Below are 243,793 nucleotides of genomic sequence, written 5' to 3'. Positions count from 1 at the left end.
TTAATGTCCAGAGAGCACAGAGTGAGGCCTGGGAAGCAGAAGTCAGCAAAACACTCAAAAGCGCAGGAATACTCACCAACTCGACTAGCAGATGTGAACGTGGTGACCCCTCCCCAGCCTATATAAAGGCCTGTGCATTCAGCTTCCCAGGTGGCACTAGAGATAAAGAACCCACCTGCTAATGCAGGAGACGTAAGAAACGTGGGTTCACTCCCTGAGTGGGGAAGATCCCCTTGAGGAGGCCATGTCAGCCCATGTATTAGGTTGCAGTATTCTTGCCTGGAGGATCCCATGGACAGAGGAGCCTGGTGGGGTATGATCCATAGGGTCACAAAGAGTCGGACACAACTGAAGTGACTTAGCATGCATGCAGATGCATACAGCTGCCTTGGGCAAGTGATACCTCTTCAAAATCAACAGGGAGCTGGGTTCCAGGGGTAGGACCCAGAGAATGGGACAACTGTGGCACATGACATAAGGTGTTCAGTGGAAATAGGAAACTGGAATGAGGTCAGGAGAGGGAATAAAACTCTGGGAAGGCACAGGGTGAACCACCGAGATGCAAAGGTTAAGGACAAGGCCACTCTCTGAGGTGGAGGATGTCCTAGCCCACGTTTAAGTCAGGTGAATGAGGATGTGGTTTTACTGCTGGGTGCTGGGAGAGTCCCAGCCAGAGTTCAGAGGAGGGAGGACCCAGCCAGGATCAGTCTTCACAGTGCTGCTCATCATCTGAGAAAGAGTTGAGCCCCAGATCTCAAAATGGCGTCCCAACCTGGGTGGTAGACTTTGACACTCTTCGTGGTCTAATGTTGGAGCTACCAAAGGGGCTGGAGTTGGCAGCTGGTCAGATGTTCCTCTCTGTTCAGATGGTAAGGAGCTGGGATGGAATCGCAGGTGGGTCACTGTGGCCTATTGCAGCAACCACTTGTTGTCTTTGGGGACAAGGCAAATCATGAAGCAGATGTAAGACCAGAAGCCAGGTTGTTTTGTCTTGTTTCTTTCTTTCATGTTTGGCAAAGTCATCATGGAAGCCTGCTACAGCTGGGCTAAGAATGTCAAAGTATGATTTTTAAAAAGTTAGGAACAGCTCTTCATCGAGCATACGGTGAGCCTTGGTGAATGTTTATCTAGCTCATGAAGGATGAAACCAGCGTGATGGCAAAGCTAGTCCAAAGGAGGATAAACTGAAGTATATACAGCCAGGGAAAAGAAAAATGCTGAAATAAGACGGCTGAGTTAGGCACAAAGCAGGTTAATGTCCTCATAGTGTAGTCAAACTTTGGGCCTATCTTTTCTACCAGACAGGCGTCATTTACATCTTTACTGGAAAGGGTTATTTGCAAAACATATTCTTTCACACTAGGTATAACTTCACAGAGCCTGGCCTAATCAGTTGTAAATTGAAGGTCAAACAAGTTACATCCCTTGGAAAAATCAGATGACTCACAAGCAGGTGGTTACACAGAATCATGTGGCTTTGAAACGTCATACAGTAAACTTTCTGCTGAATTTCCAATTTTTGGATCATCTTAAGGGGAAGCGGGGCCCTAGACCTTTGTCCTCACTTAGGTCAGACAACTGAAGAGGAGCAGCAGGGTCCTGAGGCATGATGATGGGGTTGAAGTGACTGACACAGGACAGGAAGCCCCAAGGTGGCTGAAACTCCAGGAAGATGAGGGAATGGCTATTTAGCCCTCCCTCCTGGGGATTCTCCTTCTGTTTCTAAAACCAGACCTTTCTGCTACGGATCCTATAAAGGTACTGCTGGTCTGTATATATCCACCAAGACCTTCTGTGCCACTACTTGGGAACCCTTGACCTAGCACTGGTCTCAACCAATTATAGGCAACACCAGCACTGCCTTATGTATGAGGGGTGGGGGAGTTAAATGCTAAAGCCACTTTGAAGACAGTTGGATAGTATCTAGCATTTTATTTATTTAGTATCTAGCATTTTAAAAAAATTGTAATAAAATATACAATTTACCATCATAACCAATTTAAGTGTACAGTCCAATGCTACTAAGTCCATTCACATGGTTGTACAACCATTACCCCTATCCTTCTCCAGCATTCTTTTACTCTTTCAACACTGAAATTCCAACAATAACTTCCCATTCCCCCTTCCCCCAGACCCTGGTAATCACCATTCTCCTTTCTTTTAAAAACGTGTTTATTTATTTTTGGCTGTGCTAGATCTTCATTGCTGCCCACGGGCTTTTTCGGGTGGGACGAGCAGGGTCTACTCTTCATTGCCATGCGGGCTTTTTATTGCAGTGGTTTTTCTTGTTGCTGAGCATGGGCTCCAGGCGCTAAGGCTTCAGGAGTTGTGGCACAGGGTCTCAGTTGCTCAGTGACATGTGAGGTCTTCCTGGACCAGGGATCAAACCTGTGTCTCTTACATCAACAGGAGGATTCTTAACCACTAGACCACTGGGCAAGGCTATCATTCTCCTTTCTGTGTGCATGTTAGGTCACTTCAATCATGTCTGATTCTTTGCAACCGTATGGACTGTAGCCCACCAGGCTCCCCTGTCTGTGGGGTTCTTCAGACAAGAGTACTAGAGTGGGTTGCCATGCCCTCCTCCAGGGGATCTTCTCAATTTAGGGATTGAACTTTTACTTTTCCTGCATTGACAGGCAGGTTCTTTAATGCTAGCACCACCTGGGAAGCCCTTCTTTCTCTGTAAATTTGGCTATTTTAGGTACCTCAGATAAGGGGAATTACAATAGTTGTCTTTTTTGTATCTGGTCTATTTCATGTCACATAGTGTCTTTAAGGTCTGTCTGTGTCATAGTATATTTCAGAATTTCACTCCCTTTCAAGGCTGAATAATATTGCATTTTTTATATATGCTGCATTTTGTTTATCTACTTATCTACGAATGTCTATCCACATTTTCAATGAACAAACACTTTTGACCCAACAAGATTATTGCAAAGACTTTGACCCATGAATATACTTGCATATATACACATAGATGGATATGCCAGAGTGTTAGTGGAGGACACTCTGGCTTGCCACGCAGTAAATATTTCAGCCTAAAAAAGGCTTAAGAAAGAAAAAGAAAAACTTTCTAGTAGGAACCTTGAGTTGATTCAGGTTCCAGGCCACATTGTGCTCAGGGAAAACATGTCCTTCCATGGCACTGGGTGATGAATCTCAACTGATATGAGCCAATAATTCTATTCCCCTTTTCCAGTGATTATTTTTATTAACATTTTATTTATTTATTTGTTTATGGCTATACTGGGTCTTTGTTGTTGCTCCCGGGTGACTTCTCTTGTTGCAAAGCACAAGCTCTAGGGCACACAGGCTTCAGTAGTTGCAGATGTCTGGCTCTGGAAGGCTAGCTCAGTAATTGTGGTACATGGGCTTAGTTTCCCCGGGGCATGTGGGATCTTCCCAGAGCAGGGATTGAGCCATATCCCCAGCATTAGCAGGTGAATTCTTAACCACTGGACCACTAGGGAAGGACCCATGATTGTTTTTGCTTTGCTTTTTAGACCACGCTCTGTGGTGTGTGGGATTATAGGTCCTTGACCAGGGATTGAACTCATGCCCCCCCGTACTGGGAGTGCAGAGTCTTAAGCACTGGACCACCAGGGAAGTCACTGCCAGTAACTGTTTATGGATGGGCATGTTCATGGATGGGCACGTTCTAGCCAATGATGTGTTGGGGGGAGTCGGCACAAGGGCTTCTGGGACATGTTTTTCTCCTGGAGAAAATGAGATGTATAAGGAGAAATTAACTTCTCTTTGAACAGAGTTGGATGATGCTAGGCTGTCTGGGCCAGTGGCAGCCCTCTTATTCCCAAACCTGGGGGTCAAAATGCCACACTCTGAGCATGGCAAGAGAAATAGGGAAGGTACTTGCTGTCTTAATGGCATTGTTGGGCCACTGACATAACCCACACTGGGACCACTTAGCTCTAGATCTCTTGTGATGTAAAATAATAAATCCTTATGGTTTAAGCTACTTTTAGTTCTATATTCTGTTCCTTTCATCCTGAACCACGCTGACACAGTGTTTATTGCAGCAATGTTTGTAATGGCAAGCACCCTAAATGTTAATCAACTGAGCATTCACTAAATAAGTTATGAAACATCCATACAATGGATTCTACACAATTGTGAAAAGGAAGTAGATTTATATGCAGATATGGAATGAGCTCTAAGAGATAGTGGGAATAACAAAATGCAAGTGCATATCTGTGCTAAAAAAAATGGACATAAATATATTCACACATATATATTTGTATGATTTATACAAATGTATGCAGCAATTTGTTAATAATGTCTCTCTGGGAGTTCCAGGATAGAAAGGAAACTCACTTTTTATTATTATTATGAATTTGTATTCTTTTATACCAAGATCAGGTGTTACTTTTTCAATTAAAAACAAACAACTACCAAAAAACCAACAGTGCAAAACCACCATCACCGCAGCAACATTAATAGCACTTCAGTGTATGAGCTGACGACTTCTGGGCACCATCTTTGGACCTGAACTAGCCATTGATTCATTCTGAGCTGATTGAAGGCTTAGCTTTGGAAGGTAGAGCCAGGACTTTCAAGAGGCACACTGTGGGCAGAGTCTGGTCCAAGCAAATTCATTACTACGCATAGATCCGATTGAGTCCCCTGATTTGCCCTTTGTAACTATTCTGGGACTGATATTCACCTGGGACACGCTGGCCTGGATGTATCTATTGTTCATGGCTGGTGTCCATTCTGATTGGGCCAGTGTTCTTTCATATTGTTTTGTGTTCATAAAACAGTTATTAACTGTTATTAACTATTTTATTTAATTATTATTAAATAATCAAATATTTATTAAACATTAATATTTAATTATTTTATTAAATATTTTGAATACATCTCTGACCTGTCCCACTCAACATGGCCTTTCCCTAGCTCTTCTAGTAGTTTTAACCATCTGAATATACTCTTAACTCCTGGTTTCTAAACTTATCTCCTGATACTGAATATTTTTTAGGATTTATTTGGTAGCAGATAGTAGAATATTAGCTAAAATAGTTTCAACAATACAGACAATGATTTTACATAATGAGTCTGAGAATCGGTAGTTTCAGAGCCAATTTGGTGGCTCAATGATGTCATCAAAGACCTAGAGTCTTTTCTTTCTGCCCTCTCAACATGTGGTCAGTGTCTTTCCTCTTGGTCACAGCATAGCTGCCATAGCACCAACTATTGTCTTCAGATGACAGCATCTTAACAGGAAGGTTAAGAAGGAGAAATAGGGTTTTTTTCCCCTCCTGTGATTCTACTATTTTTAACCAAAGAGTAACATCTTCCTTACCATACCATAGACAGACTTCCACTTATGCTTTGTTGACCAGAACTGGGTTATGTACCAGTCATCCTTAGGCCAATTACTAACAAAGAGGAAGAGCTTTGGATCAATTATAATTAACCTTCTTCAATTGGGCATACCTACCCTGAATCAAAAGAGGTTTTTGTTAATAGGAAAGGAGAGGAAAGGGCAGCTGAGTAAGCAATCATCTCTGACTGCCACTCAGCTCTTTTGTTAGTGTTGTTTTAAAATTGGAATTCTGCCAACAGTCTGTTCTTTTTTAAAAATAATGTCTGTGTGTTTCTTATAAAAATACTATATGCTGATTGCACATTGAGGAAAATATAGAATACATAGAAGAAAATAAAAATCAATAGATGTATATATGTATGGGTATGCTGCTGCTGCTGCTAAGTCGCATCAGTCGTGTCCAACTCTGTGAGACCCCATAGACGGCAGCCCACCAGGCTCCCCCGTCCCTGGGATTCTCCAGGCAAGAACACTGGAGTGGGTTGCCTTTTCCTTCTCCAATGCATGAAAGTGAAAAGTGAAAGTGAAGTCGCTCAGTCATGTCCAACCCTCAGTGACCCCATGGACTGCAACCTACCAGGCTCCTCCGTCCATGGGATTTTCCAGGCAAGAGTACTAGAGTGGGGTGCCATTGCCTTCTGCGATATATGGGTATATATATATATATATATATAAACACAAAATTGAGACTGTATTGTATACAATTTAGCTTACAATCCTTCCTATTTGCACTTAACATTTTTAAAATTAATTAATTAATTTTAATTGGAGGGCAATTACTTTACAGCATTGTGGTGGTTTTTGACATGAATACATTGACATGAATCAGCCACGGTGTACATGTGTCCCCCATTCTGAACCCCTCTCCCACCTTCCTCCCCATCCCATCCCTCTGGGTTGTCCCATTGCATCGGCTTTGAGTGCCCTGTTTCATGCATTGAACTTGGACTGGTCATCTGTTTCACGTATGGTAATATACATGTTTCAGTGCTATTCTCTCAAATCATCCCACCCTCGCTTTCTCCCACAGAGTCTAAAAGTCTGTTCTTTACATCTGTGTCTCTTTTGCTATCTTGCATATAGGGTCATCGTTACCATCTTTCTAAATTCCATTTATATGTGTTAATATACTGTATTGGTGTTTTTCTTTCTGACTCACTTCACTCTGTATAATAGGCTCCAGTTTCATCCACTTCATTAGAGCTGATTCAAATGTATTCTTTTTAATAGCTGAGAAATATTCCATTGTGTACATGTACCACAGCTTTCTTATCCATTTGCCTGCCGATGGATATCTAGGTTGCTTTCATGTCCTAGCTATTGTGAACAGTGCTGTGATGACCACTGGGGTACACGTGTCTCTTTCAGTTCTGTTTTCCTCAGTGTACATGCCCAGCAGTGGGATTGCTGGGGTGTATGACAGTTCTGTTTCCAGTTTTTTAACACTTAATATTTTTATGATGAACTTGCTGTTCCCCTTTTGGTCCCAGCCTCTCTCCACACATGTCCAAGTGAAAGGCAAAGAAGCACAGGATACATGTTGAGTCTCCATAAAGTGATTAATGAGATAAAAGTCACCTTTAATTTGGGAAGGTCCTACCTTCCTAGCTCCTAACTGTTCTCCACATGGGGGTCCCACTCAGACTCCCAGGACATCAGGACACTTAGAGGGAGAGAAAGAAAAAGAGAGAGATAGGAAAAAATAAAAAGAGCAAGAATACAGTCTTCAGACAGACTTGGGCTTAACACTGGGAGTGCCCCTACTGTCTTAGAAAGTCCTGGCCTCTTCCTTGCAGGCCTCCACAGGACACCTGTATTTCTAGATGACCCGATAGCACCAACTGTTGTGCAAGGAACAGGCACAGCTGGTGTTGGTGAGAGGGATAATCTCTGTCTCCACAGAGCTTTGCTCATACCTTCACCAAGTGTGGCATTATGTTGACCACAGGCAAGTGAGGACAGAAAACTGTCTTCTGCTGAACTGAACCTTTGTGAGCTCTGAATGAAAAGCCATTTGTCCCTAACAAAGTTCCCTGATTACTCAATGTGTCCACAGCACTTTGCACCTCAGAGGAGCCTTGGTTTAGCAAAAACATTGTCTACAGTGGTGCTATGGAGTATCTGTTAGCATTATTTGTAACTTTGATCGTGATGTCAGCAGAGACCAATGCCTGTTGTCCATATGACTTGGAGCTACTATCTGAGGATAGCTGTCCTCAAAGCTCAGAGTGAAAGGGAAAACAGGTGAAGGAGGATCCCTTCTCCCAATTCTATCAACCCAGGCCACAAAACTTAAATATCATGTTTTAGGTGATGGAGAGCCATGAAGATCTCATAACTGAACTCTATGAGGACCTAGCAAATTTGGAAAACTCAGCAGTGGCCACAGGACTGGAAAAAGTCAGTTTGCATTCCAATCCCAAAGAAAGGCAATGCCAAAGAATGCTCAAACTACCGCACAATTGCACTCATCTCACACGCTAGTAAAATAATGCTCAAAATTCTCCAAGCCAGGCTTCAGCAATATGTGAACCATGAAATTCCAGATGTTCAAGCTGGTTTTAGAAAAGGCAGAGGAACCAGAGATCAAATTGCCAACATTCGCTGGATCATGGAAAAGCAAGAGAGTTCTAGAAAAACATCTATTTCTGCTTTATTGACCATGCCAAAGGCTTTGACTGTGTGGATCACAATAAACTGTGGAAAATTCTGAAAGAGATGGGAATACCAGACCACCTGACCTGCCTTTTGAGAAACCTATATGCAGGTCAGGAAGCAGCAGTTAGAACTGGACATGGAACAACAGACTGGTTCCAAATAGGAAAAGGAGTGCATCAAGGCTGTATATTGTCACCCTGCTTATTTAATTTATATGCAGAATACATCATGAGAAACACTGGGCTGGAAGAAGCATAAGCTGGAATCAAGATTGCCGGGAGAAATATCAATAACCTCAGATATGCAGATGACACCACCCTTATGGCAGAAAGTGAAGAGGAACTAAAAAGCCTCTTGATGAAAGTGAAAGAGGAGAGTGAAAAAGTTGGCTTAAAGCTCAACATTCAGAAAACAAAGATCATGGCATCTGGTCCCATCACTTCATGGGAACTAGATGGAGAAACAGTGGAAACAGTGGCTAACTCTATTTTTCTGGGCTCCAAAATCACTGCAGATGGTGATTGCAGCCATGAAATTAAAAGACGCTTACTCCTTGGAAGAAAAGTTATGACCAAGCTAGATAGTATATTCAAAAGCAGAGACATTACTCTGTCAACAAAGGTCCATCTAGTCAAGGCTATGGTTTTTCCAGTGGTCATGTATGGATGTGAGAGTTGGACTGTGAAGAAGGCTGAGCAGCGAACAATTGATGCTTTTGAACTGTGGTGTTGGAGAAGACTCTTGAGAGTCCCTTGAACTGCAAGGAGATCCAATCAGTCCATTCTAATGGAGATCAGCCCTGGGATTTCTTTTGGAAGGAATGATGCTACAGCTGAAACTCCAGTATTTTGGCCACCTCATGTGAAGAGTGAGTTGACTCATTGGAAGAAACTCTGATGCTGGGAAGGATTCAGGGCAGGAGAAAAAGGGGACGACAGAGGATGAGATGGCTGGATGGCATCACGGACTTGATGGATGTGAGTTTGAGTGAACTCCGAGAGTTGGTGATGGACAGGGAGGCCTGGTGTGCTGGAATTCATGGAGTCGTAAAGAGTTGGACATGACTGAGCGACTGAACTGAACCTGGAAGCACGTGGCAGACTGAATTTTCTGAAGATAACCACAATAATATCTCCCAACCCACATGCTCTCTGTAATGTGACCTAACCACTCCCTCATCAAGAAGTAGGTCTCACTCTCCTCACCTTGAATCTGGCTGACCCTAGTGACTCCTATGTAAGATTGTTAGATTTAGCCCATAAAAGTGCAAGATGCTCAGTTAAATTTGAATATCAGATAAACAATGATTTTTTACAAATATAAGTATGTCCCATGCATAGTTGTATTTTATCTGGCAACCATCCTCTCATGGGACCGATAGAATATGACAGAAAGATGCATGTGACTTCTGAGGCTAGGCTGAAGGAAGCTTTGCAGCCTCTGCCTTGATCTCTTGGAATGCTTGTTCTACAGATGCTGCCCCTCAAGGAAACCGGCCCACTTGGAAACCAGCAGCCATGCTGTGAGAAGCCCAAGCCTCATATAGGGAGATGCTCCACTCAAAGATCCCAGCCCAGGCGCCCAGCATGTAAGGGAAGATGCCTCCAGAGCAGGCTTCCAACGGAACTTTCTAAGATAATGGAAGTGTTCTTTGTCTATACTGTCCAGTATGGTAGCTACTAGCCACAGGTAGGTTTTGAGCCTTAAAATGTGGCTAGTGCCGCTGAGCCGCTGAATTTTAAATTTTATTGGATTTTAATGTAAATGTACATTTGAGTAGTCACCTGTAGCTACTACTGGACTCTGCAGTTCCAAATGATTTCAGTAACCAGCCCTTGGAATTGCCCCTACCTGTTTCAGTCTTCCTAGGTAAGGCTTCAGGTATTATGGTGCGGAGAAAAGACAGCCAAACAGTGCCCTAACCACACCTGAATGCTAACCCACAGAATCTGGAAGCATAATAAAAAGTTTGTTTTTATGTTTTTAGGTCTGGATGATTTGTTATACAACAAAAAGTAATCAGAAGGATGTGAAATATGCCAAGAAGAAGCTAGAGGAGATTTCTAAACCCAAAGGTTGGGGCCCAAAAATAAACTGATGAATAGAACAGCCCAGGGATGGTAACCAAGGCCCACGAACTGGGCGAGGGGTCAGTGATCTGTAGTTTAATAGCATCCTTCAGTTCCTGGTGTCCCGGGAAGGTTTGGGACGTGGGGGCTGAAGCCCTGCCACTGTCCAGGCCCTACTTGACATCCCAAGTCACGTTTAATTTGGGAGCCTTGATTTTTTAGTCTATACAGTGGGACTGCAGTGAGTGACCCCAGCTGACCTAGCATGTTGTCAGAACATCAGGTGTCATTAGGCATATGGTTCGCTCCTCACCCTGAGATGGATTCCTCATCTACCTGCTCTGCAGAGCTTTGCAAACTGACTGCAGTGACTCCCGTTTCACTTACAGGAACTCTGTGTCTTAGGAGCCAAGTTCTTATAAAATACACACTGGTCTTGAATTGAGTTTCTGTGGAAAACTGCCCACTGTGCCAGAAGTATCAACATTTTGGGCACAGTTTAGATGAAACCTCATTCTTACAAAAATGCTCCTTGTTTTTGTGGGTATCCTGGGGCTCAGTTTCTGTGGGGCTTTGAGCTCTGAGCTGTATACTTTGAGGAAGTTGACTTCCAATGATGATCATCCAGGTGGACTTAGGGTATAAGGCCTTGTTTCAGGGCCTGGGCATCTGAGGGTGGGGTCTCCTGCCCTCTCAGATGTGGGGACATCAAGGGAATTGTTGCTGGGAATGTTTGAAACCTCGGGAGGAGCAGGTGACATGTGTACAGTCAATGCACTCTAAGTCTTAGGAATAGAGATTTCAAAGAAGTTCAGGGAGGGGTGGGCATGATCCCAGTTGCGGATAAGACAGTCATGGATGAATGAGACAGTGGTGGGTTTGAGTCTTGGCTCTGTCACTTGTAGGGTCAATGATTTCTGAGCCTCAGTCATCTGTGAAGAAGATGTACTACCTACATCCAAGGGTGTGTGAAGAGTAAATTAGGACACAACAAAAGAGATACGTGATCAATATTAAAGTGAATAGGGAAGGCTGATTGCTAAAGAATTGATGCTTTGAAATTGTGGTGCTGGAGAAGAGTCCCTTGGACAGCAAGGAGATCAAACCAGTCAATTCTAAAGGAAATCAACCCTGAATATTCATTGGAAGGACTGATGCTGAAGCTGAAGCTCCAATACTTTGGCCACCTGATGTGAAGAGCTGACTCTGATGCTGGGAAAGATGGAGGGCAGGAGGAGAAGGGGGCAACAGAGGATGAGATGGTTGGATGGCATCACTGACTCAATGGACATGAGTTTGAGCAAACTCAGGGAGATAGTGAAGGACAGGGAAGCCTGGCATCTTGCAATTCAAGGGATCACAAATAGTCAGACGTGACTTGTTGACTGAACAACAGCAACTCAAAGGGAACAGAGACTTCCCTGGTGGCCCTGTGGCTAAAACTCCAGGCTCCCAATGCAGGAGGACCAGGTTTGATTCCTGATCTGGGAACTAGATCCCACAGGCCACAACTAAGAGTTCACATGAAGTAACTAAAAAATAAAAATAAAAGAGAGCCAACCTGTTGTGACCAAGACTTGGTGCAGCTAAATGTGTGCATGTGTGCATGCTCAGCAGCCAAATAAATAAATATTAACAAAGTGAGTATAAAGATATCTAATAAGAAAATAAAGCAAATACACATCCAGTAAAAAGGTATTGAATAAATGTATAGATATTGGATAAATACAGATATCCCACCAAAGAGAAGATGGCTTAGGAGGGTTGGAAGTCTAGAAAATGAAATGTGACAACTTAGCAGCAAATTGTCTTGGTGCAAGAAAGGGGCAGGCAGCAAAAGTGGTTAGAAATCCAGCAGGAATGTGGTACCACTTTTCCACCTGCTGCTGCTGCTGCTAAGTCGCTTCAGTCGTGTCTGACTCTTAGCGACCCCATGGACTGCAGCCCACCAGGCTCCTCCATCCATGGGATATTCCAGGCAAGAGTACTGGAGTGGGGTGCCATTGCCTTCTCCAACTTTTCCACCTATGAATAAGCAAAGATGAGTGAATAAAAGTGCCTAGCATTGAGGAAGATCTGAAGGCTTTCTGAATAGGCCCACAAATCACCAAAATTCTGGGTGGCAAGTTACTCTTTCAACATCTTGAGATTCCAGTGGTCCTCCCTCTGGAAATTTATCTTAAGAGAATAATTAGAAATCTAAATCAAGAGGTATATTTAAGGAGCTGTTGATACATAGTTAAAAACTGGAAACAGCCTAAATATCTCACAATAAGAGATAGGCTAAATAATTGTTTTAACCATATGACAGTATATATGTTGCCATAAAAGTAGACAGTTTATTGACAGATATTCCAAAAATGTTATGTGACAAAAGCAAGGTAACAAATAATGTAAATATTATAATCTCTTTGTGAAAAGTACATATATGTGTAATATAGAGCTGGAAAGCTAAGTATTCAATGCTTATGGTTATATAATTCACATACTATAAACTTCAATATTCACTATAAAACTTCACCATTTTCAAGTGTCAAATTCAGTAGTTTTTGGTATATTCACAGAGTTGGGCATCACCAGTGTCTAATCCCAAAACATTTTCATTACCTGAAAAAGAAATCCTGTAGCCATTAGCAGTTACTCCTCTCCCCAGCCCTTGGCAACAAATAATCTTTTCCGTTTCTATGGATTTGCCTATTCTGGACATTTTCTATAAATGGAATCAAACAATAGGTGACCTTTTGTGTCTGGCTTCTTAGCATAGTATCTCCAAGGTCTGGCCATGTTGTAGTGTGTGTCAATACTTCATTCCTTTATATTGCCAAATAAGATTATGTTGTGCAGATATGCCAAATTTTGTTTATGGGACAATTGATGGAAATTTGGGTTATTTTTGCCTTTTGGCCATCGTGAATAATGTTGCTATGAATATTTGAGTGAAATTATTCTGTGTGCACTTATTTTCAATTCTTCTGGTTATGTGCCAAGGAGTGAAATTGCTGGGCTTCCCTGGGGCTTCCCCAGTGGCTCAGTGGTAAAGAATCCACCCACGATACAGAAGCTGCAGGAAACGTGGGTTTAATCCCTGGTCAGGAAGACCCCTTGGAGGAGGGCATGGCAACCCACAAGTATCTTGCCTGGAAAATTCCATGGACAGAGGACACTGGCGGGCTACTGTCCATGGGATCACAAAGAGTCAGACACGACTGAGCGGCTAACACTTTCACTTTTTAAAATTCTATATTTAACTTTTGGAATAACTGTCAAACTATTTTAGACAGCAGTTGCACCATTTTACATTTCTACCAGCAATATATGAGGTTTCCGTTTCTCCACATCCTCACCAACACTTGTAATTTCTTTCTTTCTTTTTCTTCCTTTTTTTTTTTTTTTTGGCCACTCCATGAGGCATGGGGGATCTTCCCCAACCAGGGATCAAACCCATGGCCCCTGCAGTGGAAGCATGGAGTCTTAACCCCTGGACCACCAGGGAAGTCCCAACACTTGTTAATTTCTTTTTTTTGGTAACAACCATACTAATGGGTATGAAGTGATGCCTCATTGTGGCTTTGAATTTCATTTCCTGAATGACTAATGATGTTGAACAATCTTTGTACTTGTTCATTTATGTATCTTCTTTGGAGAAATGTCTGTTTATGTCCTTTGCCACTTGGTGGGATTTTGTTTGCTTTCATTTTGTTTTTCCATATTTCTGATTTATTTGTAATGACAAGGGCTGCTTGTGTAATAATGAATGAAAGAATCAAGATAAAGGCTGGATGTGGCCCACAGAGGCCTCTTTGGAGCCCTTTGAAGGCAGAGCCACTATTGTGGTGTTGGCTCCTTGGCAGGTGAATTCTTGGCAGGACTCACCCACTTGGCCAGGTGTGACTCTCCTGGAGTGGCAGAGATCCTTCTGGCCCTGGCTAAGGGGCACATTATCAGAAGTAAAAGAATCAGGGTCCTGATTATAGAGGGAAAATTCAAGTCTAAGGTAGGATTCCTCGTTGCAGGTGGAACAGAGGCAGGCCTGGGAGAGTCTCAGCAGTGGGGCCAGGTGCTGCCATGGAGAAGAAGTTCTGAAACTAAGGGTCCTCATCACTGAGTCTGTGCAGAGCTTCAGCCTACCTGGGGCCTGATGTGGGTCGTGCCCTCCAAAACAGAGAAGGCATCTTTCCTTCAGTTAGAATTCTTGTTTGGAGACATCCACACAATAATTCTGTATAGTTTGCCTGGAGTGGTTCCTTTCTTTTCCTTCCTATGGGGACACACAGAAACTGATGTGACCATTCAGCAAGTCTTAGGTTCTTTTGGTTGCTTTGGGATCCTTAATAGTTTACACCAATGCTGGAAACAGGTCTGAAACCAAAGTCCACCATATACATACATATTTTCCAGTAAGCTGTCAGAAAAACAGCGATACTGCATGTTTGGGAAGGCACTGACTGCAAAGGGGCATAAGGAAACCTTTGGGGATGGTGGGAATGTTCTGTAACTTGATTGTGATGGGTCTATAAAAATCAATAGAAGTCTATTTTGCATGCACCATATAGGATCTTAGTTCCACGACCAGGGATTGAATCTGTGCCCCCAGCAGTGGAAGCGCAGAGCCCTAGCCACTGGACTGCTAGGGAATTCAGCTTTCAACTTTAATAAATGTTTATAAGCTAAAAAACCCAATAGAATGGTACACTAAAAAGGGTACATTTCAATGTGTGTAAGTTACACGTAACAAGTTGCTTTGAAGAGAAGTGGAAGAAAAGGAGAGATCTTTGGGATAACAAAAAGAAGGAAAAGGGAAAAAGGAGGACTGAAGGGACGAGAAAGGGGATAAAGAGGAAGAAGCAAAGAAGGGGAGGAGGGGGAGGGAGGAAAGGAGAAGGAGGAGGAAGAAAACTAGTACACAGACATATCATACTCCCAGCTCCCTCATCCCCTGCCTTGTGCCTGTCACTGTTTTTTTTTTTTTTGAAGTATAGTTAATTTACAATGTTGTGTTAATGTCTTCTGTACAGCACAGTAACTCAGTTATACATACTACATATATATCTATATATTGTACATATATATATATTCTGTTTCATACTCTCTTCCATTGTGGTTTGTCGCAGGATATTGAATATAGTTCCCTGTGCTATGCAGTAGGACCTTGCTGTTTATCCATTCTATATAAGAGTTTGCCTCTGCTAATCTCATTCCCATTCCTTCCCTTCCAGACACCCGACCCCTTTGGGACCATAAGTCTGTTCTCTGTGTCCATGAGTTTGTTTCTGTTTTATAGATATGTTCATTCGTGTACATTAAAAAAAAATTATTGGAGTATAGTTGATTTACAATGTTGTGTTAGTCTCAGGTGTCCAGCAAAGTATCAGTTATACATATGCATATACCCACTTTTTAAAAAAAGATTCTTTTCATGTTATATTTTAGAATCCAAATATAAGTGATTTATATAGTATTTGTTTTTCTTTTTCTGACTTAATTCACTTAGTCTGATAATCTCTAGGTTCATCCATGTTGCTGCAAATGGCATTATTTCATTCTTTCTGATGGCTGATTAATATTTCATTGTATATATACGTGTGTATATACACACACACACACACTATATCTTCTTTATCCGTTCATCTTCAGTGAACATTTAGGTTGCTTTCATGTCTTGGCTATTGTAAATAGTGCTGCTGTGAACATAAGGGTATGTATATCGTTTTGAATTATAGTTTTGTCTGGGTATATGCCCAGGAGTGGGATTGCTCGATAATATGGATGCCTGTCACTGTTATGTACTGGGGTGGTGTTAAGTGACCCCTGTCTCTAGGAGCTCATCGTCTATTGGAGAGGTGAAATTTTCTTCGAGATCCCCACCCCCGCTCCAGTGTGAGAAATGATTAACATCTCACCTGGCCCCACCTGCTAGGCTTGGTAGGAAGGACAGTCTCTGTCTTTTATTGAGGTTCCCTCCATTCTCCACCCAGCCTGTGGGAGTGCAGAGGAACCAGAGGCTTGCACAGGCCTGAGAAGAGTCCCTGTCTCAGGCTGACATTGGTGGCTCCTCTGAGTGCCCTCTTTCCACAGCCCTCACGATCTCCTCTGGGCTCTTGGCTCCCTGTCTTTTGAACTAAGTGAGGACGCAGCTTGTTGGAGGATCTCCGGCCACTGCCCCTGGTGCCACCCTCTCTCATCCTCAAGGCACCACCTCTCCTGGGGTGCTGCTGCCTATGTGTCAGGAGCACCTGATGATGACTCAGGCCCCTTTCCCCCTCTGCACTATGGGCCGTTCCCTCCCCAGCTGCCTTGCAAGTCCTCCCACCAGCTCGTTAGCCACTTGATAAGAGCAAAGACTCACCTCTCTGGGCAAGGGAAACTTGGAGCCCAGGACTTAAGCACGGGTTATCCATTAGGAGGAAGGGGGGTACTTGATTTTTTTTCTTAAGAGCCTAGAGCTGGCCAAAAACAAGGGCCAGTTAGTTTCTCAACATGGTTGGCTGTTATACACAGCTGCAGAGGTCTTGTTTACAAAACAGAGAAGGTGCTGGATGTCTAGTGGATGGCCCAGACAGTGGTCAGGGTGTGTCAGTCAAGTGTGGTGTAACCTGGTAAGGGGAGGGCCAGTGGCAGATAGCCACAGCTCTGGAAACAGACAGCATCTCAGCGTCCCTGGCACTGTGCCTGGCTGGTCTGAGGTCAGCATCTTGCCAGTTGAAATATGTGTGGTTACAGGTGAAAGGGAACTGGACTGGGTGACAAAGTGGGTGGTTTCAGGAGGTCTGAGCCCAGAGAAATCCAGGCCTTGAGGCAGTAGGAGGAGGTTACAGTAGCAGAGAGTTTGAAAGTTGGCTGGTGATTCGGAATCAGATGAGGGAAGGCACAGACCCCACCCAGCCTCTGACCACCTACTGAGCGCTGAAGAGAAGCAGATCGGCTTCTTTTGTGCAGCCTGCCCACGCCAAGATTTCTAAGAAATACTTGGTCTCTATTTCTTGGTTCTTCTGGGACCAGATGTAAAATTACATGGGTACATTTTAACTTGAAAAGGTAAAAATATCCTTCTGGCTATATCCTCCTTTTCCTTCAGAATCAGGATAATGTAGGGGGAGAGCTTGGTTCTGAAGTCAAATGGAAAGTGCTTTTGTTTCTGGACATTAGGGGGAAAAAAAAAACTGTCAAAGAGCCAAGGCCTCGTCTGTAAAAAGAAAACGTGAAATGGGCTGCGAGTCCTCCTTAATAATTCAAAGACCAAACTGAAATAACAAGAAGGTAGAGTGAATCATCAGATATACCCACACCCTTCTCTTATCAGCTTGCAAATGTCCTGGTTGGCACATGGTTGGAGAGAAGCAGTTAGTGACAAGTGGAGCTAAAACCATTCATTCATTCAGTAAAAATGTCATGACTGTTAACTATACCAGCAGACCTAGTGAGGAGCTGAGGATACACTCCAGTACAAGGCACACATCCCTCTACCTCATGGACCTTGGAATCTATGTCACGGTTCTCAAACTTTAATGCACATCAGACTTCCCCCCGATGGCTTGTTAGAACACAGATCGCTAGGCCTCATCCCTGGAGTTTCCAATTTGATAGGTCTGGGATGGCCTGAGAATTTGCATTCCTCAGTCCCCACATGATGCTGATGCTGCTAGACCTGGAATAACACTTTGAGAACCCCTGGTCCAGGCAGCCATTTCACCCAACCATTTTTACCTCTTGACGCAACCTGGTTCAGTCACTGGGGTGAACTACAGGAAATTTGGAGCCCTGGCCCAGGGTTTTGACAGCCTGAGGTTACTTGCCCAGGAGCTGTGGCCATCCCAGGCTGCAGCCAATCTTTACAAAAAAATTATTTTTAATTTAATCTTTTATTTTTGGTTGAGCTTGGTTTTCCTTGCTGCGTGCAAGCTTTCTCTAGTGGCCATGAACGCAGGCTTCTCAGTGTGGTGACTTCTTGTTGCAGAGCATGGGCTCTAGGGAACAAGGGCTTCAGTAGTTGCAGCTTGCGGGCTTCAAGAGTTGTGGTGCACCGGTTCAGTTGCCCTGAGGAATGTGGAATCTTCTGGGACCAGAAATCAAACCCATGTCCTCTGTATTAGCAGGCGAATTCTTATCCACTGTACCACCAGGGAAATCCAGGGAATCAGTATCTGAAGGCTCATTATCCTCTAAGGAGACCATGCGAAGGCCTTGCACCCACCCTGAGACAGAAGCAGGTGCATCTCTGAGAGGCCCTCTGTTGACTTCTCTTTGGAAATGAAGGAAGGCCTTGTTTACCACCAGCCTAGTGCAAGCCCAGAGCACTGGGTGCCAAGCCTGGGGTGGCACAAGGGCATCTTCCGCAGTTCCGTCCTCCCTCCAACTGGAGCCTCTCATCTTCTCTTCCTGTCACATTCTTAACCCAAACAGCTCACTTTTCTTCCATGCTCACAGGCAGCACAGGCAGGTTGGGCCTTTGTAACCTTCTCCACCTGAGTAAACATGGCATCATCGATGGGGCTCCTTGGGGCCCTGCTGCAGCCAAGGCTTGGCTCTTGTGAGGGTCATGAGTACAGGGCAGAGGGTGAGGGTGAGTGACAGTAGCCCTTTGTACCATTGCCAAATGACAGATCATCTTTTGAGTCAGAATCTGCCAAGATTAATTTTTTTTCGAACTATCTTATTGAGATATCATTCACACACCATACAACTCACCCATCTAAACTATACAATTCATGGCTTTTATGATACTCACAGAGTTGTGCAACCATCTTCACAATCTACTTTACACCATTTTCATCCGAAAAAGAAATCCTGGGCCTTTCAGGGCCCCATCCTTTCATTCCTCCCCTAGCCCCAGGCAACCACTAATCTGCTTCCTGTCTCTATAGGTTTGCCAATTCTGGACATTTCATATGAATGGAATAGAAGTGTGACAACCTACATCTGGGTCCAAAACGTGCTTGGCAGAAACTCAAGATGGGCACAGATTACATGAATTGTAACTTGACCTTGGAGCCTCCCTTGTCTCAGGGTGCTAATTCCCCCATTCACAAGGCAGCAGTGAGAATGTGAAGGGCCAGCCTAGGCCTGGCACCCCCGCTGGTCAGGGGTGGGGACTCTCTGTAGTGAAAAGAAGGCTTAGTGATAAGATCAACTGTGGAGCAGCCTCAGATCAAAGTGATCTTATTAGGAATTGGTGGCATGCTGTGGCATTCCCAAAATTCAACTGTGAACTAAGGTTGTGTAAGAGGTATTTCCCCTGCCTCTCATTCAGCAGGCCCTGTCTGGGTGCCAAAGTCAGCAAAGCAGCGCTCTGCTCTTTCTCACCGAAGAGGCACAGAAACTTTCAGCCCCGCCCCACCCAGACAGCTCCTGCTCTCCCGGAGAGAAGAGGTTTTCTGGGGGTCCTCTAGGGACCCCGTCCCCTCTCTGCATTCCTAGATTTCTCCTGGTTGCCACCCAGGTCCCTCCCAATCTCTCTGCAAGCCCTGAACTGCCCCTGCCAGGACCTCTGCTGGCAGCTGCACGTGCCAAGGCAAAAGGCTTCTTACCTGGTCCACGTGAGTGAGCTGACTGTTTTTTTGTTAATGCTACAGCAAAACCTCTGTTCAGTTCCACCCCCCAGGGATCCTTTCCGTCTGTTAACACCCCTGCTTGGTGGTGGGGGTGGGGAGGCCCAGTACCCAGATCAGTGATGGGCCCTACTCCCCACCAGCCTGTGTCTGGGGTGGACGCTCCTTCAGTGACCACTTTTCCTGTCTCAGGCCCCTGACAGGATTGCCAGGAACCCACTCCTCCCTCTGCCCTCCCTGAGGGATTGACGTCCACAGGATCCCTCCCTGTTGGCCCACACTCAGGCCACAGAGCTGTCACCCCAGCTCCACTCTCCCTCCGTGGTCTGGGGCTTTCTCAACAGCTGCAGAACAGAGTCTGGGGCTCAAGTGAGGGGAGGGCCAGAGACCTGCCATTATGCAGGTCCTCCTCCACAGCAGTGAGCTCAGGTCTGGCAACAACAGGGGCTGGGATGAGGCAGGGCTGCGGCTTGTGGGGTGTGTTGGGGGGGCAGTAGGACAGGGTGGGGAGCCGAGGAGAAGGGCAGGGAGGGAGGGCAATGAGACCGTCCCTTCTTTGAACTGTGTCCACTGAGGTGTGATTGCAGCCTCCCAGGGGAGGGGTTGAGCGGCTGCCTGAGAACAGAACCAGACCTAGGAAGGCCCCCAGGGCCCAGTGGGCAGCAGCTGAGACCAAGACTGAAGGTAGGCCAGGATGACTAGGGCTGGCGGATGGGGCTAAGGAGGGCCTTATCAGTGACAGAGTTGGCCTAAGACCTCCCTGCCCCCTCCCCCTGCCCCCATAAACTCAGATGAGGGAAGCTGGCTTTGGGATTGTGTGCAGGAGGATCTGGGGAAATGGACACCATGGCCTCGGCTCACAGCCTGGGTGTAGGCGGGGCCCGCTAGGTTGAGAGGCCTGAATTATTAAGCCCTTGGGAGAAAGGCCACTGGGATTAGTGCTGAGGGGAGCTTATCGCCTCTGTTTACAGTCCCGGGGAGGCGAAGAATTCAGCTGCTTCCAGGGCTGGCTGCCCCGCTGTGACCAGAGTTGTAAAATGGCACTTGGCTGGCCTTGGAGGGACCCTGGCCGAGGCGGTCCTGTCACCAGGCCCCAGGTTTCTTGAAGCCTTTTGTTTACAGGCTCCAGTTGACCTTTGCCACACACATATTCCGCGTCGCCCTTCTCTGCAAAGGAAGGCCCTGCAGCCACCAGGGGCCATGGAGTCTCCCGGGTCCACCTGCACTCAGGTGTCAGCTTGGGGCTGGCTTCAAGACCACCCCTCCCACCTTGACCTCCATTCGGCCGGAGGTGTAGCAGGGAGGCCAGATCCTCCCAGGTCTTCTATGGCCTTACTCTGGCATTGCCCTCTGAGCGGCTAGGGTTAGGGAAGCCCCATAACAGTCCTACCTCCAGTGCCTGGGGAAGGAGGCAGAGGGATCCACCCTAAGTCAAGGGCAGATGGTGCCTGTGAAACCTGGAGGGAGAGAGGCCATGCCCAAGCTGAAGCCGCTCTGTCTTGGGTCTAGAATCCTGGGCAAGAATGCGTCTGGTGGGCCTGAGGGTGATCTGGTGGTTCTGGGAGCTAACAACCACTTCCTGGTTTTCTTTCCTATAGTCCTTCCTCTCAATGCCCATATTCCTGAAAACTGATAATCTGCTAAGACGAGGACCAGCTGGGGCAGTATCTCTGGCCCTCACTTCTTTGATAGCACCACTCACTCTTTTCTCCCTGGGCCTGATAGCCCCCTGCTTCCCTTCATCTAGACAGTTAGGAAAAATTGGCCAAGACTAGAGGGCAATGGCGACCCGCTCCAGTGCTCTTGCCTGGAAAATCCCATGGGTGGAGGAGCCTGATAGGCTACAGTCCATGAGGTCGCTAAGAGTTGGACATGACTGAGTGACTTCACTTTCACACACTGGAGAAGGACATGGCAACTCACTCCAGTGTTCTTGCCTGGAGAATCCCAGGGATGGAGGAGCCTGGTGGGCTGCCGTCTATGGGGTCGCACAAAGTCGGACATGACTGAAGCAACTTAGCAGCAGCAGCAGCAGTGGATGGGACCAGAGGGATTCCTGCAAGCCCTGGAGTCACGCTGGGTGTGGGAGTACCCAGCAGGGCTGCCCTAGGTGGGTTATCTGGTTGTCTACGGGAAACAAAGTGAGAGTGTCAGTTGCTCGGTCGTGTCCGACTCTTTGTGACCCAGTGGACAGTAGCCTGCCAAACTCCTCTGTCCATGGGACTTCCCAGGCAAAAATACTGGAGTGGGTTGCCATTTCCTACTCCAGGGGATCTTCCCTACTCAGGGATCGAACATGGGTCTCCTGCATTGCAGTCAGATACTTTACCATCGGAGTTACAATGTTGTCTGCAGGAGCAGACCTTTATTCTTATCTGCAAAATCCCATGGGCAGAGGAGCCTGGTGGGCTACAGTCCACAGGGTTACAGAGGACATGATTTTAGTAACTAAATCACCACCACAGACCTTTGTCTAACTTGTGTTTACTATTGATTAGGGTATTTTACAACTTTATAAGGAAAGTGTAGAAAACTAATAGCAATGCAGGACTGTTAAACAGTGATGCAGATAATATTTTAATCAAATGACCAAGGTTTTATCGTATGTACCATAATTTAGCAATCATTTCAATACTCTTCAGTTATTATAAATATTTCAGTGTCTCCTGTCGTATTTTGAACCCTCCTTCTGGTTCTCTCATTAATTAATGAAATACATTTTTGTTATAGGTTCATGCTACATTTGTATAAAAGCTATGTTTAAAATTTTTTAATGAAAAAATTACCATATAGGAAAATGGTACATGGTAATTTTTTCATATGCAGTTCTATGTACTTTAACCCATTTAAAGACTGAAACCACTACCACATGCAGGATACAGAATAGTTTCATCCTCCCTGAGACACTCCCTGTGCCATCCCTACAGTCATGTTTTTGACTTTGTGTGTGTTTGTGTTGATGGTTAAAAGGGGGAAAAAAAAATCATCAAATTCAAGCATTTTTAAGTGTACAGTTCAGTAGCGTTAAGGATATCTACATTGTAAAACAGATCTCTGGAACCCCTTCATCTTGCAGAACTGAAAGTTTATACCCCTTAAACAATACTTCTCTCTGCCCCTTCCCAGCAGCCCCTTAAACAATGACTTCTCTCTACCGTCTCCCAGCAGCCCCCGGCAACCACCATTCTACTTTCTAGATCTGTGAATCTGACTATTTCAGACACATCACTTAAATGGAATCATTGCAGTGTTTGTCCTTTTATGACTGGCTTATTTCACTTAGCATAATGTTCTCGAGGGTCATCTGTGTTGAACCATGTTTTCGATGTTTTGAAAATTATTCTTTGACAAGATGCAGAAAGATGTCAGTGACTGGGATGTTGCTGGCTTGTCTTTGTCAGTCCCGCAGGCTGTGGGGATTCCCTCTCTGCCCCCTCTGTCAAGCCTGGGGAAAGACTTGGGGTTTCAGAGTGGTCTCTGTTCTGCTTGCCCCACTGCTTTGCCCTCCCTTGCAGGCTGCACTTAAACTCAACAGAAGAAAACTCCCCGATCAGCAGGGTGCTTTGGGACATCTCCAGGTGTGGGTGGTGGGGTTAGCCACACAAAGGGTAAATAATTAAACCAAACATGGGCACCCAAGCCAGACGTCCCTCAATTAGCTCCTTTCTTCAGACAAAGGCAAAAGACATTGACAATAAGAGAGACTTCATCTGTTTCCTCCTCAACAAGGAGAATCAGGAAGGTGGGTACAGGAGGAGCTTGGCAGGCCTGGGAATGAGCCTGTGTGTGAGACGCAGGGCCAGTGCAGGGCCAGGGCCCCAGACAAAACCTCTAATGATATACTTGAGCCTCTAAAAGGCAGTCAGCTAGACACATTCTTGCCCCCTCCCCTTGTGCAGCACACACACACAGACCCTGAACTCTATTCCATTCAGCATTCAGAAACTGTGGTGTGTGTAAATGCCAAGTAGTTTCCACAAGTCTGAAATCCATAACTCTCCCTAGTGCCCCCTTAAAATGTTTTTGAACCTTTTGTTTGTCTTTATGAGCAATGAAAGCAGACTTTCTTTCTTGGGATGTGCTCTCTACTGCTGGGTATCTCTCTCCCTCTCTGGAAGCCTCATTTTCCCCATGGGGAGAGATGTGTGATGGGGCTGGTAAGGGAAGGAACCTCAGATACTGGTTCCAGTGATGCCCAAAGGCCTCATGGTCCTGGGGAGCCACTTAAATACCCAGAGCCTCAGTTTCCCTTCTGAGAAACTATAACAACTCTTTACCCAACATTTGGTGGTATTTCCACTCTGGATTTCTAAGTCCTCTTCATATAACTGTGCTTCATCTCTAGGGTGACTGTGCTTCATCTCTAGGGTGACTGTGAAACTTTTAGCCTCCAAACGGTGACATTTTTAAGAGTGAAAGGGGATGCAAATACTGATTATACTGGGACTATTCATAAACTGGGAGCTTCTTCCATGAAGAAACCTTGTCTATCCATCTTAGAGTCCCATCTGTATCCAGCCCAGAGCTTTAAATTCACAGGGATGCTCAGTGAACACTGACTGGTGTCCACCTCCCAGGAAATCTAACTCAGGGCAAATTTAGAGGGAGAGACTTCTCGGTTTAGTTCAAATACCTTAATGTAGATTGGGTTGGCTTTGGTTGTTAAGAGTTGTGAATAAACAAAGAGACAGCAGGGCCCCCATAATGGGAAGTGGACCCTTTCAGGATTGGGCTGTTGAGCATAGGGCATTTCTGACAAGTCACAATCGTGTGGCAGAATCCCCTGGGACCACAGCTGTATGCAAGGGAAGGTGTATTTGTGGGATATCCAAGTGGGATTTCAGGTCTCTGCTTTGCATAGACCTAGCAACCTGCTAGGGCTGCTGGAAGAAATGAAAAGAACCTTTAAGTCTTAACTGCTGGATCCTAGGAGAGCAGGTTGACATCTCTAGGGAAAAAATAACGGTAACCTTGACCTTTGAAGAGTATGCCCACATCGACAAAGAGTTCACTCCGATGTTGAAGGCTCTGGCTTGAACTTGATGGGGAGGATTCTCTTGAATGTACCCTTGGGTGTTTGATGGTTGAGGACCTCTGACCCAGCTCTGGGTAGAAGAGGCCAGGAGGCCATAAGTAAATGAATATAGCTGGGGCTTTCCTTTTGGAGTCTTACAAAGAAGCTGTGAATACTGTGAGGAGACACACCTCTTCTGAGGGCGGTCAGAGGGCTGTGCAGTCTGTGCTCTGCCACACTGAAGGAAGCACATTCATGTAATGGACACTGCGGACAAATCTTAACAGCAAATGGCAGTCAGGTGTGCATCCCAACAAAATCAGGAGATTATGACAGTTCCTGGTAGAGGAAGACACTGGGCATCTTGAGAAAGGGCATCTTTTGGTCTAAGCGGCTCAGAGGCACAGTATGGAGCAGTGGTGGCCACGATCAGAGAACAGGGTGACGACATCCTTACTGGGCAGTGACAATGACAACAAAAACCTGGGTGCTGTGTGGTTAATGGCCAACACCGCAGTGATGTATGGAGTCCACGTCACTGACCTTGGTGATGGCTAGGTTGGCAATCATGGCAAAAGCCCCAGCAAATCCTACTGAAGCAGAGAGGAGAATGGCACCAAAGAGAAGTACAGAAAGGCTTTATTTGTTGCGGTGATGTCGATAAGATACTGAAGTCCTGCCTGTGGAAGGACAGAGTGGGGACTAGAGTCAAAGATATTTCTGCCACACTGCAGGTGTGACCCGTTCCTTTAGGACTCTGTGTCTGGGGAGAACATAGTGCACTGGGGTTAGAAAAGCTGTTTTAAAGGCCATGTTCTTGAAATAATGTAAATTTACTATTGGTGGCCTTACCTGTTCCTCAGGGAGACTCACCCTTCGTCATTAAACGAATAATCTTTGTTCCTCCTCACCCGGACGTTATCAGTTTCCCATGTGAAAAGCAGGTTGAACCCCAATCAGTGTCCGGAATTCTGAGCACCTGCTCTCATGACTTCAGATGCTTGGCTCACACTCAAAACTTGCTTTCTTTGTCCACAGGGTCTGATTCTACAGGGGAGGTCCCCCTTCTCTGCAGTCATACCAGCCCCTCAGTGGACCTCAGCTATAGCCCCTCTGGAAGATGCCTGCCTATTTCTCCTTGAAGTGAATTATTTTGGACATAAAACTTAGTCTATAAATAATGTTAGACAATAGTGAATATACTCCAAACATTTGCTCAGAAATTATTCAGCTGTTTTCATGTGATAATACAATTGTATTAACTTCTCACAGTTTAACTCATGATTTTGGGCTGATTCAGAAGCCCTGCAAACCTCCCCCTATCTTTTTAAGATTAAAATATCTCCCTTATTGATTTTTCTTTTGATAAAATATTACACATTCACTGTAAAAAAAAAAAGTTAAAAGATACAGATGGGCAAAAAGAAGAAAATTAAAAATACCACAGTTCCATTTTCAGAGTTAACCATTATTCACAACTTGATGTATACATTCTTCCAAATCTTCTATGTATGGACTTGTTAATGCTTGTGTATAAAAAGCACTCACATACCTATAGAACACAAAGAAGGTTATGTCTAGATATCTCAATAACTACATTATTAGTTTTTAATAGTTTTAACTGTGTAGAATGTTTGTCTGTTTTTATTTCATAACCGTCTGTTCCTAATTATGGTGGTGGCTATTAATTCATTTAGTTCTCTGAAGTTTTATATACATTTTAAAAACCTCTTCAAGGTTTTACATATTATCTCCAGTGTAAATCTTTTTGTGTTGGGAGTCTAAAGACTTTAGCTTTGTTGGTCTTCCTTGTAGACTCTGTAATTCTTGTCTATGAAGACTCTGTAATTCTTGTCTATGAGCTCATCTTCCATGGAACTCATCTTTCCAAGGACATCTCTCCTGTGTTTTCTGGGTTACAGAGGGAGGATTCTCGCAAGGGAGGTTTCAGTGTTGTCCTTTAGGGCATAGCACTGCTGGACCAAATCTTAGGCTAGTGGATCAGGACTGTTTCTACCCATAGCTAGGCTGATAGGTGTATTCAGTACAGCCTGTACTGTACTGAATGGTCCTGTTCACTGAAAGGCAGTATGGTCCTATCTCCTGACCTCAAGATTCTGCTACATCTGGGGCTCATGACTCACTGAAATCACAACCGCAGTCACCCAGTCTGAGTCCCCTGTGGGTCTTGCTACATCAGCTCTTATTTACATCTTTGTTCCTGACACTGAGCACGACCCTGTGGGACCTTCCCAGGGACAGACCACCCCCTTCCCCTGGGTCCCTTGCCTGTTGTTTGTAGAAAAGCTTTAGCCTCCTAGGCCTTGCTTGAGTTACAAAGAGCAATTTTAATTAAAGACATGAGAAAATACAGAAACAAATAAAAACAGTCAAGCAAGATGAAATGCTAGTTTGGCCATAAAACAAAGTCAAGGACCTTTAGTTCCCCCTCAAGGGCTATAAATAATATCCTAAGCCATATCTTTGGATGTTTTGCAAATACTAGAACACCCACCAGGAGGAAAAAGTTAACTACATGCTGACCATCATCACATGGACCCCAGACTAGCTGGAGCCAGAAAACTGATAACTGAGATTCCCAAAGCATCACCATCAGCCAGGGAATTGTGCCTGGGCTGATCACACATCCTACAGCCCTACGCTTCATAATGTCTTTACAAACCCTTCCCTGGAAGGGACTGGGGAGTTTGGGTCTTCTGAACACGAGCTGCCAGTTCTCCTTGCTTGGTGCCCTATAATAAAAGCTGCACTTGCTTTCACCACAACCTGCTGTCAGTGAATTGCCTTTGCTGTGTGTCAGACGAGCACATCCAGATTCCGTTTGGTAACATTCCTACTCTGTCCTTAAAGATTTGCCTTGCTTGCTTGGAGCTTGGAGATAACATTTTAAAATGGTGTTTTTGTATTTTAAAATCAAGCTTTTCTATGTATTTGCAAAAGGAAGTTAGGGCTGTAGGGGACTAGTGCTCATCAATTTGACCTTAAATTCAATACCAGTTATCCCTGTGTTGGATGGTTTTGCTTGTCTTCTATAGAACAACATGTTCTTAATTGTTTTAGTTGCTTTGTCATTTTCCTCCATGTTCACTGTAATTATCTCAAGCTTTCCCTCTGAGCCAGAAAATTTGTTAGCTTCTTTGATGTTTCTAACTTATCTAATAGATCTATAAATTTCTTGTTTTTGTCCTTAATTTTTTGCCTTCACTCCAATTGCCTTTTTATTTAGTTGATTTATCCACTCATCCTTGGGCTCTTTTTTTATTGTTTCAAAAACATACCAAATATGTTTATACACTAAATGGATATAATTTATTAAATGTTGAATTAATGTGATTAACTATTAAATTAATATAATTAAATATTCATATTGGTTCTATAGTATGAAGCACTCAGGAGGTTTCTTCTATAATAGGGACAGTGATTACCTCTAGACTTGCTTTGTTTATGTTTTCATATTCTGTTTCTTATTTTTTTCTCTTCCCCTCCTCTGCCTTCTTTTTGTTCCTTACAAACATCTAGCATGTTGGCTTAGCTTCCCTAACATTTCTTTTAATTTTGCATGAGTAAGTCTGGCCAGACCATGCAATGCTCTGAAAGTGTGAGGGCCCTCATGACACCTTTCTACCTACCTGTCATTCCTTTGACCCTAGAGTTTGGAGGATGAGAGTACTTCCTGCTTCACTGAGGTCTGAGTGTTACAGCGACAGGTGGATGACAGATCTGGGCTCGGCTCTCTTTCCTGAAATGCGCTCAGTGCCCCACACCAGGGTCCTCTTCACTTAGCAGGGATGTGGTCTCTTCCTGGGGCTTTGGCTCATTCCTGGAAGGGAGCACAGAGCCGTAAAAAAAGGCCAAGTGCAGCTGCTCCTCCAGCTCCTGTTGGCCTCCCTGATGGGTTTTTCGCTGGGATTTCTCCTCAACTTTCCCCAGGTTGACTTTCACCCTCTCAGCCCTCTCTATGCTAAATCATGAGGTGCTGGTGATACTCCTTGGGGTCTTATTCTCTAACCTCTTCTCATTCAGTGCCAGGGGTGTGGAGGGAGAGTGGCAACTAACATTCCATTCTAGAATTCTCTGTTTCATTTCTCTTGACACATTTTCAGTCTAATAAGGTTGTACTATTTTCCATATTTGATTGACTCTGACTAATGTTTGGCTTCCCCCGCACCCCCAAATTATTTTTCAATCACTGGAGAAGGAAATGGCACCCCACTCCAGTGTTCTTGCCTGGAGAATCCCAGGGACGGGGGAGCCTGGTGGGCTGCCGTCTATGGGGTCGCACAGAGTCGGACACGACTGAAGTGACTTAGCAAAAATGAGTGAAATAGAAGGAGGTTGTGCGATCTGGCATCATTTGTACACCCTTACCCAAAGTCTAAGCAGCTGCAGCTGTCGAGAATGCCGCACAGGATCCCAGGAACTCCTGGGTTATTGCTACCGTCGGAGACTTGATTCATTCTCCTCGGACAGCAGACTCTCTCAGTCTTTCTCTCAGGCCCTTTGACCCCTGCTTTCTTCATCTGTGAAGTGAGTGTGTTGTATTATGCTGTTCACCTTTCATTAAATTTCACTGTATCCAAAATGAAATTATACTTCCTTCCTACATCCAAAACGTCGAGTTTCCTTCTCCAGGATTTCTGAGAATTTCCTGAGGCACAGCCTGGCGTGAGCTCCACAAAACCTTTCTCATCCAGCCTTCTCACCTTGCTGCCTTGATTCTGCCTCTGTGCTCATGAGACTGGTCTCTTGGTGACTCTGCCAAGCCCAGGGGAGAGGACATGGCCCTGCTGTCAGCCCTACAGCTTCTCTGACAACAGGCTCCTGAGAGTACTTTCCATCCGCCTTAGGAGTGTCTGGTACCCACAAGGGCCTACCAACAGCAGTCTCCAAGCCCACTTACCAGACAGAGAGGAGGGGAAATCCTTTCCTCCCCTAGCCTAAGGCATCCTCCCGTGCCTGCCCCGGGATGAATGACTGTGAGAACACACTCCCGCCGCATAGGTAAAGGTGCGGCCTGATCTCCTTGGCTCAGAGAAGATGACCGTAATAGTCTCCAGTCTGAAGGTCCTGGTCCCAGCCACAGGCCAGTCCAAGAAGCAGCAGTCTCTGTCCAGTGCATTGCCACAGCCTTTTCTCTCTCGTGGGCTGTGGAGAGGGTCAGTCTGCCACCCTATGGCCACCTCATCTCCCACAGACACTTCTTGAACAATTCAAAAGCTACATCTCCAAGGAACCAACAGTTATTTTCAGCCACAGAGCAGTCTACACCTGTATTTAAGGAAAGAGGGAAACTAAAACATGTGTCTAATTTGTCTGGGCCAGTTCTGCTCCTATGCTCAATGTGTGTTCCCAAGTAGGACCTATCACATCTTGGATCAGAGCATCCTATCTGGGTTTCCTCCAGAACAACTGTGGCTGCTTGCCTCATATCTGGTTGATTGCAAGTGCTGTTTGACATGATTAAAACTAGACAACACCAAGAGTGAACCCTAAAGTAAACTATGGACTTTGGGTAATTACAATAGATCTGTGGAGGTCCGTTATTTGTGACAAACATACCCCTCTGGTGGGGGATGTTGATGGGAAGGCCATGCATATATGGGGGCAGGGCATATATGGCAAGTCTCTATCTGCCCCTCAATTTTGCTGTGAACCTAAAACGGCTCTTAATAAATGCCTTAAAAAAATTGTTTTTGTTTTTCAGCATCCTGGTGTCTGGCTTACAGGAAAAAGTTTCAGAGGTCATGCCTGAGATAAGGCTGCCTTCTGGAAGCCCCTCTGCAAACAGGCACAACTCCCCCGGACCCTGACTTCTTATTGGATAGCAAGTCTCAGAACTCCAGCTTGGTCCTTCCTGCCTGGCTGGCTTCTGTGAGCAGTCTGACAAGACTGCCCCTTTTCTCACCCACCTGGGGTCTGTGCTGTAGAACATTCCAACCACTTCAAGAAAGGCAGGAGCAGTGGATGTTTCAAGGCCAATTAAAGCTCCAGCTCCACTTCACTCCCCGCTATTTGTTAGCACCTCTGTGATTTTCACCTGCTGGGACAGGAGTGGAGGAAGGGGTTCGCTGGGAGGATCATTTCCAGTTACTACCTTGGAGAGGCTGCTGCGGCTGTCCTGACCTCTGTGCTGGGCAAATACATGAACCATGTCTTAGTGCAGTGACCAAGTGAGGGCTTCAGGCATCCTTGGGGCCCTGGGTCTGCAATCAAGCGCCTCACAGAATGAGGAATGACTTTAGGATCCTCTGCGGAGATGGATTGAAAACTTTCTTCATAGCCAGAAAAACTGCTCTTCCAGAGGGAGACTGGAAACCATCTTTGCGCTTGAACCCCTCGTTGTTCCTGCCTTTCTTGAGTGGTTAGAATGTTCCGCAGCACAGACCTCAGGTGGGTGAGAAAAGGGGCAGTCCCATCAGACTTAGGGCTCCCCAAAGTCTAGCAAGAGGACTGAGCAGGATTATTCTCTAACAAAGGGTGAGGGTCTGGGGGAGTTGTGCCTATCTGTGGCAAAGCCTGCAGGAGTCAGCCTTATCTAAGGCACAGCCTCTGAAAACACTTTCCTGTGAGCGAGGCACCCGTGTGCTCACATTTTAACAAACATCATGACCTTTACTTAACACAGGGCTGGGGAAAAGCCAGGACAAGTGTTCCCACTTTGAAGAGCCTCATAAATGTCATGGCATCTTCCAACATGGGGATGAGGAGCCCACTGTCACCTGAGTCAATTTTCCAGATGTGGTGGTGGGAAAGGACTGGTGGGGGTCATGGGTGGGATGGGGAGGAGGCAGCCAGCTGGTATCATGGAAAAAACCCTGGATCTGAGTCTTGCTCAGAGGCTGGATGGGCTTCCAAGGTGGCGTACTGGTGAAGAATCCGCCTGGAATGCAGGAGACTTGGGAGATGCAGGTTTGATCCCTGGGTCGGGAAGATCCTCTGGAGGAGGAACTGGCAACTCACTGTGAGGAGGAGCCTGGCGGGTTACAGTCCTTGGGGTTGCAGAGAGTTGGACACGGCTGAGCACACTTGCAGGCGCAGAGGCTGGCTAACCTAACCACGCAGACTGCAGCTGCTGGCAGTCCCACCTCCTGGCAGGCTCTTTTCTCAGCTGTGCTGTGGGAGATGAAGGCGGAGTGATCCACGCCTGGTATTTCTCACCCAGAATGTATAAGCTCAAGGATGTGAGAACCCTTGAAAAAGCCACTGGCTACTGATTCAACAGTAGCAGCACAAGAGGATACATCCCGGACTTGGTGTTTAAAGTCCCAGGTTGGATCTGAGCTACTTCTTGGTCATGTAAATTTAGGCCAGGTACTTCATGTCTCCAACCCTCAGTTTCCTGACCTGTCAGATACAAACACCCTGGATCTAACTCCCTTGAGAGGTGGATTAAATGAGCTGGGAATGCTCAGGAAGTGCTGTTTTTTGATGCTGTCAAAGGTCAAGGCCTTTTATTTGGGAATAGGGAGCAGGACACATGTGGCCTCTACAAGCCCGTTCTCTCTCAAGGGAGGAGAGCACTGGCTGGCCAGCAGCTGTGGTTCTCTGGACCAATGGCTGGTTTCCTGTGGGGGCTTTTCTGCCTGGGCACAGTTTCGGTTTCCCCTCTTAATCTTGGTCCAAGGCCGGAAGTGTGGGGGTGTGCAGGTTTCTCAAGCTGAGACCTCTGCAGAGTAGGCTCTGCTCACTAGTATTCTTGCCATCACTTCTCCCTGGTTCGTGGAACAGAAAGGAGAGCCTGGTTACACATCTCACTGGTTTCTCTGTTTTCTTTTGTGACTCATTTTGGTGAATATTTCAAGTAAACACTTTCGGGGAAGATACTGGCAGCTCAGCTGGTAAAGAATCTGCCTGCAATGAGGGAGACCTGGGTTTGATTCCTAGGTTGGGAGGAGCCCCTGGAGAAGGGATAGGCTACCCACTCCGGTATTCTTGGGCTTCCCTGGTGGCACAGATGGTAAAGACTCCTCTTGCAGTGTGGGAGACCTGGCTTCGATCCCTGGGTTGGGAAGATGCCCTGGAGGAGAGTATGGCAACCCACTCCAGTATTCTTGCCTGGAGAATCCCCATGGACAGAGGAGCCTGGCAGGTTGTCCAGGGGTTGCAAAGAGTCAGACACGACTGAGTGACTAAGCACAGCACTCCTTGGCTTAGTTTTCTGCTCCCCCAGCTTTGCGCTAGGCAATAAGTCTTCCTTCGGTGTCCAGCCTGCTGTCCTTGAGGAAGAGGCCAGGGTACCTGAGACCACCATTTGCCTGGGCTGCCTTCAGCCAGGAACTGAGAGTGTTTGGGCATTTCTATAATATGGAATTCATTCCGTGTCCTTCATGAAGAGTGAAAGCCATTTGCCTCCCTTCTGTCTTTCCTTGCAGGCAGCTGGCACTGGCTGAAATTTCTCTGTCAGTGACCCACTCCTCTGTGTTTGGGTCTCATGTTGAATGCAGACATCCTGGGAGTTGCCACAGTCTTCAGGAGTGATACTTCCTATTTACAGAAAATCAAGGCCCAGCCAGGGAGGACTTTGCAACTTCTCCAGGTTTGCTATTTTTACCATCTCATGTTTCCTATAATCATTAGCTGTGAAACTCATATAACAAAAATGAATCGAGCACTTCTGGTGAACACTGAAGAGAGTGGGCACTCAGAGAGGGCCCTGTACCTTGCTCTGCGCATCTCTTCCATCTGGCTGTTCCTGAATTATATCCTCTTAAAATAAACCTGTAATCTAAGTGAGTAAATGGATTTCCTGAGTTCTGTGAATCACTCTAGCAAATTAATCAAACCCAAAGAGGGGTTTCAATTAACCTCTAATCTAGAGCCAGTTGGTCAGAAGCACAGGTGACAGTCTGGGCTTGCATTTGGCATCTGAAGTTGAGGGAAGATGAGGGCAGTCTTGTGGGGCTGAGTCCTTAACCTCTAGGACCTGACACCGTCTTCAGGTAGATAGTGTCAGAAGGGAGTTGATTTGTAGGACACCCAGTGGGAGTCAGAAAATTGCTTGTTGGTGCGGGGAAAAGCCCCACCACCCGCTGCAGCAAAGCTGGGTTGGTCCAGCTCTTTGGTTAGCAGGCTGGTTAGGAATCAGCCACAATGTCCCTATAGCCATCCCAGACTGCCACGCAGCTGGTGGACAGTAACCCTCTCCTGGCTGGCCTTGGACTCAGGCCACCTGTTCCTACCACATTTACTAGTTGTCTCCACACTCCTGCACCTATTTTGGCGGTATATGAGCTTGGCCATTTTAAACAAAGGAGGTAAATGTATTCATCAACTGCTGTGAGTTCTGTGTTGTATTCTCAAGCTCCCAGAAATCTCTGTAGATGTAGGTGGAATGCAGTCCCCAGTCAACAGAAGCAGAAACTGCGATTGGAGGGGTGGGGACTGTGCTGATTGTCCCTCAGCTGGTGCTGGCCACACTCCAGAGCTCATGTGATTTGCCTTGAGAAATGTCTTCAGAGAAAGGGACCAAAGCTTTGTGGTTCATATGAGCTGGAAGGACTTTATGAAGTCCTTTTCCATAGAATGAAGTCCATTTCCTCCTCTGAAAAATGGGGATCCTGCTAATACCTTTCTCATAGATCATTGTAAGGATTCAATGAATTAATTCAGGTGAAGCATTTTGAACTAGAAAACGCTGAGTAAATTGTTAATTATTGTTCATATCATCATTGCTGTCTGGCATACCTCCTTCACTTCACAGGCGGAAGGGGAGGTTCAGGATTAGGAACATGCCCAAGGTCACACAGCTACAGACTATGGCACAGTCAGCTCCAAACAGCCAACCCTGTGCCAGGTTTCCCATGTTAAATGGCCACATGACAAAACCATAGGAGAGACCATGTGGCGGTGTGGGTTACAAATGAGTGATGTAGACTTTGAAACATCCTATCAATCATCAAAGGCATGTGTTCCCAATATTTTCATTAAACAGACTTTGGTTTTCAGAGCAGTTTTAGATTTACAGAATTTTTGTCAACACCACACAGAGTTCCCATATGAAACTCCCATATGAAAAAGGAAAACAGTTTCCCTTTTTACTAACATCTTACCTTAGTATGACACATTTGTCCCAATTAACAAATCAATGTTGACACAGTATTATTAACTACAGTTCATACTTTATTCTGGAGAAGGCAGTGGCACCCGCTCCAGTACTCTGGCCTGGAAAATCCCATGGATGGAGGAGCCTGGTGGGCTGCAGTCCATGGGGTCGTGAAGAGTCGGATATGACTGAGCGACTTCACTTTCACTTTTCACTTTCATGCACTGGAGAAGGAAATGGCAACCCACTCCAGTGTTCTTGCCTGGAGAATGCTAGGGATGGGGGAGCCTGGTGGGCTGCTGTCTATGGGGTTGTACAGAGTCGGACACGACTGAAGTGACTTAGCAGCAGCAGCATACTTTATTCATAGTTCCTTGATTTTTACCAAATTTCCTTTTTCCGTTCTGGGGTCTCATCTGGACACCACATTACATTTAGTTGTTGTGTCTCCTCAGGCTTCTCTTGACTGTGCCAGCTTCTCGGACTTTGTTTTAGATGACCTTGGCAGTTACAAGGGGTACTGGGCAGCTATTTTGTAGACTGCTTCTGTTCCTCACCTGGGATTTATCTGAGCTTTTTCTCATTGAAAACTGGTGTTTAGGATTCTGGGGAGAAGAACACAGAGGTAAAGCATTATCTCATCACATCAGGTCGAGGGTATATCCATCAATGTGACTTATCACTGTTGGTGCTGACCTTGGGTTGACCTCTGCTTGAGGTAATGCTGGGCAGGTTTTTCCACTGTGAAATTACCTCCACTCTCTTCCATACTGTATTCTTTGGAAGGAAATCACTATGTGCAGCCCTTTAGCGACTCTTAAGGAGTTACGTTCCCCTCCAGGGTGAAGTATCTGCATAAATTATTTGAAATTCTCTGGCATGGAGAGATTTGTCAGTGTTTGTATTTTTAAATATACATGTAATGTTACAGTTAGCTAATATTTTAAGGTACAATTTAAGATATATATATGTACAGTTTATGGTATAACATGTATAATTAGGGAGAAATTTATTCTTACACCAAATGGAATCAACCTATCAAAGTCTTCTTCTTCATAATATATATTATTTGTAGCTAAGGTCTGGTCAGATCTGACAAGAGCATCATGCTTTTAACACTTGAGAGCTGGATTTGATCAAGTGTTTATTCTGTGCCAGTACTGTTCCCAGCGCATCATTTTCTGTATTAACTCAGTCTCCCTGAAGTGAGAACTAGTATCATGTCCGTTTTACAGGTAAGGCAACAGAGGCCCAGGCAGTTGGATAACATGCTCATGTGGCTAGGGAGAGGCAGAGCTGGGGAGAACCCTGGCAGTTTGGCTCTAGAGCCCCTTTGGTGGCCTCCTCAGTGCCAGAAACACACGTTCATTCATTCTCCTCAAGGGAAACCAAGTTGCCATCCTTGTAGGAGGTAAGGCTGTGCCGAGGGTGCAGACCAGTGGTAGGGCTGGCCTCGAGCTTCCTCAAGGCTCCCGGCCATTTCCAGGTCTGAGCTAGGCACAGGGCCATCTGAGCTGTGTGAATTTGGCCATTGAGCAGAGGCTCCACAGCCTCAGTTTTATCACGGAGGTCAGCGCCCTCCTCAGAGTGCTACTGGAGCAAGAGAAGAGTGTCCACCAAGCTTTCAGCCCCAAAGCTCCCAGAGCTTCTGCTGCGGGACTCACCTCCATGCTAGGGGCCCCAGCACAGCCAAGAGGTCATGAAACGAAAAGTCATTTAAAAACAACTTGGCTTTCACTCGCATTTCTCCTATACGGCTAAATGAAATGAAAGACTCACAGAGCTTCTCTCACTTCCCCCAGCCCTGCCCCCACTGCTCTCCCTGCAGGTGTCCCTGCCCTCTTCCTGGCTCTCAGATCCTCCCCTGGCTGTTTCCTTCCTTCCCTGGATTTTTATGTTAAGAATGACTGGCAGAGCCAGGCTCCTTCCCTTGGAGGATGGGGTCCAGAGGAGATGGAGGGGTATGGAGTCACCTTTCCTGGGGATGGGAAAGGCTGGGACCCATCAGCCTTGTGTTCCCTCACACTGCCTGGCCCTTGCTTGGTAAGGGACAAGGTGCCTGTGTCCATTTCCTAGCACTGCTCTAACAAAGTACCACAAGCTTTGGGCACCTCAAAACAGCAGAAGTGGATTCCCTCACAGTTCTGGAGGCTACGAGTCAGAAATCAAGGTGTTGAGAGGACCACGTCCTGTCTGAAGGCGTAGGGGAGGATCCTCCCTTGCCTCCTCCCACTGTCTCATGGTTGCTGGCAGTCTCTGGCACTTCTCGGCTTGTAGACTCATCACTGGTATCTCAGACTCCGTCATCGCGTGTCTTCTCCCACGTGTGTTTGTGCTCAGACTTCCCTCTTCCTGTAAGGACACCAGTCACTGAATTAGGGTCCACCCTGATCCAGTATGACCTCATCTTAACTTGATTACATCGCCAAAGATGCTGTTTCTAAATAGGTTCTTGTCCACAGGTTCAGAGGCTAGGGCGTATCTTTGGAGGGAAGACAATTCAACCCAGCTCATAACAGTGCCTTATTGTTCAGAATTATTCTGAGCTAGCCCATTCCTGTCCCCAGACCTGGTTCCCTCAGGCCTGTAAATTGTTTCTGTCTCTGTTCAGGCAAACCAGAGTCCTCTGCCGCCCTACAGCAGAACCTTCTTCTGGCTTCATGCCCTCAGCACCGCACTGAAGAGAGATGGACCGAGCAGGTGCTTGCCTGATGCTGTGAGGGAAGGACTGGAAGCATAGCTAGTGGGGAGTACATTTTCTGGAACTTATGATTTTTCAACCACTTTTTAAAATGGTAATATGTTGCCATAATGTTTTCCTAAGACTATGAGTAAAAATTATTTCTCCTGTGAAGAATCAGTATGAAATATAATATTAATAGTTATATCAGTGGGAAAAGAGTATTCAATAACTGAAGCTAGAAAAACATTCACATGGATAAAACTGCAACAGGATACCCACCTAACACCACATATATGAAATCAACACTAAATGGATCAAGGATAGCATCAAAGCATGTCTTCATAAGTTCATCTTGGCAGAAAACATAAATAACTATTTTTTTTTGCACTAGGGAAAGGAGTAATTTCTTTCGTTCAGTTCAGTTCAGTTCAGTCGCTCAGTCATGTCCGACTCTTTGTGATCCCGTGAATTGCAGCACGCCAGGCCTCCCTGTCTATCACCAACTCCTGGAGTTCACTCAAACTCACGTCCATCGAGTCGGTGATGCCATCCAGCCGTCTCATCCTCTGTCATCCCCTTCTCCTCCTGCTCCCAATCCCTCCCAGCATCAGAGTCTTTTCCAATGAGTTGACTCTTCGCATGAGGTGGCCAAAGTACTGGAGTTTCAGCTTTAGCATCAGTCCTTCCAAAGAACACCCAGGACTGATCTCCTTTAGAATGGACTGGTTGGATCTCCTTGCAGTCGAAGGGACTCTCAAGAGTCTTCTCCAACACCACTGTTCAAAAGCATCAATTCTTCAGTGCTCAGCTTTCTTCACAGTCCAACTCTCATAAAGTGCAAAAAAGCACCAGCCAAAAAGAGGAAAGATTGATAAATTTGATCTGGTTAAATATATTATAAAACTGAATATTCATTCTCCATGAGTCAATGTGTACATCAGGATACACATAAAAGAATATTCTTAATAGGTCCTTGCTGCTGCTATTGCTAAGTTGCTTCAGTCGTGTCCAACTCTGTGTGACCCCATAGACAGCAGCCCACCAGGCTCCTCCGTCCCTGGGATTCTCCAGGCAAGAATGCTGCAGTGGGTTGCCATTTCCTTCTCCAATGCGTGAAAGGGAAGATGCTCAGTCATGTCCAACTGTTTGCAGTTTGCAACCCCGTGGACTGCAGCCCACCAGTCTCCTCCATCCATGGGATTTTCCAGGCCTTACATAATAATAAAAAACAAACCCAGAAATATCTTAGAATGCCCACTGACAGGTAAATGGATAAATAAACTGATACTTGTGCAGTGGGATATTATACAAGATTAAATTTTATTTTGGGGGTCTAAAGACTTTAGTGTTGTTGGTCTTCCTTGTAGGTTTTGTAGTTCTTTTCTATGAACTTATCTTCCACGGAAAACATGTTTCTAAGGACATCACTTCTCCATCCTCTGGGTTGTGGAGGGGGAATTCCCGCAAGAGAGGTTTCAGCGTTGAGCTTCAGAATGTTGCACTACTAGACCAAACCTTAGGCTCGTGTGTCAGGACTGTTGACTCTGTTTCTACCTGTAGCTGGGCAGATGTGTCAGTAAAACTTCTGCCTGGTCCTCTTCATTGAAGGGCAGCATGGTCCTGCCTCCTGACCTCATGATTCCATCTTGGTCTCATGATTCATGGAAACTACAACCCAAAAGAGAAACATATAGATAAAGTAACTTACTGTTAATATTATATATCTTGGGTTGAGACATGTTTACAGATGTTCAAATATGTATAGTTTTGAAATGAATTAATAAATTAAGGTTTTAAAAAGCCTTTTCTCATGCTAAAAAGAAAAAGGGTAGTATGTGCCAATGATCGAGTGGTCAGATTCTATGACCAAGAAAAATTAATGAAAGGGAAGCTTTTTAAAAAATGTGCTCTATTGGGACTTCCCTGGTGGTCCACTGGTAAGACACCAAGCTCGCAAGGTGGGGGACCTGTGTTTGATCCCTGATCAGGGAACTAGAATTCCACATGCTGCAAAGAAGACCTGGCAGATAAGTAAAAAGAAATAAATACTTGAAAAAAAAAATGTGCTCTATCACCCACCAGCCAGTGGTGTCAGCTCTATCCCTGGCTCAGCCGTCCCTCAGATAGCTCCCATCACAACATAACCCGGCTGTGTTTCCTCCCTCTCTTGGGCAGTGCCATCTGGGAGTCCATATTTGGTTGAGCTGCAGAGGGAGGGTGTTTCTGTGGCCTGGGGCCTGGAGCACACCTGGTGTGAGGGGGAGGAGCTCCCCCTCCTTCCAGAGAAATCAGCTGGGCAGCATCTTCACTGCACACAATGGCAGAGACAGAGATGTCACACCATTGTTACTAAGGTGGCCCTCCTTTTCAATTAAAGGATTAGTGATGGGCCGGCAGAGAAGCACTTGCGGGGTACTTCATCATTTCCTCTCGCTCTAATATACTTTCCTGTGGCACACATACCCCTGAACCAGGGTAGAGGTGACAGGAAGGAAGGAGGCCCCCTGAGTATTGTGATTACAGGGGTACCTGCAGCTGCAACCACACACACACACACAGAGTCCACAGAAGGAGGGTGGGGAGCAGGTGGTTAAGAGACGAGAGAACAGAGAGAGGTTATTTGTATCTCCAAATTTGGCCCCAGACTGTGAGATTTGCAAGTGACTCTGGGAGCCTATTTTCTCCCACCCTATTCTACTCCCAGGCCTAATTTACTTAACAAAATGAACGATGATGGTTCTTTAGAGTTTACAAAATGCTCTGGGTAACATCATCTCATTTGATCCTCCTAAAATGAAGTCCTGTGAGGTGGTTGTGATTGTGACCTTTATTTTACAAGTGAGGAAACTGAGGCTCAGAGTGGCTCAGGGACTGGTCAAAGTCACAGACTCAGTGGCAGAGCGGAGAGTAAGACTTTGACTCTCTGAGTAGCTTTCTTACATCATGCTGTGGTTTTATCACCAAGATCTTGGCAGTTGCCAGAGAGGGTGCTAGAAAAGCACGGGACAGCCCCTACCCCTTGGGCTGGCATCTGGCCCTTTCCCACTGGGCAGAATAGGAGCGAAGGAACAGGGGTGGCATCCTAGCCTCCTCCCCAGCTGCGGGGAAGTGGTGGCTCTGAAAGGAAATACCCGGAATTGCCTTCTGAGCCTAGGTGGGGGCTGAGGGAGCTGGGTCCTTGAGCAGCAGAGCTCTATTTCCTTGGTGTCTGTACCTTCTGCACAGTAACCCATGGTGCCTCTGAGTATACTGTTTTCTCTGGTGAGTCCAGGAAAGGAGTGCTCAGGAATTGTTTCACTGTCATTTAAAACAATTGTTTAAAAGAACTGCTTCAAAGTTTAGTGTTCTGGTTTTTGTCAGGTAGGCTCACTGTAAAAACAATTTGGGAAATTACAATCAAATTAAAAGGAGAACAAGAGTCACAGCTCCCAGAGATAATCACTTGTCCACCAGGAACTTACCCCCTGGCTGGGAATCTAGCCAAACACAGCTTTTTCTTACCTCCCTTCCAGGCCCCACATAAATTCTAACAGAAAACGTTCCATTTCTACTTAGGATGTAGAAAGCTGTAAGAGAATAAAGAACATAGCCCCTACCCAAACAATGAGGAAAAAGTCTACACATCATAAGTCTTCCTGAATCCACCAGAGAGAACCAAGGTCACAAGGCAATCAAAATGAGCTGAATGCCAAAGAATGCCTCTGATAAGTACACCACATAGCTGAGGATAGAAACAGTGAACTTGAATATACACCAGTAGAAAGTATCCAAAATGAAACACGGAATAAAGAGTGAAAACCAGAGTATTGAAGAGTCATAAGGGGACATTTCTGGTGGTCCAGTGGTTAAGACTTCGAGCTCCCAATGCAAGGCATGTGGGTTAGATCCCTGGTCAGGGAACTAAGGTCCCGCATGCTGCAGCCAAGAAAATTAAAAAATAAAATGCTAAAAAGGGCTGTTTGTTAAAAAAACAAAAAACAAAAAAACAGAGAGTTGTGAGACACTATCAAAGGGTCTAAAATGCAACTGACTGGAATCCAGAGGAAGAGATGGTGGTATCTGGCTCTGTGTTGGGTGAAGCTAAATAGGAAGCAGACTCCTCCTTACCTATGAGGCTGGGTGAGCACTGGGCTTTGTGGAAGAAAAGAACAGGGAGAGAAAAATCTACCTTTAGTGTCAGAGCCTGTTGCCTGGCCAGGGGACGACCTCTCGATAGAGGTAGTGGAGACTGCAAGTGTGCTACACCTAAGGAATCCTAGCCAGGTGGACCTGAGCCCTAAAGGTGGCTAGAGCCATGTAAGCAAATAAGAATAATACACTCAGAGAGACCCAGCAACCAGGAAAATGAAATCTCGGAGAGGACTCAGAATAAATGGCTCTGAGCCAAGTATAACTGCTGAAGGATACATGCAATGTTTGAACAAAAATTAACCTTCACCAGTATTAGTAGGCTTTTTCTGGGTGATGCTGTGATAACAACCAACCCCAGAAATGCCATGGCTTAGGAAAAGAAAGGTTTGCTTCTCGGTTGTAACACCTCTCCTTTGTGAGCTGGCTCTGACTCTGCCTATACCTTTTTCATTTTGGAGTCAAAGGAACAGCCCCTACCTGGAATGTCCCAGCTTATGGAGGAGGGAAATGAGATGACAGAACCATGTGAAGTCTCTTAAAATTTCTTTTCAGAAGTGGCCTGTGCATCTTCCACTCACATTTCATTGGCTAAAGCAAGTTGTCTTCCAAACACGACGTCAATGAAGTAGAAAATAACAGACATCTCACAGAGGAGGGAAAATGGTTGGGAACTGTGAAAAGATCAAGCTCAGAGCATTTAAGACTTAAGAGGCATCAGTGCTTTTTTTTCTGGAACTAAGATGGTGATTTTATAATGAAAAACTCAGTAGATTAATTTGAAACTTGCATGGGCAAAATGGAAAAAGTGTGTGTTAGCTACTATTGTTTTTCGACCCATAGTACAGCTGAGGAAATTGAGGCCCGGAAGTGTTAAGGAATTATCCCAAGGTCACTCAGCTGTGGCAGAGCTGGTATTCAGTCCCAGGTAAAGTCTGGCTTCAGTGACTGTGCTGTTAGGGACGGTTCTTAATCATATTTGCTGCTTCTTAACAGACATGCTATTCTGCCAGGATAAACAAGTACGGGGACAGATCCAAGATACCTAATATGAGAAAAAGAAATTTAAGAGGGAGAACAGGAATTGTTGGAGGAGGTGTAGGAATTAAATAAATGATATAGGAAAATGCCTCTGAGTTTAAGAAAGATTTGCAATTTAAAAGAGCTCAATGACCACTATGGAGAACAGTGTGGAGATTTCTTAAAAAACTAGAAATAGAACTGCCATATGACCCAGCAATCCCACTGCTGGGCATACACACCAAGGAAACTAGAATTGAAAGAGACACGTGTACCCCAGTGTTCATCACAGCACTGTTTACAATAGCCAGGACATGGAAGCCACCTAGATGTCCATCGGCAGACAAATGGATAAGAAAGCTGTGGTACATATCCACAATGTAATATCACTCAGCCATTAAAAAGAATGCACTTGAATCAGTTCTAATGAGGTGGATGAAACTGGAGCCTATTATACAGAGTGAAGTAAGTCAGAAAGAAAAACACCAATACAGTATATTAATGCATAAATATGAAATTTAGAAAGATGGTAACAATGACCCTATATGTGAGACAGCGAAAGGGACACAGATGTAAAGAACAGACTTGGACTCTGTGGGAGAAGATGAGGGTGGGATGATTTGAGAGAATAGCATTGAAACATGTATATTATCGTATGTGAAACAGATCGCCAGCCCAGGTTCGATGCATGAGACAGGGTGCTCAGGACTGGTGCACTGGGATGACCCTGAGGGATGGGATGGGGAGGGAGGTGGGAAAAGGGTTCAGGATGGGGAACACATGTACATCGATGGCTGATTCGTGTGAATGTATGGCAAAAACCACTGCAATACTGTAAAGTAATTAGCCTCCAATTAAAATAAATGAATTAGACAAAAAAAAAAAAAAAAAACACACACAAAAATAAATAAAAGGAAAGGGCTCAGTGAACTCCAGGCTGGAATTGAGGGAAAAAGCACACATGTAGTAATAGCCTGTAAAATTCCTCAGCTCCCAGGATAAAAAGAAATCTCTATAAGCTTCCAGAAAGAAAGAATAAATCACTTATAATAAAGAATCAGACTGTCATCAAGTTTTTCATCTGCCATGCTGGACATCAGAAGACTATTAGTAACATCTAATGAAAGAAGAGGACCTTGACCTAAGAATTCTGTAACCTCACCCGGCAGTCTTTCCTGTTAGGGTGGATGTGGTGGGCTGCAGAGAGTATATCACCCACATGTGTCATTTAAGCAATTTGTTGAAATGAAGAGCCCTGTTTGAAGCAACAAATGAATCAAAGCAAACATCTCAGGATAGGGGAAGATGAAGAAGAGAGGGATCAGTAATAGTGAGAAATAAGCCTGCTGTGCTTTTGTGTGTACTCAGTCACAAGAAAGAAAGTGAAGTCACTCAGTCATGCCTGACTCTTTCTGACCCCATGGACTGTAGCATACCACGCTCCTCCATCCATGGAATTTTTTAGGCAAGAGTACTGGAGTAGGTTACCATTTCCTTCTCCAGAATATCTTCCCAACCCAGGGATCAAACCCGCATCTCCTGTGTCTCCTGCATTGGCAGGCAGATTCTTTACTGCTGCGCCACTTGGCAAGTCTATGCCTTTGTATACCTAAATCTAAGTGAATAATGATAGAGTGACTAGTAATTTATCCTCTAAGTTTGGATTTATAATTATGGTGAGAGATTTAATAACATTTCTTTATACTAAGAATCAAGCAGGCCAAAGATAAATAAATAAAATCCTAGAGGAATAGAAGATTTTATTAAACTCAATTACAGTAATGTAACTAGGCAACCTGTGAATAGAGTGAGTGAGAATGAGACCAGCTCTTGGTGGGTTGGATGGGAAGGACCATTTCAGGCATACCAAATGCCCCTCTGAGAACACTTCTCCTGTCTGCTCACTGATCTTTAAATCAAGATGAGAAACGAGTGCTTTGCTCTGAGGCTTTGTTCTGTACTCAAAGATCTCCTAGGTCTTGAAAAAGTCTTTATTTTAAACTATGGGGATACCATCCACTCAGCACAAGTGTGCTTGTTAAATTCCATCCTGAGAAGAGCTTTAATAAGGAATATACAGGACAGAGCATGAGTTCAAAGAGAGGGAGAGGGGTGGAGGAAGGACCCAGGAGATACTCAGGGTGCAGTGCTGCTCCTCCTCAAGCCCACTGATCAGTCTCACCCCCAGCCCTTCCTATCCTCTTTCCCACCCATCCTTCCCCATGGTGTCTCCATACCTACATTTACATTGTAGTATCATGGGTGATGGGACAAAGCATTCCTTTTTCTTTCAGCATAATTCCTGAGACAAGCAGCTGCTACTTATGACATTTCTCAAACTGAGAGCATAGTGAAATGTGACTTTTAGCTCAGAAAAAAAAAAAAATCTGAATTTTAATTGTGGAGCTCCTGGGTCAGCAGTGTCCTTGACATTTGAAAGCGTGAACCTTATCTGGAGCAGCTCTTAAGAGGCTGACAGACCTTGCTGAACTTGAGCTGTTTAGAATCCATTGTAGGGTTATTTCTCATTTCTGTTCTCCAGTTATACAGCAGCAGAAGGTTCACTTAGAATATAAATGCTTTTTTCATTAATCCGGAGAACTAACTTAAAGTTTAAATGGCCATATTTTACAGAGAATGTAATAAAAAGAAGTATTGTATTTTCCCCCCTCATATTATTGATATGCAGGGAATATATGCCCAAGACTCAGAGTTCCCTCAGGTGTCTCACTCTCCATCTCCAAATATATCTTGACCCATAGCTCCTTTGCTCTGCTGTGACCTTCAAAAGCCCCGGTCTTTCCCCAGCTGTACCTGTTTCTAGCTTCTTCTCCTGCCATGTGTGTATTTATTACAAGAATGACCTCACAATGGATGTCAGTGTTTTTCAACTATAAAAATTGCCTTATTTGGTTGTGTTTATGCAGACATGCTATTTTTAATACAAATAGCTGCTATTAAATGCAAAAGCATTGTGTTAGGCATTTTAGACGCATTTTTAGTTTGAGATTATTATTCTCATTTCTCAGATGACATTCTGATTATCTGTAACAATCATCCCCACATCTGATGGATTAAAATAACTCAATATAGTCCTATGCTCAAACTTTTATTAGCTGGCTGGGTTCAGCTGGGTGGTTCACTCTTGAATCGTCACACATGGTTGCCATTGTAGCCAAAATTCAGCCTCTGTACACCAGTACTGAATTGAATCTCAGAGTTTTGGGTGAAGTGAAAAGAATAGCTTTGTTGTTTTGCCAGACAAAGGGGGACCACAGTGGACAAATGCCCTCAAACTGTGTGTCGCGACCTGGAATCGATGAGGCTGGATGTCTAAGCTGCCTTCTTCACTCACATGTCTGATGCCCTACCTGTGATGATGGAAGTGGTTGGAGGCTGGCTGAGCATCCCTGTCTTTACATAGTCTCTCCCTGTTGGGCTTCCTCCCAACATTATAGTATCAGGTAGTTGGACCCACATGACCACTGCCTTCTCCAGAGCTAGTGTTCCAAGGGACCAAGGCTTCTTATGACCCAGCATCACTTTTGCTGCACCCTGTTGGTCATTATATGAAGCCCTGTTCAACGTGGGAAGGAACCACAGAAGACTGTGGATACTGTGAAGAGGGAAGGTTCACTGTGGAGTGGAGGGTGTCTTTACAGACTCGGAAATCAAGGCTTTGATGTAATGTGTCCAAGATGATGGTGCCAGCATGCAACAAAATTGAGATCTGAACCAAAGGGGTCCATTTGACCCCAAAACTTGTTTTTCTGTATCATTCTCTACCTTATTGGTTATTCTGGCTCTTTAGCATAGAATGTCTCTAGAATGACCTGTTTTAACTGTTGCCAGGAGTATTTTGGTTGAGTTTAGATAGAAGGGATCAGGTAAAATGAGAAGCACAGCTACCCCAAACTCCTTCTGGGACTGTATTTGTAGGATGAAATCACCCAAGTTTTCTTCAAATCAACGGATGTTTCTTTAGTGACTGGTCAGTACTGCTGCCTTCCCCTAAGGAGTCTAAAATGTTCCCCTTTTAGCTCTACTCTGGGGACCGTGGCAAACAGTACTTTGATCCTTAGGGCACTGATGAACAGTCATCCATTTAGACAGAGTTTACATTGTCCTAATGTGATGACTTTGGCAATTCAGGAAAAACGTCAGTGAGGGTACATTTAGGGGTAATAAATACCCCTTATATGTGTGTCCTGTAGCTTTTAAAGTACAGTTATACATTTTATCCGTCAGGATAGGCTGGGTTATACTTTAAAAAAAGAAAAAAATTTCCTGTACATTGAAACAGCAGAGGTTCATTTCTCACAGCACGTTTCCTGCAGATGTATTAGGTACTCTGTTCCCTTGCCTTTTGCCTCCTCTAAGACCTAGGACAGTGGAGCAGCCACTATTCAGAACATTGCTAGGATCATGGTAATGTCACAGAGGTCTCACTCGGAAATTAAATATTTGGCCCACACGTGACACGTATTCCTTCTGCTCAAAATTCATCAGCTGAAGGAAATCATCTGTTGGAACTGGCCACAAGGACACCAAGAAGTATAATCCTAAAATGTGCCCAATGACTGGAAAAAGCACTAATGAATATCACATACAAATGACTGTATAGGTTTTCTTAGCAATTTGATGATGCAAAGAGTTGTGGAGTTGTCCTCATTGTCCAGATGTATAGAGGCAACAGCAACAGCAGAACTTGTTATATTGTTAGTGCAAATCTCTGTCCCTGATGCATAGTGAGGCCAAACAAACCAAAACATCAGAGTTTGGAGCAAAGAAAGGTTTCTTGCAGGGCCATGCAAGGAGATGGTGGTTCAGGCCCTCGAAAACCCCCTGAGTTTCCAGTTTCTACAAAGCATTTTCAAAGGTCAGGTGAAGGAAAGGAGTCACAGGATCTGTGATCAGCTCTTACACAATTCTCTGATTGGTTGATGGTGAGGTAATAGGGCTGTGTTATAGGAATTAACATTATCAGTCCTTAGACACCAGAAAGCCTAGGTCTGTGTGCTTATGGTCATCAAGTAGTTAACATTTTCTGCCATTCTGCATAAGGGATCTTAGTTCCCCAAGCAGGAATCTAACCTGTGTTCCCTGCAATGGAAGCACAGAGTCTTAACCACTGGACTGGCGGGGAAATCTTTGGTGGTGGTGGTGGTGGTGGTGGGTGTTCACATCTATAAAACAACTCAGGAAATGTGGGAGAAGCCCTGCCCTGGGAAGACTCCATAGAGTATTGCTCAATTACAATATATATGAAGCTGTTATAAAAAATTAAAGGTTGGTGAAAAAGGGTGGGGTTGGTATATGACATACAGGGAGAATAAATCTCTTTTGCAAGGTTGGTTAATAACAGGCACCCTATATTTCCCACCCCATCCATAGCCCTGTACTCAAGAGAGGCAGAGGAAGTAATGCAGGGGCACTTAACTTAGGTCCATAGATAGGCTCAGACAATAAAGAATGTTCCTGCAATGCAGAAGACCCAGGTTTGGTCCCTGGGATAAGAAGATCCCGTGGAGAAGGAAATGGTAACCCACTCCAGTATTCTTGCCTAGAGGAGCCTGGTGGGCTACAGTCCATAGGGTTGCAAAGAGTTGGATCTGACTAAGCAACTAACACTTTCACTTTTCCTAGATAGAGGGAGATGATTTACAAACTCACCCCTAAATTGTAGGCAAAATGTGTGTAGATGTTCATTTTGGGAGAGGAAGGGTACAGTTTGTACTAGCTTATCAAAGAAGTCTATGACCCCCAGAAGTCACTGAAAAGAGTAATGAACCAGTAGTCAAGAACTGAGTCCTAACTTTGGCTGCCTCTAACTGCCAAACTTGGACAAGTCATTTCTCTTCTTCATTTGTAAAATGAGGTCCAGGACTTATTGATATCGCGCTCTCGTCCAGCTCAGTACACACTATGCTGGATACCTGTGGCCAAGCAGATCTGAATTCACGGCTGGTTCTGCCTCTCAATGGTTGCGTGGCCTTATGTCAATTCTAGAACCTGTTCACACCTCTGTCAAAGGTGAATACATAGGCAGGCTTCTTGGGAGGATTAGGGACCGTGAGTGGAGAACACCTGGCCATTGTTATTAAATGATGCTTCCTATGAGTCTATGTTTGGCTCAAGTCCTGCTGAGCACTACATATTTTCAGTGAGTAGGCATGGTCTGTCAGGAATTCAAGTTGTACCAAATCCAGATGTCGGCAAGGCCTTGCCCTCGAGCAGTTCCTACTCTAGAAAGGAAGTCTGGGTGGAAGCCTTGCCCAACCTCATCCATGTACACACCATGCCTGACTCATGTCTTGCCTGGACTTTCCAGTAGGGCCAGCTCCTGTCCCTACTTGCTTCTCTACACAAGTGCTGAGTCATCACGGGCTAAGTCATGACATGGGCTCGTAGCCTCCCCAAGAGGCTGAACCCACCAAAGCACCAAATACTGATGGAGCCACAGAACCAACCCCTTGACCTTCCCAGCTTTCTTCACTGGCAGCTTCCCATGTTACTGCTACTATAGCCATCATACCCCAGATTGACTCACTGCTTCCTGCTGTAGCTAGGGCAGGGATTATTGCTCCTGGTTTAGTCATGAGGTGTCGCAAGCCCAGAAGAGTAAGGTAAACGTAACCTCCACAAGGAAACACAGCTGGTGGCGGCCCTGAGTCAGGCCTCCTATCTCCTGGTCCTTTTGTCACCTCCTTGCAAGATGTCATTATATTAGTTTTCTGTTGCTGTTATAAAAATTACCATAAATTTAGTGGCTTAAAACAACACAAATTAATGAAAACCACTTAAACACTGAGATAACCACTACGAGAGTCTGAAAAACTATCCACACCAAATGCAAGTGAGGATATAGAGCAACAGGAAATCATTGATTGTGGGTAGGAATGCAAAATGGTACAGCCACTTTGGAAGATAGTTTGGCAGTTTCTTATAAAACTAAATGTACCCTTACTACATAATCCAGAAATCATACTCCTTGGTATTCACCCAAAGGATTTGAAAACTTATGTCTACAGAAAAACCTGTGCACAGATGTTTATAGTATCTTTATTCATACTTGCCTAAACTTGGAAGCAACTAAGATCCTCAATAGGTAAATGGATAAATTAAATGTGATACCTCCAGACAATGGAATATTATTAAGCACTAAGTAGAAATGCGCTATCAAAGCCATAAAAAGCAGGGGAGGGAGCTTAAATGTACATTACAGAGTGAAAGAAGTCAATCAGATAAGGCTACATCCTGTGTAATTCCAACTATTTGATGTTCTGGAAAAGGAAAAGTTTATATGGAGACAGTAAAAACATAAGGTTGTTTCCTGGGGGTTGGGCAGGGAGGTGAATAGGCAGAGCACAGAGGATTTTTAGGGCAGTGAAAATACATTGTATGAGACTGTAATGATGAATCACGTCATGATACATCTGTCAGAACCCAGCAAATGTACAACACCAAGAGTGAAGCCTAACATGAACTGTGGACTTGGGGTGATGGTGCTGTGTTGGTGTAGGATCATTGTAACAAATGTACTACTTTGCTGAGGGATGTTGGTAATGGGGAAGGGTATTCCTGTGTGAGAGCATGGGGTATATGGGAACTCCTTGTACCCTCCTGACAGTTTTGCTTTGAACCTAAAACCATTCCTTTTTTTTTTTTTTAATGTTTATTTATTTGGCTGCTCAGTGTCTTAGTTGTGGCACTCGGGATTTAGTTTCCCCAACTAGGGACCAACCCCCCTAAAATCATTCTTTAAAAAAAAAAGTCTTGAAAAACAAAACCAAAAATTTGTTATGTAACAATCTGGAGATTAGAACCTCTTTGGACTAAAACCAAGATGTCAGCAGGGGTCTATTCTTTTCTGGGGGCTCCAGAAAAGGTTTTTTTTTTTTTTTTGCCTTTTGTAGCTTCTAGAAGCTGCCCGAATTCCTTGACTCATGGTCATCTTCAAAGCTGGCAGTGGCTGGTGAAGTTTTTTCATCCCTTTAAGACTCACTCTTCTGCCTTTCTCATCCTTGTGATTACACTGGGCCCACTTGGATATCCAGTATTCTCTCCCGCACTTTGAGGCTGACTGATTACCAACCTTAATTTTCCCACACCCTTAATTTCCCCTTGTTGCCTATGCTAACATATTCACAAGTTCTGGTGATAGGATGCTGTCGACTAAAAAGATGCACAATGCAAGAGTTGTGAGTAAAGTTTTATTTCAGGCAAAATGAGGACTACAGCCTGGGAGATAGCACCCAAGATAGCCCTAAGAGACTGCTTCAAAGAGGTATTGGGGAAAGGTAAATAAATAAGATTTTGGTGAATGGGGAGTTCAGATGCAATCAAGCGCTAGTCATGAGGAGCCGATGTCACCTGAAGGGATTTAGTGCTTTGCGAGGAATGAAGAGATGCAAGGATTGGGATCATGAAATCGGTTCCTGAAAATATCTATCTAAAGACCTGTTCCACCAGTTTCCATGTAGCACAGAATGCCTCACTCTCCACCCTGAATTCCTCTCAGTTCAGTTCAGTCGCTCAGTCATGTCTGACTCTTTGCGACCCCATGAATCACAGCACGCCAGGCCTCCCTGTCCGTCACCAACTCCCAGAGTTCACTCAGATTCATGTTCATCGAGTCAGTGATGCCATCCAGCCATCTCATCCTCTGTCCTCCCCTTCTCCTCCTGCCCCCAATCCCTCCCAGCATCAGAGTCTTTTCCAGTGAGTCAACTCTTCGCATGAGGTGGCCAAAGTACTGGGGCTTCAGCTTCAGCATCATTCCTTCCAAAGAAATCCCAGGGCTGATCTCCTTCAGAATGGACTGGTTGGATCTCCTTGCAATCCAAGGAACTCTCAAGAGTCTTCTCCAAGACCATAGTTCAAAAGCATCAATCCTTCGGCGCTCAGCTTTCTTCACAGTTCAACTCTCACATCCACACATGACTACTGGAAAAATCATAGCCTTGACTAGACGGACCTTAGTGAGCAAAGTAATGTCTCTGCTTTTGAATATACTATCTAGGTTGGTCATAACTTTTCTTCCAAGGAGTAAGCATCTTTTAATTTCATGGCTGCAGTCACCATCTGCAGTGATTTTGGAGCCCCCCAAAATAAAGTCTGACACTGTTTCCACTGTTTCCCCATCTATTTCTCATGAAGTGATAGGACTGGATGCCATGATCTTCGTTTTCTGAATGTTGAGCTTTAGGCCAACTTTTTCACTCTCTTCTTTCACTTTCATCAAGAGGCTTTTGAGTTCCTCTTCACTTTCTGCCATAAGGGTGGTGTCATCTGCATATCTGAGGTGATTGATATTTCTCCCAGCAATCTTGATTCCAGCTTGTGTTTCTTCCAGTCCAGCGTTTCTCATGATGTACTCTGCATAGAAGTTAAATAAGCAGGGTGACAATATACAGCCTTCCTATTTGGAACCCGTCTGTTGTTCCATGTCCAGTTCCTCTCAGGGGTTGTTAAAGGTTGACAGCTGCAGCAACACAAGGTGCAATCTCCACAGAGCTCTGATGTGCCGTGCTTGGTCGCTTAGTTCTGTCCAACTCTGCAACCCCATGGACTGCAGCCCACCAGGCTCTTCTGTCCATGGTGATTCTCCAGGCAAGAATACTGGACTGGGTTGCCATGCCCTCCTCCAGAGGATCCTTCCAACTTGGGGATTGAACCCATGTCTCTCGCATTGCAGGCAGATTCTTTTACTGTCTGAGCCACCAGAGGCAGATGGCAAATGCCCTTGCTGTTGGTCAGTTGCTGGCAACTCTTGGCAAGTGCCAATTTGTAGTTGACAAGCTTTGTCAACCCAGTGGCTGGTGTCCCACATTTTCTAGTCTTCCAGAACTACCTTTTACTTAAATATTCAAAGAAAATAGCTCATGCTCTGAGATCAGAGGAAGTCAGTCCCCTCTCAAATATTGCTAGGGATTCTCGGATGCGCATCTGCACTCATGGTCTGTCTTCTCTCACTCCATTCTGCTCCCCCATCACAGGTTCTATATACAGCTCATTCCCCCTGAACTGCTTTGCTTTCAGACAGGGACATGCCCATTATTTCTGAGGCAGAGCTATCTGGAGAGAACCAGGTTTTAGGATGCTTAATCACCCTTGTAAGGGTTTTAACAACACAGGTCAGGAGAATTCTACCTAGTACTCGGCACAGAGAGCCCCCAAATCCTCTGGTCATACTGTGTTGAGGCCTTTATTCAGGGTTTCTCTCTGACCCTGCTCAAACCCAGTCTTCTCTGAGACTCCAGGCCCAAATTGCTGCTTCCAGGATCATCAAAGGAAAAAGAAGCCCTTCAATGTTGACTTTATTATGGTGAACCATTTAGCCACGGTTCACTTCAACCTGGCCCCAGGGGCTTACCTTTGCATAACTGAAGGGCCCATTAAAGTGTTTTCCAAACAAAAGATAAGATTCTTTGCCAAGAAGAATTCCTCTCCTACTCTTGGAATGTGGAAATACTGCAGTTAAAAAAATATAACAAAGCACAAACAGCTCCTTTTATTTCCAGTTCCATTGTTTACAACAGAAATAAAGTGCTAGCATGTGTGTTGTTTTGTAAAAGACTCAGATTTCACATCACAACATATACTAATTAAGACACACCCTCACGCAACATAAATCAAAAGAAACAATACCTATACTTAATACTTGGGATGCCTATTGACACTTTCTATTCTCCTAAAATTTTCAAATGGTGATCAGGACCCACTACAGTTTTTTCATAACCTACTGATGACTCACAACCTGCTCTTCTAAAAGCACTGCGCTAAACAGAATAGCCCCTTCTCTCCCCTCCCAAGCATAAGATAAGCATTTGTGTAATGCTCTAATGTTTGCAAAGCAGGTTTTAAAGCATCGCTTATCCCACTTAATCCTCACACAAGCCTAAAATGGGAAGAATAACTCCCTTTTTACAGATGGGGGAACCGAGGTCTAAACTGTTAAAGGAGCTTTGCTCAGTTTTGTGACCAGAAAGGGAAGACTGTGGATGCAAATCAGTGAATCTAAATCTGTAAGGTATAGTTCGGGCCAAGGCAGAAAAAGGAAAGGCAACCTCAACAGAAGTAGGTAACCTTTGTTCAGGCAAGGAGGGGTGACAGTCGGCCTAAAAACCAGGCTGAACTGCGGAGAGGGATCAGGGAGGCTCCATATTTATAGGGAGGTTTGTGGAAGCAATAAGGGAAACGCTAATCAGGTGGGATGTTTTGGGTATTCTTTAGTTGAGATGGCATTTGTAGTTGGGCAGGGGGTGATAAGTCTTCTGGGCAGGCATAGGGGGTGGAAGATTTCTGGACAGGGGGTGATAGCTCCCTATGGATGCAACCCACCTGGAGCATCAGGGCGGGACCTAAAGTTCTGTTTTGTTTTCTCCGAAGTTAGATGATTCAGCAAGGGCCTTTGAGACTGTTTTCTTTTCTAGGCCCAAAAGACTCCTTCAAAATCTAGTGTTTACATTCAAACCAGACCCCTAGTGTTACCAGAAGGGGGACCCCTTCCAGGGCTTGAGAGTGGGCTGTTGTCTAACACTCAGAAATGAATTGTCTGAGGAGACACTCTTGCTGACTAAAAAAAGACTATTGGCAAGGGACACCTGGTGGAAAGCAGCAGGGTAAGGGAACCCAGAAGTGCTTTGCCACATGACTTTCAGTCTCAGGTTTTATGGTAATGAAGTTAGTTTCCAGATTGTCTCTGGCCTGTCATCTTGCTTGTGCCCATATTTGGTCTGACTCAGGATCCTTCCTGGTGTCTTGTGCATCTCTCAGCCAAAATGGATTTTTAGTGTGAGGATTTCTGGGAGGTTGGCAGGACATATTATGGGCTGGTGTCTCCTCCCTCCTTTTGGCCCCTCCTGAATTCTCCTGGTTATTTTTGGTGGCAGCACTGTGTTCCTTATTGGGACCTCCTGTTATGAGACAACTCATGCAAGCTGTTTTTCTTGTGCCTAGCCAAGGCGGGCAGTTTCGGTCAATCATTCTGAGACAGGAAGTGAGCAGGTACAACCTTTAAAAGAATGACATAGCCCAAGGATGGGATATAAACTCATCAGAACCAGCTAGGTCCAAGATGGCAGACTAGTTGACTTCTGCTTGACCTCCAGCTTCAGTATATGCTTACTGTAATACATCAAAGGGCTTCCCAGATGACTGAATGGTGAAGAATCTGCCTGCCAATGCAGGAGATGTAGTTTCAGTCCCTGAGTTGGGAAGATCCCCTGAAGAAGGAAATGGCAACCTACTCCAGTTTCTTGCTTGGGAAATCCCATGGACAGAGGGCTATAGTCCACTGCGGGGGGGGGGGGGGGGGGGGGGGGGGGGGGGGCTCTCAAAGAATCGGACACAGCTTAGCGACTAAACAACAACAGTAACACATCAAAACACTAAATGACCCATCCCAGGTGCCATGATGGTCCCAGGGATGACCACAAAAGGTCAAAAAGTGGGTGGTGGCTCAGTTCTTAAAAACCCCCACCCCTTTCCCCAAATAGCTGGAGTACTCCTCCCACTCACTGACCTATGAAATTACCCACCCCTATAAAATCTGACAACCCTGGACCCTAATGCCTCTCTTGCTTCCTGAGATGGCCCACACTATGTTTACGGGTGTGCTTCCTTCTTGAGTAAACCTTCTTTCACTGGACTATGTCTTGCTTTTGAATTCTTTCCTGTGAGAAGCCAAGCACCCACACTTGGCTGCCATCCCAGGGACTCAGATGTGACCTAAGATGTGCCCATCCTCCCACGCCCGATTCTTTTTCCTGCAACAGTTCCTTAACATTAGTCTCACTGTATACAACACTCTTAACTCTTATGGTATGGGTTTAGGTTAAGCTAGACAATGTAAGCTCTTTTTCGTGTATGTTGGATTCCCAGTGCTCACAGAAATCTCATACTTCATATCCTCTTTGTCAGCCTGAAGTTGGCATACCTGTCCTCCTCCTCTTCCCCTAGACCAGGTTGCTGAGCAGAGCTAGCAAGGCCTTTGGAAGGTTAAGGTGCATTTGTCCCCAGGGCATGGGGCCCTAGCACCCGCCTCAGGCCTTCAAACTGTGGCCTCTGAGCAGAGCAGGAGGTCATAGTCCCTGCCTTGGGCTGGAGTGGAAGTTTCTTAGTGCAGGAAGCTGAGAAATGATACTATGAAAGACAATCTCAGAGGAGGGGTGAGCTGACCCTGAGGACAAGGTGCTTTGGGCGGAGCAGGCCCTCAGGAAATGTCAACTCACTGAACTAATAAAAGAAACCAGACATCACAGAACCAGGAAATGCTGAGCAGGCCTGGGTAAATGAAAGAAAATCTGGGGACAGAAGATGTGGATACTGGTTTCCAAGTTTAAACACTGCCTCTTCCTCTTTCTCTCTTTGATGATTCTTCTTCCTTGGGTTTTCTACATAGGGCAGCAATTGGGAGGGGTTTACCAACATTTCGAACACTTGGACTCTGTGTAGGTGATGGGGCTCAGGATATGCCATCACTCTGGCGTATCGATTAATTAGAATTAAAGTTATTTGAGAAACAGCCTGTGCAAGGAGGACGCTATAACCTTCCTCCATCATCTTGAAAGCAGGAAATACATCCTCCATGTGAAAGGTATCCTCCCTGCAGCAGGAGGTAGAGAGACAGCCTTATCATCAGAGACAGGGAGTTCAGGGCCAGAAGTCTTGTAAACAAACTCTTTTTCGTTTCTTCACCACTTAGTACATAAACCTAAGTTTGTTTGTCTTGGTAGTTCCTTACATATTTATTGCTTTTTGTATAAAAGGTATATAAACAGACTGCTTTGACTCCTTATTGGGTCCTATAGCTATGAGACATTTGCATGTACAAAGTTAATTTCTTTTCCCTTCTGTTAAGCTGCCTTGTGTCAATGTAATTATTAGACCAGCCAAATATTCATCAGTTCAGTTCAGTTCAGTCGCTCAGTTGTGTCCAACTCTTTGCGACCCCATGAACTGCACCACGCCAGGCCTCCCTGTCCATCACCAACTCCCGGAATTTACCCAAACTCATGTCCATTGAGTCAGTGATGCCATCCAGCCATCTCATCCTCTGTCGTTCCCTTCTCCTCCTGCCCTCAATCTTTCCCAGCATCAGGGTCTTTTCAAATGAGTCAGCTCTTCCCATCAGGAGGCCAAAGTATTGGAGTGTCAGCTTCAACATCAGTCCTTCCAATGAACACCCAGAACTGATCTCCTTGGAAGGACTAATGCTGAAGCCAGAACTCCAATACTTTGGCCACCTGATGCAAAGAGCCAGCTCCTTGGAAAAGATCTTGATGCTGGGAAAGATTGAGGGTAGGAGAAGAGGGGTAACAGAGGATGAGATGGTTGGATGAGTTTGAGCAAACTCTGGGAGATAGTGAAGGACAGGGAAGCCTGGCATGCTGCAGTCCATGGGGTTGCAGAGTCGGACACAACTTAGTGACTGAAAAACAACAAGCCAAAAGAGCCAAGAGGAGTAGGGGGAAGTTTTCCCCTCCCTGATCATTTTGGTCCAATTGGTTGAATACTGCTTGGGTACTGCCTGCTCCTGGGACTGTTGCAATAAAGAAATCCTAGAACCTCTGACACGAACCTGGCAGAAACTGAGAATTCTTACCACTTCAGCCTCTTGGATCTGTGGCGTCTGATGGAAGTGAAGGGGTATGAGTCCTTTTCCTCTATTTCTCTTTCTTTCTTTTCCTCATTTAAAAAATTTAAACTAGCAGAAGAAAATATTTGTGGAATTAGTCCTTGTCTACAGGAATTCTAGTAAATATTTGATAAATGAGTACTCTTGGTTTAATTGATCCTTTCCCTCCCAGTGTGTGCATGCCGAGTTGCTCTAGTTGTGTCCGACTCTTTGAGACCCTGTGGTTTGTAGCCCGCCAGGCTCCTCTGTCCATGGGATTCTCCAGATAAGAGTACTGGAGTGGGTTGCCACACACTCCCTCCTCCAGGGGATCTTCCGGACCCAGGGATCTGACTAGTCTCTTGTGTCTCCTGCCCCGGCAAGTGCATTCTTTACCACTTGCGCCACGTGGGAAGCCCTTTCCTCCCAGAACTGGTCACTGTTTTTCTTTGTCTCTTAGGGCAGAACACAGGCATGGGCCTTATAAGCCTGCTGTTGGAGTTGGTCTCACAGACTGCCAAGTTCGTGGTTCTTACCAGACTGGTGTCTGTTTAGACCAACCGTACTGTGGGTCCCTTATGTAAAAACCAGATGAGGTTTTTCCGTTTGTCTTGTTCTGTGTTCTGAAAGCTTGGTTTTTTGACCAGTGAGAGTATTCTGTCTGGTCTTTCCTATTCTGTCTAGGGTGCCCCTTGGTGGTCAGTTTAATAGACTGGGGTTCCAAAGCATGAACTCACAAGCAGCCATGCTAGCATTCAAGGAACTTTGTCATAAAGGGTCCCAGTCCATAAGAGGACTTTGTCGTCTCCACCTTTCTTGTTTTTGGTTAGTACTGGAAAAGTCCCATTCCAGTAGTGCCTGTCTGGTGTCACAGATTAGTGAGTCTGTCATGGAGGTTTTTCATATTCCCCATTGTCACCTCACCATCCTTACCACCTGTGTAACAAAGGCCTTTGCTTTCTTAGGCTACCTGAGAGTGAACTTTCTGGATCTCGTGAGGGTTGTATCTCTTTTGCAGCCTTTTGTGGAAGTTTCTTATGTTCTTGGTTAAGCTATAAAAAGGTTTATAGGTTTGAATTGTCATTGAGATTAATAGATACTACTCATCAATGGCTAGATGATGACTCTTTTAGAGTGGAAAAGATTCTATATTTGAAAAAAAATTTTTTTGGAGAATTGTTAATCATTTTATTTGTTCCTATTTTTTTAAAGACCAAATTAAAAGGCTAATACAGAGAAAATAGCCTTCCTCAGTGATCAATGCAAAGAAATAGAGGAAAACAATAGAAAGAGAAAGATTAGAGATCTCTTCAAGAAAATTAGAGATACCAAGGGAATATTTCATGCAAAGATGGGCTCAATAAGGGACAGAAATGGTATGGACCTAACAGATGCAGAAGATATTAAGAACAGGTGGCAAGAATACACAGAAGAACTATACATAAAAGATCTTCATGACCCAGGTAATCACGATGGTGTGATCACTCACCTAGAGCCAGACATCCTAGAATGTGAAGTCAAGTAGGCCTTAGGAAGCATCACTACAAACAAAGCTACTAGAGGTGATGGAATTCCAGTTGAGCTATTTCAAATCCTAAAAGATGATGCTGTGAAAGTGCTGCACTCAATATGCCAGCAAATTTGGAAAACTCAGCAGTAGCCACAGGACTGGAAAAGGTCAGTTTTCATTCCAATCCCAAAGAAAGGCAATGCCAAAGAATGCTCAAACTACCGCACAATTGCACTCATCTCACACGCTAGTAAAGTAATGCTCAAAATTCTCCAAGCCAGGCTTCAGCAATACATGAACTGTGAACTTCCAGATGTTCAAGCTGGTTTTAGAAAAGGCAGAACCAGAGATCAAATTGCCAACATCCACTGGATCATGGAAAAAGCAAGAGAGTTCCAGAACAACATCTATGTCTGCTTTATTGACTATGCTAAAGCCTTTGACTGTGTGGACCACAATAAACTGTGGAAAATTCTGGAAGAGATTGGAATATCAGACCACCTGACCTGCCTCTTGAGAAACCTATATGCAGGTCAGGAAGCAATGGTTAGAACTGGACATGGAACAACAGACTGGTTCCAAATAGGAAAAGGAGTGCATCAAGGCTGTAAATTGTCACCCTGCTTATTTAACTTATATGCAGAGTACATCATGAGAAATGCTGGACTGGAAGAAGCACAAGCTGGAATCAAGATTGCCGGGAAAAATATCAATAACTTCAGATATGCAGATGACACCACTCTTATGGCAGAAAGTGAAGAGGAACTCAAAAGCCTCTTGATGAAAGTGAAAGAGGAGAGTGAAAAGGTTGGCTTAAAGCTCAACATTCAGAAAACTAAGATCATTACGTCCAGTCCCATCACTTCATGGCAAATAGGGAAACAGTGAAGACAGGGGCTTACTTTATTTTTCTTGGCTCCAAAATCACTACAGATGGTGATTGCAGCCATGAAATTAAAAGATGCTTACTCCTTAGAAGGAAAGTTATGACCAACTTAGAGAGTGTATTAAAAAGCAGAGACATTACTTTTCCTACAAAGGTCCATCTAGTCAAGGCTATGGTTTTTCCAGTGGTCATGTGTGGATGTGAGAATTGGACTATAAAGAGGGCTGAGTGCTGAAAAACTGATGCTTTTGAACTGTGGTGTTGGAGAAGACTCTTGGGAATCTCTTGGACTGCAAGGAGATCCAACCATTCTAAAGGAGATCAATCCTGGGTGTTCATTAGAAGGACTGATGTTGAAGCTGAAACTCCAATACTTTGGCCACCTGATGCGAAGAGCTGACTTATTTGGAAAAGATTGAGGGCAGGAGAAGAAGGAGATGACAGAAGATGAGATGGTTGGATGGCATCACGGACTCAACAGACATGAGTTTGGTTAAACTCTGGGAGTTGGTGATGGAGGGAGGCCTGGCATGCTGTGGTTCATGTGGTCGCAAAGAGTTGGACACGACTGAGCGACTAAACTGACAGAGAAATATAACATCTAGTTTAGCAACTCTAGTAAGAAGATGGAAGAATAGAATTTAAACTTAGAAAAAATTAGTTCCCATTCTACCTACATTCACCTTCTTAAAAATCTGACCCCATCTTCTCAGCAAATTCCTCTGACTCCTCAAACTCCTCTACCTTCCCCAGAAAATCCCTGAAACACTCAGCTGCTTGTTTAACTTCCCTTTGCCTACAAGATTTACAGAGAGCCCTCCAGCCTAATCTCTAGGCCCAGCGTTTACAAATAACTTGTATAAATGCTAAAAGCAAGGAAATAAATTTAGCAGAAGCATCTGGGATGGACAATAAGTCTCATTTTGCTCAGCTCCATAATCAGGCTTTGGGCCTTCCTATGCTATGTCCTTTGCAGATATATTCTAGATCTCCACCTGAAGACGTTATGTCTCCTGGTCCACAGAGCATAGAAATCTTTTATTTCCATTTAGCTGGAAATTTTCTCTGTGGTATAAAAAGGCGAAAACAAGATAGTATGACTGAGTGGGCAAATCAGCTTCTAAACATTATGATGGAAAAGCCTCCCCAGTTCTTTGAAGGTAGCTTGCAGGAATGCAGATGAAAAAAAGAATTAAAATCAACAACTTGACTCTTTACAAAAACAAAAGCATAACTTGAAAAGCAGCTCCAAGCATATCTCTTCCTAATTGCCTTCAGATATTTGCAGATACTGTGAAAAAACAGGACATTGGAAATGCAGTTGTCCTGCACTTGAAAAATGGAAGGAAAATTTAAGATTGTAAATATTCTAAACTACTGGTAATAGAAAAATAAACCCCAAATTCCTAAGAGGAAATTTACATTCTTTCTCTGTCTCTTAAAGTTGTAAATCTTATCATGTCTTTGAAAAGTAAATACAGCCCTCATTGCCTGGAGACTAAAGGAAAAAATATTTAAAAGGAGCAAGTAGGTCTTTCAAAAATACAAACTGCTAAAAGGGCTCTCTTGCCCAAATCCTAGACCACAGCCTCTAAGATTACTTGTCAAAGACAAATACAAATATTAAAAGTTATCTCCACAAATAGTAGAAAGCTTTAGCTGTCTGAACGGATAAACTCAACTTTCTCCAACTGTTATTTATAAATTCACTTAGAATATACTGTTGATACTTGAATCAATATACTTGATTTATGGCTAACATTTTAAAGTGAACATCTCTGTGTTTGTTTTTATGTATGTCTATGTAGGTGCATTATAGATATAGTATTTTTCTACTTTTGAATAGCACTGCCACACTTAATTTGTTAAAGAGCTCTATTTAATTGGCTTAATAAGCACTTATTATCTGTAAGTCTCAAAAATAGAAACAAATACAGATATTTTTCAAGTGCACATGATCAAGGATAATTTTCAGTAAATAAAAAGTAGTTTAGGTTTATTGACTTAGATAATTCAGGTGTGTTTTACAGTAATCAGCATTAAGTATAATATTTTTAATTTACCTAAGTGAAATAAGATCATGTTATCTCTGTTATAAAAGTTTTCAGCAAGAAAATAACTTAATGTGATGATTACCCATTTTAATGTATCATGAGCATTTCATGAGTATAATTGTCAAGAATAAATTAATTAGAGAGATGTTAATGAGGTGTTTTAGGTAAACTTTTTAGCCATGGTTGCTTGGTGATAAGTCTACTTAGCTTCCCATATCTCTTTGGTTACTTTAGAATTTTGCTAAGCTAAATTAAATGCTGAGAATTCATTGTATGTCTGTATCATTTTCAAATAAGATAGAATGCTGAAACATTAATTGCTAAACCAATCTAAGTTTATCTACTTTGACCTTTTATTATGGAGACTAAAGATATTTGAGTAAACATGTAGTAAACATATTAGTAAACATGTTTTGTGCCACACTGAAAAATTGAGCTACGAGAAAATGTATGTTTTAAGAAATTATTAAATCTATTCATAAATTTGCCCAACTAAGATATGCTTGTATAACAGGCAATTCACAATTGCTTACTTATTTTTCACTAGAAATTAAGGCTTTTAAGGATTGAGAATTCAAGTAAATACAGGCATACCTTTGAATTTGGTTCTAGACCACTGCAATAAGGCAAGTATTGCAATAAAGTAAGACACAAGAATTTTTTGGTTTCTCAGGGCTTATGAAAGTAATATTTACACTATACTGTATAGTCTATTAAATATGCAATAGCATTATGTCTAAAGAAACACTGTACATGTGTGTGCTCAGTCACTTCAGTTGTGTCCAACTCTTCACAACCCCATGGACTGCAGCCCGCCAGGCTACTCTGTCCATGGGATTTTCCCAGCAAGATTACTGGAGTGGGTTGTCATGCCCTGCTCCAGGGGATTGTCCCTGACCCAGGGATGGAACCCATGTCTCCTGCATCTCCTGCATTGCAGGAGGGTTCTTTACCACTAGTGCCACCTGGGAAGCCAGTGTACCTGCCTTAATTAAAAATGCTTTATTGCTAAAATATGCTATCATCTGAACCTTGAGAAAGTCATAGTTTTCTTGCTGGTAGAGGGTCTTGCCTCAATGTTGATGGCTACTGTCTGATCAGTGTGGTGGTTGCTATGGCAATTTCTTAAAATATGACAATAAAGTTTGCCACATCAACTGACTCTTCTTTTCACAAACCATTTCTCTGTAGCATGCAATGTTGTTTGATAGCATTTTCCCCAGAGTAGAACTTCGGTCAAAATTAGAGTCAAAGCTTTCAAACCATACTGCTGTTTATATAATCTCAGTGCTTTGCTGTTATTTTAGCAGTTATCACAGCATCTTTACCAGGAGTAGATTACACCTCAATAAACCACTTTCTTTGCTCATTCATAAGAAGCAACCCCTCATCTTTTAAAGTTTTATCAGGAGATTATAGCAATTTAGTCCCATCTTCAGGTTCCACTTCTAGTTCTTTTGCTGTTTCTACCACATCTGTACTTCCTTCCTCCGCTGAAATCTTGAACCTTTTCAAAGTCATCCGTGGGCATTGGAATCAACTTCTTCCAAACTCCTGTTGATGTTGATATTTTGATTCTTCCCATGAATCGTGAATGTTTTTAACGACATCAAGAGTGGTGAATCTTTTTCAGAAGATTTTCAATTTACTTTGCCCAGATCCATCAGAGAAATTACTATCTGCAGCAGCTGTCATTTTGCGAAGTGTATTCCTTAAATAATAAGACTTGAAAGTTTAAAGAGTCCTTGGTCCACAGGCTGCAGCATGGATGTTGTGTTAGCAGGCATGAAAACAATATTAATCTCATTGTACATCTTCATCAGAGCTCTTGGATGACCTGTTACATTGCCAGTGTAGCATTTTAAAAGGAATTTCTTTTTCTGAGCAGTAGATCTCAACAGTAGTCTTAAAATATTCATTGAAACCATGTGGAAAACAGATGTGCTGTTATCCAGGCTTTATTGTTCCACTTATAGACCACAGGCAAAGCAGATTTAGCAAAATCCTTAAGGGCTGTAGGGTTTTTGGAATGGTAAATGAGCATTGGGTTCAACTTTAATGTCACCAGCTGCATTAGCCCCTAACAAAAGGGTCAGTATATCCTTTGAGGCAGGCACTGACTTCTCTCTAGTTATGAAAGTCCTAGATGGCATCTTCTTCCAATAGGAAGCTATTTTGTCTACATTGAAAATCTTTGTTTTAGCATAGCCACCTTCATCAATTATCTTAGCTAGAGCTGGATAACTTGCTGCAGCTTTCATATCAGGACTTACTCTTTCCCCCTTGTACCTCTATGTTGTGGAGATGGCTTCTTTCCTTAAAGCTCATGAAAAACCTCTGCTAGCTTCAAACCTTTCTTCTGCATCTTTCTTGTTCCTTTCAGCCTTCATAAAATTGAAGAGAGTGGGGTTTTACTCTGGATTAGGTTCTGGTTTAAGGGAACATTGTGACTGGTTTGGTCTTCTACCCAAGCCACTAAAACTTTCTCCATATTAGCAGTGAGGCTAATTTGCTTACTTATCATTCGTGTGTTCAGTGGAATAGCACTTTTAATTTCCTTCAAAAACTTCCTTTGCATTTGCGACTTGGCTAACTGGCATAAGAAGATTCACTTTCAGTTTATTTTGGCTTTCAATATGCCTTTCTCACTAAGCTTATTTCTAGCTTCTGATTTAAAGTGAGAGACATACAACTCTTCTTTTCACTTGAACACTTAAAGGCCATTGTAGGGTTATTAATTTGCCTTATTTCAGTATTGCTGTGTCTCAGAGAACAGAGAGGTCTGAGGAGAGAAATGGGGGACATTCAGTTGGTAAAGCAGTCAGAACACACACAACATTTATCGATTAAGTTCATGTCTTATATGAGCATGGTTTGTGGTGCCCTAAAGCAGTCGCAATAGTAGCATCAAAAACCGCTGATCACAGATCATAACAAATATTTATTAAATGAAAAAGTTTGAAAGGTTGTGAGAATCACCAAAATGTGACACAAAGTCATGAAATGAGCAATTGCTCTTGGAAAAATGGCACTGACAGATTAATTGGTACAGAGTTGCCATAAACCTTCAATTTGTAGAAAACACAATAAACCTGTGCAATGCAATAAAATGAGGTAGGCCTGTATATGTAATTAAAGCTACTAAAAATAATAAGGGAAACAATTCTGTATGGAAGAAAAGTTCAGTTTAGTCACTCAGTTGTGTCCGACTCTTTGCAACACCATGAACCGCAGCACGCCAGGCCTCCCTGTCCCTCATCAACTCCTGCTGCTGCTGCTGCTGCTAAGTCACTTCAGTCGTGTCTGACTCTCAGCAACCCCATGGACTGCAGCACACCAGGCTCCTCCGTCCATGGGATTCTCCAGGCAAGAGTACTGGAGTGGGGTTCCATTGCCTTCTCCAATCATCAACTCCTGGAGTCCACCAAACCCATGTCCATTGAGTTGATGATGCCATCCAACCATCTCATTCTCTGTCGTCCCCTTCTCCTCCTGCCCTCAATCTTTCCCAGCATCAGAGTCTTTTCAAATGAGTCAGCTCTTCACATCAGGTGGCCAAAGTATTGGAGTTTCAGCTTCAACATCAGTCCTTCCAGTGAACACTGAGGACTGATCTTCTTTAGGATAGACTGGTTGGATCTCTGTGAAGTTCAAGGGACCCTCAAGAGTCTTCTCCAACACCACAGTTCAAAAGCATCAATTCTTTGGTGCTCAGCTTTCTTTATAGTCCAACTCTCACATCCATACATGACCACTGGAAAAACCATAGCCTTGACTAGACTGACCTTTGTTGACAAAGTAATGTCTCTGCTTTTTAATATGCTGTCTAGGTTGGTCATAACTTTCCTTCCAAGGAGTAAGCATCTTTTAATTTCATGGCTGCAATCACCATCTGCAGTGATTTTGGAGCTGAGAAAAATGAAGTCAGCCACTGTTTCCACTATTTCCTTATCTATTTGCCATGAAGCGATGAGACTGGATGCCATGATCTTAGTTTTCTAAATGTTGAGCTTTAAGCCAACTTTTTCACTCTTCTCTTTCACTTTCATCAAGAGGCTCTTTAGTTCTTCTTCACTTTCTGCCATAAGGGTGGTGTCATCTGCATATCTGAGGTTATTGAAGAGAAGTAGAATATGTTCATTTTGGTTAAAAAATGGTATGAGGGATGGAGATGCATTTTTATTGAAGGAAAAGAAAGTAATTTTATTTTAAAGTAATGCTGATTATTTCTCAATGCAAAAGAGAACAACTGACAAACTAAAATAGGCATTGAAATGTATAGAAGTTTTAGGAAGAATCAATATTGTCAAAATGACTATATTATCCAAGACAATATACAGATTCGATGCAATCCCTATCAAATTACCAATGGTCTTTGTATGGAAACACAAAAGACCTCGAATAGTCAAAGCAATCTTGAGAAAGAAAAACAGGAATCGTTTCCTGACTTCAGACTATACTGTAAAGCTACAACAGTAATCAAAACAACATGGTACTTAGGACTGCCCTGGTGTTAAGACTCTGTGATCCCAATGCAGGGGGCCTGGATTTGATCCCTGATCTGGGAACTAGATCCCACATGCTGCAACTAAAAACCCTACATGCCACAACTAAAGATCCCGCATGCCGCAATGAAGACCTGGAACAGCTAAAATAATTTTTTTTTTAATTTCCCTTTCCTTAACAAAAAAACAACAAAAAACTAAAACAATGGTATCAGCACAAAGACAAACATAGATCAATGAAACAGAATAGAAAGCCCAGAAACAAAGCCTCACACCTGTAGTCAATTTATGACAAAGAGGCAAGAATATACAATGGAGAGAAGATTGTCTCTTCAGTAAGTGGTTCTGGGAAAACTGGACAACCACAGGTAAAAGAATGAAATTAGAACATTCTCTTACACGATATACCAGAACTTAAAGTGGGTTAAAGACCTAAATGTGAGACTGGATGCTATAAAATTATTAGAGGGAAACATAGGCAGAATACTCTTTGACATAAATTGCAGCAGTATCTTTTTGAATCCATATTCTAGAATAATGAAAATAAAAACAACAGTGAACAAATGGGACCAAGTTAAACTTAAAAGCTTTTGCACAGCAAAGAAAACCATAGACAAAATGAAAAGACAGCCTGCAGAATGGGAGAAAATATTTGCAAATGATGAGACGAACAAGGGACTAATCTCCAATATACACAAATAGCTCATGCAGCTCAATATCAAAAAACAAAACAGCCCAATCAAAAAATAGGTAGATCAAAACAGACATTTCTCCAAAGAAGACATACAGATGGCCAAAAATCACATGAAAAGATGCCCAACATCACTATTAGAGAAATGCAAATCAAAACTACAATGAGGTATCGCCTCACAATAGTCAAAATGGCCTTCATTAAAAGTCTGTAAGCAATACATATTGAAGAGGGTGTGGAGAAAAGGGAACTCTCCTGCACTGTTGGTGAGAATGTAAATTGGTACAGCCACTATGGAGAACAGTATGGAGGCTCCTTAAAAAACTAAAAATAGTTACCATATGATCCAGCAATTATACAACTGGGAGTATTTATAGAGAAAATAATAATTCGAAAAGAAACATGTGCTCCAGTGTTCATTGCAGTACTATTTACAATAGCCCAGACAAACAAGGAACCTAAATGTCCATCTCAGAGGAATGGATAAAGAAAATATGGTACATATATACAATAGAATACTACTCGGTTATGAAAAAGACTGAAATAATGCCATTTGTGGCAACATGGATGGATGCAGAGATTGTCATACTAACTGAAGTAAATCAGAGAAAGAAAAATATCATTTATATGTGGAGTTTTAAAAAAAATGATACAAATGAGTCTATTTACAAAACAGAGAGTCACAGAATTAGAAAACAAACTACGATTACCGAAGGAGAGACATGCGGGATAAATCAGGAAGCTGGGAATAGCATATACACACTTCTATATATAAAATAGATCAAGGATCTACTATATAGAATGGGGAACTAAATTCTAGACTCTGTAATAACTTATAATGGGAAAAGGGTCTGAAAAAGAATAGACATATGTATATATAAAACTGAATCACTTTGCTATAATGGCACCGCACTCCAGTACTCTTGCCTGGAAAATGCTATGGATGGCGAAGCCTGGTCGGCTGCAGTCCATGGGGTCGCTATGAGTCAGACACGACTGAGTGACTTCACTTGCACGCATTGGAGAAAGAAATGGCGACCCACTCCAGTGTTCATGCCTGGAGAATCCGGGGGAAGGGGAGCCTGGTTGGCTGCCGTCCATGGGGTTGCAGAGTTGGACACAACTGAAGTTACTTAGCAGCAGCAGCAGCAGCAGCATACACCTGAGGCTAACAATGTAAATCAACTATTTTCCAATATAAAAGAAATAAAATTTTTAAAGGATAAGTTTGTAAAAATGGAATCTTGAAAAAAGAATTTTATGTGCAATCAAGCTGAATAAGACTAAATACATTTATTATTTGGATCTTTGAAAGTTTGAAATTTGAAGGTTCGTGTACTTACTGTAGTCTTATGGTTATTTTTGATAAAAAATGAGGGTAATTATAAGAGAAAGATTTTTTCAGTAGAAGCTATAATATATACTTATGAATATTAAATTCTAGTTCTGTTAATTGTTTCAGCTTTGTTTTCTACCTGTAAACTGACTAGATCTTAAAATTCTAGTTTCTTCCAATATCTGGCTACAACTTTCCAAACTAACATTTCCAATTTATCTCCCACCCTTCTGACTTATGAGAACTAACACCACCCTTTTTCTGAAGCCATGTAAATTAAGGTTGGACAATGTGATGTAAACTTTGGAGAAAACAGTCCAGCAGCTTGTGTGTGGACAGTCTTCATGCCTGTTGCTATGTGGCCCCTCAGAAAGAACATGAGGCATTCAAACTGCAAACCAGAGAACCTATCAGATTACAACTGCTTGCTGTCACTCCATCTAAAGATGCTTCAAACCTAACATCTAGAAATCATCTTGACTGGCTATCTTCAGAAGTCAAAAACTCATTCACAGTTTGCTCCAATTATTAGCCATTGTTTTTCTTTTGTTTCCATGTAAATGCCTCTTATTAAATACCTGGTTGATCATCCAATTGTAGGCCTAAACTTGGGAGCCCACCTGCATCATTGCCTCCTAAATTGAGTTTAGCTGATCTGACCTATTCTCAGGGCTGAGAAACTGATTTATTGAGATATGGAACAATCTACCATTCAGCTATTAATCTATTCTACTCTCTACAATCAAGTCAGCTTTTAATTATGAAACTTCCAGAGATATTTCAGAAGAGGGAACTGATGGATCTCCTGATAGGTGATCAGTATTGGCATATTGATGATTTTAAAGTTACTTAAGAAACAGCCCATGCAAAGAAAGATATAGTTCTTCCTCTGTCCCCTTGAAAGCAGGAAAGCAGCCCACCAGGCTCCCCCATCCCTGGGATTCTCCAGGCAAGAACCCTGGAGTGGGTTGCCATTTCCTTCTCCAATGCATGAAAGTGAAAAGTGAAGGTGAAGTTGCTCAGTCGTGTCCAACTCTTAGCCACCCGATGGACTGCAGCCTACCAGGCTCCTCCGTCCATGGGATTTTCAGTCAAGAGTACTGGAGTGGGGTGCCATTGCCTTCTCCGCATTTCTTCACTACTTAGTACATAAACCTAAGTTTGTTTGTCTTGTCATTTCTTTACAGACTTACTGTTTCTTTGTCTAAAAGGTATATAAGCAGCTTGCTTTGGTCACTTCTTGGGTCTCATAGCCATGTATATTGTGATCTCTGTACATATGAAGTTAAATTTGTTTTTTCTTCCTATTAACCTGCCTTGTGTCACTTTAATTATTGCACTAGCCAAAAGAACTAAGAGGGGTAGGGGGAAATTTTCCACTCATTGATGTAGGGAAAGCTATTGATGTTTTCAAACACCAACCTGTCTGGAGAAACAGATTTGAATAAGAGTTTTTTGAATGAGAGGCTGGGCTGTACAGGTCCATGAAGGGACCCCTGAGCTTAGAACAAGGCTCATGAGGACCAAGAGGCCTGGATGGGTGGAGGGGATGGTTTCTACAGTCTCTGGATGCAGCCCTGAGTGCCCAGGGCATCCAGCACTGTGCCTCCTTCTAGCACCAGCAATGACCACCCACCCACTCCCATGCAGACTTTTGGGTTTTGATTGCTCATATTTCATCCAGTTTGAGATATCATCAGCTGTAAACTGTACCATTTTTTATGTATGGCTAAGCAAGAAAAACCGCTGAAGAGGGAGACTCCGCATCAGAGCTGGGACACCAGAGATTAAGAAATTTTCCCAAAGAAGAGACTGGCTGCAAACATGCATGTCTTAATCCTGGTACTATGTGGAAGGAGAAAAAATAATTCTGAGAATCTGAACCACAAGTCTGTCCTCATGCAGGTTTGATTTCATTCTTAAGTATGTTCTAAAAATATTCCAATACTTTGGTCACTTGATGCAGAGAGCCGACTCCTTGGAAAACACCCAGATGCTGGGAAAAATTGAAGGTAGGAGGAGATGGGGACGAGAGAGGATGAGATGGTTGGATGGCATCACCAACTCAATGGTCATGAGTTTGAGCAAACTCCAGGAGATAGTGAAGGATAGGGAAGCCTGGCATGCTGCAGTCCATGGAGTCACAAAGAGATGGACGTGAGTGACTGAAAAACAACAACACATGTTCTAGAAAAGTCAAGCAGAAAATTAAGGTCATTTCCTGTTGGTAGTGCCTCAGAAGTGACTGCCAAACACACATCCTCTCCTGGAGAACCTGGCTGCTTTCCTGGCTGACAGCTGTCGTAGGATACCATCGATTTTAAGACACATCCCAATTTCAGTGATGTTAAATGTGCAGAAGCGTGCTCCTCAGAATTAATAGTATTTATGGGCATGAAACAGATGTGCTGTTGGCTGCACTGGTGATCAATTCACCCGGATTTGCCTGGAACTTTCCTGGCTTTAGTCTGGAGTCATCTTCATTGAACTCTCTCAGTCCTGGACAAAGGTTGACCACTCTACCTACCTCAGTCCTCTTCTGGGGTTGTCTCCTCTGGTCTAGGGGCCTGGTCTGCTACCCGCGTCCTTGCCCAGAGGTAGACTAATTGCACCAGGCTATGGACACCTGACCCAGGGCTTTCTGCCCACAGGTCAGCCACATATAGGAGTCGAGGTCAAATGTGGAAGGATGAGAGAATGGAAATCTGAGCTTGGGAATCTAAAGACTTGAGACCATGCACCAGGCCTCGCCTTGCTGTCGGGTTCCCTTGGGTTCCTGTGCACTGAAAAATTGCAATAAACTCTCCCTCTTATTTATTTACTTTTTGGAGGGTGAAGGAGTTAACTTCAGTATGCTTTCGGCCCTTCTGGCATAAGGGGTCCTGACTGAGGCACAGAGGCTGTTCTGCAAGGCTTTTTAGAATCTCCATGTCTGTCCTAGGAGCTGTGAAGCGGGGACCAGTGATGCCTGTCAGTGGGTCTGAGAGCTTGGGACACAGGCACTCCTCAGGCTCAGGTGTATAAATGAAGAGAAGTAGCATGAGCTCCATCCATTGTAATTAGCAGGATGACACAAATTATTTTCTAAACGAAGGCCAAGAGAACAGCTAAACAATCTGTTTTATCTATGTACTAAGTAAGTGTACTTGGAGATGTATTTGTTTCCAAGTTCATTTTCACATGTTTTCCATTCTCTCTTCCCCCTACTCCATCAGGAGACTTCTCCAGGGAGGAATTGTGTCTCTTTTCTCATATCTGCCCCACATAGGACCCAGCACAGATGCATATTTTCTTGTAAGCTTCCCAATGACAGGCTTCCCTTTTGGCTCAGCTAGTAAAGAATCCGCCTGCAATACAGGAGGCCTGGGTTTGATCCCTGGGTTGAGAAGATCTCCTGGAGAAGGGAAAGGCTACCCACTCCAATATTCTGGTCTGAGAATTCCATGGACTGTATAGTCCATGGGGTTGCAAAGATTTGGACACGGCTGAGCGACTTTCACTTCATTTCACTTCCCCAGTGACAGGGAGCAGATCTTTGTGGCTTGCTAACACTGAGCACTATCATGGCACCTAATAAGTTCTCAGTGAGTGAGTATGGAACTGAGACGAGCTTTAGACTCAACATACCTGAGCTGTGAATGGAGTTCTTCATTCATTCCTTCACTGAGTATTTAATGAACTACTGCTGCTACTGCTGCTAAGTCACTTCAGTCATGTCCGACTCTGTGCGACCCCATAGACGGCAGCCCACCAGGCTCCCCCGTCCCTGGGATTCTCCAGGCAAGAACACTGGAGTGGGTTGCCATTTCCTTCTCCAATGCATGAAAGTGAAAAGTGAAAGTGAAGTCACTCAGTCATATCTGACTCTTCACGACCCCATGGACTGCAGCCTACCAGGCTCCTCCATCCATGGATTTTTCAGGCAAGAGTACTGGAGTGGGGTGCCACTGTGCCAAATATTATAGTAGGCCAGGAGTATTCAGTGATGAATGAGACAGGTGCTGTCCCTGCCTCCATACACCTTATACTCTAATGGAAGTTCAGACAAAAACTTAATAAGCAGACAAATAAATAAAGTCATAAGTTATGATAAATGCTATGAAAAGTGGCAGAGATAAAATGGTTAGGGAACACCCCTCTTAGGTGGTGACAACTGTCAGGGAGGAAAAACTTTTCCTCTCCCCTCTTGGGTTTAGTAATAGGGGCCTATGAATTAAAGTGACCAAAAAAAAAAAAAAAAATTAGTGAGAGAAAAGACAGAATTTTATTCTTGTGTGTATGTAGGAGTTCACAGAAAAATGTGACTCAAAGAGGCTGTTACAATTTAAGACCTATATACTATCTTAATAGAGGAAGGAAAGAGGGAGAAAAGCACTTATGGGAAAAGATATGACTTTTAGAAAAGATATATGGCCCTCAGGAGAACGGATGGGAGAGGTGATATAGTTTTGTGACAAGGTCTAAGAGATTTCTTGTCGCCTTGCAACTTCTGTCTGAGTGAAAGAAGTCAGTCTTTCCTGGTGCAAAAGTCTTAGGGAGAAGATTGACAGTTGAGTTCTGTTTTTTTTTTTTTAAATTAATTAATTTTTTAATTGAAGGATAATTGCTTTACAGAATTTTGTTGTTTTCTGTCAGACCTCAACATGAATCAGTCATATGACAATTGAATTCTTTGGGGAGGCTCTTCTTTTAGGAAGAAAAAAGGAGTTCAGGGAAAAAGATTTTCAGCATGGTATATTCCAGACCCCTTCACCATGAAGGTGGAATCTCAAAGGGCAAGGAGGAGCTGGCCTCATACCCCTGAGTCAGAAGGTGTTCTAGGCAGAGGGACTGTGGGCAGAGTCCCTGGAGCGGGAAGGGCTTTCTTCCCAGAATATAAGGAACAGGAAGAGAAGTAAGGGTAGATTCGGAACAGGAAGGCAGGTCAGACCATGAGCTGGGTTTGGGAGATCGTGGCAGGATTTGTGAGCTCTGGTATTTTGTGGTGAGCTTTTTAGAAGCCACGAGCCTCATGATTTCTGTGAGGCTTCCACTCCCAGATGAGGAAGACCAAGGCAGCTTCTCTGTGGATTGCAAAGGTTTGCAGCTGGAATGACCCTAAGCAGTGACAGGTTCCACTTTATTTTACAGCTGTGCCCTCTGTGGGGCCCTGCAGCCCTCCTCACTGTGAAGCCTCCCCAGAGCACACCTGGGACGCAAGAGCAAAGGCCCAATATGCCTTCACCGACCGAGCCACATGGCTGGACTCTCAACTCAGTGATGGGTAAAAGCAGGTAACTGGTGAGTTCATGAGCAGTCACTGGGTGTTCTGGACCTGGCGCTGAGCTATTACCTCATGTTTACCCAGGACTTTGTGCTTCTCAAGGTGGTTTCATATAAATTAAATCATGTAGACTTCTCTGCAGCCCTGTGAGGACTACATGATGGGGTGAAAGAGCTCGGGCCTTGGGGTGGGGACAGCTGGGCCCCAATCCCAGCTCTCCTTGTAAGCAGCGTGATCTCGTGAATGTTACCTCTCTTCTCTGAGCCTTGCTTGTCTTCAACTGTAAGATGGGATCCTGGTCTCCATAAGGATCCAGAGAACCTGTATGTGGAATACCGTTGGGGTGCCAGCACACAGCAGGTTCTGCTACAAGCTAAGGTGTTGCTGCCGTGAGAGCGTGATGAGACAGGTCCCATTCGATAGAGGAAGAAACAGGTAAATGGTCCTCGTATTGTTTCACTGAATGTTCACCAACTATCAGCTGAGGATGAGCAAAGTCAAGCAGCTTGGCCAAGGTCACTGAGTACAGAAGGTGCCAGCTGGAGCTAGCTCTGAGTCACTTGCATGGGGTAGGGCAGAGGTGGGTAGGACCACCGAAAGCTTCAGAGGAGGGATGTTACACTGACCTCACTATGCCTTCCTTCCTCACAGTCACTGTCATCTCAGACCCTCTGCCCTAAGGTACCTGCAGGGCTAGGGAGGGGTCCTGTCATGGATACCCCACATCTGTTCAGGTAGGGCAGTCATGTCCTCTTCCTTTCTCCTGGGTTCCTTAACCTTCTGATCAAGTGTTGAGCTTGCCTGAGTATCCTTGCTCCCTGGCCAAGGGCAGGAGTGAACCAGGGGCTAAGCACAGAGGCTCAGAGCCAGAGGCCAGTGGTGGCCTTAAAAATATGCGCAGGAATGAATTCTAAGCCAAGGTAGCTTTTTTCCCCTCTCTTAAAGTCATTCTTTATTAAATACCTTCTCAAAAAATTTTAAAAATGGACATGTACCCAATGAAACTATTCAAAGGAAAAAAAAAAAAACACAACAAACTAAAACCACCCTCACCTGATCCACTGTCCCTCAGATGATCATTGTTAACTGCTTGTGGTCACCTTTCAAAACTTTCCCTATACTCATTGTTATGGACTGAATTGTGCCCACTGCCCCAATTTGTCCCTAACCCCCAGTGTGTTTATTTGGAGATGGAGTCTATAAGGAAGTAATAAAGGTTCAGTGAGGGTTTGAGAATGGAGTCTTCCAGAGCAGAGGCCGTGTGAGAAGACAGCTATCTACAAGCCAGGAAGAGAGGCCTCACGACAAACAACCCTGATGTCATCTTTGTCTTGGACTTCTGGCCTCCAGAACTGCATTTCTGTTGTTTAAGCTACCCAGTTTGTAGCAATTTGTTATGGCAGCCCTAGGAGACTAATACACTCCTAGGGCTGGATGAAAAGATCCAGGCACAAGGAGGAGAGCTTTTTAATTTTTTTAACATCAAACACATTTTGCATTGGGGTGTAGCCAATTAACAATGTTGTGACAGTTTCAGGTGAACAGTGAAGGGACTCAGCCATACATTTACATATATTCGTTCTCCCCCAAATCCTCTCCCATCCAGGTGGCACATAACATTGAGCAGAGTTCCACATGCTATATAGGGTAGGTTTTTGTTGGTTATCCATTTTAAATATAGCAGTGTGTACATGACCTTCCCAAAGTCCTCAACCATCCCTCCCCGCTACTGGCAACCATGAGTTCATTTTCCAAGTCTGTGAGTCTCTTTCTGTTTTGTAAGTAAGTTCATTTGTATCATTTCTTTTTAGATTCCAGATATAAGGAATGTTGTGTGATATTTCTCCTTTTCTGTCTGACTTACTTCACTCAGTATGACATTCTCTAGGTCCATCCATGTTGCTGCAAATGGTCTTATTTCATTCTTTTTAATGGCTGAGTAATATTCCATCGTATATGTGTCAAAGTCAAGTCACTCAGTCGTGTCTGACTCTATGTGACCCTGTGGACTGCAGCCCACCAGGCTCCTCAGTCCATGGGATTCTCCAGGCAAGAATACTGGAGTGGGTTGCCATTTCCTTCTCCAGGGGATCTTCCCTACCCGGGGATTGAACCCGGGTCTCCCTCATTGGAAGCAGACGCTTTAACCTCTGAGCCACCAGGGAAGCCCTCCATTCCTCTGTTGATGGACATTTAGGTTGTCTCCATGTCTTATCTGTTGTAAAGTGTTGCAATGAATATTGTGGTGCATGTATATTTTCGAGCCATGTTTTTCTCTGGATAAAGGCCCAGGAGTGGGATTGCAGGGTCATATGGTAGCTCTATTTTTAGTTTTTCAAGGAACCTCCATAGTGTTCTCCACAGTGGCTGTACCAATTTACATTCCCATCAACAGTGCAGGAGGATTCCCTTCTCTCCACACAGAGAGAGTGTTTTATTTGTTGATTATTTGAGCAGAAATGGGATCATCCTATAATTATATTACTGTGGAACTAGCTTTTCTCATTAACACAATGTAAAGGCCATCTGGCTCCTTGCTCACACCCACCTCTGATCCCATTATGGCACCCACAGCCCCCATTCCTCTTCAAAACCTGTCCAGAATCCCTTTGCTTCTCCCAGTTGGCTGCTTCCACCTTGGTGTAAGTGCCACCCTCTCTCTCTCAGGGCAGCAGCCTTTTCACTCTTATCTGCTTCCAGTCTTGCCCTCTTTGGTCTACTGTCCTCACAGTAGCCAGAGGGATCCTTTAAAACTGTAAGTCAGGGGACTTCCCTGGTGATCCAGTGGTTAAGAATCCACCTGCCAATGCAAGGACAGATCCTACATGCCATGGGGCAGCTAAGCCCAGTGAGCTATTGAGTCCGTGCTCTAGAGCCCACGAGCCGCAGCTACTGAAGCCCGTGCACTCAGAACCCATGCTCCGCAAGAGAAGCCACTGCATTGAGAAGCTCATGCACCAGAACTAAACAGTAGCTCCTGCTTGCCACGACTCGAGAAAGCCCGTGTGCAGCAATGAAGACCCAGTGCAGCCAAAATTTTTTTAATTTAATTAAAAAAAACCAAAACGACCCTAAGCCAGGCCCTGTTGCTCCGCAGCTCAAAGCCCTCCAGTGGCTTCTCACCCCATGCAGAGTAAAACCAAAATTCTCACCAGGGGCCACAAGACCCTATGTGATCTGGGCATACATACACACACACAGACTCACACCAACTGTACCTCTCTTTTCTCTCATCTCACTTGCTCCACCCTGGCCTACTTGAGCTCTCTGTTGCCATCAAGCACACTCCCAAAGCAGGTCTTTGCACTTGCTATTTCCTCAGCCTTGGCTGCCTTTCCTCCAGGTTGCCATAGAGCCCCTTCCCTCCCTTCCTTCCAGACTCTGTCTCCTGTCCCACCTTTATCATTCTTTATAGCACTAGCCACCATCTGACATATTACTTCATTATTTGTTTATGGTCTGTCTTTCCTCATTAAGATGTGGATTTCATAAGCAATAAACCTTGTCCTGTTCCCTGCTGTATCCCTAGTACTTAGAAGACTACCAGGTTTATGGCTGATGCTTGGTAAATGTTTAATGAATGACAATATGAATAAATCTCTCCAAGTCAATAGATGTAACAACCTTTTCAACAGTTGCATAGCATTTGCTAATATTGACAGACCATGATTCACTTAACCAGGCATTATCAATGATGTTTTTCTATTTTTTCTTACTTTAAACAATATATGTGATAAACATTTTTGCATAGCTACTTTAATTATGGGGCTTCCCTATTGGCTCAGATGGTAAGGAATCTGCCTGTAAGGCAAGAGACATAAAAGACATGGATTCGATCCCTGGGTCGGGAAGATCCCCTAGAAAAGGAAATGGTTACCCACTCCATTATTCTTGCCTGGAGAATCCCATGGATAGAGGAGACTGGCCAGCTCCTCTGGGGTCCTGAGTCCAGGCCAGCTCCTGAGTCCATGGGGTCGCAAAGAGCTGGACATGACAGAGTGACTAACACTCACCACTTTAATATATTGGTTCTTTTAATTCTATAGGATATTTTCCCTAAAGCTGGGCTGATGTATCAAGAGACAGGCATATTTTACATTTGATAGCCATTACCAATTTTCCTTAGTCACAGTTCATAGGCAAATCCTGAAAAAAAAGTCCTCAATCCTTTCCCCAAACTGAAGCCAGGGTAAGATTGCCCTTAGGTCAGGAAAAGGGGGCTCTGTCCTAGGCCTATACACTTTAGAGGGCTTTGTATGTCACAAAGACAAAAAATCAAGTTTATTAATGACCACACAGGACTTTTTCTCACTTGGGATCCTGCATCGAGCACTGGGTTGGCACAGTGTGACCTGCAACCCTGAACATGAAAGCTCGTGATTAACACCATCTCCACATTTCCTCCAATTTTCTTGAAACAGAAAACTTCTGAGTCCAAATGCTGTGAAGTCTTGTGGGTTGTACCGCTGCTGACCTAGGAGACAGTCACTACTTTGGAGGCAGAAAGAATTTATTGGGCTGATATTGTAGATAAAAGACTCATTTGTTGTGTCCCTCCTCTCAGTATGGGTTCAGTAGGTCCTACCGTAACCAAATACTATTTTTCAATAGTTCTATGCAGAGTACATTTTGAGAAACGCTGGGCTGGAAGAAGCACGACTGGAATCAAGATTGCCGAGAGAAATATCAATAACCGCAGATATGCAGATGACACCACCCTTATGGCAGAAAGTGAAAAAGAACTAAAGAGCCTCTTGATGAAAGTGAAAGAGGAGAATGAAAAAGTTGGCTTAAAACTCAACATTCAGAAAACTAAGATCATGGCATCTGGTCCCATCACTTTATGGCAAATAGATGGGGAAACAGTGGAAATAGTGGCTGACTTTATTTTTGGGGCCTCCAAAATCACTGCAGATGGTGACTGCAGCCATGAAATTAAAAAAAAAAGTTGGAAAAAAAGTTATGACCAACCTAGACAGCATATTAAAAAGCAGAGACCTTGTCAACAAAGGTCCGTCTAGTCAAGGCTATGGTATTTCCAGTGGTCATGTATGGATGTGAGAGTTGATGCTTTTGAACTGTGATGTTGGAGAAGACTCTTGAGAGTCCCTTGGACTGCAAGGAGATCCAGCCAGTCCATCCTAAAGGAAATCAGTCCTGAGCATTCATTGGAAGGACTGATGTTGAAACTCCAATACTTTGGCCACTTGATGAGAAGAACTAACTCGTTTGAAAAGACCCTGATGCTGGGAAAGATTGAGGGCAGGAGGAGAAGGGGACAACAGAGGATGAAATGATTGGATAGCATCACCAACTCAATGGACATGAGTTTGAGTAGACTCTGGGAGCTGGTAATGGACAGGGAGGCCTGGTGTGCTGCAGTCCATGGGGTCGCAGAGTCAGACATGACTGAGCCACTGAACTAAACTGAATTGAATGGGTGCTCAATAAAAATTGCTGTTATTGTTAAAAAAAAAATAGTCTTTCAAACTAGTCTCAAAAAAAGAAAGTCATTTGCATCTTTTATGCTCCTTGACCAAAAAAGCAGAAATACACAAGTGTCCTCCTCTCTATAACAGTGGAGAAAGAGAATTAAGGTCAAATTCATGTAAGTTAACATAAGAAAAACATGTTGCGGGGTAGAGGGAGGGGAGTTCTTTTTTAAAATCTAAGGTCCCTTTCATTAGAATTAACCAGTAAAACCAATATATTTATTAATACATTTTAACTGATTGATTTCAAAGAGTTACCACTCTGACTGATTTAGTAAGATGCAGAATATAGTTCAGGAACTTTTGAAGAAAAAATAAAAAGTCCATCCAAAATGCCATCAATTTCATCCTGTAGATTCAACTCCACCTTAGAATGAAGTTTAGATAAGAATTTGACTGGACCGAGATCAACTAAATGCTAGACTGCTGAGGGATTCTTAAGACCAATCTGTTCAACAGACTCAGAACCTCTTCTTTCATTGGAACAGGTAGAAAATTGAATCATTCCAGCAAATGGAGAAAAAGTACCTCTCCTGGGCCAGAGTATCATAGCAGATTAAGTTTGCTCAGTTTTGCAGAGAATATTCTTGAGATCATATTCTCTGATCTTGGCCAGCTGATGACTGAGTTTCCTGGTGGGCCCTGTGAGGACCATCTTGTCCTATTTGACTAGCTGCCGTTGGAAAATTCTGAGTTTTTTGTTTTTTTTTTTTTTAATATTTTTATTTGCTTATTTGGCTGCACCAGGTCTTAGCTGCCACACACGGAGTCTTCGATCTTCGTTGCAGCATGTGGGATCTAGTTCCACGACCAGAGAGTAAACCTGGGCTCCTTACATTGGGTACACAGAGCCTTAGCCGCTGGACCACCAGGGAAGTTCCTGAAGTTTTATTTTTATAATAATATTTAATATGATTTAATTGAAAAGTAAAATATATAAATTAATAATTCATCTTTATTTAAATACTTTTGATTTTAAAATTTTATATTTATTAAAGTTGTGTTTTGCTTTGTAATATTAATAAATTTGAATGTTTTAGAAGAGTGGTTTTATTTTGTAAATTCTTAGATCACTGGGAATGAATACAAAATTGAGTTGGGATCAATTTAGAAAATATGACAGTGCAACTAAAAAAAGACAAAGCCAGAAAAGGAAAGTCCAAAAGGTAATCTGCTTAAATTTTTACAAACCAAAAACACTGAACATGAGCAATTTTCTGTTGAGGCGGTTTCTCATAAAATATGTGAGCAGAGAACTTCACGAATTATCTAATGTACTTTTTATTATTATTATCCAGTCCATGGGGGTTGCAAAGAGTTAGACACGACTGAGTGACTAAGCACACTTTTTATTGCTGATTAAAAACTGAAAATGAACAGGGAAAATATTCTCATCAAATTCACGACTTGAGGGACTTCCTTGGTGGTTCAGTGGCTGGTTCCATACTCCCAATGCAAGGGACCCAGGTTTGATCCCTGGCCAGGAAATTAGATCCCCCTTGCCACAATTAAGACCCAGCACATTCAAATACATTTTAAAAAAATTAATGACTTGAACAAGTTGAATGAAATCCTTGCAACTTTATATTTTTTACTGAATGAAGATTTACTTACAGAATGAGAATGTACTTGGCCTCCATTTGCACTTGAAAGACTTAGGGGTGGGTGGTGAAAATGTGCCCGTTAGCCTCTCTCCAGAGTCTGTTCCCAGATGAGGCAGGAGAACAGGGCAGAGTCATTCCTGGAAGTCTCTGCTTATCAGACTCTTCAGGAGGGATGCGCTTCCTGGGACACTGGGCTCCTGGTGGGGCTGGAGAAAGAACCATGCAGACTCCTGCCAGAGGGTGGGTCCTGATGTTCCCATGTCTGACGCTCCTGCCCCCTACCTACACTGCACCCCTGTCATCTGGAGTAGGTACCGGTGTCACCTCTGGACATGAAGGCAGCTGCTTTTCTGTTTCCACTTTTCTCCTAACACAGGCAGCCCAGAGCCCTATTTACCCACAGGAACCACCGCAAAGTGACAGTCCCTGTCTGATCTGGTACCTCTAACAGCTGCCACAAGTCACTCAGTATAGTGTTGGAGCATCGGTGCCAAGGGAGGAAGTAGAACAGGTTCCGCATCCCTGGGCTGAGGCAATGGAGGCCCAGAGTGGGAAGAGGTTTCTTCAAGATCACATAGCTCTTCAGCAGCAGAACTAAGACTGTCAGTGTCCAGTTCAGACTCTTCCATTGTGTGAATTAGGACTACTGAGCTGTCCTCACATCTTGGTAAAAGCTTGTTGTTTTGGTTTTTCCCTTTTTCATAAGACAACTCTATCTTGGTAATTAGTAAACGTCCACGGACTCAGGGATTTGGGTAAATCTATGGATTAGAATATAAAAATGTTAAATAAATATAATGACATTCTCCCTTTTCTAGGACCCTCTGCTTCCTGAAGCCATCCCACATCCAGTCATTAAACCCTGTAGGAGACTTTTGCTCAGTCTGGGATGTGGGTTACACTTTCAATTGTGTAAATTTTGAACCAAAGTTAGGGAGTCATTAAATGACCTCAGCACCCTTTTTCTTATGACATTTGAAAAGTATCCAGACTCCCTGATGTGTTTTTTTTTTTTTAAATTAAAAATATGTGTTTAGCTGCACTGGGTCTTGGTTGTGGCATGCAAACTCTTAGTTGTGGCATGTGGGATCTGGTTCCATGACCAGGGATCAAACCCAGGATCCCTGCATTAGGAACATGGAGTCTTAGCCACTGGACCAACAGGGAAGTCCCAGACTCCCTGATTTTTAATAGCAGAAGTTTGGAAATAAGCTTAATTGTCCATCAAAAGTGGACTGATGAAATGGCTTATCCTACAAACACACAGCAGCCTACTCCAGAGCCATTAAAAAAAGAAACGATACAAGAACTTTCCTTTTTAAAGTCTTTAGCTAGCTAATAATCTACACCTTCCCATTTTGTCTCCCAGCCACCAAGTTCACCTTCCTGCATTGATGAGCTTGGCTTACTCCTTATGTAATCCTTTAAAAGATATTTCATGCACATAGAAGCATATACATGAATAGTCTTTAAAAGAAAAACATTCACCACATCTTTTTTCACATAATACATTCATTTATTCAATAAATATTTACTGAGTACCTACTATGTGCCAAGCACTCTTTTAGTTATTTGGAATTTGGTAGTGACTAAAACATTTCTTCCCTTCATGAAGCTTGTATTTTTGTGGGCCATAAATAAATAAGTATAAAGTGATTTGTGGTAAGTGCTATGCAAAAAAGCAGGATAAGGGGATAGGTAGTATGTGTGTGTCTCAGTGTATTTCTGGGGGGACTGTTGCTATTTTACATGGGGTAATCAGCAAAAGCCTTGCAGATTAAGTGATATTTGAGCCAGGGCCTGAAGAAATGAGGGAGTGACCCATGCGTGAGTCTGGAGTTGAAGGTTGGAGGCAGAGGGAACTTCCCATGCTAAGTCCCCAAGGGAGGAGGGAACTTGCATAAAGAGCAACAAGGTGGCCATTGTAGCTGGAACTGAGTGACTACGTCTCAGATATTCTGTATCGTTATTTCTCATTATTTTTCACATCTGCGTTTGGTTCCATTGTGTGTGTGTGCATGTGCGTGTGTATGTATGTGTCATAGTTTAATTAAGGAGTCTCTGGAAATTTCGGAGACTTTCAGTCTCTTGTGATTGCAATGGATAACCTTATCAAGGGACCCTTTGCACGTGTGGAAGTTTAGTTGTCTGCAGGATTAATTCCTAGAAGTGGAATTGCTAGGAGGACAAGGCGGTGTGTATTTGTAATTTTTACAGATTTTGCCAGGCTGGAACCAACAAAGAAATTGTACTATATTTGCCCCAGTGCTAACAACATATTGATTTTTTTAGTATTCAACAAATATTTATTGAGCTCTTACCAGGGACCAGATAAATGCACATCACTGAGAATGAAAGCAGAAACCACAACTTGTCCTGACTCACAGAACAGATGTACTCTGCTGGACTGAGCCATGATGTGCTTCACACACTGTCAAAGCACAAACAGGCAGTACCAGTTTGTTCAGACCCAGAAGTCCAAGATAAGATCACTGGCACTTCCATGGATTCTCTAGGTTACAATATCTAATCAGTCCTTGCAAAGAGCTCCCTATGACTAAATACTTTCTAGGGCAAAATGCACATGACAGTTAAGGAGATCATCTTTTTTAGGCTAGGGCAATAGGGGAAATGTTCATGAAGGAGAGAGGTCTCAAAGAAGAAGAAACCTTTTGGCTTTCTAAAGCAAAGGAGTCATGGGGGAAGAGCAGAGGTGGTTCTTATCTTAGATAAGAGCGGTTCTTATCTTAGAACTGTACACTCATTTCCAGTGAACTAGTCCCTGGTTTTTCGTATATTCACAAAGTTGTGCAACCCTCATCACAGTCAATTTTAGAATGTTTTCACCACTCCAAAAAGAAACCCTGGGTCCATTAGCAGACACTCTCTATTTCCCACTGCCCAGTCCTAAGCAACTCTTACTTTACTTCCTGCCTTTATAGATTTACCTGTTCTGGACATTTATTATAAATGGAATCATACAATACGTGGTCTTTTGTGACTGGCTTCTTTCATTTAGCATAATGTTTTCAACTTTCATGTGGTAGCATGCATTAGCACTTTTTTTTATTGCCTGCTGCTGCTAAGTCGCTTCAGTCGTGTCCGACTCTGTGTGACCCCATAGATGGCAGCCCACCCGGCTCTCCCGTCCCTGGGATTCTCCAGGCAAGAACACTGGAGTGGGTTGCATTTCCTTCTGCAACGCATGAAAGTGAAAGTGAAATCGTGTCCAACTCCTAGTGATCCCGTGGACTGCAGCCTACCAGGCTCCTCCATCCATGGGACCTTCCCGGCAAGAGTACTGGAGTGGGTTGCCATTGCCTTCTCCGTTTTATTGCTTAATAATATTCAACTGTATGTCACATTTTATTTACCTATTCATCATCTGTATTTTTTCCATTTTTTGGCTATTATGAATAATGCTGTTGTGAACATTTGGGTACACATATTTATGTGAGTGTATGTTTTTTATTCTTTTGGCTCTGTACCTAGGTCTGATGGTAACTCTATGTTTAGAACTGCCAAAGTGTTTTCCATAGTGGTACACCATTTTTACATTCCTAGCAACAATGTAGGAGGGTTCCAATTTCTCCACATCCTTGCCAATACTATTTTACTTATTACAGCTATGCTAGTGGACATGAAGTTGAATCTCATTGTGATTTTGACTGGCATTTCTCTTTTTTCCTTCACCCTCCTAGATTTAATGCACAGAGGGCATTTAACAAAGATACGAGACTCAAGAAGGAGGCCAGAAGATGAGGCTTATATTTCATCTTAGGCTAAACAAAGGAAAGAGGGTTTTGGGCTTTTTGAGTTGAGAGATAGTTATAAATATCCAAGTGATAAGGTCTTATTATTTTCTGGCTCTATAATTTCTAGTTTTGCTACATTATGATTAGAGAATGGTATCTATAGACTTTTGGGGATTTATTGATATTTTCAATAAATTCTTATTGAAGAATTATGGAAGGTATCAGAATATTACCCCAAAATATGCCACTTTGGCACATACAGATTATTTTGAGCTAATTGAGAGGCAATTGAGAACCAGAAGACACAGAAAAAACTCTTTACCTTCTCCACTTGCCTAAAAATAAAGGATTCCCCCTTATGTAGAGGAAATGTACAGTTATGAAGGAAATTTCCATTTGTGAAGATGTCTCCATACTAAGAAGAAAGCTACTTTAGAGACAGTGCTTATCATCTGAGACTCTTAACTACATAACAAGACAGTCTTATATACCTTACCCCTCACCAAATTTTCCATATATAAGATCATGTCATCTGTAATCAGAAATAATTTTGCTTCCTTTTTCCTAATTTGGTTTGAATGCATTTTATTTCTTTTTCACTCTGGCTAAGACATCTAGTACTGCATTGAATTGAAGTTCTATGAATTTTCTTTGTAGAAGCTCATCCTGGTTTTAGCACTGAAAGCCCCATGTCCTAGGAAGCTCTCAATCCCTGGAAAACCAGGAGAGTTGGTTACCCTAGTTTTCTTTTATAAGCAATAATGGAATTACCATATTTTCTCTTCCTTTCACTTCCTTTATCAGGAAGCTTTTTCTATAACAATGGTATGCAACCTTGGTGGCATCTAAAGGAGTTTAAAAAATCCTGATGCCTGTGCCCACCCCCATAGATTCTAATTTAATTGGTTTGGATGTGGCTTGGGCGTTCAGAACTTTTTAAAGCTACTCAGTTCTAATGTTCAACCAAGGTTGAGAACCATTGATGTGCAGAGATAGGGAACTATCTCCAAGATATATTGAGTGCAGCATGGTGTGCGTAATATACTACCACTATGTGTAAGATGGAATTATTAGGTAGTTAGAATAGGGGAAAGGAGTCCAAAATGGTGGTGGCTAAAAGACAAGGAAGGGAAAAGCCCGCAAAAATAGAACAGAGGAAGGTCACAGGAAGGTCCGAGGACCGGAGTGAGGACTTCAGGTAGAACAGCACTCCTGACTAAGCCCAATTTGCATAGGGCAGGCCCAGGGGGAAGAAAAAAACATAAAAAGAGGAGTCAAAGGACTCTCTCTCTCTTTCTCTCTCTACACCCCCCAACCCCGCCCCACCTCCGTGCACGCATTGGCACACTCCTCCACTCTCTTCTCTCCTTTGAGGATGGATTCTCCTGCTAGCTTCTAAATAAAATAGAGCTGTAACACTAATTTGTCTAAGAACTATGACATGGTTTGTTCAAGACTCGAGAGCTGTGACGTGCCGAGGGCTTTAATGTCTGTTGCTCCAAATCGTTGTTGTGATGAGTCAAGAACCGAGAAGCATATACTCGCCTGACAGAATAAAAAAAATTTGTATATTTGCTTTGTATATAAAACTATCTTTGGAATAACATAGAAGGATCTGTTAACATTGGTTACTGCCAGGGGTATCAACTGGGAATAGGGAGGGAAACTTTTCACTGTGTACTTTTCTGAACTTGTGAAACTATCATTTATTTTTAAGTTATTTTTAAATTCTGTCTCTTTAATCTGGAAAAAAACATTCACTGTCCTGAAAAAGTAGATATATAAATGAATAGACAGTTCAATCTTTTTTTTCTTTAAAGCCCTCAAACCACACAAATTTAACACCACCACCACTAGCAACAGTAGTTACGCATAAAAACTTTCTGAGGAAGGAAATGTAAAATACATTAAATACAAAATTATGTTAATGTAATACATTATAAAATTAAAATACATATTTATAAATATACATGAATATATATGTACGTGTGTGTTTGTGTGTTAAGTCTCATTCATTGTGCCCAACTCTTTGTGACCCCAAGGACTGTAGCCTGCCAGGCTCCTCTGTCCATTGAGATTCTCTAGGCAAGAATACTAGAGGGGGTTGCCATGCCCTCCTCCACGGAATCTTCCCAACCCAGGGATTGCACCCATGTCTCTTATGTCTCCTGCATTGGCAGGTGGGTTCTTTACCCCCAGCACCACCTAGGAAAAGTGAAGTTGCTCATTCGTGTCCGACTATCTGGGACCCCATGGACTGTAGCCTACTAGCCTCCTTGGAGCTCATGTACATATATATGTGTATGTTATGTGCTCAGGCAACACCAAAGGGAGTTTACTGATAGAATTATAGTGCTTTTGTCTCTTAGATTAAAAAATATGTAAACCATATTTATTATTTTTGTAATAAAAAGGGAAAAGAAACTTGATAATCAGGTGTTACTCTAAAGGTGGAGCTTTTGCTCCTCTGGAAGGAGTCAGCTTTGCCTTGCTGATGTGGTGGCTTTTGCTCCTCTCCCTTTCATCCTGTGCCTTGTGGGATCCTCTCTTCTTGGGATCCTCTCTTCTTGCTCATGAGGAAGCCCAACCCCTGAGGTTTCAAAATCAGCCCAGCTACCTCAAGGCCATGGCTGGAGGAGGGCCACCCCTGGAGCTGGGCAGCTGCCAGCAGATTCCCAGACAGACTTCATTGAGTGCCTCCCACACAACAGCATGCTAGGTTGTGTGTGGGAAAAATGATCAGGAGACGGGACTCTGCCAACAAGGCCTTGCCTGTGTGAAGTGGCAGCCAGGACGAATGCACAGAAGCAGGCCTGTCCTAATATTTATGAGGCCAGGATGAGAGTATTAATAGAGGCCCACATCCCATGTGTCTAAAGATTTAAAAGTTGTAACTCAAGCTACCACACTGTTGACTAAAATATTATCTGTTCTCCTCCTGTAATAAACATAATTTTGAAGCCCCAGAGAAGGCCAGGTTTGAATGTAGAGTTCCCTCTGTGATTCCTTGGAGTTCTGTGTTTGGATAAGGCTGTGGCAGGCAGCTTCTCAGATGGTGCCCAGTGAGCTCCATCTCTTACGCTCTTGTGTAATCCCCTCCTCTTGAGTATGGACATGAACCACCACTTCTCTATTTGTTTGTTAATTTCTTTACTTATTTATTGACTGTGCTGGGTCTTCTTTGCTGCAAGCAGGCTTTTCTCTAGTAGCAGCAAGCAGGGGCTGCTCTCTAGTTTGGTGCACAGGCTTCTCCTCGTGGTGAATTCTCTTGTTGCAGAGTGTGGGCTCAGGCTTCAGTAGTTGTGGCGGGTGGGCTTAATTGCCTCACTGCTTGTGGGATCTTCCTGGACCAGGGATTGAATTGTGTCCCCTACATTGGCAGGCAGATTCTTTTGTTGTTGTTGTTGTTGTTAAATATTTATTTATTTGACTTTGCTGGGTCTTAGTTGCAGCTCATGGGATCTTTAGTTGTGGCATGTGGGATCTAGTTCCCTGGCTAGCAATAGAACCCCTGGCCCCCTGCATTGGGAGCTGAGATCTTAGCCACTGGACCACCAGGGAAGAATCTGGCAGGCAGATTCTTAACCACTGGAAAGTCCACATTTATTTAATTTTTAATTGAAGTATAGTGGTTTTTCCATGAATTGCTTCTAACCAATAGAATGTATTAAATGGGATGGGATATCACATCTATGATTAGGTTATACAAGATAGTGGTTTTTCTCTTGCTAGTAGACTCTTTCCCTTCCAGGTTTTGATGAAGCAAGTTTCTGTGTGGAAAGGCCTGTGTGACAAGTACACAAGGGTGGTCTTGTCCAACAGCCAGCAAGGAGCTAGCGCTTGCAGTCCAATGACCCTAGAGGAACTGAAATTCTGCCAGTAGCTACAATCTTAGAAGCAGATCCTTTCCCAAACAAGCCTTCAGGTAAGACCTCAGCCCTGGACAGCACCCCATGAGAGACCCCCGAAATAGAGTACCCAGCTAAGCTCTGCCCAGATTCCTAACTCACAGCAATTGTGAGATAATAAATATGTATTAACTCACTAAGTTTTCAGTAATTTGTTACACAACAACAGAAAATGAATACAATGACACTGCTGGGAGAGTTGGCCCGCAGTCCCAGCCCCCAGCTAGTTATTCACATTCTCTTCCCACCCCCTCTTTATTTTGAGTCTTGAGGGACTTTGTGTTCATTCTTATAGACACCCACTTTTCATGTCAGTTCTGTCTCCCCTGCTTCCCACTTCTAGACATCCTTCAGGCCTAGAGGGAGGGCACATCCTTAGCTGGTGTAACCCATGGGAGCAGTGCTGCCCTTGGAAGAGTGGGGCAGGGGATGATGGCAGGACCATTCATGCAGGGAATTCCAGGGTCCCAGCTACTCAGTTCATTTCAGTTGCTCAGTCGTGTCTGACTCTTTGTGACCCCATGGACTGCAGCATGCCAGGCCTCTCTCCATCACCAACTCCCGGAGTTTACTCAAATTCATGTCCATTGAGTTGGTGATTTCATCCAACCATCTCATCCTCTGTTGTCCCCTTCAATCTTTCCCCAGTCTTGTCCCCTGCCTTCAATCTTTCCCAGCATCAGGGTCTTTTCCAAGGAGTCAGTTCTTCGTGTCAGGTGGCCAAAGGATTAGAGTTTCAGCTTCAGCATCAGTCCTTCCAATGAGTATTCAGGACTGATTTCCTTTAGGATGGACTGGTTGTATCTCCTTGCAGTCCAAGGGATTCTCAAGTACTCCCAGGTACTCAGAACATTCTATAAGAGGGGATCCAGGTCCTTGCCCTCTCTTCTCAGGCTCCCAACCCACTGGAAAGGGCATGGCTAGAAAAATCGCAGAGTAAGGCTCTCCAAAGCCCAGGGCAGGGCCAGGGGCCATTCTCACCTCCTATAAGGCCAGCACTGCCTTCATAAGAAGCCCTGGCTGAGGGCCAGGTGGGTTGGATTAGACCCAGAGTGCTGCCCATGGAGTGTAAATGAGCAGAGCCACCCCACCTCTGAGGGAAGTCTTCAAAGGGAGCTGTGGTTGAGCTGGACCATAAAGGTGGGATGGCTTCCAGCAAAGCAGCTGGCATTGAGTTTTTGTTCCCCAACAGGGTGGTTTCTTTAGGGTAGGATGGTGAGGAGTTTGCCTGTATCTCAGAGCACATCTGTTAAAATTCTGCCTCTATACATTGGTTGTGTTGTTTGTTGTTCCATTGCTAAGTTGTGTCTGACTGTTTGTGACCCCATGAACTGCAGCATGCCAGGCTTCCCTGTCCTTCACTGTCTCCCAGAGTTTATGCAGACTCATGTCCATTGAGTTGGTGATGCCATCCGACTATCTTCATTCTCTATCATCCCTTCTCCTCCTGCCTTAAATCTTTCCCAGCATTAGGGTCTTTCCCTGCCTTGCCTCATAGATGGAAGGGAGAAGTGAATTTATTCAGTTGCTGATATTCTAGTTTGCTCGATAAGCACTGATAGAAACTTTCAGAGCCTGGTCGTAACTCACGTCCTCCTTCCTCAGACTCTGAGAGCCACGATGATGTGTCAGAAGTGTGGAGGTCTGGGTTCTGTGGTGTCTGCCCTTCAGGAGTGTGCATCAGGCAGGGCACCCCGTCTCTGCTGCTTCCTCTGTGAAGTGGAGCGGTTACTGCTGTCCCTCCAAGTGTGGACCACAGGCCTGCTGCCTCAGCATCACCTGGAGCCTGTTTGCAGGGCAAAATCTCAGGCCCCACCCCCGACTTACTGAGTCAGAATCTCTAGAGCTGGGGCCTGAGAATTTGCCTAACACATTTGCTAGGTGACTTTCCATCCAACAGTTTGAGGATCACTGAGATAGACTGTAGGAGGTCTTCAGAGACCTGGCTCCACAGACTCCCCTGACTCACCCTTGTCCAGGTACTGATGCAAGAGGTATGAGGGCTGGGCCCCCCAACACAGCAGAACTGATGGGTTTCTGAGGAGTCAGATGTTTCACTTCTGTTGTTAGAGACTGCTTGTTATGCTCTGAATGCTTGTGTCTCCCCAAATTTGTACATTGAAATCCTAACCCACAAAGTGATGGTATTAGGAGGTGGGGCTTTGCTCAGGTGCGTCAGTTTTGAGGGTGGGGCCGTCTTGAGTAGGATTAGTGGTTTTTATACAGGAGGCTCCCTGCTGTCTTCACCTGGAGAGGAGACCATAAGTCTGTGGCCCTCACCCAGCCATGCTGACTCCCTGATCTCAGACTTCCAGCCTCCAGAACTGTAACATGAAAATTTCTGTTGTTCCTAAGGTACCCACTGTGTTCTATTTTGTTATAGCAGCTCAAACAGATGAAGATACCACTGGTCTAGGGGGCAGGGCCATCCAGTGCAAAATGAAAATGCAGGGTGCCTTGTTCAAAAGGCAGGAGGAAAGCCTTTTTCTTTTCTCTGTGGTCTTCTTCTTGTCTCATCATGTGTTTTAAAAGTTGCTATTTAGTGTCATGCCATCTCAGGAAGGGGACAGACCCTCACAGGCTTCTGGGGCTCTGTCTCAACCCCCACCCTTGCTGAGCCCATGCCCAGGCCCCTGCGGAGGGCACTGCAGCTGATGGGGAGACTGCTGAGCTCTGGCTGGAGCAAAAGTGATTGCAGCTGGAAGAAGGCAGTGCAGCCAGCAGCCCCTGGGGTACTTAGGGTGATTAATGAATGCATTTGGAAATTTCCTCCTGCTTCGGCCTCAGCTGGCACCTGAACTGTGGTCGATGCTGCAGTACATTTCTGTATAATCTCTTTTGACAGCTGGGAGGAGGGCAAACCCACAAGACTAACCCAATTACAGTAAAAAGAGAGATCTGGCTGCTCCCTGCTGACAAGGGGAACACAAGGGCATCCCAATTCAGAGATGTAATGCTTCAGGACCGGTGAGCTGCTAGCACAGCAAGTACTTGCCTGTCCAGCTTCCTGGCATATTTTTACTTCTTGACAAATGGTGGCTGTCACTGTTCAGCTGTGTCAGGGAGGGTGATGTGGAGGGAGCTGAGGGGGTTGGGCTCCCCACACTCCCATCACCAAGCCTGAGATGCATCAACCCAAGAGGAGACTGACAATGATAAGATCCTTGATCAGGGACTCAGAAAAGCTGGTGTCTCCTCTGATTCTCTGTCTCACGGGGTGGCCTCCTCTCATACATTCAGCCTGCCTGGCCTCAGTATTCCCATCTGTAACATGGAGGGAATCTCATATTCAATTATAATAATTGAATCATATTTATTCATATTTATTATGAATATATCATATTCATATTCAATGAGATTATGCCCCAGGTCCACCTCTTTCATATTTATACATTTTGTATGATTCATATGATGAAAGATTGAGAGAGATTTCAGCCTGTGCAGTTAGTTGTACAGGAGGATCATTAAGAATGTAGCACAGAGTGGGATATACCCTGAATGGTGTGTTGGTCACATCACAAAAACGTCAGGAGGACCATTAAGAATGTAGGGCCGAGTGGGATATACCCCAGATGGTCAGTTGGTCACATCACAAAAATGTCATAAAGAATCTGATGCTTTTTTGTTGGCTATGGGGGACCACTGAAGGCATCTTAAGGGGATAGGGTTATGTTCAAAGTTGAACCTTAGATGAAGTAGAATGCTAAGTTTCAGAACTGAGAATAAAAAAAGCCAGTTGTGGGGCTAGGCCCAGATGTCTTTGCCCTTGGACAGCTCCGCTGCCTTCCTAAGGATGGTCCTAATTCACAACCAGCAGGCTGAGTTCTCATTCTGTCATAATCTCACCATTGCTTGGTTCCATCATAACCTTGGTTTGGTCATAATCTCACAATCATTTGGCATTATCAGACCTCTGCATTTTTGCCAACTAAATGGGTATGAATTGATATTTCACTGTAATTTTAATTTGCATTGTCCTGGTTAGTAGTGTGGTTGAACATCTCTTTGTATATTAATTGGATAGTTACGTTCCCTCTTCTGTGAGTTTGTCTGTTTTTTCTTATGTTGTTAAAAAATCCACTCCCCTGCCCCCACCATAGATTCTGGTTACTAATCTTTCATCAGTTACATGCAGTGCAAATGTATTTTCCCAGATTGTAGTTGGCCTTTTAACTTTGTCAATGGTGACTTTAGAAAAGCAAGCAGATAATTGTAACATAGGTGAATTTATCAACATTTTTATTATACTTATGTTTATTCTTTGTTATTACTTTAAGAAATCCTTCTTGCTCTCAAATCATAAAGCTATGTTTGATTTCTCCTCTAAAAGTGTTCATGTTTTCCTTTCATCTTTAGGTCTTTGCATACTAAATTTATTTTTTATATGGTGTAAGATAAGGAAGAATCAGATTGGCTCCAATTTTCTCTCTTTCAAAGGGATACCAACTTGTCCAGTACCACATAGTGAGTGGTTCAAGGCTCAGTGCTCGTGCCCCACCTGGGAGAGGGTGATGTAAGCAGGTGCCCACTCTCAGATGGATGAGGGTCTGCAGCACAGAGTGAGCCCTTTCTTCAATTTTGTGTCCTGGGCGCCTTGCTTGCCTCACCCTATTCAGGCCCTGAGGTCGCTCTCCCCTTCCCTCCAGAGGACCCAGCCTGTGGCAGGAAGGCTTGTCCTGATAATATGCACCAGGATTTTGGGTCTCCTGCCCAGGAATATTGGTTCTCCAGGCAGAAGCGTCTTTGTGAAGAGGGAGGGAAAGGAGCCCTGTAATCTCCAGCTGGGGAAGGAGGGATGTCTGGGACTGGAGTGCTGGGGCTAGAGCCCCGGAAGTGCTGTTTTCTGAGGCTTCCGGGCAAGTGGCTGGTGCATAGAAGCCTTTCCCCTCTGTGAGGTCTTGAGTGAACCCTGCAGGGTCAGTGCTGTGGGTCCCACCCATGCCTTCTCCATAGAGTGTGGGAGGTCTTGAGGGCACCCAGAGGTTTAAATTACTGCATAGACTTGTAACAGATAACAGAATAGAGAAAGACTTTTTTCTTTCAATTCTCTTTCAATCCTTCTAATTGTATCCAGGAGAGAGTCTCCCTTTGGTCTGACTTGTCTAATACTTGCTAATCCCCTCTTTTAATTCCTGAGGCTGGACCTCAGGCTTTGCAGCCTTGGTAGCTATGGTATCTGTTGTTCAGTCGCTCAGTCATGTCCAGCTTTTTGTGACCCCATGGAATGCAGCATGCCAGGCTTGCCTGTCCTTCACTATCTCCCAGAGTTTGTGCAAACTCATGTCCATTGAGTCAGTGATACCATCCAACCATCTCATCTTCTGTCACCTCCTTCTCCCTGGTGGCTCAGATGGTAAAGCGTCTGCCTGCAATGTGGGAGACCCAGGCTCAATCCCTGAGTCAGGAAGATCCTCTGGAGAAGGAAATGGCAACCCACTCCAGTACTCATGCCTGGAAAATTCCATGGATGGAGAAGCCTGGTGGGCTACAGTCCATGGGGTCGCAAAGAGTAGGACACGACTGAGCGACTTCACTCTCCTTATCTGACTAGATAGTTAATCACACTTTTGTTTTCACTGTATTTATATTGGGAGGGCTGTCTTCTATTCTGGCAAGTGATGGCAGTTTGCTGTTAGTGATGCTTACAGAAAGTTTCCTTTTCTGATACACGTATTCTGAGCACAGAATTTCACCTAGATAAATAAAGTCACATTTCTGTGTGTATTTGGATAAAGAGAGGTATGTTGATGGTGGTGATCTCATGTTTTTTTTTGTCTTCCTTAAACTTTGTAGTTTGCATTTTTTACAATGGGCATACATTCTTTACATAATCAGAAAATAACTAGTTTTGTTAAGGAAGAAGGAATGAATGTTTAAAAAGGAACACGTTAAGTGTAGAATAACACAAGGACTATGGGTTTGGCGACATAGTTGACAGCCAGGGTAGGGCTCCCTCTGGAAGACTGAAGAAGAGGGAGGAGCTGACTGAACAGAGGACAAGGACAGCCTTCCTCTTGGGGAAATTCAGGTGCCTACTGCCCTAGGGCTAGGCTTTGTCCCTTCAGCATTGTTCAGAGGATTCTGTTTCAGAGACTCATTTACAAGTTTTGAATCATGTAAAGCACTGATCATTGGGGAGATGAGGCCAAGTACATGCCCCAGGTTGGGGTGGACAAAGGGAACCTGGCGGGGTCTAAACATCTCTTATTTGGGAATGCTGTCCTTTGAGTGGTCCTTGTACCAGAGCTGACAAGTGACAGCATTCTCTCTGCTGGGCTGCTCCCCGTCTGTGGTGACCACTGTCTGGCTCTCTTCCCAGAGAGTCCTGGCAGCCTGTGCCAGGGCACAGGGCCACCCTTCCCCAGTGTAACAGGAGCCCCTGGGGCAAAGGATTCCTGTGACACAGCCCTCTGACTCCTCAGTTCACTGCTCTCAGGAAAAGGCTCTTTTCCAGATCACATCCAGAGTTACTATTTAATCTTTAATGGGGTTGACAGAATCCAGACACAACACGGAGCAGATAATTAATCCCAGATCTACCCGGGATTTACCTGGCTTCATGGTCTGATTCCGGGGCCTCTGATTATGGAACAGACCACATGGCCACTAGTCAGTAAGCACTGCATTCATCGTGACGAGACAGTCACAGGTCCTGCTCCCCTGGAGGCGGCAGTCCGATGGAGAAGGCAGGCAAAGGATGGAGGTGTGGAGAGGGTTTGCAGGATGAGGGGGTGGGCAGCCGCGGTCAGCACTCAGCCCTTACGTCTAAGACAGGGCAGGAGACAGTTAGACAGAGACACATAGAAAGAGTTTGCCAGATGAGGAGATGTGGGGAGGGGCAATCCAGGAAGAAGGAATAGTGTGTGGAGAGATCCAGAGGCCAGAGGGACCCTGCTGTGTTCAGCTGGGGGATGCCCTTTAAGTGGCTAAAGAGGAGAGACAAGGGTGGGGAAATGAGCAGGGCCCAGATCCTACAGGACCTTTTTGAACAGTGGTGCTTAATGTGGGTGGGATGCTTTTGTCCCCCAGGGACATTTAGCAAGGTTGTCATAACTTATCACAAGTGTGTGTGTGGAGAGGGATGGAGCTGGGGAACCAGTGAAGTTGCTCAGTCGTGTCCGACTCTTTGCGACCCCATGGACTGTGGCCTACCAGGCTCCTCAATCCATGGAATTTTCCAGGCAAGAGTACTGGAGTGGGTTGCCATTTCTTTTGCCAGGGGATCTTCCCAACCTAGGGGCTGAACCCAGGTCTCCCTCATTCCAGGAAGATGCTTTACCATCTGAGCCACCACTATTGGCATCTCGTGGGTGGAAACCCAGATCCTGGTAAATGTCCTACAGTGCACAGGATGCCCCAGCAACAAAGAATGACCCAGTCCAAAATGTCAGTAATACTGAGCTTCAGAAATCTTTGTGTGGGACCACTTCAAGGGCTTAGTTCTTTATTCTAAAGCCAGGGGGAAGCCATGATGGGATTTCACACTGGAGAGGGACAGGATCAAATTTATGTTTTAAAGCAATCACTCTGGCTGTTCCAAGGAAAGTATTGATAGTTTTAAACCCATTCATTCTTTAGCTTGGGAATTTCCAGCCTCTGTGAATCCCCTCCGTGAGGGCTTAACTTTAACTGCCTTGTAGCCATCTGGGTCTTTACCACGGCAGGGAAACCAATTCAGAACTTAGGAACTGAGCAGGCCAGGGGCTTTCCACCAGGCATTATAGGTGCTGCCCTAGAGACTATAAAATGTTTAAGGCCTGTGTGGCAGACAGAAAATGTCCCCCAAAATGTTTGTGTTCTAATTCCCAAACCAGTGAATGTGTTACCGAATATGGCAAAACAGATTGTGATCAAGATAAGGAACTTGAAATGGGAAGATTATCCTGGGTTGTTTGAATGAACTGGTGAAATACAAAGGTCCTTAAGAGGAGCAAGAGGGTCAGGTTCAGACACGTGGTACCAAAGACAGAGGCCACGGAGAGATTTGAAGAGGCTAAACTGCCGGCTTTGAGGATGGAGGAAGGGGACCAAAACTCTAAAATAATGAATGTGTATACTACTAAATTAATGGTAATTTTTCTTAATTAAAAAAATTTTTATTTTTACTTTATTTTGCTTTACAATACTATATTGGTTTTGCCATACATTGACATGAATCAGCCATGGGTGTACATGAGTTCCCGATCCTGAACCCCCCTCCCAACTCCCACTCCATATCATCTCTCTGGATCATCCCCGTGCACCAGCCCCAAGCATCCTGTATCCTGTATCGAACATAGACTGGCGATTCGTTTCTTACATGATAGTATACATGTTTCAATGCCATTCTCCCAAATCATCCCACCCTCTCCCATTAAAAAGAATACATTTGAATCAGTTCTAATGAGGTGGATGAAACTGGAGCCTATTATACAGAGTGAAGCCAGAAAGAAAAACACCAATACAGTATACTAACACAAATGTATAGAATGGACTTTTGGACTAAATTAATGGTAATTTGTTAAAACAGCAACAGGGGGACTTCCCTGGTAGTCCAGTAGTTAGGAACCACCTGTCAATGCAGAGAATGCGAGTTTGATCCCTGGGAACTAAGATCCCACATGCCACGGGGCAACTAAGCCCATGTGCCTCGTCTAAAGAGAAGCCTGTGTGCTGCAACAGGACCTGATGCAGCCAAATAACAAATAAATAAATATTTAAAAAAGTACCAAACAGCAAAAGGGAACTGATGTAGGCTGGATAAAGTTGTAATTCCAAAATAAAAAAAGCTGCATGATAGAAATTAAGAAATGTTATTTATTTAAAGGGCTTCCCAGGTGACTCTAGTGGTAAAGAAGTCACCTGCCAATGCCGAGATTCAAGGGACATGAATTTGATTACTGGATTGGGAAGATCTCCTGGAGAAGGAAATGGCAACCCATTCCAGTATTCTTGCCTGTAAAATCCCACCGACAGGGGAGCCTGACAGGCTATATAGTCCATGGGGTTACAAAATAGTTGGACACAACTGAGCACACACACATTTTATTGAAAATTTTATTTTATATTATTTAATATATTTAAAAATGTATAGAGTAAATATAACACACAACCAGATATACTTACCTAACTGAAGAAATCAAACAGTTTTCATACAGCTGAAGCCCCTTGCAGATCCACAAAATCTGAATCTCATTTCCCTCTCTTCCTTCCAGAGGTAATCAATATCCTAAAATTGGTATTTATTATCCCCATACATTTTTTTGCACCTGCGTCTCCAAACACTATATATAGCACTGCTTTGCATGCTATTTTACGTACATGACATCATAATGCTTGTATTCTTAAGCAACTTACTTTTTGTATCTAACATGTTTTGAGAACTGTTTTGGTTGACGGATGTAGTGATTGCATATTACCCTATTGTATGAATAGGTTATAATTTATTCTGCTGATAAGCATTTCAGTTGTTATCAGTTTCAGCTATTACAAACAATGTGGCCATAAACACTTTTGTGCCTGTGTTTTGGTGCACTTCTGCAAGGGTTTCTCTGGAACTGATTTCCTAGGAGTGAAACCCTGGGGATCTTGGATAACCAGCTTCTTCAGAGAGTTCCAAACTGCTCTTCAAAGAGGTCAGGCCAATCTATACTCAACCAGCAAAGCATAGACTTGGTAGTGATGGTAGTACTGGTAGCCTGTAACAGTTTTATTGATATGACAGGTGTAAAATGGTATTTTATTGTATTTTTAACTTTTATGTTCTGGATTCTTATGGAATTCAGTATCTTTTCCTATGTTTATAAATCTACTCTGTTTCTTCATGAATTGCCTGTTCATCTTTTTGCCCATTTTCCCATAGAGCTTTCTATTATTAGTATGTAAAAATGTTTTATATTATTTTGGATACTAATCCTCTGAAGCTAGATATGTTGTAATTGTCTTCTCCAACTTTGTGTTTGTGTTTTCATGATGACATGTGTCTACTGAGGTGGGGTATCACTTTACTCTGAGGCAGCTACAAACCCCATAGGACCCTGATCTCTTACTTTTTGTCAAGGCTCAGCTGATGCAGATTGTAGAGAGCTGTTCCATAAAATGATTTTCAAAGATGAAGAGGATCATCCTCTGAATTATTAACATAATTTATTATGAAATGATATTCAGTTCAGTTCAGTTTAGTCGCTCAATCGTGTCCGACTCTTTGCGACCCCATGTATTGCAGCACGGCAGGCCTCCCTGTCCATCACCAACTCCCGGAGTTCACTCAAACTCATGTCCATTGAGTCGGTGATGCCATCCAGCCATCTCATCCTCTGTAGTCCGCTTCTCCTCCTGCCCCCAATCCCTCCCAGCATCAGAGTATTTTCCAATGAGTCAACTCTTTGCACGAGGTGGCCAAAGTACTAGAGTTTCAGCTTTAGCATCAGTCCTTCCAATGAACACCCAGGACTGATCTTCTTTAGAATGGACTGGTTGGATCTCCTTGCATTCCAAGGGACTCTCAAGAGTCTTCTCCAACACCACAGTTCAAAAGCATCAATTCTTCAGTGCTCAGCTTTCTTCACAGTCCAACTCTCACATTCATACATGATTATGAAATGATATACACATATTTATTTAAACCAGAGATCACAAACTTCATGCCTGCAGGGAACGAGGTGAGTGACATAAAAGATTAGAGTGGGCTGGGTAGGACGTGTGGTCCTCTCAGAGGCACTTATTTGAGGCTGCCCATGGGCTTCCCTGATGGCTTAGTCAGTAAAGAACCCCCCACTGTAACCTATGAAGTAGGTTACAGTATTATACTCATTTACAGATAAGGAAATCTTAGGTTTGGAGAGCATAAGCAACTTACCCAAAGTCACATAACTAGAAAGTAAAAGAGCCAAGATTCAAAAGAATCCTAAGGGCTGTTAGCATTTTTAACTATAATGCTGCAATGGTCATCAGGGTATAAGAAGTAGTTGACGTCTTCTTAACTCTGTGATAAGAAGCATGGCAGTGGAGGAGAGAGTGTAACTGGCAGCTGGGATAGGATCTCAGTGATGGGGATTGTCAGCACCCAGTGAGGACTGTAGCCAACTGGAGAGGAAAGGCCTGTTACCTGGGTTCTCCATTCCAGCTGCCTGATGTCAGCAGGGAACGCAGACCAAGTGTTGACCGATCTTTTTTTTTCTCCAAGAAAAGCTGAAAATCCAGATTTTAATGGAAATGGTAATTGATTTTTAAGTATTGGCTATTTATCAAATTAAATAATTTCATCATAATTCTCGGGCCAAATAAAACATTTTTGTGAGCTGAAACTTTATGACTTTTGATTTAGCCCAGAAAAAATTGTTTATAGCCTGAACTACTTTTGTGAGTAACCAGTTCCATAAGAATCATATGAAATAACATTTCCTTCTACTTGGACTAAATAACATCAAGGAAGTACCAAGTGTCTCCCTGTATTATAATGCTTACAAATTTGGAGTCTCCAATTCAATCTCACAGACTTCAATCATATCTTATATTTATCATCATCTTTCTAGACAGAAGTTACAACTGATGAAATTTGTCACAGAACCTGGAACTGATGGTCCTGGTATTGACTAGCTTTCCACTGAACTTTATGAAAATGATTGTTTTTTTTTCCTTCAGACCAAGGCAAGTGTCTTGATGTCAATAACTTACTTGAAACTACTGCAGCATTGATGGTGTAACACTGTGTACTTACAAGTTAGATTAAACTTCAATTATAGGGGCAGTCTGTACCCCAGGGTGTCAGCTAGCGCTGTATCAGAAAGGCCACACCAAGGTGGCCCCCATGAGTGCAGGAGTAATTTATACCTTGATCTGCAGCAGACACTGCCAATCAGCACAGTGAATATCCAAAATGGATTTGATGTGATGGAATTAGTGTCTTGGTAATTAGCATGAAAAATGATAGAAAAGGACTCTCACTGACAAAGTTAAAGATAGTCAAGGTATGTGAATAAGGTAAAATATTTTAGAGGTGCTCCTCATGTTTGCCTGAACAGAGTGTAAGAGCCTAGCATAAACCTGTGAAGACCAGTGCCAAATACTTTGTCCTGAGCTGTTTCTGTCTCCAAATGTAGCTGTAGGAGGATTCTGGTTGTGTGATGCTGCTACCATGAAGATAATAAAATCGTGTCTCTGAAATGTTGTTGGTTCTGCTTCCAACAAATTGACAGGTAGTGGTTGGAATGCCTGAAAGGACAAGAGCTGGAACTTTATGAAATCCATGGAGCCAGTTGCATGAAATATTCTGTGCCTAATTGTTTGTGAATGTTTGTTTTACAAATGTCTATATGGGGGTTAAGGGGGTTTGGCCTTCCCAGGTGGCTCAGTGGTAAAGAATCTGCCTGCCAATGTAGGAGATGAAGGTTTGATCCCTGGGTTAGGAAGATTCCCTGGAGGAGGAAATGGCAACCCACTCCAGTATTCTTGCCTGGAAAATCCCACTGATAGAGGAGCCTGGTAGGCTGTAGTCCTTGGAGTCACAAAGAGTCGGACACAACTGAGCTACTGAACGCACACGCATACACACATACATGTAGGGGGTACATTTTGGTCTGAGATTTGCTTTCATTATAACTTAATAGCCAAATAATGAATGAGCAGCTGACTCTCACACACTTCCAAATGTTTGGGCTACTTGTGGACTAAAACAATCTTAGGTCAGTTCCCAACAATAGGAAAATGGAGCCAGATCTCAGGATGAAAGGTGTAACTGAAGGCCTCAGGAGAATGTATGCTATCATCCTTTCTTCCCATACCCTCCACGCTGCTGCCGCCCATGGGCCTTTGAGACCAGACTGGAGACACCTCTTTTCTCTTCTCTCCCCTAGCCTTGGAGGTTGCCTGTGACGTCTGAATCAAATAGTTCCCATAAGGCTGGACCCTCCCAAAAAGGAAACACACAGAAAAGCTGGGCTGCAGAGAACCAGCCCTGTGGAATGCCCACCAGTGAATATTTTAATCTCAAATCTGAATTAGTCACAGCAGTAGCTTTTCAGTATCTGTATTTTTTAAAAGTATCCTCCATGCTGTGCCGGATTACAGAAGCCTATAGACATGTTCCTTGCCCTTAAAAGGTTAACAGGATATCTTTTTGTTTTAATACATAGATTGATAAATATCAAGCTCTCCTTCTGTGATCACCACAGCACAAACCAATTCTTCCCTTGGAGAAGAATCTCCTGTGGTTTTCCTTTTTCTTGAAGTCCATTCCTTTTTCTGTGAAATCTTGACTTCCTAAATCTTTCTCTTTTCCTCTTTGTTTTTTCCTGCCCTACAAAGCTTCCTGTGGTTCCCCTTCAGACTTCAGCCTCCATTGTTCCTTAAGGTTTTACTCACTCTCCGGCTGGAATCTTAATCTTTGAAATTCCACTCGATGCAGGGACTGTCCCCTATTCTCAAAGAGATGAGTGTCACTGGATTCCCAAAACATTCCTCTGGATAGATATCTTTTCTCCTCAACTACATTTCAGACCTATTAAGGACAGGGTCTATTTTTAGCTTCTTTTGTATCTCTCTGCCTTACAGTACCTGCTCTACAAATAAATTCTCAGTAGACCATCACTTCTTTCCCCATCTGGGAGATGTATCCATAAATGTATGAGTCTAGGTAGTAGAGATGGAAAGCTATAGATCTGAGTGTGGGGCACCATTATCATAGATAACATTTTTTTAGCATTTATTAATCTAGCATTTCTCTTCATCATCATAGGAAAATCCTATAAAGTAGTTATAAATGCTATTATTATATCCAATAACCAGTGAAAAAATTGCAGCACAATGAAGTTTAGTAATTTGTCCAGGGACAGGAGGAGCCCTGCACTGAGGGGAATCCCAAACACTGCAAAATGATCTGGTAGAAAACAGGGAAGGGTTGTATGGGGGTGGGGGTGGGGGGGGGGGGGGGGGTGGGGTTGCTCCTCAGCAAGACTATAATGTAAGGCCTCTTAACTGGTTTGGTAGTTCAAACATATATTCACAAATCCCTTCCAAATGTGGAGCCAAAATATCTCCCCTTGAGTATGGGTTAGCCTGCTTATAGGACTAGCATATGGCAGGAGTGACAATGTTTGACCCTTGAGACTAGGTTATAAGAGGCATTGTGGCTTCTTCCTTGCTCTCTCTCCTGCTCACTTTCTCTGGAGGAAGCCAGCTGCCATGTTGTGAGGATACTCACTCAGGCAGCCCAATGGAGAGGTCCACATAACAAGGAATGGAGGCCTCCTGCAGACAGCCAACAAGGAGTGAGGCCTTCTGCCAACAGCTGTATGAACAAACCAAATTATTGGAAGCAGATTCTCTGGCCCTAGTCAAGCCTTCAGATGATAGTATCCCATCTGACTTCTTGACTGCAAAATCACAAGAGACCCTGAGCCAAGTCACTTGGGTAGACCTCTCCTCAATTCCTTATCCATTCAACCTGTGAGATGATAAATGTTAGCTTCATTACACTGCTAAGTTTTGGGATAATTTGTTATACAGCATTTGATAACCAATGCGACTAAGTTAACCTCTAAGTAAGTAGTTCTTACTCTTTGGTGAGGTATCAGGAGCCCCTTTGAGAATCTCATAAGAGCTATGAACCATCTCAGAAAAATGCACAGACACAGAAACACAGTTTCTTGAAGATCATATATTCTGATAAAGCCCATTCAAGGATCTCAGGTTAAAAATTCCTTCTCTAAATACTAGAATAGTCCAAGTATAAATTCTTTCCCACAAAATTCTTTTCCTGTGGATGACTAATTTAAAGCATTTTAAACAAATTCTTACCCTCAATTTATTTTTTCTTTGAGATGGAAGAATTGGTTAAGGAAGAACTCTCCCCGCCCCTCATCCCTGCCCCTCACCCCAACCCAATTCCCCAGGCTCTTTCAACCCAGCACATTCCAGAAAGCAAAGGGGTCAATCTAAGTTTTCTCATGGTTCTATTTTTGTGACTCAATTCTTTTGGAAGAGAGAGGGTAACTGGTAAGATTTCCAGAAAAGTCAAAGAGTAGTTGCTAGAAATACAGGAAGGAAGTATGTTCTTGAAAGATTAAAGCTCCAGGGCTCAGGACTAAATGAGTTGGCCAGTTTGTATTCTTAGGACACATTGGAGCTTTGGCGAAAATCCTACTGTGCTCACTCTTCATCTACTTGAGCACCCCACTCTGTGTTTTCACGTATACACATCTCCAGGCTGACATCACTTGTGCAAAGGAGAAGCATAGTTATTCTTCTCCATTTTCTACCTCGGAAGATAAAGACTTCAAAAGGGACACAGACACAGGAGGAAGAGCATGAAACTTCCTGTATGAAGTCAGTATCTGCCAAATCCCTGGAGGCCATGGTTTCCGATCAAACAGTAATTGTGGCTCTGATTCACTTCTGCTTTAGGGACCCAGAATGGTTTTCGATTTTATTCATGGATGCATATCTCTGGGCTGCAGAAATGTGCATAATGCAATGCAAGAAATATAACCCAGGAAGTGAGAGGGAGCTTTGGGGGCACCATGGGATGTTCAACTGGGGATATATGGCAGTGATCCCCAGTCGTTTTGGCACCAGGGCCCAGTTTCGTGGAAGACAGTTTTTCCGCAGACCAGGGATAAAGGGGGATGGTTTTGGAATGATTCAAGCACATTACATTTGTTGTGCCCTTTAATCTAATGCTGCTGCTAATCAGACAGGAGGTTGCATGGCCCAGAGGCTGGGGACCCCTGAGTGGAAATGGAACTCTGGAGAGGTCTGGGTTGGGAGATATTTAGTAGTTAAAATGTGAGGATAAAAGAGCTTCCTCATTGAGAATAGAACTCTGAAAGCTTATGGGTTGGAGAGGAATAGAAGCCCACTGAAGAGTGGGAGGAATGATTGTGAAGCTGATGAGAAAAACTGACAGAGAGAAAAATGTGAGAGAAATCAATGGAGAAGGGAGTTTAAAGATAGAGAGAAAGTATGTGAGAAAGATAGAATTTCGCATGTGAGCAGGTGGATTAGGGAAGTGACAGCTGAAGCATGTCAATCATTTTTAGCACGAATAGGGGCTCACTGATGGTCTTTGAAAGAGTATATCAGTGTGATAGAGGAGGCAGAAGCCAATATGAGCAGGCTGAGGAGTGAATGAGCTGAGGAATTGGCTCACATAAATATGGCTGAACAGAGTCACTCAAGATTTGAAACCAGAATGGGCAGAGATTTCTGTCAGCTCTTATTGTGGGTAGCTGGAAGACTATAGTGAACGGACCATATTCACTTTGCTGTTTGTTCATAAAATCCACCTTCACTCAGACTTCTCAGGTGGTGCTAGTGGTAAAGAATCCACCTACCAGTGCAAGAGACACAAGAGACTCAGGTTCAGTCCCTAGGTTGGGAAAATCTCTTGGAGGAAGAAATGGCAACCCACTCCGGTATTCTGCCTGAAGAATCCCCATGGCCAGAGGAGCCTGGTGGCTTTATAGTCCATAGGGTCACACAGAGTCGGACACGACTGAAGTGACTGAGCACACACATACTTTCACTCAATGAATAAAATCATGTTTTTAATAAACTGAGGGAGCTCTCTAGAGATATAAATTTTGGTATAGAGAAGATTTGGCTAAATGAGCAAAAGTCATCTGCCCAAATTAGAGCTATCAGAAGAAAAAGCCTTGCCAGGTAGTGACACACAAGAAATTGATCAGGAACCAAGGAACTGAAGGGTACAGGGTAGTGAGGGAGCCACAGGTAATCCAAAGGTCAGGGCAGAAGGTAAGATGGCCTCTGCTGTCTCATCTGAATGCAATAACCTCTGAGACTTGGCCTCTCTGAATAATCAACCCTAGTCTTAGATGTATCTAGAGGACAAAGTTCTGGGAAATCCCACGGACAGAGGAGCCTGGTAGGCTACAGTCCATGGGGTTGCAAAGAGTCTGACACAACTGAGCAACTAACACTTATACTTACTTAGAGGGCAAAGAGGAGATGGACAAATCGCAACAGACAATTCTAGGACTTAGATTCAGAACATAGGCATCATGGGATTTGTAAAATTATTTTGTTTCAAATAAATTGATTACCTGTGAGTTTTAACAAATAATTTTATTATCTTTCTGGGTTTAAAAAAAGTGAGTAGAGACAACATTTTCTAAGTTTTTCCAGGCCACTGGCAGGGGCTGCCCTCAGACTCCTGCGGTGTTTCTCTGTGCTCCTCGAAGGCCTACCCCTGCCTCTATGACTGTGTTACTTTGACAACCTGTCCAGGGATTCTGTCCCCTGAAGATACTAGTTGCATGTGATCCCCAGCCCAACAGCAGAACCCAGTCTGCTCTCGGCCTGCATTCAGGCATAGATAGCACTCCTAGGGCTCAGGCCCCACAGGACTTGCTGGTGAAGTCAGACCCTGTTCCCACTGCAGATGGCCTGCCTCTGCGCCCCTGCTTTGTCCCTGAACCTGCTGCTGCCACCGAGCTGGTGTCTCCTGCGGGGACATCTGTTATGTTATGTAGGCTAGACAGGGAATGTGAGGGCCAGCACCAACTTTCAGGAAGTAAGGCTGGAAGCCTACAACTTTTTTGGGGTGTACTCTGCCTTACAAAACCTCAGCTGGCTGCCTGCTGTATCCACGGAAACCTCCACTAAAATTCAGGAAGAGACGTAGGCAAAGAAAAATTTCCTGTTGAACATTTGGTGACCACCAGACATAAGGAGAGTAATAATCTAATATGCAAATCATGATGATTGTTATGAGCCCAGAAACCCTTCCTGTTGAAAAAATCCTTCCTGTCTAGCTTGTAGGATGGAGTGGAAACTTGGCCACACAGCTGTGTCCTGTGGTCACACAGGACAGTCTCATGGGCAGCCCTCTTGCTGGGAGTCCAGAAGAATGGAGCCAGCCTCTGGTTTGATTACTGGAGGCAATGGCTTCTTCAGTGTCACAATAAAGCGAAAACTTGGACTTTATCAAAAATTGGAAGGCAGCCCTGGCTCATTTTGCTGAACTTAAAGCCCTATGTCTTTGGGGACTGGATCTGACTGTGGGAAGTCCTTAATGCCTGTGGTGGCATTTTCCCTTGAGGAGTTTTCTGCCACAATTGCTGTGAAACCAGACCCCCAGCTGGAAAAGGGCCTCCTAATAGCCCAGTCACCTTGAGTCGGCTGTCACAGCACCCTGAGATTCCACCCCCTGCCTCCTGGATCTGCCACTTCCTAGGACCTGAGGTTGAGTCCCACTCCTAATGCCTACCAAGCAAGCTTTTGGGAAAATAATGTGAAACAATGATCTTATTGTTTTTTGTTTAAAATAACATATATTCATTATAAAAAGTAATATAGAAAAAAGTACAATAAAAATAGTAAAAAAAAAAAAAAAACAACTCACTATGAATCCTATAACTATTCCCAATATAAAACAAAACATCCTTGGAGACTCTGTTGTGTGTATGTGGATAAAGAGAATAACTAAAAGAATTTTAAAAAATGGGATTATACTCTGCATACCATTTTAGATGAAAAAAATTTAGTATTGTTTTACTTGAATTTAATGTTAGACGGAATTGAAGCAAAACTTAGAAATTACTAAACTGGTTGCTTCTTCACCACAAGTTCTTAACAGTTTAATTCTCTTAGGATTAAAAACAGAATGGAAAACATTAAAAGATTGAATTTGCTATGCTTTAAAAAATAGAGAAGTTTCAATTTTAAGTATTTAGTATCTATTGACTTTCTGCTTGAATGATGAGGAATTTCCCACACTTACACTTTAGACCGTATCCAACTCTATCTCTTGACCTTTATTATATTCCCTTGTTGATGTTAACCTCACTTAATTTTGTTCTCTAAATGTACTTCTTGCTGTTTAGTTTTGGCTTTATATTTAATGGACTCAGTGCTACCTTCCATGTTACCCCATTGTTATGTGTTCAATTGTGTCCTCTCCAAAAAGGTATGTTTGTGTCCTAATTCCCAGTACCTCAGCATGTGACCAATTTGAAAATAGAATGCTTACAGGGGTGATCAAATTAAAATGAAGTCATTAGAGTAGGCTTTAATCCAATATGACTGGCGTCCTTATACAAGGGGACATTTGAACCTAGACCTACACAGAGGGAAGACTACGTAAAGAGATGTAGGGAGAGCACCATGTGAAGATTGGAGTTATGCTGACCCAAACCAAAGAATGGCTGTTACTAAAAGAAGCTGGAAGAGGCAAGGAAGGATTCTTCCTTAGCTCCTTCAGAGGGAGCATGGCCTGGCCCTCACCTTGATTTCAGAATTCTAGACTCCAGAATTGTGCAACAATATTGTTCTAAGCCATCCAATTTGTGGTGTTTTGTTATGGCAACCCTAGGAAACGAATGCTCCTAGGTTCTATATTCTAGAATTTATTTTCACTCATTGCTTGGTTGAATAGATTTCATTTAAAAGTTGTTTTTCTAGAAGTTTCCTGAGTACTTTATTCCCTAAAGTTTTTGCATGCCTAAGAATGTTTGTCTATTGCCCAATTTACCTGAGGGATAACTTGGCATGTTCCCAATCCTTGAATCATATTTTCTTTCCTTCAGACTTTTCTAGATGTTGGTCTTCTGTCTTTTGGCATGGGGAAGGAGCCTGGAAAAACTTGATTTTTCTCTCTTTATATGGTTTACTAACTATCTGACCATCCACATGAAACTTTCTTTATTGCTACTGTTTTATAACTTCAGTAGGATATATTCTGATGTTGAAGAGTATATACCAATTTTGCTTGGAATGTATCAGTATATGCCCTTTTGATTTGTAGGTTTAAGTCATCTTTGTTTCAAGGAAGTTCTCATCTATTTTATTTTTGAAAATAATTTATATTTAATTCTTTATATTTTCCTTCTTCAGAAATGCTAAGGATCCCTATTGGTCTTCTATAACAAGCAGTTTACTCTAGAAACATGAACAAATTATGTTTTTTGTTGTTGTTCATTTTGTGTAATTTCCTGGATTCTTTCCAGTGTGGTTCCAGCTGCTCAGTCAGTTATTTGCATTCTATGTCCTGTTGCATCTAATGTAGATTCCATCTCTATTGAGTCTTACTCTTCCATTTTTATCCTACATCTACTAGCTTGCTTTTAATATTTTTATTTCATTTTTAAAATTACTTCTTTGAACTCTTATGTCTTTTCTTTGGGGTCTTTTTCTAGAAAGATGTGTTAGCTGAAATTTCTTTGAGAATATAGAAAATTTATCTGAATATCTCTTCTGTTTCCTTGGGTAATTCCTCTTGTGATATTTATTTTTTTAAGTAGCTTTTGTGTGTATTCCCTTTCTCTACAATTCCTATGTGTAAATCCCATTAATGTTTCTTTTTGTAAGTAGTTTTTTTTTTTCTTTTTGGTGTGGATCATTTTTTTAAGCCTTTATTGAATTAGTTATAATATTGCTTTGTTTTATGTTTTTGGTTTTCTGGACATGAGATACACGGGATCTTAACTCCCTGATCAGGGATTGAACCCACGCCCCTGCATTGGAAGCTAGAAATCTTAACCACTGGACTGCCAGGAAGGTACCTGTGGTTTCTTTTTGATTATTACTTGTCATTGAATAAGGTCTGCACTGGCTGAATAACAATATGACAAATAGAGAAGCTGGTGAGGGAATTTATCAACTTCAACAGTTCTTATTTTTCAAACACCCTTTCAGTTATTTCCTTTCCCTTGGGGACCTTCTCCTTTTAGCTTTTAGTATTCTGGAAACCTGTGTTAGACTCATAAACTTCCTGTAATGCAGTCTGGTGGCCCTTGCTTCTACTTCCTCTACCCCTTATTTCATCCTGTGCATTGTTGCCACATGTCTCCCACTCTGGAGGCGAGGTCAGCAGGTGACTCCTGCAGCCCTGCCTCTTCTGACCCTCTGCAGTATAGATCCCACTCTTCATGGGACATTCTTCAATCTCTACAGGCAGCCTGTGCTACCATATCTCATAAATGCAATAAAGATGTTATCAGCCAACTTTCCATCATGGTCCTTTGAGAATATCTGGGTCCTTCCGTGGATCTGAGGAGGTACCTGGCATCTCTCTTCCCTGTTCTGGTTCTGATCCCACAGTAATCAACAGATTGACTTAACAGCTTCTCATTGACAGGTTTGGTCCTTCCTTGTCTCATTGAAAATGGAGGTCTCCCTCTATTTTTCATTTCTTTTGCTTTGTTCATTGCATTTCATAAAATGAGAGTGGGATAAATAATTTAACAGGAAGTTTCTTATCTTGAAAGGATAATTGGTTATATAGTCTATATATAGCTTGAGAAGATTTATCTGTATTATATTTTATGTGAGTGTGCTATAAATTATAAATAGGAACATGATCTATTTTTCCATTAGTTTATATTATTCTGCTTCCTTAGTCTTAAAAGTGTCCTTGTTTGTCATGAATAGCACTCCTTAGATTCTGTTGGTTTCTTTTCAAAATTAAGATATCTTTGTGACTTTTTATTATAAAAATAGCAAATATTCATTGTAAAACATCAAACAATATTGAAAACAAAAATCACAATGAAATCATTGAAAACCCCACCATCTCTATGTAACTACTATTAAGTTTGAGTGATCATCTTTTGAGAGATTTTCTAAGTATACACAAATGTGTGTGTAATTTGACAAAATGGAATCACAAATGCTGTTCTGTAAAGTTTTAAAAATTATAAAAATTCTGTGTTAATACATTATCATTAGAAGAAATTCAAAGGATGCTGACAAGCCCTTCCTTACTCTTTCCATCCTTTTCCCTTCTTTTGGGAAAAGCACTGGTCTCAGACTTCCAGGTGTCTCCAATATTCATTTAAATACGTTTATAAACACATGAAACCTACATGATTTTTGAAAACATGAATTAGATCATACTGAATATGACTGAAATTCTAAATTTGGTATTTTCTTTATTGTTGTTGTGAATAGGATCTCATTTTTAATTAATATTTCTAATTAGCTCAAAGGAATTGTGTTTTGAATATACACTGTATCTTATATTCATCCACTTTACTCAACTGTTTTGTTAATTCACATGAAGCCTCCATATCACTGCAGTGGCCAGAAGATCATTTTACGTGACTGGGGTTCCTGTTTTGCTTCTATTTTTAATGACTGCTTTACATTAAAGATAAAACCAGCTTTGTTTTAAGTAACTCTATACCATGTTATTAGAATATATTCCTATTCCTCTTTTTGTACATGAAAAGTGACTATTGAATTTTATCAAGTGCTGTTTCAGTATCTGTTGAAGTCATCACATTTTTCATTATTTAATCCAGTGAATTGGGTGATATTTTATTGTAATTATTACTAACAATTGCCTCTGTGTCAAACACTTCAATCATTCTTGGGATAAAGCCTCTTTGGCCATAAATAAATATTAGTGAAACCTATGTTTATTTTAATGTGGGATTTGTGGGTGGCTTTGATCAGGTGAAGATTCCCTATGTTGGGGCCAGTGTGAGGAAAGCAGGAGAGACCCCATCTTGACACCTGCCATCCATTTTAAAGACAGGATGTGAACTGGGCCTGAACCCCGCCCAAGAGTGAGGAAACCATTGCTAGTGGAGAAATAAATGCTGTTCTCTCCTGGAGACTCTCCTGGAGACTTCCCTCCCTACAGAAGACAAACGGAGATTATAGTTGAGGCCAGGCTGCCCCTGTTAGATTAACCATGGAGACATCCCCCTTGATGTATAATCATGTCTCCCTTTATTGCTTTAACCTTAATTGCTTGTTCTCCTAGCACCTACTTGTTGTAGAACTCAATCATATACAAGAAAGAGGTTGCTAACATGTAACCAGTCACATAGTGCGGGGTATAAAACTGGGCCTCTCAGAAACATCAGGGTCCTTGTTGGGAACTGATTCCCCTTGGACCTGCTGGTATAATAAACTGTACTCCACTGTCTTGAGTGTCCTCTGAGGTGTGTTTTGCAACTCTGGATTCCACAACACCTAAAGCAGTGCTTCTTACCCTTTTCCTCATTACTGTACCCATAGTAAGGATTTTTGACATTTTTTTCTTAATTGACTCCCATGTAATTTTAATTCCACAGATATACTATATATCTGTGTATATACTGTCTGTATAACTGCACTTTCTATGTAAAAATGAAAAAGATTTTTTAGCCCCCTCAAGAAACAAATTGCTCCAACAGATTGCATTGAGCTGTCACTCCATTGTGAATACATGGCCTATAGTATTCTTTGTACATTACCTTTATTAGATTTCAGGATCAAGCCCTGTGTGTTTTTATATCTTGAGATAAACTATGCAATAGGCCATACTTTCAAGGTTCAGAAACAAGGTATGGAATAGCAGAGCTGCTTTAAGTGAAGACCAAGTGTGTTCCTCAACTCCCCTGTGAACATCCTGATAAAGACAGACCAAGAAATACATTTGACCTTTGTCATCACTAACAAAGTCAGCCCCAAGGCTTTCCAATTTCACTCCAATCCATCCCTAGAAGGCCTTTGCTAGGCAAGACATTGTAAACTGTGGCCCACAGCTCTTCACAATGTCAATCACAGGCCCTTTAGCATGTGGATCAGAGACTTTGCAATACTTAGTGGAAAAGAGAGGTTATAGGACAGGAGAGGAAACCAAGAGGTGATGACCTAGAATGTTATTAGATTCCTAAAGCTGTATGCATTGTGCATATGGCCTTAGCTGGACAGCATGACAGTCAGAGAGAACAAGACTCCATAGGGAAAGCTGCTTATAAGGCCAAGAAAGTGAAATCAAAGATTGACAGTAGAGTTTGAACCCGGAGAGAAGTGGAGGACAGAGGTTGGAGCCACAGACTGAGCTGTAGACTGGGATGCTGCAGTAAGTATTAAAGTACATATGGATGAGAGCCCAAGGCTGTGTTCTCAGTTTGGTTCAGTTCAGTTCAGTTGCTCAGTCATCTCCAACTCTGCAACGTCAGGCTTCCCTGTCCATCACCAACTCCCGGGGCTTACTCAAACTCATGTCCATCAAGTCAGTGATGGCATCCAACCATCTCATCCTCTGTCGTCCCGTTCTCCTGCCTTCAATCTTTCCCAACATCAAGATCTTTTCAAATGAGGTGATTTTTCACATCAGGTTGCCAAAGGATTGGAGTTTCAGCTTCAACATGAGTCCTTCCAATGGATCTTTGCCAGGAGCCAGCACGGGAGATTCCACCCATGACAAGGTCATGCGAAGGAGACCTGATAAGCAAGGCGGATCAGGACTCGAGGGACCCCCTGGACCTGCTCGAGCATCTACCCCCAAACCAGAATCTGTCTTACTATTTTGTGCCTTTCACCAACTCTTCTGACATTAACAGGGGGCTATCCCTGACCACCTTTCTCTGAAAAAAGTCAACTTAGGGCTTTAGTTAACAAGTCTCCTGGACATGATAGGAGTGTTTCAATTCAAACCCCTCTGATGGCTTTCTAGCTTGCTTGGCAGGTTTATCCAGACTCTTGCAGCTACGCTTGTGATTGTTCACAACCTCCCAACTGTGAGAGGCATGGGAAGCCTAAAATATTCTAAAAATATAGAGCCTTTTGAAGAGTTAAAAACTATTAGAATAGTGCTGGTGTAGGATTTCACTGTTGAGCCAATGCTTGCTGCCAAGTTCCCATATCCCTTATCCATTGTGCACCTGGGAGTGCATTAGTTAACATAGTTCAGTTCAGTTGCTCAGTCGTGTCCGACTCTTTGTGACCCCATGAATTGCAGCACACCAAGCCTCCCTGTCCATCACCATCTCCTGGAGTTCACTCAGACTCACATCCATTGAGTCTATGATGCCATCCAGCCATCTCATCCTGGGTCGTCCCCTTCTCCTCCTGCCCCCAATCCCTCCCAGCATCAGAATCTTTTCCAATGAGTCAGTTCTTCACATGAGGTGTCCAAAGTACTGGAGCTTCAGCTTTCGCATCATTCCTTCCAAAGAAATCCCAGGGTTGATCTCCTTCAGAATGGACTGGTTGGATCTCCTTACAGTCCAAGGGACTCTCAAGAGTCCTCTCCAACACCACAGTTCAAATGCATCAATTCTGCGGCGCTCAGCCTTCTTCACAGTCCAACTCTCACATCCATACATGACCACAGGAAAAACCATAGCCTTGACTAGACGGACCTTAGTTGGTAAAGTAATGTCTCTGCTTTTGAATATACTATCTAGGTTGGTCATAACTTTTCTTCATAGTTGGAATGTAAGAAAAACAAGTAGTAGCCTTGGAATTAACGACATCAGACCTTTGAGCTAATTGGTTCTTTCTTTGTTGTAACTCACTGCACCTTTGCTCTGTGAGAATGTAACTCTGTTTAATACTTTCTGAGGCTGACATAGGTTAGAAATATAAAGAAAAAACACTTCAAGGGAAAATAAGTTTTCTGGTTGAGCAGCCTTTTATCAAAAGAGGGTCATAAAATGTCCACAGGCCTCCAAGGCCAGGAGATAATGTACACAACATTGTTTATGGGAAAGGTAAGCAGAAAAAATCCTGGTTTCAATAAGGGCAAAACTGCTGGAGTGTTTGGGCTGATTCTGCATGACCTTGCATCCTTCATTTCCCTCTATGTACAAGTCAGGGTATAAAAGCTCCTTTTGAAAATAAAGTTACAGGCCTCGCTCACTGAAGCTTGGTCTCCCTATGTCATTCATTCGCCAGCGTCGTCCATTCTGAGGGTATCCCTCGACTCTGCTGAGGCTGGACCCCAGCAAATATTCAGGACTGATTTCCTTTAGGATGGACTGGTTGGATCTCCTTGCAGTCCAAGGGACTCTCAAGAGTCATCTCCAACACCACAGTTCAAAAGTATCAATTCTTTGGCACTCCACTTCCCTTATAGTCCAATTCTCACACCCATACATGACTATTGGAAAAACCATAGCTTTGACTAGACAGACCTTTGTTTGCAAAGTAGTGTCTCTGCTTTTTAATATGCTGTCTAAGTTGGTCATAACTTTCCTTCCAAGGAGTAAGCGTCTTTTAATTACATGGCTGCAGTCACCATCTGCAGTGATTTTGGAGCCCCCCAAAACAGTCTCTCACTGTTTCCATTGTTTGCCCATTAATCTGCCATGAAGTGATGGGACCGGATATCATGATCTTCGTTTTCTGAATGTTGAGATTTAAGCCAACTTTTTCAGTCTCCTCTTTCACTTCCATCAAGAGGCTCTTTAGTTCTTCTTCATTTTCTGCCTTACGGGTGGTGTCTTCTGCATATCTGAGGTTATTGATATTTCTCCTGGAAATCTTGATTCTAGCTTGTGCTTCATCCAGTCCAGCATTTCTCATGGAAGTGGTCAAATAGAAGGTGGCAAGAGTGAACATCAACATTTTAGGAATCAGCAAACTAAAATGGACTGGAATGGATGAATTTAACTCAGATGACTATTATATCTACTACTGTGGGCAAGAATCCCTTAGAAGAAATAGAGTAGTCATCATAGTCAACAAGAGTCTGAAATGCAGTACTTGGATGCCATCTCAAGAACAACAGAATGATCTCTGTTCATTTCCAAGGCAAACCATTCAATATCACAGTAATCCAAGTCTATGCCCCAACCAGTAATGCTGTGTTCTCAAAGGCTTAGTATTAATATATTGCCTACAGCATGAATGTCTCTTTTGAAGAGTTAGACCTGCCTTTAAGGGATAGAACTCCTTGATTTCTGTTTTTCAAAGTAGGTAATTAGTCTTGGAAAGTTTGGGAGGATTTAGCATTCACCCATTTTGTAGTGGAGTCTTCCCAGGTGGCACATTGGTGAAGAATCCACTGCCAGTGCAGGAGATATGAGTTCAATCTCTGGGTCAGGCAGATCCCCTAGTTAAGTCACCAGATGATAATGCTTTGATTACCTGTGAAACTCTGAGCCAGAAACCCAACTAAGCTGTACCTGAACTCCTGAGCCAGAGAAACTGTAGGATAAAAATATGTGTTATTTTAAGTAATTGAATTTGTGGTAATTTGTTATGCAGCAACAGACACCATTGCTATACACATATATATACACCTGTATACTTCCAGTTGAGTAACTTTCAAATTTACTTCCCCCTCCCCAAGTTATTAGTTTAATATTTACTAGGTTAAACATGGACTTTAATATTGTAAAAAAAATTGTATTTTTCTTTCATATGTTCAAATTTTATTAGCATATGTTTTATGTTCTATATTTATTTAAAAATTTAAATATTAGGGGCTTCTCTAGTAGCTCAGCTGGCAAAGAATCTGCCTGCAAAGCAGGAGACCCTGATTTGATTCCTGGGTCAGAAAGCTCCATTGGAAAAGGGATAGGCTACCCACTCCAGTATTCTTGGTCTTCCCTGGTGGCTTAGCTGGTAAAGAATCCGCTTGTAATGTGGGAGACCTGGGTTCAATCCCCGGGTTGAATTCAATCCCTGGGTTGGGAAGATCCCATGGAAAAGGGGATGGCTACCCATTCCAGTATTCTGGCCTGGAGAATTCCATAGTCTATGGGATCACAAAGAGTTGGACATGACTAAAAGGCTAAATATCCTTCTAATTTTCTAAATTTCCTTCTCCCTCCCCAAGTTATTGGTTTAATATTTACTAGGTTAAATGTAGACTTTAATATTGTAAAAAAAAATTGTACTTTTCATTCATGTGTTCAAATTTTATTAGCATATGCTTTTGTGTTCTACTTTCATTTAACATTTTTATATATTGGTTATTATCTCCTTTCTCAATTCATATTTTATTGAAATGCCTTTACTTTTCAAATACTGAGCTTTTGTTTTTATTTACTGATCCAGAGAAGTTATTTTTCACTTTCAAAATGATGTCCTTCCGCTTTTATGGTCATATTTTCTTCTTCCTCTTTAGTCTGGCTCTCTTCTCTATTCCTTTCTTGTATTGTCAGTTGAATTCTTTCTAAAATGTTCCCTTTTACCAACCACCAAAAATAAGAAAATTTTAAAACATAAAGTTTCCTAAAAGTACTGCTTTCACTGCATTCCACAGAGATTACTGTGGCATTTTTTGTTTTGTTTTGTTTTTTGCTTGTTTTTTTTTTTTTTTTTGTATTTTACTGTGGCATGTTTTAAACATCATTGTTTTCTGAATAAACTCTTTATGTGTTCTTGATTTCCTTTCCAATTCAACAGTTGACTCAGTAAGAATTTTTATGTTTCCAAGTACTTGGTTTATTTTTATTTATTTTGGTTGTTACTTTACATTTCATCCTCTTTTGGCCTGAGAACATAGCACGTATCATTTCTGTTCTTTTTGAACTAGTAGAGATCATGTCTGTGGCTTAGCCTGTGATGTATGACACCATATGGGCAATTGCCATGAGCAGTTGGAAGTTATACATAGTACAAGATATCTATTAATTATATCTCTAAGAGATTTTTTTCTCCGAGGCTGGGACAGGCTCAGGGGCTAAAGTGAGAGTTGAAGAACATTCAAGGGTATATTCACAGGGGTATCCTGATTCCAGGCTTATCTGGGAATGGCACCACTCAAACAGCCTAGGAGTATATTGCTGAAATAGAGGGGACTAGAGCCTGGTGGGCTGCCATCTATGGGGTCGTGCAGAGTCGGACACGACTGGAGCGACTTAGCAGCAGCAGCAGCAGCAGTTAAGAGAAGAGCTGGTGGGACAGGCCAGAGAGGTGGAGAAATGGTGTGTCCTTTGCATGGTGAGGCAGGTCTGACAGTAGACCAGCAGAGAAGCTGAAGAGGGGGTAGGGAGAGAGGGGTGGATCTCTGGTGTGTTTCAGGGTGGCATGTTCTGCTATCCTTCAAGGTCATGAATACCACACTAGAGCACAGCCTGAAGTTAGGAGGAGATAATTTCCATACTCTACTGGTTCTGGAGGCCTGCCAGACTTGCCCTTAGTTAGGAAAAGTACTCTCTTTAATTAAGCTGCCATATTTGCATTTCTTTTATTGTGCAGTTGAATTTGAGCCTCACTGAGGATAGGACAGTAAAATCTCTTACTATAATTGTTTTTCTAAAATGAAATTTTCTTATATTTATGCCCATTTTCCTTTCTGTATTTTATAGTTATATTTTAGGGTCATAAATACTCAGTGTTCTTAATTTTTTATTATTAAACATGTCTTTTCCACTATATGATGATCTTTTTCATTCTTTTGAATACTTTTTGCTTTTATTTGGTAGTCATGCATGCATGCTAAGTTGTTTCAGTCATGTCCAACTCTTTGCAGCTCTATGGAATGTAGCCTGCCAGGTTCCTCTGTCCATGGGATTCTCTAGGCAAGAATACTGGAGTGGGTTGCCATTCCCTTCTCTAGGGGATCTTCCCCACCCAGGGATTAAACCCATGTCTCCTGTGTCTCCTGCGTTGGCAGGCAGGTTCTTTTGCCACTAGTGCCACCTGGGAAGCCCATTTGTTAGGCAGTGAAAAGCAAAAAAAATTTTTTTTCGTACAAAAGAATTAAAGTTCTGATTATTGTTAGTTAGGACCAAAGGTAGAAAAGAAAATGTTTGTTGTTTGTTTTAAGTTAATTGCCCGTACTGCTAAAAAACAATTGACTTACCACATATACTTACTTGCAAGATACAAGTAAACAAAAGACTTGATGGAAAAGTGATAAGGAAATACAAAAATTAAAATAAAATATAAACTCAGGAAATGACTAAACATGACAGTAAATGAATATAGTAAAAATTTTTCTACTGTAAACAAAGTGCCCAGTTCAGATTGAAAAACAAAATCTGCTAGTAAATTATGAGGTACACGCAAAGGTTTTTAAAAGACAAAGTCCAGAAAGTTAGAAAAATGTTTCTATCAAAGTGTTAGTCTCTCAGTTGTGTCCAACTCTTTGTGAACCCATGGACTGCAGCATGCCAGACTCCTCTGTTCATGAAATCTGCTAGGCAGGAATACTGGAGTGGGTTGCCATGCCCTCCTCCAGGGGATCTTCCAGACCCAAGGATCGAACTCTAGTCTCCTGCATTGCAGACAGATTCTTTACCCTCTGAGCCATCACAGAAAGAAGAGAAAGGAGGGTTTCTAGAATCAGGAGCAGCCTCTGAGGGCCCCTCATTTCCTCAATCCAGTTCTCCCACAGAGAAGAGGCCACTGCCCTCAAATGCCTCAGCTCTGAGGTGCGCTGTCAGAGGTCTCTCGGGAATCCGCTTGTCATGGATACAAACCTCAGTTCGCAAACTCAAGTGAGGAAACAATACAAGCCTCTCAGTTTTCCTTGACACAACTGAACTTCTAGTTCCAGTTTCCCAGGCCGTCAATGTCTCAGTCTTCATCTCAGCCACATGGGGTCTGCTCCTGTTTCCTTGGGGTGTCTAGTTCTGGAGGACTTCCCATGGCAGGAGATGAAGGGGCTCTGGGGGCACAGGGTCCCTCAGGACTGGGCATCCTTCTGCAGCTGTGCTGCCCTTCCGTGCCTGCAGATCACGCTGCCAGGCCATGCCAGGCTCTGTCTGCCTTGACGTGCTGCACACACCTCCCTTCTCCAAGGCCTTGATAACTCTCTGAATGGGATTCTGTCTGAAAATGAGGTGTGCGCGTGTGCTCACTCATTCAGTTGTGTCCTGCTCTTTGTGACCCCATAGACTGTAGCCTGCCAGGCTCCTCTGTCCATGGAATTTTCCAGCCAAGAATACTGGAGCAGGTTGCCATTTCCTCCTTCAGGGGATCGTCCCAACCCAGGGATCAAACTCGCACCTCCTGTGTCTCCTGCATTAGCAGGCAGATTCTTCACCACTGAGCCACCTAGGAAGCCCAGAAAATGAGACACAGGTCTGTTCTACATGCTCATTCAGAATTTTGTTCTCTCCCTGGGGGCTCTGCTCATTACAAAGTTCTCTGAACCTTTTTGTCTATGATCTACTAACATCTAAGACAGGGGTAGCAAATTAGTAGCTTACAGGCTAGATCCAGTCCAAGAGGTTTTTATCTGGCTCAGACAGTATTTAAAGATTCTTTTGAAAAGATTATGAACATTTTTTTTAAAATGAGAGGTTTAGCATTTATATCCAGCTACCAATTTACAGGAAATGCAGAAGACAGAGGAAACATGTTAAATAACACTACAAAATCCAGACTGTAGAACACTCTATACAACAAAGGACCTGCCTTCATTAACAGATATATCACCAGGGTCAAAAAGGTAGGGAGTGAATCCAGAGATTAAAGGAAACTTAAAAACATTAATCACTTGCACTGTGTAAACTTTGGATCCTATTTCAAACACACTACAAAAATTAAAATAATGTAAAATAAACCTTTATAACTACCATGAGAAACTGTAAAGTTTAACACTGACAGACTATTTGAAAATTATTGTGGTTTATTTAGTTATGATACTGTGTTACGGCTTTAAAAAAATGTGAGTTCTTATCTTTACAAAGAAAATTATGAGTCTGGGATTTACTTTAAACTCATCCAGGACTAGAGACGGGTGGGGTTATAGAAGAAACAAAATTGGTCATGAGTTGATAATTGTTGAAACTTAGTCATGGGTACAAGGAAGTTCACTATACTATTTTCCCTAACTTTTTAAAATTTTTTTGCCTAACTTTAAATACGTTTGTAATTTCGCATAGCGACCTTTTGTTTCTTTGAAGGCGAGCTTCCACATAAAAATTCTAATTTTGGATTCTTTTGGGAGAATGAAAATATCTGGTAATATTATTATCTGGTAAAATAATAAATTATCCGTAACAACTAGCCAAATGGAGAAGTATTACATGAAGGCACCATCCAGGGAACCGCAGACCCTGATGCTCCTTAGTGCCCTTAAAGCCCATTTCCTGTATCTCTGCTGCTGCCTCAACATCAGTGTCTGGTTTGCAAACCACAGAACTTTTCTTTCCTTCCTGTTTGACATTCTACTTCACTCAGCCCAGCCATCATGGTTTAGGTGAGGCTGGGCCAAAGTGAGTGCTAGACTTCCCCCTTTTTTCCATAATATTTTTCTCCTAAATCTTTTTTCTGTGCTCTGAAACGTCTTTGGTCCCCCCATGAGTGAAGGATTTTGAAACTCAAAAGCAGAAGGAGATACTTCTCCCTCCTCCGTCCCTCCTGGTACTTCCGGTGTCACATCCCTTCCCTGAGCCCGTGAGAAAGAGCAGTGTGAGGCTTTGGAAGGGGAAGCAGTAGGCCAACAGGAAGGAAACCCAGAGGTAAATGCGGTTAAGAAGGAGAGATGGGTCTTACACATGCCAGATTGGCAAGTGTTAAAACGTTGGCTGATGTCAAGTGCCACCAACAGAAAGCCTCATGGGAATGCTAACGGGTATAGTCTTTCTGGGAAGCAGATTGAAATGGAATAAAATGGAATATGGACCAGTTAATTCTACAACCTTGCACTCAGGGATGCTGAGCCCAGAGACATTCTTGCCCAGGCCCCCAAAGAAATGTGTGGGTATGTTCTTGTAGAATTGTTTGTAATGGTGAAGATTTGGAAACACCTAGAAGCTTATTCGTAGGAAAGTAGATAAATAAATTGTTATATGAAAATGATGAATACCATTCAGCAGATAAAAGGTCCATTTTTTCTTTTATATTAACTTGGAACCATCTCAAAATCTCAAGATTGACTGGAAAAAAAAAGTGAGAAAAGAATGACATGTAAACCAAAAGACCACTTAAGGATGTTTTCAACGATACGCACAAAATAATATTAATCTTGGGCCTAGATACAAATAGAAATACAGATTGGCTGGACAAAAAGAATGATAGAAGAGAAAAATGAGATTGGGGATGGAGTGAAGGGGTCAAAATATCAAGTTAAACAATAGTGAGCTCTGCATATGGTAATAAAGATGGCGCATGAATGGCTAAGCCCTCCTGAGCACAGGTGGTCTCAGCAAACAAAACTGAAGCAAAACAAACAGAGTTAATGTTTAAAATATTAACCTGATGCCTGTGGGAAGAGAAGTCTGTGAATAACTGGAGGTGTGATGTGTGCCCAGAAGTGGCAGAGCAGTCCTACGGGCTCTGAGATTCCCACAACTGATCTCCTGCTGGGTCACCTCATAGCTTGGCCTTGAGTTGCTTCTATCACAGACGTTCAGCCTCCTCCCAGCACTACTGACTGCTCTCAGGAAATCTGCTCGATCCTGAGATTTCCCCGCAGAGACTGTCACCATGGGCTGCTTTCCTCTCCTTTCTTTAAACTGGAGTTTAGTTGGCTTTAGGTGATGCAGTAAAGAATCCACCTGCCCGTGCAGGAGACTCAAGAGACACAGGTTTGATCCCAGAGTTGGGGAGGTCCTCTGAAGGAGGAAATGGCATCCCACTCCAGTATTCTTGCCTGGAGAATCCCATGAACAGAAGAGGCTTGTGGGCTAGAGTCCGTGGAGTTGCAGAGTCAGACGTGACTGAGCGCACACACATAGTTGCTTTACAGTGTTCTGTTAGTTTCTGCTGTATAGCAAAGTCAGTCAGCCACACATCCACATATACCCCCTCTTCCTTGGATTTCCTTCCCCTCTTCCTTAGATTTGCTTCCCATTTAGGTCACTACAGAGCACTGAGTAGAGTGCCCTGTGCTATATAGTTGGTTTTTATTAGTTATCTATTTTATACATACTAGTGTGTGTATATATATATATATATATATATATATGGGCTTCCCTGGTGGCTCAGAGGTTAAAGCGTCTGCCTGGAATGCAGGAGACCCGGATTCGATCCCTGGGTTGGGAAGATCCCCTGGAGAAGGCAATGGCAACCCACTCCAATACTCTTGCCTGGAGAATCCCATGGAGGGAGGAGCCTGGTAGGCTACAGTCCATGGGGTCGCAAAGAGTCAGACACGACTGAGCGACTTTACTTTACTTTATATGTATACATATGTATATATATATATATGTCAGTCCCAATCTCCCAATCCATCCCACCCCCTTCCCCCAAGCATGCTGTGTTTTCAATCTGTTATCAGCCTTAAATTTCTCCAACAAAGTCAGGATATTCTGGGAACACATACTCTTCCAGCCCATGAACCCTCTGTTTTTGTGCCCCTTCAGCACCAAACATGATGTCTCTGAGAGTTATATGATGTCCAGCTTGTTTTGTTTGGGGTGTGGAGGACAGAGGAGAGTGGTTCTGGTTCCACTTGGAGCCTCACTCTTGGGGAATGAAGGGAAGAAAGAGAGATGATGAGTCATTTGCTGTCTACCGAATACATCTATCTTCTCTCTCTCCCTTTCCCCGACCTCTTCTTACAAACATACATTCAGTGCTGAGTGTGCACAAGGCATATTGAATCTGATTGTCACCTGCCCTCAAGGAGAGTCAAGTCTAGTGGGGAGCAAGCAGTGAGTGTGGTCAAGCATGGTAGGGATTTATGAGACCTCAGAGATGTATCAGATGGGGGGGTCTTCTTGGAGGTGGTCCTCTTTGAGCTGAGTCTAAAGGGATAAATAACAGTTAACAAGAGAGGGTGAATAATAGGGGAGAGGTTTCTGCTGGTGGGAAGAGCCCTACTCAGACCCATCCCCCTGCTGCCCACTTGTGTTAAGTTGGTCTACGAACCTTTACCTCTGGTTCCTCATGAGTTACTCATTACACTGCACTCAGGGTGTGCACAAACTTCTTTCCTCCTGTTAATCTGGCCCAACCCCCAACCCTTGAACCTAAATCCCTAAATTGGTAGAGAAAAGTTTTTTCCCCATTACTCTAATCCCCAGACCTGTTGAATGGGAAGTTCTGGAACTCTTTGCACTGAATTTGCTCTCTGCTCAAATGAACTTTCCTTAAAAACAGTTACCTCTGCAGGGGAGCTGCTCCAGGGATTCTCAACCCCACCCCTGCCACAGGTGGCCAGGGACCCCCAGAAACACAACTGTTCTCCCTGAGGTCACAGCAGGGGCAAATTCTGACTTACAGAAGCTGCACCTCCTGGTCTGCCTTTCAGATTTTGGCTTATTTAGCAAACTCTTAGTGCTTGCTCTGTGCTAGGCTCTGCTCTAAGTACTTAATGAGCATTAAGTCTTTTAATCCTCATAACAACCTTGTTGTCTTCATTTTACAGATAAGGATCCTAAAGGCACAGAGAGGTTAAGCAGTTTGCCCAAGGTCACACAGTGAGTAGTAGCAGAGTGGGAATTCACACCTGGTCAGCCTGGCTGGCACTCTGTCCTGAGATGAGAACTGTCCTTTCAGTGACCATTGTAGCACTAGGGCACTGTTTCTTGACTAGGGTTCCTGGGGCCAGACTGGGTTACAGTTTTGAGTTCTGGCTATGGGGAATCCAGAGGTCCGCATGCAAGCAGGGCACTGCCTCCTAAGGAAACCAGGCCATGTCCTTACGACGGAAAACCACAGGGGTTTACCTTCTGTACTCAGTCCCTAGAAGCCACCTGAGCCTCGCCTGAGGCAGGAGGACCTCCTCTCTGACCATGCTCATTCCTGCCACCTCACCTTGGCTCAGCCAGGTACCTGTGGAGAGGCCTCCACACTTCCCCATCTGCATAGACCAGTGGTCCTCAACCAAGAGCAGTTTTGCCCCCCAAAGGACATGTGGTGATGTCTAGAGACATTTTCCATTGTTGTGACTAGAAGGCTGCTACTGGCACCTAGTGAGTTGAGGCCGAAGATGGTGCTAAATTATGTTCTGAAATGTACAGGATGAGGTCTCACAACAAAAGGATTACCTGGTCCAAAAAAAAAGTCAGTAGTGCTGAGGTGGAGAAACTGATCTGGGCCCATCTCACAGCCTCCTTAAGGCTGGGGATCCTACACACACACATGCACACACACACACATATACACACATGTGCATACACACACACACACACACACACACACACAGAGGATCTGATTTCTGTCACAGTGGTGGTCCAGGGTCCTGGGGGAGGCTGGGAGAACATGCATCTTCAAGCAAGCATCTCTTAGAGCCCACATCAGAACATGAAAGACGGTTTGCACTGCAGCTACAAGTTCTTGGAAATAAGAATTTTGAGCTACTGACATGTAGCTAATGTGATTTTGTATCAGGCTCTGTATTAAGCAAGCATTTTGCATCTTTTATCTTAGGTAATTTTCATAAGCCAGTCTTAGATGCTATTATTATCCTTATTTCAGAGATTGGGAAACTGAGGCTTAAAGAGGTCAAGGAACTTAACCTGTGTGTCAAGGTCACACAGCAAACAGCTGATGGGGCCAGGTTGCCAGCCGACCCAGGCGGACCGACTGGCACTTGTGTACATAACTCGGCAAAATCAAGATGGCACATTTCCAGGGAGAGCCCACCTGATACTCACCCTGGGCCTGCCGAAGGTCAGAGGCTTGGTGCCCTCCGCTGGGATGGAGGGATGAGCACCCCTCCCTCCTCTCAGCCGAGAGTCTGAGCTGGGCAAAGAGCGGCTTGGCATGCTGTGGTTCTTAAAGAGCGAGGAGTGGAGAGAAGGGAGAGGCGGGTTGGTTTTGTATACAGACATTAAAGACAAAATCTCCGGGAGAGATGGGCGAAGAAGGCAGGCTTGGAAGCTCTTCATTATTTACTATAGCAGGGGAAAGAATGGGAGATTTGTTCCTCAGTCATAAATACTCTCCTTTGATCCCTGTGCATATCAGAGATAAATGAGTCACTTAGGCCTCAGAAATTAATGATTGTTCTAATTATTGCCTTAAATGACCTAGCTGCTGTAATTCTCACCACTCCCGGCAAAGTAGCTGTGTCAGGGTTTGACCGGGGTTGGGGAAGAGACTGGTTTGAAGTGGGAGTGATTTCCTTCAGTGATGGAGCTCAGTCTGCAAAGAGGAAATCGGGCCTCAACATTTAAGGCCAGAGAACAGTTAGGCCCAGACCCTAACTTCTGGGCTTTACCTCCTGTCTTTGTCTTCAGGGTCTTGTTGAATCCTGACCCCACTGAGCGGGTTGGACCAGAAATGTCTGCAGAGTGCAGGGCCATCGGAAAGCAAGAGGGCATTTGGTGCAAAGTTAACGTGACCTTTCGAAGGCCCCTTCCCAATCAGATTCGAGGAAGAACTTTGAAGTTTCCTTTGTGTTCATGTTTTCATAGCCCTGATCCTGCTGTACTGGAATTAGCCTGCAACCCTGCCCATCCCTGGAGATTTATTTCCCAGCTACAAAAACCTAGAAAAATACTGCAAGCTCCACCCACCACTCCAAGCCACTGAATTGCTTTTTCCTCAGGCTAAAATACAAAGGAAAATTCAGAACCCCCACCAGGACACATGCTGTACATGTTTATAGCTTCTCTAGAGTCATTCCGATGACCCCCTGGAACCAGATCTCAGGGCAGGAGCTTGCAAGATGGGTGTGCTGGGAGGTGGGGCGAACAAGGTAAGAAGGGGAAGGGTGAGAGAACAGATCGTCCCTGAAGCCGCCAAGCAGTGGCCCAGGGCCCGGGCAGTATCAGCAAGAGCCAGAGAGAATAAAAGCAGGTGGACTGAGCCTTTCTAGTCATACTGAATGAACCAACCACTGCATTTTGTGTAGACAAACATCAGTCTCAGGAATCTTTGCTGTTCCGAGCGTCGCAAAAGGGCCTCTGCAGCCCACCAGAAAGTCAGTATTGTGGCGGGAGTGCGCAGAGGGAGCAACGAGTGGAGGAAGACTGAAACAGATAGATGGACAGAGGGAAGCTGGGAATTCCAAAGCAGCCTTAGATTTTGCTTACCTGATTTGCTTTTCAAAGGAAAACCTCTGAGCAATAGTGCCATCTTGTGGCCATGAGGAGGAATTACAGTCTCTCTGTCTCCCTCCCTCTTTCCTTCTCTATCTATCTGCCTCTCTCTATTGAACACATAAATTGATCACATAACGGAAAGTAGTAATAAGTGTAAGGAAGAGAAATCAAGTGAGGGACTAGTAAGGCTATTTCAGGTTCTCAGGTAGTAATTGACCAGGCACAACTTTTATAAGCAGCTGACATCGCTCAGAGGCCTGAATGAGGTGAGGGAGCAGGCTGAGCCATGCAAAGTCCTGAAGCCTCTTGTGGCTCTTCTCAGGGCTGTGGCTCCAGCAGAAGCAGCTGTAGGAGATGACACGGAGGTGATCTAGGGGTCTGGAGTCCAGGGGCTAAGAATAGATCTCATATGCATCCCTTCTCTGGCCAGTCCTGTCATTGGCATCCAAAGATACCTTTAGAGAAATTTACCTGCTCAGGACCCACAGATCGTGTGGGGAGGCCATGCTCTCCATAGTCAGCGCAGTCAGGACATTTTCTGGCTCCCATCCTTCCAAATACAGAAGCTGACTTTTTCCTCCGGATGGAGAAACTTAATTAACATGCAATAAGAAAATTATAATTTCTAGAGTCTCAAAGATTTCCCTAAAACTCCATAAAAATAGAACTGACCCCATTTCTTAGGGCTTCATTTCTGCTTTATTTCTTTCTTATTTCCTTTTTAGCAACATTTAATTTTTGTAAACAAATAATATGTATTCATAGTTCAAAAGTCAATAGTGTTGGGTTAGGGTTGTTTGTAATACAAAAGAGCATCCTTCCTACCTCCTAGCCCCTTTCTCCAGAGGCAAGCACATCTAGTACTTTTGGGTATGTCTTCCCCTATTTGAGAATTTGACTTTTTTTTTTAATTGGTGGAAAATTGCTTTATAATTTTGTTTTAGTTTCTGTCATACAACAACGTGAATCAGTCATAATTATATAGCTATCCCTTCGCTCCTGAACCTTGCCTGCTTACCCCCATCGTGTCCCTTTAGGTAGTCACACAGTGCCAGACTGGGCTCCCTGTGTTACTTAGCAACTTCCCACTAACGATCTATTTTACGTGATGATGTCAATGCCACTTTCTCAATTCGTCCTACCCTCACCTTCCCCGCTGTGCCTACAAGTCTGTTCTCTGAGGTTCATCAGCACCATTTTTCTAGCTTCCAGGTATGTATATACACACACACACACATATATATATATGTTAATACACACTACTTATTTTTCTCTTTTTTACTTACTTCACTCTGTGTAAGAGGCTCTAGATTCATCCACCTCATTGCAACTGACTCAAATTCGTTCCTTTTGATGGCTGAGTAATAATCCATTGTATAAATGTACCGCAACTTCTTTATCCATTCATCTTTCCATGGACATTTAGGTTGCTTCTATGTCCTGGCTACTGTGAATATTGCTGCAATGAACACTGGGGTACATATGTCTTTTAGAATTGTGGTTTTCTCAGGGTATATGCCAGTAGTGGGATTGCTGGGTCGTATGGTAGATTTATTTCTAGTTCTTAAAGGAATCTCCATACTGTTTTCCATAATGGCTATATCAGTTTATATTCCTACCAACAGTGCAGGAGGGCTTCTTTTTATCCACATCCTCTCCAGCATTTATTGTTTGCAGATTTTTTGATGATGGCAATTCTGACTGGTGTGAGGCGATACCTCATTGTAGTTTTGATTTGCATTTCTCTAATAATGAGCAACATTGAGCATCTTTTCATGGGTTTATTGGCCATCTGTAAGTCTTTGGAGAAATGTTTGTTTGGATCTTCTGCACATTTTTTGATTAGGTTGTTTGTTTTTCTGATATTGAACTGTATGAGCTGCTTATATATTTTGGAGATTAACCCTTTGTCAGTTACTTTGTTTGCAATTATTTTCTCCCATTCTGAGAGTTGTGTTTTCATCTTGTTTATTGTTTCTTTTGCTGTGCAGAAGCATTTGAGTTTAATTAGGTCCCACTTGTTTATTTTTGCTTTTATTTCTATTAATCTTGGAGGTAGGTCAGAGAGAATCATGCTATGATTTATGTCAAAGAGTGTACTGCCTATATTTATAGTTTCTGGCCTTACATTTAAGTCTTTATCCATTTTGAGGTTTTTCTGTGTATGTGTAGGGTGTTAGGATGGAGAAGGCAATGGCACCCCACTCCAGTACTCTTCCCTGGAAAATCCCATGGACAGAGGAGCCTGGTAGGCTGCAGTCCATGGGGTCGCTAAGAGTTGGACACGACTGAGCGACTTCACTTTCACTTTTCACTTTCATGCATTGGAGAAGGAAATGACAACCCACTCCAGTGTTCTTGCCTGGAGAATCCCAGAGATGGGGGAGACTGGCGGGCTGCCGTCTATGGGGTCGCACAGAGTTGGACACGACTGAAGCAACTTAGCAGCAGCAGCAGCAGCAGCAGCAGCAGCAGCAGCAGCAGCAGCAGCAGGAGGGTGTTAGGAAGTGTTCTAATTTCATTCTTTTATATGTAGCTGTCCAGTTTTCCACTTGTTTGAAGATGCTGTCTTTTCTCCATTGTGTATTCTTGCCTCCTTTGTCAAAGATCCAGTGCCCGTAGGTGCGTGGGTTTGTCTCTTACTCCATTGGCCTATATTTCTGGTTTTGTGCCAGTACCATAGTGTTTTGATGACTGCAGCTTTATAGTATAATTTGAAGCCAGGGCCAGCTCTGTTTTTCTTTCTCAAGACGGCTTTGGCTATTTGGGGGTCTTTTGTGTTTCCATACAAATTGTGAAATTTTTTGTTCTAGTTCTGTGAGCAATGCCATTGGTCATTTGATAGGGATTGCACTGAATCTGTAGATTGCTTTGGGGTCGTATAGTCATTTTGGTAACATTGGTTTTTCCAATCCAGGAGCACGGTATGTCTCTACCTGTTTGTGTTATCTTTGATTTTGTTCATCAGTGGCTTACAGTTTCCTGAATATAGGTCTTTTGTCTCTTTAGGTAGGTTTATTCTTAGATGTTTTATTCGTTTTATTGCAATGATAAATGAGATTGTTTCCTCAATTTCTCTTTCTGGTTTTTCATTGTTAGTGTGTAGGAATTCAAGGGATTTCTGTGTATTAATTTTATATCCTATGACTTTACTAAATTCACTGATTATCTCTAGTAGGTTTTCTGTGTGTGTGCGTGGGTGGTGTTATCCGCAAATAGTGAGAGTTTTACTTATTCTTTTCCCATCTGGATTCCTTTTCTTTCTTTTTATTCTCTGATTTCCATGGCTAGGACTTCCAAAACTATACCGAATAATAGTGAGGAGGCTGGGCACCCTGGTCCCTGATCATAGAGGAAACACTTTCAGGTTTTCACCATTGAGAACAGTGCTTGCCATGAGTTTGTCATATATGGCTTTTATTATGTTGAGGCAGGTTCCTTTGCTGATTTTATGGGCAGCTTTTTTTTTTTTTTTAAACACAAATCAGTGTTGAATTTTGTTGAAAGCTCTCTCTGCATCTAATGTGTGGTGATCATATGGTTTTTATCTTTCAATTTGTTAATATGGTGTATAACATTGATTGATTTGTGTATACTGAAGAATCCTTGCATTCCTAAGATAAATTCCATTTTATCATGGTGTATGATTCTTTAATGTGTTGCTGGAATCTGTTTGTTAGAACTTTGTTGACGATTTTTGCATCTATGTTCATCAGTGACATTGGCCTGTAATTTGCTTTTTCTGTGGTATCTTTGGTTTTGGTATCAGGGTGATGGTAGCCTCGTAAAATGAGTTTGGGAATTTTCTTCCCTCTGCAATTTTTGAGAATGGTTTGACCAGGATAGTTGTTAGCTCTTCTCTGAGCTTTTGGTAGAATTCAGCTGTGAAGCCCTCTGGCCTGGGCTTTTGTTTGTTGAAAGATTTTTGATCAGAGTTTCAACTTCAGTGTTTATGATTGGTCTGTTCATATTTTCTGTTTCTTCCTGGTTCAGTTTTGGAAGGTTGTACTTTTCTAAGAACTTGTCCATTTCTTCCGAGTTGTCCATTTTATTGGCATATGGTTGCTCATACGATCCTTTGTATTTCTGCATTGCTTGTTGTAACTTCTTTTTCATTTCTAATCTTATTGATTTGAGTTTTCTCCCTTTTTATCCTGATGAGTCTGGCTGACAGCTTGTCAATTTTGTTTAATCTTCTCAAAGAATCAGCTTTTAGTTTTATTGGTATTTGCTATTGTTTCCTCCATTTCCTTTTAATTTATTTCAGCTCTGGATCTTAATGATTTTTTTGCTTGTACTAACTTTGGGGTTTTTTTGTTCTTCTTTTTCTAGTTGCTTTAGGTGTAGGGTTTGGCCGTTTATTTGGTATTTTTCTTATTTTTTGCGGTAGGCTTGTATTGTTATAAACTTCCCTCTTAGCACTGTTTTCACTGCATCCCATAGGTTTTGAGTTGTTGTGTTTTCATTGTCATTTGTTTCTAGATATTTTTAAATTTCCTCTTTGATTTCTTCAGCAACCTCTTGGCTATTTAGAAGCACATTGTTTAGCCTCTGTATGCTTGTGTTTTATTTTGTACAAGGTTTTGATTCCACGCCCCCCCCCCCCCCCGTAATTGATGTCTAATCTTATGGCATTGTGGTCAGAAAAAAATGCTTGATACAATTTCAATTTTCTTAAATATACCAAGGCTTGATTTGTGACCCAAGATGTGATCTATCCTAGAGAATGTTCTGTGTGAACCTGAGAAAAAAGTGTAGTCTGCCATTTTTAGATGGAATGTCCTATAGGTCTTCCAATAGATAGACCTAATTTAAGGCTTGTGTTTCCTTCTTAATTTTCTGTTTGGATGACCTGTTCATTGATGTTAGTGGGGTGTTAAAGTCCCACAATACTATTGTGTCAATGTTGATTTCCCCTTTTATAGTTGTTAGCATTTTCCATATGTATTGAGGTGCTCCTTTGTTGGGTACATATATTTATAATTGTTATATCTTCTTGGATTGATCCCTTGATCATTATGTACTGTCCTTCTTTGTCTCTTTTAACAGTCTTTATTTTTAAATCTATTTTATCTGATATGAGTATTGCTACTCCCATTTTCTTTTGATTTTCATTTGCATGCTACTGCTACTGCTAAGTCACTTCAGTCATGTCCAACTCTGTGCGACCCCATAGACGGCAGCCCACCAGGCTCCGCCATCCCTGGGATTCTCCAGGCAAGAACACTGGAGTGGGTTACCATTTCCCTCTCCAATAGAATATCTTTTTCCAGCCCCTCATTTCAGTCTGTATGTGTCCCTGGGTCTGAAGTGGGTCTCTTGTAGACAGCATATATAGGTCCTGTCTTTGTATCTATTTAGCCAGTCTGTGTCTTTTGGTTGGAGCATTTAATTCATTTATATTTAAGGTAATTGTTGATATAGGGCTTCCCTGATAGCTCAGTTGGTAAAGAATCCGCCTGCAATGCAGGAGACAGTGGTTCAGTTCCTGGGTCAGGAAGATCCCCTGGAGAAGGGAAAGGCCACCCACTCCAGTATTCTGGCCTGGAGAATTCCATGGACTGTATAGTCCATGGGGTAGCAAAGAGTCTGACTGAGAGACTTTGACTTTCACTTTCACAGTTGTTGATATGTCTGATCCTATTACTATTTACTTTAGGTTTGGGTTTGTTTTTGTAGTCTTTTCTTTCTCTTGTGTTTCCTGTCTAGAGAAGTTCTTTTAGCATTTGTTGTAGAGCTGGTTTGGTGGTTGTAAATTCTCTTAACTTTTGCCTATCTGTAAAGCTTTTGATTTCTCCATCAAATCTGAATGAGATCCTTGCTGGGTAGAGTAATCTTGGCTGTAGGTTTTTTCCTTTCATCACTTAAAGTGTATCCTGCCACTCCCTTCTTGTCTACAGAGTTTTTGCAGAAAGATCAGCTGTTAACCTTATGGGGATTCCTTTATACGTTACTTGTGGCTTTTCCCTTGGAGCTTTTAAGATTTTTTCTTTGTGTTTAATTTTTGTTAATTTGATTAATTTGTGTCTTGATGTGTTTCTTTTTGAAAGTGAAAGTCATTCAGTCATGTCCGACTCTGTGCAACCCCATAGATGGCAGCCCAGCAGACTCCCCTGTCCCTGGGATTCTCCAGGAAAGAATATTGGAGTGGGATGCCATTTCTTTCTCCAGTGCATGAAAGTGAAAAGTGAAAGTGAAGTTGCTCAGTCGTGTCCAACTCTTAGCAACCCCATGGACTGCAGCCTACCAGGCTCCAGGCCAGAATACTAGAGCAGGTGGCCTTTCCCTACTCCAGGGGTTCTTCCCAGCCCAGGGATCGAACCCAGGTCTCCTGCATTGCAGGCGGATTCTTTACCAGCTGAGCCACTATCCCATATGGCACTCTCTGGGCTTCCTGGACTTGGGTGGCTATTTCTTCTCCCATACTAGGAAAGTTTTCAACTGTAATCTCCTCAAATATTTTCTCATACCCTTTCTTTTTCTATTCTTCTTCTGGGACCACTTTAATTCAAATATTGCTGCACTTTAATGTTGTCCCAGAGGTTTCTGAGATTGTCCTCATTTCTTTCAATTCTTTTTTCTCTATTCTGCTCTGCTTTAGTTATTTCCACCATTCTGTCTTCCAGCTCACATATTGGTTCTTTTGCCTCAGTATTCTACTATTGTTTCCCTCTAGTGTATTTCTTATTTCAGCTGTTATGCTGTTCATTCTTGATTGTCTAGATCCTTGTTCAGTTCAGTTCAGTCGCTCAGTTGTGTCCGACTCTGCGACCCCATGAATCGCAGCACGCCAGGCCTTCCTGTCCATCACCAACTCCCGGAGTTCACTCAAACTCATGTCCATTGATTTGGTGATGCCATCCAGCCATCTCATCCTCTATCGTCCCCTTCTCCTCCTGCCCTCAGTCCCTCCCAGCATCAGGGGCTTCTCCAATGAGTCAACTCTTCGCATGAGGTGGCAAAGTATTGGAGTTTCAGCTTTACATCAGTCCTTCCAAAGAATACCCAGGACTGATCTCCTTTAGAATGGACTGGTTGGATCTCCTTGCAGTCCAAGGGACTCTCAAGAGTCTTCTCCAACACCACAGTGCAAAAACATCAATTCTTCAGCACTCAGCTTTCTTCACAGTCCAACTCTCACATCCATACATGACCACTGGAAAACCATAGCCTTGACTAGACGGACCTTTATTGGCAAAGTAATGTCTCTGCTTTTTAATATGCTGTCTAGGTTGGTCATAATTTTCCTTCCAAGGAGTAAGCATCTTTTAATTTCATGGCTGCAATCAACATCTGCAGTGATTTTGGAGCCCCTCCGCCAAAAAAGTCTGACACTGTTTCCACTTTTCCCCCATCTATTTGCCATGAAGTTATGGGACCGGATGCCATGATCCTCGTTTTCTGAATGTTGAGCTTTAAGTCAACTTTTTCAGTCTCCTCCTTCACTTTCATCAAGAGGCTTTTAGTTCCTCTTCACTTTCTGCCATAAGGGTGGTGTCATCTGCATATCTGAGGTTATTGATATTTCTCCCAGCAATCTTGATTCCAGCTTGTACTTCTTCCAGCCCAGTGTTTCTCATGATGTACTCTGCATAGAAGTTAAATAAGCAGGGTGACAATATACAGCCTTGACTTTGGAACCAATCTGTTGTTCCATGTCCAGTTCTAACCTTTGCTTCCTGACCTGCATATAGGTTTCTCAAGAGGCAGGTCAGGTGGTCTGATATGCCAATCTCTTTCAGAATTTTCTACAGTTTATTGTGATCCACACAAAGGCTTTGGCATAGTCAATAAAGCAGAAATAGATGTTTTTCTGGAACTCTCTTGCTTTTTCCATGATCCAGCAGATGTTGGCAATTTGATCTCTGGTTCTTCTGCCTTTTCTAAATCCAGCTTGAACATCTGGAAGTTCATAGTTCACGTATTGCTGAAGCCTGGCTTGGAGAATTTTGAGCATTACTTTTCTAGTGTGTGAGATGAGTGCAACTGTGCAGTCATTTGAGCATTCTTTGACATTGCCTTTCTTTGGGATTGGAATGAAAACTGACCTTTTCCAGTCCTGAGGCCACTGCTGAGTTTTCCAAATTTGCTGGCATATTGAGTGCAGCACTTTCACAGCATCATCTTTTAGGACTTGAAATAGCTCAACTGGAATTCCATCACCTCTAGTAGCTTTGTAGTGATGCTTCCTAAGGCCCACTTGACTTCACATTCTAGGATGTCTGGCTCTAGGTGAGTGATCACACCATCATGATTACCTGGGTCATGAAGATCTTTTATGTATTTTCTTCTGTGTATTCTTGCCACCTGTTCTTAATATCTTCTGCATCTGTAAGTCCATACCATTTCTGTCCTTTATTGAGCCCATCTTTGCATGAAAATTTCCCTTGGTATCTCTAATTTTCTTGAAGAGATTTCTAGTCTTGCCCATTCTATTGTTTTCCTCTATTTCTCATCCATGCCTCCAGTCTATTTATCTGTGCCTCCATTTTATTTCCGAGATGCGGGTCATCTTTACTATCATTACTTTGAATATTTTTTCGGGTAGATTGCCTATTTCCCCTTCATTTGTTTGGTCTGGTGGGTTTTTACCATGCTCCTTCATCTGTTGCATGTTTCTTTGTCTTTTCATTTTATTTAATTTATTGTGTTTGGGGTCTTCTTCCTCAGGCTGCAAGGTCATAGTTCCTCTTACTTGTGGAGACTGTCCCCAGTGTGTGGGACTGGACCAGTGCCTTATGAAGGTTTCTTGGTTGGGGGGCCTGGTTTCTGTGTTCTGGTGGGGGGAGCTGGATCTTGTCTCTCTAAAGGGTAATGTCACACCAAGTGGTGTCTTGTGGAGTGTCTGTGAGCTTGTTGTGACTGGGCAGCCTGTCTGCTAATGGGTAGGGCTGTGTTCCTATTTTGCTAGTTGTTTGGCATGGAGTATCTGGCACTGGACCTTGCTGGCCTTTAGATGTGGCCAGGTCTTAGTGTTGAGCCTTTGGGAGATCGCCCACCAATTTGTATTCCATGCAATCAGGGGTTCTCTGGTGGTTCAGCACCCTGGATTCAGGTATCAGAGCCGATCTGAGGAACCACTTCAGAGGTTCAGGCCTGAACCCTTGCTGGAGCACCAAGACTCCACAAGCCTCACAGTGCAGAAGGGAAAAGAAAGAAAGAAATAGGGAAAAAATCAAATCAACCTACAAACAAAAAAGGAACAGGTAGACAAAACCCCAAAACAAATGGTAAAAGCAACATTAATCAGATAGCAACACACAAAGAAACTCACACTCACAAAGAGAAAAAAAAAAGAAAAGAATAAGAGGGAATCAAAAAAGAAAAGAGCAATCAAATCAATAAACAAATCCGTAAATGAAAACAAACACTAAAAACTAGAGTAGCAAAAATACAAAACCAAAAACATGGACAAAATGCAATATAACAAAAAGGTGGTATAGAACTAGGAAACAAATGAAGTGAATTTATTTAAAAGTAAAACAAAAAAGGAAAAAGTAAGTAAAGATAAAAAGGATTATTTTTAAAAAGGAACAACAATAGAACAAAATGAAAAAGAAAAAACAAAACTATGTACATAGAGTGATAGTAAGAAGAACATTACCCTATGATGTCAGTTGTCACCACACAATGTGCTCCAGCCAATCTGCCTTCTCAGGAAGTCTTCCAATATTTCTAGGATGGGCTCTCGACCTGCTGTGGGAGCTGTGGGGTCAGTTCAGTCTCAGATCTGGCCTTGCTCCAGCTTGTACTTGCTCTCAGAGCCCACAGTTGCCCCCAGTGTCCACAGTCTCCGGTTCGTTGCAGGGATTTCCTCGGCTGCACCTCTGGCTGTAGGAGTGACTTCCCTTCCTCTTCTTCGGTCACACTGCCTTTGATGCTCTGCTTTAGTTTTGGCTCCACCTCTGCTTGTAGGCTACCCTCTGGTATTTGCTCCCTGCCCAGACAAAATGGGGTGAAGGCTGAGACTTACCAGGGCTCACTTGCTCAGTCAGGCTGGGAGAGGGAGGGTTATGGTAACCACAGTTGGGATGTGCAGAGTGCTTGCAGAGGTAGAGGTCTAGTAGGTGATGCTACAATCTCCCAGAGGAATTGGCTCTGAGTTGTGGGTCGCTGGAAAGAGCCAACCTGCTCACACTCACAGGAGGGTGTGGGTAGTGACCTGCACCTGCTTACAGCTTGGCAGCTGCTGTGGTGGCCCTCATGCCCACCTCTGGGGTCACAGGCCCCAGTTCCATCTTGCCCCTCACCTCTGGTGCTCATGTCAGCCTTGGCAGCAGCAGGTCCACAGGTGTGCCCACCTCTGGGGTCAAAGACTGCAGCCAGCTCATCCCACCTTGTGAAGGTGAGGTCCTGCAGTCTGGGAGCACACAGTTAGAGGGTCCTTGGAGTTAGAGGGTCCCATGACAGTGATCTCTTGCCTCTCTGGCAGGCCTAGGCTCTTTTCCCTGGACTCCCTTGGCTGTGTTGTACTAGCCCCCTCAGAGTATCTTCACAGCAATCAACCCCAGTCTTCCCCTAGGGTCCAGCCTCCAAAGCCTGAGCTTCAGCACACAAACCTCAGTTGCTGGGCAGGTGTGCAAACTGCTTCTCAGGTGGGAAGTGCTGGTCGGGAATGATCTCTGTGGTGGAGTCTCTGTTTTGCCTTCTGAGCACCTGTCGCTGCATTCCCCTTTGAGATTCTGGAGCTCCCCCATCCCTGCCAGAGAAGGGGTTTCTGAGTGTGCAGAAACTTTTCCTCCTACCACTCCCTTCCCGAGGAGCAGGACCCATCTGGTTTTCTTTTAACTCTTCTTTTCTTATTGCTGTTTCCCTACCACTTTCTACAGAGATTATTGTTGTTCAGTCACTCAGTTGTGTCTGACTCTTTGCAACCCCACGGACTGCAGCACGCCAGGCTTCCCTGTCCTTCACCATCTCCTGGAGTTTGCTTAAATTCGGAGTCCATTGAGTCAGTGATGCCATCCAACCATCTCATCCTCTGTCGTCCCCTTCTCCTCCTGCCTTGAATGTTTCCCAGCATCAGGGTCTTTTCCAGTGAGTCAGCTCTTTGCATCAGGTGGCCAAAGTATTGTAGCTTCATCATCAGCATCAGTCCTTCCAGGGAATATTCAGGGTTAATTTCCTTTAGGATTGACTGGCTTAATCTTCTTGCAGTCCAATGACAGTCTTCTCCAACACCACAGTTCAAAAGCATCAATTCTTCGGTGCTCAGCCTTCTTTATATGGAGGCAGGCCTGCCTTTTTGGAAGTCTGACGTCTTCTGCCACCCTTCAGGAGGTGTTCTGTAGGAACAGTTACACATGCAGCTGTATTCTGATGTATTTGTGGGGGAGGAAGATGATCTCCACATCTTACTCTTCCTCCGTCTTCCACCAGGCTTGAGAAGTTGACTTTTGATGTAAGAAATCCAACATGCTTTGCTGTCTGGCTCAGTGTTTTCTTTCCCCAAATTGTTGGCCCCAAAATTGTAGCCAGTGGTGATTCCACAGTTCTGCCTTTACTTATATCAAACGGCACAGATGTCCAGCTGAATGTCCCGATTAAGAATGCAAAGGTAAAAAAAAAAAAAAAAGCAATCTTTCAGACAGAGAGAATGCCCAAGTGTTCAAGATCTGCTTGTTGGCCAGTTCGTGCTCCAGGCTGGCTTACTCTTGCCCCTTGCTCATTTCACAAATGGCACACAGTGTCCAGGTGTGTTTTGCTCCATTTCCAGGCTAACAAAAAGAGCACAGTTTGCAGGTGTGCTTACAAAATATCACCTGGAACATTATTTGAGGGTAGGGAGGAGGGATCTAGGCTTTTATTCTTGATTTTGAAGCATTATAGTCTCTGTAGGCAGGGAGCCAGTTGCTTACAAGTAAAATTGCTCCAAACTAGATTGTTATCACAGCCCATTTGGGTTGGCTTTACCAGCACATGAGTCAACAAGAATGAGTCAAGAGCTTCCTGAGTGGCCTCTGGGTAGATGAGGTGACTGGTTTAATCAGGTTCTTTGACTCAGAAGGTCCGAAATGCCCGCAACAAGAAGCCTGAGGACTTGATAGCTTTTCTCGGCTTTCGCATTCACAATCCTGTGCAAGCGGCCTCAGTCTTTTCCCAGAGAGCATTCTACAGCCTGGGTGGTGGCCAGATCAAATGACCGCCACCAAAATAAAATAACCAAAACGAAACAAAGGCCCACTGGAATGTTACGAAACAGTGAATTCAGTCTTTTCATTTTTGTGGTTTTGGTGACTGTTTTATTTGGGCGTTTTCTTGACAGTTGATGGTTTCAGAGGGTTCTAGCCAAAAAGGAGTTCTTTGAAGAGAAAAGTGTAAATTGCTCCTTGTAACATTCCCCGTGTTAGGGAACTTGGGCTGACTGTAGCTCCAAGCTCTTCCTCTGGGCTCTCCAAGGTCCGTGTCTCCTGCTCAGGTATGTTTTGCACTTCACTTTGCTCAGACAATACTGTCTTGTCACAGCACTCCACAAGGGGCACCTGCCTGGGTCTGGGAAAGTCCCTGTGAGGAACTTTGTCTTTGGTTCAGCCTGTACCTGGGCCTGTGTGTAGGGAGGATGGGCTGGTCGCTGCTGCCTTGAAGCTAACCCGGTCTGGCCTGGATCACAAGCTCTAATAGACTCAGTGAGAGTCAAAACATTGGCTACAAAACAGGGCAAAGGAGGACGTAGCCATCCCCTCCCTGCCATTGCCACCTCTCCAGCAAGGGTGAGGATAGCATTTACCTCTGTGGTTTTCAGTTTTAGGAAGATGGAGGCTGGGAGTGGGGGCACAGAGAAGCCTGGAAACTTTGATAAGGGCTTAGAGCAGGATTCTTGGGGTGCTGCCCACAGGTTGTCTGTGAACCTCGGCAAGATTTCATGAAGGCAGTTTGGTGATATGTATCATGCCCAGGTCCCTTCGGGCTTATTGTGAGTTATCAATTACTGTTAAGTTTTAAGATTGCCCTTTTTCATTCTTAAAACTTTCCTGCTTTGGGGGATCAGTGATGTGACCACCCAGTATTTGGGGTACCTTTGGGAAAAGTATCCTAAGAATGTTTACAAAGATGTAGCTTCAGAGATGTTTAGCACAGGGCTACTAGGCACCAAGAAAAGTTATAGATAAATTATGTGTCATACAATAAACAATTAATTTAATTAGTTGAGTACATTATAGTGCCTTCACATAGTGGAATGCTGCTGCTAAGTAACTTCAGTCGTGTCCGACTCTGTGCAACCCTATAGACGGCAGCCCACCAGGCTCCCCATCCCTGGGATTCTCCAGGCAAGAACATTGGAGTGGGTTGCCATTTCCTTCTCCAATGCATGAAAGTGAAAAGTGAAAGTGAAGTCGCTTAGTCATGTCAGACTCTTGGCGACCCCATGGGCTGCAGCCTACTAGGCTCCTCCGCCCATGGGATTTTCCAGGCAAGAGTACTGGAGTGGGGTGCCATTGCCTTCTCCGTAGTGGAATGCTAGGTAGGTAGCCATTAAAAATGAAATGTGGCAAAATAGTAAATAGCATAAGAATATTTACATATTATTAAGGAAAATTACTAAACACCATGTTATATATATACAGATAGATAGGTATCTATCTATATAGTTATCGTATCAGTCAAACCTAGTTTACAAAGGAAAAGAAGCATATGCATTTAACAAAGGATTGAATGAATATATACTAAATTGCTAGTGGTTATCTCTGGGAAGTGGGGGCTTCCCTGGTGGCTCAGTGGTAAAGAATTCACCTGCAATGCAAGAGACCCAGGTTTTATCCCTGAGTTGGGAAGATCCCCTGCAGGAAGGCATGGCAACCCACTCCAGTATTCTTGCCTGGAGAATCCCATGGACAGAGGAGCCTGGTGGCCTACAATCCATAGGGTCACAAAGAGTCAGACACAACTGAAGCAACTGAGCCCCACGCACGCTGGGAAGTAGGGTTAGAAATGGTTCCTATATTCTCCTTTATGCTTTTTTTGTGTTTCTAAATTTTCTACAATGAACGTGTAGAAGATTAGTGACAAGAGATATGTACATTCTAATCCTTAGCCTGTGAATATGTTAGCTTACGTGGCAAAAGGGAATTAAGTTTGCAGAGGAAGTCATCACTGCTAATCAGCTGACCTGCAGAAGCATAGAGCTGATGGAATAATCCAAGTGGGCCCAATGTCATTATATGCATGCTCAGTTGCCTCAGTCATGTCCAACTCTTTGCAACACCATGGACTGTAGCCCACAAGGCTCCTCTGTCCACAGGATTTCCCAGACTGAATACTGGAATGGGTTGCCATTTCCTCCTCCAGGGGATCTTCCCGACCCAGGGATCAAACCTGTGTCTCCTGTATCTCCTGCATTGGCAGGTGAATTTGGTACAGCTGAAATACCTGGGAAGCTCAATGTCATCACAGGGGTCTCTAAATGTGGAAGAGGAAGGCAGAAGGGAGATGCCTTGGGAGAAAGTCTCCATCATCGATTGAAGGGAGCATGGAGCCCAGAAATGCCAGTGGTTCACAGAAGCTGGAAAAGGTGAGAGAACGAGTTCTCTCCTAGAGCCTCTGGAAAAGGAATTCAGCCCTGCTGACACCCTGATTTTACCCCAGGGAGATCTGTTCTGGACTTCTGACATCTAAAACTTTAAGATGGTAAACTTGTGTTGTTTTAATCTTCTAGGTCTGTGGAAGTTGGTTACAGCCGCAATAGGAAACTTACACAACAAATTTCTTTTTCAAAAAGTCAGAAAAAAGATGATAATAAAAGTAATTTTACAAGAAATGTTTAGGAATCACTCTTTATAATGTAAACCAACAGCCATCTGAGGAGGAGAAGGTGGAGGAGCTAGGAGGAGGCCTGACGCAATCTTTTTCCTACAAAAAATCTGCAGGAAGTGCCCATAGGCACAGCTGGCTATTGGTTTCTTATTAGTAGAAAATAATAATGCAAGGGAGAAGTAAATAACCTGAGGGGCCAGTAGCCTGAGAACTGTCCTGCAACAGGGCACAGTGAATTGCACAAAATGGGGCAAAAGCAATGCGAACTTGGTTCTCCCAGAGGGGGAGAACCAGGGAGCTGCTGCCTCTGTGAACTCTGGGGTTAGGAAAGGAAACCATACTTGAAAGGAAACCCTTGTCAAGTGACAAATGAGTAGAAACTGATGGGCTCATGTGCTGGCTTGTGATGGCAAATCCCATTCTGGCACCAAGGAACAGAAGAGGTGTGATGGGCACGGCCCATAGGGAGGTTTTCCAGCCCCACCTAGGCAGGGAGCTGAGTGTGTTTGCAGGCTTGCCCATTCTGAACTGTTCACTGAAGCACTCTCATGTCGGAGAGTTCAGAGGATCTTTCTTAGATAAAACCTTTCCTGTTTACTTTGAAGGAAAATTTTATTTATCTTTTTGGCTGTGCTGGGTCTTAGTTGCAACATGTGGGATCTAGTTCCCTGACCAGGGGTCGAACCTGGGCCTCCTGCTTTGGAAGCGTGGCATCTTAGCCACTGGGCCACTAGGGAAGTCTCTGAAGGAACTTTTAAGGAAATGCCAGACCCTTAGCAAAGGCTATAATGAATAAGGCATCTATAAATGGAAACAGCATTTTTTTTTCCTTTGTTAGTGGGTCCAAAACCACTTCCCTTTCTGGAACAGAGAGAATTCTGTGGAGGTGGGTGCTAAGCTGGGCCCACTCACTCCACTGGCCACCACCTCCACTGTGTGGCTCTCAGACCTGGACATGAGACAGGGTACTTCCTCTCCCAGTCAGGTCCCCAGGCATTCACCTGCCTATTACTATCCTGGAGGTTCAGTCAGTCCACACAAGTGCTGAACATTCATAATTACTTGGTCAGTGAGGCTTCATTTTATTTGCTCAAGCTGTACATGCCACAAATTCCAGGTGACACCTTTTCCTAGTATTTCATATTTCGATGACCAAGTGGTTTGTTTTATTCATTCTGTTCATTATTGCCTATGTGTGTTTAAAAACCTCAATATATCATACATGCAAAGTAATATGTATTATGTACCTAGAACCATACTTGAGTACTCCCCACCTCTTAGGACACTTACTGCTACCTTTGAAGTCCTCTGTGGTCCCCTCTCTCAGAGAGGTAGCCTGGGGAATCACTGGGCCAGAAATTCTGATGTAGACTATCTCTGGCCCCTCTGTTGGCCAACACTGGCTACCATGCCAGCAAGAATCAGGGGTGCGTGACCAGAAATATTTTCAACCTCCAAGCATTTCTCTTAGCTAGGTGTTTAATGAAGACCTGTCCCCCTGAGCTTTCCACACTGGGCTTGAGTAGAAATAAATCTTCCCTGAGACTTGAATTTCAGTGCCTCATTCTTTTGTTTTCCTTCACAGTGTTACCACCTTCGTATGCATTCCAACACAATATGCCATTTACTTTTGCTAGTTTTTGAAAAAAGTGCATATAAATAGAATGTATTCCTCCTCTGTGATGCTTTCTTTTCCTGCAGCATTATGTTTCTGATACCCAGCCCTGCTGTGGTGTGTCATCTTACACCTCAGGCAGGCCCCTCCTCAGCCTTCATACTTCCTGTGACCCTGAAGGCTGAAGGGCCATGGGCTTGGGGTTTGCCTTTGTCCAGCCGTCCTGCTGGAGACCCCCTTTCTTTCTCCTTACCCCCCTCTTGCCTCCTTCTCTGCATCTTCCACTATAGCCTCCTTCACGTGCAAAGATCACCCCCTACCATTCCCACCTACACACCCACTCTGGTGCATCCATGCACACGGTGTTCAGAGACAAAGGCACAACCATAATGATTACTTGGAGAGGGTTAACGACTGTGACTCTTCTACTTTGCTTGCTCTCCACTCAGCTGTGCTAGCCAGAGATGTCGTGCTGGTCCTGGCAGGGTCAGCTGAGCATGGGCACTGTCTGCACTTCCCTGGTGGGGCCAGGACCCAGGTCAGTGGACACATTTGGGCCACCAGTGATGCTTGTTAGAGAAGAAGCCATCTGAGCTACTGGGATATGTGGCAGTTTTCCTAAGAAGTGGCTAAACTGCCTTTTGTTTGTAATGAAATGAAAAACAGACGCTTGGAGTGCTGGGCGGAGCCTGGGACATGCTTGTCTTGGATTGTTGGGGCTGAGGGACAGAGGGAGGGGGCATCGGACAGTGAATGAGCCTGGCTCTGCACAGTGCAGACTGTGTGCAAACTGCACAGGCAGACTGAACGATAGTGTTGTTCAGTCCCTAAGCTGTGTCTGACTCTTTGCGACCCTGTGGACTGCAGCATGCTAGGCTTCCCTGTCCTTCACCATCTCCCAGAGTTTGCTCAAACTCATGTCCACTGAGTCAATGATGCTATCTGACCATCTCATCCTCTGTCACCCACTTCTCCTTTTGCCTTCAATCTTTCCCAGCATCAGAGTCTTTCCCAATATGTCAGCTTTTCACATCAGGTGGCCAAAGTATTGGAGCTTCAGCATCAGTCCTTCCAGTGAATATTCAGGGTTGATTTCCTTTAGGATTCACTGATTTGATCTCCTTGGTGTCCAAGGGACTCTCAAGTCTTCTCCAGCACCAATAGAGGCCTTGGTGAGAAAATAAAGGCCCAGGGCCCCTGCCTCCCAGAGCTTGGAGTTTGTAAATAACTGCTGGTGTGTACAAACTGAAGGCTTTGCTAGGACAGCTGGGAATGCCTAGTGAGGGCATTTGGGATGAGCCTGACTGAGTTGTCAAGGGATGCTTCAGAGGAAGAGAAACACCGGGTTTTACAGGGTGAATGGGAATCTGAAAGTCAGGAGAGCGCATTGCAGGCAGAGGAAATGTCCAGTACCGAGGCCTGAGAAGGTTCTGCAGGCTGCAGAGGGTCCGCTCACACAAACCCCCTGGAGTTGGCAAATTCAAAAAGACAGGAAGCAGAAGGGTGGTTATCAGGGTCTGAGGAGGGGGATGAGGAGTTGGTGTTTAATGGGTATAGTCTCAGTTTTGCAAGATGAACAGTTCTGTAGATTGATGGTGGTGATGGTTGCTGCTTTTGCTAAGTTGCTTCAGTCGTGTCCGACTCTGTGCGACCCCATAGACAGCACCCCACCAGGCTCCCCCATCCCTGAGATTCTCTAGGCAAGAATACTGGAGTGGGTTGCCAGTTCCTACACCAATGCATGAAAATGAAAAGTGAAAGTGAAGTCGCTCAGTCGTATCTGACTCCTAGCGACCCCATGGACTGCAGCCGACCAGGCTCCTCTGTCCATTGGACGTTCCAGGCAAGAGTACTGGAGTGGGTTGCCATTGCCTTCTCCGGGTGATGGTTGCACTCCATTATAAATGTACTTAATGCAACTGGATGAAGAGTACACCATTTAAAAATGGTTAAGATGGAATATATATATGTGAAAAGTGAAAGTTGCTGAGTCGTGTCTGACTTTGCAACTACACGGACTGTAACCCACCAGGCTCCCCTGTCCATGGGATTCTCTAGGCAAGAATACTGGAGTAGGTAGCCATTCCCTTCTCCAGGGGATCTTCCCAACCCAGGGGTTGAGCCCAGTCTCCTGCATTGCAGGCAGATTCTTAAGTGTCTGAGTCACCAAATATATATATATATATATATATATGTGTGTGTGTGTGTGTGTGTGTGTGTGTGTGTGTGTAGGATATAGGATTGGGCTTCCCAGGTGGCACAGTGGTAAAGAATCCACCTGCCAATGCTGGAGACATGGGTTCAATTCCTGGTTTGGGAAGATCCTGTGGAGTAGGAAATGGCAACCCACTCCACTATTCTTGCCTGAAAAAATCCATGGACAGAGGAGCCTGTCAGGCTTCAGTCCATGGGGTCACAAAGAGTTGGACATGACTCAGTGGCTAAGCATACACACACACACACACATATTGGGTCAGCCAAAAAATTCATTTGGTTATGGAAAGCTTATGGAAAAACCCGAACTTTTTGGCTGACCCAATATATTATTCCCAAGCATGGAAGTTGCTTGGTCCAGAGTGTGGCACTGAGCAGGCCCTTTGGAGAGCTGTGGGGGGGTGGGTTTTTGTGGGGTAGAAGTGGCCTGAGATAGACCCAGGGACAGGTAGGCTGGTGTCTGTGAGCCAGGTCTTCTGTCTTGCATCTTTGGATGATCCTCTTGAAGCTGTGTGGAGGGATTAGAGCTGGAATGAGGGCACCAGCTAGGAGACTGTCTGGAAAATGATTCTGAAGTCCTGACTGGTAAGTCAGACAAAGCCAAGGGAGACACCCAGGGTTCAACAGGGCAGCATTTTGGTGTCTATATGGATGTATGATCCCGAGAACCTCGAGAAATATGTTAAGAACAACACTCAAAGTTCTAGAGACAGGAGAAGATGTTTACACTATTTAGAGAGCCAGGGAAATGCGGAGCCCAATCCAGTGATGAAGCCCATGGGCTGTAATCTGACTTGAAATTGTAAGCAGTGGTGACATATTTCTAAGGAAGGCAGACCCCTTCTTAACTTACAGTAGACCCTGCAGTGGCAGACACAGAGGGTTGAGGTGTCCTTTCAGAGTTGTTGTTGCTCAGTTGCTAAGTCATGTTCAACTCTGACCCCATGTAAGGCAGCACTCCCAGCTTCCCTATCCTTCAGTATCTTCTGTAGTTTGCTCAAACTCATGTCCATTGAGACAGTAAGGCCATCCAACCATCTCATTCTCTGTTGTCCCCTGCTCCTCCCGCCCTCAATCTTTCCCAGCATCAGGGTCTTTTCCAATGAATCAGCTCTTTGCATCAGGTGGCCAAAGTTTTGGAGCTTCAGCTTCAGCATCAGCATCAGTTCTTCCAATGAATATTCAGGGTTGATTTCCTTTAGGTTTGACTGGCTGGATCTCCTTGCTGTCCAAGGGACTTCCAAGAGTCTTCTCCAGCACCACAGTTTGAAAGCATCAATTCTTTGGTGCTCAGTCTTCTTTATGGTCCAACTCCCACATCTTAAAAAAATTATCAAGGCCCTGCCTGGGTGTCACCCCTAGAGGTTCTGACTGACTTGGTGTTGAGTGGGGCCAGGTGACATTACTATGCAGACATCAGCAGTGAGAGCCGCATAACACCTGGCTGGCTACCTGGTGTCCCTGTTGGGGTTGAACCCCATCTGCCTGGTTTCTGGCACATGCTCTGCCTTGACATCTGTTGTGTTGGCCCAAGGAGACAGGACAAAGGAGAATGCTGCTCCTGGTATGTCATTGGGTGGTGTATTTCTGGCAGGCCAGGATTTAAAAGCTTCAGGTGAAGAGTGAATTTTCTGCTGTCTCCTTCTCTCTCCAGTCTATCTGGGATCTTAATGGCCCATGATGATACCATGTCCCGGCAGTCACTAGATACCCATTAGGGTTTCCCAGTGGGTGTGAGTTCCTGAAGCTAGGGGTCATTTCTTGGTGGTAGGGTTATATAGCAGCAGGCTGTCTGGAATCTTGGTCCTGCCATAGTCCTGAGCTCTTAATATGGATATTCACAACTTGGGCTTTCTCTTCTGCTTCTGGTTTGAGATGACGTAAGACAAGTATATACAGTCATTAGGAAAACTAGCAATTAGAAAGAGATCTAGTGTTTGAACTGTGGAAGAAGCTTCATGGACAAGGGCTTTGGGGAGACCAGTGCAGTCATGAAAGGCTCCACAGAGGAGGTAAGACTTGAGTTGGAAGAACTTAGCTAAAGGGGTCAATAGAGGGTACTCTTTAGCAAAGGTGGGTGTAGATGTTGAAAGAAGAGATGACAAAATTATGAACAAAGATCAGCTATTAGGATCCATGTAGTGTAATGAGGGGCAAGGATGTTTGACTTTCTTCCAATAAATTCCACCCTGGTATTCTCTGGGCAGAAATGAAAACAAAATTTTTTTTATAGTTCTCAAAAAAGAGGTCCCCAGACCAGAATCATTAGCATTACCTGAGAACTTGTTAGACATGCACACTCTCAGGCCCCAAACTACTGAATCAAAACAAACTCTGGGGATGAGGTCCAGTAATTTCTACCTTTCCAAGCCCTCCTGAAGCTCACTTGTTTGAAGGCCACTGTCCTACTCTGCACCCTTATCTGCTAGGTGGTCTCTGGTTATTATTGTCAGAGACAAGGGGCATGTTTATTCCGGGATATGTCACAGCCCTTGCAGTGGTCTATGGTTGGGTGATTACTGACCTTTTGTCCTGTCCAAGTGATACACAGCCGAATAGTTGACAGACTCTTGTTTTAAAAGAAATATTGTAATTTTATTGGAGTACAGTTGATTAACAATGTTGTGCTAGTTTTAGGCGTACAGCAAAGTGATTTAGTTACACACACACACACACACACACACGTAAGTTCATTCTTTTTTAGATTCTTTTCTGATAGAGGTTGTCACACAATATTGGGTAGAGGTCCCTGTGCTATACAGTAGGTCCTGTTGATCATCTGTCTCATGTATAGGAGTGTGTGTGTGTGTGTGTGTGTGTTCATCCCAAGTTTCTGTTCAATCCCTCCTCCCGTAGCCATAAGTTTGTTTTCAATATCTGTACGTCTACTTCTGTAAGTTCAGTTGTATCTTTTTTAAAACTTAGCTTCCATATATGAGTGATATTTGTCTTTCTCTGACTTACTTCACTCAGTATGATAATCTCTAGAGCCATCCATGTTGCTATAAATAGCATTGCTGCTGCTGCTGCTAAGCCGCTTCAGTTGTGTCCGACTCTGTGCGACCCCATAGATGGCAGCCCACCAGGCTCTGCCATGCCTGGGATTCTCCAGGCAAGAACACTGGAGTGGGTTGCCATTTCCTTCTCCAGTGCATGAAAGCGTTACTTTATTCTGTTTCATGGCTGAGTAATATTCCACTGTATTTAGGTACCACATCTTCTTTATCCATTCCTCTGTTGATGGACATTTAAAGTAACAGACTCTTAGTTGTGTACTTGGGCAACATTTATTGAACAGCTGCCGTTTCCTAGGTGCTACTCTATGCTAAGCCCTGGGAATGCAGAGGTGTGCTAAATCAAGGTATGTACTTCCATGAAGCTTGCGTTCTAGTTGAGGGACAATCCATCAATTAAGCATAAAAATATTTAGTAGTTCTAGATTTGAGGAGGAAAAATAGAAGTGATGGGGAAGGGTCTTTTTTGGACTGTGATTAGAGGAGATTTATCTGAGGTGATACACAAGCAGAAAGCTGGTTGAAATAAGGGAGAAAGCTACATGAACTTGAGGGAGATTGCCCCAGGAAGGGGGAATGGAAGTGTCGAATCCCTGAGGTCCCTGAGGTAGCAACAGAATGTTCTCAGAAGAGAATGGAAGCCAGTGCAATGGGGAGAGAGGCAGTGCTGGGAGGCAATGACTGGATCGAGAAAGGCCTTGCTGATCCTGTTCGGGTGACTTGCCTGGGAGCAAGGGCAGCCTGCTGGAGGGTGTTGGTTTGCATGATGTGTGTCTCTCTGAACAAGAATCACTCTGAACAATGGAGCATTCCATAAGAGGAGAAGCAGGGAGGCAAGTTAGAAAGGTATTGGAATAATCCATGTGAGAGATATGGTATAGAGGTAGAAGCAAAAAGGAGTTTGATTCTAGGTTTTGAAGGAGGGAGCAAGAGGAGGCCAAGTGGATGGATTCCTCTGGGGTGGAGAAGGCTCAACAACGGCTTGAGTTTAGGTGACTGGAGCCCCCCTTTTCTGTAGTCTAAAGGCCTCTGTCCTCCTGCAGTTCCACACCCGCAGGAAGGATGGTAACAACCCAGAAGGGTTCCCTTCTCTCAACTCCACATTGGCCATAAGAGGCTTCCTCATAAGCTTTTTTCCTTATAAATGTCATGATTTTCCCATAACTGAACTGTGTTCTCAAGGCTATAGCTAAGTTTCTCTGAGTGCCCCCACCCCATTCACTCCCAATAGAATAAAAACAGCTGTGAGAACATAGAAAATCATGCTATGGATTAAACCTTGCCTAAAACCCTGTGAAGCACAAATGGAGTCTTTTTTTGGTTTGTTGTTTTACTTTTCTTGCAAAGTCTTAAAGCTGTTTTTTGTTTTTTTAAAATTTTTATTTTGTATTGGGGTATAGCTGATGAACAAACAGTGTTGCGAGAGTTTCCGGTGAAGAGTGAAGGGACTTAGCCATACCTACACGTGAGTCTGAGTGAACTCCGGGAGTTGGTGATGGACAGGGAGGCCTGGCGTGCTGCGATTCATGGGGTCCCAAAGAGTCGGACACGACTGGGCGACTGAACTGAACTGACACATGTATCTATTCTCTCCCAAACGCCCCTCCCATCCAGGCTGTCACATAACATTGAGCAGTGTTTCGTGTGCTATACAGTAGGTCCTTATTGGTTATCTGTTTCAAATGTAGCAGTGTGTACCTGTCCATCCCAAACTCCTTACTATCCCTTCCCCCTGTCCTTTCCCCAGGGGAAGCGTAACTCCCTTCTCTAGTCTGTGAGTTTCTTTCTCTTTTGTAAATTTAAGTTCATTTGTATCATTTATTTTTAGGTTCCACTTATAAGGGATGTAATAGGATATCAGAAACAGCAGTCTTAAAGACAAGGAAACTGAAATTCAGGGAGTGAAGCTACTAGCCTGGTAATAGCTACCCCTTAAGAGAGCTTCCTGCCTGCTAGGGAGCTTTGGATGGTCGTGTGTGTGTGTGTTACCACCACCAAAGAATTCTCGACATCAGCTGAGTGCCTACAATTCAACTCAATTCTGAAACTATCTACCCAGAGACAGCATCAGATCCCACTGGTTAAGGGCTCCATCCCACATGTCTGCCCTCACTTTAGAGGGCACAACTCCAAGTTGTTCTTTGTGCCTTTGATTTACAGCCTGTACACCAGAGGTTCCCATGATCCCTACTCAGGTTTGATTAATTTGCTGGAGTGGCTTATAGAACTCAGAAAAAAGCTACTGATTAGATTACTGGTTGCTGTAATCTAATTGCAGTAAGCTGGTTACTGTAACTCAGGGACAGCCGCATGAGAAAAATGCATAGGGCAAGGTATGGGCAAGGGGCACAGAGCTTCCAGCTCTAAGGGTGCCACTCTCCCAGCACCTCCGTGCACTCTTTCCCTGGAAGTTCTCTGCATCCCACCCTTCTGGATGTTCTTGGAGGCTTCACTACATAGCATGAATGATTAAGTTACTGGTAACTAAATTTCTAGCCCCTCTTTCTTCCCCAGAGCTCCTGTGGTGGGACTGAAATTTCCATTCCTCTAATCACCTGGTCGGTTTCCCCTAGAAACCAGCCCCCATCCTTAGGTGCTTTCTAAATGTTATTAACATAAAAGACACATGTATGAGTCTCTTCACTTAAACTCCAGGGTTTTAGGAGCTCTGTGCCAGGAGCGGGGAAGACTAAATATACAATTATAAATTACAATATCACAGGTGGCAAAATGGCTGAGCTTGGTGTAGCCCTTATAACTTCTCAGGTTGTCTTCATGCTGAGCATCCCTGTCCCTCTGTCCCCACCCATCTAGTCTGAGCAGGTACCAGAGCTGCCTTTGCAGTGTCTTCTGTGAAGATGCTTTTCCCCTGTGAGTGCCTTCATCCTTAATCCCCCCATGTCCCTCCCCTTTGAGGGAATCAGTCTTAACTGCCAGCTGAAGGGAGCATCAACTCCCACAAGTTGGATGTGATGTATTTTTGCTCATATCTTTTAAACAAACTCTCCTCACATCTTCCCCTCAACAGCTTAAAGGTGCTAGTTTCCTAGGCCAGGCACAGGAAAAGTATGAAAAAGAAAACTATGAGCTTTGCTCTTCAGAGCACTCATTTGGACAGGGTTTCTTCCCAGTGCCTCTAACTGGTTGCGTTTCTCTTGCAGGACTTGGAGCTTCTTGGACAGAAATGCCACACTGTTCTGAGAAGCTAGGTGGGTGAATTCTCCATCCTGGGGATGCAGAGTCAGTGTCCTCAGAACATCTGATGCAGCTGGACCGTCTGAGCTGTCCCCCAAAGTCCATCTCAGTGGCTTTATTGTCACAGGAAATGATGACTGTGGGGTGAATTCCTATAAGATAGTGTTTCGAGGGGTCTCCCCTATGGCAGAAAGCAAGCTGGTTCCTGCCTGTTGGACAAAAAGGGTGCATGTTGACGTCACTCAAGCTCTGGCTGTCCTGTGGTCCCACTGTCTCAGCACTGTGCTTGAGGAGGGAGACACTTCCAGGGGAAGTGTTATGTCTTCTGAGATCCCATTGTGAAGCCTCACGATCACGGTCTCCTGTCCGTTTTCAGAGACTTTCCTCCAAACCCACTGCTAGCATCACTGGGCCATAGACTCAAACAGAGAGGAAACTTGGTGTATCCAGAATAATCTTCTTCATGTTCCTCAGCAAACCTGCGGAAGATGACATCCTGGTCACCGCATCACTAGAAGCAAGTGTGAAGGATTTTAGAAAAACAGCCTCTGCTCCAGCCCTAGTGGAAACAGCCGTCTCTGATCCGAGGTGGCCAGAGAACCCAGAAAAAACAGCCTTGCCAGGCCTTCAGCCAGTGAAGCCCTTCCAGCACTGTGGTTCCTATAGGAAGCTCCCTGGCAGCCACTCACCGGGCAGTTTGGTCCTCCTCTGTAGGATGGAGAAGCCTAGAAGGCACTTCAGAGAATGGGATCAGCCAACCACTTCCTCCCAGCCCGTTCCAGGTGGTGAAGAGCAATCCTGGAGGATGCCAGCAAATGAACAAATGCCTGTCCAGACAAGAGTCTTTTCTGGTGAAACACTATGCTTCCTATGGAATAAAGGGCAAGCATGGCTGCTGAGGCCCAGCAGTCCTTGGAGGGCAGGCCATCTCTCTCCCTGTCGTCACACAGCTTTCTCACCTTGCCAAGTCCTCTTCTCGTGTGTCCCAAGCTGAGAGCGGTCTGGCTGACTCTGGGGAACTCTTGCTGTTCCTGCAGACACCCCAACTTCTGCATCGAGGCCTTGGCTAAGTGCTGGGCTCATCTCCAGCGAGGCAGGGGTCACCTTTCCAGGTGGCTGCATCTCCGGGTGGTGAAGCGTCGTTACCACCTACTCTCTCCATGGTCTTCAAGTGACTCCCTCTGAGGCAGAGTCATAGCTTGTCTCTTGGATGGCCTTGACCTTCCAGAGCCAGGACAGACAGCCTGCCCCTGAGTGTCTCTTCATGGAATCATGGGCATCTTACAGAAAGAGATCCAATATACACTTCCTGGAGTCCAGAGGGGCTGGCCACAGAGCCACTGGAGGGCTGGGCCAGGGTGACGCTAACCACAGCCCCCCACTAGGTTCTTCTAGCCACCGCTACCCCTCACTGGCGTTCCTGCCCTCACCGACCACAGAGGTTCTGGGATACCAGGGAGGCCACCTGGACCAGCTCCATGGCCAGTGTCAGGTTTAAAGTTGCCTTCAGATGCCTTGAGACTGGAAATGTCTCAGATAGAGACTGAGTCCGGCCATAGCCTAGGTCTGGTCCCATCAAGGAGAGAGCATAGTGGCTGCTGGCCTCGCTGCTATGTTCCCTGGGAGCTGCCGTTCAAGCTTTCTGCAACTAACACTTTCCTTCTGTAGAGCTCACTGGTTTTCCTGGCTCCCTCTCCAAGTCTGGCCAGAGCAGAGCTGGCATCTATAAGTTTATTTTTTAAACAATGTTAAGTATTCTTTGCAGTGTTTTTTTCAAGTAAATGAATTTATTTTGGCTATTGGGTCTTTGTTTCTACGCATGAACTTTCTCTAGTTGCAGCGAGTGGGGGCTACTCGTCATTGCAATGCACAAGCTTCTCATGTGGTAGCTTCTCTCTTTGTGGAGCATGGGCTCTAGGCACACAAGCTTTAGTAGCTACTGTGTGTAGGCTCAATAGCTGGCATTCCTGAGCTCTAGAGCACAGGCTCAATTGTTGTGGTACAGGGCCTTTGTCGCTTCACAGCATGTGGAATCTTCCCAGGCCAGGGATTGCACCGGTGTCCCCTACATTGGCAGAAGGCTTCTTAACCACTAGACCACTCAGGAAGCCCCCATCTAGAAGTGTAGTAAGTGCTTCCTGGCCTGAGCCTGAGGAAGCAGTTTCTAGTGGGGCGGTGCCTGGTCCACGCTACTTGAGGAGGAGTGGGAACTTGCTTCCCACCACATCCTAGCAGAGAGAGCGCAGAAGCAGCAGGACTCCTTAAAGGAAGAAGACTGGATGGCGCTCTGTGCCCTGTTGCTGCTGAGATAGTTTTCTGGTTCTGTTGCATAGCAAACTGTCCCAAAACTTAGTGACTGAAAGAAACAGCCATTTTTTTCATCTCATTTTTGTGGGCCAGAAATTTAGGCAGGTCTCAGCTGAGTGATTCTTGCATTCCATGTGGGATTTACGGCAGTTTCTTGGTGGTGTTTAGCTGAAACTTGGGCTGGTCTGAAGGGTGCAAGATGTCTTTGCTTATAGGCATTCAGAACATGAATGTTAGGGGGACAGCTGGAGGGCTAGATGCAGCGTGACCTTGTTTATATAGTCCTGAGAACTCTTAAGTCAGATTTCTACAAGGTTGCTGGATTTCCCCTGAGACCAAAAGACCAAGCTAGAAGCTGAATAGTCTTGATGTAGCTTCAGGTGTCATGCATGCCGTGTGACTTCCTCTGTGGCCCCATTGATCAAGTTGGTTGCTGAAGCCAGGCAGATGCAAGGGGAAGATGATAGGACTCTACCTTTCAGTGAGTGGAGTAGCAGAGTTTTTATGGTCACCTTTTTCTACATAGGTGACAGGCCTTTATTTAATTATTTGGCTGTGCTGGGTCTTCATTGCAGCATGTGGGATCCAGTTCCCGACCCCCGGCCCCATGCACTGGGAGTGTGGAGTCTTAGCCACTGGACCACCAGGGAAGTCCCTATGGCTATCTTTAATTACTAATTTATGCATCTTGAATCTGTGGATGCATGGTTTTTTGTACATTCAAGAAAACTTGCAGCGATTTCTTCCTCAGCTGCACATGAGATCCTCCCAGACTAGGGACTGAACTAGCATCCTCCACACTGCAAGGTAGATTCCCAACCACTGGACCACCAGGGAAGCCCTGTCTCACTCCTTTTTATCCTCTAAGTCTCAGCTCAGATGCCACCAACAGTTTCTGTCACATCACCCTTTTCAATTCTATCAGAGCACTTACTGCTATCGGCAGTTTTCTTGTCTTTCTCACTGGAATCCAAGTGTCACAAAGGCATGTGCCCTGACTTGTTCACTCATGTATCCCCAGGTCCCAGCAAGTTCTGGGCATATAGCTCATATCTGATGCATGAATGCTACCTCTCCTTGGAGTATCTTTTGTAGGAACTTCAGGAAATACAATGATAAAGATTGAAGAATAGCTTATACTTTTAGACTTTATGGAATCCTAATGAGGGAGGGCTTTGAGCAACCGGAAGGGTCTTAAAAAATGCTCTAGAAGTATTTTCTCAGTTCTAGGGGGCCTTGTTTATTTCCATTAGTAGGGATCCACTGAGTTGAATGAGTACCAGTTATTCTTTCTCAAATACCTTATAGAAAAATAGATGTATTTATTCCAGCTTTTGAACCCCCTCTATCCAACTCTGCCAAGTCATTAGGTTTTAGAATCCCATCAGATTTAAGTTAGACTTCTTTCTCCAAAGCCCATGGTCTGAAGTTGGTGGGTTCCTGGGGCTGGTGGAGCCCAGGAATCTGACTTTACCCTAAGTGAGTAAGTGCTGGGTCCCCTGGGTCCCTGGAATGTGGGGGTGTAGGCAGGAGTCCCTCCACTGGAGTGATTGTGTCATAAATAGGCAGGAAGCCTGGCAGATGCCCGACAGCCCTGTGACTTGGACATTCTGGGTCTGCCAAGTGTTCCGTAGGGTTTTTATTGCCCCATGACTCATGGAGCAAAAAGCAACTAGTTAACGTTTAAAATAAGACAGCACTATTCATTTCCCGTCAGGACCTGTATGTGAACAGTGAATGCACATCCGTAGCTAGAGGTGCTCATTCTGGGAGGGTGTTGACGGAATTTCATTCCCGAGTTGGCTCTGCCTGGAATGAACCAGTTTCACCAAGCAGAGAGTCGTTCCTAGGGAGACCTTGAACTTAGCCACAAGGCTGCATAAAACCTCAGCTCCTTCTTGATGGTATCTTCCTCCCTCCCTTCCACTGCCCTTCTCTGCCTGCTCTGGGATCACAGGGCGGGTGGCCCTGGGACCTCTGAAGTTGGAGGGCAGAAGCTCATAGTCCGGGTTCTTGCTGCAGCTGCTGGAAGAGCTGTTGACTAAGATCTCAGGCGGAGGCCTTTCTCCTGGTTTATCAGTAACTTCTGGGCTTTTGTAATCCTAAGCATTTTCATTTCAAGGAAAGCTGTTAAGTCCAATCAGGAAAAAAAAAAGGTGGGGGAAGAAGGAAAAAGTGTTGGATGGTTGTCAGCTCTGAGGTCTGCCAGGTGGTGTGAGAAGGATCTAGGAAATATTGAGGGGAAACCCCATTCTTTAAAGGAATTTAATCACCGAGCTGTGTCAGTCAGAGTTCTTGTTTAGTCGCTAAGTCACGTCTGACTCTTGCGACCCCATGGACTGTGGCCCTCCAGGCTCCTCTGTCCAGGGGATTTCCCAGGCAAGAATACTGGAGTGGGTTGCCATTTCCTTCTTCAGGGGATCTTCCTGACCCAGAGATCAAACCCATGTCTCCTGCATTGGCAGGTGGATTCTTTACCAATGAGCCTCCAGGGAAGCCCATCAGAGACACGAAGTTATATCGTGGTAGCAAAACTCACCACCATCCCAGTGACTTAAAGATTTTTTTCTCTCTCAGGCTATACTCCATCCCATTTGGCAGGTGGGCTCTGCTCTCAGAAGGCCCTGGGTACCCAGCTAGTGGTCCCTGGATGGGGAAGAGGGGAAGAGCTCTAGAGGGACTGTCTTCGCACTGGCAGTTAAATGCTGTGACCCAGCGGTGAACTCGTTGGCTGGGAGTAGTCTCATGAGAAAGCCCCAACACAGAAGGGTCAGGAAGGACAATCTGACAGTGTCTGGGTGGGAGGAAGAGCTGGAAACAGGGAGCAGTCCCAACGTTAGTAATTGGAGTTGACTGAGTTGGCATTTCACACTTCAGAATGGTTCACAACACAAAGTTCTGAGGCTTTGACTCAAGATTTGTTTTAGTCGTTTAGTGGGCTTGAGGGCTTGGTTGCATGACCTTGTTCTCCTGCTCGGGCCTGGAGAGCTATCACAGTGTTTATTTTCTCAGAGGCCTCTTTGTAGTCAGTCAGTATGAACAGGCAGGTTTGGAGGTTGAAGAGCAGACCAGAGATCTGGTATTACAGGTGTGGCTATTTTAATGCTGTTTGGAGAATACAAACTTGGGTCACATTCACAGATGTAGAAGATGGAGATGAAAGGAGGGGATCGTATTTCTTTATTCTGCTGTAGTTATACTCAGCCTGGCACAGTTCTTCTGTTCTGTATCAAATTTTGAAGGCAGCTTTGACTAACTTTGTCCAGCTGGGATCCAGGAAGGGTTATCAGAGGGATTCAGGAGTCTTAAAGTTTGTTGAAAGGGGTACCTTGGCAGCAGCTGTATTTGAAGATCTGTCAGAAGTTTTCCTTTTACTGGGTGAGGAACCTACCTCCCTGTATTGAGATGGATTGGACTGAATGATAAACAGCCTACTTATTACTACGTGACCAAAGAAAGCTGGAGGAGGCAGTTTGACCCTCCAAACAAAGGGTGGTTGTAAGAGGCAGCTTCCTGGGCCCTTTCCAACTCTGTCATGATGATTCTCTGATTCCGTTTTTTTCTCAGAAATGAAAATAATCCTTTCCTCATGGGAAAGGGAGTGAATGCCAGTTGAGACTCCACTGTATAAAATACTGCTGCTCACAAATGCTCTGCTGCTGATAATTCCTAGAGGATCTTGAAGTTGGTGGTAGAAACTCCATTTTACAGGTGAGGTAACTGAGGCTGAGGATGCAGGAAGTCAGGCACACATACAATCTTACAAGGTGTTTTGCTTTAAGTATAGAGTCTGGAGCCAGACAGCTAGTGTCTGAACCCTGGTTCTGCAGTTTTCTAGCTGTGTGACCTCAGGTAAGTCATTTAACCTCTCTGGTTTATCCTCTGCAAAATGGAAATGATAGCAGGTCATATGGTTGTGAGGATTAGCCAACTTAATTATAGACAGCATATTGAACATCAGTACCTTGGCACAGAATGTGAGCTAAATAAGTTCATCTATTATTAAAATCATTATCAATGTCTGAACTAAGTTTGAAACACTATAGGAATTTGGTTCATACAACTGCTGCTGCTGCTAAGTCGCTTCAGTCGTGTCCGACTCTGCGACCCCATAGACGGCAGCCCACCAGGCCCTCCGGTCCCTGGGATTCTCCAGGCAAGAACACTGGAGTGGGTTGCCGTTTCTTTCTCCAATGCATGAAAGTGAAAAGTGAAAGTGAAGTCGCTCAGTCGTGTCCGACTCTTTGCGACCCCATGGACTGCAGCCTACCAGGCTTGTCCGTCCACGGGATTTTCCAGGCAAGAGTACTGGAGTGGGGTGCCATTGCCTTCTCCGGTTCATACAACTAGGAAAACAAAATTTCTCTTTCACTTTCTCCTATTTCCCATGTAGATATAACAATATTTTTTTCGTTTTCTGGGAATGGCTCTGTTCTAGCATTTCAACATAATCTAGGAAGTAAGATTTCATCATTGGAGAGCACTAGATACATTCCAAATCCATTAATTGTGTTTAGAGACCTGAATCCTCTAAACTCATCCTGTAAGTTCAGGCCACAAAGAATTGTCTTCACTAGTCACATCAAGAAATTGACAAAAGCAGTCTTTCTGATCTGGACTTCAAGCTATGTGCCTCCCCACTGTTATGAATACACAAACATTTTCAAAAGTATATTTTAGTATCTAGTATATATATATAGTACATATATTTTAAATAGATTTAGTATACAGTCTAAGGTTTTGTTTATCTGTCTTAACCTGAATAGCCACATGAGCCAGGGGCCATTGTCTCCGAATCCATTCCCAAGTCTAGCATAAACTCAAACGTCAGTGCAAGCAATGAGGACAAGCTTTAGGTCAGTTTAGGGGATACAATTCCCAAAGAGGCTTGTGAGATTGAAGCACTGTCAGTATGTTTTGTTGCTATGTCCCCCAACTGCCCCCCTGCTGATGTTTTAGGTTGATGGTTAAGTCAGACTGCCTGAAAGAGCCTTTGAGTGGAGACACTTCCACAGTGTTAAAATCTGTGGGGAGAGAAATTAAGCCAGAAGTAAGCTGAGGATTGAACTAAGCGGCTGTCGACCCATCAGATTTCTCCTTCTGGTGACAAGGCCAATAGTCCCTGGTGGGAATCCCCACCCAGTGGACATTCTCATCTTCTCTCTTTCTCCCCCTTCCCACTTTACTACCCCCGCCCCCACCCCCTTCTCCTCTGCTCCTGGCTTTTGGCTCTTACCCAGGTGGAGAACTTTCCACTACATCCTAACTTGCTGGTCCACCTTCCAGGTGGGATGAGGGAGCACAACTCAGGGGCACCAGTCACGATGGGGGGTGATTAGGCTCAGATCATCTAACCAGGTGAGCCCCTCCTGGGTTTCTGGACAAAGTCTCCATTCCAGATCTGCTTTCTTAGTTCTGTTAAGTCCTCCTGTGCGGATGCATTTATTTCTGGCTGCGCTGGGTCTTCACTGCTGCCTGCAGGCTTTCTCTAAGTGGCTTTCTCATTGTGGCGGCTTCTCTTGCTGTGGAGCATGGGCTCTAGGGCATGCAGGCTCAGTAGTTGTGGCCCACAGGCTTAGTTGCCCCACGACATGTGGGATCTTAGTTCCCTGACCAGGGATCAAACCCACATCCCTTCCCCTTGCATTCTCAGGTGGATTCCTAACCACTGGACCACCAGGGAAGTCCCATGTGTGAGTTTAACAAAGGTTCTACATAGATCAATGGAACAAAATAGAAAGCCCACAGATAAATCCACACACATATGGACACCTTATCTTTGACAAAGGAGGCAAGAATATACAATGGAGTAAAGACAATCTCTTTAACAAGTGGTGCTGGGAAAACTGGGCAACCACTTGTAAAAGAATGAAACTAGATCACTTTCTAACACCGCACACAAAAATAAACTCAAAGTGGATTAAAGATCTAAATGTAAGACCAGAAACTATAAAACTCCTAGAGGAGAATATAGGCAAAACACTCTCTGACATAAATCACAGCAGGATCCTCTATGACCCACCTCCCAGAATACTGGAAATAAAAGCAAAAATTAAAAAATGGGATCTAATTAAAATTAAAAGCTTCTGCACAACAAAGGAAAATATAAGCAAAGTGAAAAGACAGCCTTCTGAATGGGAGAAAATGATAGCAAATGAACCAACTGACAAACAACTAATCTCAAAAATATACAAGCAACTTCTGCAGCTCAATTCCAGAAAAATAAACGACCCAATCAAATAATGGGCCAAAGAACTAAATAGACATTTCTCCAAAGAAGACATACGGATGGCTAACAAACACATGAAAAGATGCTCAACATCACTCATTATTAGAGAAATGCAAATCAAAACCACAATGAGGTACCACTTCACACCAAGCAGAATGGCTGTGATCCAAAAATCTGCAAGCAATAAATGCTGGAGAGGGTGTGGAGAAAAGGGAACCCTCCTACACTGTTGGTGGGAATGCAAACTAGTACAGCCCCTTTGGAGAACAGTGTGGAGATACCTTAAAAAATTGCAAATAGAACTACCTTATGACTCAAAAATCCCACTGCTGGGCATACATACCGAGGAAACCAGAATTGAAAGAGACACATGTACCCCAATGTTCATCGCAGCCCTGTTTATAATAGCCAGGACATGGAAACAACCTAGATGTCCATCAGCAGATGAATGGATAAGAAAGCTGTGGTACATATATACAATGGAGTATTACTCAGCCATTAAAAAGAATACATTTGAATCAGTTCTGATGAGATGGGTGAAACTAGAGCCGATTATACAGAGTGAAGTAAGCCAGAAAGAAAAACACCAATACAGTATACTAACATATATATATGGAATTTAGAAAGATGGCAATGACGACCCTGTATGCAAGACAGCAAAAAAGACACAGATGTGTATAATGGACTTTTGGACTCAGAGGGAGAGGGAGAGGGTGGGATGATTTGGGAGAATGGCATTGTAACATGTATACTGTCATGTAAGAATCGAATCGCCAGTCTATGTCCGACGCAGGATACAGCATGCTTGGGGCTGGTGCACGGTGATAACCCAGAGGGATGTTGTGGGGAGGGAGGTGGGAGGGGGGTTCATGTTTGGGAGCGCATGTACACCCGTGGTGGATTCATGTCAATGTATGGCAAAACCAATACAGTATTGTAAAGTAAAATAAAGTAAAAATAAAAATAAAAAAAAAGAATTAAAAAAAAAACCACAAAGGTTCTAGTTCTAAATGTTTCTCACTGGCTGAGACCTAATTGGCCAAGGAACTACATCCTGCCTTGTTGCCAAATCTCAGCTGTGCTGGGGGAGGGACCATCCCATCCCATACTCCTTATCTCTTTTGCTGTAAGAGACATCAGTGATAGTGATAGAGTTGTTAGTGCCCTTCAACCTTTACCGTCAGTTGGCAAAATTCATTCGTCCTCAAACTAGAATCTTTTTCCTCCTATAAAAAGAGATCTGCCATAACTTCTGTGCCTCAGCTACCTCTTCTATAAAATGAGAACAATAATAGTGCTTACCTCATAAGATTGTTATAAAGATTAAATGAGTTCATATGAACAGTGCCTGGCACATTATACAAGTTACAAAGTGTTAGTGGTTGTAAGACATTGCTTATCAGGCTGTAAATTGCCATGTACCTTCTGGAAAACAGGGTAACACACAAATTAAAAGCCCAAAACAAAGGGCTCTCAAACATACCCAACTTCTACAAATCCCCAAAAGATATTACTTGTTAAACTTGTTAAACCAACATATTTCTCACAGGATTATTATAATAAAAGTTAGAAATATGAACATTGAAATCATATTGGTCAAAATCATGGTATCTTCTACATGACTAACTCCTGTATAGCTGCTAAAAGACTATAGCAATAGATGGGGTTTTTTTTTTATCTACAAATCTGTGTGCACATTAGTACAACGATGAACACTCTGTGAAAAATGAATGTACACACTGGAGGGTGTGGGCCTTTGTGAGTCTTCCTTTTTCTTTCATAACTAAAGAGGAGACCTGCAGCAGAGGCTAAAGATGGTCAAGTAAAGCCAAATATGGGAACAGAAGACTATTCTTTTCTTTTTTTTTACTTTTCTTCTGAAGATTTGACTTTAATGATAATTGTCACTTAGCAGTTCTTGCCTTAAACTAGTTGCCTTTCACTTTTGAATTGGGATTTTGTTAAACTGTTTTTTGTTTGTTTCGCTGTGTGGCTTGTGGGATATTACTTCCCTGACCAGGAATAGAATCTGTGGTCCCTGCATTGGAAGGGTGGAGCCTTAACCAGTGGACCATGAGGGAAGTCCTGCTTTTCACTTTTATTCTTGAAGACGGTTTGTTTGGAAAAAGACAATCCTGTTAGAGATAAGCAGCAGCTATCTACCTAATGCTGCAGGGCTCTGGGTCTTTTTTTGGGCACCATTCCCTTGTGTTCTGGGGCTGAAGGCAGCCTCCATAATCAATTGGTAGGATGTTTGAGTCTTGACCAGGTGTAATAAAGAGCAAAGGTGCTCTCACACAACCTCTACTTTGGCTTATAGCTGTTAGGAAGAAAAGACTCTCTCCACCCTCAAATGATGAAGGCAGGCTGACTGGAATGGAGAAGAACATGTTCTGGAAGTTTAGCTGTTTTATTATTCAAGATGTGTTAATGTGTGGTTATTCCATTTGCAAAGGAAAAAAGCCTAATTCATTTCTGTTATAGTCCAAGTACCCAAATTAAGGGGAAAAAGCCCCATCAAGTGTTATAAATTGATGTCAGTCAAGACCTTGACAAAGCTTTCCCTTAGCTTGTAGTAAATGGGAGACTAAGCTGTTTACTAGTTATGTGTAACTGGTACACATACAACACAATGAACTGTGGCCACAACAACTGATATCACTAATGTCCCAGGTGGAGTGTGGCTAAAAACCACCTCCTGTGCTAAATTTTCATGTGAGAGAGGAACTTTCCTACAGACACAAACCAAAACTTCTTCCTTGATGGAAAAGACACGAGTTTAAATAAGACGCTGAATGAATTCAACAGCCCATAATGTAGTTTCATAACTATATTGCTTAGCCTTAGATTCTTTAGAAGCTAACATTTCTCTACCAAGAGGTATTTAGGTTGTTTCCTTTTTCTCCCTTCTTCATGCACTGGAGAAGGAAATGGCAACCCACTCCAGTATTCTTGCCTGGAGAATCCCAGGGACAGGGGAGCCTGGTGGACTGCCGTCTATGGGGTCACACAGAGTTGGACACGACTGAAGTGACTTATAAGCAGCAGCAGCAGCAGCAAAGTGCTCCTAGAAGAGATGCTGTGAATGTCACATACGTTTTCAGGCTACACTTATGGTCTTAAAGGGTAAGTATGCCTAATTTCCTATCTTTCCAGCTAAGGACCCTCATGAGGAACCTATAGGCAGAGAAAAGATGTCTCTTCCTCAAAGGTTTGGATGGGTCTTTTGGCTGTTGGTGGCAGTTGGTAGTTACTGTACTTGGAGGTTAGGCATCAAGTGAACTGCAAGTCCTTAGTGCTGTAGAAGAGCAAGCCTCCTCTCAGTCTTCACCATGGAAAAGTTATGCTTGTACCCCAGCCCAAGTAAGAGTCAACTATGAATTCATGCATTTATGTCATATTTTATTGCATTCTCTCTGCAGATCAGGCATAGTCCTGGGGATTCATTAGTGGACCTAAACGACTAATCCGTTTCCTTACGGACTTTACAGTCTAGCCAGAAGACAGACAAAATTGTTTATCAACTATCTATTAGTTGATAAATTCCATGGAGAAAAATCAGAGAAAGGAGGATAGAAAAGGGGCGGTGGTGTTATTAAGTTCTGTAAAAGGTGGTAAGGGAAAGCCTCATTGAGAAGACATAGGAGACAGCCACGCATCTTAGCCATCAGGGTAAGAAGCTTCCAGATGGTATTGTGGCCCCAAAGCAGGGTTGTGCTTGATGTGTTCAAGGAGCAGCATGGAGACCAGCCAGAGAGGGAAGGACAGAGGAAAAGCCTTTGGAACAGTCTGGTGTGGCAAAAGGGACAAGATAGTGAGGCTAACCAGAACCATCTGTTTCTCCTGGTTTTAGATGTGAATGAGTGTAAAACTGGCCTGGAGCTGTGTGGGGACAAAGTAGAATGTGTCAACAGGGTTGGTTGGCCCTTTCTGAATAATATAGTATTTCATCCTGCATACCACATTTTCATTCACTGTTGAACTTCTATTTCCATGTTCTGGCTTTTATGAGAAACACAGCTGTGAACATTCATGTCCATGTCTTTGGATATGAATATTAGGTTTTTCTTGGGTAGGTTTCTGGGAGTGGAGTTACTGGGTCAACTGGTAATTCATGTTTAACTTTTTAAAGAAACTGGCAAACTGTTTCCCAAAGTGGTCACGCCATTTTGCAATCCCATCAGTAAAATACGAGGATTCCCAGTTTTTCCATATTCTTGCCAAAGCTTATTACTGTCTCTGTTATCACAGCTCTCCAAGGAGCTGTGCCATGGTATCTTACCATGGTTTTAATAATCCCTGGCCTCTCTAATGCAAGTGATCTTGAGCATCTTCCATATGCTTGCCTGCTAAGTCACTTCAGTCATGTCTGACTCTTTGCAACCCCATGGACTGTAGCCCACCAGGCTCCTCTATCCGTGGGATTCTCCAGGCAAGGATACTGGAGTGGGTTGCCATTTCCTTCTCCAGGGGATCTTCCCAACCCAGAGATTGAACCTGCGTCTCCTGTGGCTTCTGCGTTGCTGGCGGATTCTTGACTGCTGAGCCACTGGGGAAGCCCATGTGCTTTTGGGTTAGTTATATATTTCACCACAGGAGATATGTGACTTTTTGATTGCTGTTTTTTAAAATCTCAAGAAAAGAAGATTATAAACTTCCCTAGAGGTAGATGTAGAGGTCTGTCCTATTCATGTATTCGTTTCTGATGGCTGCTGTAACCAATTACCACAGACTTGGTGGCTTAAAAACAGCATGTGTTCATGCTTTTACAGACCTGAAATCTGACATCAGTTTTGCAGACCCAACATCTGACATCAGTTTTGTGGGGCCAAATCTGGGTATCAGTAGAGCCTCCATGGAAGAATCCATTTTCTTGTCTTTTCCCATTTTTCAGTTCAGTTCAGTCGCTCAGTCATGTCCGACTCTTTGCGACCCCATGAATCACAGCACGCCAGGCCTCCCTGTCCATCACCATCTCCCGGAGTTCACTCAGACTCATGTCCATCAAGTCTGTGATGCCATCCAGCCATCTCATCCTGGGTTGTTTCCTTCTCCTCCTGCCCCCAATCTCTCCCAGCATCAGAGTCTTTTCCAATGAGTCAACTCTTCGCATGAGGTGGCCAAAGTACTGGGGCTTCAGCTTCAGCATCATTCCTTCCAAAGAAATCCCAGGGTTGATCTCCTTTGGAATGGACTGGTTGGATCTCCTTGCAGTCCAAGGGACTCTCAAGAGTCTTCTCCAACACCACAGTTCAAAAGCATCAATTCTTTGGCACTCAGCCTTCTTCATAGTCCAACTCTTACATCCATACATGACCACTGGAAAAACCATACCCTTGACTAGATAGACCTTAGTCGGCAAAGTATTGTCTCTGCTTTTGAATATACTACCTAGGTTGGTCATAACTTTTCTTCCAAGGAGTAAGCGTCTTTTAATTTCATGGCTGCAGTCACCATCTGCAGTGATTTTGGAGCCCCCCAAAATAAAGTCTGACACTGTTTCCACTGTTTCCCCATCTATTTCCCATGAAGTGATGGGACCGGATGCCATGATCTTCGTTTTCTGAATGTTGAGCTTTAAGTCAACTTTTTCGCTCTCCTCTTTCACTTTCATCAAGAGGCTTTTTAGCTCCTCTTCACTTTCTGCCATAAGGGTGGTGTCATCTGCATATCTGAGGTTATTGATATTTCTCCCAGCAATCTTGATTCCAGCTTGTGTTTCTTCCAGTCCAGCGTTTCTCATGATGTACTCTGCATAGAAGTTAAATAAGCAGGGTGACAATATACAGCCTTGTCGTCCTCCTTTTCCGATTTGGAACCAGTCTGTTGTTCCATGTCCAGTTCTAACTGTTGCTTCCTGAACTGCATACAGATTTCTCAAGAGGCAGGTTAGGTGGTCTGGTATTTCCATCTCTTTCAGAATTTTCCACAGTTTCTTGTGATCCACACAGTCAAAGGCTTTGGCATAGTCAAGAAAGCAGAAAAGCTGCATTTTTTGCTTTCTTTAGCCCATGACTCCATCTTCAAAATGAGCTGAGTAGCATCTTAAATCTCTTTCTCCGCTTCCTTTGTAATGTGGTTTTTTTTAATCTCCTGTACTAAAAGCTCCCTCTCCCCCCCTCTTATGAGGATGCTTGTGATAACATTTAAGACCTACCTGAGGAATCCAGGATAATCTCCCCATCGCAATTCCCTTAACTTAACCACACCTGCTACGTCCCTTCTGCCTTATAAGGGAATATCCACAGGTTCCCGGAATTAGGACCGTGATATGGTTGGGAACCATTACGCAGCCCACCAGTCACTAACCATCCAGCTTGGCCTCACTAGCTCCGAACTTGGAGTTGGCTGGTCCGGAGGAAGACCCTGATGAGGGAAGCGTTTTGGAGGCACAGGTAGGCCCTGGAGGGATTCTAGCGCCGTTTATACTGCAATTCTCTCACTTTGGTGCTGCTGCTAAGTCACTTCAGTCGTGTCCGACTCTGTGCGACCCCATAGACGGCAGCCCACCACTTTCCCCACTTGCTTATCGCCTCCTAAGACATGAGGAGCTGAGGGCATTTGAGAGCTGGGGGAGGCTGCCAACCCTGTTACCGCGTAGTGTGTATGGGGGTGGAGTGGGGAGTGGGCAGGACTGGAACTCAGGGCTTCGGATACTCACGTCCTCCCGGTCCCTGCCTTTCCCCCACCACCCCCTCCAGGCCCTCTTCCCCCTGGCGGGATGACCCACTGTCACAGTCTCGGCAGCAGGCACGCTGCGTTCCCGCGCGCGGCCAGCAGGGGTCAGCATCCTCCGCGCAAAGGGCTGCCTGCGCTCCGTGGGCCTCCTCCCGGCCTTTCTTCCAGCCCCCGTCAGTTTTGTTCGTGTTGCTGCGTCACGGTCTTAGGTGCCCGGCCTTTTGCGTCGTTTTTAGTTCTCACCTGAACGCGCCTTTCCCCGGTCCGCTTGACATCTCACCCTAGACTAGGCAGATAGCCGCCTCTTGGCGTAGCAGCCGGCGAGTGGGCTGATGGAGGGCTGAAGCGAGGGGGCTTGCTCCTCCGCCGGGCCTGGAGGAAGAACGGCCGTGTCCCCAAGGCCAGCGGAAGGAGTGTGTGCCTGGGTGTGGTCGTGCCGGGAGGAGTGAAGGGCGCAAGGGTGGGAGGCTGCAGTTTCTTTGCGCCCTGAAATGTCCAAGGGAGGACTTCCTGGTAGCAGTGAACTACAGACGGTTTTAACTGATGTAGGATGGTTCAACTTACAATTTTTTGACTTTATGATGGTGTGGTAGTGATATGCATTCAGTAGAAACTGGATCTTGAAGTTTGAATTTGGACCTTTCTCCCGGGGCCGGGGATGTGTAGATATGGGGCAGGGTCCTCTGCACAGCCCCATCACGAGGGTGAACAACTCATAACCCGTCTGGATCTGGATACCATTTGTTTTTCACCTTTGATACCATATTCAATAAATTACATGAGATGATTCATACTTTGTTATAAAATAAACTTTGTAGTAGACGATTTTGCCCAACTGTAAGTGTAAAGCAAGACTAAGCTGTAATGTTGGGTAAGTTAGGTATATTAAATTCATTTTCCACTTAGGATATTTTCAATAGGTTTATCAGGACCTAACCCCATCATTAGTGCAGGAAGATCTGTATTAGATTTGTAATGAACTGGTCACTAAGCTCATGAGAGCTTCCCAACCAGACTCTTGACCAAAATTAATCTGCTTAGGAAGTCGCCATGGTTCCAAGTGGGTGAGTGCCCATCTCCAGAAAGTGGGGGTGGGGATGGGCTACCCAGTAGGAATTTTTTTAGCCCTGGAGCAGAGTAGTGGGCAGCAACAAGCTTTTGTTATGGGCTGTGAGCCAAGCCTGTGATTAAGGCCTTCATCCAACTGGCTGCTCTCCCTCTTGTTTGTGGCCTGATCTGAAGTTTTGCCCTGCCTGCTCACGCCCTCCAGCAGCCTCTGGTCCCACCACTGCTTTGCCACAGAACCCAGATATGGCTGTTCTGCTGCAAAGGAGCTAAGACCTTAATTTCTTGGACCAGCATCTCCTGCATGGCTTATTCCTCTCACCTTCAAGAGGACAGAGTGATGACCCAGGTGGTGAACACATGGATTTTAATACTAAAGAACAGAAGATGTTTTGAGTAGAAAATCCAAGATAGTTGGGCTTTCTGGAGAGGCTCTTGCAAAGAGCTGGTCAGCTAGCTAGTGTCTGCAGCAAATCCAGGCCAGGACAGTGCTTAAGGGTTCCTGGATACTTGTGAGCATGACAGAACACCTTCAGAACACCCAGAAACACCTTCAGACACTGTCAATATGGAATCCTGTAGACAGTTCAAGGAAAAACTAAATTCTGGTTTAGAAGTAAATTCACTTCAGTCTTTAAAGAGGATTGACAATCTATTATGAATAAAGCTGCTATGAAGGTTCATGCACAACTTCACTTCACTTGGATGACTGTTTAGAAGTACAATTTGGGGGTCATATAGTTTCCATGCTTGTAGAATTTCTGATCAAAAGTTGTGAGATAGTTGAATTGCTGCCCTCAGTCAGAGGTGACAGGGAGAATGCCACAGGTGTTACTGGGAATAGATTGTTTTCATGAATAATGAGCAGCATATCTGTGTGCAGGTGTGTTGGGAGGGGGTTGCCTTCCATGCTGTCTCAGGGAGGCCAGGGCACGCCTGTTCTTAGGGCATCTGCTGTGGCTGCAGAGAGGCAGGGCCTTGGCCTGACCCCTCAGTGGCCCACTGAAATCTACATCCACTTGGGCTTAGGGACTGTTTCTTTGGAACTTCTTTATGGTCAGCTTGATTCAAGGTAAAATCACTTAATTAAGAAGACTTCTACTGAAGGCCAGCCTTGGGTCCCAGACACACAGCATTCATGCAAGGCCATGTTTCTGCTTTCTAGCCAAGTTTCTTGACCAAGTCCCTACATGGAGCACCCACTTTCTCATCCGGTTCATTTTCCTGCCTGTCACAGCAAGAGACTTCTGTAGAGAATCAAAACAGGGAGAAGACTTTTAATTTCCATAAACAGTGCCAAAACTGCCTTATGCAGTAACTTAACTTACAAAACAAACTGTCCTGCTTAATTGACTTTTCATGTGTTCCTAACCAGAAGGGGGAAAAAGGACATTCACAATCAGCCCAAATATCATTGAACATTATAAAAAGTATCATCTTGCTGTAAACATTGAGTGCTACCTTTTTTCAGGCCCTGATGAAGTGGTTTTCCTTCAGTAAGTAAGGCAATAAGGACAGGTCTTAAAACCAAAAAAAAACAAAGAAAAACTAAAAGTAAGAGGGAATGGAGTTCATGGCCTGTTCAGTTATAGGAGTAACTGCTAAGTGCCTCTGTTTTCTACACCAGAGTGCAGACTGTTAAACGTTGTTTAGCCAGGCCAAGGTATGATTGGATCCGGTCTCAGGAAAAGCATCTCCTAGCCCTCCGGTGATATTATTTAATCCTTATAAACAAACATGATTGTTGCCCACACCTTCCAGGAGACAAAATTGAGGCTCCATGAAGTAGACTAGCTGTCCTCCTTCCCTTTTCTGCAATTTCCTGCCTCAGGTGAGCTGATCATGGAGCCAGTGGGCCGAACGCCCTGCGGTGTGACTCAGTGAGCTTTATGGCTTCTCCCTGCCAGTGTTGCCACATGCTTGTCATAAATGTCTTGGGGCTATTGGCTACTCTTAGCCACAAACCCTAACTCTGTTTTACTAAATAAAAGATTTCACCTTTACATGCCCTCTCCCGGAAGTTGGTTATTAGGCCTGGGATTCCCACCTGAGTTTTAGAGTATCTGCATCTTCTTTCATTTTCATCCACTTTCCACAGAAGTAGCTGCTCAGAATCCATCAGACAGACCCCCAAACAAATAATGTCCTGAAGGTTGTATTTTTTTTTCCCCCCAGTTATTTCCTTGAATAGTGGTTTTCTGAAAGTTCTTTCCATATGGGCTGCAGATACCTCCTCCTCAGCCTTTCTGGCTCCTGGGGAACCTGCTGTCATCCCAAACCTCCCTCACCACCCGGGGCCACCTGAGACCCAGACAGGCAGTAGGTTTTTACTTCCGCCAGCTCTTCTGGACCAAGGATCCCAATGGTCTCTGTGTCTTTTGTGGGATAAATATGAGTCCTCAGAGTCAAGAGGAACTCCTTCATTCTTAGGCCACACTTCCATCATAATTGCCAGCTCTGCGTGCAGGTCTTGTGGGGCTGTGTGTTTTCCTGGGGAAAATTTTTTTCCCTGTGTACCATCCTTTTTTGTTTTATAAGGTAGAACACCATTTACTCAATTTGAAGCTCAGAAAAAAAATAGATGCTAAGTATTGTCCCTTGCCATTCCTACTTTTGCAGCTTATTTTGGGGGCTTCTTTAGATATCCCTAGTACTAAATTATGAGTAGTTATTATTGCCAGGAAATATTATAGGGTGTTATTTGTAAAATGGTTATTTTAATAAACTCTGGCAACCTATAAGATGATTATATCGACTTTTCTGAAATAATAACAAAGCACAATCGTTGCTTCACTTTTTGAACTGGAAGACTAACCTCCTTGCCTTATTCAATTCTATTTTAATTTGATGAACAGCTGCATATGCACCAAGCTCCCAGGAAAATAAAAATGGGATGATCCCTACTTCCAGTAGGGCAGGAAATGGGCACTAAAATGGTTAACAGTGTTGTAGGGGAAAAAAAGCAGGTAATTTTGGTTGGGGGATGGGGACAGCTTTATGGAGTAAGGAGGTTTTGAAGGATGGAGTTTTGATGGCGAATAGAGTGGGACAAATTGAGATTCAAAGCTATAAACTGGTGAGTACAGATTCCCCGCAGAGGAGCTGGGTCCTGGGATCTCTGGGCAGCCCCTTGGGCCTGTTAGTTCTCATCAACATGTTGACCTCTGGAATTTTGGAAAACACAAAGTACTTCCAGGGCTTATGCCCTGAACTCTGCTCTCTGACATACAAATATGTTCAAATGAGCTTTGGCCTGGTTAGGATTTGAAGTGGCCAGGCCAACCCAGGGAATGGGAGGTGGAGGTCAGTGTGACTTGAAACCTGAACAGACAGCATGGAGGTTCTGTGGCTCCAGTTCAGCTCCCCTAAGCCTGGGTGCTGGTTCCCTGTGGGCAGGTGTCTTGCTTGGTCACCCAGCCTCTTCTGCTGGACCACACCTACCAATAAACAGGGGCATCCTGAAGGTGATGACCTCCCCTCTATGTGGCCCCAGGAACTTGACTTTTTCAGGGAAATGCTGTGAAGGACCCCAGAGATGACCAAGTCCATTTTTGGTCAAAGTGTGGCCCAGGATTGAGGATGGCCCAGGGTCACCTTACAGCACGGGTTAGCCAGACATGTCCCTCAATCTCATTCCAGGTCCCCAGCACCCCATCTCTGGGGTGGACCTGGGATTTTCCAGGTCACAAGTTCTCTGGCTGATTCAGACTGAGAATGCTCTGAGTCAGCCCCCTGCATTCAGTGAGTGGACTGGAGTCTGATTGGCAGAGGGATCTGTCCTGAGACTAGGATGAGAGCCCAAGGCTGCTCCTAGTCCAAGGCTGGTCATCACACTTGGCATCCGTTCTTCACGTCTACCTTCCTTTCACTGTGCAAACCTGGAGTTCAGGTCCTGAGCGTTCAGCCCTGGCTACCAGATCAGTGGGCTGTCAGTTGCTGCAGGAACAGAGAAGCCAGGAATTGGAAACTGAATCCTGAAACTGGCCCCCTAAGACTGATTCTATGTTTTCAGCCTATGATTTCCTTATGAATAATCCCCTCCTGCATCCAGCCCCCAACCCTCCCCTATGGCCCAGCTCCCTGCCCTCAGCTCTGGCCCTACATGTGTGCACATCTTCATAAACACCCACATCACACTCAACACTCTGAGACCTCAGGGCTCTTAGGCTCCTCCATCATGTGTTCCCTGCATCAGAAAGTGAACAAAGATGAATGTGCCCTGAAATCAGCATTGAAAGACTGAAGTTGCAGCCCTGTGCAGCCTTGAGCCCATCACCGCCCTTCTCTAGCCTATGGAGGATATCGCTCAGTGTTTATCACTTTGCCTTCTTATTCTGGCTTAGATCACCCCACCCATGACCTGGGAAGACACGACAGACAAAACCAGCGCCTGTTCAATGTGTCGTGGGGACCCCGATTTTTTGTTTTTGCTGCATTGGGTCTTTGTTTCGATGCACAAGCTCCCTAGTTGTGGTGTGCAGGCTCAATGTGGGTGTAGTTGCCTTTCGGCACGTGGGATCTTAGTTTCCCTACCAGTGATTGAAGCGACACCACCTGCATTGAAAGGCAGATTCTTAACCACTGGACCACCAGGAAGTCCCAGGGATCCCTGGTTTTGCCCACAGTTTTCTTCCCTGCAGTTAGCACACTGCTGCTGCTGCTAAGTCGCTTCAGTCATGTCTGACTCTCTGCGACCCCATAGACGGCAGCCCACCAGGCTCCCCTGTCCCTGCTGCCACATAAAGGTACTCAGTGAGTATTTGTTGAATTATAGATAAAGGTAAATGTAGAGGCATAGAGATGCTAGAAATCAGGGGGAGCCCTTGAGCTCAAAAGGGCTTCCCTGGTGGCACAGATGGTAAAGAACCTGCGATCCCTGGATGGGGAAGATCCCCTGGAGAAGGGAAAGGTAACCCACTCCAGTATTCTTGCCTGGAGAATTCCATGGATAGTGGAGCCTGGCAGGCAACAGTCCATGGGATCACTAAGAATAGGAAATGACTGAGTGACCAACACTTGAGCTGAAAATGCCCCTCCAACTTCAGCTCCAGAAAGGCAGTAGGAAGTACCTATGTGAAAAAGGGGTGATGTCACCTAAGAAGTTCCTTCATTTCAGAAAGGTCCCCACTGCCTTGTGGAGCTGGTTAGTCATTGACAAAGGACAAAGGATTGGACAGGGAAGGAACCTTCTGAGGAGTTAGCCAGGAGTGTGGGCTGTAAAGGGGCTTCCCTGGTGGCTCAGAGGGTAAAGCGTCTGCCTGCAATGCAGGAGACCTGGGTTTGATCCCTGGGTCAGGAAGATCCCCTGGAGAAGGAAATGGCAACCCACTCCAGTACTCTTGCTTGGAGAATCCCATGGATGGAGGAGCCTCATGGGCAATAGTCCATGGAGTCGCAAAGAGCTAGACACAACTGAGCGACTTCAAGAGAGCAAGAAAACCCAGCACACAGTTTAGGATCACATTGGGAGATGTTAGGGGTGGGAGTGGTGCTGCAGTTGGTGCTCTGAGCTGAGGGGATGGGGAAAGCAGGCCAAACATCTCTGGGGCCCCGGGAAGCTGAGCATCCTGTGTAGAAGCCGAAGCCTGTTTGCTCCTTCTTGGTCCCAGATGCTGAAAGGCAACAGAGAAAACAAGGATCCTAGGAAGCAGTCCAGGAACGTTCAGTGTCTGCTGGGAAGTCAACCCAAATGCCACAGGAATGTGACTTGTTGTGTTCTGAGAGTGGGGAGGCCCGACAGCACGTGGCCACATGAGGAGACTGTGAAAGAGGCTTGAGTTCAGGTTTGCTGTGTGGGTGAGAGGGAGTGTTCCTGCTAGGAGCTTCCTGATACACTTGGAGGGGCAGCTCACTCTCTCCCTGAGTTGTAGCTGAGCTCCCTCCCTGGAGGCCTTGGGGAGCTGCCCATTTGAGGGATCACTGAAGAGGGGATCCCATTTGAGGGGGCACAGACTGAACTGACTAGAGGACCTGAGTGAAGGCCTGACCGGGACCACCTGCTCTAAGTGCAGCTCCATCATTTCTGTCTGAGACGAAGGGCTCCTGAAGCATGAAGTTAAAGCACATGGGACCAGAGTGTGACTTGCTATATGGGGTGGAAGGTGTGGGTGGCTCAGCCACTCAGTTGCACGTGGGGACCACTCAGTGTCTAGCCCAGTGTTCTCAATCCTGGCTGCCCAGCAGAATCACCTGGTGACCCCTTTCTGAAAACCTCAGTGCCAGGGTCCCAGCCCCTTTTGTTGCTGTTGTTCAGTTGTCAAGTCGTGTCTGACTCTCTGCGACCCCATGGACTGTAGCACACTAGACTTCCCTGTCTATCACCATCTCCAGAATTTCTTCAAGTTCATATCCATTGAATTGGTGATGCCATCCAACTATCTCATCCTTTGTTTCTCTCTTCTCCTTCTGCCCTCAGTCTTTCCCAGGATCAGGGTCTTTACCAATGAGTCGGCTCTTCACATCAGGTGGACAAAATATTGGAGCTTCAGCTTCAGTATCGCTCCTTCCAATGAATATTCAGGGTTGATTTCCTTTAGGATTGACTGATTTGATCTTCTTGCTGTCCAAGGGACTCTCAAGAGTCTTCTCCAGCACCACAGTTGGAAAGAATCAATTCTTCAGCACCCTCTTAGCCCCCATGTTCTTAGTTGCTCAGTCGTGTCTGACTCTTTGCAACCTGGCTGCAGCCAGCCAGGCTTCTCTGCCCATAATGATTCTCCAGGCAAGAATACTGGAGTGGGTTGCCCTAACTTCCTCCTCCAGGGGGTCTTCCCAACCCAGAGATTGAACCTAGGTCTCCCGAATTTGCAGGCGGATTCTTTGCAGTCTGAACCACCAGGGAAGGCCTCTCTAGACATTTCAATTTAATAGGTTCCAGGTGAGACCAAGGCACAGCTAGTTTTAGGGTATTAGTAGTTTTAGTTTTTTAACTTTTTATTCTGAAAAACAAAGTGAACAGAACAATGTTTCCTCTCCTCTTTGACACCTGCCCCCACCAACCCCAACCCATTTGCCCATCGCCCTGCTTAAACAATTTCCAATTCTTGGAGCCCCGTCTGAGGGCAGCAGTTCCTCCACCAACTCCCCCAGAACCTGCCCCCGGGTGACTTGGAAGCAGCAGGGCATCCCCAGGTGGTTCCCATGTGCAGACTGGGTTGGGGCCTGCAGATCTGGTCTAGTCTCTTCATACAGATATGCAAACTGTGGCCCAGAGAGGAGAAAGGCCTTGCAAAAATCCCACAAAATGTCCCTTCCTACTTTAACATTCTATAAACTTGTGAACTTGGAAGCACCATAGAGACTTTCAGAGAATCTTTGTCAAAGCACGTCTGAGACGCCTCACCCTGGTACCAAGCCCAGGCCTCCCAAGGGAGAGTGGGCCTCTGCCCCAGGTGCCAACAGAAGGTTTCTTTTCTTCTGGTTCCTGACAGAGCTCCATCCGGCTTTGTTCTTCTTAGCCTCATAGCACTATGGCCCACTGGTGGCCCTTTGTGAATGCTCTCAAGCTCTCGGGTCCTTTGGTTGAAATTCAGTGTTTCTGTTTTGGGGACTGCAGGACCAGGTGGGGCTGTGATGATGCAGGGCTGGGAGAGCTGGGAGTTGGTGGCCCGAGGGGCTCCTCCAAGCTCCAGAGGCATGGAGGCATGTGTTCACAGAGGTTCCTGCTCTCTGAGGGCTGGGTGGCAGACCCTGATGTGGGTGTCTGCGGTTGGCCTCTCACACACCACGTCTGTCTGCGTTTCTAATCAGAGTACACATCCTCTCTGTGAAACAGCCGTTATTGACTCAGGACCTCTTTAGGAGGAACTGAATCCTGATCAGGTGGGTCTGACTCCCCAAGGCCGGGGATCCCTAGTGGTTATAGCAGCCCCAGAGTTGAGGGGAGCTTCCAGGCTTGGAGTGGCTTTGGTCAATGTGTAGAGGCTGGAGTTGTTTCCTCTCCTGCTTTTCAGATTTCCTTCTGTGTCATCCCTCCAGCTGGGGTGGGCCCTGATCCTGGTGTTCTTCCATGCCATCCTTCAGAGGCAGCCAACACCACCTCCTTCCTGCTCTACTAGAGAGGCTGTTGTGGGGGCCAGGGCTATGTGTGGGTCAGGGAGGTGGGCGGCATGTCAGCACACTGCTTCACGGGTCCACACCCAAGAATTAAAGGATCAGGGACCCCACATCGTCACTTGACATTTAGCCTGAAGTCCCAGGGACACTCATATATTCATTACCTTAAAGCAGTAGCTTCCAGGAGAGTTAAAACTGGGGCCCTGACTCAAGCTCTTCCTGTGTTTGTCACCTACTGGTGAAATCTCCAGATTGCTGGATAGAACTGCTATGCATTTGAGTGCTGAGAAAGTGGGGTTGTCAGAGTAGAAACTGGGTCTCCATCACAGACACACCTCTGAAAAAAGGGAGGGGGGCAGAGTAAGATCCTTCACTGTCTAGCTAAAAGGCACAGCAGGTACATGGGAGATCCCCAAAGATGCTTAGATTTCTGTATGCCGACAGGTCTGACCTCAAGGATATATATTCACTATCTCTGTTGGGGAGTTCAGGGGAGACTTGCTAGAGGTGGGGAGGAGAGCAACAGAGCTAAGTGGTGGTCTTGGAACAGGGAACGTAACTTATGAGCACCACACCCCATCTCTGAATATGCACCGTGGAGTTGGCTCAGATCTAAGTCATGTCAAGCTCAGCCACCTCTTTTACCTTCTGTCAGGTCATCCTCAAAGGGCCAAGCTGAATACCACCTTTATTTTCCCAGAAAGGTACACATGCCCTTGTTATTTCAGGCACACATATAATTTTTATTTTGTGAAAATTTATATGCTATAGAGGCAACTCTTAGTATAATATATAAGAATGTATATACTTTCCGAAAATAGCTAGTTGCATAGTCCAGCCTCAGGTTAGACCTGGTGGAGGTGATTGGGCGCAGCTCTTCCTTCTAAATGGGCCCAGGGTGGTACTGATGAAGTAAGCAAGGCTGGGAATTCACCTGGCCCTGTCACGTGTGATCCAGGGGATATGCAAATTTTGCTAAGACTTTTATCTTCATTTTCAAACTTCATGGACTAATTTAGCTTCTTGCTATGATCGTTTTCAGTCAATTCTTGTTTTTTAAATTGAAGCTAGTTGATTTACAATGTTGTGTTAATTTCTGCTGTACAGCAAAGTGATTCAGTTACACATATATATACATTTAAAATATTCTCCATTGTGGTTTATCATAGGATATTGAATATAGTTCTTTGTGCTGTACAGTAGAACCTTGTTGTTTATCCATTCTTTGTGGATATGTATAATAGCTTACATCTGCAAACCTCAATATTTCACTCGACCCCTTCCCCCAGCCCCCTCCCCCTTGGCAACCTCAAGTCTGGTCTCTCTGTCTGTGAGTCTTCTGTTTCATAAATAGGTTTATTTGTGTCATGTATTAGAGTCCACAGATAAGTGATATCATATGGTATTTGACTTTCTCTTTCTGACTTCACTTAGTATAATAATCTTTAGTTACGTTCATGTTGCTGCAAATGGCATTATTTCATTTTTTTATGGCTGAGTAGTATTTCATTGTATGCACTAACCACATCTTCTTTACCCATTCATCTGTTGACGGACATTTAGGCTGTTCCCGTGTCTTGACTATTGTGAATAGTGCTGCTGTTAACACTGGGGTGCATGTATCTTTTTGAATTGGAGTTTTGTCTGGATATATGCCTAGGAGTGGGATTGCTAGACCATATAGTAATTCTCTTTTTAGTTTTCCATAGTGGCTGTGCCAACTTATATTCCCACCAGTTGTAAGGGCATCTCTTTCCTCTACATCCTGTCCAGCGTTTGTTATTTATAATTTTTAATGATGGCTATTCTGACTGGGGTGAGGTGGAAACTTGTAATTTTGATTTGTACTTCTCTAACAATTATTGGGCTCCAAAATCACTGCAGATGGTGACTGCAGCCATGAAACTAAAAGATGCTTGCTTCTTGGAAGGAAAGTTATGACCAACCTAGACAGCATATTTAAAAGCAGAGACATTACTTTGCCAACAAAGTCCGTCTAGTCAAGGCTATGGTTTTTCCAGTGGTCATGTATGGATGTGAAAGTTGGACCATAAAGAAAGCTGAGTGCTAAAGAATTGATGCTTTTGCACTGTGGTGTTGGAGAAGACTCTTGAGAGTTCCTTGGACTGCAAGGAGATCCAAACAGTCCTTCCTAAAGGAGATCAGTCCTGAGTGTTCACTGGAAGGACTGATGTTGAAGCTGAAACTCCAATACTTTGGCCACCCGATGCAAAGAGCTGACTCATTTCAAAAGACCCTGATGCTGGGAAAGATTGAAGGCAGGAGGAGAAGGGGACAACAGAGGATGAGATGGTTGGATGGTATCACTGACTCAATGGACATGAGTTTGGGTAAACTCTGGGAGTTGGTGATGGACAGGGAGGCCTGGCGTGCTGTGGTCCATGGGGTCGCAAAGAGTCGGCCGTGACTGAGTGACTGAACTGAACTGAACAGTTATCAATGTTGAGCATCTTTTCATTCATATAAATTGCCAATAGACCATTTTCTTGTCTGGAAAAATGTTTATTCTTCTGTCCATTTTTAAATTGGATTTGATTTTTTTGTTGTTGAGTTGTATGAGCTGTTTGGAAATTAAGCCCTTGTTGGTCATATTGTTTGCAAATATTTTCTCCCATTCTACAGATTGTCTTTTCATTTTATTTATGGTTTCCTTAGTTAATTCTTTTTATCTCACCCTGTTTTGTTTGTTTTCTAAATGAAAAGTCCAGAGATTTACCTGTTGGTCCAGTGGTTAAAACTACACTTCCACTGCAGGGGACGTGGGTCCTTGGTGGGGGAACTAAGATCCCACATACCTCACAGCATGCCCTCCCCACCACCCCAAGTCCAGAGATTGGTTTGCCCTGAAAAATGGAAACATTCAATGATGTTACCAAATTAGGATTTCTTCTCACTTTCAGAGTTCATTCTAAGAAATTTTATTTCAAGAAAACAGAAATGAAAATAAAGGTAAGAGTTTCTCATTTTGCTTGTTACCTGTTGCCAGTGATGGCAGGCAAATAGCATTTGGAAACTATCCGGCCGTTCTGCTGCATGTAAGCCGGTGAGGTCAGGGCAACAGAAGGAGGCGGCACATTCCTGGCTCCTGAGTAGGAAAGAGTATAAGGAGGCCCAGGTGGCTTTTCCGTTGGCTGGAGCTCTGTGGTCTATGGGAGAGGCTATGGCTGGTGCCCCAGAAGCGGGCTGTCTCTTGTCCTCACTGCCTGGCCGGCCTGGGTCCTACTAGCTGGCTGCCAGTTTGTCTCAGGTTGTCCAGTCTCTCTCCCTTCCCCTGCCTTTGAGGAAGCCCTTCCCTGCCCCAGCATCTCCACCTCTGTATCTTGATGTCCTCCTGGCCTTGAACACTCTTTCAGAGTTTGTCTTCTCTTTTCCCTGGCCTCCAAAGTAAGGTCACCTCTGAGGCCAGCAAGCCGCCTTCCTCCAGGTCTTCAAGCTCTAGGAAGATGGCCCTACAGTTCTCCTATTTTCCTTTGGCATAAGCAGGCCTCACTAGTCATCATCCCACCGCACTGACCACCTGTGCCTGTGGGGTAAGGGGGCACCTTTGCTCTCTCTATTCTGAGCACTTCCCTCCCTGTTCCTCCACCCCTGGGGACTTCATTCCAAGGCCCCGAGGCTTCTCTCCCAACTCACTGGATACTGAAGCCAGCTCTGGAGAGAGAATTAAGTGGACATTTAAATTGATACAAAGAAAACAAGCAAATATTCAGTAAGGTTCTGACATGATCTAAATGTTCCCATGCAAAGTCCTCACTTCCTGCTTCCCAAATTCCCCTGCCTGCTACTGCAGCCCTTAGAGAACAAACACCCGCAGGTGGAGAGGCCTGTGGCATTGACAGGTGCCTAGGAGAATGGAGGGCCTTTCAGACAAGGGACAGGCTGAGTCTGGCCACTGGGGCAGGAAAGGGGTACACATGGCGAGAAGAGGCCCGTCTGCCTTGCTGTTTGTGACAGTTTCTGGACAGCAAAGTATTTAGTGTCTGGACTCTTCTCCAAGGGCTACTGACTGCAGTAAGGCTGTGGTGTTTCAGCCCATCTGGCAGAGGACTCTTGGCCCTATGAATATGCCTTTATCTTTACTGGAGCAGAGCAAAAACTCAAACACAGAGAGGCGGACTCTGGCTGGAAGGAGGGGACTGGTCTGCAGCCCCAGGAGCAGCAGTGTTAAAGTAGGACTTGGCGGGGTTTCATCCTCTGCAGTGGGTAGCTGAGAGTGTGGGTGGGAATACTGATGTTTTGTTCAGAGAAGCAGGAGGAATTTATAGTTCTTTATGGAAAATAGGATAGGTTAGCTCACTTATTACTCAGCCAGTCTTTTCAAGAATAACACAGGCTTAATGCTAATCTAAAAGCATTTTCCAACAAAGGCCGTAAAATGCCAGAAGGACCCTAGAGACACCACAAACAGCTCCCTTTTCAGTAAAATAAGGGTGGCCATGGAGAAACCGCTGCAGAGCCGGGGCACTTTCCCTCCTGCCTGGAATTATGGCCCCTTCATCTTCTGTGTCTGTTTTATTACTGCAGACTTTAGGCTCAGCATTATTTCAGTGCACTGCTGAGGAAGTCAAACCGAGGGAGAGAGGATGTCTGTTTATTGGCTCTCACTGGCATCTCCCCTGTCTGTCTCCCAGTAATGCTATTTGGGCTTACTCCAAGCTTCAGGGAGTGGACAGAGGCCAGGGCTCTAAGTCCTGTGAGTTATCACTCTATGATCCCAACTCACCAAATCCAAGGCAGTGTATTTGCAGATCTGCCTGTACCAGAGGTCCAAGGTCAAAGCGGGGTGGTCGGGGGTGGGGGGGGGGGGGGGTCCCTCCAGTGTTACTTCTGCTGTTATGGACATCAGGCAGTGAGAGCTGGACAATTGCTTTTGGTTCTCCCAAGTGCTGTTGTGTCACGCCGCCAGTGCCTAGAACTATTTTAGGCATAGTTGGGAGCTAAAGAAAATGCACACAACAGAATTGTTGTGCTTCCTTCAAGAAGCACACAGAGGTTTGAGAGATCAAGACAAACACCTTTGAAACAATCACAAATAGACTATATCAGGGTGGGAGTGAAAGACTGCCTTTTTGGAACCTGGCCCTGACTGGCCTCTCAGGGAGGCAAAGTGCAGCACTGAAGGAGACCCAGGAGTGGCCACAGAGGAAAGTTCCTAGAGAGACCAGAACTGCCTCAAATGGTAAGAACCAAACCCAGAGATGGGAAAAGTTCCGGGCACAGGACTGATACAGATCAGGTGGCCTCTCTCCCTTCTATTAAAAGAATGCTAAATAATACTAGCCAGCATTCCCTTTGTCTCAGACACCGTTCTAGCGTCTTTAACAAAAGTAGGTTACTTGATCCAATAATGCAGTGAGATCAGTACTGCTATTATCCCTATTTTATGGATGGGAAAACTAAGGTATGAGGAGGATCTAGCACACAACCAGAACCTGGGTAGCTGACTGTAGAGTTAGGTGCTTGATCATGTTCTCTGATGCTCCCTGTGGTGCTGAGTTGAGGATCTGGCCAAGATTTGGGAGCTGAGAACAAAATAGAACTGAAGCAGAGGTGCAGACAGCCTGTTCTGGAGGGACATCCAACACAGACTGACACCCAGGCCTCATGGCAGCAGAGCCAACATGACACTTTCCCTCTCTCCCTCACCCTCCAACTTTTTCTGACAATTCCTCATGGTGAGCAGGTGGGCAGACCATAGCCACCCAGGTTTTCACACAGTCCCAGGAATACCAGACTGAGGTGGGTGGGCAGAGACCATATCAGCAAAGAATATGTTGGCAGAATGAATTACCTGATGACTTCTCGGAGGGATTACGCGGGCTGGGCTGGGCAGTGTGATATGGACTCTGCTTTCTTTGGAAACTTGCAGAAGAGAGAGAGGCAGGTAGGACTTCCTGGAGGAGCCTAGGCTTGAGCTGACCATTGCAGAAGGAGAACAAGTAAGTGGGCAGGGTAGGGGCTGCCCAGACAGGTGCTGGGCAGGACCTTGGTCGGTCCCCGGGTTCATGCAGGGAACCATCTGAGGATGGGAGGGGGCCAATGTGAGGGAGTGGGGAGGCCCTCATTGTCACAGCCTGCCTGTCGGGCTTTGAGGGTCCTCCAAGAGTCCAAGCAGAGAGCTGCAATCTCCACAAATCCTCCTTCACTCTCTCCATGTAAAACTGAAGCAGAGGAGGAGAAAGAGAGAGAAACTTTTTATTCTCACTCTGTAAGAGACGAAACTTCTAAAATAGTTACTTTTTGCAATCCAGCTCCTTTGATAGGAATTGTGTGCATAGGGATATTTAAATGAACTCTATATCTGTGGTGAGAATAGCTCCATTTCTCTTCGATGTTTGCAGCCATGGTGTTCTGTGTCCACAGGCTTGCAAATACTCTCCCAAAGCTCAGCCTTCAGCCTGCTTACCCACCCACTCCAAAGCTGCTTCTCTCTCTAGAACAAGTAATGCTATGTCTTTCTCGAAGCCAGGAAAGCACGGTAACATTCCTACACAAAATATCACCAGCTAGGGACCTTAGTTGAATTAAACAGGAGGCAGCAAATTTGGGAACTGGATAATGAGCACCTACAGCATGGCAGATATGGAGAAATACAACCATGAATAATTCCATCCCTTTCTTCAAGAGGCTTAGGGCTCGGGGAACCCACATGGTAAAAGACAGCCCATGGCACCCTCAGAGCTAGTGGAGGGGGCACTGACTTTTCCAGTTTTAACACCGAGTCCTAGATCTCAGGAACACTTCCCCAAACCCACGCCCCAATTCCTGTCAAGTAGGGACTGTTGTTCACCCCAGTAGGAGGCTGTGACTGTTGGAACTGACTTACTCCTCATCTCATTCCTTGCCTCCATCCTCACCTCTACAAACAGCCTTTTGAAATAAGCTCGCATTGCTCTTAAAATAATAATAGTTGGTAATGAAAACAGCAACAGTAATTTATTCTTTACCAGTAGTTCTTAAAGGGGATCAGCATATGCCCCCTCCAAATATGCCATTTTGGAATATGGATAATTTTAAGTTGAAGGCAATTGAGAAGCAAAAATTGCAGGAAGAGTTCTCTGCCCTCCCCTTATCCACCTAAAAGCAAGGCATAAATTTCTCTTTTGAAGACATACCCATTCCCACACCAGCAAGAGGAGAGCGACTCTTATCACCAAGAGTCAGCACCAAGATGAGTCTGCATAAGCAAACCTTACTAAAATTATCCTTATCTTCCACTGGTTTTCCACATATATTTCATTGTCACTTGCCCATAATTTATTGTCCCTTGGAGCCAAAGCCCTCTCTCCTTTGCTAAGGGCATATCTTTTTTGTGAATTCTGTGCATGTAAAATATTAATAAGTTTGTATGCCTTTTCTCCTGTTGATCTGTATTTGTCATTAAATCTGAAGTCCCTCAGTACTGAATCTAAGAGGGTGAAGGAAAATTTTCCTACCCCTGACATTCTCCACTTTGGCTACTGATTAGAATCCCTTGAGCAGCTTTTAAATCACGTCAGCACGCAGGACCCTCCCCAGAGTAATAGGTCAGGCTCTCCCCAGGTGCTGTACAGCTGGGGTGAGAAACACTGCCCAGGGTTCAGGATGCCAGGGGGAAGCAGTGCACAGGGGTTTATTTAAATAAAGCAAATAAGCCAAAGCCTGGTTTATTTCCTGGAGTGGTTTCAGCTTCAGACCCAGATCAGAAATCACTCATGGATGATGGGGACAGACTCCAAAGGTAATAATGCAGATCCACAGGGACTTTACAGTTTCTGTCATGGGCCACTTTGTTGGGAAGTAGATAGAATGCGGGGCTTCTCGGGTGGTGCTAGTGGTAAAGAACCTGCCTGCCAATGCAGGGGATGTAGAGACGTGGTTTGATCCCCGGATCAGGAAGATCCCCTGGAGGAGGGCATGGCAACCCTCTCCAGTATTCTTGCCTGGAGAATCCCATGGACAGAGGAGCCTGGCAGGCGACAGTCCATAGGGTCACAGAGTCAGACGTGACTGAGTGACTTAGCATGCACAGGAGAAGCACACCCACATGGTGAGGCTCACTGTGTCTTTTTGGAGGGACAGCTAAGCGCATGAGGTCCTCTCTGTTGGGCCAGGGAACCCAAGATAGTCCTCCCCCTGACCCACAGCCTCCTGCTTTGCTTCAAGAAGTTGTTCCGAGGCTGTTTTCCAGGCTGCCACTCCCTGGCGTTCTGGTTTTTCCATTTGTCACCTCTGTGAGAGAAATTAACAGTTTTGCCAGACCCCGTATAAACAGGAAGGCAAGCTGTTAACAAGAGCCTCCTGCCCCCGCTGCCAAGCCCAGCACTCACGTTTCCTTCCTCAGAGCCTGTCAATTGTGGGGAGGAGAAAGGCGAAGAATGGACCCTGTCCGGGCACTGTGTGGGTTCTCTTGTGGCCACTTGAATGCCAGTGTAGGGGCTTGCTGACAGCTGGGTCTGCAGCTGGCTGGTTTTGTCTGCTTTTTGAGGGACAGCCAGGGACAGCCACTGATTAAACTGGGAACAAAGCGAGGCTGCAGGCGTGGCTGCTCACACCAGTGCTGCTGAACAGCAGAGAACAATTAATTGCCGTGTTGTGGAATGTATGGATGGGGGCAGGGAGGCGGTGGGAAATGTAAGAATGTGCAGGAAAATGTCAAGCCGTGCTCTTGTTCATTAGAAGCCGAGAGAGGGCCAGCTCTCCACATGTTCTCAGGACCCACCACAGCGTGGGGGCCCTGGTTCCTCACCTTCCCAACTAGGGTGGTCTGACACACTGGTGTGTCCAAATGGGGATGCTCTGCCAAGCAAGATGGGGAGCTCCTTGGCCCTTGGGTTGGCAGTTTTAGCTATTGTGTCTATGGTACAAAAATGCCCGTTTCCCTGTATGCCATGACAGTAAAAAGGTCATCTCCCTGCAGGTTTGCTGTAGGGACTATGCAAGCCAGGCTCTGTGTTTGTGCCCTAGAAGCTTGCAGTCTAACTTTTATCCCAGAACCAAAGGAGGAGGACATTGGGAAGAAGCCAGAGTCCCCCATTCTGCCACCACCACTGAAGAAGATTGCTGCTGGCTCTTCAGGGAAGCTGAAATCAGGAGGCCATTGCTAACTACATTCATGCAATAAAGGAATGGAAAAGAAGAACAGTAAGAATGGCATCTAAAGGGGTCTGAAGTAGCTGGAAGATGGTTTGGGACACAGACACAGGGAATTTAGAAAGTGCTGGCTCCTCTTTGATGCATCTTTATAGATACTGAAGGTTCAGATTCCTTTGTATGACACCATTATTGTTTGCCGGACTTCCTGCCAAGACTGAGCCTCAAGGGGCGCTGGGATTTATTGAGGTTACACAGAAATATTATGTTTCCTATTCTGGGTCCACCCTCTAGAAGGCTGAGCCCAACCTAAAAGTATGTGTGCGGGTAGTTGATATGGAAGGTGACTTCAGGGAGCAGAAGCAAGGCATGGGGAAAAGGGGGAGGGAGGGGAAAGAAAGCCAATATAGACATCTTCCCTGGTGGCTCAGATGGTAAAGAATCTGCCTGCAATGCAGGAGACCTGGGTTCAATCCTGGGGTTGGGAAGATTCCCTGGAGAAGGCAATGGCTACCCACTCCAGTTATTCCATGGGCAGTAAAGCCTGGCTGGCTATACTCCATGGGGTTGCAGAGTTGGACACAACTGAGCGACTAACACTACACCACTACACATCAAGGTCATAGCTCTGTAAATGGAGCTTAATCCCACCCGGGCTCGGCTCCCAGGCTGGTCTGCCTGATGATCAGCTGGAGACATACATCAGCTTCTGTTGCCCATTGAGGGTTCTGTGGGAGGCATTAACTCTGCTGCATGTCAGGGCTGTGCATGTGTAAATTCAAGGGGGCTCCCACTAGTGTCTACAGCATCACAGACATTTTCAAGTGGAGGATGCAAGAGACACAGGTCTGCTCTTGAGACAAGCTGCTATCAGGGTGAGGCTAGCTGGCATAGGTTGAGGTTGGAATCAGAGATGAGACCAAGGATTGGGGTCAGGAAGCCAGATGGAGCTGACCTACCATCACAGAGGACGCCCCTGACGTGACCCATGAAAAGACTGAGAGACAAGGCAGGATATGTGATCTCAGGCCAGGCTGTAGCCGAGGGAAGCTCAGGGCCTTTCTATATCCCTTAATGTGCCTTCTCGCACCTTGAGGGGGCCCCTGACTGACAGCCCCGCCTGTCACCAGAGCAACACAAGGCACTCATGTCATGGCAGCTCCTGAAACTCCCACTCATCACTGCCTCTCTCAGAGCACCCTTGTACTACTGCCTGGACCCTGTACTCTTGCCCCTAGAGCCCCACCAGCTGCCATTAAACCTCTTGCTCCTTACTAGAAGTGTCTCTAATTACTGTTACAAGGCAAAAAGATGATTCATATGGTTGCAACTTGGGTCCACAATAAACTAGTGATAAATTTCAGGTGGGCACATCTAAGCAAGAGAAACTGGGAGGGAGGGTCAAGAAGTCAGTGAGCCTCCCTGTCCTGAAAGAAGTCTTGATGGAGCTCCAAAGTGAAATCACTTTTTCCTAAATCCACTTTGGGGGTTCATGTGACGGGATGGGAATACTTCCTTTCTTAGCCAGCATTGCCTGTTACAATTTCCCTACAGAGCAGAGAATGGAGCAGCATGTACTGCTTTGCTGTTTCCTGAATAGACAAGGGAGGGATGAGGAAGTCCAGAGAACACTGTCCTGGGCAGCTGCCACTGGGGACCCAGCCAAGCTTCCAAGTGCAGAAAGGAACATGGGCATGAAATTCCCATGGTGCATATATATATATATATGTGTGTGTGTGTGTGTGTGTGTGTGTGTGTGTGTGTGTGTGTGTGTGTGATAGATACTCTTGTTCACTGGCCCTAGGCTTATGTGTAATTGGACATAAAAGAATCCCTGCTCAATTTAAGTAACTGAACTCATCCCTTTGGCCCAAACATTTAATTGCCCCTTGTATGGGCTTTGCTACAATGTTGGGCAAGTACAAGCCAATGCAGGATCAATAATAAAGGGTACTGGTCCCATTTATTTCATTTACTGTGCATCTGGGTTGGGGGGTGGTTAGAATGTGGTGAGTGCCATGGTATTTTGTGGGGGTTTTTCCTAGCTTTCTTTGTTTTTAAAAAATTATTATTTTGCAGCTTACACCTTGTCAGCTCTAGTTTTATTCCAGTTTTTGCTTCTCTTGAAACAATTTCCAAAGAGTCTTCTTTCCTTAAAGCTGAAAAGGGAGGTTGGGGTGAGTTTAGAAAAAATCAGTTCTGGTCAAGATCCAATGAGAGAGGTAAAATGACCTAAGAGATGTGTATGTCTGTGTTAGAGACAGAGAGAGAGAGAGACAGAGACAGAGACAGAGACAGAGACAGAACCACAAAGAGATTTGACCTTATACAGTTACAGGAGCTGAAAGACAGGGAGGCCTGGCATGCTGCAGTCCATGGGGTCACAAAGAGTTGGACATGACTTAGCTACTTAGCTACTGAATTATGGGAGCTGGTTAAAGAGTCGCTATAAGGCTATTTTCTTTCATGTCTAATGCTTGGGTTTGAAGTCTTCAGAGAATGTATTTGGGAAGGGAAGATAGGTATAAAGTAGAGAACAAGGACAAGCAGGAACCCACAAGAATGAGGTGAAGCCCAAGGAGGATTGAAACCCATGTCAGTCCTCACTGCTTCTGACTTGATGACATGAGTGTCCTGTGGGAGAAGATGGTGCCCTCAGAACTAATTAGCCCACAGAACTAATCACACACCTGAAGTCAGAGAAGCTGAAGAAGGTTCTAGGGGAAGGTGGAACTGTTGTAGGCTTGACTGCTACCCCCACACCAACAGAGTGAGCCAGCAGATTAAGTCACAGTGTGTGTGAGCTACAACATGGCTGCTGCCTCAACATGGCTGCTGCCTCCTTTCTACCTCTAAGGGACTCTCTCTTACAATTCAGTCTAACCAGAAACACACAGGAAAGGGAATTCTGGAAGATATAACTCAGCCTGGCCAAGTTGTCAGTTTACAAAGACACTGAGTGTTCTAAACAAAATAATAGTAAATTATTGTTTGGCAAAAATATTAGCTACTATCTTTTGAGCAATATGCCAAATGCATAAGTTACTTCATTTAATCTCATGATAGTCTTATGAGAAAAGTATTCTATCCCCACTTTACAGATGAGGAAACCAAGTCTGAGAAGTTGCAGTGAGCACATTGTTATGGACCATACAGTACACAAGACTCTTCTTTCCTGTGAGGAGTTCATCCTGTGCAGTTTGGGTTTGGGTTTACAGTCTACCCTTGGGCAAAGGGAAGAACATGTGACCCAGACCTGACCAATCAGAGCACCCCATCCTCTTGGTCAGTGACTAACCCATAAATGGACATTGACCCAGAATGGGCCAATCAGAACCTTTCCTGGGAATTTTCTATCAGGGAAAATATGATCTTTGTGTCTTGGGGGCTTGTCAGGTTAAGTGTGGGGCTTGGTTTCTTGTACTAATATTACTCACCATATAGAACAAACTTATCTGAGCATGGAGAGAAAGATATCATATGGGTTCCTAGATTCAACCATGTCTAAAGTTTGCTGTATTCTCAAATCACCCAGCCTGCCTGAGTCTATACATTCCTTATTTACGTTATATAGTTTGGGTTGGGGTTTTGTCAGTTGTCACCAGAAGAGACTAGTAAACAAAACTGGTGAAAAAAGAGTATTGTAAGTGAAAGATCCCACAATGTAGATTTCTTATACAAGGGGAACAAACATGTGGGTTTCTTGGGTATATAAACCAATACATTTTCAATTATTTAAAAAAATAAAATGTTGCTTGTAATGAAGAGAGTATGTCTAATACAAAGGTTAAAAGACTGGCCCAGGGTTGCCCAGCCAGTAAGAGAAAATGGCTAGAACTTGAATCCAGGGTTGTCTGGTTCCAAAGCCTAGGCCCTTAACTTTGGTCCACACTATGCTGCTGCTGCTGCTGCTTCTGCTGCGTCGCTTCAGTCGTGTCTGACTCTGTGTGACCCCTTAGATGGCAGCCCACCAAGCTCCCCCGTCCCTGGGATTCTCCAGGCAAGAACACTGGAGTGGGTTGCCACTTCCTTCTCCAATGCATGAAAGTGAAAAGCGAACGTGAAGTCGCTCAGTCGTGTCTGACTCTTCACGGACCACATGGACTGCAGCCCATCAGGCTCCTCCATCCATGGGATTTTCCAGGCAAGAGTACTGGAGTGGAGTGCCATTGCCTTCTCTGGCCCACACTATAGCCACACTCATTTAGTTAGTGCCTCTGAGGTCAGTCACCACAGGCTCTGTCTCTAGCATGTCAAAGAAGATTCAATGGTTTGCTTAAAGGAACACCTGATGTGAGCTTTCCTAATTTGCTTTGGAGACAAAGGAGACTAAGGGGTGAAGAAGAAGTAGCCAGGTTGTACCACATAGAATTTTAGTTCCCTGCCAGGGATGGAACCTGCAGCTCCTGCAGTGGAAGCATGGAGTCCTAACCACTGGACTGCCAGGGAGGTCCCTAAAAGTAACCAGATTTGAGATCAAGATCTAAGGCCATGATTTGGGATTCATGCAGCCAACCTCCACTGTGCCTGTCACTTGAGTATTCTATGTCCTGAACTCAAACTGACCAAATCGGTGATTGAGGCAAAGTTCATGCTAGTCAGTTCAGATGTCACATTGCTACTCTATTTTTAAATCTTTCCCAGGATGCAAATTTGACAGTGTTCCTTCCTATTCTCATCCAGTGTCCAGTCACCTCACAATGAGAAGTTCTTTATGACTAACTTGCAAACTTCCTGTTGGAGCTCTTCAAACAAGTGGAAAACATCTGGTCTTTGCTCAGCAGTTAACATAGTTTTAAAGCCCAAATTAACTCCTTACCTTTTTCCTTTCAAAGTTTAAGAAACTTAGTTTAGTCTTAATGCCTCTTTCAAAGGTTCTATTTTCCAATGATGTTGGTGCTACTTGTCCAGACTATTTCTAGGGCTCCTCTATCTCTAGGGAAGCAGCATCCTATGGGAATGTTCTAGACCTGTGTTGTTCAGTACAGTAGCCACTGGCCATGTGTGCCTATTGAGTACTTGAAATATGACTGGGCTGACTGATGAATTTGAATTTGTATTTAATTTTAATTTATTTAAATTTAAATAGCCACATGTAGCTAACTCCTCCCATTGTATATAACACATACATGTTTTGATCTTGTTTCTGACCTCCCAAGTATTATCTTTGTCCTTTAAAGACCTGCTGACTTTTGTTTAGTTAGTGGTTCACTAGGACCCTCTACTCTGTGTGACATTTTTAGTTTCCAGCTTCTATTTGAGTACTTTGATATTTCTTTCATGTCACCAAGTCTGTATTTATCTCTACTGGAATTCTATTTCTACCCCTGTTTCTCATATTGTTTAGAATAGTTTGGCTTTGACCGAAAAGGGTGGTCATACTGTAAAGTCAGCTGGTGGATAATTACATAAGAATTCCTCAGATAGAGCAATAAGAGAAGAGCAGTCATGACTTTCCCGAGTCATGATTTCTTTGGTGGGGCTGTCTATTGCTGCAAAAAAGAGGGAAAATTTAATATTGATTTCACGCTTTCCTGCTTCTTCCCCTGAAAACCTTGCCTGATCTTTTTGCTTTCTACATGTGTGATTTTACCCCAGTGTTTGGAAATACTATGTCAAATTGATCTCGCTGATTCTCAGAGCAGGGAGATTACAAAACTTCAAGAAAAATATTCATGACATGCAAGTGGCTCTAAGGGTCTGAGAGTGAGTGTATTGGCCACCACCACTTTCTTCTCTTCATTGTCCTTTTAGTTTTTCACTGACCTGTGCTTTTGACCTCGCATTATTCAAGGAAGAGTGGTACAAGGGGTTTTTTTTAATGTAGGATATGTGTTCTAAGATCCAAGAGATTGGGGAGGGTATCTTTAATTCGGTTAATCCATTGTGTCCTTTTAACAGTTCCTATGCACAGTTCTATTTTGCAGTTAGCACAGAGCTAAAGCCTGCTGAAAGTTGACTTTAGGAGATGGCAACAGAAGATGACTAGCTATTGACACTTGTTTTCTGGCACTGCTGAGTTATATTTGTCTGCATGCTCAGCATCTGCCCGAATCAAATGACGATTCTCCTGAGCAGCCGCAAGAGCCCCAGGCCCTCAACTCCCTGCATGGAGTCAGTGCTACTACTCTCTGCCACTTCAAGCAGACTTGCACAGAATTAGCCTTACACAGTTAATGTTTAATTTTAAAAGCTGCATTTTTTGTGTGTGTATTTCCATTTTGGTAAGCAGACCAGATGCTCTGCCAAATTTACCCTCAGCTAATTGCGTAGTTCAGTGTCCTGAAATGTGCCCTTGTTTGCTTAAAACCTGCTGATTTGCAAAAGAAACGGTTCCAGGAATGTGGGTCAGAGTGGACACTCCTGTGGAAGCTAAACTGATCAAGAAAGAGCCTGAGTCCTGGCTGGGGTGCTGGGTGTGTGTAAATCTGGTAGGAATAGAGAACTCTCCAGGGCAGGATTGTCATTTTAATGATAAAGCTGCTGGGGTGGGGTCAGGGGAGGGCTGGAGATATGGACAAAAATCAGTTTGGCTCCAATCCATCCTTGGAACCCCCTCAAGCTTTTCATTTTGAGCAGGCTTTGGGGCAAGATTGGAATAAAATATTAATGCACAGCTGGAGGAAAATAATTTTCAAATCTGACATTTGCTGTGCCTCTGTCCCTGGAGGCCCTCTGATGAGATGTATGTGAAGCAGGAGTGATCATCTAACAAGAATAGAGTGAAGATGAAGTTGCTCAGTTACTCTGCCCTGTTCCTCAGCCTGGAACCTGATGGCAGAGGTGTCCCTAGGGACTTGGCTCAAAGCAGATCACAGTGTTCTGACCCCTGCTGCCTGGGAAGTGAGCTGAGAGCAGTCCAGAGGGGATTAAAAAGCAGAGTGGGGAACTGAAAGAGAGACCAAAGTGGAGGCAGCTCCAGCGGAGGGACAACAAACAAGGGGACGATCCCCTGCCCATCTTGGTGGTAGCAGGGGGGTGGGGGGAGGGTGTTCCCACCTATCAGTGGGGCAGGATATCAACCTCATCATTTTTAGCACATGCTCCTACTCAGGGTGTCCTGGGGGCAGCTCCCCTCTGGGCTTTTCACTCCCTTGTTGAGTGTGTGTTCCTGCCAGTCTTGTTGCTGTCTTTCTCTTAAGAGTTGTTTGGGGGGGCTAAAAGGCAGGCTAAAACGGAACAGTTCCACTGGATTTCATTCAACTCTTGTAATCCTTCAAGAATTTATTTCAGTCCGTGGATGTTCAATTGTTTTAATAATTGCATTAGTTTCCTATGGCTACATATCAGATTACCACAAATTCAGTTGCTTGAAACAGCACAAATGGATCTCACTGGGCTGACACTGAGGTATAAGCAGGGCTGTGTTCCTTTCTGGAACAATCCTAGGAGACAGTCTGTTTCCTTACCTTTTGCGTCTTCTAGAGGCTGCCTGCATTGCTTGATTTATGCCTCCTTCCAACTTCAAAACCAATAATGGCCGGGTGAGTCTTTCTCATATTCCTTCCCTTTGACACTCTTCTGCTTTCCTCTTCTGCATTTAAGAACCCCGTGATCACACTGAACCCACCAGAATAAACCAGGATCATTTCCCTCTGTTAAAACCAGCTGCCTAGCAACCTGAATTCCATCTGCAAACTTACCTCCCACCACCTTTGCCATGTAAGCTAATATGTTCGTGTGTCCTAGGGGTTAGGATGTGGATGTCTTTGGGGGACCATTGTTCTGCTCACTTTAATCATAAACCCTTGCCTTTCTCCAAGCCCTTTTATAGACCTTATTTGTGTCTAAAATGCTTCTGAGATAGGGGAGTGGGTGGGATTAATGTTTTTTAATAATAAGAAAGCTGAAGTAAAAGTAAAAAAAGTAAGCAAATAAAACTTGCACAGATCTCACCCTGAGTTTACTTTTTGTTTAAAAAAGAGTTACTTATTTATTTGTATTTTTGGCTGTGCTGGATCTTCCTTTCTGCGTGGGCTTTTCTCTAGTTGTGACCAGGTGGCTATCCTCTAGATGCAGAGCGTGGGCTTCTAGTTGCGATGGCTTCTCTTGTTGCAGAGCACAGACTAGGGCATGTGGACTTCAGTAGTTGCAGCTCCCATGCTCTGGAGCACAGGCTCAATAACTGTGGCACTCGGGGCATGTGGGATCTTTCCAGATCAGGGATTAAAACTATGTCTCCTGCATTGGCACACTGATTCTTTACCACTGAGCCACCAGGGACCCCCTGAGTTTACTTTGAAAGAGAAAATTGTTAAGATACAGGTCATGATGTTCAATTCATTTCCAGGCTATAACTCTAGGTATAACTCTAGGTAATAATCTCAGAAAGAGGAATGTAGGGCAAGTATGGCCTTGTAGGACCAATGGTCAGACCTGGATCCAAGTTTTGTGTTCACATGAACTTGAGCTTGCTCTGTCATTTCCTCTTCCTGAGTCTGTGAGTCCTTGTTTTTGCCTTTCCAAGTAGCTTTGAAAGTGACCAAGATGATAGCTTAAACACAGATCCTTACTGTAGGAAGTTATGACCCAAATGCAAAGCTGTTTATATTTATTAAGATGAATGCCATTAAAAGATGCTACATGGAGAATAAAAGCCATGGCCTTGGTACTGACCTTGTTGAATTTTCCATGAAGAAGGAATAGACTATCTGTAACAAGCAATCAAGATATGAACAAAAATTTTTTTTTAATAACAAATGAGCTTTTTCATAAAATAGTTAGAATTATATTTACAGCAATCCTAAAAAAAACCAAACTGTTTCCAAATATGAAACGGAGTACGTCAAGGCTGTATATTGTCACCCTGCTTATTTAACTTATATGCAGAGTACATCATGAGAAACACTGGGCTGGGAGAAGCACAGCTGGAATCAAGAATGCTGGGAGAAATATCAATAACCTCAGATATGCAGATGACACCACCCTTATGGCACAAAGTGAAGAAGAACTAAAGAGCCTCTTGATGAAAGTGAAAGAGGAGAGTGAAAAAGTTGGCCTAAAGCTCAACATTCAGAAAACTAAGATCATGGCATCTGGTCCCATCAGTTCATGGGAAATAAATGGGGAAACAGCGGAAACAGTGTCAGACTTTATTTTTGGGGGCTCCAAAATCACTGCAGATGGTGATTGCAGCCATGAAATTAAAAGTCACTTACTCCTTGGAAGGAAAGTTATGACCAACCTAGATAGCATATTCAAAAGCAGAGACATTACTTTGCCAACAAAGGTCTGTCTAGTCAAGGCTATGGTATTTCCAGTGGTCATGTATGCATGTGAGAGTTGGACTATGAAGAAAGCTGAGTGCTGAAGAATTGATGGTTTTGAACTGTGGTGTTGGAGAAGACTCAAGAGTCCCTTGGAGTGCAAGGAGATCCAACCAGTCCATCCTAAAGGAGATCAGTCCTGGGTGTTCATTGTAAGGACTGATGCTAAAGCTGAAACTCCAATACTTTGGCCACCTCATGCGAAGAGTTGACTCATTGGAAAAGACCCTGATGCTGGGAGGGATTGGGGGCAGGAGGAGAAGGGAACGATAGAGGATGAGATGGCTGGATGGCAGCACTGACTCAATGGACATGAGTTTGAGTAAACTCCGGGAGTTGGTGATGGACAGGGAGGCCTGGTGTGGTGCGATTCATGGGGTCGAAAAGAGTCGGACACGACTGAGTGACTGAACTGAACTGAAAAGCAACTAGTGAGGAGCAACTCTGCCTGCCTTTCCGTGATTGCCACTCAGATACACAGGACTTAATTATGCAGTTCTCCTAAAAGCTACATTTCCTTTGCAATTTGACTGGGAATCCTGAATCTAGGGAAATCAATGAAGAAAGAAACAGGAAGTCCCTAACCTATTAACAGGTTGGATTTAAAAGGCTAATACTGAGCCCCTTCTTGCTGACACTCTTTCTCTGTTTTATTCTGTTCCTTTTGGAGAGTGGAATTAAAGACTTCCCTAATCTTAGCACAGTGTCTTTGCTCAGGGACCTGATTTAAAAGTAATACACACACACACACAAAACCCTCTTGGGGTATTTGGTTATCTTTTCATCAATAATACAGGAGCTTATTACTATTAAGGCAGGACTTAAACTTGAAAACAACATGCCTTCCTCAAATGGACACCTTTACCAGGTGATTGAGTTTGGCAGTGTATACTGCATGGACACCCTGAGGCTTGGAAAGGCTAACTGTATTATGAGCAACCTGCATCTCAGAAAGCAATTATAGTAAAACACTCCTAGGGCAGGTTTGCCCAAAGGCTAAGTTGTGACTGATTCTTCCTCTTCTAGCTCTGGAGCTTGGCTATCTCAAAAATAGTTAAATTGAAAAGGGAAGGAATGTTTTCATTGGAGAGTCCTGACACAGTTTCCAGCATATTTTCCATTTGCTTGACTTTACTCTTGGCCCTGAATGAAGTAGAAGGTGGAAGTTTCTCTACTGGAATCATGAAAACCTGGCATGTGTGCTCATATCTGCTCTTGATATTGCTCATGCTGTTAACTACAGCTGCATTTGCTCTAAGTGAACTGCTTTTGTCTTCAGTGAGGATCACATTGCCTTGTGATTGCCCTGTGATTGGAGTGGGCATTTTCATGAGAGGCTTGGTTGTTCTTGTATTTTTGTTGTGTCTTTTTCAGTTTTCAATCCATGTGTTGATGTGGGCTTGTTTGCAAAGGGAAGAGGTATTTGGCTATTCCATTTCACACAGTAAAGGTAGCAGCTTACTGGGGGCTGTTTTTATAACCTAGAAGACTGAAGTTTTTGAAAGAAATTTGGCAAGCCATAGGTGTTATTAAGATTTTATGTGATACGGAGCCGCACAATAACACCCTGCACATGGGCCTCTCTTTTAACTCTATTTTAAGTTTTAAAACCAAACCAAAACAAAACCTCCCATCAAAATGTTATTAGGTAAGTTTGGACATTTAAGCTCGACAGTGTTTACATCTATGAAATCCAGAATCATTCCATTTTGTTTCTGTAGGACCAAAAATCGGAGAAGGCAATGGCACCCCACTCCAGTACTCTTGCCTGGAAAATCCCATGGATGGAGGAGTCTGGTAGGCTGCAGTCCAAGGGGTCGCTGAGGGTCAGACATGACTGAGCCGCTTCACTTTCATTTTTCACTTTCATGCATTGGAGAAGGAAATAGCAACCCACTCCAGTGTTCTTGCCTGGAGAATCCCAGGGACAGGGGAACCTGGTGGGCTGCCATCTATGGGGTCACACAGAGTTGGACACGACTGAAGTGACTTAGCAGCAGCAGCAGCAGGATCAAAAATGGATTTCAGAAAATATTTAACTCTGATATAAAAGAAAACACAAAACCTTACATAAATGCTGAGGTATAAATACTGAGAAAGATCAGGCAACTTTTCATTAAAGTTTAGAAACACTCCGAGTTATAGATTAATAGGATGCAGGAAGTTATGCATTTGTGGAAAGGTTTTTATATTTAAAAATTTTAATACCAGGCCCTTTACCAAGAGAAACAGAAAAGCATGGTATATTAACTGGCATGGAACCCCTAAGGGTTTAAATTGCCTCTCAGAATCCTTCTCTGACTACCTCATATGACTGTGCACTATTCTCTTTTGTCAGCTTCTGTGTGAACTCTCAGTTTGTACTTCATTAATTTGTATCTGCAGAAATTTTGTATTATAAAATGTGGCCTTGGGTTTTGTTCTAGGAGAAGGAAACAAGAGTGCATGCATGCCAAGTTGCTTTAAAGCACTACTGTTTCCTGCCTCCAACAGTGGGTTGATGCTCGGAAAGCCTTGGCTATTTGAAGTGGGACAGAATGCCAGCCAGTGGGGCCTAGAGTTCTTCCCAGCACACCTTTATTACTCTCTGACACCCCAAGTTTTGAGAGGTGTACTGGACTGTAGGTCTCTTGAACAGTATTTTAACTCATCTTATTATAGAATCCCATGTGCCCAGCAAACAATAGCACCTCCATTCATCTGTAGAACTGAACTGTGTGGTTAAGCTTTGGAATTGGACATACCTCAGTTTGAATCCCATTTGTGCCAATTTTGGGCTATGTGATCTTGATAACTTACTAGAGCTCTGTTACTCAGGTTTTCTCATTTGTAAAATGGAAAATGACATTATTATAATGATTATAGATGTCCCTGAGTTACAGTGGTTTTACTTACAACTTTTGGACTTTGGTGCAAAAGTCATGCATTCAGTAGAAACCATACTTCAGATTTTGAATTTGGACCCGTTCTTGGTCTGGCAGTATGTTGCACGATGCTCTCACATGCTGCTGGGCAGGGCAGCTGTGGATCCCCGTCAGCCACACGACCATGAGGGGAAACAACTGATACACCAAAACCACCCTGGACCCACACAACCATTCTGCTTTTCACTTTCAGTACAGAATCTAATACATTTTCATGAGATAGTCAATCCTCTATTATAAAAGAGGCTTTGTGTTGGGTGATTTTGTCCAACTGTAGGCTAATGGAAGTGTTCTGAGCATGTTTAAGATAGGCGAGGCTAAGCTATGATGTTTGGTGGGCTAGTTGTATGAAATGCATTTTCAATGTATGATATTTTCAACTTATCATGGATTTATTGGGACATAACCATATTGTAAGCTGATGATGTTAATGTAATGTATTATATTAATATAATCTAATAATAATACAATTATTAGAATTCCTTGGAAGAGTAAATAAGATAGTGCATGAAAAAATTTAGCTTTTCACAAGGAACTGCCTCAGAAAACAACAGTCCTTTTAATTAGTTTGTTAAAAGCCTTCCTCATTTAAAAAATTAATCAAATGCATATCTCTTTAACTGTCAGTCAACTTGGGTGAACTTGAAGTGACCAAGGTCAATGCTATGAGTTAGTGTAATTCCAACCAAAAGCAAAAGACTCAGATTTTTAGTTTGCTAAAACTTACTCAGCCTTTCCATAGGTAAACATATTCTATTTTAAAAAAAGCAATGAAAATAGCTTGTGTATGCTATGCTCCAAGCCCGTATCTCCGAACCGACCGAGAGAGCAAGTCCACCACAGTATTGCAAATGCAAGAAGGGAGTTTGTTTATTCCTAGTGTGCTAGGGCCCAAGTCTCATCCCACACAAGGGAATCTGACAAGAGCCCCGAACAAAGGAGTATGGCGGCTTATATACAGGCAGTTCTTTGTCTCAGTTACAGGAGTAGCTGGTGTTACATGATTGGCCAGGCAGGATGAGTGCATATCCTGTCTCTTTCTGGTAAACATGACTCAGGTCCTAGAGCCTGTCGTTTGGTCTCTAACATTCCCCCCTGTCCTTAGATCATATAGAGGAATCTTTCTCTCGGTCTTGAGACACAGTTTGATATTGTTGTCAAAGCACAAACAGCTGTACTGTATTTATGCGTTTTTTTTTTTTTTTTACAAAGGCTACAAGTCTATTGATAATACATGGGCCAAAGGTAAGCATTAGTAAAAGTATTAGCAGGGGTCCCAGCAAGGTGGAGATTAGGGTGGTCAACCAAGGGGATTGTTGAAACCAAGACTCAAACCATCTTTGTTGAGCCTCACGTTCTCGTTTACATTGGGCTAGTCCCTCTCTTATTTTGGCCATAGATTTTTAAACTATTTTTGTGTGATCAGCATAAAAACAACACTCTTTTTTTAGGGCAGCACAGAGTCCCCCCTGTATCTCCCCACAGATCTTTTAGTTATGCCTGGGCGCACCTGGACATGCCCAGAATGCATGATTTCGGAGCTTGCCCCTCTTTCAGGGCATATTTACCACCGGCTTAAGGTCAAAGTATAAGTCTGGCCACCAAGTATTTGGTGGATGTATTGCAGTGGTGGAGTTAAGCATCTCACGTGTTAGTCTATTTTGCAGTTTTTAGGTGATTTTGATGGGTTGATGCGGGTTTACGCTGGCAACTCCGGAGCAGAGTAACTGGGTCATCCACAAGACGGCCCAGCCGAGTTGTCCTGGTCCTGTTGGCGCCTTCGAAGCTTTAGCCTCAGGGGGTTGGACGGGTGCAGAGATGCTTTCCATTCTTTCTTAGCGTCTTCTTGCTCTGCTGAAGCAGCTGGGCGTACGTGGTTGCAATGCACCCAAGGCCCGATACCGTCGACCTGGCCTTACCTCGGTGAAATCTATTTCCCAGTGTTGCCCTGGTCCTTCTCCCCGATACCTCAGTCCTGCATGTTGTCCTTTTCCTGGCCTCATCTGTTGACACGCCTTACAAGCATGCACTATGTTCTTTACAGTTGTCTGGTGCTGGGGAAATCACAGGCGCGCAGTTTGAAAGAGCATCAGAGTCTTTTTTTTTCCCAGATGAGTAGACAAGTGCAAATGCTCACATAGTTGCCGTCCCAACTGAGCAGGGAGTATCAAGTAGCCGTCTGAGTCTCGGTACCATCCATCTTCATCTTTTTGAAGGTTGGTGTGTTTTTGGATCCAAGCAAGGTCTGTGGATGAATACTCAGGGGTTGGGGGCAGAGTTCCCATACCTGGAGGTGGAAGTCCGATCGCCAACACAGGGGTGATGAAATCTTCATCAGCTACTTTTTGAGCTGCCAGGTCTGCGGCACGATTCCCTCGTGCCGTGGGGCTGTCACCCTTCTGATGTCCAGGTACGTGTACTATTGACACAGCCCGAGGCATCTGTACAGCCTCTAAAAGTCTACGGATTTCAGGCAAGTTTTTAATTTCTTTTCCTTCAGCTGTCAAAAACCCCCGTTCCCGATATATCGGGCCCTGGATGTGTACCGTGCCAAAAGCATAGCGACTGTCAGTGAAAATAGTTATTTTTTTTCTTTTGGCTCTCTCTAATGCTTGAATCAGGGCAATTAACTCTGCCTTTTGTGCTGAGGTATCCGGGGGAAGGGCCTCTGCCCATACATCTGTCCAGAGTCATCTACTACTGCGGCTCCCGCCCGTCTCTGTCCATCTTTTATATAACTGCTGCCATCTGTGAACCATTTTAGCTCACTGTTATCCAGTGGAGTATCGGTTAAGTCTTTTCGCATTGCTGTTACCCTGGCCAGTATCTCATCACAATCATGGAGGGGGCTATTTTCCTCCAAATTGGGCAAAAGAGTGGCCGGATTTAGAGTGCAGGGCATTTGGAAATGAATCCGTGGGGTGTCAAGTAGCAAGGCCTGGTAGTGCGTCAAGCGGGCATTAGAAATCCATTTACCTGGGGGTTGCTTTAAAACTCTCTCTATGGCATGAGGAGTGTAGACCAAGAGTCTCTGTCCATAAGTCAGTTTATCAGCATCGTGGACTAAGAGCGCGGTGGCTGCGATGATACGGAGGCAAGGTGGCCATCCGGCTGCCACTGGGTCCAGTCTCTTGGAAAGGTAAGCTACAAGTCGCTTCCATGGTCCCCATCTCTGTGTTAGTACCCCTTCTTTTATCCCCCGCTTTTCATCTACAGATAATTGGAAAGGCTTAGATGGATCAGGGAGGGCAAGGGCAGGAGCTTCTAGCAAGGCTCGCCTGAGCTCTTGGAAGGCCTCTTTTATTGGCTTAGTCCATTCCCAGTCCTTGTTTTCTTTGGTCCCTTCATATAGGGGCCTGGCCTTTTTTGCAAACCCCAAGATCCATAACCGGCAATATCCCACAGTTCCCAGAAATTCTCTCACTTGTCTAGGGTTAGCCGGCTCAGGGATCTGGAGGATGGTTTCTTTTATAGCCTGTGTTAGCCACCTCTGGCCCTGTTTTATCTTATAACCGAGGTATGTAACCTCTTGCTTGGCAATCTGGGCCTTTTTGCCACTGGCCCTGTAACCTAAAGTCCCCAAGGTTTGGAGAAGGTCACCTGTTGCCTCTTGGCACTCTTTCTCTGTAGCCGCTGCCAGCATAAGGTCATCAACATATTGTAATAAAACAATGGTAGGGTGTTCAACCTGATGCTCACAGAGGTCTTCGTCCAAGGCCTCATTAAATAATGTGGGCGAGTTTTTGAAACCCTGTGGTAAGTGAGTCCATGTCAGCTGCACAGGGGTCTGACTACCGTCTTCCTGCCATTCGAAGGCAAAGATCTCTTGGCTTGCGGGGGCAAGAGGCAAACTGAAAAAGGCATCTTTTAAATCTAAAACAGTGTACCAAATGTAGTTTGGAGGCAAGTTGCTTAGCAATGTATAAGGGTTAGGAACCATAGGATGAATATCATTCACCCGTTTGTTGACTTCTCGTAGATCTTGAACCGGTCTAAAATCAGTTCCCCCAGGCTTTTTCACAGGCAACAGGGGAGTGTTCCATGGGGACTGGCACCTTTTTAGGACCCCAGCATCTATGAGGCATTGTATATGAGGAGTAATTTCTTGTCGAGCCTCTTGACTCATGGGATACTGCCATACCCTCACCGGGGAAGCACTGGCTTTCAGTTCCACAATGATAGGGGGCCTCTGTTTGGCCAGTCCCATTCCTGCTGTTTCAGCCCAGGCCTGAGGGTATCTTTGAAACCATGGTTGTACTTCGGGGCTTATTGTCGCTGGGGCCTCTGGCAAGTAGAGTCTGTATTCATCTTTTAATGCCAGACACAGGACCTGAAGAGGATGCCCTGTCCCATCTAAAACCGACACTTGTCTGTGGTCGAAATGAATTTGGGCGTTTACTTTAGATAGTAAATCTCTTCTCAACAAGGGTGCTGGACACTCAGGTATCACCAGAAAAGAATGGGTTACCTGGTGGGCCCCCAAGTTTACATGCCGTTTTGTAGTCCATCCATATCGTTTAGTCCCGGTTGCTCCCTGCACCCAGCTACTTTTCTTAGACATGGGTCTATCTTTTTGGTTTAAGACTGAGTATTGGGCTCCCGTGTCCACCATGAAGCCAACCAGTTTTCCCTCCACATTTATAGTTACCCAGGACTCGGGGAGGGGCTTCGAGCCCTGACCCCCCTAGTCACTATCTTCACCTGCGTAGAGGATATGACTGTCTGGAGAGGGAGTCTCATTCTTGGGGTTCTTGGGCCCCTCTTTAGATTTTTCTTGGGGCATTTATCTTTTCAATGTCCAAACTCTTTACAAAACGCACATTGGTTTTTCTCAAGCTTACGCCTTGTCGTTTTTTTTTTTTTTTTCCAGTTTTTGAGTCCAATTCTTTCTGGTTCAACTCCAGCAAAAAATATCTGGGCCAGCTCTTTTTGATTTTTACGGTTTTCTTCAGCTCTAAATTCTCTTTCTTCTCTTCTAATGCAGTCCTCTCTCTCTTCTGGGGTCTCTCTATGATTAAAAACTCTCTCGGCTGCCCTCACTAGATCTTGCAAGGATTGTTCATTTAACCTCTCTATCTTTTGTAACTTTTTCCTAATATCGGGGTCTGCTTGATTTACAAATGCTAACATAACTGCCGCTCGTGACTCATCTGCCTGTGGGTCCATAGGGGTATACTGTCTAAAAGCTTCCATTATCCTTTCCAGGAAGGCTGCTGGGCTCTCATTTGGCTCTTGTCTCACTGAATTTATTTTGGCCAAATTAGTTGGCTTTTTGGCAGCTGCTCTAAGGCCAGCCATGAGAGTCTGATGGTACACTCAGAGACGCTCCTTACCTTCAGCGTGTTCGAAGTCCCAGTTGGGTCGCACCAAGGGGAATCCCTCCTCAATGAGGTGAGGCTGTATTGTGGGCCTCCCATCCACCCCTGGCACATTTTACTGGGCTTCTGACAGGATCCATTCACGCTCCTCTGTAGTAAAAAGTACCTGTAACAGTTGCTGACAATCATCCCAAGTGGGATTGTGAGTAAACAGGATAGACTCTAAAAGATCAATAAGACACTGCGGTTTTTCAGAGAAGGAGGGAGTCTGGGTTTTTCAATTGTACAAATCACTAGTGGAGAAGGGCCAATACTGACATGTCCGTTCTCCACCCTCTCTGGCTGGCCCCGCCCAGACCAGAAACACATGAATGGTGGAGGAGGGAACCTCCGGGTCTTCTTCCGCTACGCCGGCCTTTTTTTTTTTTTTTTTTTTTTGCCTTTCCCTGAGTTTCCTAGGCGGGGCCCCTTTTTCTGGGAGGAGCTGAAGGCTTGGTTTTCTTTCTGGCTTCTCCCGATGAAACCTGTGGAACCTGTGGAAGCAAGGGCGGGGAAGAGGGAAGGGAAGTGAGGGGCTGAAAAACAAAAGGTTTTAGCCAGGCCAGGGGGTTTTCCACCAGGTCCTGTCAGACCAAAATGTATGGAGTTTGGTCTGGCTGGGTGTCCCGAAGGGTAGGGGGCGAGCACCTTCTCTCTGACTGCTCGAATAGTAGGCAGGCTGAAGGTGCCTTCTTGCGGCCAGCTGACATCAAAAGCAGGCCACTCGGCAGAACAAAAAGTTACTAACTTGCTTTTCTTCACCAGCAATGATAGATTCTGTGCTCTAGACTTGAAATCAGAGAAGTAGTTAATCATAAGAGATAAAGGAGTAGAAGTTGTTTGTTCCATGATCACAGAAAAGTACACTGGGAGCCAACAGAGCTCACAAAGAGCAACGCAGACACCACGAATAGACAAACAGATAACAAACGCAAGGTGGCCACCGACAATGCACTCAGTCTTACCTGCAGGATGTTCACAGAGCCAGCTGCCTCCCCAGCACGAAACTGGGCCCCGGCCTTATGCTGGACTTAATCCAGTAACCAGAGCCAGCTGCCTCCCCAGCACGAAACCAGGCCCCAGCCTTACGCTGACTTGCCTCTGCACTTTATAGCCAGAAACCCCCAGTACAATACCGGGCCCCGGACTTAATCTGGGCTTCTGCAACGTTAGCACCGGTGCTCAGAGCTCTTATCTCCTAACGAGGCTACTCCCTTCTACCAGGAGAGTTGTCCTCCCCGGCGGGATGGAGATCCCAGACGAGCCCCCAGATGTTATGCTCTGAGCCCGTATCTCCGAACCAACCGAGAGAGCAAGTCCACCACAGTATTGCAAATGCAAGAAGGGAGTTTGTTTATTCCTAGCGCGCTAGGGCCCAAGTCTCATCCCACACAAGGGAATCTGACAAGAGCCCCGAACAAAGGAGTATGGCGGCTTATATACAGGCAGTTCTTTGTCTCAGTTACAGGAGTAGCTGGCATTACATGACTGGCCAGGCAGAATGAGCGCATATCCTGTCTCTTTCTGGTAAACATGACTCAGGTCCTAGAGCCCGTCGTTTGGTCTCTAACAGTGTACCCCATTTTTACTGTTTTTTTTTTTTTTTTTTTTACTGTTTTTCTTGACCTCTAGAGGTTTGGGGTCCAAAAAGGAGAAATAGCATCACTGTTCTTCCTTTGGCTTCCAGATTGGACAGGTCTAAATCAACCCCTAAATACATTTTTGGAACATATATTTGGGGACAAGTGAAAAACCGTGGTCATTAGGGCCAAACAGACTTAAGTTTAAATCTTGTTGCTATTTACTTGTGTGACTCTGGAGAAGTTCTTTAACCTCTCCCAAATCCCAGTTTTCAGTTCAGTTCAGTTGCTCAGTCGTGTCCGACTCTTTGCGACCCCATGAATCGCAGCACGCCAGACCTCCCTGTCCATCATCAACTCCCGGAGTTCACTCAGACTCACGTCCATCGAGTCAGTGATGCCATCCAGCCATCTCATCCTCTGTTGTCCCCTTCTCCTCCTGCCTCCAATCCCTCCCAGCATCAGAGTCTTTTCTAATGAGTCAACTCTTCTCATGAGGTGGCCAAAGTACTGGAGCTTCAGCTTTAGCATCAGTCCTTCCAAAGAACACCCAGGACTGATTTTCTTTAGGATGGACTGGTTGGATCTCCTTGCAGTCCAAGGGACTCTCAAGAGTCTTCTGTGAACATCACAGTTCAAAAACATCAATTCTTCGGTGCTCAGCCTTCTTCACAATCCAACTCTCACACCCATACATGACCACTGGAAAAACCATAGCCTTGACTAGATGGAACTTTGATGGCAAAGTAATTTCTCTGCTTTTGAATATACTATCTAGGTTGGTCATAACTTTTCTTCCAAGGAGTAAGCATCTTTTAATTTCATGGCTGCAGTCACCATCTGCAGTGATTCCCCAAACAAACAAGTCTGACACTGTTTCCACTGTGTCTATTTCCCATGAAGTGATGGGACCAGATGCCATGGTCTTCATTTTCTGAATGTTGAGCTTTAAGCCAACTTTTTCACTTTCCTCTTTCACTTTCATCAAGAGGCTTTTTAGCGCCTCTTCACTTTCTGCCATAAGGGTGGTGTCATCTGCATGTCTGAGGTTATTGATATTTCTCCCAGCAATCTTGATTCCAGCTTGTGTTTCTTCCAGTCCAGTGTTTCTCATGATGTACTCTGCATAGAAGTTAAATAAGCAGGGTGATAATATACAGCCTTGTCATCCTCCTTTTCCTATTTGGAACCAGTCTATTGTTCCGTGTCCAGTTGTAACTGTTGCTTCCTGACCTGCATACAGATTTCTCAAGAGGCAGGTTAGGTGGTCTGGTATTCCCATCTCTTTCAGAATTTTCCACAGTTTCTTGTGGTCCACACAGTCAAAGGCTTTGGCATAGTCAATAAAGAAGAAATTGATGTTTTTCTGGAACTCTCTTGCTTTTTCTATGATCCAGCGGATGTTGGCAATTTGATCTCTGGATCCTCTGCCTTTTCTAAAACCAGCTTGAACATCAGGAAGTTCATGGTTCATGTATTGCTGATGCCTGACTTGGAGAATTTTGAGCATTACTTTTCTAGCATGTGAGATGAGTGCAATTGTGCGGTAGTTTGAGCATTCTTTGGCATTGCCTTTCTTTGGGATTGGAATGAAAACTGACCTTTTCCAGTCCTGTGGCCACTGCTGAGTTTTCCAAATTTGCTGGCATATTGAGTGCAGCACTTTCACAGCATCATCTTTCAGGATTTGAAACAGCTCAACTGGATTCCATCACCTCCACTAGCTTTGTTCGTAGTGATGCTTTCTAAGGCCCCCTTGACTTCACATTCCAAGATGTCTGGCTCTAGATTAGTGATCACATTATCATGATTATCTGGGTCGTGAAGATCTTTTTTGTACAGTTCTTCCGTGTATTCTTGCCACCTCTTCTTAATATCTTCTGCTTCTGTTAGGTCCATACCATTTCTGTCCTTTATTGAGCCCATCTTTGCATGAAATGTTCCCTTGGTATCTCTAACTTTCTTGAAAAGATCTCTAGTCTTTCCCATTCTGTTCTTTTCCTCTATTTCTTTGCATTGATCGCTGAAGAAGGCTTTCTTACCTCTTCTTGCTATTCTCTGGAACTCTGCATTCAGATGCTTATATCTTTCCTTTTCTCCTTGGCTTTTTACTTCTCTTCTTTTCACAGCTATTTGTAAGGCCTCTCCAGACAGCTTTTTTTGTTTTTTTTGCATTTTTTCCCATGGGGATGGTCTTGATCCCTGTCTCCTGTACAGTGTCACGAACCTCATTCCATAGTTCATCAGGCACTCTATCTATCAGATCTAAGCCCTTAAATCTATTTCTCACTTCCACTGTATAATCATAAGGGATTTGATTTAGGTCATACCTTAATGGTCTAGTGGTTTTCCCTATTTTCTTCAATTTGAGTCTGAATTTGGTAATAAGGAGTTCATGATCTGAGCCACAGTCAGCTCCTGGTCTTGTTTTTGTTGACTGTATAGAGCTTCTCCATTTTTGGCTGCAAAGAATATAATCAATCTGATTTCGGTGTTGACCATCTGGTGATGTCCATGTGTAGAATCTTCTCTTGTGTTGTGGAAGAGGGTGTTTGCTATGACCAGTGCATTTTCTTGGCAAAACTCTATTAGTCTTTGCCCTGCTTCATTCCACATTCCAAGGCCAAATTTGCCTGTTACTCCAGGTATTTCTTGACTTCCTACTTTTGCATTCCAGTCCCCTATAATTAAAAGGACATCTTTTTGGGGTGTTAGTTGTAAAAGGTCTTGTAGGTCTTCATAAAACCGTTCAACTTCAGTTTCTTCAGCATTACTGGTTGGGGCATAGACTTGGATAACTGTGATATTGAATGGTTTGCCTTGGAGATGAACAGAGATCATTCTGTCGTTTCTGAGATTGCATCCAAGTACTGCATTTCGGACTCTTTTGTTGACATTGATGGCTACTCCATTTCTTCTGAGGGATTCCTGCCCATAGTGGTAGATATAATGGTCATATGAGTTAAATTCACCCATTCCAGTCCATTTTAGTTCGCTGATTCCTAGAATGTCGATGTTTACCCTTGCCATCTCTTGTTTGACCACTTCCAATTTGCCTTGATTCATGGACCTGACATTCCAGGTTCCTATGCAATATTGTTCTTTACAGCATCGGACCTTGCTTCTATCACCAGTCACATCCATAACTGGGTATTGTTTTTGCTTTTGCTCCATCCCTTCATTCTTTCTGGAGTTATTTCGCCACTGATCTCCAGTAGCATATTGGGCACCTAATGACCTGGGGAGTTCCTCTTTGGTATCCTATCATTTTGCCTTTTCCTACTGTTCATGGGGTTCTCAAGGCAAGAATACTGAAGTGGCTTGCCATTCCCTTCTCCAGTGGACCGCATTCTGTCAGATCTCTCCACCATGACCCACCCGTCTTGAGTTGCCCCGCAGGCGTGGCTTGGTTTCATTGAGTTAGACAAGGCTGTGGTCCTAGTGTGATTAGATTGACTAGTTTTCTGTGAGTATGGTTTCAGTGTGTCTGCCCTCTGATGCCCTCTTGCAACACCTAACATCTTACTTGGGTTTCTCTTGCCTTGGGCGTGGGGTATCTCTTCACAGCTGCTCCAGCAAAGCACAGCCGTTGCTCCTTACCTTGGACGAGGGGTATCTCCTTATGGCCACCGTTCCTGACATTCAATTAAAATCCCAGTTTTAATTTCTGTAAAATGGAAATAATTCCTGCCTTATAGAATTGTCATGTAAATCTAATGAGATAAGGATAAAGCCCTAGTACAGCATCTGATACATGACTGACTTTCAGTTAAATGGTAGTGGCTGTTACTTGTTTTGGTAGTCTTGTCAAATTTAAAATTTTACTCTTAATGTAAGAGTGGTTATTGGCATAGGTGCTATTGGATATAAAAATTAATAATGACATATTCCTTGCCCTGAAGAAATTTGCAATCACCAGGATAATACATAAACTGATTGAACTGAAAATTGTATAATAATCAAAAGCAATGTACAAAAACAATAAAGGAATGAGTAGAATTTGGTAAAGTTAAAAAAAGAGTGGTTATTGGTTTTAAATTTAGGATTATTTTTTTGTGGCGAAAAGATTTTGATATGAATAAATGTGGTATTCTACTGTTAGGGAGCTTATCTATTAGAGAAATTACTGTGTATTAAGAACAGAAGCCCTGAGTTCTAACATGGCTTGTTTATTTATTCATGTGGGCTTACCAGTTGACACTAGTGGTAAAGAATCCACCTGCCAATGCAGGAGACATAAGAGACTCAGGTTTGATCCCTGGGCCAGGAAGATCCCCTGGAGGAGGGCTTGGCAACCTATTCCAGTATTCTTGCCTGGAGAATCCCATGGACAGAGGAGCCTGGCAGGCTACGGTCCATAGGGTCGCAAAGAGTCAGACACGACTGATGCAACTTAGCATGCATGCGCATTTTAGACAGCATTCTTAAATGCTTGCTATGTGTCGAGCATGGTTTTAGGTACTTGGTATACACTGAAAGCTCAACATTCAGAAAACTAAGATCATGGCATCTGATCCCATCACTTCATGGCAAATAGATGGGGAAACAGTAGAAACAGTGTCAGACTTTATTTTTTTGGGCTCCAGAATCACTGCAGATGGTGATTGCAGCCATGAAATTAAGACGCTTACTCCTTGGAAGGAAAGTTATGACCAACCTAGATAGTATATTCAAAAGCAGAGACATTACTTTGCCAACAAAGGTCCGTTTAATCAAGGCTATGGTTTTTCCAGTGGTCATGTATGGGTGTGAGAGTTGGACTGTGAAGAAGGCTGAGTGCCGAAAAATTGATGCTTTTGAACTGTGATGTTGGAGAAGACTCTTGAGAGTCCCTTGGACTGCAAGGAGATCCAACCAGTCCATCCTAAAGAAAATCAGTCCTGGGTGTTCTTTGGAAGGACTGATGATAAAGCTGAAGCTCCAGTACTTTGGCCACCTCATGCGAAGAGTTGACTCATTGGAAATGACTCTGATGCTGGGAGGGGTTGGGGGCAGGAGGAGAAGGGGACGACAGAGGATGAGATGGCTGGATGGCATCACTGACTCGATGGACGTGAGTCTGAGTGAACTCCGGGAGTTGATGATGGACAGGGAGGCCTGGAGTGCTGCGATTCATGGGGTTGTAAAGTGTTGGACATGACTGAGCAACTGAACTGAACTGAATACATTGAATAAGACCTGGTCCCTGTGCTCAGGGTGCTCACTGATTATAGGGGAGACAGACACTCAAACTGGCCTTCTACCTCACAAAGACTTCTGCCCTGCCCTTTTCTGATTGTCTTTCAGGATTTCATTTAGTAGAAGCCCCAGGGTTCATTCCTTTTGCCACTATAAACAATCCCTGATAACCTTCTTACTGTTGTCTTTCCACTGCATTTGCTCAGTTGCTTCCTATACTCCTAACTCGGGATCAACTTAACCAACTACCTTCTATCCAAGAGTACCCAAATAGCTCTAGGTAATGACTCAATTGCATTGATTGAAATAGCTGCACACATCCATGGTTTCTACACCCAGCTGAGCTCTCAATACCACTTAATTCTTTGCCCTGCCCTGGTCACTCCTTCTAGCATTTTCTACATTCCATGATCTGGTCTCATGTACCTCTTCAGCCTGATCAGTCTGCTTTCTTCCTCTCAGCTCACCCTTTGAACATTACACATACTGAATGGGATTCCCTACACACAACATGAAATGAAATTTCTGCCTTCCCTGACTTTGTTGGTGGCATCCCCCAGTCCTGGAGAGAGGGAGCCCTGATCCGCATGGATTTAAGTAGTCAGTTCCTTGGCAGACACATCTCTGCAGTGAGATGAGTGCCTCAAGTTATAGCTGGATGACATGAACATCCATTTCTTTGATCTCACAGATAACAAGCAAATTTAATGATTATAATTTGGCTTTTAAAATAGATTTCTTATAGAAAAAATATACTGGAAGTTGTATTTTGCATTATACACGAATGAATTTGTACCCTGGTTTGTACATCAGTCTTTTATGAGTTTAGTTACTGTAGTCACTCCTTTTGAGCCTGTTTAGTTTGGGATATACTAACAAAATTGAGTTTCTGGATGGAAAAGTCAAGGATCAAACTGCTAACCCCACACAGACCACACCAAAATAATTAGCTGTCTGTCTGTGATAATGTATCTATCTTACCTCTCTGTATCAACAGTGACTTCTAAAGACCTTTTCAACTCCAAGATCATACTGCCTCAAGAGAAAGGCAAAACAACAAGAACAAAAAACCTTGGATGTGACCTATTCTAGTGGAAATGTCCCCAGTGGATATACCCTAGCTTGTTAAAAACATCCTTGTAACAGTATCTGATTTCCTTCTTTTAAAGCAAACTCTGCAGTTGTAACTTGATCTCCCAAGTGGACCTGGCCCTTCAGGGAGTGTAAGCATTATGCCTGTTTTTGGTGTGCGGGGGACTCAGAGTAGATATAGCTCCTATTATACATTATCAGTAAGTCTCTTACTAGTTTAGATCCATGAAGTTGCTCAGTCGTGTCCGACTCTTTGTGACCCCATGGACTGTAGCCCACCAGGCTCCTCCATCCATGGGATTTTTTAGGCAAGAATACTCGAGTGGGTTGCCATTTCCTTCTCCACGGTATCTTCCCGACCCGGGGATTGAACCCGGGTCTCCCGCATTGCGGGCAGACGTTTTACCGTCTGAGCCACCAGGGAATCCCTGAATTAGATTAGACGGAGGTAATCAAAACCTCTGCCTGATCAAGTCTGAGGGTCAAGTTTCTGGGTCCATAAAGCAAAAGAGAGTTTAAAGACCAAGAAGGGTTTAAATTGCCCAGGAAATTCAGAATATAAAATCATAATAAGGATATTTACCATATATAAATGCTCATAGGGCTTCCCAAGTGGCACTAGTGGTAAATGCAGGAGATACAAGAGATATGGGTTCCATCCTTGGGTCAGGAAGATCCCCTGGAGGCAGGCACAGCAACCCACTCCAGTATTCTTGCTTGGAGAATCCCATGGACAGAGGAACCTGGCAGGCTATGGTTCACAGGGTCGAACAAAGTTGAACATAACTGAAGCAGTTCAGCACCCATGAATGCTTATTCTATTTATCTCACTTAATTCTTGCAAAAGCCCTGTGAGCACTCATTTTAAAGATGAATAAACTAAGTATTGAAAAAAAGTGAAAATGAAAGTGTTAGTTGCTTAGTCATGTCCGACTCTTTGTGATCCCATGGACTATTGCCTGCCAGGCTCCTCTGTCCATGGAATTCTCCAGGCAAAAGTACTGGAGTGGGTAACCATTGCCTTCTCCAGGGAATCTTCCCTACCCAGGGATCAAACCCAGGTCACTTGCATTGCAGGCAAATTCTTTACCATCTGAGCCACCTGTTAAGTTTAATACCTCAACCAAGCTGATAAATGGAGCAAAGACTTGTGCATAGATCTATCTGCCTCCAAAGCCTGTGCTTTTAACCACAGTGTAACACTGACTCCCCTTAATAAGTCCATTCATTTGTTTATTCACTGTCATGAGGAGGAAATTTTCTTTCAGGCTGGGTCTAAGAATTAAATTGACATGAGACACGTTTAACAGGAGAAATTCAAACAAAAGTTTAATAACACATGTATGTGGGAGAGACCCAGGAGAACTGTGTGACTTGCCAAAATAGCTGGAACCCTCACCTTGAATACCATTTTCAGCTAAAGACAAAAGAAGATGTTGCCAGTTAGCGGTTTGGGACTTCATTAGGGGAGGAAGGCAATTAACATGCAGATGGAAAAGCAAATGTTTGGTAAATGTTTGCTGGGCTATGCAGAGAAAATGGGACATAGAGTGGACTCTGGTCTCTGAGAGTTTCCCTCACCACACCCAGCCCATATTCATTGCAGGTAAGTATCTCTGGTGATGCTTACCTGTTCCACTGATATCTGTTCCACTCTGGGAACAGGCCCTCCTAAATTCTTTTTAGGCATTTGGGGGAAGGTCAAAGTTTCTTCCTGAGGCTTTTGGGCCTTGATTGTTTTCAGTTTGAAATTATCTACATGCCAGAGATGTTTTGGGGTGGCAAATTTTGCTCCCCAGTATCACCATATATTTATCAAACACTTACAAAATTTAAGCACTGGAAATACAAGGATGACTAGGACACTTACCATGAAGACTTTACAATTAAGTACTGTTGTTATTGTTTATTGGCTAAGTTGTATCCGATTCTTTGCGACCCTGTGGATGGTAGCCTACCAGGGTCCTCTGTCCATGGGATTTCCCAGCCAAGAATACCAGAGTGGGTTGCCATTCCCTTCTCCAGGGGATCTTCCCAACCTAGGGATCAAACCCAGGTCTGCCGCATTGCAGCCATTTTCTTTACCTTCTGAGCCACTAGTGCATGCTAAGCCACTTCAGTCATGTCCAACTCTGAGACCCCATGGACTGTAGCCCAGCAGGCTTCTCTGTCCATGGGATTCTCCAGGCAAGAATACTGGAGTGGGTTGCCATCCCCTTCTCCAGGGGATCTTCCTGACCCAGGGATCAAAACTGTATCTCCTGGAGCTCCTGCATTGCAGGCAGATTCTTTACTGCTGAGCCAGTGGAGAACCCCCAATTAAGTACTGCGGCTGCTGCTAAGTCGCTTCAGTCATGTCTGACTCATAGCGACCCCATGGACTGCAGCCTACCAGGCTCCTCCATCCATGGGATTCTCCAGGCAAGAGTACTGGAATGGGGTGCCATTGCCTTCTCCAAATTAAGTACTAGTAGAGGTCTAATATGGGCTTCCCTGATAGCTCAGTTGGTAAAGAATCCACTTGCAATGCAGGAGACCCCGGTTTGATTCCTGGGTCAGGAAGATCTGCTGGAGAAGGGATAGGCTACCCACTCCAGTATTCTTGGGCTTCCCTTGTGGCTCAGCTGGTAAAGAATCCACCTGCAATGCAGGAGACCTGGGTTCGATTCCTGGGTTGGGATCCCCTGGAGAAGGGGAAGACTACTCACTCTAGTATTCTGGCCTAGAGAATTTCATGAACTGTATAGTTCATGGAGTCGCAAGAGTCGGACATGACTGAGTGGCTTTCACTTCACTTCAGAGGTCTAATATATAAAAATACATGTAATTAATCATTTTAGATGCAGTCATAAAATATGAGGAGCAGTGAGACAAAGAAGAGAACCCAAGTGTTTCCTGGAAATGGGTAGGGGAAAAGGGGACATTCCATGGAGGACATGATGGTTGAGCCAGGCATTGTAAGATAAGCAGACTTTCAGCATGTGGATAAATTTACTTCAGGCTGAGAGAAGAATGGAGGGAAAAGTCTGGAGGCAAAATCAAGAATGGTGTCCTGGAGGAGCTGCAGGTGTAGCATTGGAGGGGTGGCAAGATGAGCCAAATGGTGGGAAAGAGGCTAAGGTTCATGGGTGTTCTGCTGCAGGAAGTAGAGAGTCTAGTGGAATTTTAAGGGGAGTAGTAGTGTGATTAGATTTAGTTTTAGATTTCTCAATACATGTAACTGCAGGCAAGTTTACAATAAATGAGACATTTATTACTGCGACATGGGAAAGAACAGTGAGATTGTTCCTTTCCGTGATCTGGTCATTCAGTTCAGTCGCTCAGTCATGTCTGACTCTTTGCAACCCCTGGACCACAGTACACCAGGCCTCCCTGTACATCACCAACTCCTGGAGTCTAGTCATTATACTCCTGTTGACTACCTATTTTCCTTTGAAAAATAGCACATAATGAACTCCTTAATTATTAGTGAGATGATTTGAGAGGCTTATGTTGGAGGATGTGTGTCTCTGTGGGCGTGTGTAGAAAATGTATTTGTACCAGCATTTCAACCATTATGAGATTCCTTTGAAATGTGATTGTTATCATCTACCAAATTACCTCTATCAGCTTTCTATCATTTTCAAATTTGGTAGCAATGTCTTCTATTTCTGTTTCAATATAGATAACACCATTCATTGCCTACAGTATACAGTTCAAACTCTTTATTGAAAGACTGAGAACATTCCGATGCCAGTCTTTCCAGCTCATCTCAGGCCCTTCTCTACATACTTTATATTTTAGTCACATCAAACTACTTTTAGTTTTGTTCAGGCCGCATAATTTCAAATGTCTATACCTTTACTCATGCTGTTCCATCTGTCTGAAAGGCTATCTTGCCCCCTAGTCAGGATTCCTCACTTATCTTCATATTTTATGTAGTTCTATTACAAACATTATCATAAGCCATGATGATCACCTAAAATTTGTCTCCTCCGCTAGACCATGGCTGGAAGGGCAGGGACTCAATCCAATTTATCTTTTTGTCCTGGAGTATCAAGACATAGTGGATGGCATATTGTTGGAGCTAAGTAAATTAAGTTTACTTTGCAGAACAAAATCATAGCATACTACAAATAAAAAGCATGAACATATCCGTTGCTGTTCTGCTTCGTAAATTACCAATAAACAGTGAACTGTTCTCCTGCCTTCCTTAGCTGTGGCTTATTGGCAATCAGGAGCCCTAGTTTTCAGAAGAGCAAAAAATTTGACTTTCAATAGCTTTCATGCTTTCCAGAAAAGCTACTGAAGCAAAGTCCAAAACTTCCACTCTCTTTAGTGATCATTTTACTACTTCTAGGTACTAATGAGTTAGGCACTTATAAAACAGTTATTAAGTGTGCATATGAAACATTTTTTGAATTTGAATATCAGACATTTTTCTCTTTTGAGCTATAACATTGAGCAGGATCTTCAATGTGTTTTTGATTAGAATATAAATAACTCAAGATCAGGAACTAAAAGCCTTTTGAGATGAATCGATTATACCACTTTCCTATCAGCCATATATAGTGCTATTAGAGTTCTGAAAAATTAAAAGAGAAAGCCATTCTTGGTTGATTATTGTTTTTAAAATCTACATTTTTAATGTACCCAAGTGCTAAACACAGGCCTGAGGAACAATGAAGGACAAATAAATAGCAGTGATATATACACTGTGATTGTAAAGACCTCTTTGGGTTAGGAAACCCTTTCCAAGGGTATGTATGGCTGTGGAGCTTGTTTAGATGACAAGCTAAATTTCCAAGTGTCTTTAATTTTTCATAGAATATACATTGTATCTATCTTCTGGCCTGTGTCTTGTTTTTTGAGTTCTGTTCTTTCTTGACTTTTGCTAAAATGATTACACGCCTGATCCCTAGTCTCATTTGCAGAAAGATGGGCATCTGTGTAAGCACCAGGATAAATCTAAACATTGTGGTCAAACCTGAATTTACACAGATTTTTCTAGGGCCTGAATATTTTTAAATGCTTAACACTGTGGTAGGGTGAAGGGTGGGGGGAATACAGAGGGTGGGGGATTGTTAGAATGATTCTTAGAATAAGTTTTAGAATGATGAACTATTTAGTTTTTGTTATTGACTAAAAACCCTCAGATTAACAGTCTTCAAACTAGAATAAAACGTATACCCATAACAAATTAGTATTAATTGCACTTAAAAAATACATCATTAAAGCTTGCTGACAAACCTTTTCTAGGACCAAAAAGCTAATGTTTCACATCATAACAAATTTACAGGATAAACCATTCTACTAGCCTCATTGTTTTCTGCCTTTATGCCTATTTTGTTATGCAAAAGCTTTATGTCAATTTACTTCTTGAGCCGTTTAAGACCAAACCAAATTATTCCTTCAGCACATTTTAAACAATCCCTTAAAGACCCTCTTTTTCTTGGCTATGTTTCCAATCTTGGCTTATCACTGTAATATTTCATGCTCCATGCTTCTGAAAAAATTCAATATTCAAGAACAAAGTAATCCAGAGCTTTACTTCATTTCAGTCTTTTTATGTCCTAGGGCTGTCCCAACTCAATGACCCAGTTTGTATTGTGCCACATCTGTCTGTTGCTGACTGCAACCAGCTCGCCTAAGCCGTTGCCTGCCCCTTATCAGTTTTCCCTTAATTCAAAACTCTTTTTTTTTCTAATTCTTTGCACTTCTCCTTTCACAGCTTTTAGGTTTTTTTCCTCCACAGGAGACTCTGTTCCTGTGATAGCTACTCAGAAACACAAAGATGAATAGGTCTCTAAGGTCTCTAAGTCTGTTCCTATCAAAATTTTCGTTGTAATATCTTTTGAATTACAGAGAGTGGATAATATAATTCAGCAGTATGCATCAAGAATCCTCAAAATGTTCATACCCTATGATCCAGCAGTTTCACTTCTGAGACTCTAGCTTACTAATTAAAGAACAGAGTCATCTAAGATATGGGAAAAGATGTATACATGAGATGTTTGTTACAATGTTGTCTTGTTGGGAAGTTCTTTTGGATGGCCTAATAATTAAATTGATGCAGATTAATAGAAAAACCCAATTTAATTCATATAAACAGAGATCTATAGAAATGGTATCTCCGAAGTGACCAAAGCAGGCTGTTTACATATCATTTTTAGACAAAGAAACAATTTGTGAAGATTTAACAAAGGGGCTTGTGCTTGGGGTAGCAGGCTAATGAAGAGGTAACAAAGTTTGTCTACAGAGTTTTCTCAGCCTTGAATTTCCTAACTCTGGTAATAAGGATGCTTTCTATCCTCTTGGTATAAGGAGGATACTTTCACATGGAGATTATTTCCTTCTTTTAAGGGGAAAGAGGGGGTCAGAGTGTTTTTCTATATCAGTTTTTCCTCCACTGGCTGTTTCTCAAGTAAGTTAAATTCAAAATAATCAATATGTTATTGTAGCATATCTTGAATGAGCCTGCTCTGAGGCTCAACAATATAAATGCAAAAGAAGAAAACAATACAAATATCCAACAATAGGAGAGAAGTTAAATAAATTAATCATTTAAGATGATGGTTGCGTGACTATGTAAAAAGATGGGTAAAATTTTATGTTTTCAGAAAAGCAAGGTGCAAAGTTTCAAGTGCTAGTGGTCACAACTATGTTTTAAAAAGCATTTACAACAGGAAAACTGCAAGGAAAGAGGACATTTTGCTTATACTTGCTACTTTAGGGTGTGGAATTATAGATGATTTTTCTCTTAAAATCTTGACTCAATTTCTTTCAAAATTTAAGTTTTTGAAAAGTATAATCTTCACTGCTGCTGCTGCTGCTAAGTCGCTTCAGTCGTGTCCGACTCTGTGCAACCCCATAGACGGCAGCCCACCAGGCTCCCCCGTCCCTGGGATTCTCCAGGCAAGAACACTGGAGTGGGTTGCCATTTCCTTCTCCAATGCATGAAAGTGAAAAGTGACAGTGAAGTCGCTCAGTCATGTCCAACTCTCAGTGACCCCAATGGACTGCAGCCTACCAGGCTCCTCCGTCCATGGGATTTTCCAGGCAAGAGTACTGGAGTGGGGTGCCATTGCCTTCTCCAATAATCTTCACAAGTACAAGTTAAGAACTATTTAGGCATGTCTTGTAAAATAAAATTTATAAAAGACTATTTCAGACAGAGGATTATTTAAGCCTAGTAATAATCTAACGACGGCCAGGGGAGGTGGGGCGGATAAGACAGCGAGCATGTCATTTTGTTTACCATTGTGTGTAATCTTTAGACAGAAAAATGGGAAAAATTTTTCAATACCTATTTTAAAATATAATTTTAAAAAATCTTCATAGGTTCTACTCAAGTTAATTTTACCACCACTGACTTTATCTAGGACAGTTCTCCCCGAAGTTGTTCATCAAGTTCTACCTTTAGCCCACCATTTGCAGTACATTTTCCAGTTTTCAGATAAATTTTTCTGAAACCTAAATATGTGTGATATTCTACCATTTAAACTATTCAGAGTATTAGTCTTTAGCTTACTAGCGCCTTGGGAGGTTCTCTCTTATTCTGTGGCCTTTGTTTTCACGCACCCTTCCCACCAGTTTTATCGAACTACATGTAATACTTGAAACAGTACTCAGATCACTATTAGATGTCTCTTAATACTGAAACTAACACTGTATATCTGCTCAGTCTTCTAATCTCAAAGTGTTAATTTTATTTGGAAGGCTTCCCAGATTCCTCATCTTTTATGCCTTCTCTTTGATCCTACAGTGCTCTCTCTGACCTGCTCATCTGCTTTTTGGACCAGACAGTAAACATGTTGTTATTGTGTACACAGGCAAGTGCGAGTGTGTACATGTGAGTAGAGTATACTTTATAGCAACCCCTGCCCTCCTCCCTGTTCTGACAGTGAGAGGAGTAGTGAAAGCTAAATGATGTTGATGAAAGGCCAGTGTGCTAACCCTGGACACTAAGTGCTGGGAACAAAGAGCGGAGATGCCCTGCATGCCAAGGGCTGTTTGCTGTCAGGTACGTATTAGGCAGAAACTCATTCCATGCACCTCCCTGACGAAGTGAGACTTTACCTGCAACACTGTACCCCTGAGAACAGGGAGCTCAGTTATTTGTGAACTCTCCACTATTCCTTGTACATAGTAGGCATTCAAACATATGTTGATTAAAATCCAATTTTTAAAAGTCATTCCAATGTACAAAAATGTACATCTACTTTGTAGTTAGAAAAAAACACCCGAAAGAAAAAAATATGTACAAAAATGTACATCTACTTTGTAGTTAGAAAAAAACACCCGAAAGAAAAAAATATGTACAAAAATGTACATCTACTTTGTAGTTAGAAAAAAACACCCGAAAGAAAAAAATATGTGAAAGACAAAGTATTTGTGAAGCTCAATATCTCCTAACTGAAAAACTTCAGAACAGTGTTGTGAACCTTGGAGAGGAAATGCAATAGTAAGTAAGGATGAATAAATTTATAAAATAAAAATACAGATTGCCTAAACTCCAAATGTGCTGACATGGAAATGTCTTTCCTATCTCAATTTTCCTATGCATACATAGAGCACCATGTATATACACCAAATAGAAAATGTTGGTTCAGACTAACACAAAATCATGGTTCTATTGTTTTATGAAAAACCAATGACTTGATCATGTTCTCAATTGATTTTCTTAGTTTCTTTTTTCTTACCCTCATTATATCTACATTTTAAGCAATAATTATTAGAACAAAAACTTTTAAAATTTTTATAAACATATATTCCCCCATTTAACCATTAAACTTTTTTTATTGTTATTCTTTATACTTTTAGTGATTTACCTTAAAGTTTAAATGTATCAAGAGGCTCTGCTATTTAAAATAAAACTCTGGAAATGATTGTTAAATAGAAAAGTCTTTCTTGATCATCACCTTAATTTATCTGTTATGTAGATTTAGTGTTCTTATTTTATATTTTCTTATAAACTCATCTATCTGGAAAAAAATGTGAACAAATACATTTTATTAAACTATTCAAACAGAATTCTATTTTGAATTTCAAAGTATTGGAATATACCTAGTGACAGCTTTGGTATAGGGCAAAGGTTAATTAGTTAGTGTACAGGGGAAGAAAACTTTGACTGAACATTATATATAATAATAAAAAGCAGAAATAATAAAAAGAGCATAAACAGAATAGTAAGGTGTGATTAACAGTGGGAAGTGAAAACATTTTCAAAATTAAGCAACATAAAAATGAATAAGGCATAATGTGGAAATCCTAAGATAAGCATGAATCACAAAACAGGAAGGATAGAAAAAATGATTTTTAATGTAGCTACAACTATCTCTCAATAAAATACAATACTTTAGGAAAGAAAATATTGTATCTCTTAAGACAACCCAATTATCACTTAAAATTAATGGTTCAGATATACCCAAGCAAGCTTTGTTCTTAACAGAATTTCCTTAAATAGGTTTCTCCTATTAGCAAGGGAATATGCTCATTTATGATCATGAGTCCTTTGGGCCATCCAAACTCTATATATTAACAGGCACCCTGATTATCAGATCAATCTTCATGTGAATTTACTGGGTATGAGCAGTTCTTCAGTGAATAATGACTTAATAGATAAGATCATAAGGGTTAATGTACCCAGGACAGTGGCAAATTACATAGAAGGCTCTCAAATACATGTACTTTTCTCTTTTAACTTTATAATAAAAATAAACCCACAGCCCAAAAGAACTGTAAAAGACAAGAATGATTTCTAAAGATAGCTCAACATAAATATTTTATAACTTATTGTGAAGACATTTTGCACACCACCACCATAAATACTGAACATGGCTGTATGAAAATAACAATTTTAGGATAAAAACATTTCCTAAATATCATCACAATCTACCTGCTTTCTTCTTAACCTCAGTATAATAGCTAAGACCCTAGCAGACATGAAAATTTGGTGTCTGTTTACAAATGTAGTCTAATACATCAGAATACTGACCAGCATCTCCACATACTTCATACGTACTGCCAAGACATGGATAGGCCAACAATAGTGAAAGAAATATACACATTTCTAGTTACAGGTACTAACTGGAGATATTACAGTAAAGATGTAACGCCACCAATATAGATCTCTACACACCTGAAAACATTGACAACAACAAAAAATTTAAGATATTTGACATCAGGTAGACAACATGCAGGCTTTAGGGTTGATTTACTGCTTTCACGTGCTGTACAGTCTTATCATTGTGTCCAGCCTTGGAATTTCAGAGCCAGGGAGGATACAGTTCAAAACACTTGCTTTGTCCCTTTTATTGTGTTAGCCCTCTGGTGTTTTCCTGCAGTCTTCTAGAATGATCCTCCAGATGCTTATTCAACAGCACTGGGTCAAATCTCTTCTATACAGGACCTCACTCTTCTCATGTCTCCTCGGCTCGCAGACAGCCGGTCAAAGTCTTGGAGGTGGAAACGAGTTGCCAGCTGATTTACCATTTTCCTCAAGGTAAGAAATGCTGAAACAACTTGGAAAGTAAGGAATATAGTGAAGATGATATGTACTGCTTTCTCCAAGGGCAGATTTGTTAGGCCCTCATTGAAGAGCAAGAAAAGAATTAAAGGCAACTGCAACAGAAGGCTCAGAAGCCAGAAGCCAGCCAACTCAGGAACCTGCAATGATACACACGACAAACATCAGACCAGTGAAGTACCATCTTCTGCTTGTGCTGAAGCAAGTGATACTACTGTGAACCTACATTTTGAGCTCTGTAATTCAAAATAAGTATAGTGTGGTCCTTATCCTCAGGGAACTTACAGTCTAGACTGAAAGAGGAAACTACCTTATGTGACAGTCCTACATTACTACACTTAAGTGAATAATGAAACGTACGTACCACTTAGAGTAATAGACTAAATGCTCTAACAGAGTAAACAGGGTAGGTAAAAGAAATAATTCAAGGAGGTAGGCTTTTAAAGTTAGATAGAATGAGGAAGCGGAGAAGGCAATGGCACCCCACTCCAGTTCTCTTGCCTGGAAAACTCCACGGACAGAGGAGCCTGGAAGGCTGAAGTCCATGGGGTCACTGAGGGTCGGACATGACTGAGCGACTTCACTTTCATGCATTGGAGAAGGAAATGGCAACCCACTCTAGTGTTCTTGCCTGGAGAATCCCAGGGACAGGGGAGCCTGGTGGGCTGCCACCTATGGGGCTGCACAGAGCTGGACACGACTGAAGTGACTTAGCAGCAGTAGCAGCAGCAGAATGAGGAAAAGGCAAGAACTTAAATAAGCAAAAATGTGGAAAGAATATGACTGGGAAACAACACATCAGCCTGGAATGGATGTCTGTGTTAGGAAAAAGCACAAAATACAGTGGGATAGGCTGGGTGGGGCTTAATTATGAAGGGCCTGGAAGAACACTGAAATCTTTAGGCATTATCACTCAGTTCTGGTAACTGTAAATGCTTAGGCAGCATGATGACTCAGAAAACATCTGCCTTGCATAGGAGATGGGTTTGTCATTTTCCCCAATTTTCTTATTCAGAATCCAAATCATCATGTTTAATGACCAAGTATGTTCAAGACTACTGGGAAGAGGGAAAATGATCATTAATTAAGAGTTTACTATGTTCAGGTGCTTTATATAAATTGTTTAACATAATCCTAACAAATCTGTGAAGTGAATATTCCCCCGATTTTATATGTGAAGGAACCAAGGTTCAAGAGAGTAAACAAACAGACCACAGTGACAGCCGTGGTGAAGCTGGAGCTAGGCCTTACCTACAGGCCTTTGCTCCTTCCACATCTCACTGCCTTTCCTTGTTGGCAAAGTCTTAACTGCATTTATGTATAGCACTGAGAGAAAGGAAAGAAGAGCCTACCTTCTCCTGCAGGTTCCCCATGTAGCCCAGATACAACCTGATAGCTTCAATTAAAGTTATTAGAATGATAATGGTGACCACAATGAACTTGTAGTAATCAGGCAAGATGGAATACTGAAAAAACAAAAACAAATAAAAATCTCACATATAGTAAGACTGACCTGAGATTTTGAAAAATATGAAGAACTTTGAGTGTTACTGACGAGGTAACAATGCCAGGGAGAAGTAGTAAAGCACGTATTTACCTTCATCTGAAGCATCATAATGCTGCTCACCCACCAAAGTGGGAAAAAGTAAGTGTTAAAATAAAGCGACATCTGCAGTGCCAAACTGGAAACCATTTCATTATCTACAGAAGAAAACAGAAAGCAAACTCTTACTCCTGCTCTATGCCCTGTACATCCTTTAGTTCCTTAGAATTAATAGCTATAGTTTCAGCTCAACAAAACTCAAAATTGTAAGCCTATTTACAATCACTGACCCCTGGAGAAGGAAACGGCAACACACTCCAGCATTCTTGCCTGGAAAGTCCCATGGACAGAGAGGCCTGGTGGACTACGGCCCATGGGGGTCACAAAAGAGTCGGACACAGTAACAATAATCATTGACAGTGAAAGAAAATAGCCATAATACTACTAATATTTTGTTCCAATATTTGCTACTTGGGGGCATGTTTCATATTTTTCTATTACCACCTTCGGTTACTGTCTGATGACGTTTTTGCATACTACTGGTATAAATGTAGAACATCAATATGAATACTATTGAATAGATAGCAATAATAATCTTTACCTCCTTTGTTAAGAGTTCTATGTAAGTGGTGCTTGTGCTCAGTTGTGTCTGACTCTTTCCGACCTCATGGACTGTAGCCCACCAGGCTCTGTCAATGGGATTTCCCAGACAAGAATACTGGAGTGGGTTGCCATTTCCTTCTCCAGGGGATCATCCCAATCCAGGGATCGAACCTGAGTTTCCTGCATTGGCAGGTGGATTCTTTTACCACTGAGCCACCTGTAAAGAGCCTATGAAATAAACATATAAAATACATAACAAGACTGCAGCCATGAAATTAAAAGATGCTTGCTCCTTGGAAGAAAAGCTATGACTAACCTAGACAGCATATTAAAAAGAAGAGATGTTACTTTGCCAACAAGGCTCCATCTAGTCAAAGCTATAGTTTTTCCAGTAGTCATATATAGATGTGAAAGTTGGACCATAAAGAAAGCTGAGTGCCGAAGAACTGATGCCTTTGAACTGTGGTGTTGGAGAAGACCCTTGAGAGTTCCTTGGACAGTAAGGAGATCAGACCAGTCCATCCTAAAGGAAATTAGTCCTGAATATTCATTGGAAGGACTAATGCTGAAGCTGAAACACCAATACTTTGGCCACCTGATGCAAAGAACTGACTCATTGGAAAAGACCCTGTTGCTGGGAAAGATTAAAGGCAGGAGGAGAAGGGGATGACAGAGGATGAGATGGTTGGATGGCATCACCAACTGGATGGACCTAATTTGAGCAAGCTCTGGAAGTTGGCGATGGACAGGGAATCCTGGCATGCTGTAGTCCATGGGGTTGCAAAGAGTCAGACACAACTGAGCGACCGAACTGAACTGAATCTCTCAGGTATAAACTAATCATGCAAAACCAACCCCTCCCCCATCTCTTTCAGCATACCCTAATACCACCTGTTCATTCACACCCAATTCAAAGCCACTTTTTCCATACGTCCTTTCTTGATCACATTCCCCACTCCAGCAGAAATCTCCTTCCCCTCTAGGTACTTATCACGCTAACCTGTGTGTAAGAAGTGTTAGCAAAGAACCACATTCCCTTCACTTGAGACATAGTCTAATCATGACTTTTGGAGTCCAGATAAACCCAGAGCTCCCCAAACTCCCTCAGAACTCTGGATGCCAGACTTAGGATAAATTATTTAACCTCTTTGAGCCTTAATTTCTTTATCTGTAAAATGGTAACATTAAAATTACCTCACAGATTGCTTGAGAATTAAAGGTAATATAAATTACTTCACCCGAGCACTATGCCTGGCACTGAGTAGGCACTCGACAAATATCAGTCCCTTTCCTTCTCTTTTATTTATACAGAGGCTGACTGTAAGCACAGATCACATTCTACCCAAATTTAAGACCCTCACAGAACCTAGCATGTTGCTTTACAAATGGTAAATACCAAATATGAATAAGCAGAAAGAGTGAATTAATGAAAACATATTCTTACAAGGACATTGCCAGTGTAGCCCTTTGTGACACATGAATTTCATTTCTCTAAGGCTGAACTGCCTCCTGAGAAATCTGTATTCAGGTCAAGAAGCAACAGTTACAACTGGGCATGGAATAACACACAGGCTCCAAATCGGGAAAGGAGTATGTCAAAGCTGTGTATTGTCACTCTGCTTATTTAACTTCTATGCAGAGTACATCATGTGAAATGCCGGGCTGGATGAAGCACAAGCTGGACTCAAGATTGCTGGGAGAAATATCAATAATCTCAGATATGCAGATGATACCACGCTAAAGGCAGAAAGAGAATAAGAATTAAAGAGCCTCTTGATGAAAGTGAAAGAGGAGAGTGAAAATTTATCTTTAAGCTCAACATTCAGAATACTAAGATCATGGTATCCAGTCCCATCACTCCATGGCAAATAGATGGGGAAACAATGGAAACGGTGACAGACGATTTTTTTGGGCTCCAAAATCACTGCTGATGGTGACTGCAGCTATGAAATTAAAAGATGCTTGCTCCTTTGAAGAAAAGCTATGACCAACCTAGATAGCATATTAAAAAGCAGAGACATTGCTTTGCCAACAAAGTTCCATCTAGTCAAAGCTATGGTTTTTCCAATAGTCATGTATGGATGTGACAGCTGGACTATAAGGAAAGCTGAACGCCAAAGAATTGATGCTTTTGAACTGTGGTGTTGGAGAAGACTCTTGAGAGTCCCGTGGACTACAAGGAGATCCAACCTGTCAATCCTAAAGGAAATCAATCCTGAATATTCATTGGAAGGACTGATGCTGAAGCTGAAACTCCAATACTTTGGCCACTTGATGCGAAGAGCTGACTCACTGGAAAAGACCCTGACGCTGGGAAAGATTGAAGGCGTGAGGAGAAGCGGATGACAGAGGATGAGATAGTTGGATGGCATCACCTACTTGATGGACATGAGTTTAAGTAGGCTCCAGGAGTTGGTGATGGACAGGGAAGCCTGCTATACTGTAGCCCATGTGGTCACAAAAAGTTGGACACAAATGAGCAACTGAACTGAACTGAACAGAAGGCTGATTACATAGTACCTTTTGCTTTCATGTAAGAGAGAAAAGTTCTAAATTAAGAATTTGATTTTTAAAACTGACCCCTACAAATGCATCCTAAATATGACTAAATTATAACAATTTAAGAGTAGATAAGTATTTTGAAATCTACTGCTTGAAATGAAAGAATATACAAAGGCTCTGAGATAAATTTCTTAAAAACAGATTATTTTTCTCCATAGCTGAGTATATCTATCATTTAACAATTTTAAAATATAAAATTATTATGGTCTCTCACAGCAAGGGTTTTCCTTTAGTTCCAAGAAAATCCCTGATTATGATGATATACTTTTGCTTGCACCTATTTATTAAATTACCACTGATAAAGGAATGCATTCTTAAAATCTGAAGGTAACTCACTCCCCTAGGATTTTTTCACAACAACAGTAAAACTCTTGGTCAGCTGTGAACATGGTCAGAATATACCCTTGTAATTACAGTACAAACAATCAAATGTACTTCAGATCCACAAAGAAAAGGTGGATAAATAATAAATTGAAATTTTAATACCTTCAGAGCAAGCACTGTAGTAAAATTTTGCAAATAAGCTTTTATGTTAAGAATTCTGTACACAAGCATCTAAAGAGTTATGCTATGTCTATATTTCAGCAGATCAAACTTATAATCATTCAGCTGAAAATCAAGTTAATATGTAAATGAACCTTGAAAGCTCAAGACATGAAGTTATTAAATTTTGCAAAAGTACAAGCTGAGTTCTGTAAATGGAATTCAAATTAAAACACTATGTAATATAAATCAGGAGTAGGCAAACTAGCAGCCAACTTTTTGTACAGCAAGTGAGCTAAAAACGGCTTTTTTAGATTTTTAAATGGTTGGGGGAAATATCAGTAGTATTTTGTGACACTGAAAATCATGCAATTTCAACTTTAGTGTCCATAAATAAAGTTTTATTGGAACTCTGCCATGTCTATTCCATTACCATTATCTATAACTGCCACAGAGACCTATGGCCTGCACGGTATTAAGTATTTACTATCCGGCCCTTTACAGAAACTCCTGATACTTTACATCATCAGATTTTAGTGCTAGAAACCAGAAACGTAATAACCTAATTTTTCACATTATGTTTTTCTCTGTACATCCTAAATCATGACCAGCCCTCAACTGGGAGGACAGGCAAGTGATTAGGGTGAAAAATTGAAACGGTGGGAAATGACTTTTCTCTGCTCCCTTTGAAAAATCCCTGAACCATGCAAGAGGAAAAGATTTCTATTTCCCAGCACAGTTCAGTGATAAAAGCTGCCTGGGTGTGGTTGACAGTATGTTGTCTATCATCATGATTTAAGAGGGTTAAACTGTTTTGCAGAAAACTGCGTTGTCACTTGTCATATCAAATGTGGCATCGTGGTATTGTGTTACTTGATTTAGGTCAAGAGTTATAAATATATAGGGGAGGAGAAGGAGAAAGTGGGGAGAGGGCGAGTTTTGTTAAAGGCGATGCTAGTGAGGCAGCTGCCATTCCGGACTGGAGAACGTTTAAAGTAACTCATTAAAAAAAACCTATGTCTTCTGCCAGAAAATGGACTTGTGGCAAGTACCTGTTCTGCTAGGAAAGAAGAAAAGGAAAAGATATTTTACCGGGACGCGGCGGGGAGGGGGAAGTGGAAGGGGAGATTGCTCTTTTCACTCCATTCAGGGCAGAAAAGCCAGGGCGGAGGCCGCAGAGGAAAAGCAAAGAAATCGGCCTTCTCGGCCTTCTCGGACGAAAGGCACCGGAGGCGGCTTGCGAGGGTGGCTTTAAATTTTTTATATTTTGAGGAATGCCAGCGCCACCTCAGCCGCCCCTTTTGCAACTGGCCGGTTAGGCCGCAGCATGATCAGCCCGGGACCAGCTGGGTATCAGAGTTCGGGTATCTGGTCCCAGTCCCAGCCAGCGGCCCGGCCCCTCCTCCAGGGCGTTTCCCGCACTGCGGAGAACCAGCTGAAGACCAAACCACCATCTTAGGTCCGGGCAAAATCTGGCCGTTCCAAACCCCGCGCCAGGTCCTCCGCACGCCAGACACCCTGCGCTGGGCCTCGGCCACTCACCCGGACCCTCGTTATACTCCGGCCCGGTCCGGTTGGAGTCGCTGAACACGGTCCGGCTGAAATTTCCCAGCCGCTGGCGGACTGGATCCGGCAGCTCCATGCCCGGACCTCGGTACCACTCACTGCTAGGTCTTCGCAGTACTCAGCTGTTCCCACGGCAACCGAGCGGTGGGAGGTGCTGTGGGCTCTGGCGCACGCGCGGATGCACTTCGGAGCCGAGGCGCGGGGACCCCTCGAACTGAGAGGAGAGGGACTCATACCTGTGGGGCGCATCAGATGGGTGCAACTCGCAGATTCCTTAGTCTTAAGTTCCACCCTTTTAACAATAAGCAACAATAATAATAAGCAACCTGGGGTTGGATTTGATATAGGAGCTCTAACGACTTGTCAATGCAACCTTTTTGGAAGGAAATACAGAATGAATGCAGAACTTAGAGAATATTCATGACCCACTAGCTTATCTGTATCTGTATATACACGTACTCTTTTCTAGGAATATCTGTTGTTATGTACTAGGGATATTTTATATATACACATGCCATGCTAAGTCGCTTCAGTCGTGTCCGACTCCGTGCGACCCCAGAGGGCAGCCCACCAGGCTCCCCCATCCCTGGGATTCTCCAAGCAAGAACACTGGAGTGGGTTGCCATTTCCTTCTCCAATGTAGGAAAGTGAAAAGTGAAAGTGAAGTCGCTCAGTCGTGCCCGACCCTCAGCGACCCCATGGACTGCAGCCTTCCAGGCTCCTCCGTCCATGGGATTTTCCAGGCAAGAGTACTGGAGGGGGGTGCCATTGCCTTCTCCGACACATGCCACATATATATATACACACACACATATATACACACACACACACACACACACACACACATATATATATATGCACTTATGCAATATATATATATATATGCACTTATATATTCACACATACTGTCTTCTCAGTTCAGTTCACTCGCTCAGTTGTGTCTGACTCTTTGCCACCCCACGAATCGCAGCACGCCAGGCCTCCCTGTCCATCACCATCTCCCGGAGTTCACTCAAACTTGCGTCCATCAAGTCAGTGATGCCATCCAGCCATCTCATCCTCTGTCGTCCCCTTCTCCTCCTGCCCCCAATCCCTACCAGCATCAAAGTCTTTTCCAATGAGTCAACTCTTCGCATGAGGTGGCCAAAGTACTGGAGTTTCAGCTTTAGCATCATTCCTTCCAAAGAACACCCAGGGCTGATCTCCTTCAGAATGGACTGCTTGGATCTCCTTGCAGTCCAAGGAACTCTCAAGAGTCTTCTCCAACACCACAGTTCAAACGCATCAATTCTTCGGCACTCAGCTTTCTTCACAATCCAACTCTCACATCCATACATGACCACTGGAAAAACCATAGCCTTGATTAAACGGACCTTTGTTGGCAAAGTAATGTCTCTGCTTTTCAATATGCTATCTAGGTCTTCTAGGAATATATTATATATTAGGAATATTTTATATATACACACCATGAAAGTGAAAGTCGCTCAGTCATGTCCGACTCTCTGTGACCCCACACAGTCCATGGAATTCTCTAGGCCAGAATACTGGAGTGGGTAGCCTTTCCCTTTTTTAGGGGATCTTCCCAACCCAGGGATCGAACCCAGGTCTCCTGCATTGCAGGCAGATTCTTTACCAGCTGAGCCACCATACACACCATATATATATTTATATTTGATGGACTACATTGCAACAGTTTAAAAACATGCTTGCAACGAATGTTAGATTATCCGGATTAACTTTCAGTAAAAATTAAAAAATTAGATGTAGAACTAAGTGCGAGTGAATCTAATTTAATAAAATGTGTGTGTGTGTAAATATGTGGGGAGCAAAGAGTGGGAGGAGATGGCACGGGCACTGTGGCTTCAGAAAAAGACTAGCAGGAAATAATCAAAATGTTAATAGTAATTTGTAGGTAGCAGATTGTGGGTGATTTGAAAATTTTAAAACATTTATGTATTTTTCAGCTTTCTCTCAATAAGATGTATTTTTTAAAGAAAAACTATTTAGGTATAATACATATACAGAAAAGGGCATAAGCTGAATATAGGTAATCAGAACCAGATTAAGAAACAGAACCTTACCCACACCCAAGGAGCTCCCCTTGCCTATTCCATCATACTTACTAACCCTCTACTACTTACTGACCTTTCCTGACTTCTTGAGCATAGATTTTTGCCCATTTTTATTCTTTACATAAAACTAATCATACAATAAGTGCTTTAAAAAAAACTCTTTGCCTTAAAAATTATTCTTATGAAATTCCTTCATATTGTGAAGTATAGATTCTTTTTCCTTGTGATAGGACCATACCACAATAAGTTTACCCCTTCTACAGCTGATGAGAATCTCTGTGTTTTCTAGATTGGAGACTTTATGAATAGGACAGCTTTTGGTGAAAATATTCCTTTTAGTGAACATAGGGATGCATTTGTGTTGAACTTATTCCTAAGAATGAAATTGTTGGCTTAAGAGGTACCACCCAGCTTTATTTCTCTCTGTCTCTCTTAAATGTGGACTCCTTTGTTAATTCTTTTCTCATTTAAGATGTTACATAATATTTAGCAGAGTTCCCTGTGCCATGCAGTAGATCCTTGTTGGGTTATCCATTTTAAATATAGCAATGTGTACATGTTATGCCCTCCAGTAGGAGAACTTCCCAGTATTCTTGCCTCGAGAATCCCATGGACAGAGGGGCCTGGCAGGCTATAGTCCATAGGATCGCACAAAGCTGGACAGGACTGAAGCAACTTAGCATGCAGACAGGCACGTGTGCATGCACATACGTGTCAATCTCAAACTCTCTAAATGTCCCTTCCCTGCTCCCCTGATAACTGTAAGTTCATACTCTAAGTCTGTGAGTTTGTTTCTGTTTTGTAAATAAGTTCATTTGTATAATATTTTTTAGATTCTATATATAACCAATATCAGATGATATTTGTCATTCCCTGTGTTATTATTTGCTTTACTCAGTATGACAATCTCTAGGTCCATCCATGAACCAGCACCTCTTTTTTTTTTTTTTTTTTTTTTTAGTGATTCTTCTTTCATTCTCCTTTTTTGGCTGCTCTGGGTAGGCTTTCTCTACTTGAGGCATGGACTTTCTCGAGTTGCAGTGTATGTGGCCTTCTCCTGTTGCATTGTGGAGCACGGGTTCGAGAGCATGTGGGCTCAGTGGTTGTGAGCATGCAGTTAGTTGCCCCATGGCATGTGAGATCCCAGTTCCCCAACCAGGGATCAAACTGGTATGCCCTGCGTTGCAAGGCAAATCACTAAACTAACAGTGAAATCCCCACATGCCCAGCTTTAGTAGATACTGCCAACAGTTTTCCAAAGTGTCTGTACCAATTTCTACTACCTCCAGTAATGTATGATCATTTCAGTGGCTCCAAATCTGTCACCAACTCTTATCATTTTCCATGCTTTCTTTTAGCCACTCTGAAGGGTATCTGGTGAACAGTATTATTTTTACATATAAAGGAAAACCACACATATTTATATAAATGTCAACAGGAAGGTATGAGAGGAAATACCTACATGGGTAGAATTTCAAAATAACTCAACAAATGTTAACTGCATTCTTACTACTTTTGGGGCACTGTCCTAGGCTAATTAGGGATATAGTCCCTCCCCATCAAGAAGATCAGCCAAGTGAGAGACATGGAAACAAATAAATACACTACACTTCAGTAAAGGAACAGTGATTAATTCTGGTTGGAAAGGTCAGGAAAAAGCTGGCTAACTTCTGCTTCTCTTCAAAGTGGAGCTCTGGCCTCAGCATCTCCAAAAAGGCTTCCAGGACCTCCCGGAAGCCGGTTTAAGTGCCCTCCTCTGTGTCTCTCAAAGCATTTTCCTCTGTGTTACGTTGGTCACAGTGCCAGTCAGTCTATACTGTAGTCTATTTATGCCTGTTTCTCTTGCTGGTTCACAAGCTCTTTGAGGTCAGGGATGGGCTTTCATCTTTATGTCCTGAACACTAGCACAACGCCTGACCCAGAATAGGAACTAGATAACCACTGAATGAATAAAGCGAAAAGTCTAAAGACCATTCCTCTATTTTCCCACTTCTAGTTCAAAAATTTAGCCAGCCTTCATGTCAGTTTCACTCTGTAGAATGGAGAATAGAGGTATTAAAACATAGGGAATTATAGCAATCAGAACAGTTTTAAATTTTGCCACAAAGAATCAGTTTTCATCTATTAAATTAACCAAGATTTTTATAAAGGGAACAGTGGAGCAGGAAGTCTCATTCTCCACAGACTGAATTATAATTTGAATAATCTCACTGAGGAAAGCGATCAACAATATGTACAAATTGCTTTAAAACACCTATCCAAATTTTAAACTCTATTTTGGGAAGATAATCATAAAACAAAGTTTTATATACTAGGATATTACCTCTTTAATATTATTGATATTAAATAGGTTGCTTCCCTGGTGGCTCAGATGGTAAAGCATCTGCCTACAGTGTGGGAGATCTGGGTTCAATCCCTGGGTCAGGAAGATCTTTTGGAGAAGGAAACGGCAACCCACTCCAGTATTCTTGCCTAATATTATTGATATTAAATAACAATGCCAATATTATTATTGATATTGTGAGGTGTTGGGCTGTGGTAGAAAGGATGCCTTTTGAAGCAGAGAGAACAGGGTTAAAATCCCTCAGATTCTCACATTACCACCTAAAAACTCTGCTTTCAGACCTTTGCTTTATAAACTGAGACTAGTGCTAATTTACTACTATAGTTGGTATAAAGATTATATCTTTAAATGTTATTGTTGTTGTTGCTTAGTTGCTCAGTCAAATCCCACTCTTTGTGACCCCATGAAATGTATCCTCCCAGGCTTCTCTGTCCATGGGATTTCCCAGGCAAGAATACTGGAGTGAGTTGCCATTCTTTCTACAGGTAATCTTCCTGATAAGGCTTTCTATAAGGAATAGTTATCATTGACACATCTATTAAAATGATTTCCCTGGTGGTCCAGTGGCTAAGACTCAAGTGACCCAGGTTCAATTCCTAGTCAGGGAACTAGATCCCACATACTGCAACTAAGAGTTTGCATGGTACAACTAAAGATCCTGCATGCTGAAATTAAGAACCAGTACAGTCAAATATTTAAATTTTTTTCAAAAATATATATTTGTGGAGAAGAAAGTCCTACAATGGAGTGAAATAAAAATTCTAGAGTTTAATTTTCTGAAACCAACTGCTGTTCAATTGTTGTTCACTCATTCAGTCATGTCTGACTCTTTGCGACAACATGGACTGCAGCATGCCAGGCCTCCCTGTCCTTTGCTACCTCCTGGAGTTTGGTCAGTCTCATGTCCATTGAGTTGATGATGCCATTCAGCCATCTCATCCACTGTTGCACCCTTCTCCTTCTGCCCTGAATCCTTCCCAGTATCAGGGTCTTTTCCAATGAGTCAGGTCTTTGCATCCAGTGGCCAAAGTATTGGAACTTCAGCTTTAGCCTCAGGCCTTCCAATGAATGTTCAGGACTGATTTCCTTTAGGATTGACTGCTTTGATCTCCTTGCTGTCCAAGGGACTCCCAAGAGTCTTCTCTAGCACCATAGTTTGAAAGCATCAATTCTTTGGTACTCAGCCTTCTTTAGGCTCCAACTCTCACATCCATACTTGACTACTGGAAAACCATAGCTTTGACCATACAAGCCTTTGTTCCCAAAGTGATGTCTCTGCTTTTTAATACACCGTCTAGATTTTCCATTGCTTTTCTTCCAAAGAGCAAGAATCTTTTAATTTCATAGCTGCAGTCACCATCCACAGTGATTTTGGAGCCCCCAAAAAGAAAATCTATCACTGTTTCCATTTTCCCCCCATCTATTTGCCATGAGAGGATGGGACCAGATGCCATGATCTTAGTTTTTTGATTGTGGAGCTTTAAGCCAACTTTTTCACTTCCCTCTTTCACCTTCACTGAGAGATTCTTTAGTTCTTCTTCTCTTTCTGCCATTAGGGTGGTGTCATCTGCATATTTGAGGTTATTGATATTTCTCCCAGCAATCTTGATTCCAGCTTGTTCTTCATCCAGCCTGACATTTTGCATGAGGTACTCTGCATAGACGTTAAATAAGCAGAGTGACAATACACAGCCTCAACATACTCCTTTCCCAACTTTGAACCAGTCTAGTATTCCATGTTCAGTTCTAACTGTTGCTTCTTGACCTGCATACAGGTTTCTCAGGAGGCAGGTAAGGTGGTCTGGTATTCTTATCTCTTTAAGAATTTTCCACAGTTTGTTGTGATCCACACAGTCAAAGGCTTTAGCATAGTCAATGGAGCAGAAGTAGATGTTTTTCTGGAATTCTCTTGCTTTTTTCATGATCCAACAAATGATGGCAATTTGAGCTCTGATTCCTCTGCCTTTTCTAAATCTAGTTTGTACATATGGAGTAAAAATAAAAAAATTTTCAAAAACTTCTGGAGGAATTATGGGTATTTTTCCTTTAATTTTATTTGTTATTCAAATTTCCTACAGTAAGCATGCGTTTCATAGTTTGAAACAGATCTTATTAAAAATATATAGGAAGAGAGAGTGATGGTACAAAAATAGAGAATTTTGAGAGGAAAAGCATGTGGTTTGGAAAAAAATCCTACCATTAGTGATGTAAATGGTCCAAAAGACAAAAGCTTTCCAAATATGACTTCATTAATTGATTTTCACAATATTCATAAATAATTGCATTGGTGAAATACTGAAGAGCAGAGAAGGAAATCCACTTTTGTAGAATCAAGAAACTGGTAGAATTTGGGTTTTCCAGGTTACTTAGGATCTAAAGAGGGAAGTATGGAGTCTCCATTCTCAAAATCACAGGTATCATTCCCAACAAGATGAATAAGTTACCCTATAAAGTTAAACTGTTTACTTCTTATACCAATGTTGATGGTCAGAGTTATAGCTACTTCTCCAGTAATTAATGTGTTTCATTAGGATTTAATTATACCTATGGTTTACTTTTCTAAATATTTATTTTCACAAAACTTTTGAGACTTGTGCAATGATTTAGTTCTCTTTAATAAGAGGCAAAGTTGTCTGGTAATAACATATAATACTCTGTGACAAGAAACTGATTTGGGGAGTCATTTAATAATTGAAGATAATCCCTTACCATAATAAAGGTATAAATTATTTCCACTTTATACTAATAGTTTAGAAACAATATTTTAAATATGTTTTAAACATTATATTAAAGTGAACATGTTGATTTATTGCTTTAAAATGAACTCTGAGACATTTATAAGAATTTAGATAAATTTAAAGATAAATTATATATGGGCACATTCACAGCATCATCTTTTAGGATTTGAAATAACTCAACTGGAATTCCATCACCTCCACAGCTTTGTTTGTAGTGATGCTTCCTAAGTAAGGCCCACTTGACTTTGCTGTGAATATGCTGCACTCAGTATGTCAGCAAATTTGGAGAACTCAGCAGTGACCACAGGACTGGAAAAGGTCAGTTTTCATTCCAATCCCAAAGAAAAGCAAAGCCAAAGAATGTTCAAATTACCGCACAATTGTACTCATCTCACACACTAGTAAAGTAATGCTCAAAATCCTCCAACCCAGCTTCAACAGATGTGAACCTTGAACTTTCAGATGTTCAAGCTGGATTTAAAAAAGGCAGAGGAACCAGAGATCAAATTGCCAACATCCACTGGATCATGGAAAAAGCAAGAGAGTTCCAGAAAAACATCTATTTCTGCTTTATTGACTACGCCAAAGCCTTTGACTGTGTGGATCACAAGAAACTGTGGAAAATTCTGAGAGAGATGGGAATACCAGATCACCTTACCTGCTTCCTGAGAAATCTGTATGCAGATCAAGAAGCAACAGTTAGAACTGGACAAGGAATAACAGACTGGTTCCAAATAGGGAAAGGAGTACATCAAGGCTGTATATTATCACCCTGCTTATTTAACTTATATGCAGATTACATCATGCAAAATGTCGGACTGGATGAGGTACAAGCTGGAATCAAGATTGCTGGGAGAAATATCAATAACTTCAGATTATTGACACCACCCTTGGGCAGAAAGTGAAGAAGACCTAAAGAGCCTCTTGATGAAAGTCAAAGAGGAGAGTAAAAAGTTGGCTTAAAACTCCACATTCAGCAAACTAAGATCATGGCATCTGGTCCTGTCAGTTCATGGCAAATAGATGGGGAAACAATGTAAACAGTGACAGACTATTTTGGGAGGCTCCAAAATCACTGCTGATGCTGACTGCAGCTATGAAATTAAAAGATGCTTGCTCCTTGGAAGAAAAGCTATGACCAACCTGCTGCTACTGCTGCTGCTGCTGCTAAGTCACTTCAATCGTGCCCCACTCTGTGTGACCCCATGGACGGCAGCCCACCAGGCTCCCCCGTCCCTGGGATTCTCCAGGCAAGAACACTGGAGTGGGTTGCCATTTCCTTCTCCAATGCATGAAAGTAAAAGTGAAAGTGAAGTCGTTCAGTTGTGTCTGACTCTTAGCGACCCCATGGACTGCAGCCTACCAGGCTCCTCTGTCCGTGGGATTTTCCAGGCAAGAGTACTGGAGTGAGGTGCCATTGCCTTCTCCAATGATCAAACTAGACAGCATATTAAAAAACAGAGACATTGTTTTGCCAACAAAGGTCCGTCTAGTCAAGGCTATGGTTTTTCCAGTGGTCATGTATGGATGTGAGAGTTGGACTATAAGGAAAGCTGAGGGCTAAAGAATTGTTGCTTTTGAATTGCGGTGTTGGAGAAGACTCTTGAGAGTCCCTTGGACTGCGAGGAGATCCAACCAGTCCATTTTAAAGGAAATCAGTTCTGAATATTCATTGAAAGGACTCATGGTGAAGCTGAAGCTCCAATACCTTGGCCACCTCATGTGAAGAGCTGACTCATTTGAAAAGACCTGTTGCTGGGAAAGATTCAAGGTAGGAGGAGAAGGGGATGACAGAGGATGAGATGGTTGGATGGCATCACCAACGCGATGGACATGAGTTTGAGTAAGCTCTGAGAGTTGGTGATGGACAGGGAATCCTGACGTGCTATAGTCCGTGTGGTCACAAAAAGTCGAACACGACTGAGTAACTGAACTGGTATATGGACACAATATCTTTCATGACTGAGTAACTGAACAGATATATGGACACAATATCTTTAGATATGATTCCACATCAGCATCCACATTTAAAAAATCTTATACTACACAAACAGCTTATACAATTCAACATCAAAAAATAAATAATCCAATCAAATAATGTCAAAAGCCTAAATAGCCATTTTTCAAAAGATAACATAGAGATGGTCAACAGGCACATGAAAAGCTAGTCATCACTAATTACTAGAGAAATACAAATGAAAGCTGCAGTGAGGTATCACCTCATCCTCATCAGAATGGCCATCACCAAAAAGTCTACAAATAATGAATGCTGGAGACGGTGTGGAGAAAAGGGAACCTTCCTACATTGTTGGTGGGAATATAAGTTGGTGCAGCCACTATGGAAAACAGTATGGAATTTCATCAAAAAACTAAAAATAAAGCTACCATATTATCCAGCAATCCCACTCCTGGGCATATATCTGGAAAAGATGAAAACTGTAATTAAAAAAGATGCATACACCACAATGTTCATAGAAGCACTATTTGTAGTAGCAAAGACATGGAAAAATCTGTGTCCATCGACAGGTGAATGGATAAAGAAGATATGGGAATATATATATATATGTGTGTTTATATATATATATCAGCCATAAAAAAGGATGAAATATTGCCATTTGCGGCAACATGAGAGGGCCTAGAGAATATCATACTAAGTGAAGTAAATCAGAGAAAGACAAATATTATTTATCACTTATTGTAGAATCTAAAAAATAATAGTAATGATTCTGTATACAGAACAGAAACAGACTCACAGACATAGAACACAAATTTATGGATATCAAAAGGAAAAAGGAGGGATGAATTAGGAGTATGTGATTAACTGATGCAAACTATTATACATAAAATAGATAAGCAACAAAGATTTAGTGTATAATGCAGGGAACTATATTCAATACCTTATAATAAGCTACAATGGAAAATAATCTGAAAAATATAATTGAATCATTTTGCTGTATATTTCAAACTAACACAATATTGTAAATCAACTATAGTTTCAGTTTTACAAAATCTTATTCTGAATTACCTCAAGTGTAATCTTATAATCCTCAAATTGTTAATGAATAATCAAAAGCTTTTGGAATCTCAAGTATAATATATTCTATTCACAGAATTTTTCAAAGGTTTGTAAGAAACAGGCTATGAATTACATAGAAAGTCAAACCTCATGAAAGGAATTTTTCTTATTGTATCAAGTGACATTTTAAGGCTGAGTTTAGTACTTTGTCTTCAAAGACATCCCCATTGAACATTTTTACTAGAAATTTCTCTCACTTTAAAACTACTGTTTATATTATAGTTTTTTGATTCAGTGGCATTTCTTTGTGTTCGATTACCACACTCCTCATAGCAAGCAGCTGTTCCATGTGTCAAACTATGTGGGAAATGAGAATGACAAACCCAGAAAAGATCAGTAAAGCAAAACCTTTAAGGAAACCTCAGATCTGTGAAGTGAATTGTGATACTGATTAGAAGCAAGTGGCTACTTTACTGAATAAGCAATAAATTCCACTTTTAGTGTGATAGTACTATTGTGCTAATGATACTTTTTATACCACACTGTGTAAAATGTACGTTATATCCCCCTTTCTAAAAGGAAATGAATCCTTAACTTTTATTGATTATAATAAAGCATTGTTCCCCCTCCACTAAATATTGATACATCTCACTCCCTCTTCCTTGTTTTAAATTGTGTTTTTAAACAAGCAGGATACTTTGTCTTTAGTAACAGACTGTACATTGCTTACTACTGCTGCCGCTAAGTCGCTTCAGTCGTGTCCGACTCTATGCGACCCCATAGATGGCAGCCCACCAGGCTCCCCCGTCCCTGGGATTCTCCAGGCAAGAACACTGGAGTGAGTTGCCATTTCCTTCTCCAATGAGTGAAAGTGAAAATTGAAAGTGAAGTCGCTCAGTCGTGTCCGACTCTTAGCGACCCCTACCAGGCTCCTCTGTCCATGGGATTTTCCAGGCAAGAGTACTGGAGTGGGGTGCCATTGCCTTCTATTGCTTAGTCATATTCAATTTTGATCCTCCATCACATCAAGGTTGTAGGAAAAGAACTCTTATAAATGGATAACTTAGTATTAAAAACACATAGGTAAAAGAGTTAAAATAAATTTGAATGATTTATTGTATTTATATAGATAAATAACACAGCTCTCCAGATTTTCTTGAAGGTAAACTTGTTTTGCAGAGTAGAAAATCATTGTGATTTTTTCCCTGTATCCCATTCTTTTTTCCTATTATATTTTTAGTTAATACAGAATTGTTCTCTTTTTTCCAACACGTGCTGTGGAGATTAACAAATTCCAGGTGGCTAGAGATAAGTGTAAGAGGATGTCCACAGGGATGTTCTCTGGGCCCCAGCTAGGTTCCAAAGCTGTGCACAGAAGGAGGTGAGCTCACATATTCTAAGTTCAGGGACCACCTGTCGTTAGGCCAGCTTGCCAAGACATGCCAATACAGGGAAACAGCCCTAACACCAAACATACCCCAAATCACCCCATCCCTACTCCCTGAGGTATAAGGAAAGGGTGAATGGAGAGGAGGTTAGCTTTTTCTGAAGCAAAATATTCATGTTTTTGTTCAGTTGCTAAGTTGTGTTTGATTCTTTGTGACCCATAGACTGCAGCATGCCAGGCTTCCCTGTCTTTTACTATCTCCTGGAGTTTGCTCTGATTCATGTCCATTGAGTCAGTGATACTATCTAACCATCTCATCCTCTGTCACCCTCTTCTTTTGCCTTCAGTCTTTCCCAGCATCAGGTTCTTTTCCAATGAGTCAGCTCTTTGCATCAGGTGGCCAAAATATCGGAGCTTCAGCATCATACTTCCAATGAGTATTCAGGGTTAATTTTCTTTAGGATTGGCTAGTTTGACCTCCTTACAATCCAAGGGACTTTCAGAATTCATAAGGATACTCTATTCCCTCTCTTAACTGCATTCTCACTGCTGCAGTAAAGGAGATTGAGCTATTTCTTCCTCTCAAAGTCTAGAGAAGAGCATTCAGGAGAATTGCATATAAAGTTTAGAGATGCCCAGCCTTCCCCGGTTGGAGACGGGTGATTATCTCTCACCTCTGGTCTCTCCAGGACCAGTAGAGTGCTTGATGTTCTAGGACAAGGAGAGGGGGCAGTAGAGCGATGACCTAGATGAGAGAAGGTGCACCATGGTGGTCCACATTGCCCCCTCCAAAAGAGGCTGTTCACTGGATCCCTGTGGAGGAGGTAAAGGAGGTGTAAGTTATGCCTCAAGGAATGGGGCAACAGGGAGGCGCCCCAGGGAGCCTCACTGATGAGGGAGTCTGAACTTGGATTCGCTGAAGCATAGAGAACAATGAAAATCTGACAGGGTTAACTAGAGAAGCAGCAGCATCCAAAAGAGAGGGAATTACCATTTTTCTAGAAGAGCCACATTAGGTAGTCACTTCCTCACGTCTCCTCTTGCCTTGACCTTAGAAGTGAAGCACCAGAAAGAAGGAAGAGGGAGGGTGTACAGAATAGAGCACTCCTGCCTTCAGACTCCTCCCACCCCCAACACCCTTAGAGCCACTAGAAATAGACTTGCCTGTCTTTCTCTGGAAGGAAGGGAGGACAAATGGTTTTAATTCAGTTTGAAGCTTAATAGAAAATGAGCAGAAGTGAACTTTACTTGCCAGAATGAGATGATCCTAATAACTTGAAGAGACTGATAAATGGAATCAAGCGAAAGTGTGATGAAGTGAGTTGACATCCAGTAAAAAAAAATGGCAGGGGCAGAGTACAATTAGTGGAGGAGATTATTGGAAAAATGAGCCATTTCATATTTGTAACCCAATGACTGTGAGTCCTCACAGAAGTAGTTACAAAATCAAATGTAGTTCTATTAATTTTTACAGGAGAGCAGTTTGATCAGTTTTGAGTAAGACAGGCTGGTGAGAATGATAGCAATTCAAGTAAAGAAATTACAATGGGTTTATTATTTTCTCTTAATTGAGGTACAACATGCACACAAAAAAGCATACAAATCATTAAGTGTAGAGCTCCCTGAATTTTGATGAAGTGTACCCATCTATGTAACCAGCAACAAATCAGGAAATAGAACACTATCAACACCCAAAAACACCCCCGTATGTCCCCTCTCAGTCATTATCTTCCTCCTCCTAAAGTCACTGCTCTCTTGATTTCTATATATGCAGGTTAATTTTGTCTGATTTTATTTTTACATAAATGAAGTCCTATATTATGTACCTTCTGTGTTTGCTTCTTTCATTCAGTATCACATCTGTGAGATTTATCCATGTTGTTGTGTATAGAATAAATGGAAAGCATCCCTTTTCATTGCTGCTTAATACTTTGCTAGTTGAACATACCATGAATTTTATTCATCTAAATGGTAGTGCACATTGTTTTTTGTTTTTTTTCCCCTCCAGTTTCGGGCTATTACAAAGAGCGCTGCTGGACTTTCTTGCTAAGTATTTTATCTAGGAGTTTCACATCTATGTTGCTGAGATTGACCTGTAATTTTCCTTTCTTGTGATGTTCTTGCCAGCTTTTGGTATCACAGTTATACTGACCTCATAAAATAATAGGAAATATTCCCTCTTTTTCTGTTTTCTGGATGATTTTCTGTAAGATTCATGGTTTTCCATTGTGTTTGGAAAAATTCACCAAAAAAGCCGTCTATGACTGAAATTTTCTTCATGGGAAGGTTTAAAATTATGAATTTAATTAAAAAAACATTTTATAATTGAAATATAGTTGATTTACAATGTGTTAATTTCTGTTGTACAGCAAAGTGATTCAGTTTTACATATATATGTGTGTATATATATATATGTTCTTTTTTGTATTCTTTTCCATATGGTTTATCATAAAATATTGAATATATTTCCCTGTGCTACACAGTAGGGCCTTGTTGTTTATCCATTCTATATGTAATAGTTTACATCTGCAAACCCCAAATTCCTACTCCATCCCTCACCCACCATGAATTTAATTTTTTGATAGATAGAACTCCTTATATTTGCTCTTTCCTTTTAGACCCTTCTGTTAAATTGTATATTTCTAGAAATTTTTCATTTCAACAGCATGCACTTGTTTAAAATTATCTCTTATTATATTCTTCTTAAAAATATGAGTTGTAATTGACATGCAACATTATTTGTTTCAGATACACAGCATAATGATTTAATATTTGTATATATTACAAAATTAGCACCCCAAAAAGTCCCATTAATATTTACCACCATACGTAGTATCAAACATTTTTACTTGTAATGAGAACTTTTAAGATTTACTCTTGGCAACCTTCAGAAACCCAGTACAGTATTATTAACAATAGTCACCATGCTGTACATTGCATCTCCATGACTTATTCATTTTATAACTGAAAATTTGTACCTTTTGACTCCCTTCCCTCATTTCATCACCCCCTCACCCCTTGCCTCAGGTAGCCACCAACCTATTCTTTATACCCACGGACTTGTTTTTGGTTTGTTTTAAAAAATTCCGTGTATAAATAAGGTCACACTTATTTGTCTTTTTCTCTCTGACTTATTTCACTTAGCATAATGCCATCAAGGTTCTTCTTTGTTGTCAGAAAAGGCAAGATTTCATTCTTCATTTTATGTCTGAATAATATTCCATTGTATGTATATACTGAATGTTCTTATTCATTCATCTAGCAATAGACACTTAGGTTGTTTCCGCATCTTGGCTTTGTAAATAATGCTGCAATGAACATGGGGATCCATATATCTTTTTGAGTTAGTGTTTTTATTTTCTTGGATAAACACACAGAAAAGTAGAATTGCTGTATCAGATGATAGTTCTAATTTTAATTTTTTGAGGAACCTCCATTCTGGTTTCCATTGTGGCTGCACCAATTTACATTCCCACCAGCAGTCCACAAGAGTTCCCCTTTTTCCACATCCTCATCAACACTTGTTATTGCTTGTCTTTTTTATCACAGCCATTCTGACAGGTGTGAATTGTATATTTTTAATGCTGATAGGATCTATACTGATGTCTCTACTTTTCTTCTTGGTATTGGTTATATGTAACTTAGCTTTTTTCCTTGATCAGTGTTTTCAAGGGTTTGCAATTGTATTAGTCTTTTCAAAGAACCAATATCTGGCATTTGACTTTCTCCATACTTTCTTGCTTCTTAATTTCTTTTCTAATCGTTACTGTTTCCTTACTTCTTTCTGTGGGTTTAATTTTCTTTGGATATGATTTTTTAGATAGATACGCAGATCACTGGTTTTCAGGTTGCTTATTTTTAATGTGCACTGTTGTTGTTGTTCAGTTGCTAAATCGTGTCTGACTATGACTCCATGAACTGCAGCACGCCAGGCTTGTCTATCTTTCACCATCTCCCTGAGTTTGCTCAAATTCATGTCCATTGAGTCAGTAATGCCGTCCCACCATCTCATCTTCTCTTGCCCACTTCTCTTGCCCTCAATCTTTCCCAGCAACAGGGTCTTTTCCAATGAGACAGCTATTCGAATCAGGTGGCCAAAGATTGGATCTTCAGCTACACAATTAGTCCTTCGAATGAATATTCAGGGTTGATTTCCTTTAGGACTGACTGGTTTGATCTCCTTGCTGTCCAAGGGAGTATTCTCCAGCACCATAGTTTGAAAGCATCAATTCTTCGGTACTCAGCCTTCTTTATGGTCCAACTCTTGCATCCATACATGACTACTGGAAAAACCATAGCTTTGACTAGATGGACCTTTGTCGGAAAGTAGTATCTCTACTTTGTAATACACTGTCTAGGTTTGTCATCGCTATTCTTCCAAGGAGCAATCATCTTTTAATTTCATGGCTGCAGTCACCATCTACATTGATTTTGGAGCCCAAGAAAATGAAATCTGATGGTTTCCACATTTTCCCCCATCTATTTGCCATAAAGTGATAAGACTGGATGCCATCATGTTAGTTTTCTGAATGTCAAGTTTTGAGCCAACTTTTTCACTCTCTTCTTTCACCATCATCAACAGGCTCTTTAATTCCTCTTTGCTTGCTGCCATTAAAGTAGTATCATCTGCATATCTGAGGTTGTTTCTATTTCTCCCTGCAATCTTGATTCCAGCTTGTGCTTTATCCAGTCTGGCATTTTGCATGATGTACTCTGCATAGAAGTTAAATAAGCAAGGTGACAATATACAGCCTTGATGTACTTCTATGCCAATTTTGAACTAGTCTGGTATTCCATGCCCAGTTCTGTTGCTTCCTGTCCTGCATACGGGTTTCTCAGAAGGCAGGTAAGGTGGTCTGGTATTACCATCTCATTAAGAGTATTCCACAGTTGTGATCCACACAATCAAGAGCTTTAGCATGGTCAATGAAGCAGAAGTAGATGTGTTTTTGAAATTCCCTTGCTTTTTCAAATTGCCAGAGTATATTGGCAATTTGATCTCTGGTTCCTCTACCTTTTCTAAATCCAGCTTGTATATCTGGAAGTTCTCAGTTCACATACTGCTGAAGCCTAGCTTGAAGGATTTTGAGCATAATTATGCTGGCATGTGAAATGAGGGCAGTAATTTGAACATTCTTTGGCATTACCTTTCTTTGGGATTGGAATGAAAAAACTTCCTTTAAGTTTAGCTATTACTATACAAATTTTGATATGTAGTATTTTTCTTTTCATTTCATTGAAAATATGTTCTAATTTCCAATGAGATCTCTTCTCCAACCCATAGGATACATAGAAATATATTGTTTTTATTTCCAAACACTAGGGAACTTCTAGCTATCTTTTTGTAATTGATTTCTGGCTTTGTTCCACTATAGTCAGATAATTTAGTATTATTCTAATATTTTGATATTTGTTGAGACTCGCATTATTGCCCAGCATATGTGCAATTTTAATAACTATCTAGGTATACTTGAAAATATTGTGTTTTCTTTAGTTGTTGAATGCAAAGTTTTGATGGTTAGTTTTATGTGTCAAACTGACAGCATGTTACTTAGGTAATACCTGGTTACACCTTATTTCTAGGTATGTCTGTGAGGGTATTTCTTGAAGAGATTAGCATTTGATTCAGAAGACTGAGAGAAGAAATCCCCC

General features: G+C 43.5%; 1 protein-coding gene and 1 non-coding gene across 3 annotated transcripts; one reads left to right on the top strand and one right to left on the bottom strand.

Annotated features, from left to right (window-relative positions):
- The first annotated feature begins 672 nt into the window (after positions 1-672).
- LOC101117403 (uncharacterized) lies at positions 673-160,021 on the top strand. Of its 2 annotated transcripts, none has more exons than XR_009599814.1 (4): positions 673-869; positions 33,027-33,190; positions 73,260-73,409; positions 150,463-160,021. It is a non-coding gene; the product is annotated as an uncharacterized LOC101117403 (transcript). The 2 variants fall into 2 exon arrangements; XR_009599815.1 differs by lacking the exon at positions 673-869 and adding an exon at positions 19,411-31,044.
- A 58,273-nt stretch (positions 160,022-218,294) lies between these two features.
- On the bottom strand, positions 218,295-226,687 carry TMEM17 (transmembrane protein 17). Its single transcript, XM_027966712.3, has 4 exons — positions 226,561-226,687; positions 221,425-221,528; positions 221,180-221,293; positions 218,295-219,967 (listed from the first exon to the last, which is right to left on the bottom strand). Exons 1-4 carry the CDS (start codon positions 226,658-226,660, stop codon positions 219,689-219,691), a joined length of 597 nt encoding a protein of 198 aa, XP_027822513.1. The 5' UTR covers positions 226,661-226,687; the 3' UTR covers positions 218,295-219,688.
- Positions 226,688-243,793: the final 17,106 nt, after the last annotated feature.

Source organism: Ovis aries, chromosome 3, assembly GCF_016772045.2.
Source record: "Ovis aries strain OAR_USU_Benz2616 breed Rambouillet chromosome 3, ARS-UI_Ramb_v3.0, whole genome shotgun sequence".
In the NCBI taxonomy this organism is placed as follows: Eukaryota; Metazoa; Chordata; class Mammalia; order Artiodactyla; family Bovidae; genus Ovis; species Ovis aries.
Note: the sequence above shows the minus strand (reverse complement) of the source record. Positions and strands in the feature narration are given on the sequence as shown.

Coding starts and splice junctions, on each gene's coding strand:
- TMEM17 (XM_027966712.3), bottom strand. CDS start 226,660: ATGGAGCTGCCGGATCCAGTCCGCCAGCGGCTGGGAAATTTCAGCCGG. Junction 221,529..226,560: donor GGAGTATAACGAGGGTCCGG/GTGAGTGGCCGA, acceptor TTTCTTCTGTAG/ATAATGAAATGGTTTCCAGT. Junction 219,968..221,179: donor TGGGGAACCTGCAGGAGAAG/GTAGGCTCTTCT, acceptor GTATCATTGCAG/GTTCCTGAGTTGGCTGGCTT.